This window comes from Gavia stellata, chromosome Z (assembly GCF_030936135.1).
Source record: "Gavia stellata isolate bGavSte3 chromosome Z, bGavSte3.hap2, whole genome shotgun sequence".
NCBI classification, from domain to species: Eukaryota; Metazoa; Chordata; class Aves; order Gaviiformes; family Gaviidae; genus Gavia; species Gavia stellata.
Window position 1 is genome coordinate 36612282 of NC_082637.1, and position 288358 is coordinate 36900639.

The window sequence follows — 288358 nt, forward strand, 5'->3', positions numbered from 1 at the left end:
CTGAATGGATCCTCTGAGTCAAATCCAGCATTGCACCCCGCTGCCCATTTGTAGTTACATTTCTATGACACCAGCTGGGTATTTGTGTTTTGGCTACTTGTTAAATGCTGTTAGTGTCTCAGCGATCAAAAATTCCAAGTAGGTTTATTACTTCATGATGAAAAATGAGAAAATAATTTTTTTAATAATCCCTTGTCTGTGTGTTTGGTATTTTTGTCCCTTTTTTTTTTTTTTTTTTTTTTTTTTAAGCAAGACAGTCAGCAGTTTTTTCTTCTAAATCCCTTGTTATAATAAACTGGATATAAGGGTGTGGAACTTGGAGATGATTTGAGTTACATTTAAATGAAAATTTAAGGGCCCTGCCTGCTGACATGTGAAGACTTGTGTCTATACTTACCGGGGGAAGCAAAAAGGCTAGAGTATTAAAAACCGTAGTTGAATCTGTTGAATCTAAAAAGCATTAACCTGAATCTGTGGTTGGCTTTTTGCTTTTATCTTTTTTAAATGCTTAGTGATTTGGCAGTATGAGCCTTTATAACTGACTTCAAACTTTCAAAAGGTCTTGGAGATTCTCTCCCTGATGAAAGTTTTTGCCTTGCTGGCAAGGTGGTGATACAGAACACTTTCTTGCGTTGAGGAAGAGGAGAGGCCCCTCTGATTTTACTGTTGGTGTAAAGTTCCAAAGCAAAATGTGGTTCATACAGACAGTAATTTTCCACTGCTACTTGGGCACTTGTAACATTATCACAACAGTCCCCTGTGCACTTGAATGATAAGCAACTCAACAGGGCTGCACAATATTTTAAGCTGTAGTAAACTTGACTCTGGAAGTAGGGATGCTACTGTCAAAGCTATCTCTGCTTTAAATTTTGTGCATTAGCTGTGGTTTGTTTCCTTTCTAAGAAAAGAATCAGTCTTACTCCTTGGGAGGCTGAAGAAGTTTGACTGCCTAGTCAGTTTGCAGCTCTCAGAAATTGTATTTGTATCTTTCAAGAGACACAGTTCATGGATATATGGATGGCATCTTGGAAGGTGAGACAACCATTTCTACCATCAGTGAGATTCTGTGAATTTAGGTTACTTCTGTTTTGTAACTGGGCAGTAAATTCAGGCAGTAAAAGCCCAAGCAGCTGAATGGATAGAGCGTGAGTTCAGTGACTTGCAGCAGATCAGGAGTTTCATCTCTGCATCCGTCTCAGTTAACTCTTTGATATAGTGGCATGGTTGACCCATTATCTCTGAAACAGTTGTGAAGGACAGATGTGTTAGCTCATCAACACTTGTGTGAAAAAAGGTGGATTTGGCACACTTGTGGAACACACAATACCTCCTTTTTTCGTAAAAGGGGTTTTGATACAAAGGAATGGTGACAATCGAGAAGTGCCTATGTGAAAATTCCCGTTTATTTTGAGTTAATGACTTTACAGAAACACTTTAGAGGGTGAAAGTGGAAGTTGGTTTAGTTTCCTAAGGCAATAAAATACATCTTGTGACTACCTGTATGTTGAAATACGCGAATTCCAGTGTGCAGTAACTACCTGTATTTGAAAGCTGAATGAGAATGCTGCTGTCTGATGCTGTAGCTGTATGGCCATGTTAGTCTCTCCCCTTAACAGCAGTCTGTTGTGAAATGCTAGAGATTGCTGAAACTCAAGATCTGCGGAGGTCAAACATCATGACCATCTGCTGAGGACGATTTCATACTGGGAGCTGCCATGGCTAATGATCTTGCAGGTTTAACTTGAGGTACTGCCTTCAAGATGTGAAAGCTATCAGTTTTGGTATATAAACACTTTCCGTTTCATTACACAAATACATACTCATTATCCACAGGAAAAGCTTTGCAAGCAAATCTAGCATTTAGTTTTGTAACTACGTGCATGTTTTTATGTTTGTGTGGGAGGAGATTGCTGTGTTCAAAATCTTAACTGTATTGCTGCCAACTAAAACTTCTTTCCATGCTGAGTTTTAACTTCCAGTAATCAACTACGTGGGTTCTGCTTTGTAATATTTAATCATTAACCTTTCTAAATGCCTGTAGCTTGATGCTTTCATTTCCCAAGGCAGCCAGTGTGTTACTACAAACAGCTGCTGTAACTGAGTGCCACTGTGTTTTGTGCATTTGTCATTTATGAGCATGCTTCTTTGAGCAGCAACACAGAGGACTTCACCCAAAAAGGCACTCTTCGCATTTCCTTCCCCCTTGGATTAATAGAGCTGTGAAGAGAGAACAGAGAGTTTCAGGCTGCTTGCCACTTCAGGCAAGAAGGTAGAGTGGAAATAGTACCATTTTGTAAATATGCACAAATCATGTTTTTGTTAAGATCAGTACAGATGCGTACGTGTGCGTGTGCTTCTATCCATTGACATAAATGATAGCAGAGTAATAACAAATGATTAAGAATATCCTTGCATCTGTAAAACTTACTTACAAGTACTCGATATACTGAAGAAGTCTTTAGAAAGCGTGCAGCGTATTCTAATACAAAGAAGTCTGCTGTACAAATGCAGCAAAACAGTCTCCATAAATTCAGCTGCTCGTGAACAGCGTTGTTGGATGTTGAAATAAATATTCTGTGGGCTTTTGTACGTTACCAAACCTATAATCCTGCTCATCTTAACATTACAGATGTTAAGATTAAATACAGATTATTGAGACCAACAATAAAGGTAATGGGTTCTGATTAAGGACAACCCACAGAAACAGATGACATCATCTAGGTGTACCACTATGTAAATGAACAGTTAAAAGTTGGTGAAACTACTTCCAACAGGCATTAGCAGCAGCTTATGTGTAGCGACTACACGTTGCACACGTGGTCTCTGAAGGAGTGGCATATTTAGCAAGGGAAAAAAACATTCACCATGATGGATTCTGGCAAAGTTACACAAAAAAAACAGTAACTACTGCAAACTAGCAAAGATGACTAAATAGCAGTTTTGAACACAGTAACATAATACAGCTTGTGCAATGAGTCTTAGATACGAGAGTTCTGATTTCAGGCTTTTAATGCTTTTTTCTGTGTCTTGTCACTGGTGAGGATTTTTTTGTTGTTACTTAAACCATGCAAGTGAAGAGAAGAGTAGATCAGGGCTATGATCCTAAAACTATCATGCAGTTCACTATTCTAGTCTTAAGCAGCAAAAACGCAGTGCTAGGGAAAAAAGTTTTCATCTCTTCAGAATTCAGAGATGGAGAATAAGGAGTTATTTCATAGCAGTGCATGATTTCAGTGAAAAAAAAAAAGTATTAGTCAAGATAAATCTGTTACTTTCAGATTCTGGAAAACAGGGAAGTTTGAAAGCAGTGTGGAAGTTCCTAGACCTTCACCTGGTCGTGGCATATTGAGAGCTGAAGTCCCTTTTTCCTGTTACTGAGTATCTAGCTGCTTTGCACTACTGTAAGAGCAGAACTGCAAAAAAAGTGAAGATTGTACCAAGTTGCTGACCTTGAAATGAGGAAAAAGCTGTATGCCTTGTTTTATATATGAGCAGAAATCCCTCTTCTCCATAGTACCCTGGGTAAGAACAAAAGAACAATAAAAAACCCAGCTGGGCTGACTGAAGATGAAGAAGCCATGGCAGCAATTTACAAGGCATGTAAACAAGAAATAATTTGACTTTTCAGTATTTGATACCATGGTCATGGTATCATGACCATGACCATGACCATTTTGGTCATGCTGCAATACTGAAAACTCTTCCTTGTTTAATGGTGTGAGCAAAAGCTTCAGAAGTACTGGTCTCCACCAGGCTGTAGTCGTTTTTCTGTTGCTGCCTTGAATGTGACACAATACAAGGTGATATGTACACGTGGAACACTGTCACCTTCCCTGATATCCCCCTAACAAGATTCTTAGGGCTGTTAAACTCTAATTTCTCACCTGGCTGGTGAGAAACCCAGTTGCATACAAGTTGTTCCTAGTTCTGATGTTAGGCAAAGGGTGTGTTTCCAGAAGGAATTTTCAGAGGAACTTGTACCTGTTTCATTCCCTTCCAGACCTTTAGGATTTTTTCTTAAAATACTTTACCAGTGTTTCTGTTAAAATTCTAGAAATCCTCAAATTAATGCCAAGGCACTAAAATTGAAACAGTACTTAAAACCAGACACCTGTTGTTCCTATGAAAGTTTTAGTCTATACAAGTTAGTATTAAGAACCAGTCTCTCTTGATCAGTTTAAATTCTTTATTTTCATAAATTGTTCAAGACAGTGTTTTCCAACCAGTGTGCATCAACAGGTTCAGTGAAAATGCCAGATTTCTTTCTAGTATACTTATTATACCAAAAGCATACCATAAAGTCACATTGCAGTAAGTTGGCACAATGAGTTTTGCAACAGAACTAAACTTGTTTAAAAAAAGTGATTAAGTATACTCATACATTAACATTTTAAAAGCTATAAAAACACTGCTTCCAACTCCTACAAAACACAGTGAAAAGACATCCCAAGAGTTGAAAAACTATGCACAGAGGTCAGTATCATAGGAAGAGAGCAGGTTTTATACAAATGAAGCAATTAGGCAGTTAAAAGTATTTACACTTTCTCCTGCTATTAGCTAGACAAACATACAGTAGTCAGATAAAAATATACTACAACTCTAAGTCCTGTAACATGTAAGCATTTGTTTTCTAACTGGAACTTTCATCTTTTGAAATGTGTTACCTGTTAATACTGGACAAAACTATTGGCAAAAGTGTTTAAATACTTTTAAACCAAAATTAAAGGGGCTTTTATTCCACAAAATTCAACTTTAAAATACTATGCTTATAAAATTATTTAAAACTTTCAGCAGTCTATAGATTTCAAATGCAAAACTTAACAATACTCTTTAATTTGTATTTTAAAAAAGGACTCCAGTGGTGTCATTTGCTTTCAAAGGCAGAATCTTTTGCTGGCTTTTCAAGCTCTCTCTCTTCACTGCATGTCCTAGAAACAAAATAAAGCAACATTAATGACTGTATAAAAATGCAGGGAGCAAGACTTCTCCAGATGAATTTGTACAGTCTAGAGTAAGCCGATGTACATTCAGCAGTACATGAAGTTTGGAGAACTGAAGCAAGCAGAGATGCCAGCTATCTTCTTTCTTGCACTGACTGCCCCCACACCTGAAGCTAAGCTGGTGATGATTAACATCACATCTATTTATGTGACCAGCTGTGAACAGCACTCATTCAGAAGTGGTTTGGGTTCCACTCAGGCAGTCCTCCCTAGTCTGCTGCCAAATATGTGTCAGTTCAGGTGGACAAGCACTCTGGCTTAACATACTTCACCAACCATAACTTTTCTTAGTAGCCAGGAATAATCCACTGTGTGTCCCAAACACTAAGGTAACCTCAGGAAGCAGTATGTATTTTTACCAAATGAGCACAGATGGGCATTCTTAAGTGCCAGTCACTTCAGAAGTAGTAAGTTACACAACTTCTCTCTTCCAAAATTTTTGAAGTACATCTTCAGAAAGGTACAGACAGGTCTTGTCTCCAATTATCAAAGGAAGTAAAGTTCAGAACTGGGCAGCCCTGTGATTTAAGTAGTTTACAAATTATTTGCTTAGAGGCAGTAGTGGGAACTGCAGCAGTGTTTTGAACTTTTATGATTTGTTCATAATTATTTTGATTACTAGGTTCCTCACTTCTAAAAAAAATTAGGATTTTTCATACAATCTTGTCTGCAATACTGAAGGAAAGGAAATTTGTATGATGGAGAGACACTATGCTGTAGCTTGCTTGAATTTAGCACATTGGATGCGTTTCTCAACATGCAAGGTATTTATTTGCAAGAGGCATTACAAAATCTGGTTTATAGCTCTTGGCAAACAAGGACTTAAGTCCACAGACACTGTTCCCAAGTAGCTGTACAAGTTTTTTTTGTGAAGTGGGTTTGTTTCTTTGCTTAGGTAAGTCAAAGAATGTGTTGGAATGTAGAATTCAAGGCCATAGAAAACACCACACAAACTTTATTAAAGAGATAAACGTTTATTAGGAGAACATGACACAGCCACCAGCTCACTCATGGAAGACACCTGTGCATGTTTTACAGATGCAATCAGAATTACTTTAGTATTGAAAATATAAATTGTCTTGCCTCAAAGATGCTTTTTTGAGACTCTCTATATTCAACAACCTTCTTCAGGCATGTTGCATAACTGTATGAAGTATCTGCCTTAAGTTTCTTTTAACCAGTGTCCATTGAGGTGTCATGCATGCACCCAAATATTCTTAATTCTTTTAATCACAAATATAAAGGGCAATCTGATGGAGACTGTCACACAAAAATCCAAGTGTTGTCAGTTTCTGTGGGAACAAGGAAAGGAGCAGGCCATGAAAAAGTTCTGCCTTGGAGAACCAGTTTAGTAGTCATTTATTTTTAAATACTTGGCCAAGTGTATTCTATTATTACTGAATTGCCTTGCTATTGATTTCAAGTAACCTGGGTGTTGCACTTTGTTAGTACCATACTGTGGTTTGGCCATATCGCCTATTGAAGCAGTGTGCTAGGCTGTGTAACCTGTGTTAGGAACCTACACTTCTGCCTTCATTATGTTCCCACAACATGCTGCTTGTTCAGACCAAATGAGTACTTGGCATCACTGGTTGAAAACTCCTAAATGTCACTTCTGAAAGCTGTGTAATCATAAGCCAGTAGTTCTGAGGCTACCTCTCCGCAAACACCAAATTAATTTTCATCTTAAGGGGGTTTTCGGTTTTGTTCTGTTTAAGTTTACCTTACTGTAAATAATGGTCAATGTTCCACTTGTGTACAGTTTTAACTTGGCAGACAGCCAAAAGAATGCCAGGCAACTCTAGTTTCTCCTGGCCTGCATGAAGATAGTGACGAAAGGAAAACTTGCTTCAATACATACTGCTGGACAAAAAGAATCCCTGAGCACAAGATGCAGAAGTGCTCAGAGAAAACAAAGTGGTACTTCAACAAAACAATTCAGCTCAAGGATAATTCTAGCTATTTTCCTCACTGTTTACTGAATTCTATTAAATACTTCTCAAATGCTACACTAGTTTCACTGCTTGTTGTTCTTGTTTACAAAACAGCATTTTTCAGTGAGGCTAAGGTTTAAATACTTATCTCCTGACAAATTCAAGCATTCTTATGGCTTCTTGTTTGCAAAAGGTAAATGCATCAGCCTCTATAAAGCAGAGTTCTGAAATTTCACAGGTTTGAGTTCTAGCATGCAGTTTACCTGCGTTTGGGCAATTCTATAGCTACACTACAGAACACTAATTAAAGTGGCTTGGCTATTGATTAGAATAGATATGATTTCACAAAAAACTTGATAAATTCCATTAGCTTCTGTAAGACTTGGTTCAGGCTTCCTTTGCTTCCAACTTAATAGCATCAGGTAGTCTGAAACATAGGAGAAAGCTTATACTTTGCCCTATCTCACCACATGCTGATTTTCTCCTAACAGGACATCCCATAATTTTTTTCTTGCAATCTCCACCACAGCAGTGACTGAAGTAACTTTTAAAATCTTCATCCAAACTTTAACAGAATATTTGCAAGCTATTATCATTCTCTAAAGTTGAGAGAAAACTCTGTAAAGAAAACAGTACCTCAACATGGCTAAGTAACTTCAATCTACTGCTGTTCTATTTACAACATATTGCTAGAGCAGAACAGATCCTTAGTTCAGTAAGGTTATTAACTCACTTTTTCTTACTGCCAACTTCATGCTTATCTTTCTTTTCCTCAGTATTCTCTCCATTGTGTTGTGACTGGTTGGTGTCTTGAACTTCAGACCCTCCATTCATAACCTTTGAACCTTTAAAATGAAAGGGCAGGGAAAGAAAAGAGTACTGCAGGCAGCAAAACTGTGCTATAAAAAGCGCCACATAATTTCTTTACCTTCATCAACTCAAACACTATAAATGTTTTCCCCTCACCTTGATACCCAGCAGCTGAAACAATACAAAAAGCAGTAACTGATACAGCTTCAACTTCTGAGAATTCCATGCAACAAGCCTCATCCCGTAGTTTTAATAATGGGAAATGAGCAGTGTATTTATTTCATGAGATTTTAAGTTCTGCTTGTGCTTGCTAGGCTACAGATAATAAGACTAAAGCTTATTTATATTCTGAGCAGTGGCAGAATATACTTCAGCAGTAAATTCTCTTCACCACTCTAACTTGGTCAGGCAATTTTGGGGGATTTCCTGATACTTTAACTGCAGGTTATTAGTTCTATGGATTCTCATTTACTCTAAATTCACACAAATATGTATGTAACAAAATTTACAACAAACAGTGTATTTAAATATAGTAAAAATGTTTAGTTACAGCATGCAATTGTCAAGCAGGAAAACAAAGCACTATGTAGAACCTGTATTTAGTCGAAGTCAAAGCAGGAATATTTAAGCTCTTTAAAATTTCTGTGATGAATACATGTTTTGCTCTGGTATTAGAAGCCAGTGAATTTTGAGTGAATTGTTGAGGAACATCACTAAGTCAGAATTGACAGTCCATTTTATTTGAAGTTACAGGTTTACCAAAAAACCTTCTAATAAATACACTACTGTGCTACAGGAAGAAGAAATAAATGCAACACATTACTCATCAGAATACTTACAGGCTAAGAGATGATAAAAAGCAGACAAGATAATTTTAATATGACATTCTAGTCTAGACTTGCTCAGAATCAGTTCTGAACTTAAATGCCATGGAAAGAATTCAAACAATGAATGCTATAATCCCTTGTTACAAAGTATATAGTCTGAAGCTGTACTCCAGCTGAAGTACAAACTGCTGTAATTGTTGTGCTTTGTAAAGACAGGACGAGTTCAGCAGTGCAGTTTTTAAAAGGGCAGAAGTACAAACGTACGGAACCAGAATTCCTCTTTGTAGCAAATAAAGAAAAATCCACTTCCATGAAATATCCCCCTACTCTGATAAAACTTCTTACCATTGTCCATTTGACTAGGCAACAATATGGTATTTCATTGTGTTCTGTTGAAGTCTCATGTTAACCTTATCCAGAGTAGCTTCATTAGTCAGACTATTCTTTGTGTCGGAAGACTTTAGATTCTTCATTAAAATATTAGCTGTGCTGAACACTGGGTTAGGGAAAGATCTGTGCGGAACGTCTACTACATCATACATACTTCTCTCACCACAGAATGGTTGGATTTTATTGTCATCCTTGCTTTCTTAGCAGTTACCAGTACACTGGCGTTTCAACTACAGTTACGCTGAATCCTTGGCCATCCTCAATCACCTGTTCCAATAACTTGTTTATCCCAGATCCAGGTGGTGTATCTTCCAAACAGTTTTCTGAAACAGTTCTGCTCCCAGGATTCAAGTTCAAAGTAAATATAATTCCTCTCCAGTGGTTGTGGAGATCAAGGATCTAAATAATTTTAATAGATGGGTAGAACTCCTACATCTTCAAGGATTTGAACTGGTTTGCAACATAGCTTTCCAGTGTCTCTGTCTCATTTTGTTCCTCTATTTAAAAATGCAAGTATCTGTTTTCCTACTTTTCTTTCTTTTTTCTTTTTTTTTTTAAATAACTGACCTAAGTTATTGTAGACCATGCTTACTATGGAAAGCTTTCAATATCATGCTTGCACAAGCGCTCATGTTAATCTGGAATAGTACTGCTGAGAGCATAAAGGCCTTTTCCCTCCTAAATAATGATTATTTCTTTATTGTTAGACTGAACTACTGAAGTTGTATCATAGAAGTGGCTAAAAGCTGCTGCTACACATAGTAGCATGTATGATATAGGAAGAGAGTAGTGAAGGAAATTAAGCAGTTAAAGCGTAGGTAAAGTCTAGGCACCAAAAGGCTACTTGAAGAATGGAAGGTAGTATGTTATTCTACCTCACGTTTAATGGGTTTTTTTTACTCCATAAGGTCATGAAGTTAGAAAATTTACAGAGAAGTAAATGCTAAAGTTAATTCTTGCAAAAGCCACAGAAAACACTATACCCTTGAACAACTTAGTTATACCAGTATTATCCTTGACTATTTCACATACGTAAAGGTTTTAATAGATGGGTAGAATTCCTACATCAAGGATTTTTTGCAGCTGGCTCAGAAATTGATGGAGACCAGGTCTTTCACATTACAAGAAAGTAAAAACACAATGACTTACCTGTTTGGTCCTTTTCCTTTTCTGTTTTTTTGTTTGTTCCTTTCTTCCACTGTTCTTTGGTTTTGTTGGCTTCCTCGTGCTGCTTCTGCTCAGCAAGTGATTTATTTAGTACTTGGGAAAGAACAGAATCTCCTTCCCCAACCAGAAACATGGTCTTGAACTTGTTATATAGCATTGTAGATTTCTCCATGATAACTTGGCTAACTTTGAATTTCCGTATCTGAAATTAGAGTAGTAGAACAATGAGCTCCAATTAGCTATTTAAATACCTATGTAATTTCATCACATGCTAGATGAAGTTCTTAACCTGAAATGAGATCATAGACTTTTACACTCTCTGAGAACAGCCCAGGCTGGAAGGAACCTCAGTAAATCTTCTGGTCCAACCCTTCGTGGGAATGAGATCGAGCACCCTGTGCCATCAAATCTTGAAAACCTCCAGCAATGGGGATTCCACCACTTCCCTGGGGAAACTGTTCTAGTGAATGATTGTTCTCACTGCAAAAAACTTTCTTTTTTATGTAGAGATGAAACCCCTCCCAGTGCAACTTGTACCCTTGCCCCTTGTCTTCCCCATGTGGCTCCTTATGAAGACAGAGCCTCTGTCCTCTTTCTGGCTACCCTTTAAGTGCTGAAATACTGTGATGAGGTCCCCCCGAGACTTCTCCAGGAAGAAAAGACCTAACCCCTTCAGTCTTTCCTTATAGGGCAGGTTCTCCAGCCCTTTGATCATCTTCATGGCCCTCCTTTGCACCCTCTCCAGTCTGTCGCACCATTCTTGAATTGTGGGGACTAGAACTTGACACAGCACTCCAGTAGTAACCAACGCTGGTATCATTTTAAGAAAACGCACAGCTTGCTTTGATTAACATTGCAGATCTCACCTTCTTCAGAGTCAAAATCATCTCTGTATGTTTCTGAGCTTGTTGCATTGTGACTTGAAGGGATGCAAGCTCATCAAGAGCCTCAATACATCTGTTCACATCCTGTATATAAACAAGAAATTAGTTTGAAGTCTTAACTTACATGTTAATAATCCTTAATTAGCCATACTAAATTAATTTCCACGCTCAGTGATACCTTCCTATAATATCCCTGATTATGTGCTTGATTTTGCAACAATTTATACAATCAAACTTGCAAACAAAGATCACTATCTGTTGCCTTCCAGCTACTTCCATAAGAAAAGGCAGATGCTATTTGAATAACTTACAATTTTAAAAAGTAATTTCATACTTTCAAAATAAAAACTGAAGCTGTATGCCGCTTTCACAATTCTAATACTTCTGTGCTTGAAGTTGTTCTTCACAATCAGCCTTTTCCATACGCAATTTTTCCCAAGTGACTTGCCACTGAGAAGGCAGAAAAGCATCTTAAGTGGACTGCTGTTAATATACTGAACTGTATCTTTGTAGATCTTTCAGTTAAAAGTTTGATGAATGACACACTATGCAGGACACCCAGAAGTAATGATGTGAGCTTCTGATCCATTTTTAAGAACCACTGTACTGAAGTCTTCTTCCTGTAATACGTAGTTCTCAATTTCCACATCTTCAGGTAGTCTTGTTTATTTTAATTCCTGTTTAGAACTAACAAGATTCATCTCCAGCACAGGTCATAATATGCTGCATCTTGTATGAAGCTGAAGCTCTTGTGCTCAAGGGAAATTAGTATTAAAAAACCCAAACAAACGTATCAGGACTATGCTCAGCAGAATTCTTATCTTTACTTGATAAATACAATTATGACAAACTAAGTGTCCTTGCTGTAGCTCTACAACCAATGTTCTTCCCAGTACTGCAGGATATTTGCTCCGTTACACCTCTGAATGAGCGGTTTGGTGGGGTTTTGGGGTTTTCAGTTTTTGTTTTTTTACTTATTTTGGGGGAATTTACTATCTGGCTCAGGACACAGTGATTTATTTAAGCCCAACTATTAATCACAGAATCACTAAGGTTGGAAAAGACCTGTAAGATCATCAAGTCCAACCATCAACCAAACAAACACCACCATGCCTATTAACCCATGTCCCACAATGCCTTGTCCACACGTTCCTTGAACACCTCCAGGGATGGTGACTCCACCACCTCCCTGGGCAGTTTATTCCAGTGTCTCACCACTCTCTCAGTAAAGAAATTTTTCCTAATGTCCAGTCTAAACCTCCCCTGGCGCAACTTGAGGCCATTTCCTCTTCTCCTGTCACTCGTCACTCGGGAGAAGAGACCAACACCCACCTCATTAAGTTATTTAAGGTGAACTATTTTTTTTTTTGACACAAAGTACTGGCATAGACTTGAATAAAGTAATTTAAGAATAGGCCATACTAGAAATGAATGTTTCATACACAACACTGTGGTGGGTTAGCCTTGGCCATCAGCCAGGTGCCTAGCCAGCCACTCACCTCTCCCTCCTCAACAGTGTAGGGGGAGAAAATAGGATGAGAAAGCTCATGGGTCGAGATAAAGACAAGGAGATTGCTTACCAGTTACTGTTGTGGGCAAAAGAGACTCTACTTAGGGAAAATTAATATATTACCCATTAAAATAGATTTGGGTCACAAGAAACAATGACAAACGTTAAATCAAGACTTTTGCTTCCCCCCTTCTGCCATGCTCAACTTCATTCCAGACTCCCCTCCCCAGCCCACCCCCCAGCAGGGCAGTGGGGGCAGACGGTCAGTACATCACAGTTCTTCTCTGCAACTCCCCCCTCTCACATTTCTCCTCTGCTCCAGGTTGGGCTCTCCCCACAGGGTGCAGTCCTTCAGGAGAAATCTCCAGCATGGGCTCTCCACAGGTCGCAGTGTGAACATCTGCTCCTTCATGCGGTCTTCTGCAGGCTTCAGGGGAATACATGCTCCAGCAACATGGAGCAAGGACCCCCTCCCTTATTCTCTGACCTTGGTGTTCCCTCTGCTGTTTCTCACTCTTTTCCTCCCCTCCTCCTCCTCTCTCTGCCCAGTGTGTTTTGTCCTTTCTTAAATACATTTTCACAGAGGCACCACCATCATGGCTGAGGGGCTCAGCCATGCCCTGCAGTGGGTCGACTGGAGCCAGCTGGAACTGGCTGTGTCCAGCATGGGGCAGCCCCTTGCCCCCTCTACCAGAACCTTGCCTCCAACACCCAACACAACACTGAATTCCTAAGGTGAAGCAGCTTGCTGCTTCTCATGCTACTGTACTCCTTCACTGACATTTTCTCGTTGTACAAACGGCACTCACAAAATGAAGAAACTAAACCAAAGGCTGAATTGCTTTCAGCACCATCCTGAAAAGACCATGTAATCAGTTAGGGCAAGTCCTCAAACTGATGTCACTCCCACACCTCTCCTTGGCCAGTTAATAGCGGTAGCGAGAATTTTCTTGTCTTCAGCAGTACACAAAGGCAGAGGTGGAATGAAGCCTTTTATTTGCTTTTTCAGTTGTGTAAATGGAAATGGACTTTGGAAGATCTACATCCCCTCCAGGACTTCAAATAAGAAAAAGACTGGTAAAGTATTTTTGGTCCGGTCTCATGATTTGAGGTTTCAGCTAGAGAAAAAAACAAAACCAACAGAAGCACAACCTTGAATTCAGAAAGCCTGGTTGTATCGCTCTAAAGCGCCAAAGGCACAGAAATTAAATTAGGCTTAAAAAGAAAGATACAGCTCTAGTCCTTCCCTATCTGTTTTCACTGCCCAACCTTAACAGTGGATTCCAAGGTATAACAATTTAGATGAACATATGCGAGTGCTTGATGACCCTCACTATAGAAAAGCTTTTTCTTTTGTTTAAGCAGTATTTCCTGTATTGACACCAGTTTTCATTACCTCTTGTCCTTTCACTGAGAAGGGTGTGGCTCTGTCATCTTTCCATACTCCACTCAGGTATTTACACACATGGAGCAGATCCCCTTCTCAGCCACCTCTTCCGCAGGCTGAACACTCCCAGCCCTCTGAGCATCTTCTATGACAGATGCTCCAAGCCCTTAATTCATCTCTGTGACCCTTTATTGGGCTCCCCACAGTACATTCATGTCTCTATCGTACTGGAGAGCCCAAAACGGGATCCAGTATCTCACCAGTGCCAAGTAGAGGGCAGTCATCACTTCCTTCTATGTTTTGGCAACTCTCTCTCTAATGCAGCCCAGGATGCTGTTGGTCACCTTTGCCACACCGGCATACTGCTGGCTTGTGGCAAGCTTGGTGTCCACCAGCACCCCCAGGTCATTTTCTGACAAGCTGCTCTCCAGCCAGGCAGTCCCCAGCCTATGCTGGTGCACGCGGTTATTCCTCCCCAGGGGCAGAACTTGAATCTTTGTTGGCCCACTTCTCCAGCCTGTCCAAGTCCCTCTAGGTGACAGCACACACATGAAATCTTTCCTTTCAGTTTTGTATCATCTGCAAACTTGCTATGGGTGTGGTCTGTTCCATCATCCCAGCCATTAATGAAGATGTTTTAACAGTATTGACTACTAGTGACTGGCATTTTTAGCTGGACCCACTGCCACTGATCAGAGTTTTTTGTGCCCTGCAGTTCAGCCAGTTTTCAGTCCACCTTACTATCCACTTATTTAGTCTAGACTTCATCAGTTTGTCTGTGAGGCTGATGTGAGAGACCATGTCAAAAGCCTTTTTAAACTTTTAGATAAACAACGTCCACTGCTTTTCCTCATCCACCAAGCCAGTCATCTCACAGAAGGATGTCAGTTTGGTCAAGCACAATTTCCTCTTCATTAACCCATGCTGACAACTCCCAGAGACCTTACTGTCCTTCACATTACTGGAAACAATTTCCCGGAGAATTTGCTCCATCACCTTCCAAGGAATCGATGTGAGGCTGGCTGGCCTGCAATTTCCCAGATCCTCCTTCTGGAAGTCTAGGGTGACATTTGCTTTCTTCCAGTCCTCAGGAACCTCCCCCTCATCACCATGACTTCTCAAAAATAAAATGCAGTGGGTGCACAATGACATCATCTAGCTCCCTCCGCACTCTTGGGTTTATTCCGCATCAGGTCCCACTTTGTTTAAATGTTCCCTAATTTCATCCTTGGCCACTGAGCATCAAGTCTTTCCTGTTCTGGACTTCCTGTTGGTCTCAGAGACCTAGGATTCCTTAAAGGAACTGTACGAGCAAACTGAGGTCAAGGTAGCATTAAGTACCTTGGCCTTTTTCAGTACCTTGTCATTTTTCACTAGATCCCCCACCCCATTCAGCAGCTGGCCCACATCTTCCCAGTCTTCCTGTTGTTGGTCACGTACTTGAAAGAGCTTTGTTGTCCTTCGTTTCTCTTCCCAGATTTAACTCCAGGTGGGTTTTGGCTTTCCTAACCACATCCCTCCCTCCATGCTTGGACAGTATCTGCATATTCCTCCCAAGTTACCTGTCGCTGCTTCCACTTCCTGTATGCTTCCTTTTTTGTACGTCCTGACTGTAGTCAGGAGCTCCTTGTTCATCCATGCAGCCTCCTGCCACGTTTGGTTGTTTTCCTCCTTCTCAAGATTGATCCATCTTGAGAAGGAGGTAATCCCTAGAAGTGAGCCAGATATCCTGGTCTCCTCTTCTCTCCAGCATCGTGTCTCAAGGGATTCTTCCAAACAGGTCCCTGCAGAGGCCAAAGACTGCTCTCCTAAGCCCAGGGCTGTGATCCTTTTTGCCCTGCTCCCTCCTCCCAGGATCCTGAACTCCACGATCTCAGTCACTGCAGCCAAGGTTGCTCAAGACCTTTGCATCCCTGACCAGATCTTCCCTGTTTATAAGAGTTAGGTCCGACAGGGTGTCTTCCCTTGTCAGCTCCTTGATAACCTGTGTTAGGAAGTTATCACACTCCAGAAGCTTCCTGGATTGCTATATTATCTCCATGTTGTCCCTTCAGCAGATACCAAGATGGTTCAAGCCTCCAACGAGGACCAGTGCCTTTGAACTGGAGGTGTTTCCCAATTGCCTTAAGATTACTTCATTCTTTACTTCTGCCTGATCAGGTGACGTGCAGTAGACATCCTCATGATGTCACCCATATTGGTCTGCCTGCCAATCCTGACCCGTAAAGCTCTCAGTTGGCTGAGCTCTGTCCCTGTGCAGAGCTCCACACATTCCCACTGGTCTCCCACATAAAGAGTTATCCTGCATCTTGTCTTCACAGCGCCCGTCTTTCCTTAAGAGCCTGTATACATACATGGCAACACTCCAGTCCCATGAACTATCTCACCAAATCTCTGTGATGCCAATGAAACCATAGCCCTGCAACTGCAGACAGATGTCCAGTTACTCTGGTTTGTTCCCCATGCTGTATGCATTAGCATACAACCACTTCAAACAGGCACCGAGTTGTGCTGGCTTTCCAGAAAGGTGATGACGGCTTTCCTCATAATGCTGTGCTGCCAGCAGTTCCTCATTTCTGTGCATATGCTTGTGGTAATGCCACTCAGTCCTGTTCTGTTGAGGAATTCCATTGATTACAATGCCAATTCCACTTGCGTCACCCTGCAACATTTGATTGCCATCCTGCTCCACCACTTCCTCACTTTCCCCTCCGATACCGTTCCTAGTTTAAAGCTCTTCAGCCAGGCTGGCCAGCCTCTTGACAGCAATACTTTTGCCCCAATTAGCTGGGTGGATCCTGCCACCTCCCAGCAGTCCTCACCATTTCTTCAGAAGCCCTTTCCTCAAGAAAGGGACCACCACCTAGATTCCCACACCTTGACCATGACCCTCAGAGTCACACAGTCATGCTTGATACTTTGCAGGCCTTCCCTGACCATATCATCGGTACCCAACTTAGGAAACCAGCAGCAGTTAATAGTCTTAAGGCCAGACAAGCCTCAACCATTTGTCAGTAACGTTCCAAATCTGAGCGCCAGCAAGCAGCAGACTTCCCTCAACAACGCATGGGGTCAGCAGATGGGTGCCTCCATCCCTTGCATCAGGGATTCTGCCACTGTTATACCCATTGTGTCCTTCTGGTGCTTCTGCATGGCTCAGGCTGAGCTAGCACAGATGCTTCATATGACAGGATTTTGTCTGAATGTTTCCAGTAAATAATTAATTATGAAGTATTTTCAAACAAAACCAATTTTACTTGCTGACATTGATCTTTTAGTGTCCACAGTAACCTCATTTAAGCAGCAGTTATCTTTCAAACTGAAAAAGTTCCGTTCATTCTCAGAATTTTAATTAAAAACAAGCATGCATGCCAAGTGTTTCCTACTGGAATTATACACATAAATCAGTGTAAAAAAGATACTTACAAGATTATCAATCTTCAGTGAGTTCTTAATTTCTGCATGTATCCTTTGAAGCCTAGAATCCATTGATGTTTCTGAAGATTAAAAATAGCATGCATAAATATTTGATAATCACATCAGGTTTGTTTTTGTAGAAACCCTTCTACAAATCTGAACTTCATACAGAATGCAGAAAAATATGGGCAGGCACATCAGATAACCAGGCAGGTGCACACATAAATACACCACAGGGCTTACTATCAGAAATAAAGTACACAGCTTTTTAAAACTGGACACTATTAGCAACCTACATAGAAAATTATTTTCAGTTTGTAACTCCTAAGGAAAAAACTATTTCAATATACAGCTGTCACCTTCTACTTCTGGGTCAGGTTAAAAGGACATTTCAATAAATACTAAGAGTTACAAAGCTGGAAAACCCTTAATGACAGGACACCTGGATGTTTTCGGTAAATTGGACATGATTCAAGTTACAGTCCAAATCCATCCAAATAAAGTGTTCCCAGTACACACGTTCCAGCAGGTGTGCAAGATGAATGAACATGTCTGTCTAATTCACATGCTGAATGCCTGTTTGGATTTTTTTTCCATACACAAGTGGTATGTATTCTGAACAATACTGCAAGCGAACACTTTCCTTCAAGTCCAATCCATCTTGAATGTGTTTGGATCCTTTTTTCTTCCCCTGCCAACACTGGGCTGGTTGGAGTCTATGCCACCGGATCTGTTATTACACCACATTACAGCCAGTGGTTTGGATTGCCCTTAAAGATGGAAGTACTAAAAAGGAACGCCTTATCCCTAGGAAGGTCAGTTTGCAAGTCGGGGTTAGTAGGCAAGACCACAGTAATCTGAATCTAAGCCTCTTGCTTAGGAAGGACAAGCTTCTTGCTTAGCAGGCCTCTTGCTTAGTAAGAGGTAGTATCTAAATACTTTCAAGAAGTCCCTCAGATTATTGTGTTATGATAAGAAAGAAAGGAAAAAACAAAAGGGAAGAACTAAAGTGATTCAGTTCAAAGAATAAGAGCTTTTGTTTCTTGTTTACAAACAGAAGGTATCATCGAGGTTTAAAAGCTCAAATGACAGTAAAATCGGAATAACAAAGGCCTGTTCTTATGCACTGAAGAAAGAAGATAAAAGAACAAGAATGCACTGTTTTAGGTATCTGAAGGACGGACGCAGTCATGGATCAAACATTTTGGACTGAGACCCCAAAGCCATCCTTAGCAGTAAATTATCTTACCCGGGCAGGTAATTCTGTTCAAAATTCAAGATGACCAAAAATACTGTTTAGCTTCTTTAAACTAACCTCTCTTTTTCTCCATCTTCTTAACTTCTGTTTTCTTGCCTTCTTCTTTACTCTGCCTATCAAAAACGTTAAAGTGTTTTTACAATATTGTAAAATCTGGTTTTCAGTCTCCCCCCCCCCCCCCATTTTCAGATGGGATGCAATGTTCTGAGGTATTAGCTTAGTAAAACATTAGCGTACAAAAACCACAAAGAGCCAAACCCTAGTTTTCAGAGACTGAAATAAATCAATAAAATCAGTTAGCTGAGATACTGCTGATAAATCCTCCATACTGACAGATGGTTTTCCCTAGAAGCAGCAAATCAAAGGATTTTAAAAACAAGTCACATTTCTAAACTGTATGTTCTTTTGGTTACATGTACAAATTGGTGAAATGGCACTGTACAGAACTAACTTACGGAGAAATAAAATATTTTTATTATGATGGCAAAAAGAGTAAAACTATTTTACATTACCACAGGGAATTTCAGAGAGATCAATTAGTCATAATCAGTTCCTATGTGACGTATTTTCTCATATAATGAATTATAACACTGCAAGTATCCTACAACTGGCCATAAATGTATCAATGGCCTCAAGTTGCGCCAGGGGAGGTTCAGGCTAGATATTAGGAAAAAGTTCTTTACTGAGAGAGTAGTGAAACATTGGAATAGGCTGCCCAGGGAGGTGGTAGAGTCACCCTCCCTGGAGGTATTCAAGGAGCGTGTGGATGTGGCATTGTGGGATGTAGCTTGATGGACATGGTGCTGTGTGGTGTTGGGTGGGTTGTGGCTTGTTATTGTTGTTGTGTGGCGTGGGTTTTGTGGTTTTTCTTTTTGTGGTTTTTTTTTTGGTGGTTTTTTTTTTTTTCCCCCCCCAGGTTGGACTCGATGATCTTACAGGTCTTTTCCAACCGTACTGATTCTGTGATTCTGTGATTCTGTAATAATCTACATATTCTTGAAGCAAACTGTAATAAAGGAAAAAGACTTATAATAAGTTCACTGAAATCTCCTGGCTCTTTCTCTAATTGTATCACTAAAAAGCTGGGACTCAAGAAAAAACAAAACAAAACTTGTCTCCATCTCAGCTACAGTATGAAGACAGGCAGAAGTCTTTCAAACAATCTTATGAACTCTTTATTCAGAGAAGATCATGAACCCCTGTCTAGCAATTCCTCAAGTCTTGTCTTACTGAGAGGTTTCAAAGCTCATTTTAGAATTTGCATATTTCAGCATATCATGACTAAATAGTCTGTGACTCATTTTCTTCCTGTCATAGTAATATGCATCCATAAAATACCCAGGCCTGTATGTCTATCTTTCATGTTCCTTTCACACTATATCCAGTTACAGCATCAACAGTTTTCAACTACGTAATACTTCAACTGGCAGCACAGGCTCATGTAGTTTAAACAGTACATTTAAAGTTTGTATATAATACAGAACAGTGTACAAAGCACTGTTATTAGACTTATATAAATATTAATGAAGTAGCTACAAAGACCAGAAAATGGAAACTATGCTGATGAGAAAAGTAACAAAAAAGGTATCAGCCTATATTCAGCGTATTAGTAGAGGAACTTGAAGACACACAGCACAAGAAGAAATCTTTTTACTTTTTATCAATATTCAGTTTTGTGGTATTAGTCATCAGCTATAATTAAATTCATTATGCATTCATTAACTACTACTCCTTTATCTTACGGAAACAAAGCTCTACCTACCCTCCAATGCATAAAATATGACAGCTATTTAAAAGTAGAGGAGATTTGATTATTTAACCAAATCAATATATGACAGTTTGATTGCAGAAATCAATCAGCATATGCCAGATTTAAGTAGTGGTATATTAAGAGCTGCGAAGATGCTAAGGACAATTTAGTGTCTCTGGAGTTGGAAATGCTTAGGTTTGCTACAGGCAAGTAGAGTAATTATGTTAGGTTTCCAGAGAAGGAGTGACAGGAAGAAGAGGAGAAGAAAGGGGTAGAGGATAAAAAAACCCCAAACAAACTAGATGCTTGTTAATGAATGTGAAAAAGGTAGAATTTTGTTGTTATGGGTGAAGGGGACCATTATCCTCCTCCTTTTTCTCCAAATTTTTACCTTGTTCTCCCTTTCTTCTGCCCTCCCACCAACTGTGGGGATGGGAACATCATGCTCTCGTGGTGGCGGCTTCTTCACCCATTTGCAGAATAGCTCTTGAGAATGAGTCAGATTTCTTCCTATTGTCCCACCCCCCCAGTTTCTGGCAGGATCTTCTCTCCATTCTTATGCTTGATTCATTTGTGATAATTTATCTTCTGAATGCAGACTGCTCTTGGTATCACTCAACTGGCTTTGCAGTGCTAGAGTAGAATAATTCTTAATTTTTTCCTTGTTCTGTCTGACGGTGTGTGCTCCAGCTGCCAGACAGAGAAGGAAATGTTTTCCAGGCAACCCTATGCATTCCACGTGATCAAAAATCCATAAGCATGGATTATTAGGTCCTACTGGTTCTCAATCTAATGTATCCAAAACTTAAAGAAAAATATATAGCTGTCCTGAACAGTTCCCGATCCATTTTCACATGGACACTCTTAGGTTACTTCTAAACAGAACCCGCCAGCTGTCTTCTGCTAGAAATTCTAAGTCACTGAAAGACTGACATGGCTTAATTTCTAGGTTCAATTCTTCCCATCCTCCCACAATAGAACTCTCTACTTAGAAAGAAGTTAAAATAGACAAAAAAAGGGTGGGGGGAGAGAACAACAGAACACAGTGCAAAACAGTTTAGAATTTTTTCAGATATAGTTTCCTCCTGTTAGTTTCAAAGTACTACAACTTGCGGACATCAGATGTTAAAACATACTCACGATTCAGATTCTGTCTGTTCTTCTTGCTTACGCTTTCTTTCTGTTACTTCTCTCTCATGTTGGCCTCTTACAATGTTTCTTCTATGAGCTGCCTGAAAGCTTCTTCCCCCTTTTTTCTTCTGTTTTTATTTGGGATTTTAGGATTGGAAAGAGAAAAGGAGTCTTTAGATTACTGAAATGCAGGATTATGACATCATTGTTTCTGTAAACAGGTAAACCTACCTACACTAAGTATCTTTGAAGCAACTCTGCTCCACGGAACAACCTGACAAGAGCTGGCTTTCCCCGCAGCTAAATACAAGAGCTCCACACTCCATGTGTTGTTAAGTTCTGAATTTCTTTACTCCTTTCACCCTTTTTCCTTTTCTAATAGAAGGCAAATATCCTAAGCACCAGAAAAATGAAGACATTCCAATTGACTGGCTAGGGACAGCTTTATACCTTTCAGAAACTTGATTTCAAGCCAAATGTTCTCTTAGATGCACCCAAAGAAAAAAAAGTCTGTGTCCAAGAAACACAGATGGACAAACCTTTTGACAAAACACGTAACTGTTACATTTAAATCTTTCGTTAAAGAGAAAAGTGTCTTAGAAAAGATGCTCTTAGAAAATACCAAAGAAGTTCCTGAAAGAATTATTTCAAAAAATTAAGTTCTGCGACTTTTATTCTCTGTATCTATGAGCCAGCCACAGGGCTCCAACCTTTATTAAGATCTGGCATCAATTTCAAGATCGATCTTTAGTGATACTGCTTTCCTCTATGATAAATATATCAGGAAAGCAAAATTATACCTTGTCACCTTCTTGTTCTCCTCCATCATCTTCAGAATCAGAGGCTGATGTAGAACCCACTTTCACAGCATTTTTCCTTTTTGGTTCAGCCTCTTTCTTTCCTTCCTTTTTGTCAAATTCCTTCTTTGATTTCTCTTCTTCCTTATGACTTTCCTCATCTTTTTTCCCTTGCTTTTTCGGCTTTTCTTCTGGTCCTTTTTTCTTTGCCTTGTCCTCCTCATTAACCCTAAAACATGAACAGTATTTAGGCATCATATCCAATATCTACAGTAAGTTTAAAACATCACAATCTTCTAACTCAGGAAGCTGTTGTTTTTTTTTTTAACCACAGAATATTAGAAATTATTAAGTGAATTCACTCTCAGTTCATTTAATGACTCTTCAAAAAATACTTGTCTTTTCTAAAATTATAGCCCATCACCTTTGCAAAAAAAGAAATAAATAATAGTATGGAGGTCCTAATGAAGCTAACGTTAGATCCTGAATACTAAAGGAGCAAAAACCTGTCAGGAACTCAGTACTAATTATGAAGTCTTAACATAAGGAACAACATGGTTTACAATGAAGAAGCTTTATATTAAGAAACAAAACAGAACAACTCACAAGTCACTCTCTGAAACGCAAGGTGGTTTCACCAACTTGGGTCTCCCTCTTGGTTTTGGAACCTTTACTTCAGAAGCTAGTATTTATACAGAAATAACAGGTTAGTCCACAGCCACCATCTGCTCCTTGTCTGTGAGGAAAGATTCTTACTCAACAGACAGAAGCGACACTTAAATCAAAATATATACCCTAACTTTATTATAATAAAAAATTCAAGTGTTAAGTGAGTACCAAACTTTAATCAAGATATCTTTGAAAAATTAAAGTGTTAGTAGTTTTTCTAGCTAATCGGTAAACTAAACTGGTATTATTTTAGCTGCAGGCTGCAACTACCAATTCTTGTGTTTTTTGCAGTCTGTGCAGTTAGGATTTGTTTCACATGTTGCATAACTAACACGAACAAGTCTGAAATAAGAGAACGGAAAAAAGGTCATATATTGTCCACATTTACGCAGCCTGTTTGCCACTATTTTTAAATGTATCATGGGCCTTCCATCACTTTTCTTGGTAACAAACCACTGTCAAGAAGTTCTACCACCACACTACAGTACAGAGCAAAACTTTGCATTTCCTCAAATTCACCATATTGTTAGGAATAAGACAAATAGTGTGTCTGCCTTTCTGGGGCTTATATTCTCCAAATGCTTGTCCGATACCACAGTGAACATGTGCTTAGGAAACCTAATACTCAGCATTTAAACTCCTGTTAGTGTTAGCATGGAGATGTTAAGCAAGAGATGCATGTATCATACAAGACCAGAAAAGGCTGCATCGCACATCTTATAAAAAGGCATTTTATACAGGGGGTGAAAGCATCTCTTAGAGATCCTTTCCTGCTCTTATAGACAGTAGTTAGTAAAAACAAACAAACAAAAAATTCTAAAGATAAAAACACATACAAATATTAAAAATGTACATTTAGTACAGGTAATGAAAGGGGAGGGAGCAGGAGGGGAGGTGAAATAATACATAATTTCCTCACAGCTTCCAAGGCAAAAGTAATTAAGTCTAGTTAACTGTGGCAGCACTTCCTAAAAGTTATTTTCATACTCATCTGTATCTGCTGACAATATAAATTATTGTTTCCCAGACTAGATGCTCGTACAAAAGTACTAACTGCTGCAAGAACTGTTTCCCAATGTAGTAGTTAGTGATCAATTCAAGATTATCTGCGAGCTTACCACAAAAATTCTGATGAATTACATCATTGTTACTTTGAAAGAAACAAGCACTGCAGAATTATCACCAAATGCTTCTAATGATACATTTTAAAAAATGCAGTTTATATTTTCATTTCATTTATCTATCAATCTACATAGACTGCCTTAAACATCTTTTTACCGAGTCTCTCCAGCTGTCTGTTTGTTTCTACTGTCCTCTGAGCTCCACCTACAGGCTCTGTGTCCCCCCAGTCCTCTTCCTTGTGTTTTATGGATATTTAACACAATTAAGGTATTTTATAGACCCTGAATGAATATAAACCTTTATGGAGTAACAATGCAAGAAGAGCTCTTATCGTGTATCTACAGTTTAGCAGCATACCATGAAGAAGGCTTTTCTCAAGGTGATACTTGTAGCCAAAACCAACAAGACTTATGTAGAGGACTAAAAATTAATGCTAACAATTTAAATCCATTTATGTCCTAAATTCTTCAGTTTGAGATGAGGTGTTTTCTCATTATAATCTATTAGCAAAGACTGCCTTCAGCATGAGAAAATACTCTGCAGCACTTTAGGGTAAAGAAACAGGTACCTGAGTAATTCTGCTACGGTATTTCTGTGGTGAAAAAAAATAAATCTCTTTTTTAAAAGTTACCTGCTGGTCTTCCTCTTTTGGGGCTTACTTTTGGAGACACTGGCACAGGAGCTGCTACTGCCACTGCTGCTGCCACCGCTGCTGCCACTGCTGCTGTTGCCACCGCTGCTGCTTCCTCAGCTTCAGCTTGTTTTTCAGCCTAATTTAAAAAATTATTTTCACAAGTGAAAAAAACACAGGGCATCAATTTCTCAATTACCTTCTCAAACAACAGCTTTAAACTTCCAGAAATGCATTACTACACCATTGCTTCTACACATAAAAAAAATTTCCAGATTTAGTAACAGTTTATATTTAAATATCACTAATTTCACCCTCTCCACACCACCACTACCTCATATAGTAATGTTTCATATAATTTCAACCACCCCATTCATCTCCAGCACTATTTTGGTACAACAAAGGAAAAAGATTATTTCTAAGTATTTTAAGATCACTACAACAGCATGCCAAAACCCAGGTTTAAGGAGGTAAATGCATTCCCCTCCGACGCCATCTACAAATATTCTTCTCTTAGATGCCATCATCTCCCCTAGCTGCATCAGAGTATGAAGCCAGTAGATGGAGCTATTCAGAAACAAACCTGCTTCTAGCTCTATAGCCAATTATTCACAATGAAAAATTTTATATTGACCTGCACTAACTGGACATAATGACCTTCACCTACATAGTCATTTTAGGGGCACTGGGTTGTAAAGACAGAAAGAACTTATGACAAAAAAAGATCTTGATGCAAGGTGAAGTATCACCCTGCAGAAACATTCCATATCCATACATCCAAAGAACTGAGAAAAATCCCAATTGGAGAAAATATTCACAGAATTTAGTGTCCTGCATGCAGGAGCATCAGCTAGCAGCAACAGAAAAGTTATGGGCAAATACGTATTTATCTTAATATTCTTTGTGGGCACCTATAGCAAAAGACGATTTTAAAGAACAGAGACAAACGTCAATCTAGAACAGATTACAGGTGCATTTTTCATATTAACTGTGCTTTCCATCAGTCTACAGGAAGACTATTTAAATGAAGGCAGAAAAATACCTGTTAGAATGTATTTTTACAATCCCAGGAAAAGAAAACACCTTGTTTCTTAAGACAAATAAGAACTGCATTCAAATTCATATAACTGCATAGCCAATCCTCTTTCTGACCCACAAGCACACACCATATCCCTTGAAATACTATGTTTTTCTGTTCAGCAACAGCCTGTAGTAACGCAAATTTCTGGTTAAACCCCTTGCCCCACACAGCACGTGCCAAACACAAATCTGTCAGATGAAGCTAGTAATGTGACAGAGGAAGTCTTCTTAGGCCTGCAATGCCTTATGATGCCAGAAAAAGGCCACCTCAAACAAAACACCAAACCATAGGAGTTGAGTGCTTTTTGAAAAAGTAAAGAATGAGATCTTGTTTGTGTGTGTCATCTGTGATGCTTCTCTCCCATTTACAAGCTGAAGTCATATGTATGCATAGTCAGACATTCTTTCAACTTCTTGCTGTTTCAGACTAGAAGCCTTCTTTGAATTATTTTAGGTTTATTTTTATAAAATTTACTTTTTTTAAAAAATAAGGTATTCTTTTGAGTTATATTTTTAAATAGCCAAGTCATTTTTGTAAGACCATGCAAACACGTACCTTTCTTTTTCACGAAGCAAATGATACTTGGCATGCTACTTATTTGTGACAAACATACTAAGGTCACAGTTACTTCACACTCATGCCATCCCTGCTGTCAGCACTAATGTTACAAGTTAAATGGTTTCAAATTAAAATTAAGCTTTGCCCCACTTCAGTCTAATTTTCAGTTGGGTCAGTGCCCTGATCTGGTTTGCTCTGTGACCACATGAACATTAAGGCTGGAGCATGCTGAGCAAGCAGCTGGAACTGCCTCCTTCAAAATAACTCAAGATTTTTCCCAGGTTGAAGAGACCACCAAATCACAACCTCATGAAAAGGTGGAGTTATTTCAGGTGCTAGTTCAGTGTGATGAAGACCATTAAGAGAAATTTTTCAGAGCTTCAAAACAGACTATTGTATTAGCGGTCTAGCAGGAGTTTACATCTTAGTTTTTCTTACTTGCAATGGACTGTTTGGGAAAAGATGGGAACTCCCTGCTCTACATTAAGTTCGAACAGAATTAAGACTTGTAAAAGACCCTCTGGAAAAACTTTCCTTCCTACAAATCTTTCAGCCATCTGAAAGGGGGGAGGAGGGTGTCAAGCACCAACTTATGCATAATCTGTCATTAAAGAAAATCATATCCACAGAATCACAGAATGACTAAGGTTGGAAAAGACCTGTAAGATCATCAAGTCTAACCATTACAAAAAAAAACCCACCACAAAAAACACACCACACAAAAAAACCCCACTCACACCACCATGCCCATCAAGCCACGTCCCACAATGCCATGTCCACACGCTCCTTGAATACCTGCAGGGAGGGTGACTCCACTACCTCCCTGGGCAGTCTATTCCATTGTGATACCACTCTCTCAGTAAAGAAATTTTTCCTAATATCCAGTCTTTATCTCCCCTGGCGCAACTTGAGGCCATTTCCTCTTGTCCAGTATCATCACATCCAAAAATTCCAGTAAGGGGAAGTAGTTAAACATACTGTTACCTTTCTTTTTCTTCCTCTTCTAGCAACTTTAGGAATAGAAGCATCATTTGTTTTCACCACATCCTGTGAAGATTAAAAAAGGTGCTAAGAGTCTTAACGAAACAAACATATATTTTAAATTATTCTAAGTTTTTTCCACAACTGCAGTCTCTGGCACATAATTCATACAAAAATCCTGTAATATATATGAAGACACCTCCTGCTTTTAAATTATTAAAATCCTGACTATCTGGTAGTCAGGATTTATTTCTGAAGGATAAGAAGTACTAAATAATATTCTGTTTTAAATAAAGGTATGTAGTCATGTTTTAGTCTGTCTGAACTCGTACCTAGTCCTTTAAATAAGTACATCTGTAATACAGAATAAGTGGCAAAAACCACACTGTCCCACTTGTTTTAATTGAACTTAGAGACAAGACTAGAAGTTTCCTCTCTGATGAAAGCTTCAATATAAACATGAGTGAACACATAGGAAGTTTTATGTAATTAAACAGCTCCTGAGACTGTCACAGTAGTAATACTTTGTAGCTTACAAACTTGGTCATAGGAAGCTACATCTAAACATGAGGAAGAACTTCTTTACTTTGAGGGTGGCAAAGCACTGGAACAAGCTGCCCAGAGAGGTTGTGGAGTCTCCTTCCCTGGGGATATTCAAAACTCACCTGGACACATTCCTGAGCAATGTGCTCTAGGTGAACCTGCTCTGGTGGGGGGCGGTTCAACTAGATGATCTCCAGAGGTCCCTTCCAACCCCTACCATTCTGTGATAATAGATTTACATCAATGAACATAATATTAAAATGTTCTCTGGTACATAGAAAAAGCTTTCACGTACTTCTTTACTGTTTTTTTCAGAAGGTAGGTCATCTTCCTTTGAAGTATCCATCTCCTTCTCTTCTGTTTCAGCTTCTGCAGGCAAGTTATTATCCCCTTTAGGGGATAACTGCAAAGGAAGTCAACATAGAGTAAAAAAAAACCCGCATTAAAAAGTATTTAATAGTGAAAAAAGAACATGCTTATAACCACCACGCTGCTTTTCACTTTAAATAGTTGAAGTCTGTATATACACTTAGGTTTCTTAGGTACACATTGAAAGCCTAAGGCAGGACCACTTTCTCCTGTACACGATTGCAGACGGTTGTCAGAACGGGTCAAAATACAGTAGGATGCTATGGTGGAACTTCAATTCCACTTTGTGTTCATAACAGAACTACACTCTTTCACCATATCACCATTATATGAGTACTTTTAAGTGTTCATGCCAACATTCAAGATTCATTTAGATCACTGTTTGTCTATACATACAGATGGATATCTAAGTCACAGACCACATTTATCAAAATGTATCACTCTACTAAACAAAAACTTAATGTAGTAAACAGACAACAAGCAACTTGTTTTATCATGTGTGATAATTGGCGTAATCTAATCTACACCTTTTTTCCTGTTTTGTTGGTTTTTTTAAATCTTAAAATACTATTTTTCATTTTTGGGTGAGCAGTTAAGACTTGGAAAAAAAAAATCAAGAGTTCGTAATAATTTACTTGAAAACAACCAACATTTCTTTGCAGCCTATGTATGTGCATGTTTTTTAGATCTTCAGTTCATTCTCTCAACTTTAATACTATTGCCTTGTCCCACTTGCAAGCACCATTTCTGAAGTTCGCTTTTGGAGTAGCTACAGTTGTTAAAATTTCAACATTGAATAAAGCAGCTCAGGCACAAGGCTATCATACAATATTTTTAATAACTTGAAGACAGGTGCTATCACTGAGTCTTTTTACAGATTACAACTTTAAGACAGAAGAATCACTGGTACACTAAAACCACAGGAAACCAGAGTACAATAACCAGTGTATTGGGTTTGTGTGGCAAGGCTTTGGTAGCGGTGAGGCCACAGGCATGGCTTCTGTGAGAAGCTGCTAGAAGCTTCCCCCATATCCAACACAGCCAATGCCAGCCGGCTCCAAAACGGACCCACTGCTGGCCAAGGCCAAGCCCATCAGCGACAGTGGCAGCACCTCTGTGATAACATATTTAAGAAGAAAACACAACTGCGCAACAGCAGTCGGAGAAGAGAGGAGTGAGAATATGTGAGAGAAACAACTCTGCAGACACCAAGGTAGTGAGGGGGGCGGGGGGGATGCTCCAGGCTCCGGAGCAGAGATTCCCCTGCAGCCCGTGGTGAACACCATGGTGAGGCAGGCTGTCCCCCTGCAGCCCATGGAGGTTAATGGTGGAGCAGATATCCACCTGCAGCCTGTGGAAGACACCACGCTGGAGCAGGTGGATGCCCAAAAGAGGCTGTGACCCCGTGGGAAGCTTGCACTGGAGCAGGCTACTGGCAGGACCTGTGGATCCATGGAAAGACAAGCCCACACCGCAGCAGGTTTGCTAGCAGGACTTCTGACCCCACGGGGGACCCATGCTGGAGAAGTTCATGGAAGATTGTTTCCCGTGAGAGGGACCCCATGCTGGAGCAGCGGAATAGTATGAGGAGGAAGGAGCAGCAGAAACAATGTGTGATGAACTGACTGCAACTCTCATTCCCCATCCCCCTGCACCACTCAGGGAGGAGGTAGAGAAAATCAGGAGTGAAGCTGAGCCCGGGAAGAAGGTGTTTTAAAGATTTGGTTTTATTTCACATTATCCTACTCCGATTTTGATTAGTAATAAATTAAACTGATTTCCCCAAGTCAAATCTGTTTTGCCCGTGACTGTAATGACGAGTGATCTCCCTGCCCTTATCTCGACCCATGAACCCTTTGTTACATTTTCTCTCCCCTGTCCAGCTGAAGAAGGGGAGCAATAGAGCAGCTTTGGTGGGCACCTGGCAACCAGCCAGGGTCAACCCACCACAACCAGTTAAAAGAATGTTATAGCTACATCAGTATCAAAAGAAAAGAAGTAAATTTGCTCCATATTTTGCCTTGAACTGTAACTGATTGAGACTAGTTACAGAAATCTATGTAAAAGGACCCATTCAGGATCTTCCATTCCATCTTTGTGTTTCAATAGCTCTTATGTCTTCCTGTTTCTCTTTCACAGTGCCACCTTAAGACAGCCTGAAAGCACTTTTCAGGAGAAACACGAAGCTTAAGTCATTGCCATCCGCACAAGTACATGCTGCTTGCTACATAAATTCATAGTGAAGCAAACTAATGAACCAGTCCAGTTTAAAGGAAGTTTTCCTCTTGCAGTAGCAAATGCTGGGTAACAAATGCTTCTATCAGCAGTGTGCATGGGTAAGAAGGCGGCACTGGTTTACTAATGCTACCAGGAAATTACATATTGAAGAGCACTCCTGAAGTATAGCTGAGAGAACCCAAATCACACTGACCTTCCACATGTGGAAGTACTAAATTAAGGAACATTCTAAGCAGTAGGAAGTTGAGAGAAATAACCCATCAACAACTCTGCAGTCTCCAACTCACTGAAACAACTCTCAACATCATCTATCACTGTACTACCAGTACACTATTTTTTTTTCCCAAAGATCTTTTTTTCCTCTTGAAAAAACAAGCTACTACAGCTACTAGACACTAATCCTACATGAGGGAACATCCACTATGTATCTGACACATTGCAAATTCTTCAGTTGCAACTCTGAATCGATACTAAAGGACAGCCAGCTACAACTACAGAAAAACTACATTACTCTTTGCAAATAATCGAAAGGAAAACATAATTAAGGCAAGTATATTCAAAATAGTTTGACACTTAAAGGCACTGCTCATCCTGTACAGCAGTAATTTCCAGAAATGAATTAAAAAAATAGAGAGGTATTAATCCCATATGCATCACAATTTTTGTCATTTTAGGATTCTATTCTTTACAAAAAAAATGAGAAAAGATGACACACATCTTTTCCATGCCATATGAAAAACAAACCCACATGAACAAAACAAAACATTCAAGGATAGAGAAAGTTCAAAGCAGTGTGCTATACTAATATCATTAAGTGTACAATCAGCTAGGAAGGTTTATCTTTTACAGTACAAACTATGCACAGCACCAGTAAGCTGGAACAAAGATGTTTCAGACAGAAATGCACTTTCTCACTATGAATACAGTATCTTTAAAGAGAACATAATCTTGTTTCAGAAGGATTCTAAGGTATGCACACATTTACAAACAAAGAAGCTAAACTCTGCCTATATGAACTACTGTATACTGATTACTCACCGATACTTTCCCGACTCAGAGTTCAATAGATACAGCTATGAAATCCTTTATAGCCATTTATATCCTAATCAGTCCATTAGGAGTATGACCTAATTCAAACTGATTCTTATAATCTGTTCAGGCATATACACTGAAAAACACTTTCAGCTCAGACAGAACCTAATGCCATTAGGCTTTTCAGCAAAAACTGTCATGATTGAAAGAGACAGTCATACCTCCCTATGATACTAAAAAGTCTTCAAAAAACAGAAAGGGAAACTTAAAGCTAAATCTTGGTGATCATTGCCACCCTCTCCTGCCTAGGAAGTACTGTATTAATTTAGTCTAAGTGTATTATGATTTAGAAATACAGACCAGTAAAAAAATTTATTTTCAAAACCATGTACAGCATCTTAAAAGGAATACAGAAGAACAAGAATACTACTATATGTACATCTGAGAAGAAGCAAAGGCAAGGCAGTTAAAACAGTAAAACACAGTTAGTTTAAAGTACTTAAGTAAAAACTTGGTAATACAGTTTTGACTTAAAAACGTTTCTGGTAGAACAAAACACAAATTCATTCACTTACTTTTGGGACAGAAGACTTTCTTCTTTTGGCTCCTGCTTTTTCTTCACTCCCCTCAGCAGGCTCCTGACTGCTTTCTTGAAGAGTTTCTTTGATAGGAGTGTTAACAGCTGGATGGGACTTCAATATGAAAACATCAAAAATGAGAGCTAAATCCCTTCCTGAACTACAGAATAACAATACTGAGAGATGTAGCCCTGAGAGGGCTACAAAGATGATCAGGGGACTGGAACATCTTTCTTATGAGGAAAGGGTGAGGGACTTGGGTCTTTTTAGTCTGGAGAAGAGAAGATTGAGGGGGGATCTTATCTATGCTTATAAATACTTAAGGGGTGGTGCCAGGAGGATGGGGCCAGTCTTTTTTCAGAGGTGCCCACTGACAGGACGAGAGGTAACGGGCACAAACTTGGTCATAGGAAGTTCCATCTAAACATGAGGAGGAACTTCTTTGCTTTGAGAGTAGCAGAGCACTGGAACAAGCTGCCCAGAAAGACTGTGGAGTCTCCTTCTCTGGAGATACTCAAAATTCACCTGGACACATTCCTGTGCAACCTGCTCTAGGTGAACCTGCTCTGGTGGGGGGTTTGGTCTAGATGATCTCCAGAGGTCCCTTCCAACACCTATCATTCTGTGATTCTGTGTGTTCTGCCACCTGTACATGGCAGTGTGTACACCACACTGAAGAAAGCATCATCCCAAGGAACCCCTTATTAGAACTACAAGAATATTAAAATATATCTTACTTCGTTAATTTCTACACTTTTTCGTTTAAATTGCATTTTCATTATCAAACTTTCAAGCTCTAATGCTATAATAACTTATTTTCAGACTAAAAATACCGCAATGTAAAATTTTTCGTAGGTATGACTTAAAAAAAAAGTTGGTTTTGGTCAAATATAACTTGTGGTGCTACTGCCAAGAAGTGCATTTTTAAATAAGCTATCAATCTTATGTGAGCCAACCACCTGTTCCTGAAAACATGAGCAGAAAAAAAAATTATAAGAGAGGCTAAAAAATTAAAAGACATGGGAATAGAGAAGGTAAAGTAAAAATTACTCTCTTTTATTCCACTACATTGTGGAGAGCATTCTCACTCTTAAATACTAGTTCCTTCAAACAATGTTGGCAGAACTCCCCTAACTCTTTAATATTTCCCCCACTGAGGAAGTGGTTTTGGATTTAAGCCCCAGCCACAAGCTCCCTTCTGCCCTCCACCTCCCTTGCTAGCGGTTACAAGCAACATCTGCAAAGCATAAACACTGCTTTCAGAACATTCCAGCCAGTTCTGGCAGTTAAACAGATAACGTGGCTCTCAAGGACCTACCAAGACAAAATATGCCCAGTAAAAGGACAGAAAAAAATAAAGATTGCAAGTGAATCCTTCTAAATAAATAGCTGACAAGTCTGTTACTTTAATATTACCTTGCATCCAGAATAAAAAGCCGCATCTCCATGTGATTACACCCCCCCCCAGCTTACCTGCTGTGTGGCCAAGCACAGAACTATCTACTCACCCTGAATTTTCAGGCTCTGACAACTAAACTGTCTTCCTGCTACTGTCCAGTAACTGTGCTTCACTTAAAAACCAAAGAATTGTACGTAGTTCAAATATAGAGATGAAGGAGTATCGCAAGATGAATCCATCTGTCTCAGAGACCGCAGCTAAAAAATTTGTCCGTTCACCAATGCCTACTGAATACTGCAACTTACTAATAGGCCGTAACACACTGCTCTGCTCTAAAACACTGTTGGAAAAACAGCATCTTCACGTCTTATGTTACCTTTCGTCTCAGCCTTCATAACCAACTACCTGCCTTCACTTTCGAGAGCGCTCGCTGCCTAGGCCCGTCTTCTCTCACAGACTGCTCCGGGGAAAACTGCTGGCAGGCCGGCGCCGGCTGCCGGCGACCTGCGCGGAACCCGGCCTGGGGCTGCCCCGAGCCGGTCGCAACCGGTCCCATCCGGCTCCGCAGCAGGCAAACCGACCCACCAGACACCGCTCCGCGCCCGCCAGAGAGCGCACGGCGCCTCCGCTGGAACAGCCACGGGGAAGAGTCACTGCAGAGAGGAGCCGCTGCCCGAGAAGGGCCGGAGAGATGCTGCAGAAGAGGGATGCCCAGACAAGACACCGGCGCAGGGCTTGAGGGACACCGAAGCCAGGCCCCAGCCCGGAGCTGCCTGAGCAGGGGCGGAGAGGGGACAGAAGGGACGGCAGCCCGTGGAGGAGCCCACGCCTGAGCCGCTGAGCAAGACACAAGGAACAGCAAACACAAAGTAACCACCGCACACCGGCCTCCGTCTCCTGTGCCGCCATCGCCTCACCCAAGGGACTGACTGTGGTGTGCGATGAGGGGACTGGAGACCAGCCAGGGGGGAGCAGAGGTGGCCGGAGGGAAGCTGAGGCACGTTCTCTAAGTGTTTGTTTGTCTTTGTTTCTCATTACCATAATCAGTAACAAAAAGCTTATGTGAGCTGTCTAAATTGTGCCAAATTCCCCGACATTAGTGTCCTGTTGCCTGTGCCATACCCCTCTTTGGCAAAGATGGGGAGGTGAGGGCTCAGAAGCTGATTTCAACCACTCTGCTACCCTTAAAACAGGTACAAGCTTCCCCATAAACTCCTAATAAAACTGTCTAAATATCTACATCAAGCACTCTTAAACTTCCTTTCCTCCTCTGACTAAAACATTCAGAAGCCCTTCCCCTCAAAATCCCTTAGCTATTAATCAAGACAGCCACAGAGACTGTTATCAAGCAGATAAGCATCCTTGCCTTATTACTGGGAGGGAGAAACTGTACGCCCTTGTTTCTCCAGCTTTGAGAATAGGATGCTAAAGCAACATCCTCATGAACAGGAAAACTGCAACACAAACGCCACGGGATCTAACAAGAACGTGAAATAAGGTACCTCTGAAGACTCATCACTATGAACTATATATTATCCTGCAAAGCACTGAAGAAATAAAGCTCATTTCAGCACATAAGCTGAAACAAGTAAAATCAAAACAAACACCAAATACCACACGACAATTTTCTTCTTCTTGGAAAAGTGGGACGTTCCTCCATCTTGTCTATAATCTTTGGCAAAACACTGACATAGTATTTCAATTCTAAGAATTACACCCAAAAGGCAGTGCTTTGTGAAAAAACATGGCAGATCCATGACTGATTGACTTGACATCAAAAGATGCTCGAAGAAACTATCTCTGAAGTAGACCTTTACTGGTGGTTTTTATTTCAGATCAAGTAACACTCTGCCCGTTTTACATCCCAATTTATTTTACAGAATGTCAAATCTAGTCAGCCATTTGCAGACGTACTCCTTTAGCACCAACAAGAACTGCCCGCAAGTAAAAACAAGAGCTGGCTACATCCTAAGGGCTTAACTTGCTCCAAATAAAAACTTGCCTTTAACAATGCATAGCACAAGACAGAAAGAGAAGGCTGTCAAAAGAAAGGCTTTCTAAAGTTAAGGTGAGAATTCAGAAGAAAATTTGCACAAGCCTACTGCATTACTTCATTCTGTAATTCAATCTGGTCCAACCCTCCTGCTCAAGCAGGGCCACCCAGAGCTGGCTCACCAGGACCACATCCAGAGGGCTTTTGAGTATCTCCAAGGATGGAGACTCCACAACTTCCCTGGGCAACCTGTGCCAGTGCTTGGTCACCCTCACAGTGAAAAAGTGCATCCTGGTGTTCAGAGGGAACCTCCTACATTTCACCTCCTATTCACGCCCATTGGCTCTGGTCCTGTCACTAACAAGAGCCTGACTCCATTTCTTTGCACCCTTGCATCAGGTATTTGTATACACTGGTGAGACCACCCCTAAGGCTGAACAGTCCCAGTTCTCTCAGCCTTTCCTCATAGCAGAGGTGCTCCAGTCCATCATCTTCATGGCCCTTTGTGGGACTCTCTCTCCAGTATGTCCATGTCTCTCTCGTACTGAGTAGCCCAGAACTGGACGTAGTACTCCAACTGAAACATCCCTACTAAGAAAATTACTGGAAGAAGAAACTTCTAAGGCTCACTTATATGAACAGATTTTAAATACAACTTGTGGAAAGAAAAAGTTTTTTTTTTAAATAAAGAAATAGCGGGGGGAAAAAAATGGCAAAGAACAACCCAATGGCTCTAGACAGAACCTGTTGAGTTCACGGAAAGAGCTATCATTGAAGCTAAAGTGAAATAGCTGAATGGAACTCAAAAGGTAGAAAGGACTACCTCACAGAAAAGCTGCTAGATTAAGAAAACAGTCTGTATGCATCTCTTGGCAGCATGTTTTGTGTGTGTACAATTGGAATCGTATTTGGGAATGTCTGAGGTGCTATGAAAGCAACACAGAGCACTGCTTAATTGAAGTTACTGATTCCTGTTGTGAAACAAAATATGAGACAAGCTTGTTACTGTTGATTGTTTATACCCAGATTTTCACCTTGTTAGAATGACTGGTGAATAACATACAACTCAGTTATGGTTCTCAACTGCCTCAGTCATCCATGGAACATCTCTCCTAAACTCAAAAGAAAACAGTGAGAAGGTATACTGACTCTTATTTTACAGTAGCAGAAAGAATCTGTCCCTTATTAATACAGTCCTTCCCACTGTGGTGAGGGGATTAGCATCTTTCCATATACTGGAGCAGAAAAAGTGTACATCTGGAGTACGTCGTCTTATCTCTTGACTCTACTTCAGAAACTCCTTAACTCTTCTTCAAACTAGAAACACAGTAACTTGGAATATCTTACAAAGCTGGTGCCGAAATGGCAATCTGGCATGCTGTGCAAGCGCAGCAAGTAATACCAAAAGATACCAATTCTTTTTATTATTACTGCAGCATTGCCTAGAGGCCCCAGTAGGTGATCAGGGTCCAGCATACATAGCAAAACCAAGAGGCTACAGAATATGTTCAGAGCAGGTAGGCAAAGACAAGACGAGCAAGACAATTTCTTTGTCTTCAGATTAAATTTGGGTCTTTTTAGGGGTAGCGCTGCATAGATCCAGTTTAAGCTTGGAAAATTTACCAAGAGGGCAAGAAACAAGTAACTACTGATGGACAAAAATTGAATCAAGCAAGTCATGTGACAGTTTAGGGGCAAAAGGCAAGCATCACATTGCTTCCAAGCACTAGAAGGAAAATACTGTATGCTACAAAAGAAGGTACTGAAATCTTACAGGCATACTTGTGGAGAAAAGCACTTGGGTTTAAAGGACAGAAAGTAGTAGAGTGACTAAGAGTCTGAAAAAATACCACTTTTCAAGCATAGTCGTACAGTTCCAAAAGATAAGTATCTTAGGAATATATACAGTTATAAGTACAAATAGATAAGCATATATGTAGTTATAAGTAAAACTTGATGTGTACTGTAAAAATTGTTAAACTTTTAGCCTTGTGTTCTGAAACTGTCAACACGATCCCTCATGAGCTCACTGTAATAAACAGATATCCCCAGTTAAACAACACCTCCCCATCTGTTATGCTATTAATACTAGAGAGCGATTAAAAATTAAATAAAAAATGAAAAAAAAAATATTGGTCGAACCTGCAGTTGAACAACAGCAATAATTTATTACCCTACAGCAGGAAACACTCATTGCTTTTTTTTTCCCCAACAGTATAGCAACAAAGATTTGCTGACTCCACATAACCTACCTGCTGATGAGAGAACTTCACTTTGGGATTGTTGTCGATTTCCCACAACCCTTCATTAAAACCCTTTCTTTTATTTGGTTTGCCGTATTTATCTTTATTTTCAGAGTAAGGGAATATGTCCTTTGGTCCCAAAAATGCCCTTAAGAAGAGAAAGAACAAAAAGAACAAAATTCCATGTTTTAAATGGTTAGTCTTCTCAAAGGAGAAGTAAGCACCAAATGTTATTAAGATATGAAATTAATTACTACTGCAACAACTAATCCTGCTACATAAGCATCTTTAGTTTTCTCAACTTTCACCTTCAACAGCCGAAGTTTTCCATTACTGCCACCACACATATGGACCCCCTCCTTCCCAGGGTGTTAGAGTGCCTGGGCAAGAAACAGCTGATGCTGCATCTTAATTGCAGCTGATAGGACAACCAACTACTGTGAACCAGAACAATGAAAAACTGAATAGCCTGCAAACAAACAGAGCAATTGCTTCCTTAGGAAAAAAAAAAATAAAATAAATCAGGCTTAAATGTTAAGAATAAAGAATCCTTGAATCTGGACAATGTAAGGCAAGAGAACAATTTAAAGGAGAAGAAATGGCACCAAACTAACAAAGAAAACCTTTCAAAGTTATTAAATTAAAAATAATCCAGTTAAAATAGAAAATTTAAGAATAATTTTTAGTGTATTGAACACCAAAAAGCAACACATGAATACACTGACTGCCTGCATCTTTGTAAGTACGCTGTGTAATTCAGCATTAATTCAGTAGTTTTTCAGTGTGTGACAATAGGACCTCATCACCTGATTTACCGAACTTAACCAATAAAAACTTTAAACTCTTCCTTATTTTAAGTTTCTCCCCCAATCCTTTTCTTGATGAAGTATACATTAAAAAAATCTGATTTTTATTTAAGCGACTCTTGTAGTAGAGGTCTTAATGCTGCCTGCCTATCTTTGTCAGGCAAAGAAACAACACTCCTGCATGTACTACCCCTACTGTAAGCTGTGTAACCAAAGCTTTTAGCCTAGTAGCTTTTCTCTTATGTAGAAGTCACAGTAGCCACACTACTAGCTTCTCTAAGCTAGACTTGGTAACTTGTTACTGAGAACCAATATTCTGGTTTATGCTGGAGAATATCAAAGCCAGTTTAATTCCTGCTCTACTTTCATGACCTTTCAAGGTAGGATTTCACTGTGGCACTCCATACGCTGCTAACAGAAAAATACAACATTCTGGTGGTACATTCTTATTTTCACTTATTTATGTGCCTAGACACAGCTTTGTCTGATTGTATATATGTTAGATCCAACTATTTGAAAAGTTGTAGATACTTTCTTTCTAAAGTATCGGCTCATGGAGAAGTTAAATAGATACTTCTGAGCTCCACCCTCCTGTTTTATTCATCATCTTTGAAAAGAGGTACTTGAGATTTACACCCTACTAAACAAACAAAAAAAAAAAGAACGTATCATCATCTAGAAAGCTTAAGCATTTCCTACTCCAGCAGGAAAACACTGACCTATGTGTACAAAGTATTAAGTAAGCCACTGTGACAAATTAGACTGGGAATCACCCACCTCTTTGCAAGACATGGTTAGAGAGGATTCAGCCGGTGTGGGAAACATGCACCTGCAAAGCCTACTTAACCAAACCAAAAGGAAGGAGAAGGAGACAAAACAGAAACTGGGAGAGACAAAAACAGAAAACATTGCCTCTTGTCTTCCCTATCCCCTGAAGGGAAGTATTTTTCCAAGGTCTGTAAGCCTCTACCCATACTGCTCAGGCTTTGAAAAACACCAGGAACCAACTACTGTGAAAAGGCTGTGTAGCTTACTGGGTTGCTGCGGTTAAATCCCCACATACCAAACAGAAAAAAGCACAAGAAAATTGAATGAAGAGAGATTACCCTAGTATACAGGGTCCAGAAACTAGAGTTTCAGCATGACCTTACGTTTGTCTGTGACCAACCAAAATTTGCACTGATGTGATTTACTTCAGCATGACCTTACGTTTGTCTGTGACCAACCAAAATTTGCACTGATGTGATTTACTGGCACAACAGATCCAAATAAAGCCTTTACTAAAATAGTATCTACTTTATTACTATCTTTTAAGAAAACGTACTGTTGCTGCATTAAGACAGTATGGAAATAAACAAAACAAACCTCAACCAAATTCCCAAAGCATATTTTAAGCAGCATGTATCTGTTCACTGCACACAGATAGCAACACATTTAATTGTGTTTTGACAAAACTTAGAGAAAATCAACAACAGCAATCAAAGTACAAGTTTATAGTAATCTGCAAAACTTATTCCTAAAAATCAAGTTAAGAATTATTCCCAAGCCATTCTTGATTTTGTTTTTCCCTGTAGCTCCTCCTTCCCTACTGTAACCATACAGCTAGAAAACATCATCCTTTATACAGAAGGACATTTTAGCATGATTAAACTTGTTATCCAGATTTTTAGAGTTGCCACTACTTACAGTAAGAGTAGCCTGTACATATACAGCTTATAACATGCTGAAGGTATGTGATGTCTAGCTTTGCACAGGTGTGTAACTCGAACTGTGAAAAGCACAGCGGAGATCAAGTTTACCAAACTTATTTCAATTCCCATGAAAAAATACAGAAAATCATTAGCTCTACCTAATTCCTGATGGATCACTAAGTCAGTATTTACAGCTACAAACCTAAACAAAATTACACACCATGGAACAGCATTCTCCTTTTTTACCTGGTTTGCTCCTTCCTATTGTTACTTACCGGTATCTGCTGTAAGCAACAAAAAGTAAGATCAAGCAGCACAGGAGTTTCACCTGTTACCACTCCAAGGAGCACAACGTAAGTGACATGCTTAAAGAACAAATGCCACAAGACAGCTGGGTCATGGAACATCCTGTACTTTGCAATGTATGTGAAACAAAGACAAGAAGTTTCTCTTATATTGTATAGATCTCTGAAATGCAGTAACCCTGAAACTACAGCCTCCCAAAAACCAGATTGCAGTAAAACTTTATTTTGTAAGAATATCAAAGAACAGACATTTCAAATTTACCCATGTAAACTACAAAAAAAAAACAACTTCCAAACCCAAGCATGTCTTAGTAGCCTAAGCTAGATTTAAAATTCGCCATGATGCTTCTCAAAATTTGCAAAGGTATTTTTAAAGCTTTAGATAAGGAGTTACTTCTGTCTCCCCTATATTCAGGCTGTGTCTCTGAACTTACTTACAACTGCACAAAACACCAGTACAATCCAGAATGCCACACAATACCAAGGGCAGGATCAAAGCAATATTGTGTTTTCAGCTGCCAAAAAAAAAAAAAATCAGCTGGGAAAAAAAAAATTAAGAAAAAAGATAACCTGCTTCATTGTTTACAGTTGTCATAAAAAAAGAGACGGGATTCAAACCTCGCAACCTTGAATCAAATTCCAGGAACCTCTCTTTACCCACAAAACTACACACACAAAAAACCCCCAAACTACAAAAACTGAGCCATTGAAAGATGAGAACAATTAAAGAAATGCATGGGTGTATGAGCCAAACATATAGAAATCTTTTTCAACAGGAAATCACTTCTTAAAAAAAGAACCAAATAACAAGTTGTGTCAGAGAGAGCAGAGGATGCTTACAATTCAACACGGCAATGTATCTTGTCTTAGCATGGCTTACTAAAAGATAGATGCAAAGTATACTAGATTTAAGAGATTTCAATAGATATTTAGTAAAATGGAGAAAAAAACCAAAGCCTTTCCACAAAACGCAAGAAACAGAGTACTTGTGTACACAACTTCTATCTCTGACCTGCCATTTTATTAAGAAAAACAGCAGAATTAAAAAAACCACCGCTATAGGTTTTGGTTCTTTTTAAAAAAAAAAATAAAGCTAAAAATCAGACAACAAATGTAGTACTGAATTTGAATTCTTAGAAATCTACACTAGGACAACCAGTCCTGCAATAAAGTAACACGATAATTTTTGAAAGACAAGAGCTGCATAAAACCCAGCATATTTACAAACAAATTTAGCAGTGGAAGAAATACAGTCCCTCAAAGCAAATGTTGTGTGATTGTTAGCATGGCTGAAAGTACCCAAAGACAAATATTTTGCAGGTTTACAGCTAACTGCACTTCCTCATTTTTCTCTCCAGATCTTACAAAAACCCAACACCCACAACCCCAAACCTCTCCAGAAAAAAATAAACCAGACCTCAGTAATTGATTATTTGTCTGTTTCTCAAATTTTGCCTATTTCATTGTTCTCAGCCTTATTTCACTTTCTTTGAGAATATATTGTTGAGAATTTTGAGGATGTACAGGACTATAATTATAAGTCCATTACTCAAGAAAGAGAAACCTATCAGTCATAACACTGTGGGGAGGATTTTTTTTTTTTCTTCTGATGAGGAAAGCGTACATGGTATGATTATGGTCTACCACTCCCTCAAATAGCTTAAGCAAATGTTAGAGAAGCATGTCTTGTCAAAAGCAACTAATTTAGGAAGAACTGGTCTGCTACTGAATACTATAGTTTAAAAGACACTACATTCAGACAAGCCGTTAACTTCTTGTCACGGCATTCTACAATGAAAAAAAAAAAAAATGACCCTTAAAGGACTTACGTCTCATGAGTGCCAAAAAAGAAAATAGGCATTTTATTCGTAGGAGGCTTTACTGCTCCATCAGGAACTTCATCCACCTAAAGTAAAAACAGACTACAATTAAAGTCAAGTAAGAGTTAAGAACAGTCCAGGGGGAAGTAAGTAAAAGTCTTAAGGATTAAAAAAGCAAAAAAGCACTACAGAGAAGTAAAGCAGGTCTCAAGACCTCTTTTTAACTCTATGTTAAAAAATACAGCAGAATAAAAGACAGTATTAGCAACAATAGGAAGTGATAACACTTCTCGTGTTACAGCAACACTTTTCACATGACTGCTTCCTTTAGGAGAGACATGATGTGCTACAGGTAAAAAGCACAATTCAATTCCATCCAAACGCCACCCCTCCTTCAGCATAAGCAATAGCAAGACTTCCTACCCTTGTGCTGAGCTGGTAACCTGCCCAAGCCCAAATGTCAAGTGCTACAGAAAGGAAAGATCAATAAACTTTTTTGAAAACATTTCTTAAGTCAGCATCTTAGCTAAATATCTCATAATTGGTCCTTTATCTACATTCCCACAACCATCAAATGACCTACAGCAGTCACGGAACTTGCCATGCCTCTTCCAAGGGAGAATGTGAAAAAGGACTGGACAACTTATCACATACACTTAGCTTATTCTACAGGAAGCACTACAGGAATAGCTGACTTTAAAGAGTAACCCCACCATAACTTCGTGTTTTTCTTCTGTCAAAAAAGAGCAGCGATTTGGGGACAGTATTTTTGTAGTTAGGTGCTCGCACAGCTCCCGCATCACACTACCATACAGCACTCTTCACTTCTAAAAGCTGTTATGCAAATTAGGTCAACTAACGACTACTAGAGAGAGCTGTTTGTTACAGGAGAAGCGACTCGCATCAAGCGTAAGGCAAGCGCCAACCAGAGCGAGGGATCTGCGACGGGACTGAGCAGTCGCTTCCAACCACGGGAGCACTACCGCGCCCCCCCTCGCCCCAGGGGAGACCGAGGGCACAAAGCGGTTCAGCGGCATCGCTCTCCACAGGTGCTGGAGAACACTTCTTGCGACGCGAAGCGAGAAGCGCAGGAGGGGAGGCCGGGGGAGAGCGGGGCACAGGTACAGCGCCGGCGGGCGGTGCGGCCTGCAGCGGAGGGGGGTGCCTTACCCTGGCCGGCCAATGGGGATAACCTTTCATCTTGGCAAAGATCAGGTCTCCGGGTTTGAAATCTCGGCTCATGTTTTCTCACCGACGTGACGCCCTGCCGCCAGGCGAACTGGGCCGAGGGGAGGGGTCTGCACCTCCAGCCCCCGCCACCGAGGCGCTGCCAGCCGCCCGAGGTCCCGCTGCCGGGGTGAACACACCGGGGGGGGTGGGGAGCGGAGACAAGGACAACACAGGAGGGGTCATCAACAGCGCGCTCCGCAAGGGCGGGCGACCCCCGCCCGCCCGCCCCTCACCCCCGCCGCCGAAAGCCCGCCGGGGAGCCCAGCGGTCGCGCCCGCAGCCTCCACCCGCGGCACGTTCGCGGCACCGACGCCACGCGGGCCGGGCCGACCCGCACGCAGCCGGGAGCGCCTGCCCGCCGCTCGCTCGCTCGAGCACGCTCGGCTGGGCTCGGCTCGCCCGCCGCGGCCGAGGCTCCCCCTTCCCCAGCCGAGACGCGGCTCCCGCCACACGGACGCGCTGCCCGCTCGCCCCCCACATACAATGCGTGATGGCGCGGGGCGGGGGGCGCGGAAGCGAAACTCCGCCCGTCCGCCTGCCCTCCCGCCCTCCCGCCGCCTCAGCCGCGTCGGCCTGGCGCCTCACTACCCACCGCGTTGGCACCCGGCCCGCAGCCCACCTCCTCCAGCAGCAGCCGCAGCAGCAGCAGCCGCCGCCGCCGCGGGAGACACGGCCGCGCTCCCTCCTCCCGCCAGGCGGGGCAGTACCAACCGGCAGACCGCAAGCGGGCGGCGGGGGAGGTGGAGGGTGTCGGGGGAATCGGCGCAGGCCCTGCCGAAACAGACGGCTCGGCTCCTCCCGCCTCCGCGTCCGGGGGCGAACGGCGGCAGCCACGAGAAGAAGGGGCCCGCCCGCCCCGAGGAAGGAAGGAAGCGAGCGAGCCTCATTCACCCCGCTCTCCCCTCAGCCGTCGAAGTGGCTCATTCCTACTTCCGCGGGGCGGGGCGGCCGCGGCGCTGCGGGGTGGTGGCCGGCGGGGAAGAGGAGGAGGAGGAGGAGCCGGAGCGGCGCGGCGCGGCTCCGCTCCGCCCCGCGGGCCGCCGTCGGTGGTGGCGGCGGGGGGCGGGGGGAGGCGAGGTAGCCGCCGGGCCGTGTGCCGCCCCGCTTCCTCTCCCGTCCCAGGTTGCGGGCGCGGCCGGCCGCGCGAGTGCGAGCCACGTTTCGGCCCGCGCTCCCCCAAGAGTCAGGGGGCGCTCCCTCGCTCACCCGCAGCGGCCAGCCCGGGACAGGCCTGGCCCGGGGCCGTGCGCCACTTCAGTCACAACTGCTCGCCGAGAGCCGTTTTCACCAATGCCTACGACTGTGGCCTTGCGCTGGGGCCTTTCCCGGCCGGGAATGTCGCCCCGTTCAGAGGCTGGAAGTGGCTAATTATCACCACCCTCGTTTATGAAACGGACGGGTGTGTTTGTCCCCGCAGGTCCCTTTGTGTTTCCCCCGCCCCACCAGCCCTGTCACAGAGGCCTCCCTTTCCAGGACTTCTCATCCCCTGCTGCTGCCGGCCCCAAAGCCACTCGTGATCCCCGAGTAGTCCTCGCCTACTTAACTTTCCTCGGTGTCTTGGCGTCCCCCAGCATCCAGCAACCCACAGCTTCAGTTTAAGTCTACAGAGTTCTTACCCACAACTTAGTCACCATAACTCCTGTTGGATTTTTATGGGTTTTTTTTAAGTGGGATTACTGTTAATTCAGCCTTTGTGTTATGTTACAGGGCATCTTGAGAAACAAGGGTTAAAAGTAAGAAAGAAAAATGTAGAGAAGATACTTTGTAACAACTGCACCTGGTACTTAGTCATATTAGAGATAAAGACTGTCTCCACTGACTCTCTGCTGATAAAGATTGCCGTCACTGACTCTCTGCTAACTAGCAATAATGATTAGCACAAGGACGAATCGTAGAAAAATAGAATAGACTGCCAAAATAGTGCCCTAGAGTTAAGTTCTCTCATTATAATCTCATTTTAATACTAAAAAACACACCTCCTAGCTAGAGAAGCCCCAACACAATTTAGCCCCCTACTCTCTGAGCATGCGTGGTGAATTAAAAGAGAACTGTAACTTTAAGATGAAGTAAGAAAAGTATTAACCAATAGTTAATTAAGGGGTAGCACCAGTAGGCGTAACTAACTTTGTTAACTGTTTTAAATACCTGTCATGATTTTAACCCGGTGTGCAAGCTTTGTGGTGAAATCCCCTTGCACCCGGCGCCGCAATAAACATGCCTGCTTTATAACTCTTTGTGACTTGTGAAGTTCGTTTCCGCGTGTCAGTTACGCCCCTTGTCCCCTCCATATCTACTCTCTGCTGGCTGGCTTACCTGTCACTATTAAGCTCACTCCTCTCCCAGCACTTCAGCTGCTGTGCCTTCCTCTCCCGTTTCTGCTTGTCAGATGGTCTCCTTGCCAAGTGCATCAGGCACCTCCAGCCTCCCCACGCCTTCCCCCACAAATACCTTTCTTCAAATGGAAGACCTCGGATCCAGATTTTTACTCAAGAGCTTCTTTCTTCCTGCCTGCCTGTCCCCTTGGGTCTAGTTCTACTCTCTCTGCGTCAAAAATGAGCTGGCCTATCAACTTTCCATGGCTTTCCCCCTGTCTGATGGTCCCACACTGCACTGCCTGCAAGTCACTGTATGGTATGTTGGTGCTAACACAGGTGCCAAAACCAGCAGAAAGCTGTAAGAGTAGTAGTATAAAAAGTTACTTCTTACACAATTATATTGTTTCACAGGGGCAGACCTAACCATTTTGTGCTTGACTGCTCATCCTCCGCGTGTGGCCTGATGCACAAGTGTTACAGGCCAGTTTTCTGCCAGCTGCCCTCCATGCGCACAAAGGTACTTACCTTGTGAGAAAAATCATCTTCCTGCTTTCAGTTTTGATACTGAAACTCAACTCAGGCACAAAACACTGACTGCAGTTGCCACAGAGCAAGGTGTGCTTTGTTCTAGGCTCTCTTCGCCTCAAATGCAAAAAGGTAATTTATAAATGTTAACTGCAAAACTTTACTCCATCTGTGTTAAGCAGGAACAAACTGCAGTTTTCAAGGGCCAGTTCGATGATTTTCCTCGTATCCCTGACATAAACATCGAGTTTCTACAGGGTTGGACAAGAGCTCATCAGAAAATAGAAGATCATCAACATATTAGACAGGAGAAAAACTGTCTTGCTATGCATAAATGGATGGCCACTTGGGGCGAAAGTTGTTTAAAAAAATAAGACGAAGGTAGACTGTACATCTAGAATTGTTTAGAGGAACATAAAAGTTTGACAGTGCTAGAAATCGTACCTGCATTGGCAGATATGTAAGTCTCTATTTCGCTGCATTGAATCATTCCTATTTCAGCAATACAGAAAATTTCATATTTTTTCCTAAATGAGAAAGTGCTGAGTACTGCAAAAATTGTGTATATTATTATTTTCCTATGCAGCAACTGACAGTCTGCAGGGATTGCCTTAGCTAAGTCACTACGCTGTTTATTCATACAGTTACATTTGTCTTCAAGATTACACAAGTTCGTGTTTTAGTTTTGAAGCAATGCTTTTGGAGTCTCTTGAGAACATTCTAATTTCCTCAGGCTTTGGAAACAGTCTTTTCAATCTGACATTTCTCAGGAACCAGAAGCTTTGCACCTTGTATTAAAATCAGTGCAGAGCAGCTGAAAATACTTCTTTTTTCCCTAGTTCAGGAAGCAACTCAAGATGACTTGGTTTTTTCATACAGAAGTAGGGTGTTCTTCAAAAGAGACCAATGTGACTAAAGCATTTTTAAAGGTAAAAAAAACAAAGTAAAATTTGATTTAAAGGGTGAAAAATAAAAGTTTGAACAAGTTACATTTTGTGTGTAGTCAGGCTCATTTGTACATGTTAGGTAAACATAAGATTGAAGATAAACTATTCATGTACAGACACAACAGAAGGAAAAAAATGTGTGTTTTGCAATCCAGACATTGTACTTGAAAAAGAATGTGCTGGTTTAGTCTGGGATAGAGGTAATTTTCTTCATGGTAGCTACTATGTGGCTGTGTTTTGGATTTGTGCTGAAAACAGTGTTGATACACAGGGATGTTTCAGTTACTGCTAAGCAGTGCTTACACAGAGTCAAGGCCTTTTCTGCTTCTCACACCGCCCCACCAGCGAGTAGCCTGGGGGTGCACAAGAAGTTGGGAGGGGACGCAGCCGGGACAGCTGACCCCAACTGACCAAAGGAATATTCCACACCATATGATGTCATGCTCAGCATATAGAGCTGGGGGAAGGCGGCCAGCACACTGATGCACATGAAGCTGTTACAAGCCATGAGTGAACTTCGGAGGTGAAAAAGAGTTCTTCCTGTGAGGAGTGGTGTGTCTTGACCCTGCCTGTTTGAAACAGCTGTTCCAACTGATTTCCTGTAGGTGAGGCTTAGGTTGCGTTGCACAGAAGCACGCTGGCATCCTGTTTGCCAGTGAAGCGGTTGCTTCTTGCTCTGCCAATGCCAGACCCACACTGAAGCACCACATTCTCCTCTCCTTTTTCCTGAACGTCCAGCACTCTTTCTACATACATCATGAACAGGTCTCTCTGAAGAGTAAGAAATAAGTTGATGTTGAATTCCATGTGTGATACAACTCTGACTTGTTTCCACCTTTCTAAAAAACATATATATATCCTGAATATATGTAGCATTTAGACCAAAATATTCCTTGAACTGTGAAGAAATGCCTAAGTCAGCATATATATGAGATGTATTTTTCAGTGTGGGAGGAAGGAAAGGTGTTTGTCTCGCTACATGCATGCAGTAGCAGTGTTGTGTCTAAAGTAATTTTTCTGAATTGAGGTAAAAAATACTACGTGTGTTATTTTGGGCAGATAAAATCACCTTACTGGTTCAGTATGTGGTAAGATACTATGGTGCCAAAATGTGTCAGAACTTGCAGACACAGTGTTAAATCTCTATTATGATTCCTTCCATATTATCCTGTAATTTGTGTTTTTTCATTAGCCAAGGCCGTTTTCCTTCATGTTCAATTTTTGACTACTCATCAGACAACAGCGGAAGACCGGTTCACTATTGTATTTTTGATCAGCAAAAAAATGCCATGCTGTTATTAAAAGAACTGCAACATAATGAAATCTTGCAATTTTGTGCACCTGGGCAAAGAACTTCTTTGATTTGGCAGAAGACATTTAAAATAACTGCTTATGCAGAAGTAGCAACATCACAGCTAAAAGCTGTTCAGTCTGTACCTTGAAGGCTATCAGTATCAGGCTATACTTCACCACACATCTTAGAATATCATAGCCCAAAGTGGTATTTTTGCAGTTATAAACAACAGGAAACAACTTTGGAATAAAAAGTGATAGGGTACCCTAGTGCTATGGCAGTACTTGCAATCATGAAGTCAGTCATGCTGACCTGTAAGCCAAAGCAATTAGCTGTACTTTGAATTCAGTATGTTTTCCTGACTGAGGACCACCTGCAGCTCTGTGGCTAATATAAGCTGATTTTAAGTTAATAAATAACTATCTTTAGTGTAATTTTGCTCCAATTGGGGAATTCCCACTAGAAGAAAAACCCCAATGATTTTTATGTGTTTTTATAAATATATATAAATAAATACAAACTTTAAATTGCTAATAGTATTTCTCTGTAGATTTTTTGACATTACAAAATCTGAATTTAGATTCAAAAGTCTGAATTAAAGAAAGGTTAAGACTTCATTCTGCTCATTTCCAGTTGTTGCATCCAGAGTAAACAGTCACACCCATGCTGGAGAGGGGGTTACCAGACCAAATACAACCCAGAAAACCTGAGAATAGGTAATGCAACACAGCTCTCCATAGTGATAAGAAAGCAGTACTTACATAAATGTGGTGGGTTGACCTTGACTGGACGCCAGGTGCCACCAAGCCACTCTATCACTCCCCTCCTCAGCAGGACACGGGGGGAGAAAATAAGAAAAAAACCTCATGGGTCAACGTAAAGGCAGTTTAATACAGCAAAAGCAAAGGCTACATACGGAAGCAAAGGAAAAGAAAAGATTTATTCTCTACTTCCCATCAACAGGTGTTGTCCAGCCACTTCGCAAGAAGCAGGGCTTCAGTACGCATAGGGGTACTGGTACTGGAAGACAAAAGTCATAAACAACAAATGCCCCCCCTTTCTCCTTCTCCTCTTAGCTTTTATTGCTGAGCAGACATCGTATGGTATGGAATATCCCCTTCGGTCAGTTTGGGTCAGCTGTCCCAGCTATGTCCCCTCCCAAGATCTTGCCCACCCCTAGCCTACTGGTGAGGGGGGAATGTTAGAGAGACAGCCTTGATGCTGTGTGAGCACTGCTCGGCAGCAGCCAAAACACTGGTGTGTTATCAACACCTGTCTAGCTACCAATACAAAGCACAGCTCTATGAGGGCTGCTGTGGGGAAAATAAACTCCATCTCAGCCAGACCCAATACAATAAGCAGCAGTACAGTACATGCAGCCTGTCAGACTGATGGGTGCTGCATATCCAGTGCTGAAGAAATGGCGCCTTACACAACACAGAGTTGTGTAAGTTCACTAGAGTCTTATATATCCAATCTTCAGGTGTCTCCACCTACACTATTACTTGGGGTCAACTTTGATTACAGTTGAATTATGTAATCCCTTCTATAGACAAGGATAACTGAGTTTCCCACATACGATTTTTTTTTTTTCCCTGTTTCCATATGCACCCATTCTGTGCACTATCCATCAGTATATTATTGTTTCTTAAGTGACTTGTTCATCTTCTGGACTGTGTGTTCTCAAATAACTTCATCATTTTTGGACTGTATATTTTCTAAGATTAACCTGGTCATTTGTGGATATGTATTTCCCTAGATAACGTGGTAATCCATGGACACCATGATACATTTTTCTTCTTTGGATGGATACCAATGTTCTTTTAAGAGAGTATCTTACTGATGCTTTTCCAAGTGTGCTTCATGATAGTTTAAACACAATGTTGCTTATGCAAGAGGACCCAGATTTCTCATGGCCTATGGAAATTCAGGGTCATGTATCAAAAGAATACGTATAAAACGTACCTTTCAAATTCCTTGTTACTAACATCTTAATGCGTATCTACTTATGATAACGTCAACAGTAGTTACTGAACATATAAACTTAAAATTACTTTAATTCCCTTCAGCCTGTGACATGCTTGCCAGAAGAATACCTTGTCCACTTTTCTGGCATATCATAGGGTGGATTTTATTCAGCCTCTTGTGCTGTTGTTGTTTGACATCATGAATGCTTACATATGGGGCTTGAAACCTCTTAGCTGAGATGTTTCACAAGAAGCTTTCCATTTGTGCAGAAAGGCAAACAGAAGGGGAGTTTGTTAACCATCTCCCCCATCACCCCCCCCCCCCCGCTGTGATTCTGTCTTATGGTCTTTCAAAATCATTACCTATGTTTTTCTTGATAGCCTCGCTGAAGAATGTACCGCCCTGTATTTGAGAACATCCAAATCTCAATCTGGCTTTGACATTAGTTTGTCATTTTTATTTCCTCTGCGCGTATTCCCTATTACCCGTTTTAGGGATTCAGTATCCCTAAGACATGGCTGCGATTTCCCCGCTGCAAACACGGCCCCGGGCCAGCAGCTCTGGGAAGGAGGGTTCAGCCACCCTCCCAGGTGCGGAGCGGCCTGCCTTGGGGCAACCGGCGTTGGCTTAGGAGACTTCCGCGCAGCCAGAAGTCTCGGGCGGCCCCGAAGCGACTCCTACACTGGACGAGGCCCACGTCCTCAGGGAGCGGGAGACAGGGCGGCAGAAACCGCGGAGGTGCCCGGCCGCTCCGCCCGGCCTCCCCAGCTGTGCCACCCGCTCCGCGCAGGTCGCCGGCGCGATGAGGAGGGCACTGCGCCTCCGCTTCCCAGAGGGCTGGAACCCTTACCAGACGGAGGGCGGGCTGCCGGGCAGCGGCCCCCACACCCGGCCCGCCGGGAGGAAGGCAAGGCCGCAGCCTGAGGCGGGAGCCCGAGGCATCAGCCGGCCGCGGCAGCGGCGCACCCTGACTGACCCGCCCCGCCCCGCCCCGTCCCGCCCCGCGCACGCGCGGCGCACCGCCCGCCAGCGCCGAGCGGCGGCATTGCCAGGGCTCTGCGCGCGCTCAGCCGCTCGCCGCCTGCCAGGCGTGGGCGGAGCTGCGGCCCGCCGCCGCAGCCGGAAGTCGCCGTTGGGAAGGCCCGGCGCGCGGCGAGGCGGGGTGTGGCGGGGCGTGGTCGCGTCCTTCCCTCCGGGCCCTAACGACCGCGCGGCCTGACGGCGGCCGCGGAGAGGTGGGACGGGGCCGGTGGGGGCGGCTCGGCGGGACGGGCGCCTCACGCACGGCTCAGGAGTGCCCCGGCCGCGTCTGGCGCCTCCGGGGCCGTCTGCCGCGGCGACGCGGCACCGTTGGTCCCTCTGGCCGCCCTCCGGCGGCGGCACGCTGCCCGGCGCGCAGCCAGGGCGGCGGGAGGGCCGCGAGGCCGTTCTGCCCGGCACTAGCAGGCTGGCGGCCCTCGGTGGACAGAGCGCCGGGCCGTAGCGACGGAGCTTCGGGCTCGTTTCTCGCTGGCGGCGGTTTTTGGGCGGCTCCCTGCGGCTGCGCGGGGGTGTTGCTGAAGGCCCGTCCTGAACTGCCGCCGCGCCGGGCGCTCCCGCCGGCGCTCTCCCTGCAGCCGCCGGCACGCCGCACTTCCCGCCGGCCTGCCAGACGCACCCTCTCAGCCACTGGTACAGCCTGCGCTTAAACAAGTGACGCCTTTGGTGTAAGCGTAGTGAAGTGATGGTGTTGCTTTGATTTTTAGCTTGCATAAAAATTTTGGTCGGCGTTAATGAAAATCTAGTGATTCTTTCAGCTGAAACAACTGCTGGTGAGTTTTTATAGGTTCCGGTGCAGATGCGTTAGTTACGCCTGGCTTTGTATGTTTTAAAGTAGTAATACATCTTAAGGTTATGGTTAGATGTATCTTGAGTAGTGTCAACCATAGAACGGCTTGGGTTGGAAGGGACCTTCAAAGATCATCTAGTCCAGCCCCCCTGCCATGGGCAGGGACATGTTTCACTACAACAGGTTGCTCAGAGCCCTGTTCAACCTGACCTTGAACGATAACAGGGTTGGGACATCCACAACTTCTCTAGGCAACTTGTTGCAGCGTTTCACCACCCTCACCGTAAAGAATTTCTTGCTTATATCCAATCTAAATCAATGGCCTTGCTAAAGTTTCTTAAGGATATTCAGAAGTTCGTGAGGAGAATATGATATAAGTTTTGTAGGTAACACCCGTCAAACATATTGACTCCTCAAATGAACACTTCTTACACTGTTTTGTTTAATTATGGGACTCCTGCGAGCCATTCCATGCCACTTGAATGCTTTTTTTTTTTGTAAGTGAACTAGCGTACTTTTGGAGTGTATCCATTTGCGCTAATAAACTAGCTATTGATACGTATTTTAACACAGAAAGTTTGCATATTCAAAATCACTAGCATTCCCTGAAAACATTCTTTAGGTTCTTTTTTTCCCCTGTGTGTAACTTCAGAGTAATTTCAGGAAGGCGTAAAACTGCAGAATGATGTGGATGTGACAGTACATTTTGATTATGTTTTGAGACTAAGATTTTTTTTCACTGCAGCTGTTGGTTATTGGGTAGAGTTGGTGAGTTCTATTCTTGAGGTGAAAAAAATGATTTCTGAGAGTCGTTTACTTACACCTATTTTTTTTTTTCCTACTGTTCATTCTGAGATTTTTTAGTGTAAGTTGCAATAAAGCTTAAAAGGGTGGTATGAAAAACTAGTTTCTCAGTGTTCAGAGCTACATCTTAATGTGAAAATTTGGCACAATTGATAGAGGTATAGTTTCCCATACCCTGAAATCACAGTTTCTTTTTATCCAAACAATTGATCTTTGTTGCATACAATACTACAAATACTCAGGACTGTTCTTCTCTTATGTAAAATTGGAGCTTTTAGTTTGCAAGTTACTAATAATTAAATGGACCTTAACATGTGTCTAGCAATTGTACCACAGACTTATCTGTACTTTGAAAATGATGTCTTCAACTGTTTTGTCAGGTGTGATGGAAAGAAAGCTGTGTCAGCCTCTCTAGGTGCGGGAGTGACAGTTGTATGGTACTTATGTGTTTTAGGGCTTATTAACACATGTACCAAGGTGAATTCTGATGGGTAGATCTTAAAAGTCACAAATAATACATCTAGATATTCTTTAATAAGAAACTAAAGCAAACTATTAACCTTCATTGTACTTTTCTTCACATACTACTCCACTTGATTTTGAAGATACTTTGGAATAACTGTGTGTTTCAGTATAAAGCAGTATGATAACCCTGGGCACCAGTTGTTATGCTTTTCTATATAAAAAAAAAAACAAAACAAAAACCCACCAGGTTTTAGAAATAATAGGTTTATTCTTGCTGCATGTTCTGTTAAAATTATAGTTTAAAGCAGAACTGCATTTTTTTCTTCTCCATATTTCTAGTACAGATTATTAGCTACTGGAATGAACAAGATCAGTTTACAGTTATTATATTACACCAGGTACTTCTGTGTTCAGTCCGACAGAAACAGGCTGGGGCAAACGTGTGGCTGCAAGCCAGAGATGGTAAAGATGGAGTCCAGGCTAGTTTCCTGTTTTGGACTTAGTATGGATGTTCATCTGCTGTGGAGTTCAAAAGCAAACCTTTGTGGCTCATTAATCTTGGCTGTTGAATACAGCTTATTCTTCATGTTACCTTGCTTTAATTAATAGAAAGAACTCATAAATGAGTTTGCTATTCAACTTGAAGTAAAACTTGGAGTTTTTTTAAGGTCTATGTTACAAATACGTTATCCGTATTGATTTCTTTTTATCAGTAATGCTAAATTAGTGAGTTTCTTCTAAAGGTGAGCTGAGTTATAGTTGAATTTAATGTTCCTCGTGTATACCCCTAAATACTGCTGATATATCTAATACAATAAAAATACGTTCAACTAGAAAATTCCAGGTTTATGAAACAGTTAGAAGACTTGCTATGTTAAAGGCTGCTATTAGACGGCAAACCTTGCATATTGACCTACTTAAAAAAAGATAGTACGTGCTTTTATCTTCTTTAGAATTTTTTTGAAGAGAAATGGAGTTTGTGATCCTCTTGGGAGAATAGAGAATGTAGGGGAATCTATGCAAACATAACATTTTGTATGGACGTCCTTCTGAAAACCCTGGCAGCGCATATTCTACATTTTTTTTTTTTCATCTACAATATTCAAGCTGAGAGGACTGGCAGCACAATTCTCTTTGTTGACTAAAACTAATGTCAAATTGCAGTTGGTGGTAATTATTCACATGACATAGTAGTAACACTGGTAACTGTTTGTGTTAACAAATGATTCTTTTATTATGCTGCCAAATAAACTAAAGCATGTCTCTGTTACAGGTTTTAATGTTTGTATGGTATGGAACAGAGTAATCTTTGAACCTTCTCAAGTAAAAGTACATATAGTTGAAGATGATGTTCATTCTCCAGAGTTTATAGAGTTAAAAAGCTGCATATTAGACGTCATGAGTTTGTCCTCTCCAGTCAGCTACACTGTCACGGAAGCTAAATGGTGAGCTCCACTTCTGTATTTTTAAGTCTAGTGATATGGTTCATGTTTTTGTGGTTTTATTTTCTAGATCCCTGAAATTACGTAATTCAGACTGAAGAAAAACCAGATATGGTGTGATATATGCAAGCTGTGCCATGTCAATATAGTCATTAGATGAAAAGATTTACTTGAAGGCGTGCATACTGGCCATCCAATGTGCAAGAATTCTCACACGACTGTAGGAGACATGACTTAAGAGTTAGAGGGAGTTCCTGTCTGCAGTTAGGAATGCTGACCTGGAGTTACGGAATGGTTTTCTGCATTAGCTGAGGTGGTAGAGGTCAGCTGTAAGTGTTGTACATGGCTCTTATTTTTTATAACCTGGTATGTGTTTGGTCTTTGGCATAATTAAAGTAAGCTTTAAGTCATTCTGTTTATGTTAGCTGTGAGAGCTATTTGACACTATTTAAAGTCTGATTATACAGATCTGCCAATTATATATAGGAACAGCAAAATTCTACAAATATGAACTTTGATTAGGATATCAGACTGCAGATTACTTCTTCAGCTGGGCAAGTTTAGCAAGATTCCACTGCTAGGTAGTAAATAAAATAAAATTCCTCTCTGTTACAAACTTACTCTATGTTTTCTGCCAGTTGTGGAAGCAAAGCTAGTGAAAAACTTTTTCTGCAATGTTCTATGTTCACTGTAACTAGCTGACTTGTGAAGTGAATGTGAATTTAAAGTTTTTGAGTTACAAAAGTTATTCTGCAGTGTAGAACTCAAAAGCCTTTTAACCTTCTTATATGCTTTCTTGAAGAATCTTAAAGTACTACTATAAATGGTGTCTTAGATAAGAGCTGTAGTTGGTAAAATACGTATTTCAGTTCAAAACCAATGATTGATGAGCTATCAATATATGAAAATGGAAGTACAAAGCATTCTCTGAATTCTTATTAGACTGCAAATCATACATGCTGTGAAACTTTCCAAGGATTTTGTGTGGTTGTTTTAAGCTTCCGAGAGCTTTATGCTCGTAGCATTTCTACTTGTAATATGAATATGGAAGGAAGAATGTCCTACAATAGGTAGCATGAAGCTTTCATAAAGTACTGCATTTCCTGGTGATGCTGTGATGATTAAAGAAAATTTCACAAAAATAAGAATTCTTAAGGCCAATCTCTATTTTATTTGAAAATGTGTAAGTACACAAATAAAATAATGAAGTGGTTAACATAGTAATAATTCCTTTGGTTTTTTTTTGTTGTGTGTGTTTTTTTGTTTGAGTAGTTGATTCAATGTGATTCTATACTAAGAATAAAAATGGGGTTTTCTGCTTTATATTTTTAATTTTTCAGTAATGGCATTGTGAGTTTAGAAGTTATACAGAAAATGCTTTTTTAAAAAGGTGTTTAATGCTTGTTTCCCAGTAGTTACTGTTGTGCTATTGTGTCTTAATGCTCTGATGCACATTTTTCATTTCATTAATTTGCTCTTATTTGTGATGTTTTGTAATTTGTTTGTGGCTTGTTTTCTTGTTTTGGTTTTTTTTTTCCCTTCCAGTTAAGCAGAACAGTTAATCACATAGTTAAATTTTCCACTGAGTAAGTTTTATTTTATATCTCCATTGGGCTCTTTTTTTCCTGGATAATTAATAGAGAAGTTGGAAGGAAGAGTTTTCTTGAAAGCTGATTGCTGTACAAACCGCTGTCATTTACTTAAAGATTTAAAGGTGTTTTTTATTTACTTCACAGAAAGTACTCATTCCCTTGCTTGCATTCAGTGTGCTCTCCATGCAAGAAGTGTTAGATATCACCAGGTTTAAAGAAGCAAAATGACCTCCCTGCTGCCCGCAAACTAATAAAAATGGTTAGCCTTCCCATAACCCTTGTTTCTTTGCCCTAGTCCTCCCCAGTTTTCAATTTGGATTCTGTTTTTCCCCTAACCTGTGCTTTGCTAAATTTGGTGCTATCTTTAGTTGAGATTGATACCTCTTGCACTATCTCTCTTGCCTTTCTTTCATCTCTTTTTTCCCCAGCCACAGAAGAATAAAGGTCTCCCAAACCTATTATATGATGTCCACAAACAAGCTTTTATACAGTTTATAGATGCTCTGGCTGTTCAAATCCTTCTTATTTCCTGCTTAACTTACCACCATATCTTATTGCAGTAGTTAAGAATTGCATAAAATAGCCAATATGTGATTTTATTTACCTTGTTGTGGATCTTTTGCCCTTTGGGCCCCGGTGGTTCCTTTGGGCCCCGGTGGTTCCGGTATGGCTTCCACAGTGAACACTGAAAGCTAATAATGTGCCTGTGATTTTCTTGCAGTACATGCAGGTGTTAATGATCCTTATATCCTACTTTAATTAAATATATAAAATATGTTAAGTACGTGGCACCCTGCGGAACAATTACTGATGACATACAGTAATTCTGATGTCACAGATGAAGTCCATCTTGTTTTTAAATGGAAACAGACTTAGTATTTATTAAATCATAAAATATTTATAGGCTGCAGCTAAAAACCTGAAATTTCATCCTTTGTTATTAGTAATGTTTTTAAAGTCAACACTTAATCTAAATTACTGTTCCCCTTGTTGATGACATTTCTGTCTTTTTTGCTAATCAACTTACGTGAGAAAACCTGTATCATCAAGTAGAGTTCTCAGTTGCGGAAAATGTTAATGGTGCCTGTGCACAAACATTAGGGGTAAAGTGGTCATTTTTTATTTAGAAAAAACAAATAATTAAAATCCAGTAGACTGTCATTTCTGTAATTAATGCTTAAGACTTCATGCAGACAAATGTAAGCTATTTTAGTATTTCCAGTTATGATGAGGTGATGCCAACTTTGTGATTAATTTAATCATGTCTCTCTTCACAGTATCTTTCATATTTAGTGGTTCTGACAACTGTGCATTTTTGTGAAAACTGATGCATGTAAAATAGTGTGAGAACTAATTTTTAACTCCTGTAATAATTTAAGTTACCCAGTTTCAAGTTACAATAATTGCACATAAGGTTATTAAACTAGTTTATTTTAATTAAACATGTATTTTTATATTAGTTTTTCACTCTACATATAAAAGCTTGTTTTGATTATTTTAATATTGCTTGTGGTGCTCAAGGGCTGATCCTGCTAACTGCCAAGTAGATTTTCTTTAAACTGAAATAGTAGTGGAAATGAAGATACTGGGTATTTTACAGTACTAGACCTTTTATTTGCATTGTGTTTGTGATCAATTGCTTATGTGTAGTTTAAATGTATATATCTTTGAAGAAAAAAGTGGAAATGTGATTTTTTTTTTTTTTTTTTTTTTGTTCCACGTGTGCATTTGTTTCATGACAGAGGTGATTTTGAGATGGTAATCCATGTTAAAAAAAAAGCCTTACTGCAGGAGACAAACAAAAGCTTGCTAGTCTTTTTAATGTAAGTGATTGGAATGATGTTTTTTAAGCATCCTGTAAGTTTATTGAATCAATAATAAAGATAATGAAAAATAATAAAAGCCATGTTATGCTTAAATCAACTTTGGAAGTCCAAAGTGCATGTCTGGTTTAAGTTCCTGCTGCTGCATCTCTCATATCTTGCATAATAAGCAATTCTGAATAACCCTTTTTTCAAAGAGCAATAGTATGATAACTGCATGGCATAATTTTTCTTAAGTGAATGTTTAGAACTTTGGGCTCACAATCTGACCATTGAAATAAGAAAGCATTAAAACTTAAAAGGAATACTTATCTTTGTTGAAAACATTCATATTTTGCAGCTTACATAATGCCAAGTGTGAGTCACAGTTACTACAAAATAGCAATGAATCAGAATTGGACACTGCTAAAGATCTGAGAAGGAAACTCTGTCAAGTGAAAGAAGAAAAATTAGACTTAACCATTAAACACAATCAAGAAGTAAGGACTCTTGTTTACTTAATTTTACTCTTGGAATAAATGTAATTTGCTTCATTAAAATGATACTCTCGTGTGGTTTATCAAAAGCACAGTCATTAACTGAAAAATAACAAGGAAGGTGATGCTGTACAGACCTCTCATACCCGTTCATAGGAACTCTTAGCACCTCTGCTGGTATTGTTAAGAGTTAAAGTTGCACCAAGCAGAGTGCAAATTTTCTGCAGGGAAAGGAGTCACTGCCACTGCTAGTAAATTGTTAGATAAAATTGCCTGGTGACAGAAATAAATAAAAGCCACAGCTTGAACCTAGCCTTGTAAAAAGATCTTATTTGGTTCCTATTTATACTTTTTTGTGGGGTATTAAAGTATCATTTTAATTCTGCAGAAATCATTTGAAACTTACAAACCTAGTACAGTATTTTTCTGTGTGTGTACACCAAATCCATCTAGGATATCCTTTAGCGGTCTTGTGATGTCTCAGCTTCTGCAAATTTGCACTTTTCAATAACTATAACAATGTATAACGTACAAATGTGGTGATGTGTTCATCAATAACTTCATACTTGCTAATGAGAACTTCGTTCATAGTGAAAAAATTTATCAGCATTACAAAGGTTTTCCATGATGCTGTTGTAGCAAACTAGTATTGAAATGAAGTAGCAGTAAGAAAATACTGAATTAATCTTTCCTTTAGCTTCAATATAGGCTTTTGCACTAGTATACATAAGGAAGGGTGGGCACCGAGTACAGCAGTAGTTGTAGTCGACTTTGGATTTGTTGCTGCTAGGAACACTTCCTGCACTTGCTAATGCTTGTGCCAGTCTGACAGCTGAGTTTAAACCGTGGTGGTGCAGCAGTATTATTACTACTATGGGTAAAAATTCTGCTCTTAGCAGTTTGCTAGGGGCAGTTGATATGGGTGCTCATTCATCTGTTTTGGGCTAAATCGAGCCAATAAACCAAGTTTGCTGTTCCATATCCATTTATTATTGGGGTGTGTACCCAAATTAAGAGATTCGTGTTTCTCTCACACGGACTTGCTCTTGTGCTGCAGTTAATTTGTTATTTTCCCATCGCCCCATCAACTGTGGGGTGGTTCTATAAAATGGATCCCTGGAATTATCTGGATTTCAAAAAACCCCAAACAAACCATTTCTTATATTGAGAATTTGAAAGCTGGGCGTGCACAAGGATCTTCTGTGCTATTTTGCTGTTGTACCACAAAGTCAGGTTGCATTTTAAGTAGATAAACTACTTGAGAGACTGGGATTCTTTTTCCCTATCCATTTACTGTATAGTTACAGATAATGGAAATGCTCAAGTTACTTATGTATTTTTACAGATATTTACATACAGATATTACTGAAGTGAAGGGGCTACTTTGTAGATGTTCTGAAGAAATACATATTTTACTTTCCAACTTCTTGTGTTAAAATAGCTTGAACTTGATTTTCTGGACCCAGTCTGGACCCAGACTATGACTAGACTATGTTTCTTAATCTGGATAAGATAATTTCTTGAAGCATTTTCCATTTTTAGTTTGTTGTCTGTTAAATTTAATAGCATTCTGTTTGACTACTAAACATTATTGGACTGAATTTTATGTTCATATGTATACTTATGAGTTATTAGATGTCCTATAGTCTAGCATCCCAACATGACTGTTTTTCTAAGTATTAAATTTAAAGAACGTTACCAGAAAATTGCCTATGGAATATAATGTTTCTGTTGCTGCAGTTTTTCCTTTGAGGTGCAGGAATTTGACAGTATTATATATCTGGTGAATGGAGCGAAATCCAGTTGGCAGCCAGTCATGAGCAGAGTCCCCCAGGGCTCAGTTTTGGGGCCAATCTTGTTTAATGTATTTATCGATCATCTAGATGAAGGGATTGAGTGCTTCCTCAGTAAGTTTGCAGAGGACACCAAGTTGGGCGGGAGTGTTGATCTGCTCGAGGGTTGGAAGGCTCTGCAGAGGGATCTGGACAGGCTGGATTGATGGGCCCAGGCCAATTGTATGAGGTTCAACAAGGCCGAGTGCCAGGTCCTGCACTTTGGTCACAACAACCCCGTGCAATGCTACAGGCTTGGGGACGAGTGGCTGGAAAGCTGCCCCGCAGAAAAGGACCTGGGGGTGTTGATCGACACCCGGCTGAATATGAGCCAGCAGTGTGCCCAGGTGGCCAAGAAGGCCAACGGCATCCTGGCCCGTATCAGAAACAGTGTGGTCAGCAGGAGTAGGGAAGTGATTGTGCCTCTGTACTCGGCTCTGGTGAGGCCGCATCTCGAATCCTGTGTTCAGTTTTGGGCCCCTCCCTACAAGAAGGACATTGAGGTGCTGGAGTGTGTCCAGAGAAGGGCGACGAAGCTGGTGAGGGGTCTGGAGCACAAGTCTTATGAGGAGCAGCTGAGGGAACTGGGGTTGTTCAGTGTGGAGAAGAGGAGGCTGAGGGGAGACCTCATCGCTCTCTACAATTACCTGAAAGGGGGTTGCAGAGAGGTGGGTGTTGGTCTCTTCTCCCAAGTGATGAGTGACAGGACAAGAGGAAGTGGCCTCAAGTTGTGCCAGGGGAGGTTCAGGCTGGATATTAGGAAAAATTTCTTTACTGAGAGAGTGGTGAGACACTGGAATAAGCTGCCCAGGGAAGTGGTGGAGTCACCCTCCCTGGAGGTGTTGAAGGAACGTGTGGATGTGGCATTGTGGGACATGGTTTAATGGGCATGGTGGTATTGGTTGATGGTTGGACTTGATGATCTTGCAGGTCTTTTCCAACCTTAGTGATACTGTGATTATGCCTTTTGTTTTCTTAAGGTAGTGTATTTTTAGAAAAATGGAGGTGTATGTTTAAAGTACGTGAAAATCATCTAGGAACAGGAACAGTTTGCATAAAAAACAGTGGAAATACTTAAAGTCTGCATAAATGTGCATTTGCAAGACTATTTCAAATTCAGGTGGAATAAGAAGGCAGCTGTAAATGCAATTCGAAATATCTTTTAAAAAGATTCTGTAGGTGTATTTCTGTAACATGTTGCATTTTTTCAGAGGAGCATTTTTGCCAGTTTTCTGAAACAAATTTATTTTCTAGCTGTCCAACTATGAAAGCCAGATAGTCAAATTACGATCAGAAATTGAGAAAGGAGAGGCTGTGCGACAAAGTCTGGAGTATGAATTGGCAATTGCCAGAAAAGATGCTCGTCTGAAAATGTATGTTGCAGAAGAGGAGTTAAGTGATGCAAAAAACAAACTTGTGGAACTGCAAGGTAAGTTTCAAAAAAGCAAACACGGAACAAAGGCTAAGTCAGTTTCAAGTCAGGAAGACAAATGAGAAGCAGTGACTTAATTAAATTTTCTAGTTATTGCTGTTTTTCGTGGACCTCTCTTATCTTTCCCATTTCTTATCCATCTGCTTTTGTAAACTCGCAAGGGTTTACAAAACTCTTGCTGTCTCATGTGTGAATTAAAACTAACCTGCTAAACCTATCGATCCTTTTTCCTCTTGTCCCTTACTTTCTGTTGTTCCCTCTTTCACTGCTGTCCTTGTACAGAGTTGTAGTTGTCTCTGCATCCTGCCTACTGCTATGTCCAGCAGTTCTTCCTTTTCCATTTCACGGGAAGAAAAGAAAAAGTCCATTCCTGTTCATTTGTTTGCACTATTTCCAACAACTTTGTTCCAGAAGTTCTCATCACACTGCTCCTTTTCTTGTTCTTTTCAAAGGTTTCAAGCTTTTCATTGCTCATGTCCAGTTTCTTTTCTTCTCATCATCCTTGTTTCTGTTTTTATAGGTAATGGAACATGTATGTTGTGACAGTAGTATGTGGAAGGGAAAGTTTTTACCTAGACATTTTTTCCCTACTAGTTTTGTATTCAGAAACTCAGATTTCCTTGATCCTCCTCAACAGAGAGAGAGATATTTCTCATTCTTACAAGTAAGTGAGGTGCATTTTTAATTACCTAAGTAAGTATAATACCTTTTTAATCTAGTACAGGAGATGCATTTGTGAGTTTGCTGAACCTTTGATGTTCCATGAAGAGTTTAAAGCACTCCTCGTGGAGATTTTGTCCTTGCAAGAATGGAAGGAGAACTTGCAATTATTTAAAGTACCAGGTGTTTTTAAGATAATTAGAAAGCTGAACTTTTCACTCCTTTGGAGAACACAAAGAAAAAATATGGATTGCAACCTGCAAGAAGGCATTTTTTTCCCTTTGGAAATTCCCCTACGATGGTAAGCTGAAGACTTGAAGTACTAGTTTCTCACTTAGGGGAAAGCTGTCTCATTTTGTGATTCTCTTACGATTTAGAAAACTCATTGGCTGCTGTATCGGGCACAGCTGGCAGATGTTGGTGGTCGGTGCGAATCTGCAGGGCAACCTGTGCGGGAGGAAAGAGGTCTGGGTCTGCCTGGAGCTGGTCCTGGCCAGCTCCATAATGGGCAAACCCACCCACCACCACATGCCAAACTGCCCACCAGAGAGTGCATGCTGCCTCTGCCAAAATGTGTTTCAGAAAGGGTGGTAAATGCTGAGAGGAAGAGAAAAAGAAGAAGAGAAAAAAAGAAACTTCAGGAGAGACAGGAGCAGAGCAGCAGCCTGAGCAGGGGCTGGGGCCAAAGTAGTGACCACCCATGCAGGCACCAAGATGCAGGACTCAAAAGGGACTGTTGCTGATGGAGGAACCACAGCACAGTGACCCCAGTCTGCTGTGCTGCCTGTCACCTCCCTGAAGGGACTGGGCTAACATGTGGTGAGGGGACTGGAGAACAAAAAGGGGGTAGGAGAGGTTTTGCAGAGGCAAGGGATGTTTTCCTAAATGTGTGTGTGTGTGTTTGTTTCTTTCAATACCAGAATCAGTAATTAGAAGTCTGTTAACTGACAGTAAATTACGCTGGTTGAGATTCCTCAAACTTTTTTTTCTGTGGCAGGTGCCAAAGAAGTCAAATCATCATGGTGTTGCTTCTCAAGTATTTTGCAGTTAATAACTTAACGCTTGTTTTCCCTGGTCACTTGGAGCCTTCCTCACCTCATTTGGTGCTTTGACGTGACCCCAACTTAGCTCCTTGGACAGAAGGCCTCATTTGTGACTTGTCCTCTTCAGTATTTCCTCCAAATTGTTTTTCTGCTGTTCTCAGTGAGGCTTGACTTTCTGCTGTCTGACAGTCCCTTCCCATCATTGTGTCCACTGATTCTCTGTGTCATCTTAATGTGCCTCTTCTGTTTGTTTATCCTTCTCTAACTGCAAAGAAATTTCAGAAAACTGGCATGAATTTGAAATAAAAATCTCTTAGAAGGTGGTGATCACTTAAATGCCACTGTAGCCAGTTTTATTCAGCAAAACGAAAAGCTGATACAAAGTACTTTCATCTGAAAGCCAGTCTGAAATAAAGCAAATTTCCTAGTCAAACTGCTTAAATAAATAGGCATAGGTAATGAAGGTTTCTGTGGCATTTAAGTTTTCGCAGAAGAGTACACACAGTGTTTCCCTATCTCAGGGCATTTGCTGGGCTGAATATTTAAATCTCTTGAGCAGTACTAAATTTCTTCGGAAAAGCTAAGCCTTTGCTCGCTAGCCCAACCTGCCTTAGGTTTTCCTATAGTCCCTTTCATGGGGCAGGTGCCTATCTTTACTGTCACTTAAACTGAGCTCAAAATTAATTGATACAGATTACTATCTATATCAAATAGACATTGGGAAATAAGCTGGCCAAATGCTGTAGAAATCTGAAATTAAGTCCTCCATGCTACAGAGACCTCACTTGAAAGAGTTATCTCAAGTTTTTATTCTTTTCCAAGAGGAGAAGAGTTTTAAGTTGTAAAAATCTGTAAAGCATTCCTATGTCCTTGTGTGAAAGATGCTATAGGAACACAAAACGTGATTGTTTCTTTGTAGTGAAGGTGGTGCTCTCTGATGCTGGAAGTGTTAATGTTCCAGTGTTCCACAGGATATCACAATGCACAGAAGAACTGACAATCATTATACATTTTTTTCTGAACATGCTTTGCAGTGCTACTTGTCTTCCTTCTTTCTCTTTTTCTGTAAACCTTAGTATTGAATGAAAAACTTCAGCGGAAAGTGGCAGAGACTGAGAAAACTTTTCATATGGCTCAGCAGAAGTGGAAAGAACAACAGCAAAGACTTGCAAGTGAGAAGGATGATATCCGCAGAACTTGCAACAGTGAATATGAATTGCTGCTTAAGGAAAGAACCAAACTAGAAAGTGTTTTGCAGGTATGATGTATTAATAGTTGGAAAGTTGCATGAGATCATGGCTGGAACTTTTTTGGTGCAAAGTTTGTGGTGGGCTGGTGTTTTCCTGGGTTAGGGAAAAAACCCCAAATAGCTGAATACTGCAGAGTATTTATGAAGAATATAGCTTTATAAAGTTACATTTACTGTGTCACAGTCTTTCTTGGTTTGATGGATTGTGTTGTGGCTGATTTTCATGGTAAACACCTAAACCAAGTTATCAGTGCACAGTGGTAGTGAGGCCCATTAGCACTGTTGTGCAAAGCTGAGTTAATAAAATCAGGGACACTGAACACCTAGTTTCTGACTCCATTTCCCTCTTACCTCCCCCAGTCTGACATCTAATAGCCTGTGAACATGAAAATTATTTGTATAATACGGAGTCTACACACTGTGAGGGAACCCAGTCAGTGATGATGGGATTTCCAGCTGTGCATTGTACATTGTTCACTCCATGCCACATATGAAAAAATGACCATTGTTGGAAATTCTGCCATTTGGTTACGGAAATATCATTTAATACTAACAGATAGCCTAATAATCTGTTTTAGACTGTGGGTGTTTATTCTTCAGATAATTAATTTCATTGTATTTCAGGAAAAAAGTAATTTTCAAATTTGAGTTGCACTGGTATGTGTAAATCCCTTAGACGTTAAATGTGTAAAAAAGTAATAAAAAGATGAACTTTTTTTACACTTTTTTATACAGCCAAGCTATTAAAAACTGAATTATGTTTCAAAGAAAATTAGTAGTATTACGGTGTGGAAGTGCTGAGTTAACATACCCACATAACACAGGGACACAATTACACAACTATAATAATTTCAATCTTTTTAATTGACAATTGAATTTCTTTATATCTTAGCAATGTAATAATAGCATCTGAGAAAAATCGAGAATGTATTCAGCTAGTTATCCTTTATGCTTTTAAAGAAGTGTAGTACAGAGGCTCAGTTAAGGCTAATAGCCATTTACTCATATGCATGACATGTGGAGAACAGATTGCTACTAAGATACTCACTTTCTTTTCTTCGACAAGACTTTTTTTTGTTTTACATCCATATTTTCTTCTTCTATAGCTCCCTTTAAGATGTGGCAGACTTGTCTCAGTTGGTCTGGTCATTGGTCAAACAGTAGAAAACTAGCCCTGCTTTTTTCTCACCCAGTCAGCTCCAAGCCTGGGACAGTGCCAAACAGTCTTCCCAAATGTCACAAAACAATCCTTACCTGGCAGCTTGACAGCCAAGTTCTGGCAGCATACCTGCCTGTTGTACTACGTTATGTTGCTGTTGGTCAGATTCTATACGGCACCTATAGGAGTAGCTCTTAAAAAAACAGGGCAGAGAAAATAATTACGTGTATTCTAAAAATACTGTGTACTGACTGCTCAGCTGTTTGTTTGAAGGCAGTCTGGAAGGAAAGGTGCAGTAATGAGACCTGAAGTAGAAATCAGGTAGTGTGTGGATACGTCATGTTTCTGTGCATGGGCTGCAAAAGGAGTTGCTCTCTGTTGTTATCTTAATAACCAGGAGCCTTGATGGTAGAAGAGGATCCCACTGAACTGTATTTTCTCTGAATGAAGGACAAAAGGAAGTTCCCTCCTCTCCCCAGTAATTTTTTGGATGTGTTGAACAGTGCTTTGAAGCAACTGTTAGGAGATCCATAAAGGAACAGTTAAAAAAAAAAAAGAGCCAAGGAAAGAGAAGGTTTCAGAGACAAACATATGAGTTGATTGACAGGTGACACCTGTCCTTCTCAAACCAACAGAAACATGATTCAGTTTTTATTCAAAGTAGATGCTTTGAATAAAAAAGTAGGGTTAGGTATAGGCTATGAAGAAACCTATTTTTAGATACAGTTTTCTTCCTTAAGTTGCCAGGTAAAGCAGGCTAAGAGTTTGGCTTAAGCAGGCTAAGCTCAAGCTTTGGCTCTGAGTTCTGGCTAACTGTAGGCTGAGTTAGGTTGAGGGGGCTTTGGAGTGGACTTGCTTTCTGTTCTATACAGTGTTTTGTAGAAGCCACATTCAGTGAGTTTAATACTGTATAAAAAGAGCTAAGTTGGAGAGGTACACTCTCTCAAGTGTTGTTTGGCCTCAGATCAAAAGGACCAGTGGATTGCTTGGGACATTGTGTTCTCTGTCAATGGCTGTATACTCAGAAGTAAAGGTGATCTGTCGAGGCAGGTGTTTGGTTGGTAAATGTATTAAAGCTAGAAAATTGTCTAGTCCTAAGGTAAATATGATTCACTATTAGGTGTCAACTCCTAGCCTGCTTTCAATAGTAAAAACGCTCTATTTTCCTCACTTTGCTTTTGTAGCTGTTCCCCTGCCCATTGCCCTAGTTATAGGTTTTATATATAGTTATAAAATTCCAGCAAACAAAAAATACATAAATAAATGTTAAATATGGACTTGACTGCCTTGGTTGTTGCTTGAAAGCTTAGTTGATTTAAACATGGCAGTTAAATGTCAGAAGGATCTGGGTTTATAAATTATGACTTCAGATGTGTTCCAGTGTTGTGTATTTACAGGCCTGTTTTAAATACTTTTTTAGTTATTCTGAGTTATGAAATGAAAGCTGGATAAAGTGGATTTCATTTTGGTCTTAATATTTACATAGAAATGAGATTCTAAGCATGTATGCAACTCCTGATTGGAAAAGCTGCACTTCATGAACTGTAATTCTGCACTTGGCTATGAAAATGCGGAGGCAGGCATGGAAATTAAGTCAGCTTAACCTATTGAAATGTGTCTCTAAGATATGGAGGGAAAGTAATCCTCTCTGCTTTCTAACAGGTTTGTAGTGTGCTCTATTGGGTGTGCTTAACATGCCATCTGCTTCATAATAAGTTATTGGAGTTCAATAGTAAGTGCAATAGCATCACCTTGTGGTTCATCAGAATATAATATTCCTTCACAGAAGCACTCAGTTTTCCCTTAGACTACTTGTGAAATGCTTGTTTATACACACTTTTTAAAAAAAAACAGTCATGTTTTTCATAAGCAGATATATAGAGTAAGTGTGTAAATGACATACAGGTATACATATATTCTTTTTTTGCCTAGTGAAGTATGTTTCTCTTTGAACCTTCTAAGTGCCAGCCACTGCTGGGATAGTCTTGCACAGTTTCATACCAAGTCTGAAAAGTTCGGAGACTTCCTTAAGATTCTGAAATCCTACAACTCGTGTTGACTTGTATAACAAGCTTGATACATTCATGTCCATTTTAGTCTGATTAATGTTAACTACATTTCCAGTATAAAATATTTTTAAGTCTTGATGTAGTTTTGCAGCAAACTATGTATTACTTACTTCATGTGAGCTTTTCCCAGCTCACTTCTGTTAATGTCTGGAAGACAGACCTGAAGAGATAAATGTCTCTGTATCTTTCCAGTGTGGAGAGAGTGGAAGTAGTTGTATATTTCTATAAAAATAGTTACTGATTTTTTTTTTTTAGCATGCTGATGAGAAGAAACCTGTGCATTGGCTTGATATTACAGGCAAAGTTAGGGGATTAGCTTAAATTTAGTCCATATCCAGGTATACTATTTTTGCAATATTTTGGTATACTGAGGTTCCTATTTTTTTTTTCACGTGTTTCACATGTGTGCTCCTTGTTATCTTTTCAGAGGATGCCAAAAAATCATGCCATGGTGCCTGCACATGAAAGAAGAGAGAAAATAAACTTAATTTTTTCAGTTACTAATTGGTAACACTTAGCACTGTAGAAGAGTTGTGATTCCCTTATTATCATGTTTGAGTGGCCAAAACTTTCTATGTTCAGTCTGGAGGAACTTCTAAAAATCGTCTTCCAAACTTTGGAAAAGACTCATATTTCTTTGATCTTCATGTATAAACATGGTTCTGTCAGGCTTCAATCTTCCAAAGAATCATTCTATATGAATAAATCATTTTCTCCTCCTCCACCTCCCTGCTCTGCAGATGCCTTATGATTAGTAATTTCTAGGAACAAGATTATGTGATGTAAGGGCAATAGCAGAATTTGCAGACCACCTGGTTTATTTTCACAAAATGTCTCTTGCCATGGTATTGCATAGGAGTAAATGAACAGGAGGACTTACTGTAATCTTTCTGCGATTTGTACAGAAAGTAATTTAACAAATTGGGTCTCCAAAGGTCCTCCAACTAAATCACTGGATTTATAGCTTGTTTCTGATGCTGGTTATGGAAAAGCTTATTCCTGTCCACTAGACCAAAACTCTTCTTTTTGAGACTTTTGGGATCTGCAGCTTAAGTATGCGCTAGACTACTGGGGGTTCATTATTTGGCTACTTTCCTCCAAGCCTGGTGTGGTGTGAATGTGGATTTTGTAACAGTGACTCCACAGAGCTGCTGAGTCCAGTAGTGTTAGTAATTATCCCAGCCTGTAGCTTGGTTCAACTTCTGAATGCAGAAATTGAAGTGGTGAACAGCTTGATTATTTTATTCTGCTGACAACTTTGTAGTTCATGTAGATAATTTTTTTAAAGTAATTCAGTTTCTAGACAGAAGAAAGTCTTTCTCAGAATAGCAGAAATGAAGATTATTTAGTCTATGGGAGTAACTATTTCTAAAAATGTCTGATTTGATTTCAAGTTCTAACAATTAAAACCAGAACAAAATAGAACTTTTGTCCCTGTGTATCATTCCATCAAATGCACTTAACTGATTCCATCATTGCCATTGAGCTGGGAGAGAGAAGAGATTGGAAGAGCAGCCTTGTACTCTTTTAGAGAGTAAGATTACCTGTGGGGAACTTTAGTAGTACTGCAGAAGGTCAAGTTCATAGTGATTTTTGAACCAACACATTTTACCCGGTGGTGAATGAAAAGCATGTCTACTGTTGGGTGAATGGTTCTGTTGACATGTGCTAACGTGTTAGATTTTAATAACCTATTCAAATGCAGTCTCAATTCACAAAGTATTCCTCTCTTGAACTCTTTACTGTAATACTTATCTTAGTAAAAGTATGTCTTAATGCTTTATTTTTTTCTAGGAGCAGAATAATGCACTGCAAAATATACGGAAGAAAATGAAAGATGTGGAGGTGGAACACAATGGCTGTACTGACCTGCTGAGGCGCCAGGCCAGGGAGCTTGAATACAGCACTGAACGAGAGGAGCGACTTAAAAAAGAACTTGAAGTAAGGTTTTTTTGACTATTGCTGTTAGTCTCAACAAGTGCTGACACTTTGAGCAATTTCATTTTTGAGGGATGGAACCTGCCAGTTAGGCTATGAATTCTATGTACTGAAGTAACAAAATGTTGAACATCTGTTCCACAGAAAAGGCTGAACAGGCAAATGCCACTTACACTGTGTGCATGGCTTGATACTGGTGTTTGAACAGCAGATGGGAAAAGGTTTATCTAAGTGTGGAAACAGGGCTAACTTTGCTTTAGGAAATCTGTACGTTTTCCCTAACCTCTTAATTTGTCTATCTTCCTATCTTTTTGGCTTAAGAACAGATTTTGAGAATTAGTGAATTTGCGATGGAGCATCTCTTGGAGCTGAGAAAGTCGCCAAGATGTTGTGCTCAGTAGAGAGAATAGCATACTGGAAGGTCGCAGTGGTGTTACGGCCACCTCTTCCTGTCTAGACTTAAATGCTACAGGTAGTTTTAGTTTGCCTGTCTGTTGAGTGACACCCATTGCTGAGAAGTCTCAAGTCTTTAAGACTAATATCTTGGAATTGTGGTCCTTTTACTAAACTGCTAGTTCTCTCCAAAGTTGCAACATTTTGTTTGTCCACTGATAGGCTTTGTAGTGGCTATGTTATCTGTATGTACAGTCTGGACCAAGACTTTCTTGGCAGAACATTTGTCACTGCAGAAAAGCATAGTGGCTGTATGATTCTTTATCCTGATATAAATTTTCCACCAAAGGCATCTTTAAGAATTCTCTGCAACGAATTTTAAATAATTGGCACTTGCAGGATATTGGGAGCCCTTGAAGGAATAAGTGACATACAGTTTTCAGCTGTGTTTGTTCTCTGTTATTTTTCCCTTAAAGACAAAAGAAGTGTTTAAAGCATTGATTGCTAGGTACGTAGAGCCCTGTGTTAAAGATGAAGTACAGAAGAAAATTCCTACAGGGAAGATCAAAGCTCATCAACTAAAAACACTGACTTATTGACCAACAAGGTAGACTTTTGTGCCCTCAAAGAGATCTACAGGAAATCTATTGTCAGGTGTTGTGGGCTGCACATATTGGCCTAGGCAGAATTACCTTCAGTTGGAAAGTGCTGCATACTGTGAAGTTCCAATAGCCCTTTTAAAAGATTTTTTGCTTCCAAGTACTTGAACAAGGGCTTTTTTTGTGACTTCATGGCTTTTAATGTATTAGCATAGGAATCATGAACTGAAAGGAGGAGGAGCAAGGCAGCAAATTGTTTATCTTTCTAAATATTTTGATTGGATGTATTCACCATCTGTAAATTTGAAAAGGAAGCACTCAGTTCCTTGAAAATGTAAAACTGCTATGCCCTGGAGATGGTTTTGTGAAGGAATGCTGTCTATTAACCACAATTCGCTGAGATATTTTCATTGCCGCGTAATTTTTATTAAATTCTTTTAAGTTATTGAATTTCTTAATGTTGTGAGAAAACAACATATTCAGACTACAGAAAAATCAGTCTTGTGGTACTTGTTGTAAGTATAGCTATTTAAGTAGTGATTAAGGAAAGTATGTGATGAAACCTCTTGCATTCAAAAGTTGAAGCAAATTAGCACAAATCTCTGTGAATTAAAATAAAGTCTAAGTTAGACTGCAATGCGTATGCTTTAGTTAGCTTGCATCTGACTTTACCATCTCAAAAGTAAATTGCATGTGTTTAAGTGTCCGAGAAGGCCTACAGTAATAACTTAACCATTCTATACTTGAAGTCAAAGGGAGATTAATTAATGAGCATCTCTGAAAATACCTTTATTCTTTAAGAAGCAAAAGCACCAGATATTTTAAACTTTCAATACTGATTACTGTAGACAGTATTGATTACTGTAGACTTCATACTGGGTAGTGGACTCAAACTCCAGAGTTTGTGACAACAGCATCATCTGCATCTTACAAGGTACCAGTACTCTGCATTGCTGTTTGTGGAGAAAAATTTGTTCTGCCTTTTCTGTGCATATGAAAGGCTGCAGGTGTTTTGAAGTTCAAAGTTCAGGTTAATAAAATCTATTTTAAGTTGCTCTCTCACCCATAATCCTCTCCCCAAAAAATTATATACTGAGGAACAGTTTAGTATTAACAGAGTTTGAAATCTAATTGCAACCTTTCTTTGATTTATAAATTTGTCATTCCTCTTCCTCTCTTACCTTCTGGAGCTCAGTCAGACAGAGGTATTATCTGTCCTTTGGGCTGAAACAGTGGAAAGACCTCAACCAAAGGGACCAGATAAGCTGCTCTTCACCTCTGTAGCTCAGTTATTGGAGCTTTGGTCTTGGGGGCTGTAAGGGAAGGAAATGGGGCAGTGTTCAAGGACAGACTTGTTGCATAAAGGAGGGGAAGTGAGCATAATCTTACCTTCTAATTGCATTTGAAAGAAAGGACTATGCCCTTTTAAAAGGGCATGCTGTATTCCCAAGTAGAAAGAAGTGCTGTGAAGCCTGGAAGTTGTTGGGATTTAGACACGTTTCTGTCAGTAGAATTTCCTCCTCTCTGCCTTAACAGCTGCCTCACTAGCTTGCTAGCTTTTGTGGATCGCATTCTTAGTTGCCAAATTCTTCCCGTACATTGTGGAAGAGGCACTGAAGAAGGGCACTAAAGCCTGGGCAGTAATTTTCACTGTGTGCTGACATGCCAAAGTCTCCTTGTGTTTCTGCCCATCTGGTATTACTCTCACATAATTCTGTGGTGTTCTAGCTGTCAATTTAAAACTCCTCAATGTATGGGAATAAGTATTACCCATGTTAGAAATATGGATAAAGTCCTGTACTTCAGGCTGTGGTTAAATACAACTCTTATTTTTGCCTATGATGTCAGTATTTGAGATGGATTTCTATTCAGATATAGAAGCCTTAAAGTAGTACAACCCAGACAGAATGGTCTACATTTTTTCATTAAATAGAGGTATATTTCTTCATCTCTCTTCATGGAATGTTTAGCTTATAGATTTAAATTTGGTTTTTGTGGGAAGACGGACATAGGAGACATGTCTTATTTCCATTTCCATGCAGAGTACCTTGTATTAATGGGCATTTGGTTAGAAAATGTATGCTTAAGTTCTTGATGATGGCAGTGAACTTCTTAAGGTGATTTGTGTGAAGAGTAGTGTAATTCTAATTAAAAGACAATCTTACAATCTTTTGTTATACACTACTTGATACGCAATGAGGATGAACTTTTTTTGGAGTTCACAAAGCTGTTCTTTTACTACCCTCTGCTGGACATAAGGGCGAAGTCCATGGGACAGTATTTGTGTTTCAGTGATGAAAGGAAATAATAAATTTAGAATGCTTTTCTTTTTGCACGATGGCACTCTTATGAAGAATTATATCTAATGGACTATATTACAAAGAAAGGAAGGTGAAAAAAGTCGGCCCCCCCCCCCTTTTTTTTTTTCACAGAATCACTAAGGTTGGAAAAGACCTGTAAGATCATCAAGTCCAACCAAAAAAAAAAAAAAAAAAAAAAAACCCAAAAAAACCCAACCCCACACAACAACAACAAACCACAACACACCAAAAACCAACCCACCCAACACCACACAGCTCCATGCCCATCAAGCTACATCCCACAATGCCACATCCACACGCTCCTTGAATACCTCCAGGGAGGTATTAATATTAGTCTGGTTTTCTTCTTCAATCAGTGTTCTGAACATGGTCTAAAAGAGGACATTTCTAGTTTCTGGAATTAGAAATGAAGAGAAAGAATAACAAGTTTCTGTGGACTCTTCAGTTGAAAGATAGCTGTTAATACCTGCTAGCTTTCCAGTTTGCAGTGATACCTATGTGGTGTACCATTGCATGCACGTGGAGTTCTTCTGAAGTGGAACACATATACTGTACCAGAAAAATTTAGATTGGGAACCTTATTATCATTCTGCCTCTTTAGCCTGAGATTCAGTAGTCAAACACATTTTTGATATATTTGTATTGAACTCATCAAGATACTACTATTGATGATAATCAGTTTCCTGGAACCAGCGTCTTTTATTTTAGCCCTTAGCTCCATTGCTCTGGAAGTGTGATTTCTTGGGAAATACAGAGCAATTTGTATATAAAAATAGTGTTTGTTGTGATGTGTCTAGCTGCCAAAAAGCTGGATGGGAAAGCTGTTTGACAAACAGTGGAGGAGAGGGGAATGTGGATTTTACCATGAGAAAGAATTATTAGTTCATAAATTTCAAACTCTTTGTCTTGTTCACAGAAATGTAGTGATTTTCTGTTGTTTGTCTTATGTGTTTGAGGCTGCCAACTCTTAGTAAGCTGGAGCTCAAGGTCTCTCAAAGTTTTTAAGCCTTTCTCATGAAGCCTGAAAAATGTCCTATTACTTGGTCCATTTTATTTCTGAGACTGAGTATGTTGCTGTATTTCTAAGACTTTGAGTTACCATTTAAAGACCATTTCCTTTGCTTTCACGTTGCATTTCCTGCTCCCCTGCCTATATCGACCTTATCATGTGCTGCTAAATGTGTCATCTTGTATTAGCTTGGTAATGCTGCTGTGATGGGGAGATGACTGCAGAGACGACTTGAGTGATGGTCCATCTCTGTATTTGCAGAAGGTATTTGTACATGCAATAGTTTAAGACTGGGTGTATTGAATTTCTTACTGTATCTAAGTCAATGAAACATGAAATTTAGGTCCCAGCTAAAAACAAAACAAAACCCCCCAAACCCACAGACCTGCTTTATTTTCTCCTTGATGTTATTAATTCTACCATGAACTGCAGTGTTAGGTAAGTTATAATTCTCATAAGAAAGATTTGAAAAAGCTCCAAGCAGTGCAAGAGAGGACACATTCCTCAGTCAGTTAACAGTGCTACTGGTTAAACTTTAAACTAGTTTTTGTCTTCTATGATTAAACACTTCTTGATGGCTTACTCTTACTTAATTCTCTGCTTGCTAGGGTACAACTGGCATCTAGGAATTCTAGCTACTGTGACTGTCTTGTATATCCTCTAAGCACTGCAGTTTTTGTATGATATCTCTGTGGTGGCTCCAAAGTTGATGTTTCTTCAGTGACAAGCTCACTAATATAAAGGACTTTCCCTCTGAGAGGAGCTTCCTCTTTATCATCTCCTATGTCATCATATTATTCAAGTCCAGTTTGAAGGCTGTTCATTCTTACCTCACTATCAGACCAAAGTCGTTTGAATACTGTCTTACGTAGCCTCACCAGTAGTTAGTAACAAGTCACATGTTAATCTTGTCTATGTGCCTGTATAAAGTAACAGTGTAAGTTCGTGTACTGTTAAGGGGTTTATCAGTTACTGAGCATGAGAACCAAAAGGGACATTTTTTTCCCCTCAAGGTACTGTAGAAATGGAGAGCAGTTCAGATGGGTTTGCCAGCTGCAACTCAGTTGCAGATTGGAGTGGACTTGGACTTTATCCAAAGGCAACCAAATTCTGTCAGTTTAGCACTCCTAGTTGTTTTTACTTTTTTTTAATTTTTATTTTAAAGCCAAGCGTATGGCTTATCTTGTAGCCCCCATGCCAGTGTAGTTGTCTAGCCGGTGTTGCGCAGGTCAAGTACTGCTCCTCTGTCAATGAGATGTGTTACTCCAGACTTCATATACAGGAAGTGTTTACAGTGAGGGTTGACCGCACTCCGTCAGGCTGAAAGAACATTTACTTCAGTGGTTAAGAATTGTTTGTAGTTAAGTAACTTTATAGTTACTAAAAGGTTGTTTATTATCCGGACAGGAGGTGGCTCCACCTTACCATGATCAAGAGGCATCAGCATTTCTAACACTAGGTGGAAGTGGTCAGCACAGCTCCTGAAGATGTGTTTAGACCTGACCTCCTGATTTGAGTTATGAGTCATAGGGAAATGCTTTTAAGTAGGAAAAAGTAAGATCTTAATCTGAATATGGAAGTACACAAACAGAGTGGGTGGATGGTGATCCAGATGTGAGGTAACATGTACCTTCATGTAAGTGTTCTCTTCACTTAAAACTTTATCTTAGCTGAGCATTTCACATAGGGATTAGACCTCAGCCATGGGGAAGTGTAAGTATCCTGACATCTTGTTAGTAAAATGAACCTGAAACTGAAAAGTCTTGCAGAAGTGGTGTAAATAGAAGCAGAGAAGAGAGAAATTACTTCTATTACTGTATCTAAACTTAGTAACCGTTGTAAATGTACTTTTGTCTTTTTCCTAGTGTTTTCTTTGTTGCTTATCTGATAAAGGGTATTTTGGTGTAAATGCAAATGTCAAATGATTATGTTTTCATGGCTGTGGCATTGCACAAATGCAGGATACTGAATTATTCTTTCAGTATGGAGTGCCCCAGTAGAGCAAGTGTGAGGGGCTTAGAAAGGTGGAAGCCACAAAGGCCAGTTTGGAAAATGGTATTGCAAACTGTTAGCATACAGAAAATATCTCCTAGAAACCACATTAGCATTGACATGCAACAGGACACTGGAAAAAGTGACTGAACCTTAAGGGATTAGAGTAAACATAGAGCATGGTTGCCTACAAGTTCTAAGGCTGGCATTGAAGTTTTCTTAGTCATTTTTATTTGCTGTTTCTCAAAAGTCACAATTCTGTCGGTGCTATCATGGAAACAGATCCCAGATATCTTTGTTCTTTAAATTAAGACTGAAATTGGCTCAGCTTGAATATAGAAGGAAACTTCAGAGATTCCATGAGTTTGTGTGTGGTATCTTACTTAAGATGTTTCCCTTCATACATCCTGTTAGATGCACGTGGAAGTAGCGAGTGACTTGTTGAATAACCGATGTTTTAAATTTTGGAGAAGCAAACACTTTGTAACCACTGGAGAACCCACTTTTTGGATCCATCCTTGAGATTGATCTCTGTGGCTTGGACCTGACAAGAAGCTTTCCAAGCTAAACCAGAAAGTATTCCCGTTTGACTTCCACTTGAGAGACTGTGGTCTGGATGTCTGTGGCCAGCAACCTTTCTCTATAACTTGTTTTCACATAGCTGCTTCTTTCTAGAAAGGCATTGTGTAAAGTTTTGTGTCACATATGCTTCAGTAAGGATACTGATTCTTGCCTTTCAGCTGATTCAGAGGGGTTTGCCTTGCTAACATGGTTCTGGTACAGTGTCTTTCTGTTTGTCAGACAGGAACACAGGATTCCTTTCCTCATCCCATTCCTCTTTTTGGAATTGTTAGTATGGTGTTACAGGTTAGACTCATCCCTGACATTTCTTTCTTTCCCTCACAGAGGGCGTAATGGATCATTCTCACTGGTAGAGCATGCAGCTTCTCCCTGTGAAGGGAAGTGCGTATAAGTATCAGTAGGGCCTGCTTGAACCTTTACTAGCAAAATAGACAAGATTTTCTGTATAATCACAGAATCATTAAGGTTGGAAAAGACCTGCAAGATCATCAACTCCAACCATCAACCAACACCACCATGTCCATTAAACCATGTCCCACAATGCCTCATCCACACGTTCCTTCAACACCTCCAGTGATGGTGACTCCACCACTTCCCTGGGCAGATTATTCCAGTGTCTCACCACTCTCTCAGTAAAGAATTTTTTCCTACTATCCAGCTTGAACCTCCCCTGGCACAACTTGAGGCCATTTCCTCTTGTCCTGTCGCTAGTCACATGGGAGAAGAGACCAACACCCACCTCTCTGCAACCCCCTTTCAGCTAATTGTAGAGAATGATAAGGTCTCCCCTCAGCCTCCTCTTCTGCAGACTGAACAACCCCAGTTCCCTCAGCCGCTCCTCATAAGACTTGTGCTCCAGACCCCTCACCAGCTTCGTCGCCCTTCTCTGGACACGCTCCAGCACCTCCATGTCCTTCTTGTAGGGAGGGGCCCAGAACTGAACACAGAATTCGAGGTGATAATGTTTTTTTTCAGCTGTGTTCTTCCCAAATAAAACTTCAGACTCAGCTTGGAATCCAGGTGCAACTTCTATGGCTGATGTGCACTTAAATAAACAGCAATTCCAAGATTTTTTTTTCCTTAGAGCAGTCAAAGCAAGTCTGAATTTCTTTAATAACTCTGTATTGCTTAGCAAGGCTTATGTGCTAATGGCTGGTTAGATATCTCTCATGAAGTTTTCATTTCCCCACTGATTTCCCACTGATTTGCTGGCATCTGACTTTGTTTAAATTTGCTACATGTATGGTGAACCATAAGTTTCAGTAACCAAATCACAGAACCCAAGAAAAAGAATATTCATTGCTCCACCAGACATAGACAGAATCTACATGACTTCCTCAATTTACATATGTAATTTTTCTGCAAGCTCTTTCAAGCATTTCAGTCTCTTCTGGGTAAGACAGCTGTTTATACTGGTGAGGTGAGATTAAGGTTTACTTGAGTAATCTTCTGAGACTTTTGAGGAGAACATAGTTCACTCTTCATCTTTGGCTTCTAGCAATACAAGAAATTAGTGGCAGTTCCTGTCAGGTCCCTGATAGTGGCTTGTCTTGAATGAAAATACATTTTATTTCTTTACCTAGGTCTTTGTTTTCTGAAGGTCCAGTGAACTAATTTAAACAAGGCTTTAAAAATGAAAATTGTAACAAACTACTGATAACGACGCAAAGCTTTAAATAATCAAGCTGTAGAAGAAGATGAGCTTTAAAAGCAAGAATAGGGTGTTGAGATTTCTAACCTTGTGAAGAAACCCCGGTTTTGAACAAGTCAATTTTCTCATGCTTTTATATAGGGATATGATCTGTTTGTATTTTGATTTTGAAACAGATATTTTGATTTCTAGTTTCTAATTTAATTTCCCTGTGAGTACTGTCTTGAATCTCTTTGAATACTTCCCATTGGATACCTGTCAGGTACATCTAGCTCTTCTTTGGTTGGTGCCTAGGTTTCATACCTTTTTTACAGTAGGCTAGACACAGTGTCCAGCTTGCAATTAGGGGCCTGTTTCTCCCAGTCCAGAGATCATCAGGAATCTCTGTAGCTGAAACACTAGTTTTCCCAGTCCTTCTCTTTTTATAGGCATGCTAATTCTACAAGTTAATTCTTCAGCGACTTGTGACAACTCAAGCAAATGTACTATCTGCAAATATGTCTGTTTTTAAATGGAATTGCTCTTACTTCAGACAGCAAAAGAGTGATATGTTGGCACTTCTTACAGGCGTCTGCTTGCTCCTGCCTCTCTTCCCTCATTGCCCCAGGATCTTCTTAGGACTGAAGTTTCTGTATTTCTGGGAGTTCGTGTTTCCTTTGGACAATGTCTCTTGTCCTTGCAGTTAGTGTCCATTATGTTGGCTCAAGGAGATACGTTCTTTAAAAGTAGAGTCTACCAAGAACTGATACCTGTATGCTCTGTTTGGAAGAATGTGATTGTGCCAGTTTTTCATTCTTGCAGATACCCTCACTCAAGCTATTATTTATTCTTTCTGTTTTTATTTTTCTTCTTGGGACTGATGAAACCTAATAGTTCTATGGGGCTCCATTTGAGAGGATAAGTTAACCATTTTGATAGTGTCTTTCATCTCTTTGTTTCAGCTGAAGAGAGGCTGAGATGAAGGCATAGTTCTACTTTGGACTGGTGCTCAGGAAATAAAATAAGACTTAGAAGTCAAATACAGTACAGAGTTTGTGAATTAGTAAGTTATGCTTAAAAACTTCACTTGCAGAGTCACTTTTTTTTCTTTTTCCATTTCAGTATTTGCTATGAGAATAGACGCTTGAACAAACTGGCCAAAGACAGAAAAGCGTTTTTGCTCTTGAGGGTATGCAGTGAAATATTCTTGGTGAAGTTTCTATTTCTTCATTTTAGTTTTTAAAAATTATATTTCCCACTCTGAATGTTGTGATAGGTACCTTCCTCACTGTTTCCTTTATTCTTTTCCTCAAAGTCAAAATAGAATTATTTTCAGGGTGACTTTTAAAATGTTATTAAAAAAGAAATGAAATCCACATCAGTTTATATTTATTTTTCTGACTGACTACTTTTACTAGGCTGGCAGTATTCTTGTATAAAACCATCCTGTTGACAGATGTTGACCTGTTGGAGGATGCTAAGGAGTCCTTCCAAACTGAAGCAGGAGGTAGTTTGCTAATTCTCTATTAAGGGCAAAGGGGAGTAGGAGCTTTGAATCACAGAATCACAGAATCACTACGGTTGGAAAAGACCTGTAAGATCATCAAGTCCAACCTGAAAAAAAAAAAAAAACCAAAAACGAAAAACCCAAAACCCACAACGACCACACAACAACAAGCCACAACACACCAAAAACCAACCCACCCAACACCACACAGCACCATGTCCATCAAGCTACATCCCACAATGCCACATCCACACGCTCCTTGAATACCTCCAGGGAGGGTGACTCTACCACCTCCCTGAGCAGCCTATTCCAATGTTTCACTACTCTCTCAGTAAAGAAAGCTGACGTTTGGAAGGAATAATACTGTTAAGAGTCTAAATCAAGCTATTTTTGAGAATAATTTTAGCAATATGGAAATACAGTGGGAGTGTTTGTGCAGGATTTGTGAATTTTTTTTTATTAAGTATGTTAAGCAGATAAAGCTCCTGGGAAGAGGTGAAATTTAAGCCTTTTGATAGACGTTACTGTGGAGTAGGTTTGGTAAGCTCTGTGCTGTTGCTAGTTTTCTCTTTTGCAGGCCTTCCATGGACATCAGTTTCAAAAGTCTTTACTTTTGTGTGTGTATGTGATTATACAAAGTTTAAATTTATTGACAAGAGCTTTGACTTTAACATCTATTAATGTTTCTCTTCTTTTAAATGTTCAAAATCAAGATGCAGGCTCACATACGTGCTACTTTGTGTTACTTTTCCAAAATCAATAACTTCGGTTGTATTTATGTAACCTTAAATGTGCTTATGTTAAATGACTTTTTAATATTAATTCCTTTTTCTTGGTTTCCCTGATTTAATTTAAAGCCAAGAGACAATTTGGGATGAATTTTTCTTTTCAATTCAAAATGAATAATTCAATATTCAAAATGAAAAGATTTTATTGATAGAAAACAGTGTAGTTAAAACTGCATGTAAATTTCCATTATAGCAGATCTTTAGTTACTGCTTTTGGTAAGAGGATTTTTCCAGATGAAATTCTGTGTCCAGGCCTTTTTCTGGACATACGTATCTGGTGATTGTTATTGTGTTTATTGTAACTTGAATGACATTTTCTCAGCTTGGATCACTTAAAAAAAGTCTAGTAAAAATATAGACTACTTCTTGAATTTTTTGTAGGTAATCCAGATTTCCAAGTAGATTCTTAGCATAGTCATTTGCATTTTTGTGCTTTTCTAAATGTTGTAAGAATGGATAAGAAAGATGCAACAGTTTAATTCAGAGAATTCCATTTTGCTTAAACTACACATGCATGTACAGGTGTCCTTCGGTGTAATGAAATGTAGTAACTGGCTAAAGTAGTCAGAATATTTGTTAAAAGAGACCATGAACATCGTAATAATTGCTAGACAAAAATGTAACAGAATAGTTACAGGTCAAGGAACACAGCAGTAAAAAAATACTAGGTTAGTGCTTTAAAATGTTACAAAGTTTATGGATTTTTGTTGTATGAAAACTATGACTAGTCTAGGGCTGCAAAGCAATCTGGTTTGGGCACCTTAATTGGAAATTAGGTGCCAAAGTCAACATATTTTTTAGGACTTCTCTATCTTCTCTGTGCTTCATCTGTCTTGTCACTGGAATTGTAGCTACTCTGTTGATAACCCATTGTATTTTAGAACATACAGGGTGTGGTTATGTTGCCTCAGGCGACAACCTTGGTGAAAAAGCAAATAGGAAGGGAATAGGTAGAATATTTAACTTGGTCTTTCTGCTTTCTGGCTCCAGCTGCAGTTTTCTTGATTGTAAAAAATGCAGCAATAACATAATGCTATATAAATTTCTTTAAATAGAAAATAATAATTTAATATTCTAGATATGTAAAAATTACTTTTATATGTATTTCTTGGTACTGTATTTCTCACCGTTCCAAAGTCCAAGTAGTTCAGATACATCAGGTTGGTATATGGAGTCCTAATATATCGAATGAATGTACTTTTAGGCAGCTACAGTGAGAATAAAGAAACTGGAAGAAAATATTGAAGCAGAGAGAGCAGCACATTTGGAATCCAAATTCAATTCAGAGATCATCCAGGTAAACTTTTTTAAAAAATATTTTGTAGAAGTTTACAGTAAAAAGTTGATGAAGTTGTAAAGATATAATCTTCAAAAAATGTTAAGACCACTTACTTGATTTGGTGAAAACATTGAATAATTTTCTTGCAACAAGTATCAAAATTGTAACAGCTAATATATAAAAGGAGAGAATAGAAAAATACCTGCTTTTCAGAGAAGATTAAAATTATTAGAATAAATAATAAAATGTCACATCTGTAAGTTTGAGAATTCCCACTAGCATTTAAACACTGAGGGGAAAGGAAATGTTTCACAACAGATAAACACTAGACTACTGTTTAAACATCCTGCCCTGTATCTTTTGAATGGGCCCTTAGAGCTCTTTGGAGATACAGTGCGTACCTCCAACTTTTCTAGGAGTGAGAGCTTAATGCATCCTGAAACTGCAGTTCCAGATATAATTATTGCAAGTACATTTCAGCTTCAAACAAAGTCATGATATCTGCAGTTACCAGTAAAGACTGATTGTATGAAAAAATGTAGTACATATACTTGCATATTAAATCTTTGTATTATTAAACTGTATCACACGGGGCTTGACCCAGTAATGCAATTATGGTTTATTTTAAAAAGCCAGTGAGAAGAAGCTAAATGATGATTGTTTAGTAATCTCATACTAACAAGCCCTTCACACTGGACTTATGAAAAACTAAGCCAAAAAAAAAAAAGGAATTTTGGTATCTTTGGTTTTTTGTTATTTTCTGAGTAACAAAAATAAGTACTGCCATTCTTCAGTCAGTTATTTTCTTATTCTCATCATCTTCTCTAGATACAGGCACTTAAATTTTTTAAGGTGACAATTAAAACTAGTAGAAAGGAAAGATGTAGTTTTCTTAATTTCCTGTCTCTACTTTTACAAGATACAAAGGAACTGGGGGGGGTAACATTCCTTAAAGTTAGAGACTTGTCTTTTATGGGTGAATGACTGGCAAGGTTTTCTTCCTTGTTCATATACATGAGCAAGCTTCAAGTGTGCTTTGTGCTGAGTGGAAGTGTAGCCTTTACTACTAATCCCACACTTTCACAAGTCTACTTAAAGAGTAGAATTCCCTGAAAAACTTTAGTAATAACTGAAAAAGGAAAAATCCAAACACCAGCAAAGGAGAATAAAAGGTGCTTTTGGTCAGCATTATCTATGTGTCTCCACTTTGAACTGTATGTATTTATACATTTTTACGTGTGTTCAATGCTTTTTCAATTCATACAGAATTAATAGAATATAATTACCTGTAAAGCAGAACAGAACACAGAACAACATTAAAGATCACAATAGTTTTTCCTAACTTGCTTTATTTACATTCTTATCACTTGGTAGTTAAGAATTCGAGATCTTGAAGGAGCTTTGCAGGTAGAAAAAGCCAGCCAAGCAGAAGCTCTTTCGGATTTAGAAATGATCAAGAAGGAGTTCAAAGAGGTGGAAAGTGCATATGAGAGAGAAAAACACAATGCCCAAGAGAACTTGGAAAAACTTAATGCGTAAGTTACCTTTTAAATTAATTGTAAAATGGCAGTAGACAGCTTGAGCACCACTTGCAGTTTACACGCTCTATAGTTTTCATTCACTAGAAAACAACACAATCTGATGAAATTTGCCAAACCAAGCCAAGGTTCAGAATGTGGCATTCCATTAATAACAGGCCTATATCAATAACCATGCATATTATGTGTAGGTAGAGAAAATAACTGATCTGTTATAGATTATTTGCCAAAGCAAAAATGTTGAAAATAGTATTATGATAGAGTCCTGTCTCCTGTAGTGTTTGGGAGGAGTGTAGGAAAACATACATGGCAGGTTTATAACAGATTTTTTTTCTGTATACACTTACATTATTATGAAAACATTACTTTTCATTTCAGGGAGCATGGATGAATCCTTAAGACTTCTGTCTAGAAGTTGTGTATAATTTATAGTGGATAATCTTAGTTCTCAGCTTTTGAATAATTGTGGAAAGTTTTAACTTGGTAACGAAAAATAGAAAAAGGGGTGAAGTGTGTGAGAGCGGACGAAATTACTTGGGATTCCTTTCCTGCTCAGCACAATCTGCTGTGTCTGTGGTAACAGACAGTTTGTGGAAGACTGGCTTTGTTGTATTCCCCAGGCAGATACAGGATGCACAGTACTGTGTCTTCTTTCCTGGCTGACTCAAGTATATATTGGGGTGAGAAAATGTCAGGAAGAAGAATGGTGTTGGAAGACAGAGAACTGAGGAGCAGGTGAAATAAAGGATAGTAGTAGGTGAAGTTTAGGGAAAGAGGATGTTTAAGAAGACTTAAAGTGGGTGGCACACAGTGGGGGTGTGGGAAGATACTCAAGCTAGTCAAATGGGTTGGAAAAGCCAGGTGGCATTTATTTCAGTCTAGGATTATATGGGTCTCTACACATAGGTGTTTATGTTGACTCATTCACACAGGCAATAGTGGAGAACAAAAGAAACTGGTTTTCCTACAAGTAAGGAAGTTTGAGAGCCTGAGAGAGTCTTCCTATACGCATGGTTACAGAGATGTTTTTAGTAATATAATTGAAACCTGTGCTGTATTATAAACATCTTAGAGCTCTTCATTAAAACAAGGCCAAAAGAAATCTGAATGTAAGATTGTGCATTTAGATAAACCAGAGTCATAGTAGAAAATTAAAGCTTTTTTCTCAAAGAAAGGGAAATAATTTTTATGTTAAAAATTTTTGAAAATGTGTGAAATACATTATGATAGTAATCTAATGTGATGCTTCAGGAAGGCTGCAGTCTTCACAGCTGGGAAACTGAATAAGTACATTTCAAGATTCTCTGTGGTCCTAAAATAACATCAGTTAATTAAACTGTAATCTCATCCTCCCTGGTTGTTTTTGCCTTGAGTATGAGTTCTATGGTAGCAACATACAGGGCACTAAACTGATACTAAGTTCTTTGCCTTTCCTTGAACTGGAGAAGGCCTGTCATTGATTTGACATTTTATTTGGGTTTTGTTATTTTGTTTTAAAAAAGCTCCTTTTGTGTTCAAAACAGCCTTGTTTGTAGGAATAGCTGTTGGATAAGTAGTTTTATGTAACAAGCTACTTCGGAGTGCATGAGTTTTTCTTTTATGTAACTTCTTATTCTTACAGAGAATATGGTCCTTTTTTTTTTTCCTTTTTTCCTTTTTTTTTTTTTTTTTTCTTTCTGGTAGGTTTCCGTATTCGAGTGGTCCAGAAAATATGGAAAATTCATGTTACAGATAAAATCTTTCCCCTCCTTTCAGACTTAAAAGTTCTCTTGAACTAGTGTTCTTCCAGTGCTTGTTCTTGGACCGTTTCTTCAGTCCTTCCAAAGTCTAATGTTCCAAGGTCCATCTTTGTATTTGAGGTGAGACCAGCCAAATTCAGCATCCACAGATGAAACACGGGGCTTTTTTAGGTTTTTTGCCTAATGCCTGTTAATCTGAAGTAGTTTTCAGTCTAGAAAAATTTCTCCTGTCTTGTCAACACAGCTACCGTTGCATGGCTTTCTGTAATCAGTCAGGGAGCTGTTAACCTTCCAAGAATCTCCAGATACCATTTACTCCTTCCTTCTGGAAGTTGCAGGATTTTTTTCTCCTGTTGTTTCTGTCCAAGCTCAAAAACTAGCCCTTGAATTGTACAAGCAGCTCATGTCTGTCCGCATATATGTTATTATGTCTCTTGCATTTTTAGAGAAAAAAAGTGTGTCTGACCTGTAGCTTTTCCTTCTGAAGTTCAAGGTAATGAGATTAATGAACCACAGATACTGTCAAATTTAAGGGTGTAGTCAGTCCATCTGGGGAATTAATAGACATGTAGAAATTGTATCTATGACTTTTGAAAGTACTTAACTTTTGAAATGCAGAACTGCACTGTTTTTTATCTTTATAGCTCTTTAGAAAATGAATGTGAGCCTGAACACATGGGTCATTGTTCAGCTTTGATGTAGTCACAAATAAAAGGTTAAAATTACAGAAGATTGCCTGTTCTGATTTTATTATTTGATGTGAAATAAATGTGGCGTCATTCTGCATAAATGAATTTTGAAAATATAATAACATATTTTAAGTGTTGCACATGCACCAAAAATGTAAACCACACATCATGCAAATGTACTAGGTCCTGAAAGGAGTGTTAATACTTTACTCTGGGAGTTACTTATCAGTAAACTGATTTGATTCTCAGCATTTCTAGTATGTTTGGCATTTTAATGCTTTTATTTGTCTATCTTCAGTTGTTCTTTTTAACTTTCATCACAACTGTTCTCTCAGGTACTCCTCTCTATTTTAGCAAATTCATATTTTCATGTTGCTACAAGATGTTTTATCTTGGATATCTGCGCTCAGTAATAAGTTTCAGTATAGGATCCTCTCATGAAGATTCCTTTTGGCCCCACAGAAAATTAATAAAATATGAGAGTTCCTCACCTACATTTTTTAGAACCATTTTGGTTGGTTGATTTCATCACGTTAGACCCCAATCCCTCCAAGTGGTAAGCATGTGCATGTAAGTTTCCTTAACAAACAGAGTTTGTCAGAGTATTTCATTCTGTGAATTATATTAGTTTCTCAGATGAGCAAAGACCTTTTATCTCAAGAAGTAGTCTTAGGTGGAGTACTGCATGCACATGGAATGATGCTTTCCAACTGTTACCATGTGGAGCTCGACTAACCCTTTAGGTGTTGAACATGAGGCCTCTTTCAACAACTCTGTGTTTTTTCTGAACACTTAGAAATTGCAAATTACACTCCACTAAGTTAGTGACAGAGATGTGAATCTTTAAGATCTGGATTATTCTATTATTAATAAGAATATGTTCTGAGAATCAAGGGATGATTAATAGAGATAAAATGTGAGCTAATTAGAAGCATTTTTGGTGGTAGCTTAAACATCTGTTTAGGAACTTTCCAAACCAGTAGAACTTTACAAGCTTTACCACAAGATCTGCTTTTTAAATTTTTAATTAGTAATGTTAGTTCAAAATTGTGAAAATCTGTAAGTAGTAATTTTCCAACTAAGTCTTTGAGAGACTCTTAAAGATACTTTTCTGTATTAGATTATTCAGACCAGCATAAGAATAATAGTTAAATATTGAATTACAGTGCTGCGTTCAGTAATGTTTTGTTCCTTGTGAGAATCTTTTATCTAGACATATGAGGCTATTCCTTTGAGAAGCGAAGGTTTTTTTATTTAGGGTAGTTCTGGTCCATGAAAATTACATTTTGGAAAAATCGGAAGAACTCTTAAACAAAAAAAAAGAGTTGTTTTTTAGAAACTGTATTTTTTTGTCTGGAATTGCTGTAGAAATATCTGAATATATGTATTTGTTGTGGCTAAGACTAGGAAATGCAGTTCTTACAGTTATGGTACCAGTTGCATTAGGAACTTCGATATTAGCGCCTACAGAGAAGTAAGTACTTGTGTTACTAAAATGCAACAAGAACCTTAAACAGACTTCCCCTTTTCCTCTAAACTGGATAATTCCATTCAACACTTCTTTTCCAGGAAACCAGATTTGCCCTATTTTGAGGTTTTTTTGGTACAAAAACCCATTTGTGCCTACTTGAAGCATCTGTTCAGTTAATTGGATATCAGACTAAACTTTGTCTAATATCCAAACAGTACTTTTCACTACTTGCATCATCTGTTGATTCGGGCAATTAGTCCTAGCAGCTTCTGCCAACTGGGTTTTTTGAAAACAAATTCTCTTCTGTGATTTCAGAGAATGCAGACCTTTCCACGAAAGTTAACACGGTTAAACAGTTGGTGGTTTTGTTAATAGAGCTTGAAGAAACAGAAACAGCCTATCATTACAATTTTGTTAGTCCAGACACCTACATTTCCAGACCTTCATAAAGATAGGTAGTGAAGGTCAAGCATTATCTCAGATGGACATCAGTTCCCTTGACGTAATTGCATGGGGTGGGCATGTACTGCCTCATCTGTTTCCTGTGCCATTTTTATTCTTTGAAGCATAGAAGTATCAGTAACATTGGTGAATGTCAGTGATTGCTTTCACTGGATCCCTTCAGAGAGAATACGAGAGCCTTTGATCTACTTACCTTTGAAGGCTGTGGTCCCTGGACTCCAGACAATGTCAGGAGCTTGGCTTTTTCTTTTAAGCCATGATTTGGCATCCTAACATATTTTCCCTTTTTCTGGAGGAGTCCCACGAGTTTGTCTTTAAGCCTTAGTCTCTGGAAAGTCTTGGAGACTTTCATTTGTTGTGCTAGAACACTTGTATACTTGCATGTCTTTTTAGCTGGACTTGATGTAGGATAAAGGAAACCAAAGTTGGAAGCTGTACGATGCTGTGAGAATTTATTTTCTCAGAAAAAGATGGATATAGTAACTGAAATGAAGCAAACAGGCTTTTCTGGGTTGCATAACTTATTAATTAGCTCTGAACCCAGTAGCACTATGTAAATTGGAAGCAACATGGGATTTGGGTCTCCATGTGAATTTACTTTTCTTGGAGAGTGAGAGCATGACACAGAATAAATCGGAACTGCTTTTGCCGTGTTTCTGAAAGCTGTGGGTGTAGAAGCTACTTTGGGGGACTGAAACAGGCAAGTTCTTTGTTGAAGAATAAGAAGTAACCATCTACAACTAAAAGACAGAAATCAGCCAGGCAGAAGCACATAGGTATTTGGAGGACTGATAAAGTAGTCCTTCAGCTGGAGAGATATGTTGATCTATAAAAAATAAGTCAAAGTCAGGAAGTGACAATACTGATTCAAAAGTTTGAAAGTTGGAAGAACTTTGAACCCATTGCATTACTTTCAATTCTAGTGAGACAGAAGTGATAGGAGAAGAAACAAAGAAATGAGACACACCTGGATGTTCCCACTGCTAAGAGTTACATCAAAGAATAGTTCAGGTTGAAAAGGATTGCAGGAGATCCATAGTCCAATCCTTCTGCTCAAACCAGGATCAGCTGTGAGATCAGGTTGTTCAGGGCTTCATGAAAACGTCCAAGAATGGAGATGGCACAACCTCTCTGGGAACTTGTTCCAGTGTTTGACTGTCATTAAGGTCGAAAAAGTTTCTCCTTGTTGCACCTCTTTGGATTCGATTTGTCAGTGTTGTCTCTTGTCCTCTAGCCATATGCTGCTGTGAAGTGACTGGCTGCATCTTCTTGATAACCTCCTTTTAGATATTGGGGGGCCTGTTATACACCCTGAAGTTATCTCTTCTCCAGCCTGAACATACCAAGTTCCTTCAGTTCTTGTATGTGCTTCAGCACCTGACCATGTTGGTGACCCTCCCCTGAGCTCACTCCAACTTTTTTCCTGTGTTACAGGGGAGGTATGTACTTAAAACTGGTTGTTATCCTAGATGAGTTGTAATGAGTGCCAGATAAAAGGGGATTAATTACTTCCCTTGATCATCTGGCTATGCTACTACTAATACAGCCCAGAATGATGTTAGCTATCTCTACTTGTATGCCATGCTGCTGATTTGTGGCCAGCTTGCTGTCTACCAAGATTACCAGGTCCCCAGCTGTTCCCCAGCCAGTTACCAGCCATATTGCTTCAGGGGGCTCTTACTTCCTAAATTCAGATCTTTGCATGTGTCACCGTTGCATCGAAGAAGGTTCATGCTGGTCTGTTCCTCCTCCTTGTCTAGGTTCTAGGGAATGGCAACTCTTCTCTTGAGTGTATCAGTTGTGTTGTGTCATGACCCAGTCATGTTATCACTGTTATCTGCAAACTTGGTGAGATTCCACTCTTGGCCTAATCCAGGTGATGGATAAAGATGTTAAACAGATTCTAATACAGGCTCCTACAGTATTCCACTTGTTACCAGCCACTACCATCTGAGCTTTACCATCAAACCATTTTTATCAATGTTGTAGTTCATGTATCTGGACTGAAGTCCTCACTTGGCTATAAAAATACTGTGTGAGACAGTGCCAAGAGGCCTTGCTAAAGTTGAGTTATATTTAATCTACTTGCTCTCCTTTTGTCCACAGATCTGGTCATTTTATCATGGGATATAACTGGGTTGGCCAGATGTAATTTTGCCTTGGGAAATCCTCACTAACTCTTCCCAATCACCTTCTCTTTCATGAGCCCAGAAATTTGTTCCAAGAGGACTTAACTCATGACCTTCCTCGGACTGAAATGAAGCTAATTGGTCTATAGTTCCTTGGCTTGTCCTTTTGCCCTTTTCTGAATATAGGTGTGATATTTGCCTCTCTCCATTTGCCAGGGACCTCCCCCAATCTCTGTGACCTTTCAAAAATGATAATGAGCAGCCTCCCTGTGACATTGGCCAGCTTTGTCAGAACCTTTGAGTGTAGGTGACCTGGCCTCTTCAATTTCTGTGGGTTGAGTTCTTACAAGTAATCCCAGACTCAGTCCTCACCTACTGCTAGCAATTGTTCTCTTTGAGCCCTTTTACTGATCACAGAGGCTTGGGAAATCTTGTCAGGGAAGTTTGAGGCAAAAAAGGCGTTGAGTGTGGTGACCTTCTCTGTGTCTGCTGTTGTAAATTACCTGGTCTGTGTAGAAGCAGGTCCATGTTTTCTTTCCTACCTTAATGTCATGGTAAAAGCTCTTCTTGTCTTTGTCATCCTTTGCAAACATCAATTCTACGTGAGCTTTTAGCTTTCCTGACACCATGCAATCTTTCTAAATTCTTCCTTGGATTCCTGTCCCTGCTTCTGTCTCCTGTATGCTGTTGTTTGGCTTTATAGCTTTCTCATGAGTTGCCTGTTTAGCCACTCCAGGCTCTTTATATATCTGTTTTCCTGAGTATCAGGAGGACTGATATAGGACAAGAACTGTTTGAAATTTTGGGAACAGTCTGCTGGTGGAAAAATTTGAAATCATGCCACTCTGAGTAGAATACAGATACGTGGAAACTTTAGGAGCAAGCTTTGTACTTGGAAGCCAGGGTTGATTATGCACGATGTGACATGGTCTGTCTGAAGAGACCTACTGTGTTAATTAAGATATGATGAATTCTGTTTATTGTATGTAATTTGGAGGCCATATGCAAATGACCAAAGGAATTTATGACTGGAAGCCTAACACAAGCATTGGTAACTGAAAAGAACGGAACCACTTCTTGAAAAGCCTTTCTTAGAAGGAATATATAACTTTCTTAAGTTAAAAAAAAAAGGCACTTCAGAAGCCATATGATGTGCTAACATGATATATGCCATATCCACTGATTATCTTTAAGAGTATATAGTTACTTGCCAAAAGTATTTTTGATAAAAATGCTCTAATGCTGAAATTTTCCAGATTAGAAAGAGACTGTTTCTCTGCAAACAAGCAAATGAATGCGAAGATTGATGAAAAGAAGAAGGTAATTAAGGACCTCTCTGAGAGACTAGAGAATAATGAAAAAATCTGTGGAGAATTACAGGAAGAACTTGCAATGGTAAGACAAAGGACCTGTAGCACTCGTTGTTTAGGGTTTTTAAAAGGTACTGTGAACATAATCTGCATTTTGTGCTGAGCTGTGGAAGAACTCTGCCATTGTGTTACTCCGATTTTTACTTATGTTACTTTGTTTTGTAAAACATGAGTAAATACAGCTAATACGCTGGAGAAGCTAATTCAAAAATGTATTTTAAGTGATACACCGTATATTTAACTGAAGAATTATTTGCAGAAAACAATTATTTTAGAAGTATGGCTATGAGAAAAGTCTAACTTGTGTTTGCATTCCTAGTGAAGAAGGCAATTTGTAGATATGGATCATGATTCTTTGTGGAAAATGTTTTGTCTTTCTACCCAAGCTTTTTTCTCCTCCATTCATTAGCTACCATTGTAGGCTTGTTTATTTCTATTTCACATAACATTTTGGTTTTAGTGCAAGCATTTGAAGAAAAATTGCTTGAAAGGTGACAAAGCAGAGGGATTTTTTTGTTATTGTTTTGGTGTGGATTTGGCATGTTGGTTGTATTTTACTGGATTATTTTCTGAAATCTTTCTCCTTTTATATGACCAACTGGGGCCTTCCCACTGTCTCTACCTACCTCAACTTTGAATAACATTTTTGCCATCCTGTTGCAGAGCAGCGGGGACAAAGCAAAGATGTTAGGATATCTGGAAAACCTTCTCTCCTGCCATTGTGTGGTAGCATTTGCAGTATTTCTATACTTAGACAATGTAAAATTTTTGGTACTGGATGGCTAAGTTCTCCTCTTTCTCTCTCTTGGAGCTGTGAGTATGGAAGGTAAATGTGGTCTGTTCCCTACTGCAGACAGGCATTGTGCTAATCAGTGAGCAGGAGGAGAGTCTTGCATTAGAGGATCTTCAGACCTTTTGGTGTCTTCTGTTGAGTTGATGGAGTTATTCCATACATTTTCTTAGTGTTATACACTTCCCAGACAGATTGGTAACTAATAAATTGAAGAAAAGTAAAATCAAAACCCCCTTTTTCTTCTGGGAGAATCACAGCTTTTTCCATGCAAGCATTAATGTATTAAAAGGCATTTGCTGGCCTAGTTAACCTGAAAAAGTCATCTTTTCAGGCACAAAAGGAATATGAAGAGACAACAGCAACTGTCTACCCTAACTACAGTCAGTAATGATTGCTATTTGTTAATATAAAATACAATTCCAAGCTGAAAAATTTCTACTAGGAACCTTGAGGGCTTGCAAGCTATTGCTGTGATAAGGAGTTTTCCTTTCTGTTTTGTGTTCCTTAATGAAATATGTATTATACCTGACAAGAATTCAGGAGAAAATTCTGTTTATGATCAAGGTTTGTGGTAATGGCAACAATATTAAATGGTGTACTCAAAACGAACATTATGTTACTGAAAGGTAAAAAGCAGAATAGATTGTCTCAGTTAAAAGAACTGTTATTCATAGAACCGGTTGTTTTAATTGTTTTACTGGAATGATTTCAAGCCACAAGACTGTCTTGAACAGGTAATAAAAATACTCATTTTCTGAGGAGTTGTATTAGTGGTCCCCTATGGGATTACATTTTTATCACGTTGGATGGCTTTGTATTTTTCCTGAAGACTTCTGTATTTGTTTGGGAAGTAGGAGTGCCTGTGTGTGGTCTTGTTTACTCAGTCTGGACAGCTTTTTGTTATTTTTCTTCCCAAAATGAAAAAGCAGAAGACTTATCAGTAAGTAAGTATAGATAACATTTCATATATTGTTATTAGGCTTCCATACGCCCATACTAAAATTGTGTGAAAATGGCAGTTTGTTACCTTCCCTTCATTTCCCCCTCCTGCTTTCTTGATCTATTCATTACTTTCTTGTATTTTATACTTTTGTTAGACATCCTGCATATGTCCTTTCCATTCTAGTCTGATAAGCTTGTATTGATTTCTCACTGTACTGCTATAATACAAGTTAATGTTTGTAAAATATTTGGGAAATATAACCAAAACAGTGAAGACTCTTTGTTTTTAGAGAAGCAGACTTATGCAGGGACAAAATACATTCTTTGGAAAGTTTATATGAAAAAGAACTTTTTTTTTTTCTGGCTCAGTTGAATGTATAGTAAAGTAGTTATGCTGCTTTTAATTTTAAATATCAGCATGTGGCAGAAGTTTGCCAGAAAATTGCATGGATCAAATGTGATAGGATCTGTTGGTATCAGACAAAACTGCTTATGAGTGTTCAGCATGAGCAGGCTCTCAAGATTTCCATTATGTTTTTCTGAGGAAATTGGTCTCAAGCTTGTCATTGTTTCCAGCTAGGGTTTTTAGAAATTTTTAGGTTGAAGAATAGGAATTTGGAAGAATGGCCACTGTGATTCAAAACTTGTTTTAAATTGAAACAGCCCCAGCTGTATTCCTGCCCCATGGAAAGAGTAAGAGGTGTCTTTAATAGTTTCAAAAGTTACTCAGGGTGTTTACATTTCTGGCACCTAGTAGTGGATGATCTTTAATTCTTAGAACCAGACAAGCGGGAGACGTTGAACCTTTATTTTATGAGAAGTGTATATTGAAATTTGGGGAACTTGCCAATTCACCAGAATGCATATTAGGAAATCAAAGTCATTAAAAATAGTGTATTTTAGTATAAATTCCTTTAATTTGGAAGAACTGTGTATTCATTTCCTCCCCTTTGTGTAGATACTAGTAGGAGTAGCATAATTAGTGTGTAAGTAGTATAATAGATTACACCCAGAGCCTGTCTTTTTCCATGTAGCATATAAATCTTTCTCTTATAGCTATGCATGCAGTAATGCGCTGTATACATCTCAGCTGTCTGTAATAGCCTTGTAGGTTATTGTAAGCTGAAAGTCAGAACAGAAGTGTTTGAGAATCTAGTTCCTGGATATAGGCATTAACCATTGTTCTTTAACAGAAGTGTCTTAACTATTGACTGAACAGACAATGAAACACCCTGAAGATTATGATTCTGTTCTACAAATTCTGTGGATTAGAACCAGGTACTTGATGCCAAAGGTGTAGATCTCATCTAGACGATTTATTGTGAACAGAGCTTTTTAGTTCAATTTTAAAAAAATGAGATGCAGTCTTCATTAATTTTGTGCTAAGGATAGTTAAATGTTATGTTACCTTGATTCTTGTTTTGCTTGCCTTAACTCAGGGGTGGAGTGTTCCTATCCAGATGCTACTTTTGTTACTGTCCTAATTTAAGAAGACCAATCAGTCTGAAGCATTGGCTTAAATGATCTTCTGCAAAGAAACCAATTTTGTAATTTATTCTGGAAGTGGAGAGGTCACTCAAGCTGTGATATCCCAGTGTTTGAACACAGGCATCTAAAATTGCTTCTAAAGTTGGCAGTTCTCGAAAAATTTTCTCTGATAAAAAAACCAAAACCAAAACAACCAAACCCCAAAAACCAAAGAGATACTTCATAAGATTCTCTCCCACTAAAAGATTGTTACAGATCTCACTTTAGGGGACTAGAATAGTTCCATATAAAACTTGAGCATTTTTGATTAATTTCATTTCCGGTGATTAAAACTGAGACACTGAACTTCTTGAGGAATTTTCTTTTATTTACACATGGCTAGACATCTTTTAAAGACCCCTCATAGGAGGTGTTTTCAGAAAATTCTAGCTAATATAAGAAAATAAAGAAACTCTTAAGTATTCAATAGTTAGATAACATGAGCAAAACTAAATAGTAGCCTAAGGAGGGAGACTATCAGTGAGTGTTTTGTTTTGTTTTTTATACTGTAATTTATGCTTGGTTGCTTAAAATTTGTGCCACTATTCTGCTATACAGAACATCACTCAAGCAAAACCCATTTTTTTTTAACTGTGGAGCAGTCATTTGGAGCCTGTTTCTATAAAAGCTTTGATTTGGTTCCCCCAGGGTCATGCTTGGTAAACATTCTGATGCTTTTGTAAAGAATTTACCCAAGTGCTTTTCTAGGCGTATCTGAACATACTGCTTTTTGGTGTCTGTGTGGATAGTTCTGGCTTTGGCACTTGCTCTGCTGTCACCAGGTGGGATTTGTACTGCAGACCGAGTGGATGAATTAGTCCATGTGCAAGAGTGCCACACAAGAAAATCTCTGTAACTGTAAACAAAGTAGAGAAAATGCCTCTTGAAATAATGACAGTTGATTGCAGGACCAGACGCCAGTTCCCCAGTTCCCTGCATATTACTACCGGGGTTTTGATAAGTTGATTTTGAAAAGGCCTCAAACTCATGCCTATGTGTTTATTTTTTTGAATGTTACTGAACTTGAGATACGGATGCACATTTGCAGCATGAGGTCATGTGGGCTATTCTGGAAGTTTGCGTAGAGTTTGCATTTATTTTTTTCAACAATAGCTTTTGGAAATTGCTGAAAAATCAATGGGACTTCATTTCTGTCCCGAAAGAGGTGATGGAATGTTACCAAAATTGAATACTGGTCGTTAAGGAAAATACCTCTGCAACCAGGGTAGTAGGGAGTTGCCCAGATAAATGCAAATACCCTGCTTCTGGAAGATTAGCATGATTCTGAGGGTGGGTGGAATAATTTTTGTAAGTAGTAGGTTTTCATAATAATTCTGGTTATCCTTACAGATAAGGATACAAAACATTTGGAAAAAAGATTTTCTCCTGGTTGGAGCCTATAGTACTTGTAATGAAAAACACTTGGCTTCTATTTAATTTCTTAAAAAGTGTGGTTGTGTTTTAAAATTGGTAGTTAAGTAAATATGTTGCCAAACACATTTTTCTACTAAAAATTCTTTTGTCCTCAAAGGATGTTTTGTGATAATAGGAGCCTTCCTAAGGATACGAAGTTAGACTCAGGGGAGCATTGTATATGCTACAATTCAGCATATATTCTGGGTTCAGAAAGTATGATTTTGCTCCCATATTGTTTGCTTTCTAGCCTCCTATTCTGAATATTTTGTGAGGGAAGGAATTGTGTTTGGGGGCTATAGGAAATATTCCTAATATGTTTTGAGAATTTTAAATTTTCAAGTGTTCCTGCAAACTTCACGAGACTTTACCACTGGTCTCAGGGACCTGGGATTCCTGAAGGCAGGTTCTACCAGTAAAGAGTGCGGTGAAAAAGGCATTGAGGAGGCCTTTTCTGCGTCCTAGACACCAGATCCCTTTCCCCGTTCAGCAGCAGGCCCACATTTTGCCTAGTCTTCCTTTTGCTGGTGATGTACTTCAGGAAGCCTTTCCTGTTGCCCTTCACATCCCTTGCCAGATTCAACTTTAGGTGGATTTTGGCTTTCCTAAGCACATCCCTCCATGCTTGGACAATGTATCTATATTTCTTCCAGGTCACCTATGCATGCTTCCACCGCCTTTATGCTTCCTATTAATATTTGAATTTAGTCGGGAGCTTATTGTGCATCCATACAGGCCTCCTGCTGCCTTTGATTTTCAAGGTAGTTTTCAAGGATCACCTCCAAGGTCAAGAGTGGTCCATCCTGATGTGCAGGAAGTCAAGCAAAGTCAGCAGAAGGCTTGCTTTACAAGTGTTCTCTCGCCAGTTTCTACTGCTGTGGTCTGGGAAGCAAGCTGTCTTTAAGTAAACGCTTTAGCGCTTTGTTGTCTGATTTGCCTTTTGAAGTAATCTAGGGAACACTCACACCAGTACCTTTCCAGTAATGGCATCCCCTAACATAAGTATGATGATGGATGGAGTTGCTGAGAGGGAAGTAATCTCTTCTGGAATAGTTGGACCTGGCAGAAGGTATCTTTCAGCAGCTGCAATTGGTTATGTTTATAGACTTCTACACTTGTGGACTCCATTTTCGTTTTCAAAGTAAAGAGTTATGTATACTTGCTGTGTTTGTTCAGACTGAAGAAAAGAAAGCTAAGGGAGTTACAGCTGCTGCCATGAACTATCAAATGGGTGCTTATGGAGAAGATGGAGCTATACTGTCCTTAGAACTGTGCAGTGAAAGTATGAGAGAAAACAGAAGTTTTAGAAAGGGAAATACTAATTACCTGCAAGGGGTAAAGAACACTTCACAGTGAGGGTTGTGAGATACTGGAGCAGGTTGCCTGAAGGGGTTGTTGAAATTCCATCCTTGAGGATACTCAAAACTTGACTGGGCCAGACTCTGAGCAACCTAACCTGACTTCAAGCATGGCCCTACTTTGAGTGCAGAGTGGGACCAGATGACCTCCAGAGATCCTCTGAGCTTAAATTATTCCATGATTTTATGACTCCACACATTCTTATGTTTCACTGACAGTTACCTAATGAGATTAGATCAATATGTTCAGACCCTTTTGGACTCTTAACCTGTGCCTGCATTTCTGGCATTGTAGTTTACAGTATTTTTCTTCAATTTCTGATAATGGGGACAGTGATTGAAAATGGAGTTAGAAGGGAAAGATACTAAATACTTGGCAGCTGAAGCGTAGAGAAACTGGCTAGTCTAAGGAATTTCCTTTTGATCTTTATTGCTGTTGAAGAAGAGACTGAAATTGGCTCAGGGAGTATAGATGCAGTTAGCAAATAAAGCACAGAGAATTGGTGAAGGCTGAGTAGACTGGAATATACTGACTAAAATGTGGTAAATTAATTAAACCAAATGAAAAAATTGGATGAGGAGACTGAAAACAATTCTCACATTTGACTTTTCCGTGGGAAAAGGTTTTTCTGGGAAGATATAGTCTGACCTTGTCTGTGCTGGAAGAGTTTATGTAAAAAAGAGTATTTATTTTATTGTGATGCTGATCATATTGTTATATTTTCTTATTTGTAATATGTGAGGTCTTTGAGATTATATCAATACATGACAGTAAATTATTTTAATGTGTTTGAGTCCCATAAAATATTTTTACTGGAGCTCAGCTATTACAAGCTCTATTTATACAGATAATTTTATAGAGTGAGGATTAAAAAGTAGTTATTTTTAACTATATAGAAGTGGTTTGGAAATTCTTTATGAAGTGTAGCACAAACTCTCACACAAGGAAAGGCGTGTAAATGCTACAGGGGACCTAACATTGAAATACACATATGAATAATATATTAGTTGATACACAGTACATATAATTAAAATTGAAAGAGTAAAGCAAATTTATAAAATATTTAAACTGAATAGTGAAGAACACTGCAGAGAATTAAATGCATTTCTTGGGTTTTTAGCCTGACAGTTATATGCTACCAGTATGTAGCAGTTTCCTGGGGAGGATGTTTCCCACACTTGAGAAATTGACTGGATCCTTACATGTGCAGTGAAGCATAACTAAAGCAATAGTTTATAGATATCATAGAAAACAGTAGGATTTTTTTTGATACAAAAAGGGTAACCTTCCATCACCAAGTAGAAATGGAAATTACTGAAATAGGTGTTAGAATTTATAATAAAAATGAACGGAGTAATTAAAAGCACTGAGACATTTTTGAGCATAACCTTTGTCATAAGTAAATCATGAAGTTGTTTAAAGCTAGTTTCCTCTTGATTTGGGGGGGAGGTGTTTTTGGGGGTTGTTTTTTTTTGTTTGTTTTCTAAACTGCTGAGATGTATTACTTTTTGTCAGTCAGCTGCTAAAATTGTACATTTCTTTGAGAAGTCAGAACTACGTATGTCCAAGAGGATGTTGGTCTTGTCTGGAATTATGGATGCATGTCTTTGAAAATTGCAAGTTTTAATATCAGATATAAATAGAAAGAATGATTTGGTACAGCCTTTCTGCTGTAGTGATTAAAAAATCTGCTGTAATATCTTTCTATCCTCAGAATAAAGCCAGTGTCTTGATTTGAACAATAATAGGCTGCACTTAGTGAACAGCTTTCTTTAAGAAAATTCAGTGATAGGAGCTGAAGGACTCTGCTGCTTTATTCTCCATGCATAAGGAGGAGTTTTTGATACTGAAGAAATCATTATCAAGCATGGAAGATACTAACAATTAAAGTAGACAGGTTTGCAATGAGAATAGGTGTGGGATTTGACTGAGTGCCAAATCATGAATTTCTAGCCTGTCTGCCAGTAGTTTGGTGTCTTTCTGGATGCCCTTGTAGGGTGTAACAATAGATTTCATTGCTTGTGTGGATAGGCAGCAGTTAATTAATGGTCATTAAGATATTTTTAAAGGAGGAGAAGATCAAGACTAGGTTTTAGTACAACCATTTTTTCTTTTTCTTTTGACTACCTGAAGCCTTTAGTTCTATTTTAAGTGTGTTTTGGGGTTCTGTGTTACTTATTTGTGATGTCATGTTAGATCTCTTGGCGCAAGAAAAGAGTAATAAGAAATATAGCAGGAATTTAAATTTAAAGGGGAAAAAAAATACCATTGTGATCCGTATTTCTTCTGTTTACTCTTTTAATGGGTTTCTTTTTTTCCCCTCTTGTCTTGTCTGTATCTCCTGTCAAATAAAGGCCAAGAAACACCAGGTCTTTCTAACAGAGACGTATGAAAACAACATGAGAGAGCTGGAGTTACTCTTGGACAGCTTTGCTATGTCAGGCCGGCGGACAGCAGGTTAGTTGAAGGTATAAAATGACAGATGCATCTGTCAATGTTCCAAAGTCACTACATTGTGGGAATTCTGCAGATGCCTCTTTCATTCCCTCTTCTCAACATGCTTTGATTTGATGACATGATAAGAGCAGTTCTCACAGCAGTCAAATGGCCTTGCTAGCTGAGAAAGGGTGACGGAATGTGGACCTGCTGTTGTCAGCCCAGAGCTTGATTTACAAATGCTGGGGTGTATATGATCGGTCAGAAAAGGGCTCACTTGCTGTGCTCTAAATCCAACTGAGAAAAAAGTCCTTACAGTATACCTGCAAAGGGAACAGATGTTTTGCCTGAACTGAGCCAAATTTTGAGGCAACCTTCAGCAACTTAAAGGTCATATATTCACAAAGGTTGTGTAGGACATATGATATAACACAATACTTTTTACTGTGGATTGTGGACTAGTGCTATATTGCATTCATTTGATCAGAATACAGAACAAGTATTTCTCTGTTTTTTAAAATTAATTGTAAGTCAGTGGTTGTCACTCTGCTACCTAGCTTTATAAGCAATTATTATATCAAACTCAACAAACTACTGCCTGCTTAAATATTTGAAATAGTGGCTAACATAAACAAGCTGAACTTTAACATCAAAGCTGGTAATTTTTTTTAAAGGTGAAAAATAGTACACTTTTAAAATCTTCATTTAAAACTATCCATAAAAGTTTTCTCTGTGTGGTTCCTGTTAGAATATCACATACTAGACACAAAATGCTTCCAACTTACAGTGCAAGTAAACTGGAAGAAAACAGGCAAAATGTTGCTTAAAGAGCAAATAGGTGTATTTTATGTAAATTGTGAAGATAAGTTTCTGCGCTTTTTAGCAACAATAGACATAAATGGGTCATATAATACTTTAAACAAAGATGCATTTTTTTGTGTCTTCACAAAAAGATTTTTTTTTTAGGGCCTGGTACTGTTAAAATTGAATAAAGGAACTTTCTGTTGTCCCTAAAAACCTAGCCTTGAATCTGTGATGCATTGATTTCCTCAGATGAGCTATAAGATTTTTTTTATTTGGGAACTGGTGTCAGTTTTATTCTGTGATTATAAATGTAATTCCTGTGGGTAATACCTGTCGGTGTACTGTAGATGCATCAGATAGAAAAGCTCTTCAAAACTGTATGCTTTCCTCAATCTTGCAAACTTCCACATGCCCAGAGGGGCTTCAGCAGTTCTGGGGAGAGCTGGATGCTGCTGCCAAATGCAGTTTCCAAAGCAGTAATAGTCTTTTGGGTAGTGGTAAACCTTGCAGAGAACAGCTTTGACCTGTTTCTATAATATTAGGGATTCAGTAACTGTAACTTCAGTATTAATTTGCTTTGTTTAAGCTAAACTTTGAAAGATCTTACTTAAAGAGATTTTTTTTAAGCTTCAGCATCTCTGCAGAGGCTCGGTTGAGGCAGGAAGTCAAATTTAGCTCTGCTGTGGATTGAGTCTTTACAGCCAATATTAAAATGGACATTGACTGAGACACTTGTTGTACATATTTACTATGCTTCTAAGTGTGAAACTTGAATTTTTAATGCTATTGCTTACTCTGTTGTACTTACGAATTTATTATGTAACAGTATTTCTTTCAATTTTAAAAAAATCTTTAATGTAATCGTATTTGAAATGGGAATGCCTAGGTGCCAATAAAAGTAAAAATCTTAAATAAATCTTTGTAGTCTAATTAGCAGGTGAGGGGCTGCCTGAGCCACAGCTGGCTGGGCAGTCTGTCTGTCTTGGTTTTGTTTTTACCTTTCGACTTGAGTGGTTGAGAGATCTACTTAAAAACCTGTTGGTATTAAAGGTCCAGCTGCTTCATTTAAGTGCTGATTGGGCTATACAGGAAAAAGAAGAAAAGGCTTTATATTTTTAAGATTAAAACCCAAGGCTTTTTTTCTTTATACATTCCAAGATAACAAGCATAAATCCATGTTGTCTTCTTTTTAAGTGACCTTTATAAATTTTCCACAACATTGTTATTCTTATTGGGCAATTTGCATAGTTTCAGTTTGTCCCTGTTCAGTTTATCGTATTTTGCGGTTATTCAGCAACAGGGATTGTGCTCAGGGAAGTTTGTCTTCATTTCAGGAAAAAAAAAAATGTGTTTGTAGTAATCTGAAAAAAAGTGAACTTGAGTATAAAGTGCTAAGAGTGTTAGCTGCTTTGAGTTAGTGTCACTGTTTAACACCAGCCACCAGTACAGTTTTGGTCAAAAATCTAAAACACAGCACCATATGAGCCACTATGAAGAAAATTAACTCTATCCTACCCAGGCCCAGTACCATTAGTAGAAAGTCTGAAGCAGCAGGTTTAAGAGTTTACTCACTTGTATACCTCCTGTCAGACTGCTATTGAACCTGGCATTTTCCCAAAATTCTTCCCCCAAACTATTAGATGATACTGGGCAAATGCTTCAAGTATTCGATTTCTTCCCCGCCCCCCTCCTCCCCCCGCTATTGCTGAAGTAAGGTCTCTCCAGCAAGAGAGTGCCATTTGGATTATGTTGCATGTCTCCTGCATAGTTGTGTGAAGACAGACATTTGGCCTGTGTTAAAGCCATAGACTTGTTTTCAGCTAGTGCAGGAAGGTAGAATCTGGTATTTCTGTTGGCAGACTGAGTTGCCTAGAAAATAGGTTTGCAGCAAAGGCAGGGAAATGCCAGCATGGAAAGTTTACTGGCAAAAGCCTCGTTTTGGCAAACATGATGTAAATTAAGATAGTTCAGAGGCATGTTTCAGTGACAGCATTGAAGACAACTCCTAGATTGACTTAATAGGTGTTATTTGGACTTGATGATCTTACAGGTCTTTTCCAACCTTAGTGATTCTGTGTGATTCTGTGTGATTTTAAACTGAATGAGAATTGTGAGTTACAACTTCTCTAGAGCTAGAAGTATGGAAGAATAGTACTTTCTTTTTTCTGTGCAAGATCACTTCAAGTTGTTCCTACAATGGGTAGTAGTGAGAAGGCGCTTTTGTAATTGAGAAGACAGGACTGGAGCCCTGTGCATCCTTAACTATAGCTGTGGTTAAGTGATAAAAATGATAGTAAGGCGTTTCTAGTTTCTTAGATGTGAAGTCTAAACTTTTCATAAAATCTGACCTTTTGTGAGTTTTTCTTAGGCTGATTCTAAGTGTAACATTGCTATTTTGGACATCTCTAGGACTCAAGAGGTTTGGTTAAGGGCACTGGAGTCTCATTAGGAAGATTTTGCTTTTCGCTGACTCTGTAGACCTTTAGAAACTGTGGTAAATAGGTGTCCACTGGCATGGCTGATAGGACAGAGCAGAAGGCTGTCACTGGAACGTGTGTTCTTTTTCAATTCATTTGCATGCTGTAGAGCAGATCATGCTCCTGTTACTGAAAGCAACCTTGCAAACCTGCGTTGGTTGACTAGGTATGACTTTGACAGTAACAGTTGGCTAGCAAGTCAAAGTGAAAAGTTAGTGTCCAATCTGAGTAGTACTTTATGCTTTCTGATATTATCACAGGGTTGGGAGAGAAGAGGCTAAGTAATTGGAAAAATTTTCAGAATGACTGTTGGCAATACTTTCTGACTTGTGCATGTGTGTAAGTTTTCCACTGACTACCACTGGTGCATTATTTATAGCCTACAGGACAAATCTATCATTTTTGTGTAATGCTTTGAGTAGAATGTCATGCTTATTAGATAACACTAGCCGTAGGATTCTTAAAAAATACTAAAACAACCTGCAAGTCTGTAAGTGCACCTCGTCTAGCTGACAAAGTTTTATGGAGAGCCAAAGAAAAGGTTTAGAGTTTAGTATCTGATTTGACTTCCTGAGCCACCCTTGGTGAATTGCTTAGTGACGGTAACCTTTCAGAGGTGATACACATGTATCATCAATCAGTTCTGCTGGGAGTTATGATTGTTTAGCCTCTCTGGAGTTCAAATGCCACAGATTTTTTCACTACTTTTGCAAAATAAGGACGCTATTAGTGTTGGTAAAGTTAGTTTTGCTACTAGAATGTGTTAAGACTTGTGGAAAAGATGATACTATAATTTGTTACAAACTAAGTTTATAAATGCTGCAAACTAATATAAATAATTCTGAGAAGAAGAGTCTGTCAATAACATGGTATTTTGCTGTAACACCAGAAAAAAAGGAATAGTTTGTTCTTGGAAATTTAATATCAGCTGACATCTTGTGACCTCTTGATCAATACAGTGTTGTTTTCCTTTCTTAGCACATGGTACTATGGGCTTTGGAATGCTCAAACTTGTTCATATGTCCCTAATTAAGGAAACCAGATCAGAAGTCTCTGTCTAAAGGTTTAATAAATAAGTGTAGTGTGTATATAATGGATATATCAGCTTTAAGATTTATAATTGAAACGTTATGTAGGACTCTGCAGACAGATAATAAATTTTTTTTATTATTTCCTTTGGAATGAAATCCAAGATAATTTAAAAGGTTTTTAAGACTTCTCCAAGCGTAACATAGTCATGTGATCTTTGGCTTGGTAAAGCTTTGAGTAAATGAAGTACTACGTTATAATACGCATGCTTAGTCACAACAGCAAAATAATGTCAGGAAAAGTGTAACATACTTAACTTTCAGGCAACATGTTTTTCAAAGTGTGTTATTGTGTGGTTTTAGAGTTGGCTGGTCTGACTGAATGACACAGACTTGACCACAGTAGAAATTATATGTGAGACTGCATACCAAATACATTAGGTAGAAATGTAATCCAGAATTTACAGTTCTGTGTCTTGTATTAAAGCTTTTATACAAATGTCTTTCAGCTGTGTTTGCTGTGAAAGTACGGCTATTCAGCTGCATCTCTTGTGGCAAATAAGGCTGCTGTTCAGTGTTTTGTATTGTGACTGAAGCCCTAACTAATTTTAATACCTCTCATCCAGGATGAGTAGTTTTCTGTGTGTGGCTTTAAGGCTTAATTTTAATTCTGTATTTTTCTTCAGGCACTTGTAAGGACAAAGATAAACCTCCAAGCCTCTCTGTCCTTGAGACTTTGAGGTGTACCTTGACAGCTTACCAGAACAAGCTGGAAGATATGTCTAATGAGGTAACACTTGCACTGTTTGACTCTATATGTATTGCCTTCGGCCTGCAGCAGTACATACATTTTGCTTGTAAAAAAGGTCGGAAGAGTGGGAATGTTGAGTTGACAGCTTCACATATATCAAAGAAATAATCTCTGTCACTACTGTTTCTCTAAGCTTGCCCTACAGTGAAGTTTCACTTACATTTGGGGGGACAGGGAGAAGACCTTTTTTCTTTTTTTCTTTTTAGTTTAATTTGTTTTGGTTTTCTTATCAAACCTGTTGGGGTTGTTATTTTCAATAAAGATTCAGGAAAACGAGCCATTCATATCTAGGATTTCAGTTAAAAGATGATGATTTAAGAGTTGGGCAGTGTATACAGCAATATTCCTAAATACACAACACTTGAGTCTCAACAGTCATTGGTATCAGTTATGTAAATCTGCATGTCCTGTACATTTAAAAAGTGGCATAATTTTCTGAGATGAGTGTGTTTATGATGAAATATCTTTTGGTGTTACTTTGAGGTCTTTTCAAGTAAAATAGGACCATGACAATATTTTCTTTAAGTATTCTGAGACAATAATGGAAATATCTCAATTTTGGAAGTCTTACTCTTGAAAAAAAAAAGATGTTTTCCATGCAGTCCTACTGGCCTTTTATTTCTCTGACTGAAAAGCCACAATCTTGCATTTATTTTCTCATTTGTATTGCTAATGTGATTAAATTAGTCCTCTTGGGTGTAAATGTTTTATGAATTTGTGGCTTTAAAGGCTGTAGAGAGAAGTTAACTGCACTATTAAAGCTTCCTGTACAAACTTGTCATTAGCTTATCTTTGGATAAAACTGTCAAATAGAGAAGGGCAAGGTGTGATAAGATTGTAAAAATGCCAGTACTGTTTTTTCATGTTTAGGTTTTGTCTTTTGTTTTGACAAATGCATAGTCTAGCTAGTCACTCACAACATTGAAATAAAAAGAAAAAAAAAAAGAGAAAAAAGAGAAGAAAAGTATATCGGCTTTGCCCCTTTTATTGGGAAAAGAATGGTCTCCCGCAAGACCTTTGAGTTTGTTCAATGGGCTCAAAAATAAGTGACCATGGAAACAATTATACTTCTGTAAACAGCAAGTACTGTTAGGTCTCTCCCAGTGAGATAAGAGAACCAATGTGTATAGTCATTATGAAACTCTTCTGAGACCCAAGTCTGGAAGCTGCAGAGTAACTAGGAACATATTACCCACAGCGAACTGTTATTTGGGAGGAGGAATATCACGTGATAGGCAGCACAGTTGAAAAGTCGACTCAGCAGGCTTTGGCTTAGCGATGTGCTTTGTTGTGAAACTGTGCCAGAGACAGCAGTGGGGAGACCAAGGGGGTGGCTGCTAAGAAAGCAAAGAGAGTGTTCTGACAGAAAGAAGAATGAACTGTCAAGGAAAATAAATCGCAAGCAGAGCAGGACCAACTGATGACCTGCCACAAGACTTCCCAGTAGGACTGCATGTGACTGACCCTGAAGTTGTCATATGGAGCCAGAGATCACCGAGCACCTTCATGGTGCACAGAAAGGGCAGTGCTCTGTCCTTCTTGATTACCCCCACCCCCATAGATAACACTGCTTTTGGCTTTTTGTGTATTAGATATGTTTAGTAATAAAACTTTAATAATACAATAATGCACAAAGGGACTATGAAGGGCACTGTGCAATAAAACCAGGATGTTTTAATACACAGTAGTAAGGTTTTAGTTTTGAGTAATCATGTAGTTCTTCTTTTTATAGAGACATTTTCAACAAGACCCCACATATTGATGGAGTTATTAACATACGTGTACACCTGTATGTGTATGGGAAATGTGCTGATAAACTTGTCATGTGTCACCTTTAACTTACTGTATTAAACATTAGATTAAATGATATAATTCATTTGTGTGACTGAAAGGTGTATAACTGTTTTGTTTTTGACAGATAACAACCTTTTGACTTTCTGTATAGTGCAGAGGCTAGAATATGTTTGGGTAGAGAGTAAAGGCTAGTGAATCAACAAAATGACTGAAAATATTTCAGTAGCATTCCCTAATTTACTTTAATTATTTCTAAGGGTTCTGCCAGGTCTCCCGATTTGAGATCAAAGAAAAATATAATTTCCAAAGTAATTTGTACATTTTGTAAATGGGGTATTTTACTTCTGAGTTGCTCCTTAATGCTCAAGTGCTGGCAGTAACCTGCACTATAATCTCCATTCAATGCTTTCTTTCAGACGTTTGTATTGCTAACCTCATCATCAGGTAACCAAAGATACGTACTATAATGAAGTGTTGTTACCTTTTTTGAAAGTGGAAAGTGAAGCTAGTACACATTACGGTCATGAGCTACCTCTAAGGTTGTTGTTTGTTACACCACAAACAGTTCAGTAGTCACCATTGGGTGACTCTGGGAACATTGCTGTTTTTTACAGGTATGTGAGTACTATCCAGAGCTCAGTAAAAAGTAAAGACTACGCTAGTAGCTCGACAATTTCTGCAAATGGCCACTGACTTTGAAAACTTGTTTTCTCAAACCACTCCCCAAATCATAATCTGAATCTGTTACATTTTCAGACCCATTTCAAAGTCTGTGTTTTTGTCAGATATTTTGAGAGTTGATGGGAATGTTAAAAGTGGACTCAGTTTGGGATTCTGCCACTGCTATTTATCTTAAACCATTATAAAAGAATTATTTAGTGCTTTTGTAATGACACATTATTTAGATTGTATGGAGTATAAATATTGTCAAAGGAATTGAAAACAAATTTTTTCACATTTATATACAAAATTCTTACTTTATATTCAAGTGATTATGTAGCCTTTCTGTAAAAGCCTGTTTGACCTCCGAATTTTTCACAGCTTGGGAAAAAGAAGACTTTGTGTGAAAAGATGACAAAAGAACTTGAGATATCCAAAGAGAAAATGTGTGCTTTAAGTCAAGATGTTAAGGTATGGTTTCATGAACTTAACATAAAATTTGAAAGTTCTGCAAAAGGTATCTTTCTGGATTTAAGGTATCTCTTTTTTCTTATCAGAATAAGTCTCTGTTATCAATGTATTCTGTTGAGCAGACTAGTTTATCTTGCATGCTGCTTTATTCTGGTTATCAGCTTAGACTACATAACTGATCATTTCAATGACTGCACTTCTGAAATAAAAATTTGTTTTATTTGAAATCAGCATAATTTTTTTTTTCTCTTAACTGTTTTTCTCAAGAAAAGGAGAAGTGAATTTAATTATCTCTGTTTATACGAAAGCACATTTTATTAAAGCTCTTGTTTCCTTTGTTAATTTTCTTGTGTGTTTTTGTTTATCAGACAAGTTAGTGCATGTATGAAGCATCAGGTCATCCTTAACGGTTGTACAATGAGCAGCCCCAAATTTCTTGGAGTAAAATCTACCTGGGAACTGTTAAAAACACTTGAGAACTGTTTTCTTTAGTTTCTGAACAAGTATTTTTTTTGTCTCTGTTTTTGGCTGACACACCACTTTTGTAATGTCCTGTCTGGTTACATCAGTGGCCAAGGGAGTGAGGAAGTACTGAGGTCATGGTTAAACTTAATCTTCCAACTGGCAGTTTATTACATTACTGCCAAAATAGAATGTCTCTACTCCCAGTGTTTTTCAGAATCTTTTGCTGAGGATGTGCTGCTTTATCGCTTCAGTTTAGTCACAGATACTTTGCAACACTCATTTAATCTTCATATTCATTATCTCCTGTCATCTGATCTGAACTTTACTAATTTATGTTCAGAAGACTTAAGACTTCTGCTTCTGTTGCAGCACCTTTGTAAGGTACCTAAAAATTTTGCAACCCATTGCAACACAAACTTGTATTCTTCATGCAAAAACTGAGTCTACACACAGGCGGTTCTGGTTTTTATGCAGTACGCCAGTTTCTGATCTCTTTAAATTTTTGATAATAAAACTGTATATATGAGTGAAAACTAGATCCAGTCTGAAAACATTTGCGTTGGAAATTTAATATTGCTTTAATCTTTTAATATTTTCATTAAGAAGAACAAAAGTTGTCATTGTTTGATGAATTGGGGAGTACGTTTCCTATTATGTTTCCCATATAAGCAGCAATGATTTTATGAAAAACAATTCTTTCAGTTTGACCTTTAGCAAACTTTAGCAGTGCTGGAAGTCCAGTGCTTGTAGGAGATGAAAGCATTTGTATCTGTCCACTCCATCTCAGCAATCTTTTGGCTTAAAAGGGGTAGTGCATTAAGTTCTTTGTTTACCTTGTGAGATTTGGTACTGGTAACCTAATGATTGTATTTTTGACCATTCCTGATTGTTAGTTTCTTCCCATGGTCAAACCTCCAAAGAGAGTCCTCACATTTTTTATCATGCAGATAAAGAATACAGTGGGTAACAACAGCTGGCTGTGTTGCCTACCGACTCAGCTGTAATGCATCAGAGATTCACGTAGGAAAATAATGTATCTTTTCACTAGCTCTGAGAGCTCTCCACTCTGCAGAGGATAACTTGTGTCTATATGTTCTGCATCTCAGTTGTGGGGGTAAAGGGGGTTCTGAAGGTCACTGCTTCATGGAGCTTTTAACTCTGAGATGGATTTCTGATGCCGTCTAGTTACAAGCTGTGGAGAAGGACTATTGTCAATTTTGAAATACTATTATTGACAAGATACAGTCAGCTTAGCCTGGAGTCTTCTGAACACATGTGGCTATATGACTGCTTACTTCCAGTGATGCTGAGCTATGGACTAAGGTAACATTTTATAGACTAAAATCCTTACAAGCCTCTGTTCCATGCCTCTGTTCTACAGGAAGCTCAGGATACCCTGGCTGATGCCAATAAAGAGTTAAATCATCTGCACACTAAGTGTGCAGACAGAGAGACTTTAATAGAAACTTTAAAAATGGAACTACAGAATGTACGGCAATGCTGGGAGAAGGAGAAAGTATGTGCCACAGAATCTGAAAATGAAATCCAGAAGCTTACCAGGGCTTACCAGAAGGATATGGAGGTATTACCAGAGACAAGATGACTGTCAAAAAGAGTCTTTATTTAATCTCAACTTTATACATTTACATACATCAGATGGTTGCTCTTAAGTCTTAACAGATTTATCCCCAAAATATGATTTTAAGATACGTATTTTGAAATATGTATTTAATATCTACAAGGTCTCAGGACATACTGATTCTCCTTCCTTTTATATCAGAACTGATAGCTTAACCCTTCCAGTATTTTGGATTTTTGAACAACTGAGTTTATTTAAAGAGCTACGCCTGATGAACAAGTATTTCTTTCTTTCAAACTGGAAGTTAACAAAAATGTTTTACAATTGGAGCATACAATACTATCATCATCATGTGTTGTTAATTACTGATTCACATGGCAATTGATAGATAGCAAATGTGGAATTGAGGTAGTTTTGCCTGCATGCCACAAATCTAGAAATTCGTATTTGTGACCTGTTAGCTCATTGTGGTGTGCTATATGTGGGAATTGCTTCACAAGGTCTTATATCAGAACAATTATCTCTTGCTTTGTATTTGTTTGCAGATGTTAATTTTGTTGCTTTTCCCCCAATAAAGCAGTTCTGTACTAGCAATAGCAATGATATTCTTTACCATAGTTGTGCATATTGAGCTCATTACTTCCACAAATTTAGACATGGATGCCAACTGAGTAAAAAGGAAACATTCTTTCCACCTCTTTTGCAGCCTGGTATTTAAATAGTGTCCACATGAAGCAGCTGGAATTGTTATACACATCAGATAATGATTAAAGTGAAGGAAACTAGAAGCCTGGCTATATTGTAAAGTCAGCATGTCTACAACAATGTGGTTGCATTCAACATGTGTGAATTGATTTTGGGTCTTGGGATCCCTTTTTTCAAGCCAAATGGATAATTATTATCCTTGGTTTATCACAGCTGAAGCAGAAATGTAATGTTGGTGGCACACTGGATTTTCCTTGGAGAATTAGGAGATCTCTTAGAAACAAAGTTAAACTAAACTAAACTAAATTTTTTTATTGCCTAACATACCATGAAATAATTGTGAGAAAATGCACCTAAGTATAATGGAAAGGGTTCAGAAAAAACATAGTTCCCCATCTCAGATATCCACAATTCCTTGGTGTAAAGCCTCATACAAGGCCTCTGGAAAACAATGGGAACTTTTACAATGGTTTACTGACTGAATAAAGGCTCTGTTTCTTGTGGCTTTTGAGGTACAGCTTTCTATTGTTGTCTTAATCGAAGTTGCTAAGTTGTATATATGTACTAAAAGCATGAAGGCTGGAATTTCTGCTGCGTGCTATTGTTGCTAAAATTTATTTATAACTTGCATCAATTTATTATACTACTGACTAAAATCAGTGTAAATGAATGAGGCATGGCTTGTGGAATTTAACTGATGAAGCTATAAGCCTATTTTGTCTAGCTGTTTAGTGATACATAATCCACGCAAAAACAATTTTTTAAAGACTTTAGAGTGATAGTTGTATAAACAGTGTGTTGTGCTGCCAAGCCAAGCAAACAATTTTCTGTGTTCTATGCAAATATTGGAAGTGGGTACAATTTGAAAGTACCTGGAAGTGTTAACATGAACGATTAAATTGCATATACTAATAGCACGGAAATTTTTGTCTGTATCAGGCCATGGTTGTGACCACTGCAGGATTGGGCTTGCTTTATTTATATAGTATGTCTAATTAGGCAAATTTTGTAAAAACAGTTTTCTTACTCTGGCTTTAATATATGACTGCAAATATTAACAATACTGCTTTTGAAAAGGTTTGAAATGACCTTTGTGGGATTTTTTCAGCTGTGTGCTGCTCACATTACTACACATATGATGCATCTCTTTGGATTCTAACACTGTTCAGATAAAACAGTTAATTTCTCTTTTTGTCTCAGGAGAAGCTAACCTTCCTCCATAGCTTATACCAGCGTTTGGTAGCAGGCTGTGTGCTTATAAAACAACCAGAAGGCATCCTAGATAGATTCTCGTGGTCTGAGCTTTGTGCAGTCTTGCAGGAGAATGTTGATGCCCTGATCTTAGACCTCAGCAGGGCTAATGAGAAGGTAAGTGTCCTTAGGCACCAGCTACCTCTATTAAATTCAGTGACATTTGTCCACATCACAGTATCATTAAAAAGGACTGACATTCATCTTATTTCAAAAAGAATTTGGACGTTAATAATTCAATACCATTAATTATGGCTTGTCTACAACTCAGTTTGATGCCATTGCTGTGGGCATGTAGATGTGACTGAAGTCTGTATGAAGTCTCTAAGCTCCACTTTCTGTGCAGGACATGCTAATAGTACTAGCCAATATTAGCCACAGGGACCTAATTAAAAGAAAATAAATTAATCTTACTGATGAAGCAATTCAAAGAACTTAGTCATTTACACTAATAAAGCAAGTCTTTATTTTAGCATAAAACAGAAACAAAAAGCACTTACTCCAGGAACATGATCTTTAAATTATATGTTTATGATTCAGAGGTACTATCTGAAAAAATGCCAGTGTGGTTTTTTTTGTTTAATTGTAACTTTTGGATTATGAAATTTATGAAATCTGTATTCAGAAATACAATAGAAAATACTTATTTTTATAAAACATGACAGTATTTTTTTAACGGAGAAGCTCTACTTTTCTGAATGATTTTAATGTGGGTAAGCTTACGTGGCCTTTCTCCCCATAAATCCCTGCATTTTTAGGAAAGAAAAGACCTCTTTTTAAATACCTTAAACAGGCTCCACAGACTAACAAATGCCGCTTTTCAGGATTTCAGTTCATTTTTCCGGCTCCATTGATCAGGCCAGTCCTACAGTCTAGTAGAGCAATTCCAGATCTTGGCTGCCCTCACATTTTGTTCTTGAGGCATAGGAAGGGAAAACCTCTTTTGGACATTTCTTATCTGCTGGAATTGTGACCACTCTTTTGGCCCGAGTAAGGGACAGGGCTGGTGACAGTGAATCGTTTTGACTCAACCCATCATTTAGTAAATACCTCAGCAGTCAATGGAAATTACTAAAGAGGGATAGTGTAAAATAAATTCTGGATTGTGTAGATTGGGTGTACGTTTCTGTTTTCCTTTTGAAGTAGGGAAGGGAAGGGAAGGGAAGGGAAGGGAAGGGAAGGGATTGAACATTGTTGGCAGTGTTTGGGGGGGTTGTGTCTTACTGTTTCTTCTGTTTTAATTTAGTGTGGTTATTGAGATTGATTGTGAGGTCTCTAGGGCTCTTTTCATGTACTTACCAGCTTTCCAGGGAATTGGGGCAGTGTTGTTACCTGTGTTGTACCTGCTTTCTGAGAACAAAATTTTTCTGTAGTTTTGTGTGATCTATTTGGAAGGCACATCTTGCTGATATTCTCTAGTAACAAAGTGTAGGCATGTGTATTTAGAGGTCATTGTTAGCCTGATTCATTACTCCATTTAGTTTGCATGGGAGCTGCAAAGTTAAAGACAGAGTGAGTCCCTTCATGTTTGTTGAAAACACATCATAAACTAATGAGCTACTTGTGAGAAAAACGTTCTGTACACTAAAATTTCCTGAAATAATTTTAATACTTAATAATATATGGAATATCTTGGCTTTCCAAGAAAGCAAAAAATAAAATTAAGGGCTGTTTTTTCATTATTACTTGCAATCTTTGAAACTGCTAAAGGACTGGTATACTCAGATTACTAATTTAGCAGCACAAGATTTAATGTGCTTGTTTCAAAAAAATATGGGAAGTGTCCAGTTCAGGTTTCCATTAAAGAAGGCAACAGATACCTGCAAGGTGGTATAAGGATGACAAAACTGAAACCAAGGAAAATTTATTATTCCAAAATAAGTCTCAGTTTTGTTGCAAGATTCAAGTAAGTAATCTGTCCTGAAAAGCTTTTACTTACTTTTAATAAATATGTTGAAGAAATTACAATTTAGATTTTATGTTGGAATAGTCTGTGCTTAAATTAATGTGTACAATTGAAGTGAAAAGGTGTTTTGAGAGAGAAAAGAATTTCTTTTTAAATGCTTGTCACACAGATATCTCACCTAGAATATGTTTGCAAGAACAAGTCAGATACTATGAAGGAGCTTCAGCAGAGCCAGGAAGATGCTTTTAGCAAAATGGCTGAACAGATGAAAGCACAGGAAAGCTGTTGGCAGAAACAAAAAAAGTGTCTGGAACAGCAGTACTCAGGTCTCCTTGGGGAAGTTCATGCAAGGGCACAGGTATGGTACTGTGAACTTCTGATTTATTTTTTTTCTTGTAAATATTTAATGGATTATTTCAGTGGTTTAAGCTTCTAACCAATTTAAGGTTGTTCGGGAATTTTAATAGATCTTTAAACCACCACTGTGCTAGTATTAACTTCATTTATAATAAGAAATAAATGACTTTGTTAAAACATTCCAGAAATGAATTGCTTAATTTGATCTAGCAGTTGCTAGTGATTTTTTTTTGAGAATGTTAAAGCTGTAAGATTGAAATTGCTTATCTTAAGAATTGTATAGGGCAGCAGTTACTTTTTCAGTGTCATGCTTTGCGAAGACTCTGTAGAGTAGCAGTAATGTGGTGTCATCTGGGGATAAATTTAGGTATATACATTCTGACCCTAAGAACCAGTTAGCAGTTACAGTGGTAGATTTCAACAGTTATACAGATACTGCAGTAAGCGGTGGTTCAAAAACGTAAAACTTTTGTCACTGGTTGTTAGAAAATTTATTCACAATCTAAAATTTTCGCTGTTATTCTACAACCACAATTCATTGTCTTTCAGGTTACATTTCTTTACATATGTTTCAGTTAAAAGGGTTGTGAAATATAGGAAATAAGATATGCCTTGTTACTTGTCACTACCATCTGAAACTTACTTAATCAGAAGAATGCTGTATTTGACTCAGATTCTGGGCTTGGAAGTCTTTGTGCTCCAAAAAATGCATTTGTGAGGTATTCTTTAGACAGAGCAATTTATGGTAATTTCTTGGGAATGAGTTAAAATCTTGTATATAATTTTTGCTTGATATTTACATTTCACATTGGATATTGGCAATGCTAAAAGCATCCCTCTGAGTGCAGTAAGTTGCATCCAGACTTATATTAAGTTCTCCCAGTATCTTCTAGTTTCATATTACAAAATCATTGCCAACAAAAAGAATGATGAAGTGAGGAAGCTTAGTTTTGATTTTAAAAACTAAAAATTTTCCTTCCTAAAGTAAAAGTGGAGTTATGCAATTTAGATTTCTACCTCCTATGGAAGCTGCACAAAAGAAAGGTCTGAGTCATGTCTTTTCACAACTCTAGCCTATTGTGGAGAATTGGTGCTGTGCAGTACTGCACCATTCTTCGGCATGGTGCTGAACCTGCCAGTCTTCTCAGTTGGATTGTGTAGAGAGCAAGCAGAGCATGTACTGAAAACATGGCTCTCTTTTGTGGAGCATGCATTAGGCATGTCTTCTGAAAAAGAATTTATCTGTGAACTTGCTGTACAGGACTACTGGGTTTCTAAAAAGGAAATTATTTCCCTTAGAAACATCTGGGCATGTTTTCTAACACAGGTTATATAGTGTTGGAGTACAAGCTGGTAGTGTTGTAATCTAGGCAGCACAATGTATGTATACACTTAGATGATTCAACAAAACTTTGTCTCATCTTTTTTCAATCCCATGTTCCAGTTTGCCTTCCTTACCATTCAGTGTCAATCTGGGAAGAAGACAGTCTGATTTCTTCCAGATTTCTAATTTGCGACTGACTTTGGACCTGGAAATACCAGATTAAGACTTTCACTTTCTGGGATCCATAGGGTCCATGGATGTCTGCTGTTAGGACTGTCCTAAATCTGATTGCTTGTTTTTTGTAAGACTTGACTGTCTTACATATTTTATTTTGAGCCTGTTAGCCATATTTGTCTGCAAGTTCACTGCTCTGTTGGATCAGAGTTGTGCAGACAGACTAATGTTGTAGCCTTATTTCTGTAGGAAACAAGGAAAAATGTGCCACACATTACAGAATGTCTTCAAAGGGTCTTTTAGATATTACTGAGTGCCACTATTTACATAAAGATACAGAACGTAATATTTAATTATTTTAACAGGCTTTTTTCATTAAGTTCTATAGGAAACATATAATCAGTGCAGGTGGAATATAATTTGCCAGTATTCTGTATTTCATTGTAGAACTGTGGGTCTCATCACTCTAGGACATTTTTTCTACCACTACAAGGAAACTGTAGCAATTTGCTATATATTCCATCCAAAGACCTGAGTGTTAATTACAATCAGTTTAATGAACTAATCCCTTGTAGGTGTTAGTTCCTTTCTGGAAAGGGAAGGTGAGTGTTTTTTGCTGTCCTGCACAAAGCTGATGGTACATCATAGGATGCATCATTTTGTTTGTAATTTTGTCTTCAACCAGTGTTCCATGCTTTCTTCCAGACATTTTCTCCTCTGAGCTCCTAGCTTTTAATTTTTGCAGTTGTTGGTACATGTGCGAAGGCAAACTGAAGACTGTCAATTCAGACTCTCGGGAGTTAACTGAGAGCTCTAACTACACAGCAATATGAGTAATATATCTTGGAAATTACTGTTTTGTTTTCTTAGAACTGCAGTAGAGAGTTAGGGCTTTTCAGAATGGTCTCCTTGCGATTAAAATGTAACATTGCTACTAAAACCTTCAGATTTTGCAATGACACCTGCCACTGCTTCTGTCCCCAGCCAGTACTGTTCAGGGTCCCTGACTCCGAGATAGGATCTATGGATGTTAATAGGTACTACTTCACAGCTGTTACTGTAGGTCAGATGGATGCTGTAATCAGAAAGCAGTTTCACTGTTTTTCTGTAGGGCAGAAATTCCCAGAGTGGCCTTATCACAGATCAGCAATAACCGAGGCACTCTATAGATACCACTGTTCTTTGTCCGTGGTCTCCATGGACCTCAATGGAGCTTAAAATGCACATCCTTTTTCCTTGCCTTTTGTAGCAGGAGTGCAGTCCTCTTGATTTGATAGTGTGCCATTTTGAAAATGTTACTGTGCCTGTTCCTTAGCCTCATACAAATTATTTATTCAGACTGTGCACAGTCTCATAGGAAATGTCCTCTGAATTTTAACTATCAGTTGTTGTTTGTTTATTATGTAGACGTTTATTAATCTGTCCCCATTTTTTGTGGCAACCGCTTAAAATAGAAGGGTTTTGTTCTGATATGCAAAAAGTGTTGTAAGAGAAAAATCCTGTAACTACTTTAAAAATGTTAATTTCAACAGAAAAATAAAAGGTTTGCTAAATAGGAAAGGGAAAAAGTCCTCTAGGGAGGAAAAAAAAGTCTTTTATTGGCTTTTTTTGTTTGTTTGTTTGGAAGCCTTGCCTTTACAGCAGGGCAGGTGAATTAGCTAAAGGCTGTGGTATCTTGCAATTGTATCAAAAGTCAGTGCAATCACTGAAAAAGGAGGAGAATTACATGTAACTATACTGTTCCTGATCCACTGGGTCTCTTTGATGGACATGTCTGGCCCATGTACTTAAAACTCAGGAAAGAAATGGAGGACAGTGGTGTTGATGTTGTTTATTTATATGTATAGATGTATATATTTAGAAAAATAAAACAGCTGAAATACAGGAAAAGCTTTTGAAGTCATAGAGTCATTATATTTCTAGTTCTGAGTTCTGTTTTCATGCCAGAATAAAGGGTAAGGACCCAATAAGAAGTGGGATAAAGTAGTGTTGCTAGTAGCACCTGATTTTTTTGTTAAGGATTCTTGGAATCCACCAAGCTCTGCAACCCAGTGAGGTGTCCCTCAAAGCTCAAGCACCAGCTGTCTTGCCAGTGTTCAGGAAAAGAATTCTATATCCCTTCCAAAAACTGTGCTTTTAAGCTTCGAAGAAAACACTAGAAACAGTGTGGAGTAAGACAAAAGCAATTATTAGCCAGTATAAACAAGAAGGTGTATTTTCTTACAAAACTTTTACATTTCTGTAGTTAGAGATTGTCTTGTTCTCTTTTGCGTATTACCATATAACCATGAGCATAAAACCACTAAGATTTTTTAAAAAATAAGCTTTAATTAGGCAGGGTACTGAATGTTAGTGTTGCTGCCCAACAGCCCTGTAGGGATCACGCTTTGTTTACTCAGATATTGGCCTTTCACCTGTGATGGCCAGAAACTGTAAGTTGTTTTCTAAATTCAGCTTACCTTTTCAGTTCCTTCCAGTCATGCTATCAGGGTTTTTTTCTATAAAAATCAAGCACTGTAAATAATGCAGTAGTACTGAAAGTATTGTACGTGTTCATACTTAATTTTAGAGTACTAAAGTGACATATGAGGCCTGTAAATTGCATTTTGTAATTAAATCTTTTAGTTACCTACTCTATTTTTGTATCACTGAAAGTATTTTAATAACACTACAAATTCTTCCTCTTCCAAAAAAATAATAAAATATTTATTTGGTCAAAGACATTCTGAACTGACTAGAGTACATCTCTGTGGGAGCATGGAATCTTTTATTTCCATTCTAGGGATAGCTATGTATTTTATTTTTTTCCCCCTGTTGTACACCCTAGAGAAACTAGGGTGCCCCCCTCACCACTTGCTTGGGACCGGTACCAAATGAAACACATGGGAATGTGGCTGGATGACACCATTTTACTTCTGTTTTGGCCACTGCTAACAGGAATAACCTCATCCCATTTTTAATGAAATTGCTTATAGCTCTAAGAGAGATAGCTGGAGCTTAGCATAATCCTCTCTTTTCTTCATCATGTGGACTTGTCATTCCATTCATATTTGCCTTTTTGTGTCCATGTATTGTAACTGGAGAGTAAACCTTTAACTTGAGCTTGTGGGTTCTTTGTGAACAGCACCTAAAATTTATTATCTCCTTATACTGCTGGATCCTGTTTAAATGTAGCCTCAAGTGGTTGTTCCAATCATAGAGGACTCTCGTGCATCAAGCAGCCAGTCTAAGTCTTTGAGGTCCCAGCATGGTGTCTTGATTCCTGTACAAGAGCTGCATGTTACGAAAATCAACCAGTCTGCATGGTCTAACTTTAGTCCTCGCATTCCCTGGGTTGTTAGCATCTTCATTTTGCTATACAGATTTACTGTTTTAAATCTTCCTCTTTCCCTATTTCAGGGCATATAGAGGAAAAGAAAAAATGTTCTGCAAGTTGAAAAAATCTGTGATGGCACTACTCAAAATAAAAATATCTGTGTTACACTGTTCTTTGGAAAACTCAGTTCTGTATGAGACCTAATTAATCTGTGAATATATAAGTAGGGGGTTGATTGCAAAGTAATTAAGAGATCACCTTTACTTCCCCTTTCCCAGCTGCTGCCAATCTGTCTAGGTTTATCTTCCAGAGTTTTCCTTCTATTTTTCCTCTCTCTTGCACTAACTTTCTTTTCTGCTTTGAAGAGCAATGTTTTTTCTGAAATTGGAGCATGTAATTGCTTACTGTTAAGCCAACTCATAAAACTGTATTGTGGACAGCCAGGTACTGTTGGACCTTCTGTGGCTATTGCAGTACTAGTGGATTATCATCAGAATTCTGGAGTCCATTTGTAGTTGAAGACTGCAAATTTTCATTGTACTATTGATTCGTTTTCATATATCTGGTTCTGTAACTGTTTGCTAGGAGAGATACTTTGGCAGTCATAACTAATAATTTTTGTTCCTTTAATGTGTTATTTGAAGCTGAAAAAAAAGAATTTTCTTTTAGCTTTTGTCTAGGTAAAAATTATTTCGTTATTTTAAAAAAGGTGTTCTAGTCAATATTCCTTCTGGTTTTGTTTGGTTTTTCCTCTTATCCCAGGAATACCAAGAAACAGCAGAGAAAAACAAGGAGAAAATTTATGTCCTTGAAAAAAGACAGGAGAAACTGGCCCTTGAAAATGTTTCTGTGAAAAATACATTAATGCAGGTTCAGAAGGAGCATTCATCTCTCCTGGCAGCCTGTGCGCTATTGGCAGGTGCCCTGTATCCTCTCTATGGCCGATCGTGTGCTATGTCTTCCCAAAGAGACCTTCTCCAGGATCAGGTCAACATTTACGAATTGGTGAACCAGGAGATTAGGACCCTAGTTCATGCTCTCTCTGATGTAGAGGAAAACAATCAAGATGAAGCAAAATTGAAGAAAAGAAAATTCACAGGCCTGATTCATGTATTCCGAAGAGGTGTGATTGCAGTTTTGGCAGCTAACAGACTTAAAGTTTTAGCCCACTCTTCTAGTTCCCTCTTCTCCTGGGTAAATGGCTGCAAAGAAGGCATTGGAATTCTAGTCTGTATAGGAGACTCCAAAGGCAAGCATAATCTGTCAAGTAAGCTAATTGTTTTCTTCTTTGATAAGTGTTAGGTCAAATTACATGGTTAGTGACTAACAAATAGTAATGTTGTTATTAATAGAGTGTAAAGACAAATTTAGTGACATTTTGACAAACGTAATTTCTGGATTTGTGATTTCTGGATTTCTTGACAAACGTAATTTCCTCTAAAATGAAATGCTTAGTCTGTAAAGCATTGAAAGAAAAATTAAAACTGCACACATGAACTCATACTGTTTGATATCCTTGACATTTGCATTACGGATTTCAGACTAGGTGCTACTGCATCTTCTCTGTGGTAAATATCTTGTAATGTTCCTAAATGATTGACCATCAATGTATTTTTTTGAAAAGATATTTCCTCTTTTTTTATTAATCCCTTTTAACATTTATTTCCTACTAAAAGTGCAAAAAGTTGCTTTCTGATTCAGGTAAAATATTAGTATAGGATTTCTAAATTTTTCTTTAGCAATTATGTAGTCTTCCTGACCCTTCCTGTTACCAGACCAGTTCATGCATCCCCCTACAAGGATAAATGGTATCAAAAATGTTTCCCAAACTAGATCCATCTACTTTTCTGTTTTAGTAGTTCTGGAATACAGTCTAAATTGTCCTGAAAGAAGAATTAGTTTGTGGCTTATATACTTAGTTTTGGTCAATTTCTGAAAGAGCTGGAGATAGTAGCGTGCCTTATCTAAGTTATGCAGTTTTATTGCTAGCTACAATTCTGTTTCACAGGTCATGAAGAGGAACAAATTCACTGTGCTGAAGCATTCAGCTGGTTTACTAGTTCTAACCTCCTTGCTGCAATAATCAGTTCTGTCACTGAATTACAGGAAGTTGTTAACAAAACAGGTAATTTTAAAAGTATATTCTTCTAGTAGAAGATAAAGTAAAATAATCAGGGTGGTTACATCATTTCCATTTTTAGGATTTTATCTGAAGTATTGTGGATCAAATCTCTGGAGAGCTGTATTGTTGGAACAGATTAATATTCTTTAATTGGTGATATGATACTTTATAATTTTGGTATACAGAGTCATGGAAGTAGAAGGCTGGAGAGTGCTTCTAGAAAGCATATCAACAGTTTTGATATCAACAACTGCTTTGTTGTGAGATAGAGAAAAAACATCTACACCACGCCAATAGATATTTGTCTAACCTGTTCTTAAAAGCTTCCAGTGAAGTAATATTTACAAGCTTCCTAGTTACCCTGTTCCACTGTTCTAATATTCAAAAATTATTTTACTGAAGCTCAATCTAATTTTTTTCCATAGAGAAAATCTACGTCATTTCTGTCTGTTTAATCTGTGTATTTCTTAAGTGTGGCACATATTTAACCTGGGACATTACTGCTGCTGACTGAAAGGCAATAATATCCTGTTGTGTTTTATATGATATGGATCTAGAATTTCCAAATTGCTGGCATCTGGAAAACAATTGAATTTGATGGATACTATTTTCATCTGGTTTACTTGCTATCTTGTGGTTTTTGAGACACAATGTATATATACACAATGTATAGCAGTCCTTATTTTATATCTTTACTGTGTTCCCTCTCTAAGTATATGCTTAATTAGATTTGTGTCTTGATTTCCTAGTTTTCTCAGTCTCTCCTTGTATAGAATTCTACTATGCCTGTGGAAAATTTTAGTGTCAGTCTCTGGAAATATCACCTGTTGATTCTCAGCTGTTAACTGTCTTCCTTAATTTCTTTGCAGTGAGAACTGATACAAGATTTCACTTGTTCCTCTTCATTGCTGTCATCCTTAGTTCTTTGGTACCTGGTAGTTTCAAAGTCCCAACGATTCTGTCAGAGAGTAAATGATATTAGAGGAAGGATAATTTTTATGAATAAAGGGAAATAGCAGGATAGAGAGAAGGTCATACATTTCCCAGAAGCCTGAACAGTAAATTGGTACCAGAAATCAGCCAGTGAATTAAAAGTTTTTTTATTTGGTTTCAGGTGCTCTTTTCTTTGATCATCATGTTTCCAGTAACGTAAATTTACATCCTTGCAAAATGAAGTTTGAGAATTCAGAATATTTGGTATATATTTGGTATATTTGATATATATTTGTTTCAGAATATTTAAGGGTTTCTACTTCAAGTGTTCCCATGTATAGTGTTGAGTAAGAACAGCAAATTGAAAAGGAGTCAAGAGAAACTTTACAGCAGCATCAATGTGCTGAAGTGACTAGTTAGAGTACCCTAAACCTCATGATATTTTGCCAGTATTGAAGTATATGAGAATTCTGATGGATTCTTATTTACTTGATATCTCTGCACTCAACACAGTTTTGCTTTTGAGAATTAGGAAAAGCCATGCTGAGAATGTTATGGCCACAGTCAGTCTGGTGATTCTTTCATAGCTTATCTCTATTTTAAGTCATTTTCACAGAAATTCAAGATCTAACTGCTCATGTGTTACTTGGAATTCTGTTGCTCATGAGATCAAAAGTCTCCCAAGAACCTTCAGTTCAAAAAATAGTAATAAATAATTTAAATTTGGACATGAAATTTCCAGAAGTATCGAAGAAATAAGGCTCTGAAGGAATATATTTGAAAGAAAGCTTGCATACTTAGGAAATTATGTTATGTAAGTCATATTTCAAATAGGATTTAAACCTTCAAACTCACTTAAATTATTTTGAATTTTTTTAAATGTAAATAGTCAATCTGAGAGGTATCTGCTCTCTTCAGATCTTGAAATAACAGCAGTTCCAGATTGGATTGCACATCACAGGAGAGAATAGGCACAAGAAGGTGCTATGTGGATCTACAATATGGAATGATTTGGTGTCTTAAAAATTACTTTTAAAGGTGGCTAGGTTCTGAGGAACCATTTGAGGTGGTTGAAAGAAACCAAATCCAGATCACTCAGATAACAGTGGAACTTTTGAGCTTGTGCGCTCTGGTGATTTGAGGCTAATTTCTTGAGCTTTTAACTTCTAGAAAAGTGGTTTTGGTTTGACATTCATGATCATTTCCCTTCACACTATTCATTAGTTTGGTTCTCATTCCAGCATGTCTTGGAATGATCTCTTAGCTTCAATCTGAATACAAGTTCATTAAAATGTTGGGGTTTTTTGTTTTGATTTGGTTTAGTTTGGTTTGGGTTTTTTGTGAGGTTAGTTTTGTAGGTTTGTTTGAACAGAATCTGTACTGCGGTAAACCAGAGAAAGTAAAGGTCAAGCTTTTTGAATACAAGTATCATCGACTGTTACATACACAAAGCTTTTGAAGCTTAGCATGAAAATTTTAGACTTGTGTACTGAACTGTACTGAATAACAGGAATCCTGATTATGAAGTGGAATGATCGTTTCAAAATGCTACAACTCAATTGCCTGAACTATTATTGCTGATTTATTTTTAATATGGTTAAACTGGGGCTTCTAGACATAGGGAAAGGGGCTGCCTTCCTAGGTACTGCACATATGGAGAAATACTGTGTTTTCTGGCAGGCAAACGATCTCCTATAAAATGAGATACCAAATGGAAATACTAGGAAAAATGAAGGAACATTAACTCATAGACAGTATCCTTGGTTTGATATTTACCAAAAGTCACAGCAAAGGAGAGGTTTTCTTTTCAGAAGGTTACATGGAAGGCAGTATTAATTTTCCAGTTTTAATTTTAGGTTAATTTAACTAAACATTCAAACTAATGAATGCATCATGACCAGAGAAAAGAGATGGTCTTTGAAACTGAAAGACAGGTAGGACAGGATAATCTGTGATGAGAGTTAAAAAGATCAAGACAGCTTATCTTTTATGTGATCAGTAATATAGAACCAACATAAGAAAAAGAGAGAAACCTTGGCCAAAGTAGACAGAGCATTACCATAGCAGTTTCTTCTGGGTGTGAGAAGAATAATATTTTTTTTCTTTCAAAGGATGTTTTGTTAGTTGAAGTGCAAGATAAAAATGCTGATAAGATTTTTAGCTTTAAAGATATATAGAAAGAGTGCTGTCTTAGACATGAAGAAAAGACAGATTTACTACTAGCTGGGGTTATGGAGAGCATGTACTCAAAAATAGCACTCCAGTTAAGTAGTGGAATCATTAGAATGGTGGTATTTTGAACCCAAGCAGGAGAATGGCTCTGAAAGAATGTTTGACTTTATCATGTGCTTTTTTTGGTGTTTGCTTGCAGATAAATTCCATCTCATGTGTAAATGATAAATTCTTTATGATGAGACTCGTAATCTAAAAATATCTATAATCACACTTTGTTTGCTTTGAACCTTTGGCTTTATCCTCACAATGTATAAAGAGAAATCCTTTAATTTAAAAAAGCTATGGTTTTTTTTTTTGTTTATACTCTTAAGTAAATATTTTAATTCACTGCAGCAACAGGAGATTTGCTGTACTACTGAATGTAAATAAGCTCTTCCATGCTTGTCATCTTACACTGATAGTATCATAAGACAAGTAATGACAGATTAAAACCTGCCTAGCAGAGGGAAAACTAAATTACAAGACTTTTATTAAGGCATAAATAAACCTATTAACTGTTATCTGGAATACCAATTAGTGGAAGGAGCACTGACAATTTTATTTATCAACATTAAACACAATTATTAATTACAGACCTGACGAATCTAGCAGTAAGCAGGACATGTTGGGTGTGCTGGGGCCCTAAGTCCATTATATGAGAAGGATGATTACCAAAATCCTGTGGGGAAATAAGTAATTGTAGCTGTAAAATTTTAATTGCCTTGGAATAAGGTAAATTATATTCTCTTGTCTCAGAATATAAATAGTATGGCATTAAGGTACCAAGCCTCACTAATTTTGAACAGTCAATGATTTAGACATCTATAGAGGGGAGGGAAGAGGAGTCAGGAAACCCTCAGAAATTTGCCTTGTAAATATTGCCATAAAGTGATTTACCATGTGCTATCACATCTGACATATTGACCTGGCTTGCGTTTGCTTGCATCCGTCTTACATGTTTTCTGAATTACAAAATTAGAACACCCAAGAAGGACTTAAGAAAATATAGGATTGGAGGAGAACATAAAAACAACTGGAAAATTATTCTTTGACAAACAAATCCTATTCTTTAGAATCCTATCCTGCCCTTCCATCCAAAGATTAATAGGAGTAGAGTGTTCATGGCTAAATACAGAATTTGTCCCAAAGTGTCTCTGAGATATTCCTGTGAGCTAAATCTTCCACTCTTTAATGGAAATTTCCTACTGAGTATTTTAAAGATGCTATTTGTTAATGTTGCATTTTTCCACTGAAGAAACCTGAAACTGAAGAAACCTGAAACTAATAACCTATCTGATGTTTCTTTTTTGTTATTGTTTCTTAAAGATCCAAAGCCCTGGCTTTCTGGACACTTAATTGTAAGTGCAGCCAGGAACTCCTTTTCAAAACTTATGGACAAGCTGAATGTAATAATGGAGACTGCTCCACTAGACAGCAGCGGGAGCATTACTTATCTGGAGAGAGACTCCTTGGTACAGAGGCTGGCTCATGGGCTTCATAAAATAAATACCCAGGCCCTGGAAGCTGGATTGTGTGACAGACTACCCATTATGGTATGCATATTTATAGTGCTACTTCATGTAAACAGTAGATTCACAGTGTGAGTGTTATGGTAAAGCTGTTTTGATAGTACCATTAATTTTGTTTCAAATTGTTTATGAGTCCATTACATTGAAGTCAACTAGGTAGAGAATCAGCAGCTGATTTGCAACACCCAAAAGCATTAGGGTGTGAATAGATCTTTTATTGTCAAAGAATTTTAAGAACAGATTTGATATATCCAATGAAAGTTTTTTTGTAAAGTTTTATAAAAATTGTATTTGCTTTATAAGAACTAACTTCCTTTGGGATTTAACTAAATGTTGAGGTTCTTTTTTTTTTTTCTTTTTCTTTTTTCTCCTGCTTACTGTTCTATCTTTCAGAAAAGATAACCTTCTTCCCTTTAACTGAAATGAAAGGATAAACTCTTTCTCACATAATCTGTCTTCTGTTGTGGGCCTTATGTGAAAACAGGTACTTCCTTGAAAACAGAATTTTCAGTAACCCTCAACAGTAGGTGAAACAGGTTTACATTTTTGCACTCGTGTATGTCTTCTAGAGATGGAGGACAAAATGACAGCTTTGTTCTCATTTGCTTGGGTATTAAATGTGATTGATTTTATTGCTAAAATAGCACATTTTACAGCACATGAATTTGTTTCTGTTTACTAACAGAAAAGCATAGCATCCTTGCAGAAGCAAATATTTGAATTTACACAAAGACTTCATACAGCAGAGGTGGAACGCCGCTCACTGCGCCTAAAACTTGCAGAATTCAAATGGAATTTCAGTGAGATGAAAAAAGAAGCTGACAAAGCCGAGAGCCTGCAAGAGCAATTAAATATGTTTAAACAATCTGTAAGTGTGTTTGATTTAGAGGAGACTGCGTAAGAGATCCTCCTTTTTACGCGTTTTTTGGTTTGTGTTCTTTTGAAAAACAAGTATAAAATCAATCTACTATTAACAGAATTTTCCAGAACTTGCCTTGTAGGTGTTACTAAACTATAAGTCCTATCTGTTTAGAAGTGTCTCCTTTCCACAGAAGTTTCTATTGGACTTGTAGAATGAGGTGTTCTGTGTAAAATACATGTTTGGTCTTCAGCAACCCAGGTTTTTGTCCATATGTTGAAAATGTTGATGTGATTTATATACCCTAAAAGGATTTATAGATTTCACTTCAACAGAGTAAAGTCAGCTGGAATGAGGGTATCCAGTAAGTGTGTTCATGAGAAGTTCATAAAGAATAAATGTAGTTTCTTAAACTCTGCATAGATATTGATGAATATTATAATAGACATTTTACTGTATCTTTGAGCATGGGTTATATCCTGAGCTAGTCAATGCAAATTTTAGTGTGACTGTTTTCTTGAAGGAGTAAGCTTATGGCAAGGGAAAAAAAAAGCCCACTTCTACATTCTCAGTAGCACATATGCACCAAATTCCTCTAACCATTTGCTGTCGCTGATTGATTTACTTAAACACTATGGTTTCACTAACCTGTAAATAGGACTGTCTGGCAGGAGTGAGAAGACACAACAACAAGGTTCCTTAACCACTTGAAGTCACAGTATAGTGAGTAATGGACGTGGTGCTTGAGGGATTGATGCCATTTTGTGGGTTGTCAGTTTTTTCCCTGTTATACTCATGGAACCATGCCTTCAGTCCCTATTGGAGGGGAAGAAACTTGTCTTGATTTAGCATGCTGGAGGTTCACTGGGCACCTTTCCTCCTATGCTTATTTTCTATAGGTTGCATTCAGAATTGATCTCACATTTGAGCTATCTGAGAATGTGAATGGGTAAGGATTCTTTTATGAGATTTATAGGTGCACAGTATAACCGAAAGGGTCATGTCCCATAACGACCAGCATTTTCTGTAGCTGTGCCCAATGTTGAGCCTGAGGCCTAGTTGGTAAACCTGTCATTGTGTCCCAATCAAAACACTTCCAAGCAGAGAATATTTAATAGATGATTTCACATCCAGGCTCCTTCCTTCCTGTTCCTAGCTGGTAAAATGGATTTTTTTACTCAATAGACAAGGTTATAGCTAATCATCTTCAGTTTTGTTCTTAATGGGTTTTATTCCCTTACAGGTCTGGGATAGTTAGATGAAATTGTCACATTTTAGATTGTCATTCAAATGCAGATGATGATTTTCCTTGAAGAATTATGTCTTCTTTCTGGAATATTTTGGGGAGGGAAGAGAGTCCAGGAAGACATTTACAAGAGTTAATAAGATACGCACTGAAATGTGGGACATGGATCTGCATATTTCCTTCTAAATATTGATTCTTTACAACCTTGCGTGCTAATTTGAATAGAATAATGAATGCATACTGTTTAAAGTACCCTGAATGTTTTCTTGAAAAAATACGGTGAATAAAGTTGTCTGCTGTTTTATTGTTTGGTGATCTGTCTTCATGTTAAAAAGCTAAATATTCATCTTTAGTACGCTTTTGTTTTAGAATTTGATATGTTTGCAAGTGGAACTCTGAAAGTCAAGCATGTGAACAAGTGAATACAGTTACACAATCAAACACAATTTATTTCCCTTATCAGAAACTGATCACCCATGAGAGGTTTGAAAGTGCATGTGAAGAATTGAATAATGCATTACATCGGGAGCATCAAGCACAAGTGCTTTTGAATGAACAGGCGCAACAGCTACAGGAGTTAAATAATAAACTAGAATTGCACTCCAGTGAAGAAGCAGATAAAAACCAAGTCTTAAGTGAAACTGTGAAGGTAAGATGATTATCCATCTGAAATAGGCACCAGAAATTTACCTTTTGGTGAGTAAGCCAAATCTTGCATTTCTTGTACAAATAAAATTATAGGAGTAAATGCACACATTGGAAGTTTAGGCTACTCAGAAAACACTTTCAAAATGAAACTTCAAGGTGTAACTTCCCTTTTCTGCTTTTGGGACTGGGTGGTGTGCACCAGTATCTGCAATCTGTGAAGTGTCTGGATTTTACACGATACATAAGAGACAGCAATTCTAGCTGTCATGAGGTGTTTGCAGACTGTAGGAAAAATGAAGGAAGAAATACAGGAATACTTTGATTTTTGATAGAGATCATAAGAATATTTTAAAACCTGGATTAGCTGTTTCCTGAATATAATCTTAGGGTAGAGAATGCATTTGTCAGTTTGGAATATGCTAGGTCAGAGTAGAGGAAGACCCTCTTTCATCAGGATTTAGAATTTTCCCCAGACATAATGAGAAATGAGGAAAAGGTGTTGTTATCAGAATCTCTGATAGGAGATCAAGGAGCAGAGAGAGAATAAGGGGTTTGAAACTAGGTGGATATCTAACATGGGAAGAGAAGAAACCTTGTGATGGCAGGCCAGTAATATGTGGTGACCTGAGCTCTGCGGCTTTTATTTATTTTTTATTTAAAGCAAGTTTTGCTGCTTCTGTCTGCTCTTCAGCACTACTACTGTCTTTCCACCTCCCAGTATTCTTCTGTGAATTGATAGCTGAGCAAAAGAGACTGCTTCAGTGGTATTTTGAGAAATGGAAGCACTTGTGATTCTGAGGAAGATTTAGGGAAGAAGTGCTAAGAAATGTCAAGAGGCGGGAGGAGGACCAAAAAGATGAAAGCTGCAAAACTAGTAGAAATGTCAGAAACCACTGTTGAAAATATAACAGTGAAAATGGATGTCAAGGAGGATGACTTGCAGCAGAGTTGAAGTTTGAAGTGATGTACAGTGGAGGAAACTGAAGGATGTTGTTAAATTTATTAAGGAGGGTTTTCATTAGCAGTATTATTTACTAAAAATGCCTTACCTCACTAAGGGTGAAAGACAATCACATTTCCAATTTACCTCTTGGTTTTTATGTTTTTTCTCCCTCCCAGTCCCCTAACTTTGGATGTTTCATTTCAATGTAAGAATAAACTTGTCTAATGTTTAAGTCAGGTTGCTTGTTAATACTGTTGCTTTCTTGTTTCACATATAACTGCAGTATATATAAGCCATTAGACTTGTGTTTGATTTCTATGGGAAATACTTGATTTAAGATTTTTAAAATGGATATTAGGATCATAAAGAAGGGAAGGAATAGAAGACAGCTGTTGTTTGAAATCTTTATTAGCGTCTACTCTTTATGCATTAATACATGGTATTTCATCGTGTTTTACTTTATATATAAAATATATCTTTACATTTGTTCAGAGGTAATGAAACAAAAAGTCAATTATAGGCATTTAAAATATCGGATGGAGTTTTAAACAAATCTGTTACATGGATTATTTGATACTGAATTAGAATTCACAGCTGCTGTTTTTTGTTAATTGAAGGCTAGATACAATTTTTTTGAGACAGCAGTGATCCTAAAATGCATCCTAATTCTGCAACCCCCTAGCAGTTCTTCGCTACTGGAACAACTTGGTTTAGTGTGACATGCTTGATTATAGCTGAAAGCTGTAAAGATACAATACAATGTAATAATATAGCTGTTGTGATAGGATGGAGGCTAAGAAAGTTGACAAAATAAGTGAGCTGAAACTTACCACTTAGTTAACACTGATTTGGTTTTCTAAATGTATTACTCTGTAATTCTCAATCCCTTCCATGGAGGAGTTTTGAACCAAATTTAAGTTGTAGGCTTGTTGCCATGTACTGTCCTTAAACTTCTGTTTAAATACAAGAAGGTTGAATGATATCTCTTAATTCCTTCATGATGTTAACCACACTAGCTAACACAAAATTGCATTGTAGTTGTAATGGCTTGTATCTGTGACTGTATCAAGGAAGAAAACAAGATCATTGTTGGTAGCATGGCAACACATGTTCATGATCTAGTGTTTCTTGTTTTTTTTTTTTTTTATCATGCATCTATGATTTTATAGTGTATACTTCCTAAATCATCACCTTCCCTTCGATTTTTATCATTGTTTTTTACAGTTCCAAACCAGTGCTGAATAAGTACTTCCTAAATTCAAGTGGCAGCCTAACACAAAAGTACTTTGATACCAAGGGCTAAAAAGACCTTTTTTTATTTTGAGCCGTACATGTTTGGCTTTTTAAAATGTAAGAAAAAGTCTTTCATAAGCTTTTTTCTCCCACAGGTTACCACAAGCCCACTTTATTCATAGCTTCATTCATGACAGGCAGAAATGGTCTCTGCCTGTGCCCTGGCATTTTATCTGACAGACATTTTTCTTTTGGCCAATCAGTTTTTGTGACTTAAAATGTTGGTTTTCTTTTTTTTTGTAGCTCTTGTTTTGCAGTACAGTGGAACAATCTCATCTCTGTAATAATCAACCCTGACCTTGTAAAACAATGTTCTTAAAATTGCATAAGTTTTTAAACTCTTATTAGTACAGAAGTATGGAAAGAAAGAACTGTTGCACTGAAAAAAATATCATGCATATATATGCCTCCATCTTCATCTTAAGATACAAAATAATCTGTCGGTCTAAACTAAGTATGTATAAAAAGTTGGAGAATGTCGTGGTGTACAAGTGATTTCAGATGGAGTAGAGTGTCATGGAGTAAAAAAACTTGCTTTGAATTCTTTATTCATAGTTTTTAAACAGGTAAGAAGGGGAAAAATAAAATATTAGATACTTTTACTTTTGATAACTTACTTTTAAACTGATTCACACTTCAGCAATCAGTAAGGAAATATTTTGGTATTCATGTACTTGCGTAAAGGAGGCTTATTAAAGGAGTAATACTTAATTTCTTAGCTTTATCGGTTCAGATTTTAATCCTGTATATTTTTATCTTCTTAATGGCATATACCATGGAGACATCCAGGGTAGCCAATTACATTCAAGGTCAGCTGGAACTAAGCAACTCTTTTACACCGCTTTTTTTATTGGATGAGGTAAATCAGTAGGTCTGATTCCCCTGTCTTTGAAGAGAGACTTCTACACAAATGCTAAACAGACGTCTGTAACAGACATAATTTTTACTCCTTATACAAGCATGTCTTAATTGCAGTAAAATGCTTTTACTTCCTATTGGCAGGCACTGTGTGTATATTTACTTCCTTTTAGGTATGTTAATACCTGTAATAAAAACAATATCTTTTTACGGTTTAATTTATGGAGCATGTCCTATAAATTGTTAATGGATAACTCTGTGTGTATTTCAAATGCAATATAATGTTAAATCATGTAACTTGCTACTGATCTGCCTCAAAATAGTCTTCAATACATGTTTTAGAAGATTACACCCCAAACTTTGGGTTTATTTACTGAGTTTAGTCAAGCTGCCATTGATTTATGAGAGCATACTGAGAAAAGAATCTCATCCAAGTGCTTTGATAACACTCACAGAAAAACGTTTTCTGATGGGAAGGTTTGGAGTGTTTATTTTCGCTAGCTATTTCATCGAAATCATTATATGCATATTCTGTGTTCAGAAGGTGTAGTATCCTTTGCTAAACAGATACATCCAAATTAATTTGATTCTGATGGAGATTGGGATCTCTAGGTTTGTTAGAAGTGGATGTTTTCCCTAAGCAGGCTCTGTGTTCTTGGTGTGGATTTCAGGTGAAGGTGGTACACAATTTGCTGCTTTTTGTTGCTTTTCTTCTTCATACATTTATAGCCCCATATTTTCCCTGAAAAATAATTTAAATTATTTATACAATTTCTTTTATTAATACCATTGCACGCACTTTGCAAGTCAGTTGTATAGTTGGCTATTTCTGCAAATCATGCAGTATTCTAACTTAGAGACAGGTTAAAAGGCTTCACTTATATGAGGAAGACCAACTGGATTTTCATGCTTCTCAAATAGAAGAGCAAATATTACAGTCTCTATAAGAACAGAAATAGGTTTTGCTTTTTTTTTTTTTTAAAACGCTCTGACATCATAAGTTGGAAAGACTGTTATGATTTGGGTGTAATGAGGGATACCGTTGATTCCCAAAAACTTATTTGTCACTTTGTCAATAAACGGCATTTCTGTGCATTGCCCGGTTAAATTAAAGGCTGTCTTTAAAGAAAGTGGTATGGCTGATTATCATTAGCATCTAACTTTATAATAGAGAATTTGCATTAATCAACTTTAGCATGTTAAAGAGAAGCAAGCTCCCCTCTGAATAGGTGAGAAACTAAAATTCGTAATTCATTAATTAAAAGTGGTGGGTTTTTTTTAGTTTCCATACTCTGTATGTTCTGAACACCTAAATAATTTATACAGTAGGTAAGAATGGATTAGATTTCCATCTTCCCTGTTCTTAGTTGAAAGAGGTAATATGTTTTCTTATTACAATAAATTACAGGTTAAACAGTTCTGTCATGTATTTCAGTTTGCATTAACACTATTTGTAAAGTAAGTAATCCTGCTCATTATCCTTCTCTCTTACATAATTTCCACTACGGATAACTTCGTAGACAGGTAGTCTTCAAAGAGTTAGATCAACTAAAATCTTGCCCTGGAGCTGGTCCTTTGTGCTTTCTTGGTTAAAGATTGCAATGCATTGTACATGGAATTTAGGTATATGGGAAGGGATAGCCTTCCCAGGCTTCCTTCTAGCAGCTGCTATCTTTACGTAATAGGAGAGACACATAGAAAGCATCCTGTTGTGGACTGGACCTGAGAGCTTCTCTTCACAGAAGGAATGAGAAGATGACAGTGACAAAGTCTGCCTTCTAGTACTCAGTCTGCACTTCAGATATCTAAACTTAAACTTCACCTTAAATTGCTCTCTTCTGTGGTTTGTCCATGAAGTTCGTTTGTTTTACTGTCTTACTGTCTACCTTATTGTCTTACTTTTTTAAAATCACAAACTTGTGCATTATATCTTCTCTTGGAGATAAATAATTGTACTCTGTTTTGTTAGCACTTTGAAAGCAGCTCTTTATGTTGTGGTGCAGTTCTCCTTGCTTTGCTTTTCTGGTTAGCCTCTAAGATTCAGGGTCCAAGGGTTGCCCTGTTCTTTTTCCACTTTAGGGATCACCTCATTAAGAATATTGATCCCTGTGTTTCCTCACTGAACTAACTTATTTCCTGCCAGGTTGTTAGGTCTGTGTATTTCCTTAGTTCTGTGCCTAGAACATTCATCAGCATCAGCATGAGTAGTCTGGAGGGACTGAGGTCAGTACATGGCCTTTAGAAAAGTATTGTATTTGCTCCATAGTCATTAATGAAGCAACCAAGCAACTGGCAATGAAGTTGTTGAAGGTCTGCCTTAACTTTTCTGAGTCAGGCTTTCTGGAAAATATGTAAGGAATGAGCAGAAGAGGAGAAAGAATAAAGTTAAAAATTCTGGTTATGAACTAGTTATGTGTTTGCATTAATATGAAGTTCAATACAACACTTCAAATTTTTGCAGTATGAGTCACACAAACATAATTTAATTAGAAGCTCTTATTTTGAAAGGGTATTGGCATTACCATTTTATAACTGTTTCATTCCTCTGCAGCTCCTCTTTTGTCGAGTTTAGCAAGTTGAATGTCGGTAATAGTTCACTGTAATTTGAGCAATGTTAAGACGTCACATCGGAATGTGAACACTTACTCATACCAGGTGAACATTTTTGTTGTTTTTTTAAATTATCCTACTACTAAATGTTTTATTGCTTAGTAGTAAGAATATTACTCAGGCTGTTTCATCAGGCAAATTCTTTACTAACTTGATATAGTAAGAAAATAATAAAATAATCTCCAAAATTGCTTCTACTTTATATTGAGAGAAGACTGAAAGGAATTGTCAGTTTATTACATTTATGTTCAATCTCGTCAGGTGTGAACATTATTTATCTAACAAGAAAATACATTCCTATGTTAGAAAAAAACATATTTTATTTTTCATATGTCAAAGAGTTTAAGATAACTGAGGAAGAGGCTCTCAGTGTTGTAACAATTTGGGTGTAATTTAGGCACTGAGAGAGAACACTGGAGTAAGTCATGATTAACTTAACATTACTTTAGTTAATCTTTGAAAGCTAATTATGACCAGGAGTTAATTTCCAAGTAAGAATAGGTTTTTCCCTTCTGTAGAAAATTACAGAATAAGTTTGATCATGCTAGTCTGTTTCAGTAGTCCGATTTCAAGAGTTATTTTACTGATCATGCACTTTAGTGCCCTTCTGGTAGTTTGTAGAGGAAGGGAAGTAACCAAGACAGGTAAAATTGTGCCCAGGAATAATGAAGTTGATATGGAAACAAGAGCCAATGATTTGGACTGCAAGTTACTTCTCAACAGATGGCTAAGACCTTGGTTTTTTGGTCTAATACATTAATAACTGGCACACAGTGAAGTCTAGAATGCTTTATTTATTTATATCTTTACAGTGTAGTAATGTTGCCTAATTCAGAGAATACTTTTTGTCTTGAGTCTGTTTGCTGCACTATGCTATTAAAAAAAAAAAAGAAATTCTGACATTCTGTCAAAATATTAAATAAAGAAAAAGGAAAACTTTAACAAAGTAACTGCATGAACCAGAGCATTTTTATAGTCTTTTAAAAGTAACTTCCAATATTTTCTGGGTAGTCCATTTGTAGGAACTATTTGCCTCCCTTGGGGGGAGGGAATAATATATGGAACAATACTGGGATCTAAAAGCTTAATGGTTTTATTGCTGCATTGTAATTATACTAAATAAACACCTCTGTCCATGACCTTGGAATTTACAGTGCGGTGAGAAAGATTTATTGACATGTTATTTGGAAGAAATATGGGATTATTGTGTAATTACAGTGTGTGGTTATTAAGCATATGTACTTACATACTGTTTATCCCTGTTATTTCAAGACCTTCAACAAAGTTTCGTTTTTCACTCAAAAATACAGAAAGGCTTCTTGTTTAATCCCGTGCCTGGGAGATCTTTGTTATACTGTTGGGTCAACTACAGAGTAACTTTGTTACCTTGAGATGTGCAGAGGGGATCAATAGATCTTTAAAACAGCATGTGATATTTCTAAAGAAATGTTCTAAAACCTATTTTTCCTAGTAGTTTAGATATCAATGTGTAGGACTTTTGCTATACAGGTTCTTGATATACAAGTCCTTTATTCATAGATTTGCTTCTTGCTGCTGTGTAACTAGGATATCTCTAGGGCCCCATCATTTTTTCACCTTAGTCAGGTTTTCTCATGATCTCCCTTTCTACTTGTGTGAAGCTAACTCTGTAAAGATCTTTCTATCTTCTCCTGAAACCGTAAGTAACTAACTCTCAAATACCTATTGGAATATAATGAAGCTATTGGAATATAATTAATTATGTATCTAAATGACATAAGGCTAAAGCAAGAGATGCATTCCTTTGCACTTCAGTCCCCTTTCTTGGCTGTATACAATGAAGCAGCCATGCCTATCTTCCATGTAATTTGTTTTTTGAATTTAATTTGGCACTCTATTTTCATTAGGTATTAAATGATTTTCAGGGACAAGTTTTTTTAAAATTTATACCACTTTCACCTTCCAAAATCTATAGCTATGTTATCTTCTTTTTATCATGAAAAGCATGGAAGCTCTTTGAGATTGTAGCAGAGTAACAAGCTCAAAACAGAAATTATTCTTTTATGTTGCCTAAATTTTTGTGTTGACTTTTACAATATGTATTTATGAAAAACCCACTGAAGTTCTTTTTGCTAATGAATCTTTTTACTCTCTCAGTTAGAAGGACTTTTAAAAAAGTTTTTAAAACTTTCTGGCTAAAGTAAACCCACCTTAATTGTTGGGTTTTTTTAAAATTTCATCTGTGGACTATACAATAAGTAAATAAGTGATTTAAAAGTTATGAATTTAAGATTTTCAATTCTAAGTAACAGTCTCAAGATTTTATTTATAAATAGTACTTCGCTGTCATACAAGAAAATTTCTCAGTTGTGAGAATGAACAAATGTTCTTTAAAAAACAAAAGTTAATGATAATTCACAAAAAGAATTGTTTGTGTGGTATCACCCAATGCGTTTGATAATAAGGCATATTTATAACTGTTGCTTCTATAGGTGAGTGACCCAGGTATTTTCCAAGTTTTGTACTGTCATGGTGCCATTTTATAGTTAGGAAACATAACAAAAGTGGAAAATCTGAATAGTAATTCAGTTTAACAGTTGCAGTGATCTATCGCTGTCAGTGTTTACCAATGTCTGCTTCAGGATCCGTGTGTCCCATGCTTAGAAAATCGTATTCCTTTTTTAAGACATATAGCCAGTGTACCGTAATACTTGTTTCTTAATTTTAGTTCTCATGCAGAATGCTGTGTGATTTAATCTGTCCCTGATGACTTTTAAGTCTGTGTCCATTTTCCCACTGACTTCAAAGTGTATGCCTTTTTAAATAAACAAATTAATAATGACAATGAAATGGTGGTTATTTAATTTGGAGATCACATTTCATTGTAATTGTTAGTAATTTTATTGCTGTTGTTTCTCCTTCTTCCTGAGTTAACTAACTGTTATGATTTAGAAATACTTCAAACAAATTGAGTGATGCAGATCCAATGAAAGAATATTTTTGAGAGCATAAAATAATCTGTTCCTGGGCTTAGAAATGTCACTGGTAGTGCAAGATCATTAAGACCAGTAGGACATGATCAGAGACAGGTGGTTTGAGCCCAGTTCACCTATAATGAAGCGCAAGAAACTGGTGCAATATATTATGTCATCATAGATATCCAGCTAAATATTTCCGTGTATCTACATGTGATATAGTAGCACTTGGAAACCATAGTAAAGATTTAGTCTTAAGTGCTGTTTGTATCATTAACTTGAACACTGTGTGCTAATGTGCACAATTAGATGATGTATAGCAAATTCAAGCAGCAGTATTGCAGATGCTTGTGTAGAGCAGAGAGTAGTGTTACAGAGCAGCATCAGAGTTTCCCTGTAAAGTTAGGTTCCTCACTTACGTACAGGTACATGAGAGAGTTATGAAAAGACCTCTTTTGCAGTGTCAAGTATAAACCCTCTTTTTGAAATCTTGGAACTGTAACAACTGTAAGGCTGGGGGTTTATCACGGTGAAAAGTGTAACAGTGAAAAAAATAGGATTATTTTCTGTGGCACCTAAGTAACTGATTTAAAGGCATGACGCTGCCACAGCACAGAAAAGCTGCTGCTCCTGCAGGGCTGGATCTTGGCTAGTCTGCAGCTGCACAGGGTTAGGTATTGTGGTGGGAGAGGAATTTACTTCTCTAGGGAGAAGAAAGAAACATCAATCCTGAGGTAGCACGTCAGAGGTGAATGAGGAGTGAGTGATCATGTACTCATGCCACCATGCACGTGATTCCAAAAATTTATTCTCACTTAACATCAAGGGTTTTTCTAATACATTTAAAACTCACAGTGATAAAGCCTGGGTTTTTCTAAAATTGTCTTTGTTCCATTAAGGTTGCATAATCCTTCTCTGCAGCTTTCCAGTAATGCTAACATAATTCACTTAGCTCAGAAGATGATAAAAATTTCTAGAGTATCATGTGCATAAATTTTATTACATACTTCAACATTTTCCAAAACATTGTTTAAAAGTAGGGCTTAATTATTATCTCTGATTGGATTAGTGTATGCCTGGAAGGCCCAGTGCATCTTGGTATTCAAAAGGGTGTTCCTCATTTGAGGTGGCTTTTCAACTTCTGTTTCTTCTCAAATGCAGCAGTGTACCTAACTAACACACAGGAATACCAATGCTTTTGTTTGCTGATACTAACAGTCCATGAGGATCTAGCCTATGTGTGGGCAGTTTATATTTTGTGGTTACTTAATATAAAAACTTTCAAAGTTTTGTTTAGTTTCACTTACTTTGAAGCTGAGTGACATGTGAACATAGGATGTCTCTTCTGCAGGAAGTGTTATTATATGAAATTATTCAGGAATAGGTACTGTGTTTAAATTAATAAGCTCTTTTAATTCACAATAACTTTAAAGCATACACAGCTCAGTGACTTCAAAAAGCATTTTCAGTCATCCTTTGCTAAACATTTTGAGCTAATGCATTTGAAAAATACATTCCTTTCTTGTTGATCAGAATAGATTTTCTCTTGAGAAACAAGTCTGCATTGTAGCACAGAGATATTAAACCTAGCTTTAAGTCTTTGAGGCACTGTAATCCAGCCTGAACCACTGCAGGTAGAATGCTTGTGGTACCTAAACTTGCTTGGATGTCTGAGAGCTGTGCTTCAGTCAATAACTGGACTGTTGTCTAGACATACATAGGTAACAGCATTCGCTTTCACGATGTGAGTGCCTACAATTTCAAATTACTTTTGTAAGAAAAATCTCTTGCAAGGTGAAAATGTGCATTTTTCCCGTCCAATCCACTGAGTGACTCTCAAATAAATTTTTATTGAAATGTTTCTTAATACTTAGATTCCAGATCTTGTAGAGTAACTGTTTACCTCAGGTGCTTTTTAAGGTACTTGCGCCACCATTTAATTTGTAATTTTCTTTAGATGATTGCTTGACTTTTTTATGATACTGATTTGGCTAAAGCTTTCTACTATTAGCATGGTTTGTGTTCCAATATTATGAGGGTTTCTTATATAAAACAATCATAAGCAATTGTGTTTGACATTGTGTCAGAAATGTGAAAATATGTCTGCAAGTATCCCTTAATTCATGAGTATTTTGTTGGTTATTTATTAAAATCATGGTGCTGGTTGGCATTACTGTTTTGCTTAGCAGACCCACTCATACTCTGTGACCTCATTACACAGGGCTCTTTCATGAAGAGCCATTGTGCACTTTGTTAGATAGACTGTGATCTGTAAGCTATGTTTAACTGCTTCCATACTACATCACATACTTCAGAGAAGAGTCATCGGGTATGTCCTTTCTCAGAATGCCAGCATATGAACAGATTGCTGCTGTCAGGATGAGGGTCCGGTAGCAAAGAGGTTAAAAAAAAATCACTGCTTTTTCTGCAAAGCAGATACAGATCATTCAAATGTCCTTTTGAGTACATTTCTTTTCCTAGAGAACTGTAAAGGGCATGTGAAAGCATTTGTTATTGAAGGGGTGTCATGGGTGGTCAGCCTCAGGTTAGCTCTGCTTTGCAAGACCAGAACAGCCACATGGAGTTCATTTCAAACTGTTTTAAGACACTACTGCAGCCATGATGAAACACACAGTGAATCCATATATATAGTATGTTGATACTGCAATTGGATTTCCAGTTGAGAAGTGTAAATCCATCTTATTTGTTGACATAGCTCTAAATGTATGTCTTAGATGTTTTTTTTTATGTATCAATGAGAAGTGTCTGTTACAAATTTTTTTTTTTGCCACAGAACTTTTTTCCTGAGATTTTTAATCTCCTCTTTTGATAGAAGAAGTTTCATTTGAGTTGTTATTGATAAGTAAGAATTCTTTTCAGAAAACATCCTGTGGAAATTCAGCTCTATAGTTTGAGCTAATGTAATTTGGTTTGCATTGCAGTCATGTACACTAAAAATACAGTTGACATAAAATATTAATGTGACTTTTTGTACCTTTTGGATTTGGACTGTTTGAAGGTAACAGATTTCTCTAGGTTATCTGTAGACTGTCTTTTGAGGGGCACTCAGAGACCATCCTGAAGATTGTATTTGCCAACAGGGACAGTAGGAAGTGTGTTTCAACTGGTGGAGGAATGGATGGTGGCTATACTTTGTATTCTTTTTTTCATTGTGAAATTTTATTAGTTACATGTGTAGGACAGTTTTCAGGATATATTCAGTGTACAGGTCTTTTAAAATCTAATATTTTGCATCTAAATGGAAAATATAAAACTTCATCCTGAAGACAAAATCTTTAATTTCACAAAGAAGTTCATAATACACATACTGCAGTATTTTTGCATACCTTGTACTGCTGTGTTGTGTTTGTGTAATTTAAATCTAATTTAGTAAGCAGTTTGATCTAGCTTTAGTTGATCTTGGAAAATATGCTCTCAGTATAAATGTGTCACACATGCTTTGCATGAATTTAAACTGTATGACTAGAATGATTGTCCATCTGTTATCTTTTGAATAGAGTGCTTTTTTGTGTGTAAAGAATGACAATGTTAAACTTTGATTTATTTTTGTAATTGGTTTTGAAAACAGAGATTCCTCACTGTAAAGCCTAAGCTTGTTAAAATTATTTGTGGAAGGACCCAGCCAACAGACATCCAATGAGGTTTTTCTTCTGTGCTATCAGTTACTTGCTTTTCTCTCCAACAAATGGTTTTTCATGCTCAGTTTATGGGGAAAAAAGCCTAAATCTAAAATATCACTAAAGGGAACACCTTTTAAGGATTCTGGTGAAAACTCAACTAATCTATGAGATTTTGGTGGACTGTAGAGGAAGGAGTGCAGTGACGTCTGAATTACAACCTGAATGCCTAAACATCTGAACAAAACAGATAACTGGCATTTTACAGAATGTCAATAAATTGGAGTTTGGCTTCGAAGTTGGTTCAGAAACACTTGTGCTTAAAGTGAAAGCTCAGCATCTTCACGGAACTATGTGCAGACATAGTAGGTTTTTAAAACCTTCATTCTTCTTATCATGTTTAGCCTCAACTTTCTAACAATTGTAATTGTCCACAGAAAACATTTCAAGATAAATGCATTATCAGGTTTTGAAATTTTCTTATTTTTGTAAATACCAAGACCTGGGGAGCAAAATAAGGGCTATATTGTGGATTAAGTGAAATATCTCAAGGCTGTGCTTTTCTGATAACTGAACCTGAAGTGACCTTTCTCAGACACAATTACAGAGCTGTATGTTTTTCCTTTAATTTCATCAGGGGTTTAATTAGTATACAAATAAAACTTCCCTTATCTTCCTTTCTACCTAATTGGCTTGTCTTCGCTTATATATGAAGAATGTGAAAATGGGCTGTAATTAGGGTGACCGTGTTAACCTTTTTTTCTCAAATGTACTGTTGCCTAAAGGCCTCAAGGCCTAAAAACAGTGCTTTGGATTATTGCTTTGCAATCACTATGGCTCTCCCATAGGTTTTCTCATGAGCAGAAGGGCTTTGGGTGCTGCAGGTTCCCACTGCTTAACGGGATCTTCATTCTTCTCCCCACTAAATGTTTATTGATTATCTCACTGCTCCACACTCAGCCTCCAACAACTTAATATCAGGTGACAGTCAGGAGAGTTCTCCAAGTAATTAGAGTGGAGCATTGAGGGAACAATTAGGAGCAGAGTTATTAAACTTGATTTATCCTATTCTCTCCTGAACACTTTCTTGGATATCAGAACATCACACTTTCACAATCTACCCTGGCTGAGAAATTAGTGGCTAACCTGCTGCTTATCATTGTTGCCTTGCTGCCTTGAGGCACACCCTCTTGGTTTCAGTCACTCAGCTGGAAATATTAGAGTCCATAAAGTTTATCAAGGGTTTTAATTAGATCAATCTGAAGAAGGAAAAAAAGAGAGGCATAGCAGCCATTACTTCAGAATACTCCACACTGTATTTGAGCAATTTCCAAGGCTTGACTTTAACCCACAGTAGCAAGGAGCTTCAAGTGAATGCCGAAACTGCTTTTAGAGAGCTAAAGTCAGTTTACATATTGCAATATTATTGATAGGTAAAGCCTGAATCCTTTGGAGAAATCTCCAAATGGTGAAAGTGTTGAATATAATAAAGCAGCTGTTCAGTGTGGCATTTCATTTTATATTGCTTCACCACCAGCTAGTGTGGATTGCTGGCCATGCCTCTCAAAGAGTTAGGCTTCATGCTTTTGTCCCTGTTATTGCCTCATTAATAGGCCTGCGCTTGCATTTGGTAAGCAAGATTAGTTAGCAGCTTCCAGAAGATTTTGACACCTAGTTGGTGTCTTCACCATTTGTGTTCAGTGGTGAGAGCTTTATGCGGGAGCAGACAACTCTTCAGCCCCTCTAGAAGGATAGCTATTTAATAAACATGAAATAAATATGCATAATGTTCCTATTATCCTGTCTTTCTTCACTCATTTAGACCACTAGAATCTTGGAGCCAGACTTTGTTCCAGCAGCCTCTACAGCAAAAGTTGCTTGCATCAACATGTTAGCAGAATTATCTATTCTACATCGTCCAGAGCTCAGTCCTGTGACTGCATCTTAAAAATGGGTTTTTCAATCAGATGGGAAAGTGGGGTGGACAAAGCATTGGCACCAATGACATTCTTCTCTGTTTAATAAATTTTGTTTGTGAAAAGATGGGAATATGGGTGGGGAAGAATTTGACTTAGTTTCCAGAGCTGATTCCTCAATGCTAACTTAGCCTAAAACAAACAAACAGTAAACACAATAAAGGGAATAAGATAATGTTCTTTGTTCTTTAATTTAAGACTGCTCCTTTTATCCTTGTGAATCCACATCTGGTTTCTTGGAAATAACTTTTCTGAAAATCTGATAATTCATAAATTCATCTGTTCAGACAGGACTTCAGTAACTGAGGGTGGCATTAGGGTAGGATATCTGAAAGCAACACTTCTGGTTTTGGCTATCTTTGTGCTAATAACACAGTGGAAGAATGAGATCTATCTGTTTATCTTTTCTTAGGTGAAAAATAGCATTCTTTATTGAAAGTATCACACAGAATCATTAAGGTTGGAAAAGACCTGCAAGATCATCAAATCCAACCATCAACCAACACCACCATGCCCACTAAACCATGTCTCGAAGTGCCATGTCTACACGTTTTTTGAACACCTCCAGTGATGGTGACTCCACCACTTCCCTGGGCAGATTATTCCAGTGTCTCACCACTCTCTCAGTAAAGAAACTTTTGCTAATATCCAGTCTAAACCTCCCCTGGCACAACTTGAGGCCATTTTCTCTCGTACTATTGCTAGTTACATGGGAGAAGAGACCAACACCCACCTCTCTGCAACCCCCTTTCAGGTAATTTGTAGAGAGCGATGAGGTCTCCCCTCAGCCTCCTCTTCTCCAGACTGAACAACCCCAGTTCCCTCAGCCGCTCCTCATAAGACTTGTGCTCCAGACCCCTCACCAGCTTCGTTGCCCTTCTCTGGACACGCTCCAGCACCTCAATGTCCTTCTTCTAGTGAGGGGCCCAAAACTGAACACAGTATTTGAGGTGTTCAGTATTCAAGTATTCGAGTAATGATGTAATAGGCAAAACAGAGTTACTCAGCCTGCAGTAATTTGAGCAAGACTAATACGTTTCTGGGGTTTAGAGTTTCTTAAACAAACACCTGTGGGGTGGTGGGGTTTTTTTGGGGTTTTTTTGTTTGTTTGTTTGTTTGTTTTTGTTTGTTTTTTGTTTTGTTTTTGGTTTTTTGTTTGTTTGTTTGTTTGTTGGTTTTGATTTAATAGCAATGATTAATCTCAGCCTGGATTTTGTAAATTGCTGAACAGAGAGTTCAGGTGGTGGTGCTGTACCTTCCAAATACACTGTTGAAATAACTGTTTGCTTTTTTGTCTTGAGAAATGTTTGAAGAAAACTTACGCCAATCCACAGATTTTGGTTTATTTGCAGGATTATGCAGTGTTATGCTGTACTTTGTTATTTTATAGAAATTTTCTCTGGCATATTGTTTTTTGAAGTGCCATTGGCTTTTGGCTAGGTCTGAAGCTTTTTCAAATTAGTTGCGTTTTCAGTGCCCTACAAATTTTTATCAGCCTTTTGTATATACTGTTCTTAATACATATCCACAGCATAATACAGATTCTCCGTGTTCCATATTCCAGGTCAAGTACTCCTAAGTACAAGTTATGCAGAGTGTTAACATTCTTAAGAACTTAAGCAGAAAACATATCCATAAAATTTGAAAACAAGGTGCAAGAGCTCGGTCGTGCAACTGTGCAGCCTTCTCTATCCTTCTATATTGGTTTAGAATCTGTCAGGGAATTTGCATTTTCTAAAAGAATGTTTATAGCCACCTATTATTGTTTCTTTCTAAAAAGACAATTAACAGCTTCTAAGTAAAATGTAACATTTAGCAAACTATGAAATCATATTATTAATACTGCAGTCTATAAAAGTATTGATTTATCCCAGCAGAAAGAAGTAGCAGCTAGCCAGGTTCTGTATTAATTAGTCCTGTGTGCTGTTTGTCATCTATTGGATTAATCAGAATTGATTTAAAGTATGTTGTATTAATTCTAAGCCAGAGACAAACATTAAACAAAATACATGTACTATTTTGCATATTAAAAACTAATGTTAAAACAGTGAAAGTGCCATAAAAAAGTGATTTATTCTTAGCAAGAACTCCAGCAAAACTGTAGTTAATGCACTCACAGAGAATATTAGATTACTTTTTTAATCCTGAAATTTCTGAATAGTGCAGAATATTTAAATAAATACTACTTTGTTTATTCCCTTTCTTTCTTTGTGAATTCTTTTAACGTTAATTTTAAATTAAGTTTTGAGAGTATTCTGTTCTCTTTAATGCTGTACTCTTGATTATTTCCACTGTGTTTAGATCTGGTATTTGTAAATATAGTACCTATAGCATAGCATATGTACCTGTTTGATCAACAATCACTTTATTTTATAAAACATATTTGTACCTAGGCAATATACTAAAAACTGAGGGGTTCTGAGTTAGTAATATTTTTGCTAGAGAATTCATAAAACCTTGGTATGTAATGGTCCAAATGTACTTCACAGTCAGTCTGTTTCCACTTTGTTTAATAGCCTATGGCATAAACTGAAGTTAATTATTGGGGCTGACAAGTAACTCTGCTTTTTGTCTGCTTACAGAGGCTCTCTGAGGCGAAGATGGAGCTGAGAAGAAAAGATCAATCTTTACGTCAGCTCAATAGACTTCTTACCCAGCTGGAGCAGGACAAGTGTCGACTTAAAGAGAGCATCCATGATGCAGAGAGTGCCCTCTGCATGGCAGTGAAGTGAGTGCTGGGACCTTGGGGAGATCACTTAAAACGGACAAAAGATCAATTCTTACTTTCATGCACAGGGTTTTAGCCCTGGCTAATGTAATGCTAGAAAACAAAAGTACTTCTGTCTCTCTTTGAAATTCAGTCTTCTAAAAAGAAAACTGTTAGTTCAAGATACTAGATGGTATGTTTTCTGTAGTTATCCCATAATAGTGCTCCAGAATCTGCGTCCTGAAATAGTGTGGGCATTTTTGTTTGCCAGTTATCTTTCTGATTTAACAGCATCTCTTTGGCAGATCCCTAATGCTCTGTTTATTTAAGAAATGATTGCTTTTTTTCTCTATTTGCATGTCATCTTTTTATAGAGACAACAATTTATTTATAATAAAGACAGAAACGTCAGCTGGGTGGCAGGTCTTAGCTGCCAAAGGGGCTGAAACTCATTTTGGACCTAGTCTTACTGTGGAACAGGACAGATCTTTCAGCTGATTTCAGAAAGTTTGGGATTTAGACATAAACCCCCTTTTTATACCATAACCTGTAGAGTGGAAGGAAATGTTCAGGGACAATCTTGAAAAGATTGGTAGTCAAAAGGTGTTCCATTAACTTGAATGAGATTATTACTGAACTCTTACATTCATATGGTCAGATAAAAAGATAGATAACAGAGTCTGCAAAGATTTATTACTCTTATTGTAGTATGTACTTTCAATATTGTTGATCCATGGCTAACATTTAAAAAAAGTTTAATTTAAAATTAGTATTTCGCATTATACCTGGGATACATTTGACCTCTGAAGAACAATAGCTTAGAAGCTTTAAGGGTTTTATGCACAAGTGAAATAATGTAATTAATATAGTTATCAGTGAAATGTTTAACAAGCTAATTAAAATGACAAATGCTATTTAGTATGAGTGTATTAAAGCAGATGTGACCTGAAGAGGGAGTTGTTCTGGAAAGCTTGCCCATTTTCATCCTGCCCCAACCTATTTTACACGCTCCAGTAAAGACCATTCCCTGTGGCCCTTCTTATATTCAGAAAAGGTTATTTTAACATGAAATGGTTTTTAAATTGGTTTTATTTCTGCATATAGGAGTTGAATATTGACAAAGAAAAAACCAATACCATTTATTGTACTACCAGCTCTTCATAACAAATGTCTTTTTTTCCATTTGGAACATATATACAAAATAGGTGAAATAGACCTTACTGTTGTCCAGAAAATCTTATTTTAAAACATCTTCGATAATATGAGTGATTGTAAGCAATGCATGGCTGCCTTTCAAGTTCTTTTGGACAGCTTTAAAGGATAGCAAGATAGCTGGCTCATTCTGAGAATGACTATCTTGATTTTCTTGCAGTCGTGGCCAGCAGTTCTGTTCCACTTTCCTCCAGAGTATGAAGCAGTATTAATAAGTGTCTGATAGCAGAGAACTTGACAGAAATTTAGTAAATTTTTAGAAATTTTTGGTCATTTCTTTGCTAGATAGAAACCTCGTATCAAACTGTTACCCCAGCTATTGTGTGAAAGGTGATGTAAAGCATGTTCCTCATGCCTGAACTACATTTCTGGATAATAATCTTAAAGAATAGTTCCATGATCCTATTCCAATTTCCCTTACACCTGTAGGATTTGATAAATATATGAAATAAAGATTAAACAAAATGTGGATCCTGGCATGTAGGGGTGCAATAGATTCATTTTTTTAAACTTTTTTCCTAGGTGCTATAAACAAATATTACCAGACTTTTATTTTAAGATGTCACTTTAAGATAATAAATCAACCATAGCCAGAGGGCTTTCCGTTCTCAAAAAAAAGAACCTTGGGACCACCTATTAACCTGGGTCCGAAATTCCATCTAAAGGTACTTTCCTTTTTATGATGAACACCTGAAAACATGCGAGGAGCAGGCTGACTTCTATGTCAGTAACTAATTGAGAAATTCATGGTGTTGAACTGGCTCTCTAGAACTGACTTCACCCAGACAAATAGCAGTTGCTACATAAATGAGGCCAGCAGAGAGGGTGAGCAACATGTCCCTGTCAATCTAGTCCAAAGAAAGGCAGGATCCTGAAAAGAGAAAAATCTCTGTGACAGCTTTACTAGGAGTGTAAAAGGCAATCCTACTTCTCTGGCCACCTTCCTGTATTTGGTGTTAGGGTAGTATGAATCAAGAAATGAGGAAGCAGCGGTCATTCCAGGCAGAAGAACACCATGGTTTTGACTTCTGTTTTAGGAACTGTAAGAGCTCCAACAAAATAGTCACATAGCTGGCAAGGTAAAGGCAGTCCTGGAATATTAAGGTGTACCAGCTTTTCTAGCATAGATTCAGTTTGATTTCCTATGGTGTTTTGTTGGTCACGCTGTCCTGTTCTCCATAGTCATATGGTATTATGCAAATTTAATTCCATTTCTGTCAATGCATCAGATGAGATCAAGTTTTTTTATGACAGCATAACGGATCAAAGTTGTCTTTCTTACTGAAGCCCTAATCTACAAAAAGGCATGAGAGTAGTATTTCATTCTCTAAGCTTCTGTTTTGTAAGGATAGGTTCCTTGCCTGGACTTCTTTTGGAAAAGGACCAGTGGAATGTTCAGGTTTAGAGAAGACAGGAAGACTTAGATGCATATAAGTACATAGTTATTAGGCCCATATAATTGATGAAAAACATAGAATTTGTCAGTGTTATCCGGTAGGAGGATGTAATCTTTTCCTGGTGGAGCTGGAACTCCATTCAACATGCCCTTTTTATCCAAGACGCCAGATTTCTTCTCCAAGAACACGATAGCTGTTCATTGATATGCCTGTAAATACAGCCAGTTTAATTGCTTATCCACAACAGAAGCATCTTTCATACGGAAATGTGCCAAATAGTGGTCCATGAACTATTTTTTAGGGTTTGCATTGGAGATGCAAAAAGGAGAGATAGAAACGTAGCAGTTTGAGTCACCAATTATTTTGAAAGACATGATGGTTATAAAGTAGCAGAAAATTAGTTTCTACATCAGTAAAGCTTCAGTTCTATTAACTAGTCTTTTTTTTTTTTTCCCTCTTGTCATAGAGACAAAGAATTGATTATTTGTCATATGAAAACTGTGGAAGCCACTCTTCATAAGGTAGGAATTTGAAGCGTTCCCTCTGCATTTGTATTTCCAATCACATTGAGGTTTTACAACTGCTTATTCCCAGGGATGGAGGCAATTAGTAGTTGTTGTAAAGCAACTTCCTTTCCTTAGAGTTTAAGTTTCTACCTTCAATTTCTTTCATCTCCAAAACTATTCATATTTAGTGAAATAAAATACGATTTTGTAGTACACAGACTTCTTATTTTTAATATAAAAGTTATTACAAAATCTACCTTCCTTCCCTCAATCACTGAGCACTATTTCTGGTTACCAAGTGAAGACTATTGATCATCCAAACAATTTGTAATTGCTGCTGAGTTAACTCTTTCTGCTGAGTAAGGCAGAGGTCATCTGGTGAGGTCACATACGTGGTGGCCATAAGACATTTGGCTTTGTGCATGCTACTTTAATCTTTCAATACATGATAAATAAAATAAGGAAAAGACACTAAGTATTAACCAGTAATCATAAACTTTTATGATATTTTTTTAAAACTTTTTTTAAATTGAGTAATAGTCCTAAGTTGTCTCTTTGACTTGTACTATTTTGTCCTGATATAGTGTTCTTTGAAGGTCCAACAAAGCTATATATATTAATTATTTGGGAGAAAGGGCTGTTTTTAACTGAAGCTTTAGTGGCTGATTGTTTTATAACTGTTTTTAGTCCAGAGCAACACAGAACAAAAGAAGTGTTTTTATTACCTTGGAGTGTTCATTTCCCTTATCACATCTTGAATTCCCAGCAACATGGGAATCTATTCCTTATTTTAGTTTGTGTGTCCACCAAAACTGCTGTTAGTTTGATTTTCAAATACCTTTTTCAAGTTTCTCTTTCCTTCAATGCTCACAAAAAGTGATAGTACCTAAACCATGTGTGTTAGCTGCAGCAAACTGCGCTGATAGGTAATATCTTCCTTTGTGTCCCCATCTTCTTCATACTGGCTTCTTTTAAGCTTGGGAAATCTACGTAATGCAGAAAGTGCTGTGTTTTAACAGTAACATGTACATGTAATGTCCTTGGCCTTGAGAATTTATTGTTCTGGATTGTAAGTTTACATTCTGATTTAGAAAGCAGTGCTGTATATGCACAAGGGTTGAAATGTTTGGGGAAAGTTTATAGGGAAGGTCACATGCTTAGTACTGATTGTCCTGATGCAGTGAATGGGTTGAGAAACTGCCATCTATCTTTGAGAATTTTAGTTACCACATTTGCTTCTTAGTTCTTGATGTACATAGTTGTTGGGCCCAAGTAGCTTGTTATTGAGTAGCAGAGTAATGTATCCTTTCTGGTTTGTCAACTTAAAGAATGAGGAAAACAGAAGAATTAGAAATGTCAGGATGCTCCGTTCAGCAGGAACTAAAAAGAATTGATTGCAAATCATTCATAATTTGACATACCATTTCTTCTAGAAGAACAAAGGGAAATTATTGATATTTGTTTGGGAAATATCTGAAATGTAAACCCTACATCATAATGGAAGCTAATTATCTAACATTAATGAATGTTGCTTATGTGTAAACTATCAAGTTTTCTCACACAGTGAAAAATCAGAACATGATGAAATAGATGAAATACTAGTAAAGGAACCCCAAGCCTGTCTTTTCCCCCATAGAAATTCTGGGAACTGCATTTGTTTTCAAAAATGGAATCAGAAGAAAATGGATAAAATTCAGAATCATCTGGAGTTGAAAAATATTACTATTAGCTGCAGATATGTTTATGGGAGTTTGAAATTGAACATTGTGGTATTTCTGTGTTGATGTATTCATGAGCAAATATCCACAAAATTTCACTGCATCACTTGCAGGATCTGTGGTATCAATGCATAATGCTAAATTTTTGCCTATAGAGCTCAGAGGGATTTTACAGACATCCTTAGTAATCTTAGTTAGACTCAGGATAAGATGGTATACACTGATACTCATTAAAGCGACCTCATTCTTTTCTGTACTCTATCACTACAAGAATTCCAGAAGGCAGCAGTGCAGGTACTAGATCATCTGCCTTTGGCTGTATGTGTGTGTAACATTCAGCAAACAAAGCAAGAAGAAGCAGAGCTGAAGGAGACAATATCTATGCATGCTTCTAATACAGCTGCCCCTCCTGTGACTGGATGGAAAATCTAGTATCATACATTTGGATTTGTCAACAAGTGGTTGGGCATGCTTGTGCCCAGAATGATTCTTTTAAGAACATTTCAGAGCCACCTTTTTAAATCATCATGAATTTTTATGAAGCATAAATGTTGAAGAACTTGAGCATGTGCTATGCTAAGACAGAAAATATTTTTAACAGCTAGTTCCATATCCTTCATAACCTGCAAGATACTCTTTAGAAGGTTATTTTTTGTCTTATCCTGGGTCTTGTCATGTTAGCTATCTTCGTCTGACTCCTGGAGCTGGATTATTTGCACAAGAGTTCCTGATACATTAAAGTAAGAGATCTTTCTTGGTTTTATACCATATAGATATTGAAAACGAATATCAAAGTGCAAAGTGAATGTTTTAAGAAATTAAAAAAAAACCCCCACCACCGAAGGCAAACAAAGGACCTCAAGAAGATTTTGTTTTGGTTCGGTTTGATTGTCGTAATATTAAAGATGACCAAAAGGTAATAGCTGAATTTTTTTAAAATCTAGGTTTGAAAAACAGGTGCAATTTTTTTTTCTTCCTTAGAATCTATTAGATAGCCTTAAACTTGAAAAACTTAGCAAAGTAGAACAGGTTTAAACATCGGCTACTTAGAGAACTTGTGTCCATGACTTGATCAATTCCTTTAAAAAAAAACTCCCAATGTCAGATGTAAAATGGTAACAGAAATAAATTAATTTTTACTGGATGAGTTCTTGGAAGAAATTCTATCTGCTTGAAGTTCAAACATAAAGAGTTTTCTTAAAAAGCCTTCTCATCAAGATAAAAAGCATTGAAGTAAATGTCTTATTTTAAAACCCGTCTGCAGTTCTTTTTTTATGTATGAAAAGTAAATGTTTCTTGAAACACTTTCCTCTCAAAAATATGTTGAGAAGTTATTTTTGTTATAATTATACTGTTGTTATACTTGTTGATAAACTGTATTTAATTTTTAATTTCTTCTGTACTTCTTAATACCATGTTTGCATAAACAGAATAAGAGACATTAAATCTGTTCATTTTATACATTAGATTCTTTAACATGTGTAGTTAATGACTTATTATTTATGGTAATCCCTTCAGTGGAAGAAATAATTCTACACTATCTCTGCTAAAATCTTCAGCCTTCCCTTTGTATTGCTTCTCAGTTTGAGTGCTTGTGGTCGGTTAGCCTTGGACAGCAGCCAGCCGCCCACCCAGCCGCTCTCTCACTCCCCCTCAACAGAACAGGGGGACAAAATAAGGTGAGAAGGCTTGTGTGTTGAGATACAGACGGGGAGATTGCATACTTGTTACTGTCACAGGTAAAACAGAGTTGACTTAGGGAAAATTATTTATTAAAATAGAATCAAGGAATCACAGAATCATTAAGGTTGGAAAAGACCTGTAAGATCATCAAGGCCAACCATCAACCCAACACCACCATGCCCACTAAACCATGTCCCACAATGCCACGTCTACACGTTTTTTGAACACCTCCAGTGATGGTGACTCCACCACCTCCCTGGGCAGCCTGTTCCAGTATTTCACCACTCTCTCAGTAAAGAATTTTTTCCTACTATCTAGCCTGAACCTCCCCTGGTGCAACTTGAGGCCATTTCCTCTTGTTCTGTCGCTAGTCACATGGGAGAAGAGACCAACCCTCACCTCTCTGCAACCCCCTTTCAGGTAATTTGTAGAGAGCGATGAGGTCTCCCCTCAGCCTCCTCTTCTCCACACTAAACAACCCCAGCTCCCTCAGCCGCTCCTCATAAGACTTGTGCTCCAGACCCCTCACCAGCTTCGTTGCCCTTCTCTGGACACACCCAGCACTTCAGTGTCCTTCTTGTAGTGAGGGGCCCAAAACTGAACACAGTATTCGAGGTGCGGCCTCACCAGAGCCGAGTACAGGGGCACGATCACCTCCCTGCTCCTGCTGGCCTCACTGTTTCTGACACAGGCCAGGATGGCATTGGCCTTCTTGGCCACCTGGGCACACTGCTGGCTCATATTCAGCCGGCTGTCAACGAGCACCTCCAGGTCTCTTTCCGCCAGGCAGCTTTCCAAATATCCAAAAATAGATTTGGATAGACAAAATAATTAGCATCCTCCTGCCTTTTAGGTTCAGCTTCACTCCTGACTCTTCTGCCCATGCCCTCAGGGGCAGGTGATTGCAGTCAGTCCGTAACAACTCCTCTCTGATGCTCGTTTGTCCTCACGCTGTTTCTGTGCTCCAGTGTGGGCTCTCCACACGGGCTGCAGTCCTTGAAGAACACCTGCTCCAGCGTGGGCTTTCCATGGACTTCAGTTCCTTCAGGAACTATCCACCTGCTCCCATGGGCTACAGTGTGGATATGTGCTCCAGCATGGTCCTCTCCAAGGACTGCAGGGAAATATCTGTTCCGGTGCCTCAAGCACTTCCCCTGCCCCGCCCCCCCCCCAGCTTCTTCTCTGACTTTGGTGTTCACAGGGCTGTTTCTCACTCTTTCTTCCCTCCTCTGCCTGTGTGGTGGTTTTTGTCCTTTCTTAAATACATTTTCACAGAGGGGCCAGCATCATGGCTGATACGTGGCAGCCACGTGTCGTCATGGCTGAACTGGCTGTGTCCAGCACGGGGCAGCCCCAGTCTGTCCTCACAGAGGCTGCCCTGCAGCCCCCACTGCCAGGGCCTGGGCACCTACACTTGGTACGGTGCTGTAACTGCCTCTTCTTCAGCCTCCCTAAATCCCTGTTGTCTACACTCTGCCTGTGCAGAACACTACCATGGGTAGTCATCCCAGTGAATCAGCCTGTACAGAGACAGAAAATTGCTTCTGTTTCCCCTTGTACTCTTAATTGTTAAAGTCTTGACAAGCTTTATAGTCAGAGTTTTCAGCCTGTCCCAGCCCCGGTTGCTTAGAATTTGGCCATTTTAACAGGTTAATAAAATACCGTGTCGTCACAAGCTTGGACTGTTACCCACTACCCTGCGAGGCTGATGAGCTGTGATAATGAGTCAGTAAAAAACAAAAAAACCTCCCAAAAAAATCACTTTCCCAATACCAGTTAGCAACCTGCTCATTCTGACATGGGATCAAAGCACCTATCTAGTGTGCTCCTTTCCTTTGGCATTTGATCAGAAAAATTCTTCTTCATCCACTGCTGTAATGCGCTTCATTTCTGCAGATTGAAAGGTTCATATACCAGCTGGCAGAACAGCTTCCATGCAGACCTGTCAGCCATCCTGCCTTGAAATCCTTCAACAGTTGTGTGTCATTGCTTCACTGCTGCTCCCTTTCCACCCCTGTTGTCTTCTCCACAATGTCCCTAAACTGGCTATGCATGAGATTTGGGCCCCACAGTTGTATCAGCTGAAAAAAATCTGAACACTGAATGATCCATCCTGTTATATGCTTGTAAAATACAAAGACAAAATTATCTTTCTTTGTCCAATGTAATGATGTTTTTAATACAGAACAAAGAGACAGCTGGAGATGGGGTGGGACCACTGGAGACTTGAGAATTAGCAATGTTGTAGCATTAGATTGCTATTTCTGATGTGGTCTGTAGTAATAAAATGCATTTCCTTATGATGGTTGTTTTATGGCCTGTAAGAAATTAATTTACAATAGGTTTAAGTCCTTATACAAGTGACTACATGAGTAAAAACACTCAGTGTAAGTGGCATTAATTGTTCGTTTCAGCAAGAAGACCACAAATTGATCAAGCTTTATAAAAACAGAACAGTTATGAGGCTTAGGTTAGCTGCCACCATCAGAGTTCAGTAGATGTGACCTAATACTTTCAGATGTACTGATCAGCCACATTTCTCTGAGTTAATTGGGATCTATAGTCTATCATATTATTTAGTTATCTAAATAATGATTTAAAAGCTCTTGTTTTAGAGATCTCAACTTGAAAATTTTTCCCTAGCCTAATGTCACTCCCAGAGCTGGTTCTTCTGTGTGTTTAGACACATTAACAGAGTGAAGCCTGCTTGTGTGTGTGTGCTCAAAGTCTGTTCATTGGTGTGGTCCTTGGTTGTTCTAAATCGGCCCTATCACAAGCCTGTTGAAACAGTGGGTATGTGTAGATGCAGTAAAATCACGAAGAAAACCCAATTAGAATATTAAAATTCTAAATGACTGCTGTAAGAAATTTATGGTAGGAAACAAGCTACTATTTCTCTGTGATAAGAAAAAAATGCAGTAAAAAGATTACTTTTTCTCCTCCTCCATCTCAAATTAGTACCTCTTCATTTCAGTGTTTTATGAATGACTTTTGTTCCCCTGGCCTAGTAATCTGACTTCCTTGATCCTTGTTCCTAAAGATCAGTTGTGCAGGACATACAGGTGTTAGCACAGCTGGCTTGCTGATGACAACTCTGTCCATATAGCTGTCTAGTGTGTCATCACTCATATTGTTCAGTGTCATTTTGACCTAGCCAAGCTAAAAATGGTACTCCAGCTCAAGAGGGATTTAAAAACCTTGACAAACTAAAGATAAGACATTGCCGAATGTCATACCCATGTGCTTAACTGTTTTCAGTTTAAACATATCTAAATAACTCATTTCAGGGTGCATTTGTCTTCTTTGTCTTTTGTTGGTTTTTTTTTAAAGACTGAATACTTTTGTGTAGTTTGCCTTCAGTAAGGAAAAATCCTTATTTGGAGAATTGTGGAAACACTGAATACATTAACTGTCATTTTCTTCAGACATAGGTTCATTTTCAGCCCAAGGTCACTGAAATCCATTCATAGGGGATGTATTATAGTGCACATTCTGCAGCTATAGTGAAGCTTAGGTGCAGTGGTCAATGTTTGCAAAAAACAACTCTGGATCAAATTAACATCTTATTTAACAGAGCGTGTAGTGTGTATGTAGTAATATGAGAAAGCTTGAATTAAACTTACAGGTACACCTGGGATGGTATTCCACTCTGAAAATTAATTTCCAGAATCTTGACTCATCTTTAAGGAAAAAAAAGAAAAAGCCAAGCATATCCAAAACATCAGTTTTATGATATACATGTCTCCTTACACAAATGCTGTTATGCAGTGTTCTTTTAAAAACCACCTGTGGAAATGGTTTATATTGTAATGAAATACAGATTTGCGTGGCAGTAATCAAAAAGGATAGTCACTAAATCTGTATGCTAATACAGAAATCTTTATTAGTGAAATATTTGGTGTACCTAATTACATTCATGTATGGCTAGCTACAGCAGAGTATGTACAAATGCTACTTAAAACCTCCACTATCAACAGAAGTCAGACCTGTGGGTTTGAGGATGTATTCCTTCTTTTGATGACAGAGTATGCAGCGGTCTGCTGGCCTTTAATGAGTACTCAAACCTGACTTTGATGGCCATATAACAACTGTTCATTTAACTGTGCCATGTAGCTCTGTTTCCTTTTCCCACCTATTTTTTCTAAGCAAGATATGTTGTGATTCGGTGTAGTTTGGTTTGGCTTTCTTGGGGGGGGGGGGGAAAAAAAAGACTTTGAGAGGTTTTTTTGCAGTTCAATTGACCAGTTTTGGTTCCCGACATCATTCATCACCTGTTTTGCTCTCTAATTGTGGCTATAGTTTTCCAGTTTTCAGATGTTTGATTTAAAGTGCTTTCCGTTTAAGCAATGCAGTATTGTCACAGGCAGTCTCTCTACTTCTGGAATGATCCTTGATTCCTGAAACATCTTGATGGAAAATATCAGCCACATATTTACAAGACTGTAGTTAAGACTAAGATGTGGTTTGCATTCAAACTGCCTCCTTCTATTTTAAAAAGTTCTAAAAACATTTTTGTTAATTATATGTCACATGCAGAACACATAATAGTGTGGTAGAAACCATTTTGCTTGTACTCTTTTAGAATGATTTGCGTAACATTTGCAGCTTCTGTTCTCTGAGCAATATGGTCATCTCAAAGTCAAGCAGACTAAATCATTGTTTGCCATTCATTATCACCAAATCACTGCATCATTGTAGTTTTTGTTCCACTGTTTAAATTGCAGATGATATGCTATTAAAAATAGTAGTAGGAAATGAAAGTAAAATAAGCCCGAAGTCTTTTACTTTCTAGGTAGTATTTTTTGTGTAGAATTGGTGAACTTTGAACTTATAAAATTATATACTTAAGTAAAATGCATTAAAATATTGTATCAATATAATTACAATATATAATATTAATATACTGAATATAATAACTTAAACTTATGAGCTTATAAACAAATAAAACTTGTAAGCTCCTATATAGCTTACATAGTGAAGTTTATATCCATAAATAATCTTATTTTCTTTTCACCATAAGAAAGCATTGAATTAGGCCCAAAATAAGAAACTAAAATCTCAGGTTTGTCGTGCCAGTCAGAGAGTAACCAGGCAAAGACATTAGGGGGAGGTAAGCACGTCTTAATACCATGTACAACTTGCTAGCATTTAGTACCATGTCTCTGTTGGCACAACTGGACATACCAGCTCAAACGGTGCAGAGGGAAAATGAAGAAGTGAGCACCGAAGTGGACTGTAGACAAAATTATTGTTATCTCTGATCAGAGAATTTTTAATATCATTTTTGGACATGCAGAATTAGCCAATCAAATTCTACACCTTGGTTCACTCAATAACGTAACTTCAGTTTATTATTCAGTTTCAGCTTTGATCTGAATTCATCAGTACTTAATTGATTTTAAATTGAGTGGCTATAGTGTTGTCTTCTGTGTTGCTCTCTTAATTAATTAAAAAGTTAAACACTGTCATAAGTCAGTATGCTCCTTTGTTTTAAAATGTTTTGAGTATTGTAGTAGAATTGTGTGGGTCCGTTTGTGATTTTGCCTGTTTTCAGACAGTATTTATGTAAGGCTAAACTGAAAAATCTAATGGTCATAGTTAGCAGCCCACTGTCGCAGTACTTACTATGCTCCATATAAAATCACTCTTGCAACTTTTCATGGTCTCAGCCAAAACTATGTTTATCAAAATTAGAAAAAGCCAAAATCTCTACTAGCATTGGATATAGATACATTTATATACTTTTTTTCTCTGTTCATTTTTGAGCATGGGGAAGTGGAACTGGTTTTAGACATTTTTGATCATTGCAATAAGCCTGATTAGCTGATTTAGTTTTTTAGATTAAAGCATTAGGTCTCTAGCCTAAGGAGACCTCTCAGGTAAAATAGTCTTACTTTAGATTTCATGTGGAGAAAGAAAAAAAGTGTCATTAAATACAAAAAAAAGCTCTGAAACTTGCATTGTAAAGCTTAACTACATAGGATGGTTTTCCTCCCTGTCAAGCTGCCAAAAAAAAAAAAAAAGTTTTTTTAAATAAAATTACCAGTTTTACCTTTGCCTGATATTTCTGTAGGGTGTGTACGTGAGTACTGTGCTTGCTTCCTTAGAGAATGAGGAAATAATCACAGTCTCCCAAGTCCTGTCATTATCTTTCTGGATCTCAAAAAGCAAGTAGTCAGGGAGTGATTGAAATTAGTTCTTAACTCAGATTCTATATAGGCACAGCCAATCCAATGTCATTCCATGCAGGCATGGCCATTGTAACTTTTCATTCCTTGAATAGGTAGCCAGCTTGAAGACTGTTTTCACTTCAAGTGAAACAGTACAATGATATTTGTATAGTGTATGCCCAGTCTTTTGTTCTTACAATTTTTCCTGAACCCTTGTGAGTATTTTTCAAAGGAATACTCTAGCTTCATTTTCTGTTTCTCAGTATGCATGTTGATAGAGATTCACTCTTTACGATCTAGTATTTATAAACACAAAAAGTTTTGGGGTTGTTTTTTTAGTTGTGAATCTTCATATCAAATACACTGTTTAAGGAGCTAATATGTACTTTTCTGGTCCAGTGGTATTAATGGCATGTTTACCACAATTCAGCCATTTTAAAAAATGACTTTTGTATTTTATTGTTCAGTGTCAGGCCTCAATACTGAAATGGAGAGTTTGAAACTAACAGGGTTAAAAGGACTTCCACTGTTTGTATTGTCTGTGTATTATACCTACATTGCTTATACGTTGGTTTTTTCCCCCTAGTATTAGCAATCTGCTTTTGTACTTTGACATAGGGATTTCCCTTGTGAATTTTGTCACAGAAAAAAGAGAATCATCAATATCGCAGTTAAACTTGACTTTCAAAGCTAATAGTGTCTCATTTGGGGGCTGAAATTTAATACATTTTCTTTGATTCTGGGTGAGTTTTTAAACATCAAACAATGAATTGGCCAGGGTGCAGTAAAATATTTAGATCTATTGACTACGGTTCAGAAGGGTAGAAGGCAAAACACTGGTGGTTTGATGTTGATAAATTCTTAGTACCTTAATCCACATTAACGTTTTCTTTTATCTGTGTGCACACTGGCAGCAAAGACACTGAAAAGTTGGGATATATAAGCTATAAAAAAGTAAATCAAGTGTGTGTGTGTATGTATATGTGTATATTTAAAGTAATGCATTTTGTTATATTCAGCAAGGTTAACATCTGACCGGAATTACACATGCTGACAGAACACTCTAGAGACTATGTTTGTTCCACAGGACTGTATATCCTGAACCTAGTGCACTATGTGTGCAAAAAATGTGTAGAGGACCTTTCCTGTTATAAAAATTGCATCATAGTGCATATGTTTGGCAGCCACAGGTATTGACAGGAATTCTTTAGGTCAACTTGGGGAATGTAGGGCTTCCTATTCCCACAGAACAGAGCAACGAATAAAATAAAATCTTTTCTTCTTTCTATCAGTAGATTTACACATGCATACTTCTTTCAATCAGAGCAGATTTCAAAGGCTGTGCTATTATTTGAAATATGTTCACTCATAATCAACATTTTACAAAAATTAATTTTGTAAGTGGTTACCGAAAAGTAATCTGGGATTTAAAATGAATGGACATGTTTTAATTCATGTTTGGTGGGATCTTTTGGGCAAAGGAGGCTCGAAGAAAAACTGAAATTTATTTTAAATAGTATTTAGTAAATGGTGTATCTATTGATTTATATGTATATAGTATATGTTTTAGTATCAAACTGTGTGTTGTTGTTAAAGACAGTAAATTATTCTTGCATTACTAGCTGTTGCTACTCAACAGATACAGTCTATGCGAAATGAATGTATTTCATCTATTCATTTGTACTAATAGATATTTGTATGTGTGTCTATCCATCTGTATTAGAATCTAATCTGACTACTGGGATCTCTTGGAGGTAGACATGATAATTTTTGTATTAAATAGAATGAAAAATGGGTGTGTGGCAGCATATGGTATGTGAATGTAAGTGATGTGTCCATGGAAGTTGTGTGTTAAATACGTGTAATTTCACGTTCATGCCGATAGACTAATTACATGTAGTAATATGTGGAAAAATGTCGCATTTTAAGTAATGATAGCAATATTCGTCTCGTGTGCAACACTAGTAAGTCTGGTTGTGCTTAAAGACAAAAGCCTTAATACTTCACGCTGCTGAGAGTTTTACCTCTGCGTCTGTATGGCTCTGCAGGCACGCCAGTTTCGGCGTTCAAACCCGTTTCTCGCGTAGTCAGCAGGTGGCACTGTGACACCAACGGCCCGTGGTCACGTCTGCGGCCGTGCGTGGAAATGACAGTGAGACTGCTTGGGGGGTTTGTCTTATCCTTTCGCTTAAGACTGCCTGCAAAACTAACTACATATCAAACCCTCTGAATTTGGTGCAAATTGTAGCATTTCCCATTCCAAGTTGGCATAGTTAGAAACTGTATAAAAGTCGATTAATGCCAATTAGTGCATTATTTCTTATAGTGAGTCTGAAATCAGAAATCTAGTAGCAGGTTTGGGCTTTTTTTCCCTCCTTCTGTTAATTGCAGAGCTACAGGTTGGTTTATTTTGCTTTGTTTGAGGATTCTTCATTTTAATCTGGGGTTTAACTGAATTGATATTAAATGAACCTTATTGTTGAGGACTGATATGATCACCCCACAGTAGACAGAACTCACATGCCAGCTTCTTGTTTGTATGATCACATGAACTTTTTAATTTCGTAGCTGATGTTTCTTTGAGTCAGAAGTACAATTACAGGTTTTTACAGGGGACAGATCTGTGAAATGTGTATACCAGGTGGGCTTGTGAACCTTTCGTGTCTCTTTCCTCCTCATTTCAGACCAGGGGAAGATGCTTTTTCTTCTTAACATTCTCTCCCAGCACTCTGAATTAGAGATTTATTTGCAACGAAAAATCAATTAGTCCTAAATTTATTCATGGATTTCAGGTCCAGCGATCAATGCAAGTCCACTCAGTGGGCTCAAGGGGACCCAGTTCATCCCAGTTAATGTGTCTGAAGGGGAATTACCATTGATGCTGTTTTTTTCCCTTTAGGTCAGAGATCAGACCTTGCTGTCACGGACTGCGGCAACCAGGAATGACTTCACCCTGCAGCTACCCAAACTGCACCTAGAGACCTTTGCAGTCGAAGGGCTGAAGGGCAGGCCAGAGGTTGTAGCATTTCAGGTTAGAGTCTAAAATAATCCTGTTTCTTTTTTTCTTTTTTTGCATCTGAGATAGAACAAGAAGCTAGACTGCTCTGAATATGTGGAGAACAAAAAGCTTCAAAACTATTGCAGTCAACAGTTGAAAGAGAAATAATTTCCATATATACTCTTGCATACGGTATTTCAGAGATGATGTGAACTTTTAATTTTGCAGTTACAATGTTACATAACTGATGGGGATATGACCGTGGAAAAATGCAAATGTTATATTTGAAAATTAATTCTCACTGTATCCCACCCCCCTTTGCACTCCCTCTCAGCTTAAGGAAGACAAATAAAATACAGGAAGAAAAAAAAGGCAGGATTTTTATGCTGCTTCTTGGTCAGTATCAGATATTTCCATATTACAGTTTTAGAAGTAATAGTGATTTTTGAATATTCCTAATTTAAAAGAAGCTGCTATTTGGAATACTTCAATATAGAAGCTATTTTGTTCATGTAGGTTTAAAGACTTGTATGTTTCAAAATACTAGTTTTGTTAGGAGGAAACAATGGGGAAAAAAGAGAAATTAACTGAAAACGTACATATTTTCAGCTCTGAAAATGGATTCTGTGCAATGCCTTTTATTGTTTTTAACTTTGTTATGTCTTCTTATACACAAACTACCCCTTAGTCTTTATACCTGTGCAGAATGACTTCATTCTTTGATACATTATTGCTAAAGGCAGAACATTTTGTTTTCTCAATGAGAGAACCAAAGGCAGAGTGAGTACATACTTCTTTCATTGTGTTCGTCTAGGTGAATCAGAGAGAGGAAAGCTAGTCATGTGAAGTGCAAGGAAGTCAGACAATGCAAGTATTGCATAGTGTGTGTACATTGCTGTAGTAATCCTTTTTAATTTATTGTAGATTTTCTGATTTAGATGCAGTATATAATTGCAGGAACAGGGTCACAAAATCAAACATTCAAGAAAGGCAGATCTTAAGCTGGACATTTCTCACTGTTGCCGTCTTGCATGCATGCGTTTCAGTCTGATAAAGATTTAAATTATGTGTGGATTATCATGTTTCAGTAATAAAGGAGTAATATGTAACACCTGAGATGCCCATGAACTTTAGGTAACACAGCTGTACATCTCTAGCAGAGGGTAGAGTTGCACATGGTTCCCTGGTACAGTGATGATCACTTTTAAGACTGCAAAAGGTTCCACAGGGGGCATCTTTTCAAAGAAGCTGTCATGGAAATTACCAGCTTTTAAATACTGCTCTTCTAAGTCGGTGGCCTATGCAGTGACAGCTGCCTTATTTTTTTGTCCCATCCCAACTCCCATTCTTTTTTGACCTTAGAATGATTGTAGATGCATTTGCAAGACAGCCTATTCCTTCTTTCTTTCTAAGAAGATGGAGAGAAACAGAAGTATAAGAAGTTGCATTTCACATTTGTACAGAGTGCTTGTGGTATAACTAACACATAGCAATGCATGCACTGGGTAGCTTACTGGTCATGCAGTATTGTAAACATACTTTTTGTTCACCCGTCAGCTCCAATTACACGTGGTTACTCTGTACACACACAAACAGCATCAGTGGTTCAGTCTATCTCACTGTGCAGTCCCTTCCCCTTCCCCTTCCCCTTTCCCTTTTCCCTTTTCCCTTTTCCCTTTTCCCTTTTCCCTTTTCCCTTTTCCCTTTTCCCTTTTCCCTTTTCCCTTCCCCTTTCCCTTTCCCTTTCCCTTTCCCTTTCCTTTTTTCCCCTTTCCCTTTCCTCATTTCTAGTTACATAGTGCCTGTTTGATAACTTTCTGGGTACATTACAAAGATTTTATTACAAATTTCCCTTTTATAGCTGGGAGTCAGCTAATTGATTTTAATGTCACTGTATGCAAAACTATATTAAGGGCAATCCTGCAATCTTGAATGAGGTAAGCAGTTAGTAATCACTTTATGGACACTTCTTATTAAAACCAGTGGAACTGTTTGCATGCATGGTCTCTGTAACTGCTACTACTACAAGTATTTTATAGTTAGTCTATGAGAAGTACATTTCATTTAAAGGCCTTATTATTTGCAAATGTTAGATGTAAGGAGTTTTCTTCCAAGTCTAAATTTATTGGTATTTGATGGTTTCTTCTAAAAAATTGCATAGAAATTAAGATCCTAAATTAGACAGTATGATAGGGATCAAGCACTGGCTATCAGAACTGTTGAGTACTCACAGAAAATTGCATTGTTTTATTTTTATTATTCATGCATCCAGGTCATAGTAGGTGGCTGGAATCAGTAATTAATAATAATTTTATATCCACTGGTTCAGTGTGTATCATTTTTTCATCATGAGAGGAAGAAAAAAAGCTAGTATATTTATAAGTGCCTTCTGATCTGCATCGGTTGCCTTTCTTCCAAATTTTTTGGAAAGCAAGTGTGTCTTAAAGGCATGTGAAATGAAATCTGCTATCCTTGATTTACTTGATGTCTCAGCAGCATTAGCGATCTGTACTCCTTGTCATTGGGAGTATGGGAAGTCTTGGAATTTTTAAATTGCTTTTATCTCTATATGAATATTTCTCGGGAAAAATATGCTTTCTTTGTAGGAGACAAGTGCAAAGAAGATTGGCGTAATGAACCTAAGTTGCTTGACTGTGAACTAAGCTATCAGAGATTTGCTTCTTTGTGGCATACTTACTTAATTATCTTGTAAAACCAGAAGGTGTTTTTTTCTGGCAAATGGATCCAACATTCCAAATACCATGAATGCTTACAGGACTGATCAAACAAACACACAAATAAACCCCCTGTCATTCCCAAATGAAATAATTGTTAAGCTGTATAGGAAGTGGTGTCCATCTTTCAAAGAATGTGTTGTACACTCTAGTGATAGACCTTTAGCTAATGAAACTAAATATTTGGTACACAAAGTTCTGTGCATCTTCTCCAGAGCCTGCACTTTATGTAATGGCTCTTGAATTGCAAAATTACATAATAGATTGAAATGTAAGTTATTCAACAAGAATGCCCTTGCACTGAGTGTCTTCTAAAGCCCTGTGCAAGTAGTGAAACCGTGACTTAATTTGTGGGCATTTGTTAAATTCTTGGAAACTGTAACAAGATCTAATATAATAGTTTGAAAATGTCCCTTGAAATGGATAAGTAATGAAAAAAGTGCAGTATCTTGAAGAGTAAAATGATATGATTGCTATAACTTTGAAACACTCCCACCTGATATTTAATTGCTGTGAAAGATACTATGTCACAAAGTTGTACCGTTTGTTACTTGGTTAAGTTTGAAAGTGGAAAATATAGTATTATTTTCAAGCACCTGAAACACATGAGAATAGGATTTAAGGGGTGCTGTTCCAGCCATGCCTGAATGTTCCTACTGAAGACAGAAAGTGGAACCGTATGTGAAGCCTCCAATAAATACAGGATATAGGGTGAAAAAGAGCAACTGAAATAACATGGGATTCCTTATTCTATTAGTCTTGCTTGGCAGATGACTCTCTAAATTAACCAGTAAAGGTTATCAACTCTTTATAAAATACAAAATTGAATTGCGCTACACCTTTAGGAAGAGGATAATGTTCTCTTAACTCTGTCTTCTGAAAGGTTATTGGCTCACAGGAGAAGCGGTCATTCAGAAGATTCATTCTGAATTATCTCGAATACTTATACATCAAATACATAATTAATACTCATGGCAAGCAATTTGACCTGAAAACAATGCATGAAGTCCCTAAGTAAACCAGATAATGTTTAAATGTTTGTGTATAAATAATGAAGCATTGGTATACTCTCACAATAAATTTCTTCTGTTTCGAGATGTAGACACAGAAGGGTAAAAACTGGTATAAAGGAAACTTCTTGAAGTGAATTTAGGTACCTCAGACTAGTTTTGCAATAGCAATAGGATGTATAATGTATAATTGATGTATAAGTGCTTGATTCCCAAACAGGGGAAGGCTAACAACATGCAAATCAGTGGCTTTGCCCTGTGTACCTAGGTTATGCTCTGTATCTACTCTTGCTGGTTGGTTTTACAGGGTGTACAGGAGCTGTTTAAACACATAAAGCACTGTCTTTATGGAGAATGTCCCTGATGTTCTAATACACAGAAGTAACAGATTTATTCAGGCATTGTCAGTGGAAAACAGTGGCAACAAGAAACTAGCTGTGGTTGTCAGATTCGCATCCACTGCATGTCCAAAAGATGTGCATATGGCTGTGTGATCAGACAGCCACTGATGTTCACACGTGGTGGCTGCCTGCAGATGTGCAAATAGGGTAAGAGTAATCATTTTACTACCTTGGAACTGGGAACTACCTTGACCTGGGTCTTTAAAGTCTCCATTTGCGTATTTTATTAATTGGCCCTATTAATTTATGGTGGTTGCTTTTTGTCTGTATTTGGTGTGGTGGACCGCTTCCTCCTGTAGTACCTGATTGCTAAAGGATATGATGTGACTTCTGGATGTTGGTTTGGAAGAGAACCGATGTTCACAGATGAACTCGTGTTGCTGTTTTACAGGATTTATATGAAGGAGAGAATCCAAATGGGCAAGTTTTGTGAGTGGCTTTAATGAGGATGTGAATATTTAATGCATTTTTGTCATGTAGGAAAAAGCAGATGTGAGGATGAAACTATAGGCAGGCTTCTGGTGTAAAAGGGGTGCACGTACGTGTATCTGTATTTGACAGTGTTTATAGGTCTTAGGAGAAAGCATTTCTTTGTGTGCTGCCCTTCACCTGACATGTAAGATTGACCTGACTGTTGGAAATCCCTTGCATATTAAGAAAATTTTAGTTTATTATAACCAAGGACTTGAGTAGGTAAATCTATATTTTTCATTACTGAGTTCTCCCTTAATTTTGAAAGTTACTATACACCTGTGGCACCTATACACCTTTCTGTCCTCCAGGTGGGTTTGAGATGGATAAATTTTCACTTTGTCTTATTCTCTGCTGCATGCTCTCTCTCCCCATGTCCTGTGTGCCCACTCTCCACTGCACGCCTGCTCTCTCTGCCACACGCGTGCTCGCTGCTGTGCGCACACTACCGCACGTGCGCTCGCTCCCTGCTGCTCTTGCTCTCCCTCTCCCTGCCGTGCCTCCTCTCTCTGCTGTATGCAGGTTCATGCTGTCCCTCGGTCCATCTCTGCCTGCTGCTGTGCCTCGGTCTCTCTCTCTCGGTCTCTGCCCCTCTCTCCTGCTCCCTGCATCTGTCTTTATCACTCTGGCTGTCTCGCTTGCTCAGCCTCTCTCTCTGTCTTTCTCTCCCCACTGTGCCTCTGCCTCTGGTTCTCTCCCTCTCTCTCTGCGTCTTCCTCCCACCTACCCCCATCTTGTGCTCCCTCTGTCTTGCTCTCCCTCTGTTTCTGTCTTCAGCATCTGGCATTTGTTCCTGCAGGTTTAGGAAGTCCACATGGGATTTATATGTACTTCTTTGCGTTTCTCAGGTGTTTTGAGGTAATTTGAAATGAAAAGTGCATTAATAACATTAAGGCTTATAGTGGTGGTGGTAATATAGTCAAGTACTGATGTATCTTCAGTGTTAGCGTATAATCATTACAAATTTATGAAGAAGTAGTTTCTTGCCATTTATTTTATGTAAATTACGTATTCATGTATGATTTAGTCATGCATTATCTGATTGTGTTGTAGGTCCACTTTTTCTAATTAATTGGGCAAACATAAATGGAGTTTAAAGTGTTAGGAGCTTCTTAATTTGTATTTATTTTCACTTGTTCATTAATTTTAGATTTATGCTTGATAGATTAGAAGGTAAAAGATATGCATAATTCTGCTGATAATTTTTCTCAACATAATAAATACTTTATTTCCATGTTTACTTGTCAATAAAAAAGTTCTTACCAAATTGAGGAAGCAAGTGATTTCAAAGGTAACATTATAATTCTGTCATCAGATTTTATCCTCTGCAGAGGGCAAGTCTTTTGAACATGAATAATTTCTGGTATGAGGACTTAATGGGAGGAATTAATCACAGAGTAGCTGCTTGAAAACTGAAGTATTAGTATTTTAAACCTTGTACTTCTATTTTGGAGCCTTTTTCTTTTTTAATGGCATGGCTATTAAAAGAACAAATAATTGTGGTTTTTTTCTCATAATACTTCAGAAAGGAGAAACCTTTTTAAGAGAGTCTTGAAAATAGTGCATTTATATATACATGCACCCAACATGCACACACTTCCAGTGTTTCTTTTTACTTCCACCATCTCACCCACAGAAGGAACTATCCATTTCATTACAGAGGCCAGAATGCTGCCTCCTCTGGAATCGGACTGCTGCTTCTTATTGGGTAAAACTGGGTCTTCATTCTCCAGGAGTTCAACAGCTGCTATCAACAGCACCTGGGCTGCCCTCCCTCTCTTTTCTTCTCTTCTCCAAAAGGACTAATTTCCTACCTAGTGTCAAAATGTGTTGCTTTTGGACCACCATGATCCTGCCTTCCAATATACTGTTTAAAGAGAGAAGTGATTCTTTATTAATATAATGATACTTTGCACTTGCACCTTGAGTTGAAATACTCATAAATAAGTAAGTGTTCTAAACTCATTAGAGTGGGAAGACACCTCTTGCAACCCTAACTTTTTGCAAACTTCAATTTATCAAAAATAAAGTTGGTGCAGGGCTTAAGAAACAATAGTTAACAACTAAGTAAAATCTGAATTACTAGATTGAAGAGACGTAACATGAAGAACTCTTAATTTAATCTCCTTGAATGTGTTCAGCTGGTATCTGGAGTCATGTCTCCAGATAGGTTGTATCATGATGATAAATATTTAGAAGCCATTTTAGCATAATTTACTTTAACTATAATTCCTTTAAAACATAACATTAATGTATGTTAGCAAAACACAATTGAAAATATAGAAAGTGAGACATCTTCAAAATGCCAGTGATGTTGGAAATTTGCCTTTCATAATTTGAATTTCACACCCCTTCTCCTTTCTGTGGGTTAACTGTGTTCCCTACTTCCTCTCCTCTTCACAGCACTTCTTTTAGCAGTCTTTTCCTCCCTGTCCTCTATGGACTTCTTATTGCTCTCTCTCCTTTCCTCATATTCCCCCTCCTTATGATTAGCCTCTTTCCCTGGCTTTCTCAGTCACCCTTTCACTGTTCTGTTTCTTCCCTTGCCTTTCTTCATTCTAATAAATGAATAGAGACTTCTCCGAAGGCTTTATAGTTAGCTGGTGCACTGGTTGCACCCCAACCCTGTTAAGTCTTTGGCATTATAGGACCGTAAATATCAAAGTCAGTGTCTGTAATCCCCAATTAATCAATTACTGAAAGCTGTCTTTTTATGCATGTGAAACTACTAACTCTTGTCCAGCTTCTTTCATAAGAACTATTAGTTTTGTAAAAACTTTCATTTAAGATCTGCTGCTGATTATCTTGAATGCAAAGTTAGTACATAATCATTTAACCTTTCAGTAACCTTTTTTAATGGAAAATTTTCTTTCTTGACTCTGTCATGCAGTCGCGTAACTATCTGCCTTTGTCTTAGACTTAGACTTTTTCATACATTTGTATCTTTTGCAAGTGGGTAATCTCTTATGAGTGATCTGTGCTGATATGCAAGAAAGCTCTATGAGAACTGTGTAAAACAGCATCTTAATTCACCAAGTTTATTTATTTAGTTTTGCTTCTACTTGTAATCCTGGGACTTTTTTTTTTTCCAGCTGGTTACCAGGTTGCTGCATCTTACAGCATAAGGACCCAACAGGAAGAATCTTTATTGACTTCTGGTCACTATTCTTTTATGGGAAAAATTACTCCAGAGACATGGTGATCTCAATATGTACCCAAAGCTGCCTCAGTGAATAAGGGCAGACTCCTAAATGCTGTAACTACAAAAATAAAGCATCGTTCCACAACAGAAAATAAATATAGTTTTCACAGCACCTTGTCTGTTAGGCAATTTTTCTTACTTCAGAAATCCTATCTTTCAGAACTGCATGGGATTATCTGTGCACAGTATCTTCAGAAAAGGAGTAATTTTACCACATAAGCACTGCGTAGCTTGGATGTGACTGTATTGTTTGATAATGTCTGCAGTGTGTACTGTCGTAACACAGATAAGCCCATTCAGAAGCATAGCTGTTAAACTGTTGATAATCATGTGGGTTACAAAATGAATTTATGAAGTGAATACCATGAAAGATTAGGAATTGTCTGGAGTCTTACTTTTTTTGTACTGGTTCTTTTAATTTCAAAAACTAAGAAGAAATGCTGAGCAAGTGAGTCTAAGCAGTAGGAGTTAATAAGGCAATAGACTGTATTACACAATTATCTTAGCAGCAGAAATAGAATCAAATTATTTTCTATTCTTAATTACATTTAAACTAAAAAAAGAAACTTCTTCAAATGCTGAATCTTTTGTTTAGTCTTTTTTCACTTAACTGCTTAGTATTCCATTATTATAAAACATATCTCTGTTATTCTTATGAATAGCTTACAGAGCAAGAAAAAGTTATTAAATAATGCACTATATTAGTGCAAGAATTTTGTAATGGCATCAAGGGAGACATTTCTGCCCAGATACTGCATTTGGTGGGCCTTGTAGTTAAAGACCTGGAAGGGGAAGGGTTATCTACAACTTGAGCAAGTTTATTATGGCTTAGTGATCTGCTGATTGATTTCATTTGCTGTCAGTTAAGGCTCTCTTAATGTCAGCTTTCTTTGCATAATGCCTTGAAATAAAGACTGATGAAGTTTTTCAGATTGATGCCGCTTACATAAACTGACCCTGATTTGCCCTTCTGCATGACACTATAAGTGACAGCAGTTAGACGAAAATATAGCAATGAATATGCAACTTAAGGATTAAGAAAAATACAGTAAACCTTTCAGAATATAAAACTAGGCATAAAAACCCAGGCTGTTCTGCTAATTCCACAGTTGTCCTATATTGAAGAAATAGACTGGAATAGCATCCCAAGTGGTATACCACTGAAGTGAAATTTGAAGAGGACAAGTTTTGAAAGGATTAAACGTTAACCTGTTTTTTACCAAATTCTACCAATTTGCCACTAATTCATTTAGGGGTTTGGGTTTTTTGGGGGGGAGGAGTGTGTAAATTGTGGCTCATAAATTCACATATGTTGTTACCTGTGCATTTACTTTTTTACATTGTTACCTTACAGGAATCATAATGAACTACTTTGAAGCGGTTGTCTTGATTTTTCAGTTACTGAATTGATTGATGGTCTAGTGATATGTGCTGCTAGAATCCTAAGGTCACAAGTTCCAACACTTATATTGGACTGTGAAAAGCATAAATTCTTAGGATTGATAAGTTCTAATGCTGTAGGCATTCCAGGACAAATATGCTTGAAATAGGGCACTCATTTTTAACAAATACTTGTCCATTGCAGTACCCAATTTCCTTATAGTCTTCTTTAACTCTCCCTTCGTTATGGTCTCTTCCCTCATTATGGTCTCTTCCCGTTAGAAGCAAAAAGGTGATAAGAAATTGGGGGCATGGGGAAAAAATGGAGAGGGCTGGAGGGAGCTAAAGTAATGGAAAGAGGGTGAACGTGGAACTGTTTTGTAAACCTGAATAATGGGGATATACAGCCTGCATGTTGGCAAGTTTACCTGCAAAGTGTTGAGTCTTCTAAAAAGATAATATCCATGGAAAGACCACCATTTGTTTATCCTCCTGGAACCTTGATATAACTTATACTTAGATACCTTTGGATTGCTTCCACATCATGATCTTTTTTGACAGAAGTGCAGTTCTAAAGTAAAGATCAGGAGGAAACAGTCACCCATTCCACCTGTGGGGCAAACTTGCAATGCCCATTTAATGCCTGAAGACTATATTTTAGTTCTGACTTCTGCCTGTTCAGGGGCAGATTGTGTGTACTTTTCCAATACCAGCACCCATTTGTAAGTCCCCCTCTTCCTAATTGTATCATCATTGACAAATACTGAAGGGAGAGATTAGAGAGCAAAGCATCATGCCATTGCTACAGCCTATAGTGCCAGACTTTCTCTCCATCCAGTTTCCCATTCTCAAAGGAATAACTTTTAAAATAAATTATTTTAATATTGCACAAGCTAAAGATACGAGTTGAAGTTTAAATTCTGAGGTTTTTACAAATGCTTGCAAAGACCACAGGACTGGGTTTTGAGCAGCAAGTCTCCTACATGTCAAAATGCGATGTTTGTCTGTACTTTGGCAAAGGTCACTATCCTAGATGCTTGATTTGTTCTGCATTTATTCCATGTGAGACTTGCTGCAAATTTTACTCCTTTGGGAAATAGATTGTGGGACTGAATAAACATTTAATGCCTAGAGGGCACATAAAATAGTAAATCTGGTTGTCCCTGCTTAAAAACAGGTTGGACAGGGGAAAGTAAAATAAAGAGTGTAAGAAAGAGGGCTAAAATGTCTCCAGAATTTCTCCCAGCCTCCACCGTATTAGTTTAAGGACCTCCTGAAAAAAAATTTCTATTTTTGTATTCAACAGCCATTTATTGTCCCATTGCTTTTTGAACCCATGTAAAGTTAAGCATTCACATGACTTGTGGAAAGGACTTTCACAGCTTAACTACCACTTTCTGAAAAACTATTTTCTGTGTTTGTTTTCAAAAAGTGTTTCTACTACTTCATTTTATAGTAATATGTTAATGTTAACAAATATTCCCAGTTTACCTTCTTTATACTAGTCATACTTTGTCATCATCTGTCATTTGCAGAGGGATCTGGACAGGCTGGATTGATGGGCCCAGGCCAATTGTATGAGGTTCAACAAGGCCAAGTGCCGGGTCCTGCACTTGGGTCACAACAACCCCGTGCAACGCTACAGGCTTGGGGATGAGTGGCTGGAAAGCTGCCCCGCAGAAAAGGACCTGGGGGTGTTGATTGACAGCCGGCTGAATATGAGCCAGCAGTGTGCCCAGGTGGCCAAGAAGGCCAACGGCATCCTGGCCTGTATCAGAAATGGTGTGGCCAGCAGGAGTAGGGAGGTGATCGTGCCCCTGTACTCGGCGCTGGTGAGGCCGCACCTCGGAAACTGTGTTCAGTTTTGGGCCCCTCCCTACAAGAAGGACATTGAGGTGCTGGAGCGTGTCCAGAGAAGGGCGACGAAGCTGGTGAGGGGTCTGGAACACAAGTCTTATGAGGAGCGGCTGAGGGAACTGGGGTTGTTCAGTCTGGAGAAGAGGAGGCTGAGGGGAGACCTTATCGCTCTCTACAATTACCTGAAAGGGGGTTGCAGAGAGGTGGGTGTTGGCTTCTTCTCCCAAGTGACTAGTGATAGAACGAGAGGAAATGGCCTCAAGTTGCGCCAGGGGAGGTTTAGACTGGATATTAGGAAAAATTACTTTACTGAGCAAGTGGTGAGACACTGGAATAATCTGCCCAGGGAAGTGGTGGAGTCACCATCACTGGAGGTGTTCAAGGAATGTGTGGACGAGGCATTGTGGGACATGGTTTAATAGGCATGGTGTTAGTCGATTGACTTGATGATCTTACAGGTCTTTTCCAATTTCAGTGATTCTGTGATTCTGTGATAATCACCTGCCATTCTTTGCCACTCCATCAGTAGTTGTTTCTTTTCAGGTTACTTTCCTCATTTCCGAACTACAAGAAGGTGAAAACCAGTAGAAATCATCTATACTTTCTAGATTGAGTAAGCTGTGGAAGTGATTTCTTTATGTTACCAACATTCATAGGCATAATTGTTCATAAATGACCTAACTGCAGGTAATGGTCCAGCTCTGAAAAATGCATAAGGAAGTAGTAACCAATTAGCATCAGAGGTAGTTTGGAAAACACTGTCTTCTGGGTTGTTTATATGTTGGGATAACCTGGGATCCTTCGGTAAGAACCATCTGCTTTTGTTGATCTGCCACTAAAGTCACCATGCAAGCATGTGATGCTGCAGTGCCTGCAGTCATTACCAAATCCGGTAAAAAAGAAAGTCTAAAAAGGAATTTCTCAATCTAGTTATGATACCCTATGATATGGGGTATTTTAATTCTGATACTATTGTTGAAGAATACTTTATGCTGTCTAGGCAAACTCATCTCACCAGTACCTATCCTCCTTAGTTTTCACCTTTCAGTGTTGCTATAAGCATCCAGTTTTATAAACAGAATTCAGAAAGTCACTTTATCTCTTATGCTTCCAAGGAATTGGATCTAATTGTTGACTGTTGGCCAGACAGCCTGTTCCTTACTTGCCAGGCTCCTAACCTAATAATTCAAACCCTATTATTCTGCAATCTGATTATAAGTTTCCGTTTAATGAAGAGGTACTGGGTGCATTTGTTGAAGACAAAGCAGAAAAGCAATGTCTTTCAAAACGTTGTTTAAAAAAGCTCATCAGGTAACAACACGTCTTTGAATTGTTGGTCTGAATGAGAACAACCAGAGCTCTGCCAACAGAAATTTAGTGTCGTCTTCTCTTTGTCTTTCAAGCTGTTGCAAGTGAACACCTTTCTCACTTAGCTTGTTGACATCTAGAAGAGGCCCAGACTTCAGTATAGTGGAGTCTCAGTCATCCACCAGTTTTTAGCATGTGTTGGTTGGGATTTATACCTTTTTGAGTTGAGCTAATCTGTCATCTATATGACAAATGCCAAAAAGATAGACAAACACAATCAGTTTTTCTAAACAAGGGTTTTCTTCAGCTGTGCATCCATTGTTAGTAGAACTAGATATTTAGAGATGACAGGGATCATTTTATTCATTCTTCTTCCTCAGATTATGATGGTTAAAAGCAAACTTTGGGAGGAAAATGTTTTCTTTATTTCATACTAAGCTTAAGGAGAGGAAATTGTCAAGCTCAGTGTCAGTACCACTTTTGGCAGACATTGCCAATATTCTCCAACTTTCGCTTTGGAAAGAGGGTTGCTAATGTGTATGCTCATTTTGAAGGTCAGTAGTAGGTGTATTGTGCTCTTTAAATTTCCTTTGGCTCTTCAGATTTTGGAACAAGAGCTGTTGTCCCTGAAGCTTCTAATAAAACATTTTCATGGCATAAATCAGGTCTTGAAAGCAAGTCTGATTGAAAATCTAGCCATTTGTATGTTGTTGTTTTTTAAAATAAAAATTTTAATAAAGTTCAAGGGTGTATGAAGCAAACTAGCTATCTCTGTAAGATTCTGCCTGAAGGCAGAATGAAGGGAGAACACCTGTCCATCCTGTATGTGGCAGTGGACATTAGATTAAGGGTGTGTCTGTTTACCTGAGGAATGCAGTTCAGCTTTTCTAGATCATTACTTTCTCTATAGAGACTGACTGGTGCTTTTTCCTGTGCTGGTATCATGAATTTATGCACATAACTGATGTTTTGGTGAGAAGCCAAAATTAAAAAATTAGTTTTCTATCCAACCTAACAGGTATACTTTAGAGTTTCCTTACAAGACTACAAAATGTTGCTTGATGTAGGATGACATATTTATGTTGAATTAAAATGAGGTACTACCATGAGCACTTCGTAAGAAAACCAAAGGAAATGAAGTAACTATATCACAAAACTTTGTGCACTTTTCTAGCTCCTGGGCTCCATTAGACCTGAGCATTCACCTAAAATATGACATGAAGATTAGGACTCAGTAATGATTGTTTATGTATGAGCCAGATAATTGCAGTTGTCATATCAACTAAACCTGTCAGAAGGGACCTTTGTCTCTCCTAATAAACGGCAACTACAGCATAGATAGTCTTAATCTTTTTGCATGAAAAACACAAAGTGGACACATTTTCCCCTTCTAAGCATATGTAAAATATTTTATCTAATTCAGTTTGAAAATGTTTTAATCTAAAATTGGAAAGCTGTTTTTGTGGCCAAAAAGTAATAATCTATATCTCTTCATAGCTCTAGTCAAAATATTTAAGGAAACGTCTATACTGAACCCAGATTTTGTGGGGTGATCATTTTCTTCTGTTGGAGTCAGCGACAAACTTTTTCTACAGCAGTTAAAACTTAATTGGTATTTTTTCATGAGTTTCTAAAAAGATTCGTCACAGTCTCAGTAGCATCGATTTGTCTGTAAAGCATATGTCTTAACTAAAAGTAATTGAAATTGGTCTTAGTTAATAGAGCACTCTTTAAAACCAATGAAAAAAAATTATTTTAATTTTCAGTAAACTCATTGTTTCTACTACGTTGGCAAACAGTTGAGTTAGTTACTTATGTTGGATAGTTTGTAGACAGCATTTCAGAAGAACAGAAGAGTTTTTTGGATCTCACATTTTCCTTCCATATGAAGTTGCTTCAGATTTTCCTACTTAGTAACTTGATAGATTCATGTCTGCTTCTCTCCCCTCCTTAAATTGTTCTCATACACATACACCTGTAATAATTAATCTATTAGATTTCAGGCAGTTCAGACAGTGTTTAGGTAACATTGACTTGCTTTTTAAATTTTATTTTACTTCTATGAATTTGGTTGTGAAAACAGAATTCTCTACTTCAGCTTTTGTACATCTTTTCTGGTTCCAAGATGTCACTCCAGTAGACCAAAAGCAACATCATCCAGATACAGGCAACTTGTACTTTGACTTATCATTTCACCTGGATTTTGATGAGAAGTTTTACTCTCTTGTTTCTACTCAAGACTGAATGTGTGATGGGACATTGCCAATTTTTAAATAAAACTGCATTCTGACTTTCCTGTTGTGACTGCTGCTGCTTAGTTCCTCTCATCAGTAGTAATATATTGTGCTCACTCTAGGCAGATTTGCATGCTCACAGTTGAGGCACTTTAATGTGCACTTTATATGTAGTGACTACCTGTCCCTCTTTCTTTCATCCCTGTCCAAAATATACATTGCAAGAGAAAGTTGAAGGAAAGGTACCAGCCTCAGACTTCTTTTAGTTTCCATTTCTTTCTCGCCAAAACAATTTACCTGAAAATTCTCTTCTTCTCTGACAAACTGAAATGTCCTTTTTGTATCAAGACTGTGTAAGAAGATGGGAACGGGTACGATGTATTGGTAGCATTTTCCCCATAGCTGTAGCTTAAACTACAATTTCTTTGGGGCAGCAATTGTTTTCCCTTTACATTTTGCATGCAGCTATGCTTGACTTTGTGCAACAGACAGTGAGAATGGTCTTTGCATGTAAACATTGGCCTATAAAAATCTGCATTTCCTTAGTTTTGTTAAGTGGTAATTTCCTTGCATGATCCAGAGATATTTCTGAGTAGTCAAGGCTGCAGGTAACTCCTTTGCTATAAAATTCTCAGGATGCTTTCTACCTGATCATACCAACAAACACATTGGTCTTAATTTATCAGTTTCTAGAACATCAATGTTATTTTTGGAACTATTACACTTTGTAATAATTTTCATTGCAATTGTTATGCCCATCTGCTGTGGTTTCCCGTAGAAGCACTTTTCCTTCAGTCTCTGTCAATTTCAATGCTCCCTTTTCAATTTTCTTGTAGGAAGTCACGTCATTACCTCTTGCAGAGAATCTAGCCTTTTATTTAGAGCTTCATTCCCTTGGGCTATCCTCTGAGACCTACAGGGTAAAGTAATTGTTATTGAATCGAAGGGGATAGAGTTAGGCCCTGTGTGTGGCACTGAGTCAGCTTTCGTTGGGAAAAAAAAAAAGTTGTAACAGAACTGACCTGCTTTTTGGCACATTTAAGTTGTGCATGCCACGCTTGAATGGAACCCAACAAAAAGTTTAGTGTTGAAATGAGATACAAGGAGAATAGATCATTAAAGAAGTGCCAAACAGCTGCAAAAGTGCAATTTTGCTGAATGCTGTTTCCCTTGAGGGTTTTTTCTGATGCCTGAGAAGCTGCTGTATTTACATCCTACATTGATGTTGCCACTAGACATTTTGGACTATGGGTCAAGGCAGCCAGAATGGGTTTTCAAATGCTAAAATGCATGGGGGAAATGAATTTTGATCCTTTCTTCCCCAAATATAGCTCTCTTAAATCTATGATAAGTATCCTGAAATCTTGCTTCTGAAAACAAAAAGTAATTGACGTATGTTTTCTGGATTCATTTTAACTAATCTTATTTCTGTCAGTCTGAAGCAAGGCAGTAATGACAGGCATTCTCTAGGTTATCCATTAAGCATGCAGAACTCCACTCTGTGGTGTTTTGTTTTCACACCAGTTGCTTTTGCTTGAACTGCACTTCAGCCAAATTCTGTACCATAAATGAAATTCTCAGTCTTTTCAGATTCTCATCTAAGCATTTTGTTATACTAGAGGTAATCTTTCATTCTTCTGAAGTTCATTCATTATTCCTTCTCTTGTTCTTTTTCATCTTTTTGTATATGTTGCCTTTAAGTAAATTTACTACCTCCTAACATTCTTTTTAGCTGAAGAATTTCCTGAAGGGAGAACCTAACAGTCAAACATTAATTTTGACTTTTTTTATACTTACTTTTTTTTTTTTAGCACATTGTGTAAAGAAGGTGGTCTTGTTATTCTGGCTGCTGCATCTGATGTTACAAACTCAATGCTTATATTGTCAGGCTGTTAGTCTGTTTAATACCTTTTAATAAGCATCATTTCACATAAGGTGTCCTTCCTTTAGTTTTGTTCTTTCTAAACAGGAGATACAGTTCTGTGATAAGAGCAAGCCCAATCAGATCCTGAGTTAATGGTATAACATGGATACAAAAATAAATAAACTGATCCTAATCACTTGGTATTTTATTTGTAACTTCAGAATAGTCTAAAACTCTAAATTGAAACTTCCATTTGCAATTATTTACAATTCATAATCCAAATAAAAATTGTTTTGAACTGTGTTTGTTCTCATTAGCCAAGCACTGAGGGCAAGGGAGACAACATGTACCGCGTTTTAACTTGGAATTTAAAATGCAATTTTTATAATATAAAATAAATACATTAAAACTTTGATGACAGGTCTTCTGCTAGTTTGCATATGCTGATCTGTATATTTCTTGTCATATGTTTCTACTGTAACTGAATTGAGAATAGCTGAAGTTTGAGTAACCTTTGTATTTCATAAATTAATTTAAAAATAAGTTTATTTTCTTTTTGTGTTTCATATTCCTTAAAGATTGTTCTGTAATTTGTCAGTATTAGCTATTTTTCAATTTAACTAAAGTACTCCTGAAGATTGGAGTCTTCCAGTCTTGTAAATTTACAGCCAGTAATAGATGCAAAAGCTGTTTTAAAGCATCTATAGCACTGTGCACCTTAAAATTACTGGTTCTAGAAATGGTTTACAGAACAAGGAAATGATTGGTTATTCAAAAGTACATGGAGGGAATATTAGGAGGAATATCTGTTTTTACAGGTCCTCTGGAGGACTGTCTCTAATGTTAAGTGCTCTAAGTCCTTTTAAAGATTAATCTGGAGAAAGAAAGCACAGCTTAAATTTTGTTATTTTGCTCTGCACTTCACTGGTTTGTAGTTTGTAGTTTATAAACAACATCAAATTAGTTTGTTGCATTTTTACTCTCAAGTCAGGTTTCTCAGCTTCACCAAGCTGTAGCTTAAGCCAGAAATTTTTATGCGTATCCTCATGTTACAGATGAGACGTCTTTGAACATGTCATAAGGACCTTCTTATGGCTGCTGTGAAATAAACCTCATCTGTTAAAACAAAACATGTTTAATTTTTGTTAAATTTTATACATGTTCTTTTTTATCTATTTATGTGCTTATCTACGTATATTTAGGGTATTGGAGCATTGGTAGATGGCTATGCAAACACATGGTTTTGCAGTGCAATTGTGTCTTCTGACCTTGTTTTTACAGGATGGGGAAGCAGGCAAAACAGTCAGGTGTGCAGTGCTCAGAATCTTCAGAGTCCCATTTTCTAAATAAGTAAGGATCTGAAATTTAAAATAGTTTGTTCCTTTATCATGTGAATAGCATTTAACTGAATTTTTCAAAGTTTTCTGATTTGCTTTGAATTCAAAAATAATTGAAGAGCTCATAGGGATTTTCTAGATGGGGGTACTGTTTATATGCATGTTTATATAAACTGTTTGTATAAATACCCATTAAAAAAGATCCTTAGAAGTACTTAGGCTTAAAATAACTTGTCCATTGAAAGTTACTGAAAACGGGACTTGGGCACGCTTGCAAATTTTGTGCCTAGTCCAGCACCTTCAGCATAAAAGCATCCTTTCTCCAGGCCAATCTTATGAATATATTTTTATCCTGTGAGTTGCAGCCAATTATCTGGGAAAGTCATGCATCTGTTTTCATGAAGCTGCCTGTGTCTTGACTTAGCGTTGGAACAGGGGTCTCCTCTCATGCTGAAGACACTTTTGACATTGAAAACATTCCTACCATTATAATTTGCTTTTGCCCTATCTGTAGCACATGATGTAGAACTTCAAATAATAGTGAAATCCTTTATAAAATAAGGCACTGTGTAGAGTAAAAGGAAAGGGAGGAGATCACTGAAAAAAGCCATTCAGCTGTCTGATTAATTCCTCTTTTTCTTTGATTAATGCAGAGTAATTCATTACAATTTCTGCTTTTAAAAGTGACAGTCCAATGTAAATTTCAACCATTATTAACTTACATCATGTTCCATCCTTAGGAAGACTTTGTAATCACCGAATTACAGACTGATTGAGGTTGGCAGGGACCTCTGGAGGTCATCTGGTCCATGCCCTCTGCTCAAGCAGGGACACCTAGAGCCAGTAATGTTTAAAATTAGTATTCTTCAGCCCCACTATTGCTGTGGCCTCCTTGGTTAAGTGTTCTCCCCACTAACTTTCCTATAGTACCCATCTGTGTAAAAAGGTTTTAACTTTTAAAGTGGTCTGAGTTGCAATAATATTGGTTCCTATAATGTTCGCTACACCTGGCCTTTCTGAACAGAAGTAATTTTCTGGTGTGTATTTTTAAAACATTTTTGTTTGTAATGGAAGTCAAATTTTTATTGTTTCATGTTCTGTTCTCAGTTTGCATGTCACAATATTACCAGCACACTCAAAACCAGAAGTGCTCGCTTAAATGCAGATTCTGCAGATGTGTATGAATGCCAAATTTTATGCTATAAAAAGTAATTGGGAGGGTTGCTGAAGTATCTTATTGCTATGTATACTTAAAAGCTATGTATACGTCTTACTGCAATGTGTACTTAAAAACAAAAGAAAACCCTCCTTCTTAGCAGGAGACAAAAAAAATTCTGCAGAACTAGATGTGCCTTCTCTGAAATACTGTCAACAGAGTTTGTTGATCATGGAATGGTTTCCAGAGCTGCAGATAAATTTGTATCTGTAACGTGCAAATAGGGATCTAAATTAAAGTGCTGAACTCCCTTAGAAATGTGTTTAATCATAAAGTGGCAGATCTTGTAGCATGCAAGTGACTGGGTTCTATGCCCATTCCCCATGTATCAAGCTTTCTAATAATTGGAACTTTTGTATTGTGGAAAACAGATCCATAACTCAATCTGTGACTGACATGAGTTACGTAAAATCATATGTAAATGAATGCCTTCCAATGGCATGTCTAAAAACCCGAAGTATTTGCCTTCCTCCAGATGGCATTGAGAATAAATGTTCTGCACACTCATTATCAGTGATTCCGTATCACCCACTGGAAGACCCAAAAATACTGTTTTCCCTAACCTGGTCCTGAGTGAGAGAAATCTAAACTGACCCTGACTCTTTGCTAGTGAGTTGGGATATACTGGAAGGAGTGTGAACCTACGGGTGCATAAATGCTACCTTCCACATCAATAGTCAATTGTTAATAGGTTAGAAATTGCTTCCTTCTGGATTAAAAAAACCCTAGATGTCTTAGAAAAAATATTTGTCATTTCTGAAAATAAAAGCTTGTGAATGAATATATTTTTCCTAGATTGAAAATTTTTGAACTCATTAAACAAGAGAACAAATGAAATAGTTGAGTTGAGCAGCAAGGAGTTGATAACTGCTGTTTCAGATAACTGTATGGACTTAAGAGTGGCTGTGGAGATGTAGGATGAAGCTGTATAGGTTAGTGGCTTCACTAACTTTGTCGTAGCAGAGGTAGAACGAAAACGTAAGGAATCGTCTCTATGCATTCTAGTTCAGTGATACCTTTAAATACCATGTGGGAAGTAATCAAAGGAACACATAAGATGTTTTTCTGTGAGATTTGAGACACAGCTTGTTATGACGCATTGGTGTAATCCTTGTTTATGAGTCACAGGCCCAGTCCATAGACGTATTTCAACATATGTCTAATTTTTAACATGTGGGCAGTTGCCATATGAAGACTTCTCAGGCAGTTTTATATGGGGTGTGAGATACATCCACATTCTTGCTTGGTATTGTTTGTGAAGAGCTGCAGCATTTTAGTCATGTTGAATGTGGATGAAAATTTTAAAAGCAGCGTCAGAGCTGACAGCGGCAGACTTGCAGAGCTATGTGAATACACTTTTAGGACTAGCACCATAGTATGTAAAACATTTTGGATATTCTTTCTGATGAGAAAAGATGTGATGGTGTTAATTTGCCACTGCTGTTTTCTACATTTGACAATGAAATAACCTGATTGATTTCAGCTATGTTAACTTTTATTCTGAAAAGCAGTAGTTTGTTTGAGAACAAAGAAAGGAAAACAGTAAAAATATTTGTGAATGCCTGTTTGTGGTACTAAGTTTGTTTTTTGCCTATACCACAGACTTACATTCAAAAGGCCAATTTCATATTATCTGTAATATGTTCTTATAGTAGAAACTTGCTACAAGTCATTTCAGAAGGGAAAACTATAACTTATAAAATGTGATTAACCAGTTGTAAAGAAGACCAATAATCTCAACAGTGTTACACTATTTAGGGTAGATATAAAGTTACCAGTACTGCCAAATCATTTGTACTCTCTTGTGCTGCTAACTTTATTATCAGTCTGATCAATATTACACGGCTGGGACATTCTTCACTGTATACATAAAAACAATTCTATTTTCCCAGCTATATTGTAATCAGACTATTTACTTTCAGAGGTCTGTAGGTTTACCGTGTTTCTTTTGTTTCTGCCAAATTAATTTTTTTTTTTTTTAACGTGGGGTGGGAGGATTGGTAACTTGACTCATTTTGAAAGTATGAACATTTACCTGAAACTGTGTAGTGATTCTTTGTAAACAGAAATTGAACTTGCACTGAGCCTTCTAGTTATATACAATGAAAAATGGTATCAGCTGCTCAATAAAGTACTGCATGTTTGAAAACGGCTTATCAAAATACCTTCTAATTAGGGTGCACAGTCGTTTGCTTTTCTTTAATGCTATTAATATTTCAGATTTTAGAAGGAATACAAAATCCCATGTTAGACCTTTTTAATGTTTAAGTCCTGAGACTGAAATTTTGCCTGGCTTCCATCCTTTGATTTCTCTGATTAATGAAAGTTAGGTCTTCTGTAACGAATTTGGATGTATGCTATTTGGCATTTAAGTATTGCCTGCCTGGCACTGATGATTTATTTTATTTTTTAAAGGCCATGATTAAAAGTTTTATGGATGTCTACCAACTTGCACGTTCCAGAATTGACATGTTAGTGAGAGAAACAGCATCTCATCAGCTTCACACTGCAGCCCTGAAGTCCAACCTTCAAACAGCTTGTCTTCATGAAAGTGAGAGCTTACAATTGGTAAGTCTGCTTTTCAAGTAATTTTTGTCATTTGTATGTGATTTCCTAGCTGGCATCTCCCTTCATGCTACATAGTTTCTGTAGGGAAATACAACAATATTTCATTATAAACATGATAGAGCAATAAAACTAGTATCAACAGAAACCTTCTGAGACATTTTCAGAAGAGAAAGGGGATAGTAAAAGTTAACATAAGGATTAATTTTACTACTGTATCTTCTACAAGCACCTGTTCATTGCTGCTGCACTGGAAAAGTATACATTGTGATTTCTTTTTTTTTGGCAGTACAGTGAAAGGTTGAATTTTGGACCTGAAGAGTTTAACCAACTAAAGATATGACACCATGTTAAACCAGAATATTAACTCTGCATGAAAACAAAATATTTATTAGGAGACATGGGGTTTTTTTAGACAATTGTGGTTATGAATAATATTTCTCACTACAGTTACAAGATTAAAATCCAATTTCAGAAATAATTTCTTGTCTAAAATGTTGTTGCCCACAAAGAAACTTGGACTTGTTTAAGGCTAATAAGGTGATTTTTCAGATCTGAGGTCTCTCTCTAGGGGGATTACTGAATGCAGATGTATTTGTGTCACACAGGCAAGAGGCCAGACACATAAACTGTCATAAATATGTAGCCAACTATGTCTAGAATGAGACTGTGTAAGCTGTGCAACTTGCATACACTTGATGTCTTTCTTCTCCATCTTTCTTTACTTTTCCACGTAGGATAAAGGAGAAAGATTTGGAGTTGGTTTTTTTTTTTGTTCTCCTCTCCTTCCTCCTTTCTCTTCTTTTGTTCTTGGGAAGCAAAGGACCATAAAGAAACTCAGGATTGTTTTTCTTTCTTTTTGAAACAGAAGATCTGTAAGAAGAGACCTGTCACTAATGCAAATGACATAAACACACTGGAAATAGATATTCAAAGGCTGTGGCTGTGACTTTGCTTGTTTCCAACAGAATTACATTAATTTCTTATCCTGCTTCTAAATTGAATCAGCACAATGGGAAATTAGCACAAATAAAAATATATATTAATCAATGCTGAATTTTGGTTTTAATATCTTGAGACGATAATTGTTGAATGAAAGCTTTGTTTTATTTGTGACTGCACAGCCTTTCTAAGAAACTAAATGAAATTGCTTCACTGAAATTGCTCCTTTTCTCCTCCAACCAGGCTTTCTTTATGTTGTCTACTAGGTTTACATGTGTCCTGCTGAGCCTGTGCCCAGTGTAATTGGGTTGCTCCTTTGCCTGTTATGATTGTTTTTGTTGTTTAAATCAAGATGACCACTTGTGTACTAAGGATTGGGAAGTCTGCCAAACTTGCTGCAGTGAGGTTTGCTTTCATTTGGATTGAGAGAGCTTTTAGCAAAGATTATGCTAGTCCTGTCTATGAAGGGCTATGCAGTGGTGTGATATGTTACAGTGAAAACAAACAACTTGCACCCCCAGCTCTCCAATGCCTGTGATTAAATGCAGTGCTTTTTAAGTAATTTGTGTTTGCCTACAGTATCAATGTAAGGATGATACTTTTTGTATTGTAGTAGGATGTGTTGGCCCTTCTGTACCACCCTTTGGGGAGAGGAATAGTTCGTCCTTAAGATGCAGTTTCATTTGAACCGAAACATAAGCATTAATAGAAAGTGTTTTAGAATTTTAACGTAAAGGCAAAAAATTCAGAATGATAGATTCTCAAGTTTCCATGAAAAAAGTATAAGTGTTTATGGTATATTTTGTAGTATTTGGGTTTCCTGTAAAGCTTGTCCCTGATATTTGCAAAAGTTGCCTCAAGCATGACTTTTAGTACCTTCAGGCATCACAGCTTTCCAGAGTGACTTATATTTTAAAGTTTCAGCCGATACCATTCTGTTCTGATTTTGAGGAAGAAGTTTTGCACTACATTTCTTTCTGTATTAAAAAAGTAGAACAGATTTTTTTGCTTGATTGCTTTTTAAATGAAAGGGAGTAATGACTTTTCTAGAGCATCTATTTCGTTTCAGAATTGTACACACTTTGTTGTTTTCAGTCCACTGCGTTTAATCACATATCCAGTTCTAATAACGTTGCAGGCAAAACTTTTCATGCAGGAGACAAACCCGGCACCTGGACTGTATTAATTGCAGGTCTTTGTATGATGTATGCTTGTATTCCTGGAACAGTAACCTATTACTCAGTGCCGAAACACATTTTTGAGGAGTCTTTCAGGTGTATACCATGTGTGGACTCTTACCTTACAACACTGGGTTTTATCTCACTATGTTGTTGCTGTGTCTTGATGTCTTGTGTGCTAGTTGTGTAAGGTTCTTGCCCTCCCAACTGTCCATTGCGTCCAAGTTTGGGCCCTTCATCGGTATTGACCTTTTCCATGTTCAGAAGGTATTGCTTTCCTAATTGACATTTTTTGTACTGGAATTTGCTAACTACATCACCTTCCTTTCTATTCGCACCACGTTTTTCCTCTTCTGTTTTGCTGATTAATGTAAAAACGAAACAGATGCCGTAAGGCAACATCAGTGATTCTGACTCCTCATCTTTTATCTAAGACTCTGAATTGACATCTCCATCCTCCAGTCTGCTTCTAGTCCAAACACTTCCCTTCTAGTGAATAGTGTTTAGATTCTGAGATTGCTATGTGTGCTTATGCTAATGCCAACAGAGAGGAACAGGAAGGGATACAATTATGATGGACAGAGGTGAGATGAACGCTGGAAACACTGCTTACAGAGAAGAGAATTATTATGTGGGGTGAAGGGGAGTCACTAGCAGAATGTCTCTGTACTCTTCATTAGTGTCCAGCTATCTGTCTGTCATACTCGTCTCTGATGATTCTTCCTCTGTGCAGAGAAAGGCCCTGTGCAATTCTTTAAAATTCAGTATGGCTGAAATACGCATTATTGGTTTTCTATCTAAACCTTCTCTTTTTTTCTATTGTTCCCTATTCCTGTATCTCTTTTCTGTTTTTTAATTTCTCCTGTTTTTTTTTTCTTTAGCAAATGCTTCTGAAATTTCCCTTACATTTCTAAAATGTGTTTTTCTTTTACTTCTGTTATCAAACCGTTAACATTCTGTAATAGTCTTTCTTTGCAACCATAACAGTTTCACTTCTGTGTATTTCCTTGTTTTTTAAAATTTACTTTCTCTGAAGTGCAGTTACCACAGTCACAATTCTGTCCTCCATAACTTGCTGCATCCCCACATTAAGGAACATATCTATAATTGGTAGACCTAATAATAATAAGAGTTCAGCTAAGAACATGTCATTGATATGGCCATATGTAGTCTTGACTATAAGGATGTAGGTTGCCAGAGGAGGAACAGAGAAGCCAGCAGTCAACCTCTAGCATGAAATAAGATGGAGAATTATTTCACTGAGCACTGAACTGGCACTGCCTTTTTCTCCATGAAATTTAAGAAACTCTGTTGTTTCCCTTTACATGTCTCTGCCTTTATGCCTTCTTATGATTTTCCTTAGGAAAGCTTAATGTGCTTAGAAGGTGGGTTTAGTGAAAGTACTTCACTGGTAGTAACTAACCATATGCATGATCTGTATGTAAGCAGGGAAGATTATCAGCTAAAACATTCTTGTATTTCTTTTTTCCTGCCTATTTCTTGTTCAGCAACATCTAGTAGTATAAACATCGCAAACTGGACTGTGCTTCAAGGTTTCTTATTAAATGAACACTTACCAGTTACTTTAACAGTACTGGATTCTGCTGCTTTGATCCATTTTACTTCTTCTTCAGATACATTAGTTCATTACTATACTTGCACTTTCATTCAGAGTTGCAGTAATAACTAGGCTTTGAACTGAGAGCTTTTAAGTGCTGTACTGTGCAGTAGTGTAGTCATAAGCAATTACTTTGTGGGTGCTGTGGGGCAACATGTGGTATCATATTAGTCACATGGCAAGCACAAGAATCCATGGCGTCTGTGCTGCCAAAGAGTTTGTTGCTGCAAGCACAGTGTTGTGGGGAGTGGATGCAGTGACACTGTATTTTCCAGCGTGACCTGACACGTATGAGGAACTGACAGAATTCAATTAATTACAAAATTTCCTCCAGAAAGCTTTCAGCCCTGAGTTTTTGTGCCTGATGTCAGTACTGCTGTCAGAATCTTAAAAATTTAAAATATTCTGGGATCAGTTTTGGCAAGCAAAAGAAGCCACTGTTACATTACAAGTGGTCAGGTGATTCTCCGATCCTGAATGTGCAGCTGATCTGGTGATATTCCTTCCTTTTTCTGCTTTGACTTCAGAATCGAAGGAGAGTAGAAAATGAAGGGGAAAATACAGTAATTCATAAAGACGATGAAGAGAGAAAAGCTTTGTGTGTTGGAGAAATGGAAATTTGGGGAGCCAAAAGGGTAACTTAAACTGAGATGGGGAGAAGGTGAGTTTCAGATGTGTAAGAGGGGTGAAGTGGAGGTCTGTAAGAAGAGCAGATTTCTCTAACTAACCACTATTTTCCACCAACAGCTGTTGTCTTTGGATGCTTCTCCTAACGGGTTGAAAACGAAATCACTCATTGCTTTATGTGGCTTTGCATCATCCTTACTCTTTTTTTCCCCATAGTTGTGGCTGTGTCTGTCCTTTGTCTGAAAATGCCTAGTGATATTAATTAAAGTACTGAAAATAAAGGAATTTTAGGTTTTGGTAAGCTGAGAGAAGCAAGCAGAATGTTCTTATGTGTGAAAAATCCGTATTTATTGTTAAGATGCTACTAATTGACATATGCTCTTGTATTTGTGTGTTGAAGAACTGCATTAAGCAAAATGTACACTTTCCTTCCTACTCAGAGCAGTCAGCTCTCAGTTCTCATGATCTACTTGAATCCTGTTCATGGGGGGGAGAGAGAAAATAAATATTTAAAACTCAGACTTACCAGTTAACTACACCACTGACAGTTTCTTCCTACTTAGCCAGGCTGGTCAGGGCAGTGGTTTTACATGTCTTTCTCCCATACTCTTTGTTCCTTGTCAACAGTTCAATCTGTGTTTCAGGGCTGAGACCTGCATCTAACAGAGATGCAATGTCTTACATTTAGAATTATGAGGACAGAACTGGAGAGAAAGGAAAAAACCTATTTGCCTTTTCACTTGCTGCACAGGAGAAAGGCACTCCACTGGTGTCGTGTTAAATATCAGAGAGTGTCTTTCATGGGCTGGAGCCATATCTCTTGTGTTAGGACGTGGAATGACTGATGTAGCTGGGGGAATTCTTCCCAGATGTTGCAAGAAGCAGATAGGTCCTGGATGAAAACTCTGCTTGGCTTTTCCACTACTTCATGCTAGCCTGATGCACAGTTGAACTGAAAAGGTTTTTTGAAAGATTTGGAATTGAACTGGTTTTGTGAAAGATCTGGAGATACTAGTTCTTAATTTCCCTTGCAAAAAATAATCAGACTTGTTATTTTTATTGTTACCTTCTGTCTTGCAGTGTTTTCTTGGAAATAGTCTAAGGCAGAATTCAGTAAGATATGGACCTCAGATAATTGTAACTTTTGCTCAGTACTGTTAATTACCAGTGTGTGGTTTATTTACTGTGAAACATATGAATGTCCTTAAAGTGACAGTAAGTAAAGAAAAGTCTGACAGGTCCACAAGGAGAATTTCCCAACTATTAAGATGATAATAGACATGAAAGAGTGGAAATACCAGTATAGGCAAAACCAGAAAACTGTATTTGTAATAATTACTTAGCTTGAAGTCTCTATCACATTGAACCCACAAAGCAGTAATATCTTACAGAAACAATTTTTTTACAGAAATATTTGCATGCATTACCTGATTTTAAGCAATTGGGCATCACTTGCCAACCTTACTGCATAGCTAAGGAATGCAGGTATCCTAGTGCAAATGCTCACCTTGTCATGTGGTATTGCTTACACAAGTAATGGTTGTAACCACACTGTATAAATTATGTAGTTTAAACTATTTGCTTAGTATGTAGTACCAATTAAAAAAAAAAAGAAACCAATATTATAAGTCACATTATGTTACTTACGGCAGAGTGTTCAAAAGCAGTTACTGTAATCCAACAACACATAGCTATTTTGTAAAGAATACTTCATTTCCTATGCAAAAATTTTTTGATACTCAATATTCTAGGTATGTGAACTTTTAACTTCTCAGACTATTGTAACATATTTGAAAATTATAGTAATTTGATTAAAATGTTGCCTATAAGGCAAAAGGTTCAGTTAATAGAATCCATATGTAATTAAAATGCAGAACTAAATGTAATCAGACCCCAGTGACTGGTGCCTTCATATTGATAGTTTTACAATGGCCTCTGGGGTTGAAAGTTTATGTTAAAGTTACTAATGTAGCTGCGCTCCAGAAAAAGAGCCGTTTCAGGTATGACAACGTCCTGAAGTGATAGTCACACAACAAAAATAGTTGATAGTTTGAATTTTAGGGGTATCTTCCACTGGCAGGTGGTAGGAGCACAAGACTGCTGTAGTGTACTAGTCAGAGAACTGCATTCAGCAGCAACACTGCTATGTAACCATCCCCAAATGAAGGATCTTGCTGTGAGCAGGTAATGGTGTATTTTTTTAATAATATACTGACTTAATTTGTGTGAATTCATGTTTGAATCATCTGAAAGTTATAGACACAACACTATGTACCAAGCCACAAAAGAAGTTTAAAAAAATTTCCTGAACTTAAAACAAAATAAAATTACTTTCTCTGGACAGTTTTAAGAGTCGACATCCTGTGTTAGAGTTCTCTAATCATCACCAGCACAATTTACAATCAGAACACACAGAGAGCCAGTTCAGACCAGCTCATCTGTTGACTTTGGCAGAAGCCCTTAATCTCACTGTGTGCAGCTGCCACTTGAGAGCTGGGGACTCGGCAGAGAGCCGAAGGAGGGTGGGATGCAGGGTTGGTCAAGGCATGAACACATAGGCCTGCTTCATTTCAACAGCCATACACTGCTTTTTTTATAGTCTTTTCATTTTACAGCCTTTTTTTTTTTTTTTAACCTGAAATTAAATGAGGACCTCTCATGAGCCACTGCGCTCCAGGCATAAGAAATTGTAATGTCTGGCTTCCAGAAACTGTCCCGTCAAAATGTGCTTCTGATTAGGTGGCTTAATTACAGCTGTGAAAACAATGTTGATTTAGGCCTCAAGATTCCAGTGCATGTCAGCCGTTATTAGCTAGCCTTGGACTGAAGCCACCATTTTAAAGCTCTGTACCACTAAAGTCACACACTGCCTGACAACTTTTTATTTAGGCAGAAATGTTGCCAGAAGCAACACATTTTATGCAAAATATTTTTCATTGCACAAATTTCAAATGTGACACTGTTGATGGACATAAAATGGGTAGTTACGGGTGGACTTCACCAAGTCCAAAACCTAACTTTTGCAACCCCCCCCCCCCAAAAAACAACACCACCTCCCCCCCCCCCCCCATTTAAAATAGTTTTTATAAAGTTTGACTGACATAATGCTTAATTTTAATTCCTTTAATTCAGGTTTATTCCAAATCTAGCATGTTGGTTTAACCACCCAATTTTATTGCATCTAAATTTTCCTGACAGTTTCATTTGCTGTTGGGAAATAAAATTGCCATTTTTGCAACATGGGAAATAATGGCTAGTTTCAAACCCAATATGTTTGAAACTTCCTTTGCCTGAAGCAGGTTAAGGCACACACTCAATTTACTTTAGGGGAAAAAAGCTCATTAAATAGTTTTTAATATTTTAATATAATTTAAGTAACTGCTTTCACAGTGGGAAGGCTTATTAGGCCCATGTATTTACACCTGCAGAGAGGTAAATGTTTGGGTAATTAGGTGGTTTCCAATACTTCAGCTTTTCAGTGTAGTTGCAGAGTTAATGCTGTAAACACTGTAGATGGACACAATGTGTTAGCTGCATGTAAACATTTCCACTTGTAGTATTTTGCTTTCAAGTGCTTAAGAAAGAGGTTTAAGGAGGGTTGGGTTTGGTTTATTTTTGCTTTGTTTTGTCTGTTCATGAAGTCTTCTTAATGACATGAATTGGCTAAGGAATGTGAGTGGATGTGAGTGGGTGTTAGCTCTCGGCAGAGGCCGATGCTTTGGAAAAGCAAGATCTACATTCTCACTTCACAGTTGCCATGAAATTCCAAATGTCCATGCTGCGCAGTTTAATGGAAACCATGAAGTTCCTAAATGACCGCAGGTTTGTTCATATGTTAAGCACAAAACAAATCTTTCAAGTTATTGGCTGAGTTGCAAAAAAGGAGGGTCATGTTTTCAGGAAGCTAATCTCCTTTCCTTTTTTTCCTTCATGGTTTGCATTTCTATGGCATTAGAAATGTGTTTCTAGTGAGGTACTGGAACTACCAGCTCACAAACAAGGGTCTCAGTTCCCAGGGCTGAAAACAAGACACTTGGAACCTGAAGCTGTATTCATCTCTTATCCTAAATGCTCAGGCCAGTGCAATGATTGTACCCCCCGGAGCAACTAATTGGAAATTGATATAGAGAAACAAATGATTTGGATGAGGGAAGAAGTCTAAAGTATAGGTTCAAGTTTGCCCTGTAAAAAATCATTGTGCATCCATTCTCTGTTGGCAGCAGATTAACAGAGGACAAGGAAGTGAATACCTATGCTTCATTTTGTTCAGTTTTTGAAGGAGAAATACTGGAACGAGCTAGTCTTTTATTTTCTTTGCAAAATGGTACATGGGGTTCCCTGCAACTGAATGTTTCAGAAAGGCCCAAGTTGCCGTGGAGGGCAGCTGTGAGTTGGGAGGCAGCCATGTGATGCCGTTTTCCTTATTAGATGTCTTTGCAGTGGTCTTTCAAAATGTGTTTCATTGGTAACAAGCAATCAGTTTTATTCACCAGCTGCATATGTTTGCTTCCTGTTTTCTGCACACCCGTTTCTTTTGCCTTCTTCCTACACGTCTCAAAGTGACATTTTCAGCACATCAAGTTAAAAGAAACTTTTGTATATTATTACGTATACCATTAATGCTGCAGTAGAAATAAAAGTATTGGGAGTGCTAGACAGGCTGTTATTTTGAGAACTGGGTATTACAGACCAGGACATGTAACCCTGGGAAAAAGTTTTTACAAAAGAACAGAGCTGAGGACACAACTTTACTGGCTTTATAGAAGAAAAGGAATATTCTCTACAAAGGCAGATAAATTCACTTCTTTCCAGACTCAAGGACTTTTACTCAGGCCAGAAGGTGCTTCCTCCTCCCTTTTGAAGAAGTTATTTCAAGAAAGAGATCTGGGAAGCTTCTATTATTCCCTGCAAAACTGTGGGTTAAACATAAAGGGAATGTCTGTCTGTTCTGAGACTATGAATTCGCTGAGAAATTTTTGGAGGGGATTAAAGCATAGCTGTGCCTGAATGAGTCTAGCTCAGATACTTAAATGGCGAATGAATCCATGCAATCCAGATTGTCATCTTCCTGATATTTTCTTAACATTTTAAATTTAGATCCTATAAGGTATACTGTTGTGAATAATTATATTCTTGTTCTGACACCTGTTTGGTTTTGTGTTTCAAGCTCAGTATGTAAAGCACTGCTTATAAGGAGAAAATTCACTGCTGATCTTCAAGCATTAGCTTTGATAAATAGTGCGAGATGTGTAGATGCTACCTATGAGTTGCAATTCAATTGATCGGGATGATAGGTGGATGGATTTTTGTTGTCTTTTGTGGCATTTCTTGTGTACTTTGTACCACTAGCTCACCGCCCAGTTCGCAGGGAAAAAAGACAAGAGAGTAACACCTAGGGCAGTGTTTCCAGGAGTCTGCCTCTTTCTCAGCCAGCCTCAGAAATGCATATATGTGCAGCATGCCCCCACTTACAACGTAGCGTGGCTAATGCTACATGCACCCGTTCAAAAAAAAAAAAAAAAAAAAAAAAAAAAAGAAAAAGGAAACGTGTGCTGACATTTAACTGGATTGGGTGTGGAGAATCTTTTTAAGCATAAAGCTACATTTAAAATAGCGGGGAAGTAAGTATTCCCTTCAAAAGATGTGCTTTAAGTGTTTGTAAAGCAAAATCTTATGTTTAGAGGTTTGTGTTTCCCTCTGGATGGCAGGGAGACAACCGACACCCCACCAGGAGAGAATTCAGTGCCAGCTAGCAGGCAAACTGTCCTCCACAGGGGACGGACTGTCTCTGATACTGTATCTCCTCTTAGTCTCTGCTTCTGGTGGGCTGACTGGAAGGCAGGTCATGGGAGCACAAGGGTGGGTATCATCTCCACCCTTGGTCTCACAGCAGATTTCTCAGCTGTCAGATCTCACCTCACCAGTCCAACCAGAGGAGGAGTGGATCCTCTGCAGGCCAAAGGAAGATAATGAGAGCAATAAAGAAGGGTAGCTGTAAGCCATAGCAGTCTCCTTTACTTTGTGCCTTTCTGGAATTTATAAAATCAGATTGTTTTTCTGTTGGTTTGCTCATGCTCTTTTCCCCTGCCTTCTCCTGTAATTGTACACGTTTGCATCCTTTTCAACTGGGAAAAAAGGAATAAATCCTTGCGTTCTTTTCTGTGACATTTTTGCAGCAGAGTAACGTGTTTTTTGTAGAAATACATGTGTTTGCCTACTTCCATTGCCTGGTTGCTTGCATTTTGTACTTCAAGCATAAAAGTTCATGTGAGAAATGAAAAAAAAAAATCCTTTAAAATATATTAGAGAGTATGACTTGTAGAGATAAAAAGGCAGGAAATTCAGAGTTAGGGCATGAAGCATAACACTGTTCTTAACTCATAATTTTATTCCTGTAACGTTGACATGATTTAAGTGCATACAGTCAGCAAGTTACCTCTTAATGTTTATTTTTATCGGGTTTTACATATTTAAGTCACACTGCTTAATATTTACCCAACATATATTTATTTATTTATTGTTGTTGTTTTTAAATTACATATAAAAACTTTTCGTGGAAGCCTGTGAAACCCACATTATGTAGTGAAGGCACAGTTTTTCCAGTTGATCATAGTAAGGACCTATTTTCTCCAGAGACTGGGCTCCCTGAAGCAGTTTGGCCTGTTGAATAAACTAGTACTTGAACAAATGTTTAAAATGTGAAGTGAGTACACAGTAGGGTAAAAAGCTTCACGGTCAGCTAAAAGGATGCTACCATGATAATAATCTTGATTTTTCAAGTAACTTGTTTTCTTCAGTTTGCATAATGGTTCAGTTAAAGAAAGAGATTTAGAAGCAAATGTGCTTCTTAAACTATGTCTTTCCTTTCCCATTTTACATGAATTAGGGTTTTTTGTTGACTTGTTTCAGAAATGCCACCTTTTGGAAAGGAAGGACCCTCTTTTCGTTAAGCAATCAATTGAATTTTTTAAATTTTTAATGGAAGGTAGGGTACCTTTAAAATGAACAGTAAGAAATGAAATTTACTAAAAATGTAGGCAAGAACAGTGTGGTTAATCACCAGCAGAGTTTCCCTGCTGCATGTGATGATACTAGGGAAGCAAAGCGACATGGTGATGATGCAATGATTCCATTTCATCCTTTTCAGATGGTGTAACTGTTTCAGTTCCTACAGCTTTTTAGAGAGGGACCCATGGAACCTTTACAGCCGCATTGCTGTAAGACATCACACTTTTGGATCTGGCCCTCAACTGAAATTGGCCCATAAACCCATTGTTCACTCAGTAAATGTCACCATAAAGCTGACATTGCAATACCTCACGTAAATTTGTATGTTCACCAATATTTTGAAAACCTTTTGTCCTATAGGACAAAGAAAGCCCTGGGAGGCCAGAGCCACAATAATGAAATAATTCGCTAATTTTTCAGCTTTTGTTGAATGCCAAGGGTCTCATCTGATCTCAAAAGGATCAGCTTGTATGGTGGTTGTACGCTTATGGTCAGGGACCTGTTAGTCTTTCAGACTCTGTGTGACATCAAGTTTTCTTTCACAGGGTCTAGTAAATGCATTGCACTCTTTTAGGAGGCTGAGCGTGTATTGTAACTTAACCAGGATTTTACAAAGCTTACTGACACTTAAAGTCATCCAGTTTCATTTTAATTTGTGCATGTCAAAATATCCTATTGCTTTAGGAATTTCTAGTTTAATTTAATAACTGACTGAAGTTTACTGCTCTTTAAATAAAAGATTTTTTAGAAAAACATAATCTAATCGGGAGCTCTGAATATAGGAATTTAAGGTATCATTCTGGAATGTACAAGCCACACCAAATTACTGAAACATCCCTGTGTAAAATGTTTTTTTAAAGTTGTGTTACAACTTTCTTGTTTTACAAACCAAAAAGCTGAAGAAGCCTCACTCCAAGTCTCTTTCTATGTTCTTCATGACTCTTCGGATAAAAATTTTACATGCCTGATGAAAGTTTGTAGTGTTGTATGTGGTGGTGGTGGGTTCTGGTTTTTGGGGTTTATTTTGTTTGTTTTAACTCTTAGGTGCTTTCAGAACACACATTTGGCATATATATACGAAAGGATTAGCATTTTTTTAATGTTGATTCACAGAAAATATGGTTGGTATACAGGAAATATTAGTTCCATTTCCCTAGTGGACTCGAACTGCATGTTCAGCTTTACAGAAAGTGATGATCTAGTAGTACCTGAGCTAAGACCAGTTCTTAGAGGCTGATTGTGCTCAGGAATCTAGTAAGTATAAAATGTTCTGTTGAAGTAATTATTAGATTTTTTTATTTAATTTCATTCTGAAGTATAACTGTATATATAAATTCAGCCAAAACCAATAAAGACAGTAAACCTAGCTCACCCACACTCAAGTTGTTTATAACTGATAAGCTTGATTCCTTGCCCAGTTAGTGTAATTTGGATCTTGCATTTACAAAAGACCTACATGTTTGCCATCAACTGAAATTGAGCCTAAAATACTTTTTTTTTAGGCTATTCAGATATCCACTGATGTTTATAAGCAAGACTGCTGGAAAGCCAACTGTTTTCCTTGACCATTACTGTTAGAACTCTATTAAATATACACTGCTTCAGATATTGTATGCAGTTTGCAGCAGAAGGAGTAATTCCCTCGTGAAGTTACCTCAGCTAAGTTTTACTGGGGATGAATGAACATTAAAGTGCTTGGTTTGGATAAGCAAACAGAAGTTTGAAAACTATCCCAAACCTACAAGGAGACAAACATACCTCTTCCTGGTGAATCTTTCTCTAAGCTAGTTTATGGGGGAGGGGGATGGAGCCCTTATCAAGATTTTGGCTGGGAGGTAGCAGGCTACATATCTGCAGTGGACAATCCAGAAAACGTACACTGCCAGTGCTAAAAGGGTAGAACCCTTTGTCCTCCTAATACATTGATGATTTTAATAATAAACATTCATTTTAAGAAAATGAAGTTGACAGTAGTAATAGTTCACTTCTAAGCATGTGGTATAAGCCAGTCGTTTTTTGCTTTATCATTAGAGGATCTTTTTAAGAGGCTACTCAGTTTAATTCAGTTATTTAGATGAACTGAGATTTAGATTAGCCTGTAGCCTAATGCTAATGTCGATGTTCTTACACAGCATGCAAGTGTTCATCTGTGTTTCAGATAACAGATTACAATCAGTCTGTTTTTCAAATAGGTGCAGATAGGTTGCATAAATCATGTGTGTATCCAGTTTATGATCCTAATACTGTTGTCACCTAAGAGTTAACATCAATCTGCTGTTTGTTAGGGGATGCTAAAGGCTGTCAGTTCATGAGATCAGCGTTTCCCTTCTCACTTCAGGATTATGGACAACACCAGCTTATATTCTCACACCCAAGTGGACCGAAAACACTTTTTGTTCACGTAAAGGATTTTGAAGAGATCTGCAATAATACTCTCCACTAAGAAGCCTTGTGTCTCCCTGGCACTTCATTTTAAGCCTGAGTAATACCATTTTCCTACTTGAAATCCGAGTGAGATGCTTGCTCCTTTTTTTTTTTTCATTGCTGCAAAACCACCCATTTTTGCATCAGCAACCTCTGCCAGAGGTGTGCAAGTTCCAAGTCCTTATGACTTGATTCTTTTCACCACGTTCCGTAAAGATAAGTTGGTTCTATGTCCTTGCCCTAAATTCCTGTCAAGAGAGTTGTCTGCTTTACACCTCAATCTATATACTTCCTTATTGTTTCCCTTCCTTCATGCTTATGGCTTCTCTTGAGCTTCCACTTTCTACAAACAGGATGTCTGCTTCTCTTTATGAAAATCAGATTTTTTGGGTGGAAAAAATGCCCTTTCAGTGTTTTTTAGAGAGAACTGCAAAGGGACTTGTCTCTGAAGATATGCTGGGAAAGCAAATAGGTTACATAACCTATCTGAACTTGCTGCAGTTTAGCAAACACCAGACTCTCAAAGGGCTTTGTGAATAGTCTTTTGAGTCTTGCCTTGCTGGTGTTATGGTCGTTGAAACCCATAAAGGCCACCAGGAGGCATTTGCTACAGCGACTCTCCTAATTCCACTGTCCAGAGAGCAGCGCTCATCCAGACTGTTCCATCCTTGGTTAACGGCGTGCCTCTTCAGCAAAGAGCACTTGAACATCATCAGTACTTACTGTGTATTGGGTTTTTAAGGGCATTTTCTGACCTACTCCATATATTTAATACAGATATATTTGAGAAAGTAGTGAGCAAACTGGAGTATTCTCAAGGCATCTGTCTGCAAAGTAACTGAGTTCCATGTTCGTTCTCGTTTTTATATAAGCTATCAGGAGAATCCTGAAATGTTGATTTCCATTTTTTTAATAGTTCATTTGTTTTGTTAGCTACATAGATTTATATATCTGAATATTAGTCCTCAAAAATATTGCATATTTGGCAGAAACGCATAGCAAAAATTAATCTTCTGAATGCCTAAAGATTTTTTAATGCAAGAAAGCTGAATCATAAAGACACTTCCATTGTTCTTAGACCTTTCTCCTTTATGTTGTTAAATGTTACTATTAGAAATAATTACTTTTTCTCTCTTCCCCCTTGTATCCATATTGCTGATACAGTATATCTTTATTAATTATAATGTGATTGAAGTATTTTACTGAATCAGTGTAATTTCTTTTTTGCCAAAATGTTTATGATGATTAGCTCTAGGATTCTGCATTAAAATTAGTCTTTGGTAAAAGACAGATTAATGCACCACTGGCAGAGGTCTGCTGTCCTTGTCCTGTTTAGTAGCAGAATGCCTAAATTGTAGTTGCACCAGTTCGGAGCAAACAGACAAAAAGAAAGGTAGCAAAGCATTTTACTGTGTGTGAGCAGTTAGAGGGCAAGCAGACACCATGCACCTTGACCACCTATTATGAAGCTTTTTGCTGCAATGTCAAGTGAAAGCGAGTTAATTGGGTGAAGCTGTAGAGCATGTTAGGGGCATGGTAAAGGGTTGCTGTCTGACAGCTGAATGTCAGCAGAAGCTAGTGAAGTGTGGCTGAGAGACAGAGACCTGTCACAAAGTTCATGTGGACTATAGCACAGTTAGGGAGATGAAATGTGGTTCTGTCTCACTTTCTCCCTCATTGCATTCAAGCACCTTAAGATTTCACACTGTATGTGTCAACCCTTGTTCTCTAAGCTGTTTTCTCCTAACACTTCTGCATTCAAATGATTGGACAGAAGATGCTAATGTTTGGCAAAATGAATGTAAATACACTTTTTTCTTTTTTCTGCTAGAGCGGCAGTATACATGCAGCTCAGATGAAACTTTGAAGGCTTACGTCAGACAGTCACACTGTCTAGGAGTTCAGCTGATGACTGAATACATTTCTCAAGAGAATATGAAGTTTGACACTTCAACTAGTTGGATAGGGATTGTTTTCCCACTAGCGCTGGCAGAAGAAAAGGCTAAGTGGGGAGGACTACTTCATGAGCTGCTTGTGCCTCAGCATAGTGTCGTGAGTGTTTTAGTCTCTGGTTGTAGTCACCTTTTCCTCTTCTTGCTAGAAAGAAGAAAAGAGAGGGGACCATGAGAGACATACTGATCTGAGGCAATGAAAAGCTGTGGGAAAACTCACACAGCAGGAAGGGCTTTCTTGGAAGGAAGAGGAGTGTCAGCTAAAGATGGCGACAATCTTATATACTGATGCAAAACATGGAGAGGTGTTACAACAGTTTAGTAAGAGTACAGCGTACCTTTCAATGTTGTTTGCAACATGCAGCACAAGATAAACCAATAGTCATTTGGGTTAGCTACTCAGATTAAAAATAAATAAATAAAAGTGGCTTCTGTTCTTGAGAAAGTGGAAAGACAGTGGTAGGCAGCATGGGCAAAAAGTACTAAAGAATTTGGAAATCTGGATTGAAATCAATACAGACTGAGCATTTCACCATGAAAATACTGCACTAAGTATTTTACCTAATGTTTTGGTATTATTGGTGTAGTGCAGAGAATTGGACCTGAAAATGGGAGACTTCCGTGCGTATTCCAATGAAGCATCTGGAAGAGAAGCTTACTATATAGGCTGTATGATGATTTTGGCCAAAATATTTATAAAGCATCAAAATTAGCAATGCAGAAGTATGTTATTTGTCTTTAAGCCAACAAAACATTGAAGATAAGGTGTTCATCTGATGTGATAATCCATCTAATCCAGTGCCTTCTTCAAATATACCAGGTTTAAGTATGTTTGAATAAAACAGGATTTTCTTTTAGAAAAACAAATCTAATATTATGAAATCTTTCTCTTAATTGCTTTTAATTGGGCCTCTAGAGTGTGATTTCACTGAATGCATTAAACGCTAAAGCATTAGAAAAACAGGGGAAAAAAATATTTCCAGATATTTCAGACTCATATGTTTGTTTAAAAACTCCTGAAAGTGGAAGAGGGAATTCTTTGATAATGAAAAAAGCCATTAGCATTGTTGGCTAGCAGTACCCAAAGTGTGTTGTGTATCTACCTTTCTGACTTAATATGTAATGAGTTGGCAGCCCATTGAATTATTCTCTGATAGCAAATTGTTTGCAGAATCCAGGCAGGACTGCTGACAATTAAAATTTATACCGAATGTTACCGTTTTCCTACTTTGTGTCAGAGCACCAATTTAGTCCTACTGCCTCAGCATACAGAATTGCAAAATCATTGAGATGGGAAGCAAACTTTCCAGTTTTGGCCAGCATACATTCCTGCTTTAAAAAGTTTGTTAACTAGCATTGTATTGCACTGAGACCCATGAGCAATACTTTCCATTTTAAGCACCAGTTTCTAGCATTTTCATCAGTCTGATGTTTTATTTATTTCATTGAGAGTGAGAAATGGCTCCTGGAGCTACTTTTGACAGTAAAAGAATGAGCAGCGTACTGGAAGTCCATTGGCATTGTCTGGCAAAAGGCAACTCAGTTTTGGAAATAGCGGTCTGACAAGGAGGTTGTGAATGATCTGAAAATGTGCATCTTTCTCTATAGGAAAATAGGTTTTCCACGTAAGTGCTGCAAAATGGTTATCGAAGACAGTGGTTGTTTCTTTAACACTTACTGGAATTGCTATTGCTACAGTGAAATGATGCAAGCTACAATCATAGCATAGGTGGGAGAAGCTGGAAAGAACATTATGGGCCATTTGATTTGCTGTCTACTGGTATTACTGTGTATATGTATGTTCTAGAGTTGGGGTGAGAGGAATCAGTATCAGAAATCAATTGTGGAGAAATATATTTCCCCCCATCACTTTCTGTGTCTGTGCTTACCTTACATTTCTTGAGGGATTGTGTTACAGCCTTTGCAGAGATTTTAGGGGTTGCTAGAATTCAGAAGAAACTACAGCTTGCTCCTCCCTCTGCACTTCTGTTTGCTGTCAGGCACCCTCACACACCTAAGTATCCTGTAATCTGGTGATTTCCAGGTAACGCTTTGGCCTTGTTATTCAACAATTGTCCTTAATTTACCTTGAGATATAACACTTACTACTGCCTCTGCATCATCGCACAGAGAACCCCCATAACTGAGTCTTTGTATTATGTTGTAACTTCAGTATTATTCTTTCTGACCTTTTATTTCGTCCCTTGGTCATTTTCTGTTCTGATTCTAAGCAGTTTCACTGCTTTCTTACCTCAGTCGAAGCCATACATGCAAGCTTATTCACAAACCAGAAGCCTTAACTCACAAAAACCATACCACATTTTATTATTCTGATTTTTTTATAATACAGAATGTTACATGTAAAAAGAAAGTGGAAGGGAAGTTTGGGCAGCTGTGTTTTGAAATTGAATATTTGAAAGCAGTTTAAAGTGACTAAAAGTAGTGGTGGGAAATCCCAAAATTGGAGTTACTGTTTTAACATACAAATAGTAGAGGGCAATTGAAAAGTTGTAGTGTGGTATTGTAGTGAAAATTGTGGTCCAGTAAAATTATCTTTGTGTAGACTTTGAAGACTGAAACCATTCTGACTGATTTGTGGTGTCAGCTTGGGTTATAAATTTTACTCCTGCAATTGAAGATAAACAGTGTACTGTTAACTTCAGATTTCTTTATGTAGTTATCTGTTTGCACCACTGTCATAACATGGGCATAGTTGTCTAACTCCAAGTGTCTAGCTGTGCATATTATTCCACAAGTATTGATATACAAAAGCAAAATGGGGTGTCTTTGATCACAATGTGATGCTTTTGAGTAGGCTGACATTGCAATAAAAACATATATAAGGATGTAATACATGATGGTATTATAATATTTCCTCGCGATATCATACAGAACAAAGCAATCTGCTATAAATCAGTTTTAACTTTGGTAAAATAACTCATGTATCATGAGACAACCTGTAAACTAGATCCTAAATGTCATCATAGGTTAGTTACAAAAGAAAAAACATAGAGAAGAAATGTTTTAGGAATCTTCTTCCATGTCTAATACTAAAAAAATGCTTGAGTTAACTGTAGTTTAGAAAGCAATAATTCCATAATATAGACTAACCTTTCATATTTTGGTCTTTGGGAAAACATGTTTTATGAAGTTAGGCTATCAAACTTTGAAAAATGACCATAGGACATGACCAATTACTATATTACATAAATATTTTGAAAGCATATTTTTGCTAGACATATTATGTCGTAAATATCTATTTACCTGATGAAGTATAACAGTTTAGATGGAATCATTTACAGCTTATCAGGTAAATAAAAGTGCTATGCTGAAGATTTGCCTGAACAGACACCTTATTTAATATACATAATTCCTCTTTTAAAAATTACCTAAATGCATATTTGTATGATAGATTTTCATCACAACTCTGGCATAGTCATTTGAGTTTGTCAATCTAATACATGTTTTAGAAAGGTGTCTAAATACAATACTGTTGAAAGAGGTGTGTTGGGGAAATTAAAACTGCCTTTAAAATTCCTGCGTACAGGTATGTGTTCAAACAATGAGTGTTATAACAGTTCTCAGTATTTTTTCTTCTAACCTATAGAATCCTATTTTCTTATTCGTCATGAGTCTATATAATGATATTGGATCAAAACAGTTCTTATGAGTAACAGCCAATATTTTTTTTTACATCAATCACATTGCTATTAGATCCGATTTCTTTTCTATTCAATTAATAGTATTCTGCTCTTTGTAAAAAGTTCAGCACGGAATCTGGATAACTAAAACGGAGCTTTTTTCCCCCAATGGTGTGACGCTTTTATTGTAACATAATCTATTGACTTGCTGCCAATCATTAAGTTTCATACTTTTTTTTTTTGCAACTCTCAAAGGAAATCTGATTTCTTATCTTCTTACTGGGATTTGGATGCCATATTCTTCAAAAAAACCCTCACTACATCTGGAAAAAGAGCAATATAAGAGCTGTAATTGTAGCATGTGATTTTTACTCATTGTGATATGATGATTAATTGAGATGTTGAAAGCAGTACAAACCAGTATGTTTAAATTTGTCTTCAGTATGTGTTAATCCAGAGTGAAACCTGTTTATAGCTTATTTTTTCACACACAGAGATGTTTTTAGAACATCACAAGTTATTTGCATATTGCAATATTGTAGTAATATTTTTTTATTAATTAATTTTATTTTAGAGAGAATTTTGGCTATGTGGTCAGCTGATTAAAGTGTACAAATAACAAACTGTTAATCAATGTAATAGGTGGATGCCTTCATTGAGATCTCATTTCAGATGTGCTGATACAAATGCAGTAAATCTCATTTGTGCATTGGCTAGTTAGTCATGCCCATTCTGCATAGCGTTGAGCCCAGAAGGACTGAAAAGCTAGAGTGTTACAGATCATACCTGCCAGTTCTGCTGGTTATCTCATCCTCATCACCACCATAGTTTAGAAAAACTCAAGGCACTACTACCTTATTTGAACTATCTACTTGAAGTAGTAATCTAAATTTGCTACTGCATGGGTTCTTAATGAAGGTCTAACATAACCTATATGTTTACAGTAGCTGCAGTATGGCTTGTGGTGAATCAGGAAATCAAAAGAGTCCATATCAAAGGGAACTGTTGAAGTAGATGTTAGAGGCAACCATTGATTTTTCTCCAGCAATCGTAACAGAGGAAGGGGGAATCTTTCATGAATGTGTCTTTATACATATGATTGAGTCTGGATTTGTTGAAACATGAATATACACACCCCCTTCTGCCTCTCTCTGGAGATCTATGAGTATGTATATTGGAATCTGTGCCTCTATATATATGCATTTCTGCTTCTCTGTGTGTGTCTTTTTATATGCATGTATACTCTTCCTGAAATGCAGAAGAGAGAGTTTAAAACCTCAAATATACTGCAACAATCTTTCAGTATCTTAACTTCTGTCTTTTCTGTAATTACGTTTTGCATGTGAAGTTTTCACATATTTTATGACTAAATAATTATGATTAAATAATTGATTGTTGTTTCCACAGCTATATTGTGCATTGGGTAAAACACGTTGGTAAAGGGCAGAAGAGCAATATGGCATTGTATTTTCTTACATTTCTTTATTATTATTATTGATGTTTAAGGGAATACAGAGTGTCTTTATTCAGCATTTAAAACAATTATTGATGCTAATATACTGGTATCATCCATAATCTTTCAAAGTAGGATGCACGATGTTTTGGTGCTAGAATTTATTTAATGTTGAATTTTAACTGGTCTAACCTTTGTAACTGTTTGACTGAATGTCGAGACTTATTGAAATATGAATCATGTTACCCATCAACATACATTCAGTGTATATTCTCTGGCCATCTTCTAACAGGCTAACATTTGAAGAGTATTAAGTGTTCAATTTCAACTGATGGTAAAATATATTTAAAAGTAAATGAATACCTTCCATGGTTAGCATGGCACATTTTTCCTAATAACAGTGACAGAGAGACTGTAGAGTAAGTTTGTTTATTTGATTAGAGAAAACACACCCTAGAAATGATAATGAAGAGGGGTAAAAGTTTTCTGTAAGTATTTGTAGCACTTCAAATAAAATAGGTTATTGTTTCCTAACACTTACTAGTGCAGAATACTCTAGCTAATGTCCTTTGTTCCTGCTTATTAAAGATTAATATCTATATTCAGGTACCGTGTATTTTAAATAAGTGTTTGAAACAAGAAGCAAACACTTGCAAATACTTTGTATACATACCTTTGTGAAAGGCATAATGAAATTATTTTTCTTGCTTCTTTAACAGTAAATGTAGGTTCTATTTTGTCTTGTTTTTTATTATTACTTTATTTTACTCCAGGAATCAAGAGGGAGTTCAAACATCACCATGGCTTCAAGCTAGGAATTCAGCCTGACCAGAGTTGTATCCCAGATTTTTTGGCATTGCAAGCTGAACCTGACACATCCTACAGTGTTATGCACAATAGAGCCAGTTCTCAGTCTTCAGTCTATTCCTTCAGCCTGAATGTCACATCCAGTCCCAAAAGAACAATAGAAAATGGATTTTCAGATTCTTTGTATCAATAATCTTTTAGAAGGAAAAAATTGCATTAATGTAAAATGATGCAATTAAAGTGCAATTTTGTTGCTACCTTTGAATTCTAGTTCAGCGTATGTATTTTTTGACATTAATTTTACGTTTTTATGAAAACGTGCATTCATATGTTCACATTTCTGTGCTTCTCATTCTTTGCATACTGAAACAGTTATTTTTTTAACTTTTGTTTATTGCAGTTGTTCATATTTTATGTAGTATATTTTTAAATGTTAAAGAATGACACATTTTGGGTAATTTTCCTCAGTCTTAAAAAAAAAAATCAATAAGCCATTTTAGTCTCTATCTATCAAAGTTGTTTCATACTTGTCTATTTTAAAGCAGGACTGCAATACTTTAATAGGATTGAGAGAGCTATTTGAAATGTATGCCAATGATTCCTGTCATTTCATGGCAGCCCTGCCATGGTTCACTGAGCCCCCTCTTTTCTCTTGTCAGCTCAACTGAAGACAAGCATTTAGTTGCAAACTTTAAGCAGGTTGTGCAAAACAGAAATGATGTGACTGCTTCTCTTCCTGCACAATAATGTCACTGCTGGTCAATGTGAGAAGGTCAGGTTGCTCCTTGTAAAGCTACATGATACCACTTGCCTATTTGAACAAGTTAAGTTAACTGCTGAATCTGGTCCCTGCAGGCGCTGAAAACTCACCCTTTTATCAAGTCTGCATTTCGTAAGAAAGAAGAACAATTGTGCAGGGAGGATTTCTGATGATATGTTTATGTACTTTATAAGGACAGTTCCCAAACCAGTGTTGCAGGTAATATATTTAGTTTAAGCTGAAAGGCTTTAAAGTAATGGCTGTTTTGACCTTCAAATAGACTCCTTTTTTGTTGTTGTTGGTAGGACCCAAGAGTGACGCCCATCTTTGATGCTGACAGAATTTAAAGCAAGGCCATTGCCCTGCATTTTCTGCCTTGTAGCACACAAAAGTAAAATTGTATGTCAGGCCGAGATGTCGGGGAGCTGACAAGATGCCCCAGTGACATTTCAGCTGGAAAGAGCAAGTGTCTTGCAACCAAGTGGTCAAATATCAAATAATAGGTCAAGCAGGAAGGAGCTGAGTTCTAACCACAAAGAGGTTTCTGGTAACTTACTTGACAAGCTTTTGGGTGCTTTGTGGCTTGACAAAGTGATGTTCTGTTGGGTATCGCTAGACAGACTGTTCTTTATCGCCTTCAGAAGATCAGACATTGACATTGATTAAACTCTTTAACCCTTAAAGGTTAAATCCTAGCAGTTTCATCATTGTGAATGAAGAACAAAAGAAAATTTGTAATATACCATTTGTTTTCATATTAATCACTGAACTCCCCAGTGCTATTAACTTTTGATGTGCTATGTAGTTTTTGACAAAAAGATTGAATGCAAAATCTATACAATAGATTGTTTCTCATTATGAGCCAGTGATACATTAGAAAAATAATATTATGCATTATGGAATTTGTAATTTCTTCTAATATGTCAAATGTAGGATTTGATTTTAAAGCCTCCTGACTACTACTGAAATTCCATTTTGGATGGAAAACAATATTTGCATAGATAATACACCACTTACAATGACCAAAGTCTTCCAAATACCCTTGTTTTCAGGTACCAGAAGAGCTAAAATAAATCTCAAATTTACAACAGGAGAACTTTAATCGAAGATAGCTTCAAGTTTCCAGGTATTTCCCTATTGTGCAAATCCATTGCTCACAGCCATGATGTGCATGTGTGTATGTATACTAATACAAAGCCATGCAAAAACAAATAATAAATCCTGCAGAACTCTCACATGTAAGAGTTGGCTGATAGAGGAAGAACACTCCTTTTTCATATGATGATGTATTTCGTCTTGAATACTGAAGAAAGAAGTTTCTTTTCCCTCCAAAAGTCTTGGCTCCTCTCTTTCCTGACAGTGACTGTTCCTGGTAAAGGTACTGCAACTACTATATTCTTTCTGCTCTCCCAGAAGATCTGTTATATTTGTATGAAGATGAAAGAATGTATTTTACTGAGTATTTTTCTCTCTGCTATGTATAGAAGCATGTATGCGCTTTACTTTTTAAAATGTGCTTTCATGCTACTCTGTAGTTCGTGAAAGAAAGTGCCTATTCTTTCCTGCATGACCTCAAACTACTGAAGAAAATTTGCAGCATATTTGTCCCTTTCCCATCATTGCCAGTACACATGATATTGTGTATGTAGAGAGAGAAGAAGAATTTCTTCCTGAAATCTGTTTTTCTTTCTGAAATCAATATCTTATGGAGACTAGGACTGATCTCCAGTTACTCCAGTTACTGCTCCAAGCATAGGTTCATGTGATTTCACAGGGGCCATAGCAATGGCAAGCTGAGTGTAGTTAATAGGAATAATCTAATGAGCTATCATTTCTCACAAGAACTAGCTTGTATGTTTTCATTGAAAGGAGGACGGTTACCTCATTTAATCTACTTAAATATCGACCAACTGCAAGTTATAGACTACTTTTCTTAAACGCATCCACTTTGAAGAAACTTTGAAATATCTTTTGTTTGGATGTCAGATGTCCCATTTGTGAAGGAAAGCTCCTCTTTCTCGTATTGTGAAGAAGCTGTTGAGTAGTAAACTGGATCATCATCAGTCAGATACTCCTGTGTTGCTTTTCCTGGCATCTGATAAATTGAAGTTTGTGATAAATTCCAAATGAATAGAGGAAATCCAGCTGGCAGGATCTCCTGTTAGTAGTTTACAAATGATCCCACCAAAGCATTTCTTTCCCTTTTTGGGGACACAATAAAGGTCATGCTTGTGTAGAATGTGGCAACACAGTTCAGTAACAGTAGCTGCCAAAAGGGCATCCTGACTGTTTTATACCATCTGCTTTCTCTGGCTTGCTTCAAAAATTGCAGAGCCTGAGACCTTGACCCTTACTTTCAGAGCTTTTCATGGTTTGGGCCTGGGATTTCAAGAGGACTGCTTCCACTTGGATAACCTCAGCTTCATCATCAGCACTGCTCCACGAGAACAACCAAGCAGTTTCCTTAGAAGAAAGCCTGTATTTGGTGGGGCTATAATACTCTCCACATTTCTGGAATGTGGCACAAGAAATAATTGGTCAGAGATCTGCCTTCTGATCAGTCTCAGAATTCGTATTAATTTATTTTCCCAACAGGCAACTCATCTCAGAAAAAAGACTAAAATACGTGATTTCTTCCCTGCAATAGGAAGTTTTACAGCTGTTAGTACAAATAGTCTGTGTGCCTGTGTGCACACATGTGTGTATACTTGTCAGCAAAATAGTTTCGCTATTGAGCTGACTATTATCACTCCACATACTGTAAGCAATTACTACTACACCAGTAGTACAGAAAGGCTTTCCGGCTCCCCCCGTCTCCTGCATATATTTGCAAATTCAGCACAAGCTTTACTGCCAATGAAGTTTGATACACAATTATGGGAGTCTCCTCTATTTCTGGAAAAGACCTTCGATGCCTTTACCAAGTTAATCCAGGGCAACTGAGGTTGGAAGGCACCTCTGGAGATCATGTAGTCCAGTGCCCCTCCTCAGAACACAGCTACAAGAGGTTGCTGAGCATCATGTCCAGCTGGATTTGAATATCTGAAAGGATCAAGTCTCTCTTGACAACCTGTTGCAGTGTTCAATCACCCTCAAAGTAAAGGTGGTTTTTTCTTCCATTTAAATGGAATTTCATGTGTTTCAGTTTGTGCCCAGTTCTTCTTGTCCTGTCACTAGACACCACAGAGAATAATGTGGCTCCATCTTCTTTACTTCGCAGGTATTTATGCATATTGGTAAGATCTCCCTGAGCTTTCTCTTCTACAGACTAAATAAATCACAGCTTTGTCAGCCTCTCCTCGTGTGACAGATGCTCCAGTCATTTTATCAGTCATCTTTGTGGCCCTTCACTGGACTCACTCCAGTATGTCCCTATCTGTCTTATACTAGGGAGCTCAGGACTGGAGCCATTACTCCAGATACAGCGTCGCCAGTGCTGAATAGAGGGGATCATCTCCCTCGACCTGCTGGCAGCTCTCTTCCTGATGCAGCCCAAGGAGGCTGTTGGCCTGCTTGGCTGCAAGGGCACATTGCTGCCTCATGGTCAACATGGAGCCTATGAGGACCTCCAGGTACTTTTCTGCCAAGTTGCTCCCCAGCCAATTGGTCCCCAGTCAGTCTTGGGCCCCTAGCCTGTCCTGTAACGACGTTATTCCACCCCAGGTAGAGGGCTTTCTTCTCTTCTGTTTTTTGAATTTTGTGAAGTTCCTTGCAGCCCATTTCTCCGGCCTGTCAAAGTCCCTCTGAATGGCGGCAAACCCTTCTGGTCTATCAACCACTTTGTCCTGCTTTGTATCATCAGCAAACTTGTGGAGTGTGCACTGGGTCCCGTTGTTCAGGTCATTAATGAAGTTATTAAACACTATTGGCCCCATATTGACCCCTGGGGTACACCACTAGTGACTGGCTTCCAGGTGGATTTTGTGCCACTGATCACAACCCTTTGAGTCCACCAGTTCAGACAGTTTTGAAACTGGCTTACTCCCCATGTATCTAGTCTGTATTTCCTTACTCAACAGTGGGTCATTTTGCTGTGTAAAGGGCTCTCAAAATTCCCAAACACTGCTAAAGCCCTGGATTAAGTGAAATGCAGTATTTTATATAACCTGTTTGTCAATTCAGTCAGTTTGGTAATTTGATCACTTACAACAGCATCTGATCATACTGCTGTCATCCTGTACTTGAAAGGCTTTAAATTTTATATAAATCTGCATGTTCAGTGGTATAACTTAACTCCTAAAAATTATTTAAACTCTCTTTTGAAATACAAAATTCTTTAGTAGTATTTTTCTCCTGATGTTTTTTGTTGTTGTTTGATTATTCTCTAGTGAATAGTACCCAAGAAGCCCTTGGTAGTATCACAGTTTGGAATAAATCTTTATGTGAGGAGCACCTTTCTTCCATTGCTGGTGATGAACACCAGGCTTACTCAGCATTTCTCCCTCCATCCTTTTGTTGATTGGCCTTGAAGTCCAAACTCACAAAATGAATCTTTTAGGACATTCTTTCCTATCTTTTCAACTTCTGTCTTGCCCAGTATGAAATAACTAGATTTTGCCGAATGTGGCTTCACTTTGGTCTTCATAACCTGATTCTTTTTGGACAATCATTTCACATCATGCTCTCTGTATGGCCCAAAAATGTATCTCTGTATTCATTTGGAAAGTATTTAAGTGTCTTCTTTCCTCTTTGCTGAATATTCACCTAAGACACTGGAATGTACAATGATCTTTATATCTATTAAAACCAAATTATTTAACCCCTTTATGTATAGTGTTTTGGGATTAAAATAGGTATGATTACGTTATTTGATAGGTTCTCTACCTCTACTGTGACTTCAATTTTATGGATGTAGACTTGACTTTCAGTTAGGTCTCTGCAAATCGTCCTTCAATATCAATGGAAGATGGAAGGTGACATGCTCTTTGTCATGCTAACATGGATCTGATCGCTGTCGTGGGGAGCATCATGTAGGGATTTTGTGCAGTTTATATAATTTTATGTATTGTAGTTCGATGCTAATGTTAAAAAAAAAGTGGTTGTTACTTTACAAACCAGTCATTCAGCAATGCACATGAAACTGAATCTTTGTCTGCTGTTTCTGGTGTCCAGTGACTGATGAATAAAATTGAACAAGGACAAAGAAAAATATGAGTAAGTATTTGAAAACTAAATTGTTTCCAAGGAGTGCCTAGCAGGAGGTACGGAGATCCACTGAATTTTTCTTCAGTTTGTTGTTTCCACTTTTACTTTACCATACTTCCTGTCTCTTTATAAGCTAATAGTACTAATAATCAATACTGATATTAGGTTGCCTTCTCATGGCCCTACTGTGCCTGATTAAAGCTTCAGAAGTTGTTGGATTTTGTTTTGACTAATTCAATAAAAGTAATTAATTCAAAAATGAAGAACATCATTGGACTTACTTTTAGCACAAGTATTGTGAGCACTATTGTGTAAGTATCCTTTCTTTTTCATGGTAAACAGATATTTTTAATCTCCCACTGCATAATGGTAACAGGGAGATTGTTCAAAATGAAAACAACAATGCTAATTATATTTAATACATAAACATATTTACATTCCTTTTTGCATGATACAGAGCTAACCTGTATAGCAGCCCCACTAACTGTTGACTCGGAGATGTTTGAATGGTTTAGTTCACAGGCGTGGTGGCATCCTACAAGTCCTGGCAACAAGCATCATAGCCTGTGTACTTGTTAACAGTAGTCTGTTAAGTAAGGCATACAGCTTTTATGCTTTACAGGGGAAATACTTCTAGATGTAAGAATCTGGCACGTGTATAGCAGTGCCAGTCTAAATGGTGGCAACTTTTGTATGAATCGAGCAAGAGTTTCAGTAACTTTCAGTATATGCTGTGTTGATTTGCCAGCCCATCATGACTTCATACATAAAGTCTTTCTAATGCGTGGGATTCTGCTGACACACATGGGGAGAGACCCAAAGCTATACTCCATCCTGTGACATTCAGATGGTGGTTGAGATTTTTACTGAATAAAAAACTTTTAAAAATAATTTTCAAATCCTCAGTTCACAAGGTAGTTACCAAAAAAAGCAAGGGAATTAGGAATTAAATATGAAATCCTTTCCTACCTCTATGCCATGTGAAGTTTAATAAAATTTGTTTCCATAAACAATAGCATGGGAGAAATCTTAGTTGCAATATGTTTGCAGAAGATGAATCTTTGTTTCAGGCTTCATTCTCAATTGGCTTACTGATACAAGTTCATGGCAGACATTTGGGGCGGGAAGCTGTATATATTAAAGCACTGACCTTAACGAGAGTCATGCAGCTAAAATCTTGCACAGTTCTTTTAAAATGTCAGGGGTTAATGTTATTTAAATGCAGTATTTGGTGGTTTAATTGAGTCATGCTTCATTGTCTTTTACTGCACATTAATGCCAATGAAACACTGATTGTTGACAGAAAGTTCTCTTCAGCAAAGTATACACTGACATATTGTGCTGCTATAGAAAAATAGTGTGCAAGACAGAGCAGTCGTACTCTGCTGGAGTAGGATTCCTATACCGTCTAAATGGTGGCAACATTCATTATGCACTGACAGGAAATGTGAACTAGTTTTTTTTCTCATATATGTTTTCAGACTGCCTCTTGAGAGGACTGTTAAAACAGAATTCTTGGGTCTACAGATAAACTAATCTCCAGATTTTTATTTTCGGGTGTGTCACACAAGTTAGTAAATGTACCTTGAAAAGTACAAAACCAACTCCAGAAGGTAGACCTCTTATAGAAGCACCTTCTGATAGCTTTTGTAAGCTTGCCTTAGGACACACCAATGGCTTTTCATCTTGTCTTTGTCCAAGTTTGGAAAAAATAACTTCATATTCTTTCTCTGAATACTTCTCGGTGTTCAGTCTCCATGCCAGTCTAAAACCCTCAAAAGGAAATAGATGCTGGCTTAGCAAGTAAGATACAGAAAATACTGTAAATTGTGGACTCAAACAAACAAGAGCTTTTGAACAGGAATATGGGAAGCAATAAACGCTGGTGAACTTACAAGAGCTTATGTGCACAATGGATGTGGTATATTTCATATTGTGCTTTTGCACGGTAGAGTAACTATTCCAAAATAACTGCCCTCATATGGACAGCTGTTACATAGTTCCTTATTTTGGCTGAAGTAGTCTGCATGCTGTTTGTCTAGTCCCATAGGGCTTTGTTATGCTTTTGGGGTCTGTGCTTTCCAGGATTTTTCTCATGACTGCAGGATGCTTTCTGGAAGTCATTAGAATTCTGTGTCTTGGAAATGAGTTTGCAAATGCTCATGAGTTACGACTCTTTTTTTGATTTTTTGCAAACCAGTGTAATTTTTCAAGTTGATCTCAGCCAGCCTTGTTGAAGCCTGCCGCTCCAAATGGACCTAGCTTATATGAAACTTTTGATGCATTGTGTGAATTTCCTGATTCTTATACTATCTTATTAGGTGACATCGGGACATCACACTTGGGCTCCTAAGGGAATAACTAAGAGTTTGAATCTTATGTGAGAGGTAAATCACAGACTTTCTGTAGAAAGTCATAATAGTCAGAGTTCCTTAGAAGCAGCAGCCGGTTTAAGTACCTGTCTTTATGGGTTTAAGTAATTATATTTGTCTTCCTCCTAGTGTCTAAGATATCATGAAAGTGTTTGGAAACAGATTAAGTACTTCACAGTAGGAATTACTGGTGAAGTTTGCAGATCTATGTCTTCTTCCAAGATCTACACTACGTCTTGTATACTGCAGTGAACAGTATAGTTCAGCAGGCAGGGCCTATAGAGCTCTGACCTGTGGGAACTCAATTCTCATGTCTGCCACTGGCTTAAGGGAGAGAAATAAATCCTTCCAGATTCTAGAAACTCACAAGTGTGCTGCAAAGAAAGAGCACTGAGCAATACAGAGGGGTGAAGCCATAGGGAGACTCGCAGGAACCTGCTGTAGCTTGAAGTCTAATTGCCCATGCAGTGTGTTTGTTTGTATATGAACATTTGAGTTGGATGTTGGCTTTTTGAACATGTTAATGCTATATTTTATTTAATGTATTTTTTAGCACTCTGTGGTGTATGTGCTGTTACACATACTGTGCACATTGTGCTGAACTCCTTATTTTACCCAGAAGCACTTATAGCAATCAGGCAGAACCAACTGTTGCTTGGTGAACTCTTGAGCCTCTGTTAAAGCAGAGTGTGTTAAATTCTTAGCAAGAGAGAAGAGGAAACTTGATGATTACCAGTAAACTGAGAAGAATTTATTGTTTGACATCATTGTAAATAAACCCTTTTTAAAGGCGTGAGCCTCGTATCACAGTCTTAGGCTAGCTGCAAAGCAGTGCTCGTCATTTGGTCAAAAAGCTCCCAGAAGGAAGGCATGTAAAACTGACCAACTAGAAAAAATGTGCTAGTATTTTCTTAATGGACATCCTAATTTAGGAAAATAATATATAAAAAGGGAGAATAGCTAGAAACAGCTTTAATTGTGAAGGACCAGAAAGAAAAGAAGACCTGGGAATCTCTGGTTAGCTTCAGAGGACATCAGGTAACTTGTAGCCTTGTTTGGTGGCAAAAGGCTCTGTTTATTTCTAAGGAAGGGATTTGTGTGACTTTAGCAATAAATTAGGATTTGGACACCAAATGCTGGCTGTGGCTCCGTATAAGAAAAAGAGCAAAAAACCCTTTATCTTTCGTGTCAACCGCTACTTAAAAAAAAAACCAAAGAAACAAACAAAAAAATTCCTTCAGAGGACATCAGGTAACTTGTAGCCTTGTTTGGTGGCAAAAGGCTCTGTTTATTTCTAAGGAAGGGATTTGTGTGACTTTAGCAATAAATTAGGATTTGGACACCAAATGCTGGCTGTGGCTCCGTATAAGAAAAAGAGCAAAAAACCCTTTATCTTTCGTGTCAACCGCTACTTAAAAAAAAAACCAAAGAAACAAACAAAAAAATTCCCAGGTTACTCTTCAAGATGGAATCCTTTTGTCCAGGAGCCTGATTGTAAATTCTCATAAGTAAGAGTTTCTACCCTTTTTTCTCTAGTACTTTTAAAAAAATATTTTCATTCTCAGATGAAAAATACTATCTATCATCTGCAAAGTCTGTTCATTGTCATCTCTACTGTATTAATGTCCTACAGTTTGTGAAGGTATCTTAATTTACTGTAAATGCAAATTGCCTTGGGTGTGAAACACTTACCTTTACAATTGTAAATACATCAAAAGTCTTCATTAAGTATTTATGGAATACTTGTTGTTTGTGTTGCACTTTTATACCTATATGATTGGCTGATCACTGCACAAGGAAAGGTAGGGAAATCAGTAAGTGTTACTACTGGGATATTGGATTTGCTAGAATTTCAAACAAATTGCTTAAAACCTAACAGAGAACACCCTGACTGAGCTGACTCTGGAGTAATAGTAAATTTAAAAGGAAGTGATAAATAGGACCTTTTATGAATGGCTCAGACTTGTTTTCCTGTAAACTAAACTTAGAAGCTGCTGGTTTTCTAAATAAATAAAATTAAATACCTTTGTTAATGGATCTGCTGTCCATTTTCTTTTCAGGAGAAATTTGCCTACAGTGGTCCCCTGTGGTCATAGGTTCTGACCAGACTACAAAAGGATGAAGATTCACAAGCCATATAATGCCATTCTCTGGAGAGGAAAAGTAGGTTCCTTCCCCTATCAGAAGCAGCTAGTTTTACAGTGGGCTGAGCAGAACTGTATGATTCTTTCTATTTCAGCAAAAATGTTTCTGTCTCACGTACACACACAGCTTGACTTCCTGAAGGGTACAGATTAAACGGTTGGGGTTATTTGAAAAGTGTCTGAAGTCCTCTTCCTAGCCATAAAGAATTGCACTATAAAGATTTATAATTTGAAAGGGAGGAGTTTCCTCTTTTTTGGTGCTGCACAAAAAGACTTGGTTTCTTTTAATAACACAAATGGTTTCTACCTCTATCTGAGTCTATAAGAACCTCTTACAAAGTTCACAGGGTAGTTACAGTTCACCATGTGAGCTAGTCAAACACAAACTTATTTCGTTGAGCAGGTGCTAGTCATCTTTTTCACTAAACCAGTTGTCTAATTCAAATCCAATTTAGAGACTATAATTTTAAAGACAAGTCTGAGGATCTCAGAAAGATACAAATCTTATGGACATGAAGATGAAATGCGGAGAGCTACTTGGGTTGACTATGGACTGGAGTCTGGGCTGTAGTCCTGAGGAAATTGTTGTGATAGAAATTTCTGCAAGGCTTCTACAACCTTTTCTTTTTTCCAATTTCCAATTCTTAGTTTCCTGTATGCGTGCTTTGTTCCTCTTATTGTATATGCATGTGTATTTTCACAATCGAAGTTCTGCCTTTTCCAGAATGAAGGCGTTCTCTGTGAGAATGAAGGAAGGAAGAAAGTAGATCCCGGTAGTGTTTCTAGAATTGCCCCTATTTTAGAGCAGAGTTTAAACATTCTGTCAGAAATACAGGGTCATTCAACTGGGTTGTAAACCTGGTACCCCAGTTTTCTCTTGTTCTGACTGTCAATTCTAAGTGATATTTTAACACATTTTCTTTGCCCCAGTTATACATATTGTGAGGGGTTTCTCTAAAAAGAGGTGTCCTGTCCCCAAGGACAGCATTATTTTACCATTATTACACAAACTCAGCTGCTTTTCTTAAAAAATCAAATAAATTATGCCATATACATGTTAACTAAAAAGTTTCAAGATGGGAACTTAGAGAACTGCAAAGGTGATAGAAAAATGAAGGTCATTAAAACAATCAATTCACTTGGCGCATATATGAAAAACATAGCATGCAATGCACAATAATGATGAGACACACCAATACACAGGCATACAGCTGTCAGTCTAGTAAAAGGTTGGAGGGTGAACTTCCTCATTGTGAAACCTGAGGTTTGTGTCCACAGCAAATGAGAGGATGAGCCTATCCTAAAATTCCATTGTTTGTTCTCTCTGTCTTTAGCTTACAGTACCCAAGTGTTTGGTTTGTTAAGGAGTTGTTCCTGTTTTATGATGATTACTTCATCTGTTCCATGATGCCACGACATGAGTGATGTGATCATTCTCATGAGTCAAATATAATCAAATTCATAAATTGTTGCAGCAAATAACTGCAAGCAAGCCACTGGCTTACAAATCATAGAATCACAGAACGGTTGGGGTTGGAAGGGACCTCTGAAAATATCTAGTCTGACCCCCCTGCTCAGAGAAGGGTCAGCTAGAGCAGGTTTTCCAGGGCTGTGTTCAGTTGGGTTTTGAATATCTCCAAGGATGAAGACTCTACAACCTCCCTGGACAACCTGTGCCAGTGCTCAATCACCCTCACAGTGAAAAAAGTATTTCCTGATGTTCAGAGGGAACCTCCTGTGTTTCAGCTTGTGGCCATTGCCTCTTGTCTTGTCATTGGGTACCACAGAGAAGAGTCTGGCTCCCTCATCTTCATTCCCTCCTGTCGGGTGTTTATACACCTGGATAAGATTCCCTCGACCTGCTGACCACTCTCTGCCTAAAGCAGCCCAGGATACTATTGGGCGTTTATGCTGTGAGAATGCATTGCTGCCTCATGGTCAGCTTGTTGCCTATCAGAACCCCCAAATCCTTTTCTGCAAAGCTGCTTTCCATCTGGGTGGCCAGCAGGTACTGGTGCCTGGGGTTATTCCTCCCCAGTTACAGGACTTCCCGTTTCTCCTTGTTGAACTTCTGGAGTTTCCTCTCTACCCAGTCCTTTAACTTGTTGAAGTCCCTCTGAATGGCAGCAAAATGCTCTGGTGTATCAGTCACACTTCCCAGTTTTGTATCATCTGTGGACCTGCTGAGGATGCACTCCATCCTATCCTCCAGGCCATTAATCCATTAATAAAGATTTTGAACAGCACTGGGCCTGATTGTTCAGCCACTTTTTAATCCGCTTCACTGTCCACTTACCTAACCTGTGTTTTGTCAGCTTGTCTATGATGATGTTACAGGAGACAGTGTCAAAGACTTTGCTAAAGTCAAGGTAAACACCATCCACTGTTCTTCCTTCATCCACCAAGCTAGTCACCGCATCGTAGAAGGCAATGAGGTTGGTCAAGCATGATCTTCCCTTCGTAAATCCATGCTGACTATTTTGAATCACCTTCTTGTCATTCATGTGTCTGGAAACGGTTTCAAGGAGCAGTTGTTCATCACCTTCCTAGGGACTGAGGTGATGCTGAAGGGCCTGTAGTTTTCCAAATCTTCATTTTTTGCCATTCTTGAAGATTGGAGGGATATTTGCTCTGTTCCAGTCTTCGGGAACCTCTCCTAGTTGCCATGACCATTCAAAGACAATTGAGAGTGGCCGCAGTGACAGCAGCAGTTCCCCAGCACTTCTGAGTTTATGTACAAAGACTTAATTTATGTGCTCCCTAACCAGGTCCTTCTTCACTGAGGGTAAGTAAGTCTTCCTTGCTCCAGATTTTGGTCTCAGGGGCCTGAGATTCCTGAAAGCAGTTTCTACTGGTAAAGACTGAGGCAAAGAAGTCATCGAGTACCTCGTCCTTCTCTATGTCAGTTGTCACCAGTTTCCCAAGCTCCATTCAGCAGTGGGCTCACATTTTGCTTTTGCTGTTTGTGTTCTTGTAGAATACTTCCCTGTTGTCCTTCACATTCCTTGCCAGGTTCAACTCCAGGTGAGACTTGGCTTTCCTAACCCCGTCCCTGCATGACTGGACAGCAACACTATACTCCTCCTGGGTCACTTTACCCTGGTCCCACCTCTTGTCCACTTCCCTTCTTATGTCTGAGTTCAGTTGCACGAATGGAATGGAAATGAGAGGTCAGTGAGAGTTGTTCTTCCACATCTACCTCTAACTGTTGATTTTGTTGATTAACAGAGAGGGGGACAAATATAAAGTCATACTGACTGATACTATGATGTGCTACATGTGACCAGAAATACAGCTCCTTATTGGTAGGCTATGAACTGCCAAACCTTCAAACACTTTCATTTTGATGGACTTAATTGTCATCTAGTACGCCTTGGGTTAAAAAGTTAGACTATATCCCCAAATAAATGGCTGAATTGTATTTGTAGCAGGGAAAATTGCTGTATTTTCCTCATCCATATTTCAGTTTTTGCAGAGAGGTATGGAAGTGTATCTACAGCTGAAGTTTATTATCTGTTTTTCCATGTCAACTGAGAAAATCTGAGAATAGTAAGGAAAATGTATAAAAAATTATTTTGTATTACTGGTTAATAGAACCTCTCTGCAGTTTTTAAAAAGAATACTTCAGAAACAAGTGGTGAATAAGAATGGATAATATAACACATGGATGAAAGTGGAATTTATAGAAACTGCTGATGTTCAGAAAATGAAAGGGCTGGTAATAGCAATTAATGATTGTGAAGTCTGCTACTCTGTTCTGTCAGATGTTAAAACCAAGTCTGAAAAGGGGAGAAGATTAAAATACATATTGATTGGCTGATGGGCAAAAGGTAAGGTTTAAAAGCAAAGAATTGACTAATATGCATGGTATTAATTAAACTCTTCTCATCATTGTGAATAAACAAGGGCTGATAACCCATATCTGTAAATTCCTGAATTGATTCCAGATTGAGTGTACTTCAAAGGTCTATGTCACGTAAACCAGAAAGCACCTTCAGAAGAGTCTTTTCCTGTAGCTCAGGGGAGCTGTAAGACATGATGTTTTCTGCTGCATGATTTTCATTCTGAGTTTTCCTGCTGATGTAATAGGCAACACATAGTTGGTGGATTGATAATGTAGGCCCTTAAGTGTACCAGTTTGCCAGAAATGCCATTTAAGGTACCTTCCATGAGGACAGACAACATGGAAAAGGCAAACATGTCAATTTAATCAGCTGTTGATAACCAGATGTGACCAGTTATAAAATATTTGGATTAAACCTGCAAAGATGGAGACATTATGGTCCTGTTGAGAAAGGACAGTGAGGGTGGTGCTTTGGAACCAGGACTAATAAACCATACAGAGACTAAGGTGGGATACCTCCTATGTGAAATCCTGACCCTGTTGAATTGAATAGGACTTTTGGCCTTCTATTCATCAAGACCTGTATTACACCCAAGATGGATTACTTGCCTGCTAGGATGCCCAATGCTTTAAGGAATGTTAATCAGGCAGCACGTGTTTATCAGTGTTTCTCTTGCCTTGGGTGTAGATCTTTTTGCTAGGAGAAACAGTAAGAATACTCAGCACTTCTTTTCTTTTCTCTAAGACTTTGAAAGCCTTTTGTAAAGTGCCTTTAACTCATTTTAAGACTGCTGCAACTACGGCCCAAAGAAGTTTTAAAGGACTTGTCTAAGCTAAAACACTACATACTGTGAGATAAATAGAGCCAAATACTCTGCCTCCTTATCTTATATGGGTCCCATTTCCCTTATCTGTGGTTCTCTCAGATCTTGTTCTGTCATATTTCGATACTTAAAATAAAATTTAAAAGTTAGAAGAATGAAACCTGGGTTAGAAGAGTTCGGTGAAGAGGGCAAAGTGTCTGCCTCATAACTACTTGGTGTCCCCAGCTTGTATGCAGGTTACATATATATTTTTCCCTATTTTCCTTTCTGTGTCTTCTCTATAAATATGTTTTACTGACATTAAAGACTATCCTGTCATGGAGTGTTGCACAACCAGGAAAGGTCTGTAGCACAGATAGCAAAGAAATACAGTATGAGAAAGTGTCACTCCTTGCCGTCAGCTGAAAGCACAGAAGTATTTCTACAGTTTAACAGAGTCCTTAAGTAAAAAGATTTGATTGAAGCTCAACCTGAGTAAATAAGGTTGACTCAGCTTTGTGTACTAGCTAGTTTGGGGAGTTGTTTTTGAATTTAAAAAAAAATCACGTGTTCCAGAATGTCAGAAACTGAGCTGCAGCCTAGCCATGTCCACAGCACCGGTCCAGGGAGGACAGCAGGGCTGCAACCTCCTTCTGTTGCCTCTTGGTGCAACAACCCGCCTGGCCCAGAGAGCTGCCACCCTGACCACTGAGTGTTTCTCCAGTGGCCACTACAAGCATTGACTGGCATTTGTGATGGCCATGCTCTTTGCCAAAATTATCCCTTCCTTATCCAGTCACCTTTCCAGTCAAGCCTTGATGCATTTTTGCATTCAGAGATCTTTTCAGGTAGGAGGCGGTGGCTGTCTTAGCCAGCCGGTCATCTTCTCCGAAGTGCTGGCTGTCCCACACAGGGTCATATTACTCTAGTATTGGTGAGGCTAAAATGGACTGACACCGCTGTGAACTGCTAGTTGTTTCTTGCATTCCCATCACATATTCAGACAGCAGTGCTATGTCATCTACAATCTTTTTTACCTGCTTCCCTTCAGTTGTATCTGACGCCCTTATTAGAGTTTTCAATTGATTTCTGCTGCTGCGTCACCCAGTCAATTGCAACACTGCACAGTGAAAGGTTTAAACAAGAAAAAAATGCTGCCCTGGTTACTCCCTGGGTTGTCTATAAGCTGCTCAGGATTCCCTGCTGTTTGTTTTCACGTAAGATTCAGTGCCGTGTCTGGCAAAGCCAATGCTCTCAATAGCAAAGTTGCAGTGGTAGCATCACTATGGAGATTTCTCGCTGTTTCTCTTGTCCAAGCTCCTTGAAGAAGTGAGGAAGTTGATTATCACACTGTTTTCAGTACTTAGCACTGCTCCGTATTATGTCAAGATGTATCAGGCAGGGGAGCTTCATACTGACGGTGCTCAGGCAGGTATTTCCAAAGGCATCAATTAGCAAATTAGCAACCCTACCTCATGAGACAATTGAACAGGTTTACTGTATTTTTGCTATCATAACAACATGCATTACCTGGTGCTTTTCATCTAGAGAGCCTACTAGTGCATTGGAGCCAGTGAAATATTAAAATCTGTCATTTGCAGAAGTAAGGTGAGGGGCAGCGATTAAGTGACTGGCCCCAAATACTGGTCAAGAGTAAATTTTAACATAGACTTATGGGATTCAGGTTCTCAGCCCCCTTTCAAAACACCAAATTGTGCTAGGGTTTTTGTATTGCTATTTCATGTGCTTTCCACTCACTAAAAAAATGCAACAAATTCAGTAGTAATCTATGGTTGAGACCTAAGAAAATTTTGAGGTCTAAGAAAATTCAGTATTTTCCTCCTAGTCAGTTTCAATCAAATCTGAATTGTAGCTGGCCTTAGAGATTAATATTTCAACCAAGTAGCTAAATGAAAGGTGAAACCTAGCCCTGGCAATCTGTTCATGAAAACAGTTCCCTTTTCTTCAGTGGTTCAGAGAACGAGGTTCTTGGCATAGCCTTGTTATAATTTGTAAAACATCTTAATTCTCCATTCTTTTTTTAAATGTAGTTGTATAAAGGAGGGAACTAGGATCATTCCTTTTGTGTCTTTCCTAGTGCATCGGTTCAGTTAGCTAGTTTCTTGTGAAGAGCATCAGGAGGTATGGGTGGAAAACACATGTGCAATCTGACTTTTATGATAAACTGCCTGAAAATGATGACTGAACAAATATTTTTGAAAGCAAGAAGAGTGCATTTACTTGCCCTTTAAATCCACTTGCAAAATTGGCACCAGTTCTCCTTTTTGTTTGGTTTCCTTATTCTGCCATGTTAAGAAGTGGCCTGTGCTGCTAGTATCTGTCAAGCTCCCACCTTGTACTGGAAACACACTGCAGCTTGTCCCACTGGAGATGTTAAGGCATATTGTATTTAAATTTTGCTTTTGCTGAAGGTACATACCTACAGTTCATCAGGCTAATGCAAGGAATAATTAGGAGAAACTGAGATGAAATCTAGCAAATTACGAAAACCAGACAGGGGTTGTTGTTTTATGAAAAAAAAAAATGTTCACAACTGATTTATTTCTTTACTGGGCATCACGCAGTTCAGAGGAAGAGAGCCCTAGGACTAAATCATCTTTTCGGGGGGAAGAGTAGAGAAAGAAAGGGAAGACATGCAGGAGTTGCTCATGAGTGCTGTGTTTTCTTGCAAAGATGCCATACACCTAGTGATCGTCTGTCTGAAGATGTGACTCAAGGATCCAGGTCTATTTTTGCCTTTCAGTGCCAGGCCCTCAGTCCAGCATGTTCCCCTCTTCTGAGGTTTGGAAGGTGCTTTTTCCTATCTGTTTTGCCCACACAGGAACCAGTCAAGTTAGTGGGCAGACCTGAAAGGTGTTCTAAGTTTGTTGGTTTTGCAGCAGGGTGCCAGGACTGGCCTTGTGGAGTGCAGGCTGAAGAAGACATACCGAAAGGAAAGCTGGCACTAAGCTGATACAAATGTTATCATTTAACGCAAGAATGGGGTGGTGCTGTGGCAGACATTATTCTACTGTAAGGAAAAAGCAACAGCAATGAGTTCCTAAAATTGTGTTGAGCCAACTAAGCATGTCTTTGTGACCTGTGACAGTTGGATTTCTGTAGCACTGAACACAACCCAACTATCTGTTTGCATACCAAGATGCTGACACCCACAGTGCCTGGCAGGATTTTGCTAACAGGGTTTTCACACCTGTTCCTCTTACAATGGAAAACACAGCAGAAGTTTTCAACTGTACAACTTTTTTTCTCTTTTTCCCTTCTGGTCATGTACATCTAGGTCTCTGTTGCTGTAAAGCCTCTTGTGCCTTTCAACTATCATGTCAGAAGTAGCCTGTTCAGCTGGGCTATTCATGCTTTCTACTTTGTCTGAGTTTTTCAGAAATACTCTGATTTAATATCTGTTCTTACAGGGGGAGGGGAAGAAGAGCTGCAAGTGCTGTAAAAACACTCAAAGATAATTGTCAATTGAAAGAGGGTGTGAGAGATTGGAAACTCACTAATCAGAAAAAAACGTGTCAATGTATGACTCTGGATTTTCTTCCTCCATGTTACTTCCACAGTTTCTTCTTCTTCCTTAGGGGTGCTCTGGCTAGGAGCCATCCTTCTAGTAATGTAGGATTTTTTCAGACACCCCAGATTGCATCAGGAAGTGGAAACCAAAGAATGAACCAAAATACTGAGCTTTCTCTCATTAATACCTTTATTTCTCCAGAAATGCTTGAAAATGGCCTTCTGCAACAGTTGCCCTTTCCCATCCCAGGGGAGGTGGATGTAACATCTCCAAGAGGAGCAGAGCTGTTCCCAGCCTCCCCAGAAAGAGAAATCATTTTCCTGTGACAGGGCTGTTTGGAGCGCTGTCAATCCCAGCTGTCTTTGAGAAGCAGATCCCCAAAATGCCGTTGTCACAGTCACCGTTTGGAATGGAAATGTGCTGCGACTTAGGGTTATCATAGAAGTCTATGTGAGCTATGACAATTTAGTGTTTCTACTACAGCAAATTTTAGGCAGGCTGACACTGTCTCTATTAGTAACTCCACAGCATCTAGCTGATAATGCTGGCACTAAGGTTTTTACTACGCTTCAGGAGCTCAAGGCTTTTTTGTCAGAATGCTGCAAAACCTGAGATAAGTTAATTAGCAACTAAAAGGTGTAAAAAGGCTTTAAACTGCAAATACGGCATGGCACAGACCTTGCAAAAAATGTTTCAAGTAAAAGCCCTGGCTTTTAAAGCTCCTGTGAGCTTTATATGGCTTGAACATAGATTAAAGTGTAAGATAAATGGGAATACATCCCACATACTAGGAGAATGCCACAGTGCACTCGGGTAGCCAAATGTGAAAACTTACAGGTGTCGCTGCAAATGCACATACTGATGGATATGTGTGGATCAGCTTGGAGCACTAAACCAGGCTAGTTTGGAGACTTCCTCTGGGAAGAAGCTGCTGTGAACATGTGGCCAGATTGGCAGGCTGCGATGTGCCGCCTGGGCAGGCAGAAGGGTTGTTTGGTCTGGGGAAGGAGCCGTGGGGCCCCGGCGGCTGGGTGCCCCATCCTGGGCTCCGCCTGAGGTCTCGGCGAAGCTCGGCGTGGTGGGTCATGTGGCCCAGCACAAACAGATGTCCATGGGATGATTCACAAAACTATAATTACACACAATAGTGCAAATGTTTAATTAATCAGGTCTCATGTCCTTATCATCCCCTCACTAGGTTTCACTAATAATGACCCAGAGGAAAATTCTGCTCCTGTCTGTGAATTATATTTTATTTACAAGGTTTCATTTCTTAGATGGTTTTTCTCTCTCGTTCCTGGGTAGCACTACCAACAAGAAAAAAAAACTCTGATGTCCGTTACAAGTAAAACTTGTGACTGGCCTAAAATTCAAAATCAGGGAGGGCTTTGTGCCCTCACATGGTTCCTTTAGCAGAATAAATTAGAATAACTTAACAGTTAATGCCTCTCTTGCCTCACATTCACAGGATGCATAAATATGTGGCTGTAATCCTATCACTAAAGCTGAGAGGAAAAGAAAAGAGGTCTTGAAGGAAAAGCCATTCTGGATGAGGAAAGCAAGCAACCCCTTCCAAGTTGGTTTGCAACCCATATGAAGGGTTAAATCGCAGAAGGGTGGCTGGAGCCAAGAATGGAGTTCCAGTCTCCTTCACTGACAATGCCTCTGCCACCCCCAAAAGCCAGCCGCTGGAAAGAAAGCACTAAAAAGGATATTGTTTGCATTAAGGGGCTGAATTTTCCACTGGGTAATCATCAGTGAAACCCAGTGAAGGGCAAATGAGGATGGCAGGCCTGATTAATTAAACATGTGCTATGGTGCTAAGAGCAAGATTTATGCTATTGTTTTTACAAGAATCCGTGATATTAATACTGCTAGTAGAAATTTTGAGCTGCTGCTTGCTGTTTCCATTTTTCACTGCAAAACTGGTGTTAAAAGTACAAATGAGGGTTGTGGACCATTGCTGTAACATTGTCGCTTCGCTCTCTAAATGTTACTCCTGCTCTACAGAAGAAATCTTGCAGTGCTGCTATTAGATGCTCTGTTGCACTATTTCCATTATAATCTCCAATTCTGGAGGCTTTTAAACCTGATTACAAAAATTTACTTTGGGCTAAAATCCACTTTACAAAGAGCTCCATCCAAGATGCATTTGTTTGCTTATGTATACATGAGTGCACTCCCAATTGTACAGAATATTATATGGAACTTTCTGAAAAATGGGAAGAAAAATAACAGTGTATTCATTTGTAGGTTATAGAAATGCCAATAGATACCTACCAGTGATCTGTGAAGCTGTACACATGGTGATGTGTGGCATCGCATTCTGCTAAAGCCAAACCACATGGTCTGTTCAAGCCCGAAACAGACAAGTGTCATTACAAAGCATGGAGTAGAAAAAAATAACATTTTGGGGAGACCAAGGGCTACTATACATGGACGTTCTCTCCTCTAAGCAAAAAGAGGCTTTTATAAAGCTGTTAAGTATTTTCATCACTTCCAGGTTGGTATGCAGCACATTCAGAAGTATCTATTTCATAATGTGTTAGTAGAGTAGATGCTGAATGCCCTTGCACTGTCAACACTGTTGCAGAAATGTGTTTACAGGCAATTCTGCTTTTGTTCATTAATATGCCACAGGAAATATAGCAGTAAAATCTGAAGTGTGGGGTGTGAATGTGTGTTGGGGTGGAAGTGTGGGTTGTCTGTTGCAAATAAGCTTGCTCACATCATGGAGAGCATGAATGGCAACCAACCAGGTCAGATTCAGTTCAGCTTTTATTTTCCAGATAATGCACTCATGTGTTTATTTTTCCCATTACACTAACGTGGAACATTTTGTTGGAATGATGCCTTTTCCTCTGGGGAAATTTTTTTGCTCTCTTGACAAGAAACTCTCAGTAGTCTTGTATAGCCCAGTAAAGTCTGTAGACTTTGCAGCAACTTTGCACGGTCTCAGACTGAGGCAAGCTTGACAGGCTTTGTGTGGGGTCTTCTTGGCCTGCCTGGAGCTTTGTTGTAGCTAATTTAGATGTAACAACAGTTCTTCCAATGATCAGGTGACTGTTGCCTAATTTGTTTTACTTTTGCTTATCTTTGCACAATCACAGAATAGCCATAATTTTATACTTTATATTATAAAATTATTTTATACTTTAGCAATAATTTTATATTTTAGAGTATAGTTACTCTGCGCAGAATGCAAAATTTATGACCCTACCATAATGATGTTATTATTATGTCTTTATATGCAGGCCTGCTATGACAGCAGAGGCCTTGGGAATGAGGACACAGCATAGAGGTGTCCAGGTGTGGGGTGATACGAGAGAGGGAACAGGCTGGCACTGGAGACCCCAGGGCTTTAAACAACTTACCACTGCCAGCTAGAGACGCGGACCTGGGAGCCGACCAGAACTAGCCACAGGAGCAACAAGCAACAGGTATCTATCTACCAAGTGTAAAACCCACCATACAGAGTATGTTGGGACGTAACATGAGCTCCAGACCAATAAAGGCAGAGTGAAGCATAGAAGTGTGTCACACAGGTGTTGCTGCCCACCTGAGGACATGCAGGGGCCGTGGGAGGGTCAGTATAAACCCAGGGAAAGGGGAAGACAGTAGGAGGTTTTGGATAATGGTTTTAAACTGTAATACTTAGGAGATTTATTTTGTGTTAATTAGATCATTTGGATGATGAGTGTTAGCATTGTTCTAGCTGGACTACTCGTTAGAAGTACTTGTTGTTGCTTAGTTACGTTGCAGGATTTTAATTACACTAACAAGAAATTCTAGGCTTCCCTTATAAGGTGTGCTGCCCTTTTTGCCCCATAACAAGTTTTTGAGTGTAACATCAAAGCGCTCCTGGCAGATGAGAAATTGCTGTTCATTTGTTTTGTTAAGCATTCCTGTCTCATGAGGGATGATGCAGGATTTAAGTATTATAGCGTAGATAGCGCTACCTTGAAATGGGAAACCAGTTAGGGTTTTCCTATAGCAACGCTCTTCCTGTGTTTATCTTCTTAAGGCAGATAGCAAGTGACAGCTTTGATGGAAAATTCATTACAATATATATTTTAAAATACTGAACAAGCTAAGCCAGTAACCTCAGAGAAGCGTCTCCCTTGATCTAATCCGAGGAAGTTTACGGACACCTCAGTGAAGACTGGGTCTTCAAGCAAGGTCAGCAGCTCTAAGCAACATGCCTGATGCTGTGGCATGGCATGAAGTTTCTGAAGTTATGGGTACCCAAAATCTCTACTGTTGATCTGGTAGCAGGTGCTGGCCCCTGCAGCCTCCTGGCTCCACACCATCCTGCAGTGCTCAGTGCTGAACAAAGGCTCAGTGGTGCTGCTGGCTGGGTGACCTGTGGTCATCCCATAATCTCTGCTAGGGTCATGTCTTCATTTGTTATGTGAGTTATGGGTGCTGTCTTGTCAATACCCATGGGTACAGGGTGACTTATGCTAAACCAAAAAATCACTTTGGGAGGGAGACTACCCTCCAACCCAGCTTGGCAACAATGCTAGCACACTAGAACTGTCTTACGGTAATGACAGCGGCAGAAGCGATGAGGTATGTCAAAGCATCTGGTGAGTGCAGACCCCTCCTGATGATAGTGCACCTCTGCTGATTGATTACCTGCAATGTATGCAGGAGGGATTTCATCTTCCTTGGACCTTAGTCTCTCTGTCTGGGACTGCTAGGTCACTAAGGAAGCTTTCCCTTTATCATTTCCACTTACAAAACACGAAGTTTTGGGAAAGTGGTGACCTTGCCTGCCTGTAGATTAATGCAATGATTTTCATGCAGCAGGGCTTCATTTTGCAGTTTGTATGGGTATGGCCTGCCTGCCTGAAGTCTTGCACCTGTCAGTTCACCATTGACAGCATATCAGTGGATAGAAGCATGACTGCTGAGTTCAAGTAGTGAAGAGACCTCTGTGAATTTGTAATTCCTGTTGTGATGGGCTTAATTCCTTGAAAAGAATTTTTATAAAGTAAGCTGCTTGCTGTTGCAGAGCTGTTCTTTCATGTGTGTCACCATCAGCCTCTGGGGAAATCCAGAACCACTGAGATCAGTCACAGGTGTGGATTTGTTATGAGTGATGTGAGGACGTGTTCTCTCTTCATTCACCCTGTTTAGGGTGGGCACCAAATACTCTACAAACTAAGAAGAAGGTGCTAAGTAATGTTCAACTGGGTGACACTTTTCTGATGTGAAAAAGGCTTTTTGGTTTTATTTGGCATATAAGAATGGACTAAAAAGGTTACAAACTGAACCTGTGGTGTCAATTGCAACATGGACGTGCTAGTAATCCAACAAGGAAGCAGTCCTGGAGTGATGTCGACTTCGCATGGCACTGTGAGGAATTAATTTAAACTCTCTGTATCTTGGTTTTCCTTATTTACTTATTAAAACAATTCTTATATATCTTTCATATGATCATATGACTCCAACTAACAATTTGACGACGACTTCTGTGTTTTCAAAGAAGCTGTTTTAAAAGAGCCTTGCACATGTAAGCTTGGAACATTTTTTGATTGTTTTCTGAGCGGCTGAAGAGTGGTATGTATATTTGCATCTTAGAACAGATGAACAGGTTTGTTCAGGTGAATAATGCTGCTAGGTGAAACTTTCAAGATCATCTCAGTATCTATTGTCCTGTTGAAAAACTTTCCTTTGTGAAGCTTTTAATAAAATCCCATTCCTTTTCTAATTGCTTTTATTATGTTTTGTTACTTTTCCTTCGCTTTTAAAGCTGCTGCTTTCTTCACTGTTCTTACCATGTTCTGCAGCTACCAGGCCACTGCCTAGACATCAGCTGCTCTGTGCACTGCCCTTGAAGCTGAAAATGCACTTGGTAGAGTAATACATACTTTTCAGTAGATAGATGACTTGTGTGGGACTTTTTGGTCTAGGTGACACATGCTGCCAATGTCCCATAGCCTGGTTTTGGGATTTCCAAAAATTGTATGTATCGATTTTCAAACTTAATACATGTTACATCCAAGTCCAGGGAGCTTTATGCTAGACTTCACCTTGGAAAAGAGTTTATCTCAGAACTTAAAATGAGTAGTTTTTTAGAAATTAATGGTCTTGACTTGATTACATTTGTTATGTGCCAACAAAATACAGTCTGAACCAGCAATACATGTACAAAAGGATGTTAAAGGGCCAGTTTCATAGACTTGAAAATAATTTTAAGTGCGATCATCTAGGAAAAAGAATCTTGTTATTTGTTATAAAACATTTCACTAGCTGCCCAACAAACTCACAGTCTAAAGGACTATTATGGTTTAGGTTTTTGAAATTACTATTATTGTTGTTGTTGTTTCTTAAAAGTCAGGCATAGAGGTGAAAATAAACTTTTTTTTTCCAAAGATATAAAAATTATTAGAAAAATAGAAAATAGCATTGGTGAATGTGAGTTCAAAGGCAGGAAAAACAGAAAATTGATGAGGGAAGCAAAAGATCACAAAGAGATGTCTATGCAGAAATTCTGCTGAGAAACAAAAGAGGTCTGCAATGACCCACTGCTAGTTGGTACACTTACTATTTATAGTGCAGAAGACACAGCAATCCAAGAAATATTTTTGTTACAGACTTGATAAAAGCCCCAACTTTTGTCGTGTAATGCTAAACACTTCTCCGTTCCAGTGATAATGAAAAATGATGTTAGAGAACATCTCTGAAAATCAGGTTGTTTAATCACATATTGAAAGAACTTATACCAGCAAATTTTAAACAAAATGGATGAGAACTCCTCTGAAGTACTAACGTTGACTTTTTTCCCTAACGTGTCTCATAACCGTACCAAGAGACTAAAGCAAATACTGGGCTAGAATACAAAGGGGCTACTCAGCCTGCTGTTTTCAACATCAGTGCCACATAAAATAATGGAAAATCAGCATAGGCCTTAAATAAAAGGATGATATTTCTGTTAACAGCAGTCAGCATGGGTTAAGGGAATAGGTCCAGGGAAATAACTGGTGTATTTGTGAAATTTTAAAATGCTGTTTGATAAAAGCAGCGTGTTGATCTCATAAACTAAGAAATCTCTTACACATTTTATTTTCTATTAACATGCCATTTGGTTGAAAGCCTAGAATGGTACCAAACCAAAATTGCAGTCAGATAATGCCTCCTCTTCTCAGACCACAGACATTTGATCTAGCCTTATGCTGTTTAACATTTCCCTGAGCAATGACCGTAACTGTTGTTGATCAATGGCCGTTCATTCCACAAGAATGGGGGGACAGTAAATAGCAATGTTTGTTATTTGGTATAGCTGGGATGCAAGAAAACAATACACATTTCCATGGCTCTTTCATTAAAGGAAGTCTTATAACTCCTAGGGACTCTGTCATGGAAAAAAGCACAGTGGCTTGTGGTCATCATGAGCAAAGAGGTGTCGTGGTTTAAGCCCAGCTGGCAACCAAGCACCACACAGCCGCTCGCTCACTCCCCCCAGGTGGGATGGGGGAGAGAATCGGAAGAGTAAAAGTGAGAAAGCTCGTGGATTGAGATAAAGACAGTTTAATAGGTAAAGCAAAAGCCGCACACGCAAGCAAAGCAAAACGAGGAATTCATTCACCACTTCCCATCGGCAGGCAGGTGTTCAGCCATCTCCAGGAAAGCAGGGCTCCATCACGCGTAACGGTTACTTGGGAAGACAAACGCCATTACTCCAAATGTCCCCCCCTTCCTTCTTCTTCCCCCAGCTTTATATGCTGAGCATGATGACATATGGTATGGAATATCCCTTTGGTCAGTTGGGGTCAGCTGTCCCGGCTGTGTCCCCTCCCAACTTCCCACGCACCCCCAGCCCACTCGCTGGTGGTGAGAAGCAGAAAAGGCCTTGACTGTGTGTAAGCACTGCTCAGCAGTAACTAAAACATCCCTGCTTTATCAACACTGTTTCCAGCACAAATCCAAAACACAGCCCCACACTAGCTGCTATGAAGAAAGTTAACTCTACCCCAGCCAAAACCAGCACATTCTCCACCCCTTATTCCATACCATTTACGTCATGCTCAAGTCTCACACTATTCAATACATTCTCATTAACCATCACCCCCCTTCCCATCCTTTGATAGAATACACATATACCATTCCCATAGTCTATGGACCACCCCTGTAAAATGTCCATAAATATCCGCAAATGTCCACAAAATGTCCATTGAGTTCATTTGGTCCATGACTTTGGGCTCCATCTGTTATGGTGGTCACTCAGGACAGGAGAGGTGGTGTATTGCATGGAGTTATTGGGCACCAAAGCCAGCTCAGGTGGGGTCACTGCTGCACTTGCACTGCTTCTTGTAAGGCTTGTCCTCCAGTGGTTCAGGTGGTTCCTGCTACAGTAATTCCTGTAACATGCAACTCAAATCATGGGTTACAACAATTTAAAAGTATTTCCATTACAATCTCTACCCCGGTCCCTTTGGACCAGACCACAGGGTTTAGCACTGCAATGAACTCCTCCCCTTGCTCCTAGCCTGGCTAGCAACAAGGGGTTCTTGCTATAATAATTCCCATAACATGCAACTCAAATCCTGGGTTACAACAATTTAAAGGTGTTTCCATTACAACCTCCACCCCTGGTCCCTTTGGACCAGACCATAGGGTTTAATATTGCAATGAACTCCTCCCCTTGCCCCTGCTACGGCTTGGACTTATCCACAGACTGCAGTTCCTTAGGATTGTACCTGCTCCAAGTGGAGCCTTATCTGTGTGCCATAGTCTCTTCAGGGGTATACCTGCTGCGGCAGAGAGCTATCCACAGCCACAGTCGCTTCGAGGTGCACCTGTTCCAGCGTGGCCTTATCCATGGGTCACAATGCCTTCAGAGATATACCTGCTCCAGCGTGGCCTTACCCACAGCCACAGTCCCTTCAGAAGTAAACCTGCTCCAACATGGCCTTTCCCATGGCTGCAGTCTCTCCAGGGGTGTACCTGCTCTCTTGTGGGCTTATCCATGGCCACACACTTTAAGGTGCTCCAGCATGACCTCATGCACAGCCGCAGATGCTTCCAGGTGTACCTGCTGCAGCATGGACGTATCCACAGCCACAGATGCTTCGAGGTGTACCTTCTCCTGCATGGGCTTACCCTTGGACCACAATCCCTTCAGAGGTACACCTGCTGTGGCAGAGACATAACCACGGCCACAGACGCTTCGAGATGTACCTGCTCTGATGTGGGTTTATCCACAGCCACAGATGCTTCGGGGTGTCTGGCTCCCATGTGGACTCATCCACAGGTCACAGTCCCTTTGACTCGAGTTCACACTGGAGTTCCAGCCTGTCCAGTACAGCAGCACAGAACCAGCAGCGATGCCCTGGCCATCTGCCAGCCCAGGCACATGGCCATTGCTGTTATCAAAATGTTCCCAGGCACAGCAGAGCAAGATGATAAGCAGTATGGCAGTACAGCAAGCAGCTAAAGCAGAAAGCACCCACTAACGAGCACTAGACTCTAATAGACAGTAAGGCAAGCAAGCCCCATGGCAAGCATAGGAGCCTGCTGATTAATAGCTAAACAGCAATAACAGCTATAAATTCGATCTAGCACATTCCAATCAAACCTGTTGTTATCTTGAACCCTTTGAGCCCCACGTTGGGCGCCAAAAAGGACTGTCGTGGTTTAAGCCCAGCTGGCAACTAAGCACCACACAGCCGCTCACTCACTCCCCCCAGGTGGGGTGGGGGAGAGAATCGGAAGAGTAAAAGTGAGAAAGCTCGTGGGTTGAGATAAAGGCAGTTTAATAGGTAAAGCAAAAGCCGCACATGCAAGCAAAGCAAAACAAGGAATTCATTCACCACTTCCCATCGGCAGGCAGGTGTTCAGCCATCTCCAGGAAAGCAGGGCTCCATCACGCGTAACGGTTACTTGGGAAGACAAATGCCATTACTCCAAATGTCCCCCCCTTCCTTCTTCTTCCCCCAGCTTTATATGCTGAGCATGATGTCATATGGTATGGAATAACCCTTTGGTCAGTTGGGGTCAGCTGTCCCGGCTGTGTCCCCTCCCAACTTCCCATGCACCCCCAGCCCACTCACTGGTGGTGAGAAGCAGAAAAGGCCTTGACTGTGTGTAAGCACTGCTCAGCAGTAACTAAAACATCCCTGTATTATCAACACTGTTTCCAGCACAAATCCAAAACACAGCCCCATACTAGCTGCTACGAAGAAAGTTAACTCTACCCCAGCCAAAACCAGCACAAGAGGGTTGTGCTGTGTTCAGCACCTGTGAGGCTGACACTCAGCCTGCTGCAATATTGCCCACCACTGGTCCCATGGTCCAGGAAGGAGCTGAGGTACAGAGAGGGTTCAGGGAGAGGCCCCAGGAGATGTCAGGCCCTGAGGGTGAGCTGCAGTGTGGAGTGGCATGCAGATTACTCCATAGGGCCATTTTCTCTATTAGCCAAACTCCTAACAAGATTAAGAGACGGGAAATAGAAGTTAGACAAATTCTGGCTAAAATGAAGAGAATTCTTAAAAGTGATAGTCACTGAAACAACAGGGGTCATGATTTATACCTGGGGGGAATTATTTTCGTCAAGTTTTTTTTTTTTTTTCTTTTCTAAAAAGTGCACTGTAGTTCAAGAGCATGCATTGGGCAGAAGCAGGCATTTCTTAAGGGAAGTTTGTTGTCTTTTGTTATGATGAGTCCATTCTGACATTAAACCCTATTGATCTATTCATAAGGGCTAAAGTCAATATTTAGGTGTATCAATAACAGGTCTGACTTTTCAAAATTCTTCATTTGATTTCATTAACCTTAACTTCTGGTTGTTATTCTACTTCTCATTGATTACTTGTAAATATAAATGAATGAGGATGCATTAGTGATTTTGACTACTGAAAAATTTTATCACAAGAAAATAGAATTTCAAATGGTCTTCATGTTTTTGTATATAACAGTATTGTACTTTTCCAATTTTCTAACACAAGAAGATGATACTGGTAGAGGATCTTTCTCTCCTCTGATGAGTTACACCAGTAAATTTAACAACAGCTGTTTTGATATACTAAGTATTATTTATTTTTCCCATGGAAGTGAGGGAATAATATGGATTGCAAAAAGTTTCATTTACTGATATGTTGAATTGACGTATATTATTGTTTTCATTTTAGACACAGGCTCTTAAGACAATCCAATCTCTGATGCTGAATAAGACCTATTTAAATCTCACTGCTTGAAGCTTTCTGTCTGCCACAGTCAATCTGAAGTTTAAAAGTTGCTCATCTCTTGAAAACATAGAAAGGAACTTGGTTGTCGAGCTAAAATGCACCTTCAGTTCTTCCATTCAGCCTCTCTCTCAGGAATGATGCTAAAACACCAATTAAAATTAAGTCTATAGGTTTTAAAAATGTACTTTAAGTTAAGGAAGAGAGACTGGCTATGTTTCTAGCTCAAATATCACAATGTGATATGTGCCTGCTGTACCATGCCAGGTATCCTCAGATGTTGCTGAAATCAGGAGCAGGTACATGAATGACAGTCCTGCAGAGACCAGTGCCTGCAACTTTTCCTACTGAAGTCAATAGGACTATGCAAGTAATTAAGTGTTCACATGCCTGTCTTGTAGACATTACAGTAAAGAGCAAACTTGGAGTTCGCAGAGTGGAGTTCTGGTTTAATTACATTTTCTGAATGTTTTTGTTAAATGACCCAGGTACCGGACTAATTTCGCTGGAATAGGCAAACTGCTTCAATCCCTAGTTTGATTCCAGCACAGCAGTAATTTGTAATGTAAAATTGCAAACTATGTCTTATTTAAGACATAATGTGTACAAAAGGGGAACTTTATGTCACCTGTCACTGTGAGGGATTTTTCCAAACAATGTTGTACACTGGGTTGTTGCTTTTTAATTTGCTGCGCTTATACTTATGGTTCCTTTCTAATGGCACAACAAAACTGACTGGTGAAAAAACACAGAAAAATGAAATCCAGAGTGAAATATAAAGAATTAATATGTACTTATATTTAATTGGACATTTTTTTTCTTAAGCAAGCTACAGGAGAAACTCTCTGCAAGTGATATGTCCTGTGGTGGTAGGTACCTGTAATACCCTGACAATCCAAATTATGACTTCTTGAAAAACAAGTTGAGAGACATTTAGTGATTTTGTCAATCATTTAATCCACCACTACATTCTGGAAGTCTCCGTGACGAACAGCATTCTTTATATTAGCAGAAAATAAGGCAAAACTTAGCCAGACTGGGGAATGATTGCATTTTGGTTTTAGACCCCCATTGCAATTTGGGTTTTAGAAGCCTATACGGGATACGGCATAATAGTTTGCATCTTGGATATTAGCTCTGCTTATTAACCAGAAGAGCTTTGTCTTTTAAATTGACTCAGATCAGATGTGGCATGATGTCCTCATTAAGAAATGCCATTTGATTCCAGGTAGCACTTCAATTTGGGCACATGCGTAAAGTTAGGTACTACATTGCTCAAGGACAGATGTAACGAGCCTGTTGCCAAAAATCTGTGAAAGTCTCCCCTTCAGTCACAGAATATTTGCTCATGGGTTGAGAGCAATAGATCCACTTCCCCTGATCCCTCAGTGTCATTGTGTGACGTCCGATATCACTGGTGATGCTTCACAGCCAGTGAGCTGGAATATTGGCTACAAAGCAAAACCAGGGGTTTCCTTCCCAACGTGGATTATCTGTGTTGAAATTAATATAGAAACTGAAAGATATTGCTGTTAGTTAGGGTCAGCTACAAGAAGCCCGTGGATGAAAATGTCCTGAGTGTAAAGCACTCAAGTTAGGAAGAAGCACCACAGGGTTTTCCTTTCAGCCAGTCAAAGTGGCCATATTGATCTCAACAAGCCTTCCATTACTGCAAAGGACTCCAGCTGGAAATAAAGATGCAGTAAGTCAAATTTTAAAAGGGTTACAGCCAATTCTGTTGTTCAGCATCTCAAGGTTTGCCTTGATCTTGGAAATTGTCTTGGCACGATTGAGGCCTTGGGGTAAATCTGAAACATTTGAAGGCAGCTGTGCTCCATCAAGGCTGGATTCAGGAAAATTTTACAGTTTGCAGAACTGCAGGAAATTGTCATCTGACATTAACCAGCAATGACATAAAATGGTATAAGATATATGTAATATCATATAAATATTTATATACATAAAGAGTCAAAGTAGCCTACATGAAACATAACTTCCTTATCTGAATCTTAACATTTGAAGATGACTTAAAAGATGACCAGTAACAATTATTTTTTCACATGACTCTGCTGAAGACCAAGAAGATACAGCCACAGTGCAATCAAACCTTAGTGCCATTTGGCATTATTTAGAAGTGGGTATGAGGAGAAGCTTCCTACACAATTAAACATAGTCTGAGTCACTTGGGGAGGAAACAGGGAGCTATTCCAATTTTCTGAATTGGAGCTTTGCCACAGCCCTCTGTTGAACTGGAAGATGTGTTAAGTGAGGTTTTCCACAAATACTGCAAGTAGGTAAAATGAGAGCAGTTTTGGCACAGTTGTTCACTAAAGGTAGGAAATAGGGTGTTAAAGGCAGTGAACGGGATGTGTAGCCTCTGATGATGCTGTGCTTCATAAGAAAATTCAAGCAGAATCAAATTTCCTCTTTCAGAGACTGAAGGGAAGCCTTCTATTCTGAGGAGGAATGGGCACTAGCTCCAAGTGACAAGTCTGTAGACAAGACCACACTCCTCTATTTTAACAAGACTGGCTGAAGCTTTTACAGAGAACTCATGAGTGGTCAAGCTGAAAAAAAACCAACCTCAACAACAACAAAAAAAACCATAACAAAAAGCAAGCAAGCAAACAAACAAAAACAAGTCTGGAAAAGAAATCAATATCTATAAAGAAATAAAATGAGTAGCAGCAGAAACAACAGCGAGGAAAATTCAATTAAAATAAGAGAAAGAATGAGCCAATGACCTTTTCTATGAACGCCAGTATTCAGGTTTTCTATAAACACCATCTAACTCATGCAAATATGTTGTGCCAAAAGCATTTTAGACAAAGAATAAATAAATAAATACCATATGGAGACCCAATTGGTCACCCTGCCAGAACTAACCTTTGAACCAAGCTATGGTTCTAAATATGGGAAAGAGAGAGGGGAAAAAAAAAAAAGGCAAGAAGAAAAGACCTTTTGTTTTCTTTCTGGGAGGGAGAAAGGTCATTGCTCCAGGCAGTCTCGGCGAGAGTTTGCTGTTCCAGGACACTTTGTCATTGTGGTGGTGTTGCTGGGTTCCTGCTCTTTGTCATATTTCATTGCAGTCTGGGACTTAACTTGACAGCAGCGAAGGGTTGCTCTAAAATGGATTCAACTGGTTAGCATTGCATCCACACACCCACATGCAAAAAGTCCCAAAGTGTCATCAGTCACGGATAATTTTCTGAAAAACATGAACTCCTTGACTCTCTCAGGAACCATGACAAAGAAATGCAATGACTTAGTCAATGAAATTCTGTTTTTTCCATTGGTATTTTATTCTTTTTTCCTTCCTAGTCTGAAAACACAAAAATATTCAAATGCTTTCTTGTCTGAAATGGAGTGGAAGTCAAATCTTTCCCACAGTTTTGAATACACGTGCCACATTTAGGCATCCCTCTCCTTTTGACAAGAGACCTAGGTAAGTAAACGTAACCCACCACTCCTTATTAAGACATGCTATCAGAAACTTTGTGTATGACAGAAAGATGGATGTGCCTTTTCTCTTGTCACAATAGGCTTTTGACTGATCTGCCCAATGCCATGGTTGAACCCCCTGATGTAGACTGTTGCAACCACAAGAATTTCCAGTGACACTGCTGTTTATACTTTAATATTAGTGGGCTTTATGAGAGTGTGGCAATCCGTGCAAGTTTACCCTGTTGCTGATCACATTATGGATGTAATGGGAAACCTAACTCCACACATAATGTGATAAATGTAATGAGAAACTCTAGCCCAGCTTTGTGGTCAGAGATGGGGGAGAAATTATATTCCCTGTTTTTTGGCCAGACTGAGCACTTGCAGGCAATAAAAAAAAAGCAAACCTCACCTCATGGTCCAGTGGAAGTTCTAAGTCAGGTAGTTCCAATCACTGAAGTGTGTAGGTCATATGCATATATATATATATATGTATATATATGTTAGTAGAGGAAATTTATTCTACATTCTTCTGCTGACTATGAATATGTGAGAGAGAAAACTCTCCTGTTGTGATTGATATGTTTGTGTGGGCTAGAACCAGCTGAGTAAAGACATAAGACATGCGTGGAGAAGAGCAAGTGGAACTGAGAGAGAGAACCAAGGAGGGACTGTCTGGGGACCTTCAGACATGCCAATGATTTCAAGGGATATAACTTCACAGCATGTATTAAAATTAAACCAAGAGAATGAGTTGACTGGTGGAGGGGGAAGCTTTAATGCTCATAAAATACAATGAACTCATTTAAAGTGTCAGGGCATATGTGAGCAGACTGACTCCAAAACAAACAACACTTTGTCTCCTTGTCTGGCAATTATTAACTTTTCGTATTATTAACTTTTGCTAACTCTTAGGGTGAGCAAGGCATACATCCTCCTCCTTAGGTCTGTTTATTTAAAATGATTCTGGAGGAGAAAGTTGCTGGGATCTGTTGTCATATTCTAAGGGCCTGCTTAATACTTAATCATGAAAATATGTTTAGACATAAAGTTAAGCAACTCTCATTTAAGGGACAGATCTGAGGGGGCGGGTAGATTCTTGAAGCTAGCATTAATTTTCCCTTGATCAAATTTTGAACTTTCTGAAATCTGTGGGTGCTTTTCTACTGTTAATTCAAGTTAATCTAAAATGTACTGAAGAAGAGGTCACATTATATGGAATTTGGGTCAGGTGTTTGATAAGCCTGTGTATTTTTCAGTTTTGCAGAAAAGGACCTATGAATCCCAATGGACAACAAGCTGAACATGAACCAAAAACATGCCTTTACTGCAAAGAAGGCTCATGGTTTCCTGGGCTGCACTAGGAGGACTGCTGCTGGCAGGTCGAGGGAGGTGGTCCTTTCCCTCTACTCAGCACTGGTGAGGCCACGCCTGGAGTCCTGTGTCCAGTCCTGGGCTGCCCAGTACAAGAGAGACAGCGATATACTGGAGAGAGTCCAGCAAAGGGCCACAAAGGTGATTAAGGGACTGGAGCATCTCTCCTATGAGGAGAGGCTGAGAGAGCTGGGATTGTTCAGTCTGGAGAAGAGCCAGCTCAGGGGCATCTTATTCTTGTGTACAAACACTTCAAGGGAGGGTACAAAGAAGATGCAGCCAGGCTGTTTTCAGTGGTGCCCAGTGACAGGACCAGAAGCAACAGGCACAAACTGAAACAGAGGAGGCTCTGAACATCACAAAACACTTTTTCACTGAGCACCGGCATAGGTTGCCCAGGGAGGTTGTGGATTCTCCATCCTTGGAGATACTCAACAGCCACCTGGACATGGTCCTGGACAACTGGCTGTAGGTGGCAGGGGGATTGGACCAGATGACCTTTAAAGACCCCTTCCAACCTCAACCATTCTGTGATTCTATTACACGTGTGAGATTCCTGGATGGTCATTTCTTGCACAGTAGAAGATCTAGTTCAATTGCCTTCAAACCATTTGCTGTCTTCATAAGAAACATCAGTTGCATTGGGACTGATATTCTGTCTTTGTGATGGACTTGTGATCACAAGGTATTCCTTTTGCATTCTACAACATGGTTTCATTCCTAGATAGTTTAAGGGTTAATAAATGCTTACTAGAGGAGGAAAAGAGGTATAAGCCTTGTAGTAACAAGTGATGTGGAAGATTATAAGCATGTCAAGAGGAGGTGTAATGCGTGGTTCTTACTAATGGTTAGCAACCTATTGACTGACTGGATTTTAAAACAATTGATTATTTATTACATCTATTAATCATTTATTGTTATTAATCATTTAGTAACTTCCCATTTGCTGTTTTTACAGAGAAACTTGATATAAAATTGTGCCTCCAATGAGAATAAAGAAACCAAAGTAAATGCCGATCATTAGAATCTCACTTGTATATGAGAAGATTGAGTTTTAATGATTATTTTTTGTGCCTCAGTCTTCCTATATCAAGGTCTGTAGCCCTGATTAATTTTGACTCATGCAAACATTTATTATGTCTACACACACATTTCAGTCTGTCAATTTATAAAACTTAGATTGTCCCCAGAAATTGTTCAAGAACCCAATTTTATAAGGGAATTCAGGAATTATCTCCAGGAACAAAAATTTGAGTAAAAGTCTGGGTTTCGATAGTTTTGTTTTAGATGCTAAAAGACGAGTATTTCTTGAGTCTGAGCAAAATTTAGCAGATATTTTTGATTAATATTCCAAGAGGAGGTGTTAATAAGCATACCATGAGTACAAGCTGAAGCTGGCCCTGAGTTTACGGGAAGCTGCTGCACAGTCGTTCCGTTAATTTCATAAAAACATTTGTTAAGAAGGACATCTAGTGGGTCATCTGGTTTAGCAGCCACAGCATTGTTATTTGTGCTGAATTCCTATCAGGTTGAAGGGTAGAAGGGTGGAAAGGCAAAAGGTGTAGTGTGGTGGCTGAACTGCTGCCCAGCACACCTCTTTCCCCTCCCCCAGCTCTGCCACTGTGGGCACAAAGGTTTGCCTGCAAACATGTTTTCCAACCTGCATCTCTTCGCTGTTGAGAGTGTTTTGGGTGACATTGGTTCAGTTCGCTCAGAAGTAGTTTGCTTTCCATTTGGTGCTACTCAGGTAGCAACAGTACAAAGAGAAAATCCTTTAACCCACTCTGCTTCCACATTAAAATGAGCAGAAGCTCAGTAAAAATTTTCAGTTGGCCAGGCTGAGGCCTGGATGAAGATTTGGAGAAGGAGAAAGTCTCTTTCTTGCCTTTGTCAAGAGTTGCCCTCCCATGGCAGGGAGTTTGGCTCCCTGAGGTCATCAGTCTGTGTCCTGGCTACTCTGCTCTACTCTGGGATGCAGGAGAGGAGAAAAGGTCTGTTCTGCCCTGAACGTCTCCAGCTGGCTCCTCTCTGGGACTTGGTGTTCAGGCCATGTAGGAAGGAGAGAAGGAACAGGCTATGTCTGCTCCCTGGCTGACTCCCTTTCCCGTGGGGATGAAGTGCACCGTGGGCTGGCTGTACTGGTGTATGTGGGGAGACTTCTCTCCATTGCTGAGCCACGCCCCAACTCCTACTGCTCATAGCAGTGGTTTTACGTCTTCCTCTGCCAACAGGCTGCTAGGATCCTGACTGGAGTTTGTAGGTATATGGGATATTTCTTTCCTACCTCTTGGCACTCAGCTGGAAGATGGGTGTGCACTCCACAGCCTGTGAGCCATCCTGCCACTGCAGGCTCAAACAAATGGCCCTACATCATGCTTTCTTTGACAGTAAATGCTGCAGTATATATGCATGTTGCTCAACAGTCATGGTGCAGCTCACAGAAATCCCTCATTGTTTCACAGCTTCCTGACATGTTCTCTATAAACACCAAACCAAGCTTCATCCTGCTTTTCCACAACACCATCATGACTTTACAAGTGTCTTGTTTCTATGGTTGGTATAAAGCCTCCTTCTGCACCAAGGAAATTCCTGTATACCAAATCAGAAGATCTGGTTCAGCTGGCTATTTTTTGTAACAGCAGCAACTGTAGCTTGCATTGGTAGGCAGAAATACCACCACAATCACCACCATTTTAGTTTGACACAGAGATCCTGGCCTTGGAAATATGTCTAGAGTCTTTCACTTTCCTTTCTGCTCTATGTTCCAGTCACTTAAGACCCCAACTCCACCATTTTGCAGTGTCAAGACAGAAGACTAATATTGCTTTAATTAATAGTGCCTCCAACATCATGCTTGCTGAAGACACTATCCATGTAACAGATAGCTTGAATGTATAGTATTTTTAATCCAATAACAGCCTTTGACCAGAAGGGAGTTATTACCTTCAACATAGACCAATTTCACCACGGTGGACCTATCCCTCTGTGAACCTCGATCCACTGAGCAGTACTAAGGTGCCGAATGCTCTTAGCAGTCTTTATGTGATTTATGCCTGGCTGTGGTGTAAACTTTGCAGAGTTGGTCCTCTAGCTTATGGATTAATATGGCCTGCAGGCTCAGAGAAACAATTAAGTAACTTGATGAAAAATTGTGGCAAACAGAGGTGGCTGCCTGAAAAGGATGAGTCTCACAATTTAACAGAGAAGCAAAACCCCACTGCTTCCACCCTCTTATTAGGATTATGGTTCAGTTGATTTGGTCTTAGCAGCAGTCCACATGGAGCTCCCTGTCAGCTGCCACATCACAGCTCATTCACTTCTGCATTGTGTCATTGCACTCATGGAGAGAACAGGCAACTTGGAGAATTTCCTTTGCTGCTACCTGATATACTATTATTCACCTCTTACCATTTTAGCAAAGCAGTTGCACTGCTGTCAGAGGTAATGGAGACCGTGCCACTAAGAAAATTGGCTGTAATTTATTTATCAATTGTTTCTACATACCACAAAAGAGACTATCTACTTTATGGCTGGGTCTAAGGTATCTGAGAGCCCTTGAAGTTCATGGTTTTCCGGTATTCTAAGTTCTGCTTATGGCTTTTCCTGTATATGACACACAACACCACCCCTGTGGTCTTCAAGGCTGATTTCTACTTTGCTTTCTTTAGTCACAAATCATTCTGAGGCATCCCTTAAGTGCATTTGTATTGTTAAGTGCACCGGCCTGATTTGGTGTTAATTCAATTTGAGTGCCCTTAATATCTTGCTGGGGTGAGGCAATGCATGCGAGCTGTACCTTGTAAAAACAGGTTCCAGGTCTGCCTGAGAGCAAAGCACCTTTCCCACAGCAATTTACCAAAGTTGCTGATAAAATTTTCATAAGGAAACCTTTTTAGTCTGACCCTATTGTGTTATTCTACCATTAAGAGTCGGGGAACTGAGACTGGCTTCTGGTGACAGTTTATCACATTCTCCATTATTTTAGTGTATAGACAGCCTACTGATGGGTCACAGCCTACATCCCCTCCTCTTACAATGTGGAAACAGCTTTCAGAGACAGAGCCCGGAGGCCCGAGTATGCCAGTTGCAGCATGTGTGTGTCAATATAACTGAAGTGAACTCTAGATAAACCAGTCACCTCTAACCTTCAAACGATGGGAGATTGGGACATTTTAGTGCTTTTGGGGCCAAGCGAAGAGAGGGAAAAGCAGAAATAAACTGTAGGAATAGTTAGCCCTAAGGAAAGTGTGGAAGAAACAATACCACGTTTTATTAAAAAAAAGGTGTTTGACTAACAATCAAAGATGAAAAGCCAGTTTTAAAGTAATTGGGATAAGCAAATGCTATCTTCATACATGAGGACCAATTTTGCTCTCAAGTGAGTGATTGTAAATCCTAAACAACTCTAATGTTAACTGAAAAAGTTTATTTTATAAAGATGGACAAGTGTATAATACCAAGAAAAGTGCCCACCTGCCTGGCAGATTGCCTCTCTGCACTGTTACCCCCAGACTTCGCAGAGCAGGGAGCTGCAGCAAGGGCGTCGGAATGAAGGGTCCAGATGCTGCTCACGTGATGTTCCGGAATCTGTATGTTCTGTCACGCTGTATGAACACATTTTTTTCAGCTGTTAGAGAAACCATAACCAGACTAGTCTGGATGCCATCTGAAGACAGGGATGCATGTCTTCTGCCTTGCTATCTAGCATTTTGAACCAAAACTGAGAAGAACAAATCAGTTATGATAGAAATGAGGAAAAGAAAAGAGGAGAAGAGAAAGGTAGAGACAGAGAAAGTGGTGCCTGGGGAGAGTGATGGCAGAGTGAGAGGGAGAAAGAAAGTAAAAGAGAAGGAATGAGGAAGAGGAAAAGGAAGAGGAAGAGGAAGGAAGAAAGAGAAACAGAGAGAGAGTTGAAGAAAGGAAAAGAAAAAAGAAAAAAGAAAAAAGAAAAAAAGAAAAAAGAAAGAAAGAAAGAAAGAAAGAAAGAAAGAAAGAAAGAAAGAAAGAAAAAAAGAAAAAAAACCCCCATAAATAAATAGATAAATAAAGACAGGAAGAAAGAAAAAGAAAGAAAAATAAAGAAAGAAAGAAAGGCAGGAAGAAAGAAAAAGAAAGAAAGAGAAAGGAAAAAAAGAAAGAAAGAAGGAAAGAAAGAAAAGAAAGGAAAGAAAGGAAAGGAAAGAAAGGAAAGGAAAGAAAAGAAAGAAGGAAGGGAGGAAGGACAGAGGGAAGGAAGGAAGGAAGGAAAAGAAAGTAAAAGAAGAAAGGAAGGGAGAAAGAGAGAAAGAAAAGATGGAAATGACTTCAGGGTTTTACACTGAATTCAACTGGTGTTGAAACGGAGGTTTGGGAGCTTAGCCAGTGTGGCACGGCTGTTCAGCACAGGTACCTAAATACTGAGGCTGGATGGTTTGATTATAAGGAGCATCTTCTGTAACCTAGCACACAATGGTAAATTTGTTGCACTCTAAATTGCCTTTGGGAGTCTTGCCCTCCCTACCAGCACGACTTACTGTCAGTTGCTGGTGGGCAAAAGCCTTGATCCTGCGTCCCATGGAAGTCAATGGGAGCACTGCCTTTGACATCAATGAGTGCTGGATCACACCCCAGGTGAAAAACAATAGCTTTGCTTCTAGTCGGGCCAAATTGATGAATAAATAAGAGCCTTGCGTGTGTGGAGTCAGGGCTGGTTGTGAGTGTCTCTTGCAGAGGCATTTTACAGTCCAAGTATGTGTGACCAAGGCAATCTGATTAATTATTGGATAAAGCTTGAGGCAAGCACTGAGTTACAGATACCAGCCAGAGAACTGTGTTACAGAGGAATTTATAATACCTTTGACTATCAGCTTCTTGATCTTCAGGGGTATTCAAGGAAGATGGAGATAAGGCAATTCTTTCTGTGTGTTTTCAATAGGGAAGGAAAAAGAGACAGCAAATACTTAGAGCTGTTTCTCTGTCTGGCACTCAGTATTATGCTCTAACATTGTGCTCTACTTCCAATTATTTTTGAAGAAGTATGTAAGTTCTCAGGAAAGAGAACTGAGTGCATTTAATGTTATGCACATCCCCTCCACCAAATCACAAAGCTTGAATTGCAGCATTGTGTTAGATGTTTGCAAACTTCCCTCACGCATATAAACAAGGCAGAAGCTGCAAAGGGCAGGGTAAACGTCACCACAGGCCCTGGGTATCTGTGGCCAGTACTGCTTTGTCTCTGTGCACCACTGAGGTCAGTGGCAAGGCTTGTACTGCAGGGTGCTACGGAAGTGCTGGGCCATCTGAGGAAAGTGCTTGCAACCTTGATTCAGCCTCAGGTGTTTTGTTCTAGTTTGGGTCTGTGTTGGCCCTTTGAGTGATGCAGTGTCCTCACAGTTTTTTCTGAGTTCTGCATAATGCCTTGCGACAAATTTTTGAGGGTGGAGGGAATACTGGCTGACATAGCTTTCCTATTCAAAACACTGGGAAAATGTATCCTTTTTTTTTTTTTTTTTTTCCCTTCCTTTGAGTAACACTGAAGTGGGCACAGAGTGTTAGTGATTTCAGAAAGAGGAGCTCACCAGGATGTTCTGGATGACCTTCTGCCAGCTGTGTCTCTTTGAACTCCAGTGAGCTGAAGAGCTAGGAAGAGAGGGGTCATGAAGGTAAAGGGGCAGGTGATATTCCACAGCATAGAGAGGCCTAAAACCTGTGGACGTTCAAGATGCATTGGTAAATCCTATGACAGCATCTGCAGCAGCTGCTCCAGACACTGTGAGCAAGTGGGTTAGAAGGCCCTCTCTGATGCATCAACAATAGGTCACAGAAAAGCATGGAGGAAGAGTCATAGTTTCACTCTCTTGCTCTCACACTATAAGGCAATTTTAGGGACTCAGAAGGTTATAGTTATTGCAACAGGTTCTGGGGTTTTTAAGAATTAATGGGTGAAGGTTATTTGCAGTGAATTTCAGGGGAGGAAAGTCTGTGTGGGCAGGATTTGTGCTACTCTTCAAACAAAAGAGAGGGAAGGCTATGTGAGAGATGGCACACGGCACCATGCACTGGCATTGTTATGCTTCCATCTAAGGATAAATAAATGCCTCTGTGTACGGTGCTTTGAGAGAGAAAACTCCAGCTCAGTTAGGGAAATAGGCTTTGACTTCGTAACCAGTGGGAAATGGAAATGCTCTTCTCTCTCCCTTCCTCTTCATTAGTTTATGTACATCAGCTCTCATCATGTTTACCTGCAAAGAAGTGGTTTCAGTATGACTGCTATCTTTGTAGCTTTTTCTATAAACACTTCAAGCCTCGTTGTATAACTTAGATGGAAGCTAAATAGGCATTCAGATGAAACAAAAAACCTCAGGAGATCTTGCTGCCGGGACATAAGTTGTGTAGTCAGGAGAAAAATAGCCAAAGTAAGAACCTGTAGGCCATGCCTCATGCTAACAGAGACACAGGTGTTTCCCTTGACTATTTTGAAATAAGGCCTGAACCAAGCCCTCTCCACATGGCTTCAAGTGGGAATGTATCTTATTGCTCAAGATGCTAAAAAATTTGAGTGATTTACACACTTCTAAACCTACTCTGCACTTCCACCGTTAATCGTACACAATCCACAACAATGTCACTTTCTTTGTGCACCGTGATAGAAGTATTTGTATATTCAAATTACACTGTGTGCTTGAGGGAGCTCGTGATCCCCTGAAAACTTCTGTGGCAGCATGGTTTGCAGGCTCCACACACTACCTGTGAACCGTCTATTGTGTATGTGACTGCAAGCTTGAATCCCTGCCTGGGATTATCTGAAAACTCTGGAACTTACTAGCAGGAAAATTTACAGCTAAACAATTATATTGTTGAAACTCTGACAAATCCACCCCAGTTTATGACTTTGAAAATAGGGCTAGGTGTGAGCAACCGAATATATTACACACCATAGCATGGCCTCCTGGGGGCTGCAATATAGAAACTGTTTACTTTGACTGACATTTTTCATTTTTCTTTTCTTCCAGACATTATTGCTGCAAATGATATCTCTGCTCAATATGGATTTGTTTCTCAAAAAACTGTTTAGATATTTAGATAAACATCTTCTATACAAGTTATTTTTTATTATTATTATTATTATTATTATTATTATTATTGGAAGCAATCCAGTAATAATGCAACAGACAGGCAACACAATGAGTAAAAGCGAGCAGACCTGCATTATGTTGGTACATCGGATTACATGGAGGTGGGATTTCCAGAACTTCTCTCCAATGTAAATAGTTCTAAAACCTCCAAATCTGGACACAAAGGAGAGTAGATTTTTTTTCTCACCATCACTTTTCTGTAAACAGAAGTTTAAATCCTGCAAATAAACTGGTGACTTCTTGCCAAGGGTGAAATAAATCTCACTGAAGCACAGAATGCCATTCGTTCTACTTAGACCCCCAGAAGCAGGCAGAGACATTCTTGCAAAGTACAACTACTCAGAAAAAGGAAGATTTGTTGTTAAAGCCAATGATAGTACTTCCAGATAGGATCAGCATTGGGTCACACAGAGTGGCAGCATTTTTTCTCTGCTATACTGGTACCAGAAATTGGAAATTCACTGCATTTTTCCAGTTCCTTCAGAAATTCCAGCATCTCTGAAGTTGAATGCCAGAACAGGTGGCAGTGACTGGTGACCATGTTGTACACTGGTACATTAGCCTAAAGAGTGATTTTTTTTTTCTAGTTCTATAGGACAAAAAGTAGGAGAGCAAAATTTCTTTTCCAGAGCATTCCCTGATTGACAAATCATTCTTCATCTCACTCAGGCAGGACCAAAGAGCACCTTTTAGATAAAGAGATGGCTGAGAGATGGCAGTTTTGTCTATGTGGGCTTGAGCTGTGAAACACAAAGTATGCCTTTTGAGTATAATTTTGTGAACAGAAAAAGTATATTTTGGTCGGATGCATGAATCTTTCATCTACCTTACTCTTGCCATTTGTATTTTCTGCCATTTGGGAATATCCCAAATGGCCTCTGCTTCTCTCTCTGTTGTTTTATAGTTCCTTTTGTACAGCAGTCAATGCTAACATTTCTTTCTGGCTGTGAAAGTTGCTTATGGTTTTGATGTACCTGTACTGTACAGTACTTGCCAAGTACTCGGGGTGGACACTGTGCTTTCTGAGATCATTAAGAAGAAAATTCCACCTGGTTCACCTTGAAGAGAGATAATTTCTGTGTCGAGTTGTTGCAGGACGTGAAAAATGCAGAAGAGCTGCTGAAGTAACTTCAAAGCTCATATTCAGCAGGCCAATGAATTCTCACAATAAACTTCAATTTCCCTTGTGCCTTCATGGCTACCAGTAACGGCCCATGCTGTGCAGCACATGGGGAAATAGGAATGCTGCACAGAGGATTGGTCTCCCTGTAGACTCTGCAAAACCTGCTATGATTGTTACAGAAGATACTTAGAGTGGATCGCAGAGAAGCCTCAGCTCCACCTGCTTGCTGTGCTGTGGTGTAGCTCTTGCTCTGGTACAGAAAGCAGGGGTGACATAGACTGATATACTTTTCATTTGTCTTCCCCCTCTAGTTCCCTGAGTGCAGGCTCCCTCCGGCCGAGTACCAGCAGTCTACCAGAGGATGTAGCCATAGGGCTGAGGGCAGTGCTCTGTACAAGTACCTGGCGCTCTGTCGCTAGACTAAGGGATGTTTCCAGTCTTGCGTTGCTATGCCCCCGTGGAACTTCTTCCATTAGGAGGGAATCCCAAGAAATTAAATTAGGGCAGCACTAGTACAAATGTGGCACATGCAAAAGCTCACGTTTCTTTATTTCCCTGGATTTATGTTGTTATTTACGTTTTGTGATGTAAATGTGACTAGAGGGTTAGGCAATAGTTTGCATCTTGTAAATCAAAATATATAAGTGTGTCATTCACACATCACATATTCACCTTTATTAGAGATCATAAAACCCTGGAAGAAGAGACAAGGGGCAAGTCACTGAATGATCTTTTCATGCAGTGTCTTCAACATATTTATTGCCACATGAGAATTTTCAAGGCCAGTCATGCATTCAGAGCTGACCCTACCAGTGATCAGTTTGTGCTAAATCTGGCTGACGCTTTACTGAGGACTGAAAAGAAAGACACTGAGCAGTTCCTGTGGCAGTAGTGGCTCCTATTTTTGGCCTAAAGCTTGAGTAAATTAAAGCACAGGCTTTCCAGTAAAGGGCTGTTTCACCTGAAAATATTCTACTGTCTCAGCAAGTGCTCTGCACTCCAAGCAACATTGTAAGCACCACAGATAATTTGCTTCATACTGGAAAGAAAGGTAAAGTTGTAAGAGAACTGAGTAAACTTGCCTGCTCAAGAGAAGCATACAGTTTGCTAGCTGACCCTGATAGCCATTTACGTAGGGTTTTCCCTGAAGTTTTCAGGTTGAGAAAAAGTGAGGGTACTTGCCTGAAAAAAGAGACAAGTACCCTCAGTTATTCCCAACTTGTGACCACCTCAGATTCCCTACCATACTTTCTTTTCCCAACATCAAGCAGAAGAAGGATGGAATTAGGGACTGTATGTAATTATCATTTATCCTGCCTGCATCTCCCACAACCCACAGAAGCTGAGGCTTCATGAGTGAGCAGAATCAAAGAGGGGCCCAGTCATCACTGTCTGGTGGTTTTGAATTTTGTATATGTAATTTATGGCAACAGCTAGCAGCAGACACGGTGTGGTGATTTGCTGAGGGTGTCTATGAATAGTGTCTTGTTTTCAATGTAATCCTGAGCAAGAAGCTATGGACAATCTACCTAAGACCTAGACAGTATTTAAAACCTGCCATTCACCCCAGAAAACCCCTCCTCACTTTGACATCCCATGTCAGCTCCTTAAATCAAACCCCTCAGACTCAGGAATGAAGTAAATAAATTTTAAGCTTTATTGATTGTGTCTGCTGTGTGAATGTTCTTTAGCATTGACTAAGCCGTTCAAACCGTTGTCCCAACATGGATCAGGCTCCCTGTAAAGCCTGAAATGGCTGCTCAAGAGGGAGCAGAAATGTTTTCTTTGGTTGATCCAAGGTTCTGTCAAGGAGGGTTTTGATCTTACCACTTTACAACATCCATATGGTCAGGAATTAATTAGTTGGCTCCTTCCAGTGGGATACAGGATCAGAGTTTTAGATTGGACAGAAGCCCACTGTGATAGTCTTTAAAATGAATATCAGTGAATTTCTCATGATTTTTGGAACCATGAACCCAGTTTGTCTCTCACTTGGTCTGTTCTCCCATCTGTATGACTCTGTTGACTTCAACAAAATCACTGGTATAAATGCATCTCAGACTTCTCTTCCAACTAATGGAGATAGTGCTGGTGGTTGCTGGTTAGGGGTTATTTTGGGGGGAGGGATTGTTTTGCTTCTGCTTTAAAGCAAGGAGGTGTGGTAAATCACAGGCATCTTTCTTGGGTTGGAGATAATAAATCACTCTTCCCAGGTGAAATCTTTTATTTATGCCTTGGGATTCCATTTCATTGAGGAAAGGTATGTTCTTTTGGCTTCAGCCAGGCTGCACTTTAGCAAGTGATTCAAATCAAGCTGACACTTATTAGTGAGCATGTTGAACACTTTGCTCTCAGGCACTTCACTGGGCTGCCACCATTCTCCATTCTTCACAGATGTTTGTTCTCCTCAGGTTTCATCTGAAAGCAAAATCACTGCCTGCTCCTTATGTCAGTGGGAAGTCAACTGCAAAGGGCAGCTTGATTTTAGAGACGATGGATCACTCCCATCAGTAAAAAAAACAAATAGAAGGGGAGATGAAATAATACACTCACAGATCAGCTCTAATACACTCCCAGATCAGCTTGAGCTCATTCTCCTGGTCTGAAAGTGACCAAGCAAACTTCTTATTATCATTTATTAGGTGTTGAGCCCTGTCACCATGCTCAGGTTGCACAATACACATTCAATAGTAGTGGCTCCAAAGAGAGTATCAGCAATATCATACAGATGGTGAATTATTTAATTGCAAAGCACCAAGTGTTATTGCAAGCTGGTGTTTATTTGAAAAAAAAAAAACCAAACCCAGATCTTGAACATAAAAAATAATACACAGGTAAGTAGTTCTAGATACTGTCCTTTCTCCAGGAATACGCGAAGTTAATCCCTACGCACACCATTCTTTTAAAATTTCTTTGCACTGCATGCGCTTGTGTATGACCCTGAGAAAGCATGATTCAGAGGCAAGAGCCTGCAACGAAGTCCTGCTGCCAGGTAAAAAGGAAGCAATGGCAGAAGCCATAGCCTCTTGGCTAAACTTAGGTTTATTTGTGTCTAGAAAGAGGTGTAACATCTCAACTCACCAGTTCTCAGATAAGTGTGATGTACTTGCCACAGAAGAAAAAAACAGCAGCAGACCTAGAGAGCTGGTAAGCTTTAGAAGACATCTGGAGCCTTTGCCCAGATTGGAGGTTCTGGTGGTACAGGGCATCTCTGCATGCAGGCTACATGTCACAACAGAGGGTTGTTTGCTGCCAGGTGTAACAACCTCCATGTGCCCAGGTGACCCCGTAAGGTGTCTGGACACTCTGAGCTCTTCTGGCAGAGGCAGGAGTGTGTGGTCATCCAAGCTGATATGGCAGGGACACATTGCACTGGCGATTTCTTGCTGCACAAAACTTAGCTTCCTTGCTTGCTTTGCTTATAAACAGTGGAAGGGAACTGCAGAAAAATGGAGGCTACCTATTACAAAGTCCCAGCTATTTTCTTAATACTTATTTTCTCACGTTACTTTGTGGCCATCATGGGGCCCTTCCTACACTAAGTAGAGGAGGCAGCTTGCTGTTTCTAAAATGTAAACTTTGGCATCACTGTCGAAAATGAAATGCCTATAGTAAGGAAACAAACACTACTTGTAGCATGAGTTAGTGTGTGCTGGAGTTTGAAGGCTCAAGTCATATTTATACACAAAGAGGGACTATGCGAAATGCATGACCTGGAAAGGTGACCCTGCCATTTAAGCACCATGGCTAATAAACAATGGAGGAAAAAGGCCTCCTTTAAAAAAACATGTTCTTTTCATTTAGCATTATAATACTCATTAAAAGGAAACCAAACCTGCAAAGGCAAAGATGGTGTGTTTGTGTTTCTTCCTTTCCTTAAACATTTTACTATATTGCAATATATCCACTATATGTCTAATATGCCAAGTGTTTTAAGACATTAATACATCTACAAAATTTGTCTAAGCCAGTAACTACTTAACCTTTCAAAATAAACTGTCCCTATCCTCTAGCGAGGGAGACAAAACAGCAAGGCTTTGTTGCAGCAGAGAAAGAGCACGTTCCCCAGCCCATAGTTTGCTGTGGAAGGTACCAGCCACAAACTCATTAATTAATAGGAAGCTGAGCAGTAAGGAATGCACTGCAGAGATAGTCGCAAACTGATCTGAGCACCTACTAGGAATGGAGGAAAACAACAGAGCAGTTTTCCTGGACTTCCGTAATGTGCTTCTGCATATAGCTTTAGGGAAAATGGGGCAGTCAATAACCTTTAGGAATGACTGATGATTAGCTGCATGGGCTAATATGAGCCAGAATATCTTTAGAAATGCTAAAATTGGCTGTGTTGTAAAAGTAAAAGGATCTAGCAGCAGTTACAGTCTTGGCAATAAATTGCCTTACTGCTTACATGGAGGAAGCTTCCTTTTTTAATATAATATCATTATGATCACTAGAGGTCTTCTACCACTTTCCCAATTCTATAACAATACATAAACTTATTTGCTAGTGGCTCTTTATTCTTATCTTCTTTGCTATCTTCAGACTGACAACATTCTGTTAAAAGACTTGAAGATGTGGCACCAGAATAGGTGGTATCCAAAGCAGTGGAAAATATTGCAGGCAGGAGTCTATCAACTAGAAAAGAAAATGCATGTTGTTATGATTACACTACTGAGAGGTCAGTTACTCTGAATCTTGACATTTGTGGTTTTGTTCATGCTTTACCATTAACAGCAAAGGCTGTCTATATGATTGTGTTGATAGCAGTATTATTTGAGAAGGAATTTTTACTACCAAATATAAATATAGCATGTGTTCAGTTTTTTAATTACGTGTAACATTCATTACAGTGATACATTATTAAGAAAGGTCATTGATTGTTCCCAGGATGTGGCAGTAAAATATATAGTATATACTAAAATTAAAACTAGTTTTAGAGCAGTGTAGTGTGGAATAATGCAAAAAAAAAAAAAAAAAAGGTGCCAAAGTTAACAATAAATAAATGAATAGAAAAAAGAGTGAAAATTATGCCCTTTTATCTGATGATAGCTTGACTGGATTCAGAATTGGAGATGCAAACAGCTTTTATGAGGTTGTACTTGTTCTTGGTAAGGTAAGAACACATTGGTAGCCTGCAAGACATTTTTAAGGTTTTCATGACTTGATGAGAAAAAGGATCACTGAGATTATGGACCTACGAAATTTAGTGAGTGGCAGATCCAGTGAAAAATCATTGCTCCTAAGCTGATTGCATTGTTTTGGAAATACTATATTAAGTCTTTGAGATCCTGCCAAAAAAGTAGAAATAGATTTTTCCCCCCCAAATCAGTAACATCTGTCTGCTTCAAAAAGTCAGCTCTCAGTATCTCCCCATCCTCCATGTCACATTAAGGTCCTGATCCTGCAACCCAAGTTTCAGCAGGAGGTTGTACCCACTCTGCAGCATGTGTGACCACTATCATGAATTTGATGGGCTTAAGAATTTTTTATGGTGAGACAGCAATCAAGGCATACATGATCTCAATATGTTTCATAAGTCTTCCTAAATAGATATGATGGCTCTAAAATACTTTAAAGAATATTCCAAATAACTTCCTAGCAAATAAATGCTGAAACCCTTAAAAAGCCCTACCCAGATTAGTAAACATTCAATGAAAACAAAAAGAAACATTCTCTTCATATAATAGGTTCAATGATTTAAAAAAAAAATATGTGGCAGATCACAGTTTAAATAGCATGTTTCATTGATTAGTTTCTTTTCTGTTCTTGAGCTGGCGAGATCCTTGCCACAGCTACAGCATTTGCTTACATGGGCAATGAGTATTCGGAAATGTACCTTTTGCTGTTTAATAAAACCAAACAGCTGGAAGCAAGGAATTAAAGCAGTTCCATGTGATCAGTGTGTTATCTGCAAAGCGTGTGGATAACACCTGCCAACTTGCACAAAAAACATCCACATTGTGAAGAGCAGCAGAAGGCCAAGGCAGAGGCTACAAAGTTGCCCACAAAGCAAGAACAGAAGAAAAATTTTTAAAGTAAGGAATGAAGGAAGTAAATTTTCTGTTTCTATTTACCCTCTTCCTTAAAAAAAAAAAAAAAAAGATTTTTCAATGAAGCTGAAAAACAAGACAGTGGTGAAATAAACTTTTTATTTGGTGGAAGTTCTGATAGCAGTACTATATTGGTAACTTACTTTTTAATGATTGCTGTTATTTGTTCTGGTTGGTTTTGTTTCTTTTTCCCAGATACGAAGACTTGAAAAAGGCCTCCCCAAATTCACGGGCTATGCTGTCATCCTGGGAGTCTCAGAGAGACCTTCTGGTGAGGGGAGCCAGCTGGTGCCACTGCAGCCATCCACAGCCCTGGGGCTGGCTGAGGACACACACATGGTGCCCAGGGTGACATGGGGCACGTCCAGGCTGCGAGTCACCTTGGTGCCCCATAGGAAGGCCAGGGGATCTCTGGCCTGTGCCAGGCAGTGAGGAGCACCTGGGCTCTGGGAAGCAGCTGGGGGGAGGAGTGGGACTTAGGGGAAGTTTCAGGGCTGTGCACAGGGCTGGAGAAAAAGGCCTATTGCAGGCTTTGTTCCTTTAATATAACTTTTTTGGGTGAGTGTGGGGAAGTGGAATTCTTATTTCCACTCCGGAGAACACGAGAGCATGCATCCTTACATGGAAGGCTACCTGGTATCTGGGCCAACGCAGTGTATCACTGAGATGAAGAGCATAACGAGCTCTATTAAAGCATCAGACATCACAGGGATAATTATAAGATCCACCCTTATTAGGCAAGAAAAACAAATGTGTCGTATAAACCCTAAAGCTCTAGAGCAAAAATCACTTACTAATTGAGAAGGGGGGTAGAAGCAAGCCTTGCTGGAAGTCAGGTTATTCTAGGTTAGTCCGTTACATGGTTATTGCACCTTGCAGTGAAGCACAAGTACTCAATGAGTTTTGTGCAGGATGAGATGGCAGGTGTCTCTCCACCATAGGCAGTGTTCCCACTTCATGGACCTGCATTGAGACACTCTATGGGCTCCTAGGGTTGCTTTACTGAATTCTGATCTCGCACTGAAAAAAATCCCTTTCCTCTCTCTAATGCTAATTGGTTTATTCCTCCCTACTCTCTCATCTTCTTTACCAGAGATGTCTTATCCTTGGAAATCATTCAAGTATTTGTGTGGAGCAAATATTCTGCCATAGTAATTGATTGGGTTGCATGAAATAGCAATTGCTTTGTGACAAATTAGCAGAGGGACCATATTTCTGTGTTTCCCTTGAAGCCTACAGTGCTGTGCACTCACAATGACATTCCTTGAGAACGTTGGAAATCTCTCTTCTTATCTGTGAAGAAAGCAACAAATATAGTCTGCAAATTCATGACCCACTCTCAATTTGTGAGGCTTGAACTGAAGGGGGTCATCATAATTTAGAGGAGTGTCAGTGGAGTTTCAGGGGTGATGGAGGAACCTTTTAAAAAATGCTGGTATACACCTGACTCAGTCTTAGAGTTCAGCCTTCCTCTTGTCTTGGGGAGGCTAGCCAAAGAGGTGAGCAGATGTACTTTGGCTTTGAAGAATTTCCTTTTAGTTTTAGATCAGAGATTGATAGATGAATACAATGGGTTGCAGGAGTGGGATGTCTGACTTGTCTTTCAGATATGAAATCAGGTGTTTTAATCAGGTGGTTACCTGACTCTCTCTGTCAATAGCAATGCTGCCCAGAGGTCAGGTCTGCAGTCATGCAAGGGTCCAACCTCAGTTCCCAAGCACCTTGGGTTTGCCTGCTCCGCACACTAAGAGGAAACCCTTCCAGTATCCCTGAAAGTTTCTCCTCTTTGTCCTCCCTAAAGTGCCTTGCCACCCCAGGGGACTGACATTGCTTTTGCTGTATCACCACATATAACAAACTATGATTTGTGTGGCTAGGGAGCAGTAAAAGAAGGAGCAAGAGATCCCAGAGAAGGAGGGAGGTGATACGCGCACCCCAGGGAGAGGTGTTGCTGCACTCTGTGGTCTGGATCCCAGGAAGGGAGACCTTTATGAGCCTGCATGGGGTACTGGGGGTAAGCACTGGAAAGGAAAGCACATCCACTTTTGAAAGGGCCATTTTCTCCATCCAGAAGCTATTGACCAGCATAAAGGGTTCAGAGACCATATTAAGCTAAACCTGCCTCCCTCCCCACTGAAAACCCTTCCCAGGACCAATCTGGAAGTTGTAACCCATTCACTTCTTAATATAAGTATATTTTCACCTAAGACCACATCCCACCATTTTCCTCTCTCCAGAACCTGGCTCAGAGGCACCTTCCTCCTGGGAAGGGCTTCCCTGTACAACCCTGAACCTGCAACAGTTCCCATCCCACTGTGTAACACAGCACAGCAAGGTGCTGTTTCCACCTGTGGGTCAAGGAGAATAAGAAGGCAAGAAGAACTGGATCTCGTGGCCTCTGCAGGGACCAGTGGGTAGAGACAGAATAGACACATATAAAACTAAGGTGCAACCCCACTTTATTACTGTCCAGCACACATATCCTTTCTGTGTTCAAGTGCATACAGACAGCACTGGTGTCACAGGAAGAGTCTCCTGGCAAGGCTAAGCCCTGAAAGGCGACTCACACTTAATGGCACCCCAGGATCGTCAGCTCATTTGTGAGACTTCTTCAGAAAATAAACAACAGCAGTCCAAAACAAGAGAGAACATGCACCTACAGGTCAGCCCTTCTTAATGGGGTCAGCTGAGATTAGGTGTGATTCTCTCACAAGACACGAAGTCCCCCCCACCTTCGATGGATCCAGCTGGAGTGCCTCAGAACTCATGCAGGTTAAACGCAGATAGGCTATGGCCTGGGGCGTACTGTAGGGAATGTAAACTTACGCCAAGCGTTGACCCCTGTAGGCACCTGAGAAACAACGTCTACCCCTGTAACACCAGACTGGTCACAGAAATTGAGCAAACAAAAAGAAGGGGCAATCCCAGGCTGCAAATCCGGGCTCTGGGCTCTTCCTTCGTGAATTTTCTTTTTTTTAAAAGACGAGCCCACTATGACCACGTCTGTAAGGACATAAACAGAGCATCTCACCTTGTGGGTGGCAAAACAAGGAGGGAAAGAGCCCACCTTCCAACCATTGCAGAGAATTCCAAGAGACCCCGATGCCCACCAGCCCTGCCTGCTCATCTCCATGGCTGTCAGCCGGGTGAGCTCAGCCTTCCAGGTGCCTGCGGCATTGGGCGCCCCAGGTTGGGATGGTCACAGTCACCTGATGAGCAGACGGTTGCATTCCTCCTGCCTGATTTCCACTGCCAGGAGCTCAGTGCAGCTAAGTCTCTTATCCCAAATACATTACTGCTCTTCCTGGAGACATCTTCAAAGTTGGAGGTTTCAGTTTTATTTTTCTCCTTTCTGTAGTCTGTCAACCTTGCCGAGACACTCATGAGTGATGATGCCAGGAACATGCACTCCTAAAAGAGGTTTGCATTCCCACCCAGAACAGTGGTTCCCATCTTTGGCAGGGATAAATGCATGAATAAGCTTTCTTATTTTAGCACCTCACTGGTCTCCAGCTCACTGGTCCCCATGTTCTTACAGTCCACAAGACTAGCTTGGACAAACTTTCAAAAATTTGTGAACCTGCTGCTACTAACTACATGGAAAAGAGAGCACAGGAGTTTTCCCTGATCCTGTTGCCCCCTCACAAACATCCCTTAGACAATAGATAGCTTGAGCAAGTTGTGATGATAATGTGGTTCTAGGCAAAATGTTGCTTCCAAGGTTAGATGTGAGTGTTCAGGGAATTTGTTTCTAGAGCCCCTGTAGCCAGGGCTGTATGCAGAGAACACATATGCTGTGAAATTAAAGCTGAGGAAAAATGAAAATTCACAAGCTGTTCCCTTGCAGCAATTGTAAACTCTACAGAAAGCCAGATAAAAGAGAGCAAGACTAGTGCTTAACGCACAGGACAGACTGGAGACTTGGCTTTCATCAGTGGCTTTGACTTGCAGTCTCCATGGATGCTTTTGAAGAGAGCATGTCCTGCTGTTGGAATGGGCAAGGGACGCTGGCTATAACCTGAAGGATTAGACATTAGCCCAGTATTTCCAGTGCAGCAGAATAAGAATGATAACAGAATTTTAAGTATAGTGGTTTTCCAAAATTTCTTGTGGTTCTGTGTGGAGAAAAAAGTTATCCTGTTGTATTTTTGCAGGCAGGAATATAGGATATTGCAGCGCTACATATATTTCCATTGTTTACATACACTGTGAGCTGAGAACAGGCTCCAGTTCTCTGGAGGGTTTTAGCGCTTGATGACATCTTCATTGCTATTATTATTCATTACAAACAGATTTCTGGGAGTGAGGTCATTCAATGGCAAACCCATCATAAGCATTTCCCAAAAAGTGTGCCTGGAGAAACCTTTTGGATGTAACCAGTTTTTGTGAACAAGAAATGAACAGAAGACGCTGGTGTTTGTGGTTTGCAAAACCTAAAACTTTATCCTTCCCCTGCATTTTCTGCTGCATGTTTCACCCCTAAGATAATCAAACACAAACATCCCAAATGTCTATGAATTTCCTTTAAAAACAGCAAAGTATTTATCCAGAAATAGACCTCATCCTGAAAAAAACCAAACTGTGGTTTGAAAAGAACTCCTGATTTAACTTTCTCTAGGACTTAAAAAGTTAAAGAAAATTTAGAGGATGCATCATCCTGAAATGAACCGATGAACACTGAACACTAACAGCAGCGTTTGCAGCTCTGTTCTGGACCTAGGAACCTTGGTTTCCATGCCAGCCCTTGACTAACACAGGTTAGCCATACAGGCGAAAGGAGCCTTCTGCGAAACTTGCCCCCTGTTGATTTGGAGTTATTTTTCACAAGTTATGTTGGCTAAACATGTTTCCAAACTGAGTCTCCTTGTGATATTTGCAGTCCATTTCTAACAGCCTAGAGGTTTGGCCCAGACATCCCCAAATATAAAGAACATTTAATCATTTATTTCTCATAAATGAGGTTCAAAGTTGACATGGCTTTGTATTTTTGTTCTGTTTTTAGCAAAGTTTAATGAATTCTTTTTTCTATTAATAGGACACTTCAGATATTTTTTCCTAGATCGTTCATGAAAATGTAGATAAGAGAGACTTTTGTATCAAACTTTGCAATGTCCCTTTTGGCATTTACTCCTGATACTGACTCTTGTCCAACATTAGCTATGTTAGACAAAGTTCAGCTTTTGTGATTAAAATAATACTTTAATTTCACAAGTATATGGCTGCTTTTGATTACAAAAAAATGCAGCAATTTCATCAGCTAACTTTATTATTTGAATGGGAGGAAGAAATCCATATCTGCTTGGCCACTTTGGTTTTGAGTGGTTTTTTGTGCTTTATGTTGTCTCACACTTTCCTTCACTTTGTTAAGGTGTTTTCCTTTTTTTTCTTTCTTTCTCTTGTAGAAGGGGGAGTGGCACAGGAAAACCCCTGACAGCAGTAGCCCTTCCCCACAAACCACCCAAAAATGAAACTGAAGTGATATACCAAAGCAGGATGTAATTTGCAACAGATTGTATATATGCTTTGTCCAGTATGCAGTGATACTTGATACAGGTTGTCCCTATTCTTTCTCACCTATTTTTTCATTGATGAAATAGTTAATAATAAAGACTTACACAGAATCAGCTGAAAACTTTGGACTTAAGACTCAGTGAAGAAAATCTCTCTTTTAAAGAATCTTGTCTTCCCAGGGGTGTTGTTTTGGGCTGTCTGCTGGCTTGAGAAGAGAAAATGGCATTGTTTCACAATTGAGTCACAAGCTGAAAGTTAACTCTGATCTTCTAGGAACTCAAGAGCTAGGCCAGTTTTTACTAGTATAAATATTTAACTCCAGGCTACTGTAGCTAGTTTATATCAGTTTCGCAACAGCTGCATTTTAATTTCTAGATATAGTGAGCAGTACAATCTCTGATTACATTGCATGGGACTGTATGCATATACCGGGATCTGCCTTGTGATTAACAGGTCACAGAATTTAGCCCTTATTTGAGAGCAAGAGCACAAAAAAACAGGAACTGCTTGGGGACACTGTGAAACTCACTGCAGTTTTAATAAGGAAACTAGTCTTTTCAGAGGGAAATTATTTAATAGACCTGTTTTCTAATGGAAAGACCAGTTTACACTTTGTAAAATAAAGAGAAAATAAAATTTCAGCCTCAGAATGCTCATGGTAGAGGACTTTACAGGATTACTTTTCTTGGCTATATTTTGCCTTTAGCTTCACTGTACGGATACATTTTCTGTCCCTGTCAGTTTTAGCTTGTCTCTTTGCTTTTGTTTCCGTCATCTCCCTGCAAACCCTGTGACGCTGCCAGGCTCTACTCACCCTTCTTTATTTCTTTTGCATGTTCCAGAAAAACTCCGTTATTTCCATCACTCTCCCCCTCAAATCTGCATCCAACATTTTTACAAACTCTCTCGGTCTTACCACATGTTTTCTTCCAGACAACCGGTGGAACGGCATGTTGGGGGCAGACATTTTTTTCTTTGACATCTCTCTTATTGCTTCCATTCATCACTGCAGACTATACGGCCATCATTTATGTGTTACGGATGAAACTACGTCTGAATAGGTTTCCCTGTCTGCTTTGACTGCTTTTTGTATATAACATAATACAATAGCAATAAGATACTAAAGATATACTTTAATGAGCTGTTGGTCGTGTTGGGAAACTGATTGGTTTACAGTGATTGGTAATATTACCTCTGTTTTTCACATGAATGCTGAAAAGCTAACTTCTGAGTTTCTGGAAGCCAAACCATATTCTGAAATGGTAACCTACATCTTGGCCCTTGTTCATCCTACCCAATTTGAGACACTTGTATAGAGGCATCTCATGTAAGGGCTTCATCACCCCAGGTTGGCTCTGTTGTAGACAGTGGAAGGATAACTGACCTTCTGTCAGGTCTGAATTGCCCTTTGAAAATGCCCAGTTCTCTTCACCAATTTAAGATATATATTTCTGATTTTTCTGAATTTTCTGAAAGTTAAATGGTTGATACTGGCATCCACATCCCTTTCTCTGGCCATCAGTACTGCTCAATGACTAAGACACATGAAGAAGGACCTACGAAAAGAAAAAAAGTGGAGGACAAGGTCTGGCACTGATATGCCATTCTCCACCAGCCAGCATTAAATGAGTTTGCTGAAAGAAAACTGGCTTGTGAGTAAGTCTGGCTGTCATGTGAGCCCTAAAAAAGAATTGTTACACAATCCAGAATTATTTTATTTTTTACCTTTAAATAAGTTTGCCATTCCACAGAACCTGCACTTAACACTAAACACTGTGTCAGCAAGGTAAAACTCACTTGCATTGCTTTGTGTCTTTGAAAATATCACTGGAATTCTGCTTGGAGAAATACATGGCAATGAACTCATCCAATGGCAAACCTTAACAGGCATTTGTGCCAACAGGGTTTTTGCTGGTGAAGGTATTAGAAAATTAGCACTGTGATGAAAAGAAAATAGGACAGACCACAAAAACAATCCCTAGCCTTTTGCTAAGTAATAGTTTTCATCCAGAGCCATGTTTACTCTGCTCTTTAGCACGGTATGATAAGCTGCAGAAATGTTTTATGCCCTAAAAATAAGAAATACAAGTTCTAGAGCCTGAACGTATACAGGCAATCCTCAGCTATTCCCCACATTTTCATATTAATTAAATCAGCAAAGTCACGGTGTCTGACCCACCATGATGTTGAGTTATACTCCGTTTAAAATGAGTGCTTTCCAGTACAAGCAGGAAAGTATCTAAGCCACTTACTGTTAAGGGAAAGCTGTTTCCTCATGGCCTTCACTTTCCATTTTAAACCTCTCATACAGCATTGCTCAGTGCCATTAAATAGTTGCCAAGTTATACCACAGGGGAGGCTGTATTTCAGTGTTGGATAAAACAATCCCTTTACACAAATATTTTAAGGAACCACTCAAGGGACCAGGAAATACATCAGTTGGTTGGACAAGGTAGTCTTCAGTATGGATTGAGTCATTGGGGATGCTATAAAGTGATACCTATGAAGTAGTAGAAGGTTACCCACTGAAAGGCCTCAATCATGCAAGGTGCTGAATGCTCTGTCTTTGGTGAGTAAGAAATGCAGGATTTTTTGCAAGTGTCTCTTAAATACTTGACATGTTCCAGGACTGCTCTGAATGCAAGTTTCACTATAACTGTTTGTTAATCCTTTGCTAATATTTGGGTATAGGTTTCAGCTGTGCTAGCAGTAATGGGGTGTTACTGTGTGTGTGTCTAGTTTCCTGAGTTGAGTTCAGCAAAATGTTCCATCAGCGAAAACTCTCTCGGGCAGAGTGACTGCAGAAATGAGAAATGTTTTCAGCCCCTGCACTGCTGAGCTTCTGTGAGGATCCAGGGAAAGTCTGAAAATTGGCAACGCTCACAAGTCTGAAATACCTGGGAGTGCATATAACCTTCCCTCGTTTGAAGCTTTAAATCTTAACACCTCCTTCCGGAAAACAACTCTCCCAACTTCTGTTGGAAGAAGTTAAACTTCTGTATGATAAAGAGACATGTGAAATGAATTCAACACAAGATTGTTATTATCGTGTAACCAATTGACAAGTCATAATAAACTGAATTACCAATGACAGTTTCCTCTAGACATTGGTTAGGCATGAAAGAATTTTTTGTTTTGCAAAGATAAAAGATGTCCATTGAAAGTATCTTTTTTCCTTTTACAGCAAGAACAAACTGGACAAGTATTTGATTTACCTTGGTGGACCTGCATGGGACAGATCCCAGTTGCACTGAAGAAGGTTCATGGTGCTTTTCATCCACTTTTCTGCTGATCTGTCTCCTGGAATAGCATAACGTTGGATGGCTCATATGATCTGAAACTGCCCCTCTTTGAAACCACTGTTATCCAAGAACTGTTGGAGTTCAGCATGCTCTGACTACTGCTGTTTTCAAATGTATTCAAAATCTCTAAGCAAATTCTAACTGAAGGATCTGAAGGTCTGTTCTTGAACCTCATATTAGGTGTAGAAGCTGGTTTAAATTTGCTTAGAAATAAATCAAAATTAAAACTTTACAGATGAACCTCACTTCAGTGTTGAGCTTGGAACAAATCAGACCCTTTTTCAAATGTTATTGTAGGTAGATTTTTGTTCAGCTGTCCTAAAAACCATAATACTGTCTCTTTACATCAGACACAAGACCTTTTGCATACACTAGGACACTCAAGCCTGTCACCAAGCTAAATGGCTGCTGCAAGTTGCCTTTCAGCTGACGTGGCCTTTGACAAAGAACTTGTGACCTAGAGAAGTTTTTATGGTAATGCTGACATAGTATACACCGGCTGATGCATTTTCGTCTGAGGAGTTTCCAGTTGTTTAATTTTTACTGAAACTCCCAAAAAGAAGCAAGCCAGGTACAAAAGCGATGAAACTTGTCCTACACTGAAAGTTTCACTGTTGCCTCTGTGATAAACTTATTAATGCCTGTTAGAGGCCACAGGTTTACAGTCCAGGATTGAATGAGGGTTGAAGACAACCACGGATTTTACAGTATTATATTATGTGAAATCTTTTTTGTTGTGTATTGTAAATCACAAATTAAATTATCCCTCTTGCAGATCAGTTATGTTTGTTTCTTCTGTAGTAAAAGCTCTGTATATGCCTCTTGGTTATATATATTTTTACCACAGCTTATGGTCCACATGCTCAGTTAGGACTGAAGTTTCTGCTTCATGGAAAGCTAGAAACCAGCTCATTTTAAAAAGAGAAAGAGAAAAGGAGACTTACTTTCTGTAGCCAGACTATTCCAGGAATACCTGGAGTGGCAAATTTGATGGTTATTGTCAGCAAATACATGCTTGGAAAATTAGGTCCTGTGGTTTGGGGTTTTTTTCCTTCTTTTTAAGCAGGAATGGCTCCCAGCTCTCTGCACCAGAAGGTAGTCTGTGTTTACTGTTGCTCCCATAGCTCTGAATTCTGCACTGGATCACTCCACTGGGAGTTTGGGTAGCCGTACTGCCTAAAGCCCAGGGGCTGCCTCTGCTACCTCCTGGAGCAGTAGCGTTACGCCGAGACTATCTTTTTCTCCTGGTAGTGGTAGGCCTTGTCTGTAACAAAACTGGGCTAAATTACATTGCTGGCATATTCTCTCCACATTCCCTTACATTTCCTAGAAAAAAAAATTACCCCCAAATGTCTAAAGCATGAGAAAGAAATTCTGTGTTTTATAAACTTCGTAGACTAGTCGACATCTTTTTTTTTCCCCAGTTAAGAATTTCATATGCTGCCTAAGCAACCCAAACAAACCTCTGTGGAGTCAAGACACCTCCTCCCCTGTACCCTCTCAGTCCTGCTTGTGGCAGATACTATGCAAATCCTTGGAAGAAAGTATCCTGTTCTGCAAGACTACATCTTAAGTAACAAGAGAAAGGACAGAAAGGAGGAATTATTGTTATTCCAACTACACACAGAGGGAACTGAGCAACACTCATTAAGTGACTTGCCAGTGGTAGCTGTGAGCAAGAAAATCAGACCTTTACGTGCTACCATCTATATTATACAGCACATTGTATTAGTGTTTTTGCCTTTTCTTAGACCAAGTCACTCATACTAGTTTTGCATTAATGCCTATGTATCACTGCTGTGCTTAGAAGAACTAATTGGAAACCGTGTCCCGCTGGCTTCCAGAGTACAAACTCAGAACAGAAAAGGTCCCTGTCACAGTGAGTTTGCAATCAAGCCCCCCTGCTAAGCCTGAGGAATAACAATATTTTCTGGTGCTATCTAGAGTTCATTCTCGTGCCACTCAGAGTTCATTGAAAGCTTCAATTTTTATTCCAGTCAAAGATCCCTGGAAAGACAGCTTTATTCACTAAAGTCACAGATCAATGCAGCAAGATTTGCATATAGGCAAGTATATAAATCCTGCTTTGCAGTGTATTTTCCTTCTCCTGCACTGTGAATTTTTAAAGAGTCTTGTGTCAGGAAGAGGCGATAGTCTGACAGCACTAGAAAATGAACTCCTTTCTTTATCTGAACAACAGGTATAGCCCATGCAGGAGCACTATCAGCTTTCTCTTACTGTGTCCACCCATCTGGCAGCAAGCATTTTGGGAAAAGAGAAGACAACTCAGCCTGTATGTTTGTTCAGTCTTTGGCTGTCTTTCCGGGAGTGCAGTGTTGCCAAATCTGGGTCCAAACACCAGGATGCAGTCCTTCTCCTACCATTCTCCCACCCTTTTTTAAAATAAAAAGGGGGATATGCTTACAATAATCTTCTGGTTTCCATGCTTTTGGAGTATATTTTAGTCATATTTTCAACCTTTCTGCAACAATTAAAATGAAAACTTTTCTTTTTAAATATGGAAATTTAAAATGCTCTCCTAATTGCAACCTTAAAAGAAATAGGGCTTTATGAATAGCATCAAATGCACAAGAGAAATCTGTGAAGACTGTAACATTGGGGATGCCGCTTCCGAATCAGAACTTTTTTTCCTGAACTTGACCTGAAAACAAATGTCTATTTTGCAGAGTTCATTGAAAAAAATGACATAATTTTTGGTCTCCACAACTAGGGTTGAATTTGAGCTAGGAGCCACAGGGTTAGCCCTGCACCATCGCACTGCCAGTTCCATAAATGAGATATTTGCTGCTGTTTCCTCTATCCCTGAAGGCCTATTTTCCTAAAGGACTTAAAGTCTCTCCATTTTGTTTTCCCTAATCTTGTATTCTGTTGCAGCGCACAAAGCCATCACTCTGCCCCTTTCTGAAGACCAGCAAAATCAGTTGTCTTGGTCAAAAATATACACAGTTGCTTTCTCGGTGTAGCCTGGTCTGAAAAGGAGTCTGGTTAATTAACATTGATTACAATCCACCAGCTGCAAGTAAAAATTGATCGCCAAGGTTCCTAATTTGAACGTCTCTCTGTCCTGATTTCACTGTTTCTGTGACTGTCCAATGAGAGAGACAGGGACAGAGAGTGAATCCACTTCTTAAAAGTCCCAGTTATTCATAGGCTCCCCTGTGAAAGACATCGGTGATCCTTCTGGTCCTGCTTTATCACCCTGTGGGATGGTCATTTGTTAGCACAGCATCTAATTGCTGCAAATTGTCAGTGTGCACATTTGGACCCTGTTCAACACTCCATTTTTTATTGAGAGAGGAGCAATGGTATTGATTTTGGATAGCCAGGGAGAATGCCAGGGATATTAGTAAGGAGCTCAGAGAACACAACACATAAACTTTTATGACATGATGTCAAACTGGATTGCGCAGGCATAAATGAAAAGGACAACATCTTCTGTAATTACTGCAAACATATACCATACATCTATTAGAAAAAGGGTACATCTCAATGAAAAAGAGACCTTGCAAAAAGCAGCATCTCAGAAAGTTTGTCTCATCAAAACAGAAAAGGGGAAAGATTTTTAAGTATACCTCTGGAAATGACAATGCACGAGCCAGGAACTGCATTTCTGCTGCTGTTTCACTGTGACTGAAACTTACATTTGTGTAGACTGGTGACTCACTTCCACCCTTCTTTGAGTTTGGATTTGTGAAAACCCTGCAAAGCACCAGCACTCTCCCAGTGAAGCTGATGCTAGGGCAGGGTACAGCACAGCCACTGCCCAGCTCTGCTGAGTGAGCTTTGTCCTGGTCCTCCACACCAAAGGCAACTTCACCCCCATAAGGGTGAAATTGCACACCCCCCAAAAGGGATCCAGTAACCACCTGACGTACTGTTGCATATAGAGTTACCATTACACTGAAGTTTAAACTAAATAGCAATTTAACCAGCTAAGCCAACGCTTCCAGTGACCTTCAGGCACTTAATTCACAACCATAGGTGAGCTGGTGTATGTTAGACCATGGCTTAACTCACTTATATCTGAGTCCTGGCTTTTCTGTAAAGTGGTTACGTAACAGTTTGCTGTAAATTATTTGTGCAGATCAATGTTGGAGCCATTAATTCAGAACTTTTGTCTCCTTGCGTCTGCTACCCTCCCTGACTTCTTACTATCTCTGCGTGGTGCATTATGAAAGTCGATGTGAGTAGCTGTATTTTAGCTCACCCAGAATTTCACCGATGAAATCTCAATAGCCCAAATTTAAGAAAACCAAGGGTGCTATGAGCACAAACTGAAACAGAAGAGGCTCTGTCTGAACATCACAGAACACTTTTTCACTGTGAGGGTGACTGAGCACTGGCACAGGTTGTCCAGGGAGGTTGTAGAGTGTCCATCCTTCGGGATATTAAAAAACCATGTGGTCACGGTACTGGGCAACTGGCTTTAGGTGGCCCTGCTAGAGCAGGTTGGTTGGACCAGGTGACGTCCAGAGCTCCCTTCCAAACTCAGCCATGCTGTGAGTTGCAATTCTATGAGGTAATACAAAAAGCATAAATATCTGTGCAGCTGTTGCGCAATTCTGTTTCTTCTTATGAGTTTATTTATTTATTTGTTTATGAATTTATTTGAATTCTCAGAGTCCTGAATTCACCAAGTGAAAATTTTGAAGGTTTGCATGGCAACTCGATGTCATTTTTGCATGGAATCTGTTGCTTCAGGCAATAGCGAAAGGTGCAGGAGTTCCCAGAGGAATCTCCCCACTGATTGACCAGAACTTCTTCCATCTTTGAAATACAGCTTTAAACTCAGAACAGCAATAAATGAATGGTGAAGACTGAAATGATGTCAACAATTTGTGTGGAGGCCAAAGAAAATACAAAGGGGCCCTCAATGGCTTCATCTCTGAATTTGTTGCAATGCAGCTGTGAGTAATAAGTTTGCTTTCTTTTTAGGCACAGTACACTACATCTGAAACAGTTTCTGAACTTAGCACAGAGTTTCCTGACCATCTATTATTTTCCTTGGGGATCAGGAGCCTTTCAAGCATTGCAGTGAAGAGTTTGATTTGAGCGTATCATGCAGCAAGGAGATGGGTGGTGGTCTGTTGGCCTGATCTCACAGATTGCAGAGCTTGGGGAAAGTCACTATTTAGACATATTAATACCATTTTATTGCTGGCTCTATCATTTATTTTGACTCATCTGAACAATGGCCAATTTTGTACTATTTTAAGCATGTGTGCAGAGAAGTTATGCAAATACATAAGCTTTCTGTATGGGTGGGTTTAGAAAAAACTCAGTAGGAATAAGGAGCTAGATTAAATCTTTCTTCTTCTTCTACAATCTGTAGAAGGTTTGCACTCATAGCAGTGACTGCCATTTTTAGGACCTGAACACAGCCAGCAGAAAGGTGTCCCTTCATACATATATGAAGGGTATTTTATTAAAAAAAGTATTTTAAGCATATTTTGTTTCATGACCATGAAACCAGGGTGATATTCTAAGCAGTAGTGTTTATTTATCTTTGTATTTGGAGTTTTCATTAATTTCTTAACACATCCTGAAAATTGTTAAGTAACTGAAAAAACATCCCTCAATGTAGTTTGCATGAAACAAATCTATAAAATAAAATCAAAAGTAAACAGCACTATGAAGCTGAGATAAAGAAAAGATACTATTTCTGCTTTTAATTCTGAGTTGTGCTACTGCTTCTAGTGGCATCACACTCTCCCAGGAAAGTGCATTGCTGGACTCATCAGGTTCATGACCTGACAGATTTAGAAACAAAGGAGATTTTTATTTCCTATATCAAACTGAGAGGAACTTCTTCCCTCTTCCACCACTCATCTCTGGAGAAGGTGAGTGTAGCCCTCAGTCTAAAAACATTTGCGTGTTTTCCTCAGTTAATTGCCCACTACTGTCAAGACTTTGGGGTGCCTCTCATCCCTTCCTGTGGCACAATATGGCTTGTTGTCCATTTAGTAGCCTGGAAATTTGCTGTGATGTGTTGTGGTACTTTGCTGCTGCTATATGGAGCAGACGTTTTGAGGGTATTTCAGGGCGAACCCTGTCTTGTTTGGATGCAGTTGGCCAAGCTCAGTGAGCCAGGACCTTCCTTCAAGATCTTCAAGTCTTTGCTCTTTCTTCCAAATGCATAGCCTTTATTTCCCAGGAAAGCCCCCCTGACTCAGCTCTATATGAAGGAAATTACAGGCCTTTGCATTAGTCCTAAATGCCTGCAGTGTAGGGACTGCAGGTTGCAAAATCTTTGGGGTAGAGGTTTGTCTTTTTCACTTGTGACATACCTAGCCTACAGCATGGTCAAGCATCAGGTGAATAACATTGGTAACAACAATGCAGACAGATATGACTGATATTGCCCTGGGGATCAGAGAAAAAATCCATTAATTTAAGTGAAAAAGTGCAGGTAAAACACAGGTATGTATATGAGATCCAAATGTGGCCTGGGATCTGCTTCTTTCTGTGACGTCCATCAATGTGGTGCCCATTGCTATATTCTCTGATGGCCTCTCCCACGTATCTCTTCTCTTCCAATTTCTTTGGTGGTTCTCCCAACAGAAGTAAAGAGAGAAGAAAGAGGAATGCCAGCAGTGGGTGGTTTGATGGTCACGTCAACGCTGAACAAACATTGAAGAGTTTTGCTGGGGGGGTGAGAAGGTGAAACAAGTTATCTGGCAGCTGCCAGATTTCCGCTGGAAGGAGAAAGTGGCCACAGCCACCAAACCCTTTGCTCTTGCTGAGGACCAGGAAGGGAGACATGGCTTAAAATTAACGAGATTTTAGCAATCATGGGTTTTAATCAACATTGTTACATGAAAGTGAATTTGCTACGAGAATGCGAAAGATATAGTTCTACTCTGAGTCCTACTCAGTTACCTGTAAACTAAAAATACTGGCTTCTTGGTTTTTCTTTAGGTTTAAAATAGAATTACTGCCATTTTCTTCTTTTTTTGTTATTGCAGTAACAGCCAGGTGGCAGAAGAAGGGATTTCCTTGCCTTATGCTGGCTGTTAGCACAACTGTTAAATTAATACAATGGCTGGGATGATTTAGTACTGATGAAGGATTGAAAGACTGTAAGGAAAAACAGTATTTTTGGGACAAAAATAAAAGGCTCATTGGGAATTTTGGTTAGTGAGAGAAACAAGGACTAAAACCACAGAGGCCAAGAGAAAACATGTGCATAAGTAAAAGACAAGACATATTGTCCCCTTCTGCCACTGCCAACGAGCTTGAAAAGGAAAGAAGCAATTCTGGCTAGGAGATTCAAATGGATCATTTCTCAGAGAAAAGGCATAATCCTGGAAATGAAAGAAAACAAAAACAAAAACAAAATCCCTGAAAAACACTTGAGTGAGGTGAAGAGCAGAAATGTATGGTGAGTCAGGCGAAAGCCAAGTGAGATCAGGGATAAAAGCTAGAGCAATGTGAAATTCCCAAGATTTGGTTGGCAAGAATGTGGGTTGTTGATTGATTCGAGGTGTTTTGAATTCAAGGTTGTTTGATCCTGAAATCCTAGAAGCACAAATTGAAGTAATTTCTACTAGGAATGAAAGCATCCATGTAAACCCTGTAGGTCTTCAGTTTCTAAATAGCTTCTAGGATCCAGCCACGTGTTCCCCTTACTTGCTGCTGAGCAGTGCAATCCAGACTCCAGCCTGTTCTCACCAACTGGCTAGTCTGAACATTTGCAATAAAACTCCGGAGTGTTGTCTGTGAGAATAAATGCGTATCTGGGACAATCTCCACAGCAGCAGTAGGTTGACACATTCACCAGCTGGATCTTGGGTTTGTATGAAGTCTCCAGGTCCCAAGAGTATTTACTACAATCTACACAGCTGAGGGGGATAATTAAGGAAGTGCATATATTTAATCGCAAGCAATATTTAATAAAAATATTAGTAATAAATAATGGTACCTGCCCACACAACATGTTGGATAACACAAGTTGCTTAGCCTATTTTAAAAATTAATTTTAGTGAGGACTCATCACAGAAATTACTACCTTCTGAAAGCTGTGCTCTTGTATTCATAGTAAGCCTTTCAATAACTGTGATTGTGAATTTTACAGGATTATATTTCTCTGTCATTCTTTAAATTTCTGTATTCACCATACACACAGAAAAGTTGAAAGTAATGCTGCTATATGTGATAAGAATTTTCTTTAGGAAGGTGCTATTTAGATTCAGGAGTGATTTTGAAGTCTAGATAAGTGAGAAGTGTAAGAATTTTCCTTGTTCAGGAAAAAACACAACAGAACAAGGCCAGTGTCCTAGAACTGGGCAAGTCTTTTCCTAAAGCAACAGGAAAGAAGAAATTAAAAGTTTTTTACAATGATAACTGCAAGCTTGGACTTTGTCAGTTGGAAAGACTATAGACTCTGAAATATCTTGCGAGATCAGGCCATAAGCATTTTACATATTCACATTCAGCATTTTGTCAGCACATAGTTTGACAACGTGGTTTTGTTAATGAACGTAAAGAATTTTATATGTTGTTCTATCCGTTGGATGCCAAAGTTCTGGGTCATCAGTACCTAAAGAGATAGATAGCTGGCTCTGTATTCAAAAAAGTGGGCAGTTTAAATACAATGAAACATGTATTTTTACATAACCTGAAGCAACTATTTCTTTTGCAATTTATGACATCTTCACACTGAAGAGAAAGACAAGTGTGAGTGAGCTGATTGCTAGGCACACTGCATGTTCCTCTCTGGAGACTCCCCAGCAGGAAATAACTTCAGCTGGCACAGGAGCGGGTGAAAGCCAAGGCAAACTGAAACAGCTCTCAGGTAATTCTCCTGTCAGGAAGATTTGCCAGCTCATACCGAAAGTTTGACTCCTGACAGGGGTCAGTGCCAGATTACTTTGAGTAAGGGGTAACCTGCCTGCTGGCTGCTGCTTTTCCTCTGGCACTGTTATGCAGTCACACCTCTGTCGTTATTCTCCAGATATGGTAGATGTTGCTCCCAGGGATGGATTAGAAATGCACCTTTTGACCTAACAAGCCAAACGACTCCTTTGTCCTGCTTCTAAAGGTTGTGAACTGGCTGTCTGGAGTGGCAGAAGGAAAGGGAGAAAATCTGAGAAACAGGCTGAGCAGAGCACAACATCCACAACTGTGGATTTAGGGAAGTCAAAGAAGAAGATTTGACCAAGTTCTTCTGTATTTCTGTTAATTACTGTGTGAGCAAAACCAGATTCCCTTGAAGGGCTGTGTTTGAACTCTACGGCTTTGTATGGACCGTGTTTAGAAGTGGGATGGGAATGAAACCTGCTCTAAGACCCATCACAAAAGCTTCTGAAAGTTTTATGTTCTTATAAGCTAAAGATAGACATATTTGTGTGAGAAAATGTGGTTACCAATGTTCTCATCATTCATAAAATTACCCTCTTCTATAAGATAAATATTGCCTGTCTTCTTAGATTCTTCTTTTGCATCCACTATCAGACTTCGTCTCATTTCACCTGGGCTTTCCCTTTATATCATACATCATACCCTTTTCAATGTAGCAGCTTCTGCCCCTGTGTGTTCTTTAATGAGTACTTTGTGCTATGTGCACACAGTCCTTAGGGATTGCTCTAAACCCCTTGTGCACCTCTAAGAAGAGTTTCAAGACGTCTGTCTTCAAGAGGGAAGCCTTAACAGGGAGAAACTGAGCAGAGGCTTAGCTAGGTCTGTACAGTAGGTCTCTCCCCCTACATGGGCAGGCAAACATCAAAACAGAGCAGATGGAGTAGTACCTCCAGGACCAGCTCTTCACCCCTTCCCAGCAAATTACTTACTCACTTACTGGGATCCTAAACTCAAACCTCTAATTAGTTAATTAACGTGACACCAAAGGAAAAAAAAACAAGTTCAAATTTGGATGTCTGAAATATATGCATTTAATATGCCTATTTACACAAAGATTGGATTTAAAGATCTTAGGCAGATATAAAGGTTCTCTAGTTTCAACAGATTTTGCTGCATTTCCAATGACTGCAAAGGCAAAAATTGCAATTTCATCTTCCCTGATAGAATCAATGCATTTAATTAGACATGTCTACCTGGTGTAGTTGGTAGGGCAGAGATCTCATGGAACAAACAGTATAGGATAAAATAAACACCAGGATAACTAGCAAACTTTTCACTGATGCTTGTCGAGTCTGGAGTGTGTACCTGCAATGAGAATGTTCTTTTGATAGCTTTCATACCAATTAGAAAATTGCAGGTATGCAGACTGATCCATTTCACTATTGTCTTGCCAAAACTGCCTCTTCATCCGACATTCTATGCAAAGTTGGAGTAGATAGGTTAACCAAAGAGGCTTTGTTTTAAGAAAAAAAAAGAAAGGAGGGTAAAAAAAAAAAAAAAGATCCTCCCCACAGTCATTGAACTACTAGAGGCTGTTGCTTCACTAGGAGTCAATCTGCTGAAATATCTGGATGGTGTTTTCTCTTTCCACTGGGGCATTCTGGAAGATGGAAGTAAGTCTTCATTCACTTCAGGTCCACTTTTCCCGTTTCAGCAGCATTTTTCCTAGGAAAGACTGAGTAGAAGCTGAATAAAGACTCCAGGATTTTTCATGTGTTAATGATGGCAGCTGTATTAGCCCAGCTACCTGTACCACCAGAAACAGGCTGGCAGTAGCTCCCACCTAGAGTAGTCAGAAGAAAGCAACAATGAATAAGCTTCAGTCAAGGCAACTATTTTAAACACATTAATTCACCACACTGGACTGGCTCCCAAATTTTGGCTGATGACAGCGACAGAGTAGGGTGTGATATCTGCGCCTGACCTTCTCTCTGCCATTTCCTGCTTAGCTCCTGCTTTGATCTCTGTCTCTGAATGTAATTATGAAGCCTGAATCAGAACCAGGCTCTCATTTCTGCTGCCCCAACTTGCCCTCCTCTCTAGCTCTTAAGGAAGACACTGTGATTCTCAAACGCCTGCCTTTTATTTTTAGTCCAATAAAATGGACCACCTGCAAATTCAGGTTGCTTATTTCTTTTTATTACCTGCTTTTTATTATGTAGCCAACATACCCCCAAAATACTCAGTAAGTGCATATAAAACATAATTAATCTTCTGAAAGGTATGTATCTCCTTTGCTTGAAATTGTTGTACCAAACCCTTAGGTGGCATACACTGGCAGAGCTCCACTGAAATCAGCCCAACTATCTTCATTTACAGCACTTACAGCACTTGTGTGTTTGACCCAATCCTTTTGCTCTCAGTCATAAGTGCATGCTGAGCTGGATCTTCAAGACTGAAGGAATTGGTTCTTGGTTATCAGTGGGCGCCGATTAGCGTAGCTCTGTTAACGGAAATGAAACTATACTGATCTACAACAGCTGAGCATTTGCACCGCCCTCCCTCCTATCCCCCGCCCCAGCAGATATTGTTTCACTATTCAGCATTTAAAAATATACTTACTATGGAAAAATGTGTTTATGTGGCAGAGATATTTTTCTAAGGCCTTGCACTGACCTCAGGAGGTTAGAACCTTGCGATCCTATGTCCTACATCCTGTGCTCTATATAAGAAGTGTAGTAATCACTATTAGGTTACATTGGTGTATTTAATTATGATAACTAGTTCCTTTTTGCTGAAAAGTGAGCAAACCTGAAGAATTACCAACCAAAACCCAAAGGTGCTGTTTCTCTTACATGCAGTTCTTGACAAAGATATGATGTTGTTCATCACTGTAAAATTTTATTTCATCAGGACCAAGAATATAAGGAATTTTATACTAATCAGGACATGTACATCTCTACATATCTACACATACATACATACATAAATACCAGCTCTCAGACTGATCCTCCTTCTTCTAAGTTTTTCACTAGCTTAAGTGCAGTGTAAAAGCAACATAAGCAAGGACAGAATCATATATCACACCTCTAATTTTAGAGCTTTGGTTTTGTAAAAAGAATTGTCAAGTTTGCCCCAGACATGTTTGTTGACAAAGAGCTTAGTGTTTCATCCTTTATTAACCAGAACGTTTTATGGTAGCCGATTTCATGTTACCGTCACAAACAGCACACATCAACTGCTTGTGCCTAGTAACTCTTATAAATTCTTCTGGGACAGTTAAGGTTGTAAAACAAGAACATTAAATGCATGCATAAAAAGCACAAGCCAACTGTTTATGGCTCCTACATAAATGTCCTCCTTATGTTTCCTTTTTTTTTTTATTAGAAAGTGACAAGGCAAAGGTCAAGTACCCAGCAAATGCCCACTGTTGCTGATCATTGAACCAGAGCAAACTAAGTTTAGCTAATCCTCTATCCTTTCTATTGTAGACAAGGGCAAGGGCATGAAGGAGCAAATGAAACACCTATTTTTCTTCTGTAATTTTAGGAAAATTCTTCAGATGCTGAAAGCCCAGGCTTAAATCTAGTGTCAGGCAGTCCTGCGTAATCATGGCCTTCAGTGGAGTTGCTCAAATTTCACAATGACAAAAGTGTTGAAAAGCTTGAGCCTGTCTTATTTATGGACAGATTGGATTATATTTGCAATGTCGCCAGAATAAACTTACTTATAAAATAGTCTTAAACATTTAAAGGACTGACTCTATCCTGTTATACTCACTTTCTGCCGCTGTAGCTTCACTGACCTTTTAAAGACAGAACTCTTCATTAAACAGTTAAGCACAGAGTTAAAGGGAAAGCATTCCCATCTCTTTTCTCTGAAGTGGCTGACTTTGAAGTTTTTTAGTGCAAAAGATACAGTTCAGACTGGAGTCAAATACTCGCCACAGGAACTACCGTTCTTACAATAGCAGAAGGTGTGTTACAATGGAGATTTGCTGAACATACAGACTTTTTGAACACAGTCAATGCACAGTGTTCTGTTAACAAGTTGATCTCTTCCTGGAGTCATCCTTTAGATCCTTTATTATAGGAACTAGTGCAAAAGAGTTTCACTGAAACAGGGTAATTCCTTTGACAGATGTGATAACAATAACTATATTTTCCTTTTTGATACCTGGTTTTTGGTTTCACTTCGCATATCTGTACTAAGGTATTTTTTGATGGGCATTTTATCCTACTACTAGATCTTAAGTTGGGATAATTTTGTAATCAGTAGCATTTCAACCTGACAGAAACAGCAGAGAACAGCAGAGAAATAATAAGCCAGGGCTCTGTAGGCATTTCACAGAAGTTTCTTTAAGTACCTAGTAACTGTTAGAAAATGTTAGAACATGTAAAGCACACTGAAAGGCTCCTAATTTTCACGCTCCAAACTGTCTCTACAGAGCTGTTAAATGTTCCGGATGAGGAGTGACACAGAGATGTTCGGCTGTGTTTCTATAGATATTTCCTTAAGGAAATATTTCTATTCACCGAGTCCATAGGGATTATTTTAATAAGACAGACTCCCTCCCCAGCATGATCTATCAGTAAATGACAGTATGATGTTAATGTTGTTTCTCACAACAAAGATGTTTTGGATTTTCTGTAGAAAAGCAAATTCACATTCTTAACTTTCCTCTAATGCTCCTGTCCCTCCTCAAAAAGCTCACGCCCACTTTTTAGGCATCTTTCCTCTCAAGTCCACTCGCAGCCTATCTGTGGATGTTTCTCTTTCTTGAAAATCTTTGGAAAAAAAGACCCTCTACTTTTTCATACAGTTTTAGTAGTTCTTAACAGTAATAGCAATACATTGAATCTAGTATATGTAATATACGTGTCATTTCACTTTTAGTTAGATAATTTCTATCAGTAAGCAAATAAGTCTGAAATTTGGCAAACCAACTCAGTTTTACACACACACACATGCACGCACTCACACACACTCTTACTCTTCCATGAAGAAGTGTATATATCCACAGATATATCCTTTTTCCATTCGCAATTCCCTATTGAAACTTAGAATATTTAAAGAGTCAAGACAGGACAGAATTATTCAGTCATGGGTAAGCCAAGATGCTAAACAGCTCTGCGGCTGTCCCAAGTTCACTCAGTGCACTCCAAGCTCTTTCAGACTGACCATCTGCATCACTTCAACTTTTTTAATTGGAAGTAAACACCTTCCTCTAATTTTACTTTACTAGGAGAGTCAGTTTCTTTTAGATAACTAGTGCCAACAGCCACCAAACAATAGAGCAAACTGTAGCTATTGAAGAGAAATTTTATCAATGACAACCACGGCTTAAGAAAACACAGAATTGCCACCCATTAGTACAATGCAGAAAAATTAGCTGTAACAATGGAACACCATTAAGTTGCTGCAACAATAACCCAAAGTGAAACTAACACATACTTCCCATCCATTACTGTAATAGCATCAGGATTCCAAAAACGTAAACCAAACATATTTAAAAGCCAACACTCACAATACAGAGGGGTTTTACCATGGAATATTGAATTGCACTACTACCTGCCTTGTCCTGCCACTAATCATATTGTTTAAAACCAAAAAAATTAAGAAATGGTCTGCCCATTTCATTTTTTATCTTTTCTTTTTTTCTTCTTCTCTTTTTAAGAAGCCTTCATTCCTGCCTCAGCTGTCACAGGCTATGACTGCTTCTAGGCGAAGTAACTCTGCCATCTGCAAGGTCTCCTCCAAACACAAGAGGAGCCAGTCACATGTGTCTATCCAGCAATAAATTACATTCTGGCTGCAGAAATCCCCAGGATGAGTCAGAAAAATACACCCATAGAATATAATTGTGAAATAATTATAGTTCTATAGCATTTTAGAACACCTATCTAAATCTTAAACATTTATAGTACCCTGCAAGTTCTGTGATTATCTTCTTTTTTTGTGAAGGAGGGTATCCACATCTCACAACAGTGGCTCTGAAAACATGGGACCCAACTGTATATCCTTTGCATGCCTCAAATACCTATTGAGTGGAAACTGGAACAGCAATCTTTTTTATGATGATGATGATGATGACAATTTAGCTTTTATTTTAATTTTTTGGATGTGTCTAAAGAAAACAGCAGTTATCTGTTCCCTCTCTGCTGCACTGCTCAATTCCTTAAAGATAATTGTAGAGAATTGTAGAGAATTCAATTCTTCTTGTTTTTTCCTGTGACATATACTTTCTTAGACAAGAGTTCCCACCTCAAACTGTGTCATTAAATTTCCCCTCACTCTTCATAAGTGATTTCATATGCATCCATTTTGGTTTGTGCTGGTAGAAAAAGTGAAGCTGAAGAGTCAAAGTCCATCAAACAGTTTTGACAGAATCCAAGCATTATATTATTCTTAAATTTACATTTGTCTTCAGGACACAGTTCCCTGTATATTAACTGTGTATGTACACATGTACATGGTTAAGGATATTTACTGTTTCGCTAAAATACAATATTGCATGATGGCAAAGAAGAACGCCTAACTTAACAAGACAAGCACCTGCTGGTAACATTTTGATATAGATAGAGCCATGATCTTTCTCCCTTGGCAATAAAAAAGAATGAAATACAAACTAGGAATGATCTTCAACTGACGGTGACTGCCAAAAATACTATTATTATCCTCTCCTAGGTCATCATTTCAAAATGGATAGATTAGAAAAAATCACAGGACAATATTAGTCTAAATACTGATGTCCTGACGCACAATCGCTCCGCAAAATGAGATTAAGAGATTCTGTGTTCTGGCTTGTACACACTTAATTCCTGATTAGATGACTGGAAGAAACTGTTATGTTCAGAACGGTTGACTGGAAGAAACTGTCAGAGTGTTGATGTTTTCCAGGGACTGTGGCTCCACAATGCACGTTAATTCTATTTGGTTTTGTGAGAAAACAAATAGGTCGTGTGTACTCCTCTGGGGAATTATGAGGTTTACTTGCCATTTTGCAACTTTCCTTACAAAATTCAGTGAGTGAATGTTGGCATATAAAAGGCATAAACAAGGCCTGATTTCATGTGGTGACAAAGGTGCTCAGCAGCCCTGAAAGTGAAGCTTGCTGACTTCTCTGTCTTGGAAGTCAGAAGTCAGTTAGAGGAAAGCAAGAGGTCTCCGTTTACAAGTAACCACCCCTGTCAATTCTTACTTCTCCATCTTCATGCTAACAGGCCCAAAAGAACTTTCCAAATCCTTCATTAGTTTCTGAGAAAATGCTTTGAAACATCTATCATTACTCTGAAAGTACCTTAGTGCCTGAACACAGATTTGTAAAGCACTGAAATGATACTCACTAGATAAAGTGCCGAAAAAAGAAGCAAGTAACTAATCAAAACCAAATGACAACCCAAGTATAACCCAATTCTGAGTTGCAATTTAGGGCCTGAAGTTACAGCCTAGGAGATTTGCATAACAAAGAGTCAACTTTATCTATGGGGTGTAAGTATTTTTTGTATGCAGGATCTTGAGTGTTCATTACAAATCAGCCCACCTTTTCTGCCCTGCTTTCTTCAGCAACTTAAAAAGAGGCTGGCTTTATGTTTGTCTCTTTCTACTGACAGGGGGATATACAAAATGTGCACTGATATAGTCCCAAATCCCAGAGCATAAGCAGCACATCAGGTATCAGTGTGGAACTGCTTCTATGAGAGCACTTACACCTGGGGACGTTGCAGTAACTGTCCCTTCCCAGGCACCCCAGGAGGGAATACCTAAGCCAGAAGCTGAAGAGGAGAAGCTGTGCTCTCCATCTGCCTTTCCCTAGACAGTTGAAGGAGGCAAACGTCAAGAAAGGAGTCCACCGCTGCTCTCCAGGTTCCACACTAGCACAAAAATCCCTCTGCCATACAGTCCTCTGGGAGGGGTTGTTGGCAGCAGACACTATCCCTCTTGAAGCACCCTCTGGCTGTCAGTCACATTCTTACCATAGTGAGCCACTGAGGGCTATATGGCCCTTATGCATTAGTGTTGGACAACGTATAAGGACTTGACTTGTTGGATCACAAATTTTGTTCTGTTGTTCCAGGACACTAAAAAAACCCCTCATACATACTCATTTGCTTCCTATAGTGCTTCCTATAATCACAGCTGCTGCAAAAGAGTGTGACCTCTCTTGCAATTATCTTGCCATCAAGAAAGCTAGGAAAATAGGAAACTGTTTTGCTTTCCAGTGGAGACCTTATGATACTTGGGGTGTTTCTCGTTAAAGAAAAGGTACATGTTTTAAAATGTGTCAGCAGCTGGAAAGATCTGCACCTTTAAAAAGTTGTTTTCAGAAGGTGATGGATTTGTCTGTAAAGGCATCACTTACAGAAAGACTCAGCATAGCTTTGAGCTAAATCAGAGAATAAATTAGCTTTATAACAACAAGACTTACAAGAGGGTTTAGTATTAAATAGTAATCATTTCTCTATTAAAATCCTAAATGGAAATCTGGGTATGATGGATTGATTTAAGGAAATGACCATTCATGTGACCATGCACAAGATGTCCATTTGCATTTCAGTCTGGAAAGACAGCTTGTTCCTGATGTTAGTTCCTGGAATCTAACAGAGGACTACTGAACACAGAGGTGGGGATCACGCCTGTGCTCAAACTAACACACATAGCCCTTGGAAGGCTGGAGGGAACCCCTTCTTCACCATTGAATGCACTTTTTTGGTGGCTGCTTATAACAGCCTTTTTCAGAGGTGGGGAGACTGGAACACCCTAACACCTTCTTTACTTTCCAGAAACAAACCATAACAAATTAGTCAAGCAAATCCCTATGAGATGTTTCCTATATAATAGTTTATGAAACAGTTACCTCATTTGTCATAGCCTTCTAAGGTTATTAACAATAGCTTTCAAAAAATCAACTCAGATTTCTCTGAAAAGAGGCTGAGATGACAGAGAGAGAGGTTTCTAAAAGAAGTCAGCAACTACTAGCTCCTGCAGAGGACTTCAGAGGCCAAAGGGAATGCAGTCTTCTTAAGGAAACTGGCCTTGAGAGACCAAATCTTTCAGGAGTTGAGTGGAAATTGAGTGCCTAGCTCACACAATTTGCTTCAGAAAAGCCCAACTTCTGGTCATTTGGCTCCTGCAAACTATCCTGAGTCCCTTCCTCCCTAAATCCTATTAACTCTACAGTTTTCAGGATCTATGCCACATAAATCAGTTTTGAGCTGATCAGCATTTCTCTGTTAATAGTTTCCAGACCCATGCTGTAAGAATGAAAAATCAGAGCAACTCAAGCCAGAAAATTTGTAATGAATGGCAAAATGGCACAAGGATTAAACCGAGAAACAGGGAAGTTGGTCTTAACAGCAAGAAGAGCCTCCCAGCTTCAAATGCTTTTTAGTTCGTGTAAATTGGGATGTCCCCACTGATTCACTTGGATCTATGCTTACCAAAACCAGCCAAGGATCTAGTACTTTTTTTTACCAAGAGGTCTGGTTCTGGATGCTTTTTGTCTGTTTATTCCAGCACAATTAGCTGATTTCAGCTGATGCATCTCAAGTTGCCAGTGTTGTGAAATCCGTTGTTCTATATCTCTCTAAGTTACATCCACCAGGGAAAAAAAACTTATGAAGGTTCCCAATAATTTAGGTAACTGGTATTTCCCTTTTGTTTCTTTGAAGTACCACACACAATACAGTTGAGTTTCATGTCTTGTGGTGGGCAAGCAGCAACGGAAATAGTGTTGAATCACTCTGTGGTTTATACAGGGATAACTGATAGGCTGAAGTCATCATTGCTGTGTCGTCTGTCTGATATGCGATGGATGAAATATTTTCCTGGATCAGCATTTATTTCACATTTTTTTCCAAAAGATATATTTATTAGTATTATGACTGATGGAATCCTTAAGGTCTTTCAGGCTTCAGTTTACCAAAACGCTCATGCAACATAACACCTTACCACTGTTGTAAAATGAGGTCTTCTTCACTTCCTCTTCTGCTCATCTTCCAAGCTCACAGCTGGTACCAGCTTCCACTAGGGAGTGGAGAATGACGGAGCTGACACAAAGTGCACAGCTGGAGTGTGACGCTGGCAGGGAAGAAGGTAGAAGGGAAGGAGAGCATTACTCTACCCCTTCCTCAGCATCAAAATGGTAGATTGGCTCATCCCATCTGAAACTGTGCTCTCTGAGTTCAGTTATTTCTCCCACGTTGCTTTACTTGGAGCAATTTTGTGAGCCAGGTTGGAGAAGTTTCCCCACATTATGTGGGTCTGTACTGAGTATGAATCACAGAATCATAGAACATCAGGTTGGAAGGGACCTCAAGGATCATCTGGTCCAACCTTTCTTGGCAAAAACATGGTCTAGGCCCAGCACGCTGTCCAGCTGAATCTTTAAAGTGTCCAACGTTGGGGAATCTACCACTTCCCTGGGGAGATTATTCCAATGGCTGATTGTTCTCATTGTGAAAAATTTTCCTCTTGCGTCCAATCAGACTCTCCCCAGGAGTAACTTGTACCCATTAACCCCCTGTCTTTTCCATGTGACTCCTTGTAAAAAGGGAGTTTCCATCTTCTTTGCAGCCACCCTTTAAATACTGGAACATGTTGATAAGTTCTCCCCTAAGCCTTCTTTTCTCAAGGCTGAACAAACCCAGTTCTCTCAGCCTTTCCTCATACGGCTTACCAGTCCTTTGATCATCTTTGTGGCCCTTCTCCGGACCCTCTCCAGCCTGTCCACATCTTTTTTGTATAGTGGGGACCAAAACTGAACACAGTATTCCAGGTGTGGCCTGGCAAGCACTGAGTAAAGTGGGACAATGACTTATTTATCTCTTCTGGTCATGCAGTTGTTGATGCAACTCAGCAACCTGTTGGCTTTCTTTGCCACAGCAGCACACTGTTCACTCATATTGAGCTGCTTGTCCAGCCAGACCCCCAGGTCCCTTTCCACAGAGCTGCTCCCCAGCTGGGTACAACCCAGCCTGTACTGCACTCCTGGATTATGTTTTCCAATGTGCAAGACCTTGTATTTGTCTTTGTTGAATGTCATAAGGTTCTTGTTAGCCCACTCTTCCAGCCTATCCAGGTCTTCCTGCAGGGTGTCTCTCCCTTCCAAAGTGTCCACTTCCCTACTCAGTTTGATATCATCAGCAAAATTCATCAGGGTACACTTGATCCCAACATCCAGGTCACTTATGAAGATATTAAACAGCGTTGGGTCCAATGTCGATCCCTGGGGAACCCCACTTGTGACAGGTTGCCAGTTTGAAAAGGAGCTATTTACCACCACCCTCTGGGTGCGACCTGTCAGCCAGTTCCCCACTCATCACACAGACCACTTGCCTAGACCGTAATGCATCAGTTTGTCAAGGAGGAAGCTGTGGGAAACCTTATCAAAAGCCTTGGAGAAATCCAGGTAGACAATGTCCACTGCTCGCCCCACATCAACCGAGCAGGTTACTTTGTCGTAGAAGACAATCAAGTTTGTCAAACACAATTTGCCCTTGGTGAACCCATGCTGGCTTTTCCCCATCACGGGCTTCATTTGACTTGTGGTAGCCCCCAGGAGGATTCATTCCATAACTTTCCCAGGGACTGAAGTAAGACTGATGGGCCTAAAATTTCCTCAATCCTCCTTTAAGCCCTTCTTGTAGATGGGGATGACATTAGCCTTCGTCCAGTCTTATGGGACACCCCCCGATCTCCACAACTTCCCAAAGATTATGGAGAGCAGCCTCGCAATGATGTCAGACAGCTTTGTTAAGACCCTCGGGTGGATATTGTCAGGGCCCATCAATTTGTAGGGGTAAAGCTCCTGTAATAGTTCACATATCAACTCTTCCTTCACTGACAGTGGGTCTGTGTTTGCATCAACTTAGATTTTTGTTCCCAAGGCCTGGGGCTCAACAGTGCTGGTAAAGACAGAGGTGAAGAAAGTGTTGAGATTCTCTGCCTTTTCAGGGTTGCTGGTGACTAATTCACCCCTCCTGTTTAACAGTGGGCCAATATTTTCCTTCTGTTTCTGCTTGTTGTTTACACACCTGAAGAACCCATTCTTGTAGTTTTTGACATCTCTGGCCAACTTCAATTAGAGCTGAGCTTTTGCTTTTCTAACTGCATCTCTGCAAGCCCTGGCAATCCCCTTGCAGTTTTCAACGTGTATTTATCCGCTTTTCCATCTCTGGTACGCTTCTTTTTTGATTTTGAGCAGACTCAGAAGCTCACAGTTAAGCCAAGGGGGTCTCTTGCTCTGCCTGCTTCCCTTATCTGTAAAGGAGAAACAACCTACTGCCAAGTAGATTATATGGGAGACGATATCAGAATTACTGTCATTTGAACAGACAGCTCTGAGGCACATGGGTTTATCTAACCCTGACATGTGGATTTTATTAGCAAATCTTCATTATTTAATTAACAGTGCCAGGAAACACTTCAAGGCAGTGAAGTAGTGTTTAACTATTTCAATGTGGTTCCTGGTCCATGGCAACCATTGCTCTCTCAGGTGGTTACCAGAGAGGCTTTAGGAGCTAGCACAAGCTGACCCACTCTGTCTTGGAGGTTAGGAGACTTCAGTACTATAGATGTCAGTCAGGCTCAGACACAATTTAACACTGCTAAAATTATTCATATATTATAGTCTACATGCCTAATCTGAATAAATTTCACAAGATGTTCCATCTCAGGATTTGTTGCGGTTGCCTTTGATGCTACTAGTATTGGACTTCCTTACAGTGATACTCAAGACACATGCCTCTACTAGCTTTCTCCTTGAAGTCACAGGCTTGTCTGTTTGCTTTAGTTCAGCTTTCCCTGACTTGAACACTGAGCAGAGTCTAAGGGGGAACTACTCAAAGCCTTTGCAGTTTTCCCAAAACATTCGGTTCTGGGAGCATGGTCTGACCTCTGCTTCAGTGTGCACTTTCATCTCCTGCAGGAGCTGATGGTCCACCTGGCCTTCCCACTCTCAGCCCTGCTGTTTTTCATCCAGTGGAGCTGCCGAAATGGAAGGGCTGGAAATTTTCAGCACTTCTCCTCCAACCTACTCACATTCTACTTCTTTTCCTCTGCTATTGAAACAAAAAGGAAAGGTGTCAAGGAAGATAAAGCAATTGTCCAAGGAAGATAAAGCAATTGTCCAAGGAAGACATCTGTGTTGACAACGAAGAAAAAAAGATCATTAGTCTTTAATCACCAGTTCTAGCTAAAGCATGTGTCAGGTGAAGTTTATTTACGTAACATATAAACAGCTACACTAATATTTTGACAAAGAAATGGCTGCTGGGTGAAGGTTTTGTGGTCTAAGTTTCTAAATACACAGGAACAATCTGTATCTTCAAAATTGTATTGTATAACATAGAACAGTTATTGAACCAGACAAAAAGATATCTGTAAGGCAGTTTGTTGTTTGTTTCTGCTGCTACATACATATTGCAAGCAATGTCAAAGAACTTAAAGGGGACCTTTTTTTTTTTTATTTGTCCATTCAGTTCCAGTTCCCTCTTAATTAACTTATCTTAGTCTGAAACATCTAAAGAATGAAGATTAGTTACACTGGGAAGATTGATGCAATGCTAACTAGCATAACAAAGTTTATGCTATCAAAATAACACAAAAAGGAATACAGCTTCAATAGCATGAGTCTGCTTTTAAGTTGGGAGGTTGAAGAAATCTTTCATAAGTGTAATTAATTTCTAAATGCTTGATTTGTACAAGCTAGATCTGTCCAGTCATCAGATATAGACTATTGCTCTTGCACGCTTTGCTTTCATGACAATATTTATATAGAAAAAAATTATATTATCAACTTACACATCTACCCTCCAATCAGATTGTGGCTGCCATGCCAAACAAAGAAAAATGGAAACACATATTCTACATTCCTAGCAGAGGGAAAGGGCTTAAGTGAATTATTCTTTGACATTAATAGGATAACATGTGTGCTTTGTAATGAACAGCAACTTTGAGAGTGATACTGTGGATGGAAGGTTGGGCAAGATGGATGTTAATATCATCAGAGATCCCTGCTCACAGATAAATGTTCCTGAAGACAGAATTAGATCCGGAAAGAACTTGACTTTGTCCATCATTTTCTAAATAAAAAGCAGTAAGAAACCAAAACCAAAAGCCCTTAGACTTTAAAGCTAGAAAGCTCTGATCTTCATAAGGCTCAGTGTTGACTCATGAATTTCCATGGCAAAATTTTCATCCACATCTGTGGGGCAGTATAAAGCTTTAAAGGCTAACTGTACTTTACCTCCTTTTATTTCAATAAGTTATTCTGCACCTAGGAGAAAGAAAAAAACACTTAGTTGAGTTTTCCAGACCAGAACACTTTTTCTCAAAACTGTGATCATGTGTATAGCAGGAAACCATAGTATACAAAATATATAGGGGAAAACGTGTAAACGTGTAAGCATGTACACATTTTTTTAGAACAGGATTTAAATTCTAGAAACAGGAAAAAAGCAGCAACAGAAAATCCCCAAACTTTCCCTAGGATAATGCTTGAGAATATTGGAGAATGTAAAATTACTCTGGTGTGTTAGAGGAGTGCTGTTAAAACTTAACCTTCTTCCCAACATAATAGGGAGCTAAATATCTGCAGAGTGAAGTTTCCAAAATAGGCTGCAGTGAGAAATCATAGGCATGCAAAAAACATAGAAGTGGTTACAGTAATGTTGACCACATGAAAAATGGCTGATGCACAACTAGAGCTTGCTGATGTGGCATGCATGGCAACTGGGTGGAGGATCACACACATCTAAGAGCATACCCAAACTTCACACAGAAACAGGCCCTGTTCTACCACCTGCAACACTCTCCTACCTGGACTCCCTCACATGCCATGGCCAGACCCCTTTCTAAGATCCAGCACTCTTCAGGTAGCCTCTCTTCCATGTTCAACCACTGACATACCTCTGGCTATTACAGTGCAGCTCAAAGAAGGGTATGGTCTTTAAGTGGGGCTATTTAGTGTTGTTTTTTTCCATCAAGCATAAATTACATGCAAACTTATCCGCCAAACCTTTTACCTATAAAAGCAAACTGAAAAACAAGCTTTGGTCACGGACCTCTCTGAACAGCAGTACTGATCTGAGGAACAAGAAGTGCTCAGTCCGTATCATCCCTCCGTATTTGTTAAATATTCCACCTCAGTATCTCTTACTCAGGCAGTGGTAGCCATGTATTACATAAGCACCTGAGTAAATGAGAGCCTCTGTTTTCTGATACAGCCAGGATTTTATTCCCTGAATATATCCCACCTTCTCCTATCAATAAAAGATAGTCTCAAGGTATGGGCATATCAGAAACTACTGGTGACCTGGAATCTTGATTCCCCAACAAAACACCAGAATACCATGAACCATAGAGCATGTCAAATGTAAAGAGAATTCAAAAATCTCAGCACATTTTAAAGCAGTTGGAAGAAATGTGTTTTAAATAGAAAAGGGTGTACAGAGAGGTGTGAAGATACTTGTCCATCCTGGTCTGAATGGAAGCGCCATCAGAAAACACCTTGGAGAACAGAGAACTGCATTATCCATGCCGGAGCGTGTCCTCCTGCCCTCACTGCCTTCTCTTTAGCAAGGCTGAGAGCCTGTGATATGCATGGAGTGCAGCTGCTCTCTGATGTTGGCCCCACGCCACTCCCTCTGCACATAGTACATGCCTCCCGTGTAGCTCTTTTCATGAATGAGGGACAAGATATCCCCAGGTGTCACGTCACACAGGGATGAAGGCCATCATTTTACATTAAGGAAACATTGGTGAATGGATCCAGGCTAAGAGTAAACCTTTGCTTTGCAGGGCTCTTTTTAATCCTGGGTCAGCGCTGTGACACACTCTAGAATACAGTCCCAAAAACACCAGGGATGGTAAAAATTACAGGAA

The 288358-nt window shown here is 38.8% G+C and overlaps 2 protein-coding genes across 4 annotated transcripts; one reads left to right on the plus strand and one right to left on the minus strand.

The window, feature by feature from the left end:
* Positions 1–4172: 4172 nt before the first annotated feature.
* PSIP1 (PC4 and SRSF1 interacting protein 1) lies at positions 4173–43649 on the minus strand. 3 transcript variants are annotated; one of them, XM_059833455.1, is made up of 16 exons: positions 43492–43649; positions 42331–42407; positions 37709–37847; positions 32062–32178; positions 28143–28250; positions 27308–27370; positions 24685–24823; positions 22869–22944; positions 22266–22491; positions 21475–21593; positions 18642–18697; positions 17336–17406; positions 10995–11096; positions 10111–10330; positions 7668–7779; positions 4173–4928 (listed from the first exon to the last, which is right to left on the minus strand). In XM_059833455.1, exons 1-16 carry the CDS (start codon positions 43561–43563, stop codon positions 4865–4867), a joined length of 1761 nt encoding a protein of 586 aa, XP_059689438.1. In that variant the 5' UTR covers positions 43564–43649; the 3' UTR covers positions 4173–4864. The 3 variants fall into 3 exon arrangements, with proteins under 3 accessions (XP_059689438.1, XP_059689440.1, XP_059689439.1); XM_059833456.1 differs by lacking the exon at positions 4173–4928 and adding an exon at positions 5937–6292; XM_059833457.1 differs by lacking the exon at positions 27308–27370.
* Positions 43650–52380: 8731 nt separating this feature from the next.
* CCDC171 (coiled-coil domain containing 171) lies at positions 52381–204987 on the plus strand. Its single transcript, XM_059833463.1, has 25 exons — positions 52381–52411; positions 54971–55142; positions 58895–59033; positions 62117–62291; positions 65074–65255; positions 70269–70415; positions 82438–82530; positions 83887–84047; positions 91797–91935; positions 100299–100401; positions 105376–105479; positions 108336–108425; positions 110272–110472; positions 112375–112542; positions 114501–114689; positions 120265–120769; positions 121511–121627; positions 126098–126324; positions 126986–127168; positions 128869–129054; positions 145908–146053; positions 149108–149162; positions 161618–161749; positions 183147–183299; positions 204913–204987. Exons 2-25 carry the CDS (start codon positions 54985–54987, stop codon positions 204952–204954), a joined length of 3795 nt encoding a protein of 1264 aa, XP_059689446.1. The 5' UTR covers positions 52381–52411; positions 54971–54984; the 3' UTR covers positions 204955–204987.
* Positions 204988–288358: the final 83371 nt, after the last annotated feature.

What these genes read in the sequence shown, in the direction of transcription:
- CCDC171 (XM_059833463.1), top strand. Translation starts at nt 54,985, where the DNA reads ATGGTATGGAACAGAGTAATCTTTGAACCTTCTCAAGTAAAAGTACAT. An exon ending in GTGACAGACTACCCATTATG is followed by an intron (nt 126,325 to 126,985) that starts GTATGCATATTT and finishes GTTTACTAACAG; the next exon opens with AAAAGCATAGCATCCTTGCA. An exon ending in CAGAGGTTGTAGCATTTCAG is followed by an intron (nt 161,750 to 183,146) that starts GTTAGAGTCTAA and finishes TATTTTTTAAAG; the next exon opens with GCCATGATTAAAAGTTTTAT.
- PSIP1 (XM_059833455.1), bottom strand. Translation starts at nt 43,563, where the DNA reads ATGAGCCGAGATTTCAAACCCGGAGACCTGATCTTTGCCAAGATGAAA. An exon ending in GAGAACAAGAAGGTGACAAG is followed by an intron (nt 21,594 to 22,265) that starts GTATAATTTTGC and finishes AAATAAAAACAG; the next exon opens with AAGAAAAAAGGGGGAAGAAG. An exon ending in TGATTTTGACTCTGAAGAAG is followed by an intron (nt 10,331 to 10,994) that starts GTGAGATCTGCA and finishes CTCTAATTTCAG; the next exon opens with ATACGGAAATTCAAAGTTAG.